Genomic DNA, 288358 nt, shown 5'->3' on the forward strand with positions numbered 1-288358 from the left:
CTGGTGAGATTTGAACTTGCATTAATTGCAGGCAGCTGGTGCTACTTAACAGCACTTTAGTCTGCTGCACCATCAAGGCTCATATGCTAACATATTAACAAATGTTTCAGTATATATAATTTGTTGGCTCGTTCCTAAGAGAATTTATTTCTGCTTTCTTCTTCATGAAATAAATATTTAATAACAAGATGAGAAGTGATAAGTCTGGGTCAATTCTTTTCCTCTGTTTATATCAAATGTTTAATACACTGCATATTATTGCATAATCTGTTATGAGCTATTTATTTCTAATTTAATCAGGCCAAAGGTATTTGTGCAGCAGTCCTGCTCTCTCAATAGAGGTATCTCAACTATAAGATGATATGATCCAAATTGATTGTATACTATAAAATTTGGGGCTGTTCAGCTTCTTTCAAATCTTGCAGTACCACGAACGTAACCTCATTCTTTAATTGGTCCAGATCAAATAATGTTATTTTTCTCTAACCAATCATTAATACCTTGTTTTCAATTGTGATTGAAATAGTTTTGAACAAAAACTCAAACTTTATTGGAATATTCATTTGTGTGAAATTCTTCCTAACCAAAACAATTGATTCCATTTTGAAATACCTGCTGCTGTATATTTTCCAATCTGTGAATAATTATTTTTAAAGCAGATCTTTATCTGCTTTAAGATCCCAAATTTTCATTATTTTAGCAGCAATATTAAATCCCATTATTTGGTGCAAATATTACTTCTCTTAAGTTACACATCAATTTTAAATTTTCTTCTTTTTGGTCTGACACTGAATAAAACTAATAGATAGATTCCATTATTCTACATATTCCATTATCCTGTGGCCTAGTGGCTGTAAGTACAAAATCATCTGCATATAATTCCCAGTTATGTTTTTGTTTATTTAATTCCTTTAATTTTGTCTTGCTGATGTATCTTCCTTGCCATGGCTCTAATGCCAATAAAAATAAGGAAGCTGAAAGGGGCCAACCTTCTCTTGTCCTCTTCACCATGGTATGCTAGTCCAACTTATCAAAACAGTCTCTGTATAAAGAAAGATCATAATCACTATTTTAATTTATACATCAATAGCATCCAAGGAATAACTGATGTAAGCTCTCCCACACCTTTTTGAAACAAACCCAATCTAATCAGGCTATATTATTTCACTTAAAAGGCCATTTATTTTCTTGCAAGAATTGCCATGTAAAAAAAATTGAAATGTATATTCAATAAGGAAATAGGTTTCTATGACTCTGGACAGATGGGGATGTTCCCTTCTTTGTAGATCAGAGAGATGAAAATTTCTTTCATGATGAAGGAACTTTTTAGTGTTACTGAATCTTATTCATTTCTTGTGTTAATGGTTTAATCAAATAGTCTTAATGACGCCATCAAGTCCTGGAGCTTTGTTTGGTTTCAGTATTTTTAATTGACATTTTAGTTTCATTTTCTGTTATGGGTTTATTAAGAACTTCCTTCTGTTGATTTTTAACTTGAAAGTAGTATAGTGTTCAAATACTCCTTAATCTTACCAGGAATCAATATCTATTTACTAGATAATTTTGAACAGCACTTAACAAATCGTTCCACTATCTTCTTTGCTGTGGGAACTTATCTGCAGATAGTCCTTGACTTACCACCTTAACTGAGCCCAAACTTTCTGTTGCTAAGCAAGGCAGTTATTAAATCTGTTGCTAAGCAAGGCAGTTGCCCCATTTTATGACCTTTTTTTTACTAGAGTTGTTAAGCAAATTGTTGCAATTGTTAAGTGAATCATTCAGTCATTAAGTGAAGATGGCTTCCGCTATTGACAGTGCTTTTCCAAAGCTGGCTGGGAAGATTGCAAATGGTGATCACATGACCTTGGGACAGTACAGCAGTCATAAATACATCCCAGTTGCCAAGCACCCACATTTTGATCACATGACCATGGGGATATTTCTACAGTAAGCATGAAAACTGGTCATTAGTCACATTTTTCAGTGTTGTTGTAACTTCAAGCAGTCATTAAACCAATGATTGTAAGATGAGGACTATCTGTTCCTTTCCAAATAGAAATAATAGTTCTTTTTGTCTAGTTTAGTACACAATTGATAAGCCCAAATTTAATTGACTTCTTTTTTTCAAAATATTTTGATTTGATAAACTTCTTATAGGCCTCATTTACTTCCTGTAAAGCAAGTTGATTACACATTGATTTAATACTTTGTTCAAAGTTCCAAACTGGGTTATCTGTGTGCCTTAATCCTGATTGGTTCAATTTATTCTCCTTCTGTTTTTTGCAGAGCCTTCTCTCTCTTTGATTCCAGAGAGAATCTTCTCATAAATGTTTTAATAGGGTACCATATTGTAGATAAAGAAACAGCAGAAGTGAAATTGATTTGGAAGACGTCTTTAATCCCTGTTGACAAATGATGTCTTCTTATAGTAGTAGTTCATTAAATCTCCACCTTTTTGGAGTAAGTATGATCTGCATATGTGAGAACTGGACCTCTCATGCATATGAGATTAATTAACATTTGAGTTAGAAGTCCCATTCATGATTGTTCTCAAGTCAGTTTTATGAATTGAAGAGTAGTAATTATTCTATTTCTACAGGATATTTGTCTCTCCATGAACTGAAAAATGATAGCTATTACGTGTAGTTTAAGACATTTTGAAAGTTTATCCAAGTTCATTTTACAAAAGCAGATTTATCCAGGTTTGGATAGAAAAAAAGGTTCATATCTGAGAATAAAAATTACTCTCTACGCGATTTCAAGAAGTGACTGAAGAAAAAAATGTATAGAACATTATTTGTTGTCTTTTGGACCATAAATTGAAGCAATTGTTATTTTTCCAAATGCAGCCTAAAAACATAATATTATAACTCTCTCTTATAAATTTGGGTTATTTTTCCAAATTCCATGGTAATTTTTTCACCGATTAATGCTCCTTCATTTTTCCCCTCTGCCCAAGGCTACACATTTTTTACTGAGATATTTACATTCCAACAGGTTTACATTTTATTTGTTAATCTGCATCTGGAATATTGCATTCAGTTTTGGTCACCACGATGTAAAAAAGAGGTTGAGACTCTAGAAAGAGTGCAGAGAAGAGCAACAAAGTTGATTAGGGGACTGGAGGCTAAAACATATGAAGAACGGTTGCAGGAACTGGATATGTCTAGTTTGATGAAGAGAAGGACTAGGGGAGACATGATAGCAGTCTTCCAATATCTCAGGGGTTGCCACAAAGAAGAAGGAGTCAAACTATTCTTCAAAGCACCTGAGGGTAGAACAAGAAGCAATGGGTGGAAACTAATCAAGGAGAGAAGCAATTTAGAACTAAGGAGAAATTTCCTGACAGTTAGAACAGTTAATTAGTGGAACAACTTGCCTGCAGAAGTTGTGAATGCCCCAACACTGGAAATTTTTAAGAAGATGTTGGATAACCATTTTTCTGAAGTTGTGTAGGGTTTCCTGCCTGGGCAGGGGGTTGGACTAGAAGACCTCCAAGGTCCCTTACAACTCTGTTATTCTATTCTATTCTATTCTATTCTATTCTATTCTATTCTATTCTATTCTATTCTATTCTATTCTATTCTATTCTATTCTATTCTCTCTTGAAGGCATAATGTCTGAATTTTCTTTTTCAACTTCCCAAAAAATGCTTTTAAATAGGCTAGTCAACCCATTAATTAATTGAAAATATTTTAGTTTGATCCATGATGTCAGGTCTCAAGTTAATTTATGAAGAAAAAGCACCTGCTTAATCTAACTTTTGCTCTTCCACCCATGAAATCCCATTACATTCCTTCAGTCTATTTTTTTTAACCTATCAAGATCAGGGTAAGAGCCATGCTAGCTAATTATAGCTAGCCTAAATCAACATATTTTCATTTGGAGCTAGACAGTTCAACCTCCTGTATTTCTCAGGCTCTGATCCCAAAGGAACTTGCAAGTTTCTAGATCCTTTTGTTTCCCAGAAAGCACAATCAAGTCCATTGTACATATTCAAGCTGCTTTATAGAATGTTCAAGCTGCTTTTGGAAAGCCTCTTATTGCTACGTGCCAATATGTAGTTTTGTTTGTGAATTCAAGAACTGCACCTGATTCTGAACAAAAGTTCAATATCTCTTCACCAAAATTGGAGGTTAAATGAGAAAAAGAAAAGTGGGGTTCTCACTTTCAGACCAACAATGAAAGCAATATTTATATTCCTTCCTTCCTTCCTTCCTTCCTTCCTTCCTTCCTTCCTTCCTTCCTTCCTTCCTTCCTCATCTTTTTCAGCTCAAGGTAGTCAGGGAATTAGATGGACTGAGAAAAAATGACTAATCTATCTATTGACTGATTTCCTTGATCCACTATCTTTACCACACCTAGATTTTTATGCATGACAACTATGTATTAGCACTGTTAAAAGATATATCAGGACTGTCAAAGACCTTTTACCTAGGCTGCAAAGCTATCTGTATTTATTGAGACTGAAAGCCGGATTTAATAGCAACGCGTATCTTTTCTCTATGGAGAAAGAAAGCAACAACTAAAGAAGAAAATGGAGCTTGAAAGAAAACAAGAGAGGGACAGGCAAAGAAATGGGTTGGATACAGTGGTGGGATTCAGCCAGTTCGTACCACTTCGAGAGAACCGGTTGTTAACTTTCTGAACAGTTTGGCAAATTGGTTGTTGGAAGAAATCATTAGGGCAGAGAACCAGTTGTTAAATTACTTGAATCCCACCACTGGTTGGATATATTCTGAAAATGGATGTAAGCGTCTTATAAAGCCAGGTAAGTAATGCATATGTATTCATATCCAAAAGGCAAGACAGCATATATCTATGATCCAGAGATGGGTTTCAGCAGGTGCTGACCAGTTCTGGAGTCCTGGTAGCAGAAATTTTGAGTAGTTCGGAGAACCAGTAGTAAAAATTCTGACTGGCCCCACCCCCGTCTATTCTCTGCTTCCCAAGTCCCAGCTGATCAGGAGGAAATGGGGATTTTGCAGTAACCTTCCCCTGGATTGGGGAGGAAATGGAGATTTTACAGTATCCTTCCCCTGCCATGCCCACCAAGCCATGCCACGCTCACCAAGCCACGCCCACAGAACCGGTAGTAGAAAAATTTGAAACCCACCACTGCTATGATCAGAGCAATTTACATCCCAGCTGTTTCTTCTCTCATTTTCCAGGTAACTTGCTCAGTTTCTAGTCATTATTCTGAATGGAAAGCTAGGAACATCATACCAAAGCAAAAATTCTACATTTTCTTAGCAACTTTCCTATTTTCCCCCTTTGTTAGCTTGGTTTCCTAATTTGTGAGGCTTATTAGTCATGCTTATAGTAACAGCATGCCTTTCATTTTAAGTTCCTCGTGACCAAATACCTTTAATGAATATGTGGGTTATGTCTTCCAAGTTAATGGACCTTTCAAATCAAAATGCTCACTCATGCAGGAATCCAGAATGAAGAGTGATAGAGAGTATTATATAAAAACCTCACTGAAAAGTGATGAAGGATATCAACATGTTTGCTTGTTGCATACTAACCTGCTTCCTTCTATGTCTGGGGGGCTTCAATCTGTTTAACACATCATAATAATCACTGCTAAATGCTTGGGGACAAATTCTGGGTACAATAAAAATGGGGCTACTCTTATTGTTCATGAATTTATCTTTCTCTAAGCCAGGATTTCTCAACCTTAGCAACTTTAAAATATGTGAACTTCAAATTCCCCAGCCAGCATGGATTTTTTCCTCCCTTCATCTTCCCATCCCATTCATTTTGAGGCAAATGGATGTCAGGTTTTGATCTTGCTTAAAGCTAATTTTTGTCACTTAAAATAATTCTGTAGACTTCTAAACTGAGAAACTATTCTGGACAGCAAAAATGCAAGGAGAAGGAGGAGGAGAAATAACATATGTTGTCAGGGTATAAAGAGTTAACAGCTGTAAGCTGGTGAGAAGTTGTAAACTGAGGCAGCCAGAAGCTGATGCAATGGAATGAGGAAGCTGATGCAATGGAATGAGGCAGCAAAGTTACTGCCTCTTTAAGAAGCTGATAAGTGATTCCATAATAATGGATAACATTCAGAAATATCCCAGCAATATACCTACAATCCTGGAGAATTTCATATTTAAATCGCTGTTATAGAAATTAACATAAGCTGTATTTAATATATTTCCAGCATTGTAACAGTGCTATCAGTATAAGAGGGGAAAAAAGAGGGAAAACCAAAATCCTGCTTTATAGAATGTGCTAGTTTAAATCTCCTTACAGAAAATACACACCAACTTCTTTTAAACGTTTGAAAGAAAGAAAAAAATCTTTCTGAAGATACTTTATACATTCAGTCCAGATAACACTGTTTGGAGTTCTGATTGACAAGACAATTAATGCCACGCATAGCTAGCATCTCAAAGTACTTTGATAGCTTTAAATATCCCTTTTATCTGAATGTGACCTTATTACATTTAATAGGGAGGCATAAATAATCCCAGTTAAATGAACTCTCGGAGGGAATTCATCTCTATTACCTGTGCTATCTATCAAGTGGATTACAGCTTTCAAACATTCGTAATGCTCCCAACTTCTAATGCTGCTAACTCCCAGCTGCTGAGAGAACTTCAAAATCTTCTAGGTATTCATTCAGGAATTTAAATAAAGTGTTTGTTCAAAGGCATATTAACATTCAACATGTAAATCTTCATTGGAAGTATGTCTGACATTGCTATTATATATTGTAATTACACTGTTCTCTCTTTGCAGGGTTTTCTGCAATCAGGTATTAGGGCTTTGTTAGCTAGAGATTCCCCAAATAAGTGTATGAAGGCGAGAATGTAAACAGGCAACTGCTATTTACAAAGTGGGGGGGAAATAAAAATATCTGAGTGTTAACAGAGAGTAAACATGAGAAGAAAGAATACAAGCTTTGAACCCACGAGGAGGGCATAGGTTTTGAACCCAAGTTTAGGAATCAGCCTTAATGGTCAGATATTGTACACTATTTGTAAAAATTACCACTTTTGAGTAGCCTGTGTTATGTTGAATTTCTAGAAAGTTTCAGCCAAGTTGTGCCTGTCTAAATCTTAGGTTGGATACAAACAAGCTAACTCAGTTAGCTACTTCATTGTTTACTAGTTTCAATTATTATAGCTCTATAAACAAAGCAAGCATACTGGATGAAATGCACTTCTATCCTAGAAACATGTCATTAGAGGTATCTATTTCCAGGATTTGCACTTTAAAAAGTGGGCTAGCAAATGACAGCATTATGCTCTCGAAGTCACTTAATATGAATTAAACATATTTAATGAAAACGTATACGGAACGATTGGAAATTTCATTAGTTGACCTCATAAAAATCATTTCAGTGAAAACGGAATCTTTTGAAACACCACTTTGGGATATGTCATTCTCATGCATCCAGGATTAAAATGCAAACAAGTTGCGCAGGTTAAGGATTTGCGTGTTTACTTTTAAAACTTCCTATAATGTTCCACATAGCTTTCCAAAGTCAAAACATTAGCCTTTATTTTTTATGATTTCTACCAACTGAATGATGGTTCACAAAAATCCTATCTTCTATTCTCAATCCTATCCTCCTATCTATCTAAATCTTATCCATCAAAGAGCATATAAGTAAGGTCCTAGAGATGAATATTTCTCAAGCTTGACAGTTTGAAGATATGTGGATTTCAACCCCCACAATTCCCCAGCCAGCAATTCTGGGAATTACAGTCCACACATCTTCAAGTTGCCAAGGCTGAGAAACACTGATCTGGATCCTGACATCCAAATGCCATTTTACTATGATTACATTTTTTTTAGTTTCCTGTAAAAAGTGTGGAATATAGACATGGATAATGGAATAGGCATACGCTGCCTTTTGAAGAGTATAGATTATGGTAGTGATGGCCAACCTAGATTGATGAGAAATCTGTGCCCAGGATGATTGTGTCTTCCATTTCTGCACCAAATAACTCGGTTGACTGGCTAAATGAGTTTGTTTAAAAGATAATTACTTACAATACCCATATCTAGTGACATACTATGAAATTAAAACTTGGACATTGACAAAGCAGAATAGAAAATATTCTGCAATGTTGGGAAAGATGAAAAAGGGCAACCCACAGCAAGATGGTCAAACAATTGGCAACTCCAAATCTCAACCAACAAATCCTCTTGTCTTACACATTGGCAAAAAAAAAAAAATCAGAACATCAAATACAATATGGGTAGATATGACCTTGTAGGCGACCCTCACTCTGTCAAGGACCTTGGAGTACTCATCTCAAATGATCTAAGTGCCAGAGCTCACTGCAACAACATTGCCAAAAAGGCATTAAGAGTTGTTAACATAATCTTGCGAAGCTTCTTCTCTGGCAATATTGTACTGCAAACCAGGGCATGCAAAACCTTTGCTAGACCAATTCTCAAATACAGCTCATCTGCCTGGAACCCACACTGTATGACAATCAGACATTAATACAATTGAGCGAGTCCAGAGATATTTCATGAGAAGAGTCCTCTACTCCTCTGCTCACAACAGAATACCTTATGCCACCAGGCTTGAAATTTTGGGCATAAACAACTTAGAACTACGCCGCCTTCGGTCTGACCTAAGCATAGTACACAAAATTATCTGCCACAATGTCCTACCTGTCAATGACTACTTCAGTTTCAACCACAATAATACACGAGCACAGAATAGATAGAAACTTAAGGTAAGCTGCTCAAACTTGATTGCAGAAAATACGACTTCAGCAACAGAGTGGTCAATGCCTGGAATGCACTACCTGGCTCTGTGGTTTCATCCCCAAACCCCCAAAACTTTAACTTTAGACTATCTACTGTTGACCTCACCCCATTCTCGGTGCCTTCCGCCGTGCCCTTAAAACTTTCTTTTTCCAGCAAGCCGGGCTGGCTTAACATTTTTTAAAAACATTTTTAACTGGTTTGTCATTTTAAATTGGGGCCAAATTAATATGTATCCTTTTAATTGTTTTTAATGTTTGTATTGTATGTTTTTAGCTGGCTGTACACCACCCTGAGTCCCTCGGGAGAAGGTGCGGTATATAAATTCGAAATGAAATAAAATAAATAAATAAAATAAATTCCTAAGAGGTCTGAAAGGGGCATGCATAAGAGTGCCTACTATCCCTGTCCTACTAGCCCCATTTATTTGTATCCTACTATCCCCATTTATTTGTATCCTTATACATGATTATGTATTCATAATCATGTTTATACTTATATCTGTTATCTTATACGTGTTTGACAAATAAATAAAATAAATAAAATAAAATAAAGATGGATGGATGGATGGACTCAATTGTCCTGGCAGCTACATCTTTAGAAGATCTGTAGGGTCATGTTGGGGACCAATCATACTGGAGTTGGTCAATCTATGTGACCACTAAGGAGTAGCAGTAATGTGATACCACATAATCAATCAACCGACTTCTATCTGGACATATTTACAACATGGCTGCTCCTTCTGCTAACAAATTCGTGACACTCAGCAACACACAATTCATTTCTATTTACAGACTGAGAACCACACTGCAAAAGGCAGAATAAACATACTGGTAGAATGTCACTGTTTCTGCTCATATTAGATATATCAGGAGTTTATAACAAATTTTAGGCTTGTTCACAAGATTAGAAAAATTGCATATAAAATAAAAGTTGTATAAAATAGAAAACAAGTCAACATTCTTGACTAAAAGCAAATATTCCATTAACCCAAAAATGCATGCATATTGTCAGTGAAGTATGACAATGCTTAACGCATTGTAAGCTGCCCTGAGTCCCGAGAGAAGGGCGGCATATAAATCAAATAATAAAAAAAAAAAGTAGTTCATAAAAGGTGGAGCCGAGAATGAAAAGCCCATCCATCTAGTATCTCCAAGGCCAAACTTGGAGGTTCAGCATGAAGATCAGACCTCCGCAACTTGTAGAGGCAAAAAGGCCTCATTGATAAAATTAAAAATTATTGTCAGCTGCAAAATAATACTTGGTGCACCAAATTGGCTGTTCGGCAGCTAGCAGAACAGCAGCACCACTAGAACTGGCAGCACTGAGGACACCTGGAGGCATTGGAAGCCCTTCACAGTCTGTCTTTAGGGCTGTTGGCAGCACTTCCTGGTGGCAGCGACATTTGGCAGTGACAAATTTACTCAGCTTTCAAAAACCACTATTGGGATGCACAAGGCTACTTAGCAGGCCATAGGTGACCCATGAGCTGTATGTTGTCTCCTAAATGGGAGTTTGTGAACCTTCTAAAACACATATTTCAGTGGTTTGCTACTAGCTAAAGCATAGTACAGGAAAAACATTTATACCAGCTTTGCTTACTGTCTAGATCAGGGATGTCAAACTCTGTTTCATTGAGGGCTGCATCAAGGTTGTGTTTGACCTTGGAGGGCTGGGGGTGGGCATGGCCAGCTCGACATCACTCGTGTCGGGGGCACCTGTGGTGGCCAAGTGCTAAGCCAGGACTTCTCTGAGACCCTCCCTCCCTCTCGTTATAATATCCTTCCTTCCTTCCTTCCTTCCTTCCTTCCTTCCTTCCTTCCTTCCTTCCTTCTGTCCCTCTTCCTTCTTTCTTCTTCTTTCCCCTCATTCCTTATTTCTCCTTCCTTGCTCTCTTCCCATCTTTCCTTCTTTGTCTTTCCCCTTTTCCTTTCTCCTTTCCTGTCCTTCTTGCATGCTCAAATGCAAAGGGGGAAACATTTCTCCTTTTGTTTTGTTTTTAGTTTATTTTGATAGCCCTCTGCCAGCGAAAAACAGAGCCCTTGTTTTTCGCTGTGACAACCTCCTGCAACCTTCTGCCAGTGAAAATGGGACGCGGAGGGCTGCAAGCTCCATTTTTGCTCACAGAGGGTTGCAGGAGGCTATTGTGGCCAAAAACGGGACACAGCCCCCTTGAGCTCCATTTTCATTGGCAAACGCACCATGGGCCAGTTCTTTGCTGTTTCCAGGCTGGCCTCACGGGCCAGATGTAAGCATCCCATCAGCCAGATCCAGCCTGCAGACCTTGAGTTTGACACCCCTGATCTAGATCTTTGGAGTCACAACTCTCCTTAATACTATTCAGAAAGGGCAAAGGTCAAGGAATTGAACTCCATATCTGGAAGAATCACACTGAAGAAATGTTGGCTAGATGACAGCACCTTTTACCACCTACTGAGCTTTGATCATGTCAACAACTATTCATTCCTTACCATTTGAATCTTAACTACTAGCAAATACAGTTATTAGAATGATCAGAGAGAAGATCATTCCACGACTCTCACCATCATTCAAGAGAATAATGGCAACAGCCATAGTGGGAAGAGAGGTGTCCGCCTGGGAATTTTGTTAGGATGACTGAGTCTGAAACATCTCTCTAGTTCCAAGAGCTAGGAGGCAGGAATAGTGCCAAGAGATCAAATCATGAAAACCAAGCCAAAAATAATAATAATAATAATAATAATAATAATAATAATAATAATAATAATAATAATAATAATAATAATAATGGTAAAGAACAGGATCAAATTCATGTTCAAAAAGGAGGTCTTTTTGTAAGCCTTCCAATGGGACTTCAACAGGTGGGATCACTTCAGAATGTGAAAAGTATGTACAGTTCCAAATGGTAGTTCTGATAGCTCAGAACTGTGATGGCGAACCTATGACATGCTGCCACAGGTGGCACGCAGAGCCATATCTGTGGGTACATGAGCGTTGCCCTAGCTCAGCTCCAGCGTGCATGCGTGCGCCAGCCAGCTGATTTTCAGGCCTTCTGGGCCCACCGGAAGTCAGGAAATGGGCCATTTCTGGCCTCTGGAGAGCCTCCGAGGGGGTGGGGAAGGCCGTTTTTGCCCTCCCCAGGCTCCAAGAAAGCGTCTGGAGCCTGAGGATGGCAAAAAAAATGGGCCTACCGGGCCCACTGGTAACCTTTTGCCATTGTGTGCCAAAAATAAGGGGAGCGTGGGGGGGGTCGCACGCGCATGTGCGGGCAGAGGGGTGCAGGGGGCATTGAATTATGGGTGTGCATGTGTGCAACCTCCCACGCGACCCCCGCTTTTGGCACGCGACAGCAAAAAGGTTAGCCATCACTGGCTCAGAACATAACAAAACTATAATTTGAGAAATTCTGGTTGTTATTCTAGCAAAATAGAAGCTGACTGCCTTTGTAACTTCTACTTTGTATGCTTGTCATCCTTGTTTACAGGGGGGAAAAGTTCCTTATCACAAATACTTACCTGTCACTGCCTACAGGCTCCCTCTTAAGAAATTTCTTGATCTGTGAGCCCAACAAGACTTTAGAAAAAGGAAATACATCTATTCTCAGTTCTTTACTTTGTTTTGAGCATATACATAAAATGAAGGCATCTTCATAGCTGCCATATGTTGAATGAGTCTTCACTTTATGTTTTATGGGGGGGAAACTGTCATGTTGGGATTGTTTTGATTAGAGGATGGTAGCAAAATTCATACAGATGCTGTAGGCATGCATATGTGCAAAACTGTAGATAGGGCCACAGTGTTAGTACTAACGTCTCCTTCTCTACACTTATCTTTGTGCTGGTGACCCTGCTGCTACTCATGCATAGATTCATGACTTTCTTATTTCCTTAAATAAAGTCCAAGCAGATAATTTTTTCCATCTAATCTTCTTTTGGGAAGGAGGCAACCCTGTAAAATCAAGAGTCCTTTTTTCATGGGGTGAGTAGTGTATCAAGCCTCACCTATCATGACAGTACTCACGCCCATTGAACCAACCAACCAAAACTGAAATATTCCTTGAAGTCCGATCAAAAGGCTCTGCTCGGATACTAGGTGGCTTAGATACTCAGGAGCTGGGCCTTCGGCTGATGCTGTGCAATGCCAGGTCCGTGGTCAATAAGGCCTCCCTCATTCACGATCTTATACAAGAGGGAGGAGCGGACCTGGCGGGTATTACGGAGACCTGGTTGGGCCCGGAGGGTGGCGTCCCTCTGGTTGAAATGTGCCCACCAGGCTTCAGAGCATTCCATCAGCAGAGGGGAGGGGGGGGTGGCGGTTATTATTAACGAGGATCTGGGTCCGAGGGAGACCACTGTGCCTCAGATAGCCGGATGTGAGTCCCTCCTTGTGAGGTGGGGCCGTGGGGTTCAGATGGGCTTGTTGCTTACGTACCTGGCTCCCTGCCGCGTGGCAACAGCCCTACCTGAGCTACTCGACGTGATAGCCACGGTGGCAGTAGATACACCCAGGCTTTTAGTCAGGGGGGATTTCAACTTGCCATCCGTTGGTGAAACGTCCGAGGTGGCTCGGGAGTTCATGGCTTCCATGACGGCCATGGACCTGACCCAGTTAGTTCATGGCCCTACTCACAGGGGAGGTCACACTCTGGATTTGATTTTTGTCTCTGGCCAGTGGTTGAGTGGCCTTGTTATAGGGGATATAGACATGGAACCCTTGTCATGGACTGACCACTCACTCCTTCGCCTAGATCTTCGAACCGCGATCCCTCGCCGCAGGGAGGCGGACCCAATTAGATGGATCCGCCCCAGGCGCCTGATGGATCCTGATAGGTTCCAGACGGAGCTTGGGCCATTTCCTGAGGATCTAGCACATGACTCGGCCGAGGACCTGGTAGCCGCCTGGGATCGGGCGGCTGGTGGGGCCTTGGACCGAGTTGTGCCTTTGCGGCCTCTGACCCGATGCCGATCCCGTGCGGCTCCTTGGTTTACTGAGGAGCTGAGGGAAATGAAGCGCCGGAAAAGACGCCTGGAGAGCAGTTGGAGGGCCAGTCTCGCTGAATCTGATCGAACACTGGTAAGGTCGCATATTAAGGCCTACCTAGTGGCGATAAAGACGGCAAAGTCTAACTACTTTTCCGCCTCTATTGCGTCATCAGGGAATCGTCCGGCCGCCCTGTTTAGGGTGACCCGCGCCCTGCTCCATCAGGGAGTGCGGGAGGATCCCTTAGAAGGCAGGGCGGAGGATTTCGGACAATACCTGTATGACAAAATCGCTCAGATCCGGGGGGATCTGGACTCTGACTGGGTAGATCAGGGCAGGGTGACAAGGAACAGTCTTGAGAATGTTATCTGGGAGGAGTTTGATGCTGTGACTCCCGATGATGTGGACAGGATTTTGGGGAGACTTAGTGCGGCCACATGTTTACTGGACCCGTGTCCCTCCTGGTTGGTACTGGCTTCCCGGGAGGTTACACGAGGCTGGCTCCAGGGCATCATTAATGCTTCGTTGAGTGAGGGTCACTTCCCCGCTGCCCTGAAAGAGGCGGTGGTGAGGCCTCTCCTCAAGAAGCCGTCCCTGGATCCAGCAATATTGGCCAACTATCATCCTGTTTCCAACCTTCGCTTCATTGCGAAGGTTGTTGAGAGTGTGGTCGCGCAACAGTTTCCGCAATTCCTGGAGGAAACATCCTATCTAGATCCGTTCCAGTCGGGTTTCAGGTCTGGGCACAGCACGGAAACGGCATTGGTCACGTTGGTCGATGATCTCTGGAGGGCTCGGGACAGGGGTTATTCCTCTGTTCTGGTCCTATTAGATCTCTCAGCAGCTTTTGATACCATCGACCATGGTATCATGCTGCACCGGCTGGAAGAGTTGGGGTGGGAGGCACTGTGTTGCGGTGGTTCTCCTCCTTTCTCTCCGACCGGTCGCAGTTTGTGTTGGCAGGGGGGCAGAGGTCGACCTCGAGGCCTCTCATCTGTGGAGTGCCGCAGGGATCGGTCCTCTCGCCCCTTCTGTTCAACATTTATGTGAAGCCGCTGGGCGAGATCATCCGTGGCTTTGGGGTGAGATACCACCAGTACGCTGATGACACCCAGCTGTACATCTCCACCCCAGGCCACCCCAACGATGCCCTTGAAGTGATGTCCCAGTGCCTGGAGGCTGTGCGGATCTGGATGGGGAGGAACAGGCTCAGGCTCAACCCTTCCAAGACTGAGTGGCTGTGGCTCCCGGCATCCCGATATAGTCAGTTGACTCCATCGCTGACTATTGGGGGCGAGTCTTTGGCCCCCACTGAAAGGGCTCGCAATCTGGGAGTCCTCCTGGATAGGCAGCTGTCTTTGGAGGAACATCTAACGGCTGTTACCAGGGGGACCTTTTATCAGGTTCACCTGATTCGCCAGTTGCGGCCCTTTCTTGATCGGGATTCCTTGTGCACAGTCACTCATGCCCTCGTCACCTCTCGCCTTGACTACTGCAACGCTCTCTACATGGGGCTCCCCTTGAAGAGCACCCGGAGGCTCCAGCTGGTCCAGAATGCAGCAGCGCGGGTAGTGATGGGAGCAACATGGCGCTCCCATGTAACACCGCTCCTGCGTGAGCTGCACTGGCTCCCGGTGGTCTTCCGGGTGCGCTTCAAGGTGTTGGTTATCACCTTTAAAGCGCTCCATGGCATAGGGCCTAGCTATCTCCGAGACCGCCTGCTGCTACCGATGACCTCCCATCGACCCGTGCGCTCCCACAGAGAGGGCCTCCTCAGGGTGCCATCAGCCAAACAATGTAGGCTGGTGGCCCCCAGGGGGAGGGCCTTCTCTGTGGGGGCTCCCACCCTCTGGAATCAGTTGCCCCCGGAGATAAGAAGAATCCATGACCTCAATGCCTTCCGTCGTTCCCTGAAAACCTATCTTTTTCAGCAAGCCGGGTTGGCTTAGAACAAATTTTTAAATTCTTTTAATTAGTTTGTGATTCTTAACTTCGGGCCAAAATTTATATATATTTTAAATGTTTTAATATTTGTATTCTATGTTTTTTATCTTGGCTGTACACCGCCCTGAGTCCTCAGGGAGAAGGGCGGTATATAAATTGGAAATTAAATTAAATTAAATTAAATTAAATTAAACATCTATTCAAGGTCTTTATCGAATCGTTTGCAAATCCAAATTACAATGGATTTCCATCATCCATTAAATCATCAAAACCAGAGAGAACAGTAACAGCTAATGAAAAGTGAAGTGACAACTTTGGAGTGACAACACTGATGGTGAATAAAGTAAACATAAAAATCCAATATTGCACCTGAAAGAATTTGCAAGATGCCATGTTCCTAATTTAAAATGTTTTTCTTGTTATTTATCTATAGAATACATATCTATTACTGCGTACAACATCTACAAATCTGCATTTGTTTAGCAATAAAACAAATAAAATAAAATAAAATAAAACAAATAAAATAAATTAATAATAAATAATAAATTAATAATAATAAACAAATAAATTTGTTTAGCAATAAAACAAATAAAATAAAATAATAAAATAAATTTTTGGGTTTTTTAGTTAATTGGCCTTAAATGTAATACTTTTAATAATTTTTTAAATTTAAATTGTGATATTTGTATTGTGTTTTTACCTGGCTGTATACCGCCCCGAGTCCTTTGAGAGAGGGGCGGTATAGAAATAAAATTATCTTTATCCTTATCCTTATCCTTACTCACATTGGAAGGACATGTAAGCCGCCCTGACTCTCCGGAGAAGGGCGGCATATAAATCGAACAAACAAACAAACAAACAAACAAACAAATAAATAAATAAATAAATAATAAATAAAAAGACCCCTTGGGTACAATATTTAATACTAGCATATCGGTGCTTAGTGATGATCCCAATTCTACAAAGCCGAGTAGATCTTCTATTGCTGAGGATCTCTTTCAGCCTTCTGTATTTGTATGTGATCCAAATAATGCATAGCACATGAACATGGAAATACCAATACCTGGGTATTTTTTTCTTCTTCTTTCTAGCATTTTTCCACAAGTGCAGGATTTATTCATCTGTTTTGGAAAGAACATGCTTTGTCTAGTGGTACGCCCCTTTTTGGAAAACCAAAACATTCTGAGTGACATCCCACATCAACATTCAGTAGACTTGTGCATACACCACAGCCCCAATGGCACCCTAGAATTACTCTCCCTATACATTGGCCCTGGATACCATTCTCTATAGCACTACAGAATTGATTCAGAGCTCTGAAATGACCCTGGTGCCTTTTTGTGCCACTTGTAAACTTGGAGCTTTTAATGTCCCTTGAATTTCATCTGTGACATGGCTATACATACTGTAAACCCATTAGACCGAAATATATTTCATGGACGCCAGCGGGACTAAATTGAATTAGACACAAGTGATTTGGTTTCCCACGCTTAAGTAGCTGCTTCCTGATTTTTAACCCAAGTCATCTTGGCCCTATTTAAGGGTTTTCCCTCCTGCTTTATCTCCAGAGCATCTCTTCCAAATATACCCAGCAGACAAAATCATTTCTCATCCTATACAAACAAGCAAAGAAGACACTGCATTTTCCAAAGGCTGATTTGTAGGTTCCTCGTCATATAAAAATTTCATTTGATCATTTGTCCCCCAAGAGGATGGACACAAAAACAGAAAATCTTTTGCAAAGATGGGAAGATGTCAGACAAGGGAAAAACAGAATCGACTTACACCTTTTGATGTGAAATTATTCTTCTGGAGTCTGTCAGCAGGAAAATAACTAGCCCATTTCTCTCTGGCACTGTTGCTCCTGTCTGTTCTATGGACATAAGAAAATAAAGGTATTGAGAGGCAGGCGAAATGCAGCGACAGAACTGAGGATCTGGAAATGCAGCTGACTTGCTTAGGCTCAGATAAAGCCCTTGGAAGGATAAAGATGCTGCAGGTATCAAGCAGGTAGAGAAATACCTTTCAGGAAGCAAAAGATGCTTCTCTGGGAGAGGCTTCTACCCCTTTCCTTGCGTAATAGCAAGAGGTGCTCTGTATCTCTACCTCTGGCATACTACCAGCCAGAATTTTAAAACGATGTCTGTGGGGTCCTAGTGCTAGTGGTTGCAGTTATTTCTTGTTGCAATCGCCTACTAAGTTGCTTCTGAAGACAGAGAAAGGTGTAAGGTGCTTACATCGGAAGCAAAAAAACCCCAGATTTGGTTCAAAACCACTCTTGAGTCAAATCTCCTCCCCTATGAAAAGCTTTTAGAAAGTACATAAAGGGGGAGATTGCATTAGAGTAAAAAAGAACAAATGTCTTAGAAAATCAATAGGACTGATATATTATAATCATAGGGATGGGGAGGAGGAAGAGAGACAGACAGACAGACAGACACAGACAAATAGAAAGAGAGAGAGAGAGAGAGAGAGAGAGAGAGAGAGAGAGGGATGGTTCAAGTCCTGCCTTATTATAGTATAATATATATCTATAAAAGATATTCTCTTTTTCTCTCCTATATCTGCCCTTCCTTTTCCCCCTCTTCTCATCTTTTTAATTTCATATTATTATAGTTCCACTGTTCATGTGTATTGTTTCGTTCCTTTACTATTGTTATTTTTACATTTTTTATGACTCTTTCCCTCCATTTTATTGTTTTAAGCTGCTCAGAGTAGACCCATGAGAAGATGGGCAGCAAATAAATTTAACAATTGAAATAAAATAATAAATAAAGGGATGAGATTGTATATACAGATATATAATCAATAATTATAAGTAAAAATGTAAGCAAGGATGTATATATATATATATATATATATATATATTTATTTTTCATATTTGTATACCGCCCTACTCCCGAAGGACTCAGGGCGGTGAACAGCCATAATAAATACAAATACATATAGAAGTTAAAAACTATTAAGAAACAGAATAAGTAATTTAGGCTCAAAGATTAAAAAACATCCAAATTTATCTAAAGAGGTTTAAAACCCAATTTAAAAGACAGTTTAAAAGCCAATTAAAAAGGGAGAGTTAGGCCAGACCAGCTTGTTGGAATAGAAATGTTTTCAGGGCTCGGCGGAAAATGCGTAAGTCTTGGATGTTTCGTAACTCCGGGGGAAGCCCGTTCCAGATGGTAGGTGCCCCCACAGAAAAGGCTCTCCCCCTGGGGGCCGTCAGTCGACATTGTTTGGCCGACGGCACCCTGAGGAGTCCCTCTCTATGGGAGCGAACTGGTCGGTGAGAGGCTATTGATGGCAGGAGGCGGTCTCGTATGTACCCTGGTCCTGAGCCATGGAGCGCTCTAAAGATAGTAACCAAAACCATATATACATGGGAGGTTTCAATGAGGGAAGACAGAATCTTTCCAAAGGTATCCATGGGGTACCAATGGGGAAAAAAATCAAGATGGTGGCTTCAGCAAGGGGTTTTCCATGCTTTCTATGGCATTGGTCATTGTCATGACCAACATTTTGACATTTCACCATCCTTTACAGACCCCACTGGATTTTACACCAGTATATTTATTTATTTTTAACCAGAAGGTTATCTAAAGGCATTGTCTTGTATATCAAAATAGTGCTGGAAAAATATGTGCACATGTTGGAAAATTAGCTCTCCCTCTCTCCCTCCCCCTCCTCCTCCTTCTCTCTCTCTCTCTCTCTCTCTCTCTCTTTTTCTCTCTCTCCCTCTCTCTCTCTCCTATTCTTCACATGCTCTACTTAAGAATATAAATGTTGGCATACAGATTAGAAAGAAAACAACAGAAATCTCTTGCTCATTACATTCAAATATATGCATGTCTCTGTCAGGCTTATAAACAAGTCTGCAGGATAAGCTTACAGTAATAGCTTATACTGCTAGTCAGAAGGGACTTAGATTCCTTGCTTTGCTGTCCTCCATTAACGATGGTAATCCTGACTGTTTATGGCCATTAAGCGAGAACCACACAGATCATTAAGCGAGGATGTTATGTGGTTGCCAGCTGTGACCCCCTGCCAGCTTCCCCACTGATTTTGCTTATCAGACAAGGGCAAAGAGGATCACAAATGGCTACCACATGACTGCTGAATACTGCAACGGTCAGAAATTCAGGCTGATTGCTAAATGCCTGGATTGTGATCTCATGACCATGTGTGATTGCCTTAACTCCAAGGATTGGTCATAGGTACTACTCATTTAGCGCCATCACAATTTTAAATGGACACCGAACGAGTGGTTGTTAACCGAAGACCAACTGCACAGAGGTTCTGTTTTTTGGAAAGAGATGGAAGTTAACTCCCTATTTTCAATCAGCTGGCATATTAACCTACTTTGAATACCATGCAACCATGTTTGGGCTCAGATGCTAAACAAGTGGGGCATGAAGTAGAGTTTACCAGAACTGGGGATTAGGATGGAAAATCCAGAACTATCCTAGAGAAAGACAGAGGCAAACCATTCTAAACTGCAAACAGCATCATGCCAAGAATGGAGCTCCACTGCAAAGAGTTTTTACCGTTTTTGTGTCTGAGGTACACAAAACTGAGGTAAATTAATTAAAGAAATCCAATTTAAATTTAATTAAATAGATTCTAATTAAATAAATAGCAGAAATATTGGTGGGGGTAACGTTTTCCCTCAGCTCACAGTAAGATATAGAAAGCACAAAATCCAGAAGCTGATAACATCTGAGAAATTGCTTTTTATATTTATAACTTTCACTACCATTATATCCACTACTTCTGTGCCTAAATTACCTGATCCATGACATCATTTTACTCAAAAACACATTTATTTTAAACAAAAAAAAATGCAGCCAAGTGCAGTCACATTTCACTTAAAGAGATATTTATCTTGATCTTACAACTGGCATATTGGTTGCATCATTGGCCTCTATCAAATTTCCTTCATACTGCAGAATAGAGAAGAGATCACCTGGTGTCCTACTTTCTATTATGTTTTCTATTATTTCAGTTTCTATTCTACAGCCAAGAGCCATGATGGCGCAGTGGTCAGAATGCAGTATTGCATTCTGGCGCAGTGGTCAGAATGCAGTATTGCAGTATTGCAGGCTAATTCTGCTGACTGCTGGCTGACTGCAGTTCAGCAATTCAATTCTGATCGGCTCAAGGTTAACTCAACATTACATCCTTCCAAGGTCAGTAAAATGAAGACCCAGATTGTTGTGGGCCAATATGCTGACCATGTAAACTGCTTAGGGAGTTGCTAATTACTCACAATATTATTTTAATTGGCTTTTGAAAATTCTGTGCCTTTTGGGATGGATGGATAAATGGATGGATGGATGGATGGGGACACTTTGATCTAATCTACATATTTATCTAATCTGAAACTTCTGGCTGTGACTGGGTGTGTGCTGGATACTAACTAAACATAACCATTTTCCAAAATAAAGTACTGCATTGCGTTGAGGTCCAGTTAGGTGATCTTGGCCTTTGGCAGGTTTTATTGAGGCATATTTTAAAATAAATCTGCTGAGCTATCTTTTATTTGTTCTAGAGCATTGTGTTATTGTTTTTTAAAAGAAAAAAGAAATACTGCTTTTGATGAACTTCAGAAGAATCTCATACAATCTTTAAAAAAAAAACATGATGTACAGATACAGAGAACATTATTCCTCTGCATCTGTACATCACATTTTCCCCCAAGATTATAAGAGACTGTTCCTGCCTAAATAATATTCTACAATTTAAACCCCTTTGTGGTAACAAGGTAGCAGCTCAGTTCTGGATCCAGAAAAATATTAAACTATTTTTCAGATTCATCTTTCCTCTCTTTTATATTAAGAGAAAGTAAAATGTCTTGAAAGAGGCAATGTTGAAAGGGAGAGAACTAAAAATAAATGAGTAAAAGTCAGCCATTTCTCACTTTTGACCCTGAGGAATAGGAAACATTTTCCTAGAACAGGTTTTCAAGTAAACTTTAAAAGGGTTGGATTATTCTTAGGAGCCACAAGCATCAAAGGGCTGTTGCAACCAGTTGTTCAAAACCCCATATCTGTCTATCTGTCTGTCTGTCTGTGTGTCTGTCTGTCTCTCTCTCATCTCTCATCTACTTACCTACCTATCTCTCCATCTCTCCATCTCTCTCATCTATCTATCTATCTATCTATCTATCTATCTATCTATCTATCTATCTATCTGCAGGGACACGGTAGCTCAGTGGTTAAGACATTAAGCTTGTCTATCGAAAGGTTGGCAGTTCAGCGGTTCGAATCCCTAGTGCCGCGTAACAGGGTGAGCTCCCATTACTTGTCCCAGCTTCTACCAACCTAGCAGTTTGAAAGCACGTAAAAAATGCAAGTAGAAAAATAGGGACCAGCTTTGGTGGGAAGGTAACAGCATTCTGTGCACCTTTGGCATTTAGTCATGCCAGCCACATGACCATGGAGACGTCTTCGGACAGCGCTGGCTCTTCAGCTTTGAAATAGAGATGAGCACTGCCCCCTAGAGTCGGGAACGACTAGCACATATGTGCGAGGGGAACCTTTACTCTGTCTGTCTGTCTGTCTGTCTGTCTGTCTGTCTGTCTGTCTGTCTATCTATCTATCTATCTATCTATCTATCTATCTATCTATCATCTATCTATCTATCTACAGTATCTATCATCTACTTACCTACATCTCTCTCTCTCTATATATATATATCATCTCTCTATATCATCTATCTATATCTAACTTTGTAATCAGCTATCTCCCTTATAGAGGGACTCTGGGCAGTATACAATTTAATCAATGTAATAAAACATTAAAAACTGAATAATTAAGATTTTTTTTAAAAAAATATAAAACATTATCAAATTACATTTTTGGTGTGTGTGGTGGGCATCACACACATGTGAAAGGAGGCAAGGCTTCCATTCTTGCTGTGCCCACCATTTCAAGGCTGTTGAAGCAGGAGGAGATTTCCCTCCCCTCAGCCTCAGCAAGCATACCTAAGGATGCTGACTGACAGGCATGGCCCAAACTGAGAGCAGAAAATTAAGAATTGTCCTCAAATTAATTTACAGTAACTAAACCTAACAAGCATCAAACAGTCACCTCTCCAGGGAAAGCCAGGTCTAAGCAGCCGTTGGACAATCAGTAAACAGGTTGCTCAGCCTTTCTCTTAGAACTAACGAAGACATTCAAAAGGTCAACTGTCCCAACCGTCTTAGAATGGAATGTATTCAAATATATAACAGAGTTCTTCAAACAGTTGCTGAAAAGAGAGGAAAAAATAACAGGCATCTTCAAAAAAAAATCCCTCCTCCTTTTATTTTTATTTTTTTTCTTGTTTTCAAGAAAATCTAGAAGCTACCATTTATTTATATATTTATGTTAGGCCACTGTGGATATCCATCAGGGATAGGGTGTTGCCAGCAGACATCACTTGTCGGTGTTCTGTTTTGCTATTCTTGTGGTTTGTGAATGTTGTTGCAGAGAGGTAATTGAAGGCAAATAAATGCATTAAATCAGGCAGAGATGACCCGGATGATTGAGAATCTCCATAGACAAAATCAGGCAGAGGTTCTATGCACCTCTTTTCTTTTCCTTTTCTTTCTTTACTAAAAAAAAAAAAGGGGGTCAAAATTGCATTACGATATTTTTGTGTTTTTGTTTTCTTTCAATTTCTTTAATGGTATTTTAATGCTCAATCAAGGAAACAAACCAATGGATGGTGGAATAGATCACCACGCAGGCAGTCAAGGCTAAAATGATGAGACTCAGTTTACCCTCCACACATTATGTGAAGATTTAGTGAGGAGGAGGAGGAGGAGGAGGAGGAGGAGGAGGAGGAGGAGGAGGTTGTGGCTCTAATGCTGGTGAGAAAAATGGAAGGAAAGTGAAGAACAGGACAACTAACAGCAAGGTGGATAGATTCAGTGGTGACGGGGCATTGTTAGAAGACTTGAAATATCAGGTTAAGGTCACATCAACACGGAGAAAGACTATTTATGTGGCTGCTAAGAGTTGACAATGACTTGATGGCACCCAATTAGTTCTAATAGTGCTCTACTCCCAAATCGTTCTGAGTCAAATAGCAATTTGCTCATGGACATTCAGCAGTAGAAGTCTAGCTGATCTTTGAGCGCTACAAAAGTTGTGGCTGGAGGCTGCATGCCCCATACAGGCCCTGCAGCTCCTCTCTTCTCCTCCAGTACTACATAGATGAATAGTCTCGACCAGTGTTTCTCAAGCTTGGCAACTTTAAGATGTATGGACTGGGGAATTCTGAGAAATGAAGTCCATACATTGTAAAGTTTCCAAGGATGAGAAACAGTGGCTCGTTCTGTTGTTCAAAATCTTCCATGACCAAGCTGGTATACCTTTAGTATGGTGTTTGAGAACTCAAACCTACTGTCCTTGAGAATTTAACATTTGTACTAGGGCCAGTTCAGGATTTGTCTTTATGGAAGCCACAGATCAGTCCAACTGTTACTGGATTGTAACATATGGCTGGTCACATCCTTGAGTTGGATTTTGCTGGAAGAGAGGAGGCTGAGGCCTGGGTATTGATGGAGTTAAATATTATTCAATTGTCATGGTCAGTCCTCAATTGAGTTTGATATGTTGGCATTGTAGTCTAGCTGAGGGAGACATTAAGATAGGCTCTTCTGTAAACCGATAGAAAACCTTATTAATTATAAAATGATTTGGGGAGTTTTCCATTCTTAGTTCTCATACAGGCATTGTGGGACATGGATCTCTCCCTGATTTACTGGGAAGATTTGGTTGATTAAAGAGGCCAGAAGGAAATTACAACACAGATAAGATAAGATTTATTTCCAAGTTGACTGGACATACTTTAAAGTCATGTCTACTGTGTGGTAGTGAAGGCCCAAAGAAGTCTTAACCTATGATCTCCACTACATTGTCAAGTATTAGAATTAGAATAACAGAGTTGGAAGGGAATTTGGAGGTCTTCTAGTCCAACGCTAGTCAGGAAACCCTATACTATTTCAGAAAAGTGGTTGTCCAATCTCTTCTTTCTTAAAAACTTCCAGTGTTGGAGCATTCACAACTTCTGGAGGCAAGTTGTTCCACTGATTAATTATTCTGTCAGGAAATTTCTTCATAGTTCTAGGTTGTTTCTCTCCTTAATTAGTTTCCATCCATTGTTTCTTGATCTGCCCTCAGCTGCTTTGGAGAATAGCTTGACTCCCTCTTCCTTTACAGCAAACCTTTTTAAAGGTATAAGTTTCCACTGTTCAGTCATCTCTAACTGAATAGCCATCTCTAATGGCCAACTCTAGAGGATGCTGCTTATCTCCATTTCTTAGCTGAGGGAACCAGCAAAGACACTTCTGCGGTCATGTGGCCAGTACATTCTCAAGTAGAAACACAGCATATCTTTTTAGGAAAGTCCATTAGCTACTCCAGAAAACCCAGAGAGTTGCCCTCAAATCTTTGCAGTGGCAAATTAGCAAGGCATCTGGTGGATGAGCCAAGGTGATGCAGTAGTTAGAATGCAGTACTGAAGGGTATTTCTGCTGCTTGCTGCCTGACTGCCTGCAATTTGGCAGTTCAGATCTCACCAGGCTCAAGGTTGACTCAGCCTTCCACCCTTCCAAGGTGGTTAAAATGAGGACCCAGATTGTTGGGGGCAATAGGCTGACTCTGTAAACCACTTAGAGAAGGCTGTAAAGCACTGTAAAGCGGTATATAAGTCTAAGTGCTAGTGCTATAAAATCAATTGTCTTCATGTTCACATGAATGCTGTTTTTGATTCAGATCGCACTCAGGTAATCTGTTGCACTATCTAGTTCAATTGGATAGGTTTATTTTGATGGAATCCTTTTCTGGTTATGGTACTTAAGAAGACAGTGCCTCTGCAACTGATTTTTTTCTTGGAGGAGGACTACAGCTAGTCCATGACTTACAACTCTAACTGAGCCTGGCAGTTATGGTTATAAATCATGACAATCATAAAGCAGATCACATCATATGACTAGACTTGTCGTTATGATATTTTTCAGGGGCAGAAATCAAGCAAACGCCATGTTAAGTGAACTCATTCTGGAAACTAGATATAAATGCTAATTTCTGGGAAAAAATGTCATAAATCATGACCATGGAACACTGCAAGTGGCTGTAAATTCAAGCTGGTTGCCAAGGGTCCAAAATGCTATCATGTGACTGCAGGGAAAGGCAGCTGTTGACACTTCAGAACCGGATTATAAATAGCTTTTGAGGGGGTCTGCCATAACTTTCAAAGGTTGCTAAGCAACCGGTCATAAGTCAAGGACTACCTATATTATCACAGAACATTAGGACTGATTCTACTGCATAAGTCCAGAATCACCATGAGGCTTCTTGCAGGCACATGCCAGCGGATTTTTTTCTAGAATGGTCTCTATGCTGAAGCCTACAGGAAATCTTTGCTCTCAGTATTACAATTTCTGGGGGTTTATATCAGTCTGCAAATTATTTGAAAGCATCTTCAGTCTTTCAGGTGCCCACACTGATCACTGCTTCTGTTATCTGTATTTGCCTGGTGCCCTCAGCGGCACCCAAGGAGCACAGCTCATATGAAATTGTCTCCCTTCAACAGTTCCTTGTACTCTGCCTTCACAGAATGTGACTAACATTCTATGTTCTATGAAAAGACTTGGGAATGCATTCCCACAACAAATGATTTTTTTTAAAAAAAATTAACCTCAGTTTGCACTTTTCTAACTTGATGTCCTGTGTGAATGCAGCTTAGTTGGCTCCTTTGTGGTGTCAAGAGTTGCTACCAAGCTAGTAACTGGATTGATTCAGCATTGAGTGAAGTTTGATGTGTTAATGCAGTTATGGGAAGCTTTGCAAAAACTATACCATGTATTCTTATGAAAGTTTAGATGGCCTCTCAGATGTCATTATAGCAGTTGCTTCTCTGTTGCCATGGCAATGTTCCCCCTACTCTTGTTGCCATGGTGCCATTTCTAAGCATCTCTTGATGTATGTGCAGTCTGTCTGCTTTTATTTTGTTCCTTCCATCCAGGTGTTTATGGAGTTATACTAGGATCTTCCTAGAGTTTCAAAAACAGAAGACACAATTTTTCCTCACTAAAATATTTCATATGTCAAAACTTTAATGACTTTAATGTTTTCAACAATCTTGCCTTCCTGTATTTTTTTAACGTCATATTATTTCCATAATTATCTCCTGGTTACTGTAGTTATGCAGATCAAAAGTCCATTTTTGTTTGCTTTATTATGGAAAAATGGAACATGACACAAATTCCAGCACTAAAGTAAATAATATAACTTTATGGCCTTGTCAGAGTCAGTTCTTGCTTTGCATAAAGACTAGAAATATTTTATGGCCTTTCTGAAAGATGTAGTAAATGAAGACGAAGTGATGTCAAGAAATAATGAATGTTTTTTATCCTATAGGCTTAGCAGTATTGCAGGTATTTTGGCTAAAGTTAATTTGTTCTGTACTTGGTACCCCTCAGATATAGATTTCACCTTCCAAAAATCTTAGCTATAATCTTGTTGAAATCCATGCATTTGGATATCTATTGAGATTCTCAGTCATCCAGGTCACGGTTGATCCAAGGGTGCTTTTTCAAAAGGCAACTGGATTTTCTTTGTTTTTCCTTTCGCTTCTCATCCAAGAAGCTTCATCAGAATTGAAGAAGCTTCTTGGATGAGAAGAAAAACATCTTCTTGGATGAGAAACAAAGCATCTTAGAAAGAAGGGATCTCAGACATGAATCACTATTACTACGTAGTTGCTTTCCTTCTCAGTGCAAAACCTTCAGGCCAATTTCCTTCGGTTTAGCTTTTTAAAGAGAGCTTCTTCAGAGTAAGATGATTGCACCTAACTGTTGAGCAGTTAGGGAAGTCATCATGCAGTCAATTAGATCAGCTAGCACTCCAGCTGCAGAGTGACCTTGGATGGGAACACAAGGTTCTCTTGAAAGAAGAGCCTGTGACAACAAGCCAAGCCAATCATGGTTATTTCACATGCTTCTTCCCTCTCTGCAAATGAAATTGAGCTGAGGATTTCACAAACACAATACTTTTTCATGAAACTGTACCCTCTTCTGGATCTTTACATAAGCACTTGTTTATTTACTTGGTCTCCTGTACCTTTGCATTTTGATGAGGACACAAAAAAGGACAATTTAATTCCAGTTATTAAAGCCCTATTTCAGTTTTTTTCCCCCTGTTTTAGCCCTGCAAAATAAATTTAAAAGCTTACAATATGCCAAATATAAGCTCTCTCTGAGATTTTGGTTGATAATCCATTTCACTTTAATGTAATTATTTCTGGGCAATGGTGAGCTATTACATACCCTAGAAAAAGATACGTTGGAAACCAGTTTGTCAATTTCTCAGGTGTTTTTTTTTAAATGCAATATGGGCTTAAACTTTGCTTGGAGGCTTCATTAATATTGTATGACTCTTGTTATTGATTGGAAGATTTATCAGTTCTAATCAGCCTGCAGAAAGTTATTTTTTAATCCTATGTTAGCCTGAAAGGAACTAGGAGGATATAAAGGCAGAAATATGTTCCATAGTTTTATTTTTAAGTTCTCCCAGAGATACCTAAAAAACATAATGGCATTGACATCATTTCAAATAATGCGAAAGTTTCCTTGTCAGAATTACATCAGAGGTATTGTTATTATGCACTCAATTTTTCCCATCCTATCTCTCCATATCCCTCCATTCATCCATCCCTCCATCCCTCCCTCCATCCATCCATCCATCCACTTCCTCACACGTAGTCCTTGACAGCTGTTGAAGTTCAACAGCTTGTTCAACCTATTGAAGTTACAATGAACCACCAATGGTTTATTGTAACTTCAATGAAGTTACAATCAAAATACTTATGATCCAATTTTTTGATCCAAAATTACGACAGCTGCAATCCTTCCCTGGTCACATGATCACATTTTGGAGGCTTGGTAACTGGCTCGTCTTTATGACTGTTTGCAGTGTCTCACAGCAATAAGGCCCATGATTACTTACCCTTTTGCCTGTTTCTATTGATTATTTCCAATTTCCAGCAAAGAATATCCAATAGGTATAATGGATTTGCTTGCCACTTTGCTTAACAACCACTTTAAAAATGTTGTAAAGTTGGATTTGATCACATATAATTCCAGGCTCAATTATGGTCGTACATTGAGAACTATGTATGTGTAAAGGTAAAGGTTCCCCTCGCACATATGTGCTAGTCATTCCCAACTCTAGGGGGCGGTGCTCATCTCCATTTCAAAGCTGAAGAGCCAGCGCTGTCTGAAGACATCTCCGTGGTCATGTGGCCGGCATGACTAAATGCCAAAGGCGCACGGAACGCTGTTACCTTCCCACCAAAGGTGGTCCCTATTTTTCTACTTGCATTTTTTACATGCTTTCTAACTGCTAGGTTGGCAGAAGCTGGGACAATTAAAGGGAGCTCACTCCGTTACGCGGCACTAGGGATTCAAACCGCTGAACTGCCAACCTTTCGATCGACAAGCTCAGCATCTTAGCCATTGAGCCACTGCATCCCAATGTATGTGTACAACACCTTATTATACTGCTTTCCTCAAACATCATTAACCTGTTTCTCAATAATTAATAAATAAATATAAGCAAGCAAGTCAGTTTGATCTAGTGGTTAAGGTATTAGGCTAGAAAGCCAGAGACTATATGTTCATCTCCTGCCTTAACCATGAAAGCCAGTTGGATGACTTTGAGCCAGTCATTCTTTCTCAGCCAACCTCATAAGGTGATTGTTGTGGGGAAAATAGGAGGAGGAAGGTGTGTTGCATATGAGCTAAATAAAAGTGGGATCTAAATAAACAATCAATCAATCAATCAATCAATCAATCAATCAATTAATCAGGTTGGGGTAAATATATAAAGAGGATCAATAAAACAGGATGAGGTAGCTCAAGACCCTCACTCAGAATAAACTGAATTTGGGGTGGGTAGGAGGGAGGGAAGGAAAAAGTCAAGATGGTAGCAACTAAGCCACAACCTTGTCCATGGATATATTAATAAAGGGGAATATTTGTAGCTCAGGGTTGACATGAGGGGGTCCTTGGTTCTCTCTGAGATTGCTTGTTTTCTTGCAGATGTTTCATTACCCAAACTACCGTATGTAGCATCTTCATGTTGCTGATGATGCTACCTAGTTTGGGTAATGAAACATCTGCAAGAAAACAAGCAAGCTCAGAGAGCACCAAGGACCCCTCACATCAGGGATGGGTTCTACTTACCTTTACTATTAGTTCGCAACAGGAGCGCTTCTGCACATGCGCAGATCACCAATGATGACATTGTGGTGGGTGGGTGGAGCCTCCAGCCAGTTTTACTACTGGCTCTGTTATGTATCTAATTTTGGAGGGAAAATTAAGCGGGAAAAAGCTCGATGATTATTGGCCAGCACCCTGGCCAAGAGACTATATAAGGAGAGCTGTTCTGAGGTACATTTGCTGGATTCTCACGGTGAAATAAAGAGCTGTTGTTCACATAGACCTGGCTCCTGTCTCCTCACTCGCCCAACTTAACAGGTTCTATAGAACCGGACCAAACCGGGGGCAACCCACCACTGCCTCACATGCATATATAGAGGATGAAGCCTTAGTCATGTGTCAGAAGTACCATCTCGACTTTTTTGAATTCCCCCTGTGGAGTAGGCTTCATCTAACCACTAAACAAACTTAGCAAAGCTGGATACATGATTTGGCTGTACAAGTTTTGTGAACACAGCCTGGACCTGTTCATGCGACACACATGCATGGCATATGTAAGTGACAGATTTACAAGTAGGCCTCAACTTGCAACAGTTCATTTAGTGACCGTTTGAAGTTACAACGGCACTGAAAAAAGTGACTTATGACCGTTTTTCACACTTACGCCCATTGCAGCATCCCCATGGCGTTGGAAATGAATTCAACCAACAAGCATGGGTCGATGAAAACAAAGAGATTTTATTAAAAGAAAATAATAAAAGCTATTTTGCAAAATAGGGTGGGTATATCCCAGATCTCAACAGAGGAGTTTAAGCCAGGAAGCCACACCTAAAGTTTCAAAAGCATTACTTTTTATAGTTCCCTATCCCGACGGCCCATTTCCCTCCTCCTTTGGACTTTTTGGACAGGCCCTCCGGGGTTTCAGCTAATCCAAGATGCCTCAAAGGAATACATTATCTCCCTCTTTGTTTTCTCAGATTACTTTCTCTTCAGCCCCGCCCCATACCTCTCCGTACCTGTCATTACACATCTACATAGCATCTCTCAGTTTTAAGGAATGTCTCCATGCATCCTCAGCAGGCCCCTCTCCTATGCCAAAGAACAGAATAATGCCCACATGTCCTTCTCCAAACATTTTTTTTTTTAATTTAAATTTCTATACCGCCCTATTCCCGAAGGACTCAGGGCGGTGAACAGCCACAGGATAAAACACATAAATACAAAAATTTAAAATAGAATAAAAACTAATTAAATAATTTGGCTGAATTTAAAATACCCCATAATTTAAAAACAAATTAAAATTTACATTTAAAAAGGGGAGAAGATTTAGGCCAGGCCAGCTTGATGAAATAAAAAAGTCTTAAGCGCGCGACGGAAGGTGCACAGATCCGGGATCCTTCGTATCTCCAGGGGGAGCTCGTTCCAGATCGTAGGTGCCCCCACAGAGAAGGCTCTCTCCCTAGGGGCTGCCAGTCGACATTGTTTGGCTGACGGCACCCGGAGGAGCCCCTCTCTATGGGAGCGTACTGGCCGGTACACCATATACATAGGAGAAAAGTTCCACAAAGCATATAATCTAACTACATTGTAAAATTCAGTCATATTTAGATCTTAATGCAGGAAGGATACAATTAATTTCATACATATGTTTTTACAGAGGTACATGTATTATAAATGCTTAACAAATAAATGCTTAAATGGAAAATACTTTTGTAGCAGCATAATATATATTGTACAATAGAATAACAAGTTTCAATTATTACTATTCCCTTCGTTACTATTTTATTTTTGAATTCCCTTATATCCTACAATGGTCACATGATCAAAACTCGGGAACTTGGCAGCTGACTCATATTTATGACCGTTGCAGTGTCCCTGGGGTCATGTGATCCCCTTTTGCGCCCTTCTGGCAAGCAAAGTCAATGGAGAAGCTAGATTCATTTAAAAACTCTGTTACTAATTTAACGATGGCAGTGTTTTGCTTAACAACTGTGGCTAAAAAAGTTTGTAAAATGAGGCAGACTCACTTAACAAGTGTGTCACTTAGCAACAGAGATTTGGGGCTCAATTGTGGTCGTAAGTCTGTGCCACCTTTATTTATTTTTTTAAATCCTCAAAAACGTTCCTGCTGGGCCAAAATGTCCCATGTCATTGATATGATTGTTAAGGATATTCTTGGCTAATAACCGATGTTGTGGGCTATTGAGCAGAGTACCCTTTGAGTTTACGCACGAAAGCAACTGAGAATGATTGTGGATAATAACAGTTCACATACAAACAAACTGGATTTTGATAATATTTTACTTTTAGGGAAAAAGCAAAATCATAGTCCAAAAACATTCCAAGTCATACACATATAAAGTGACCAACCAGTTGGGCAATAACAATTTCCTAACAATGATCACACCATAAACATACTGTACCACAACCTTGGGTGGGAAGAAATACTAAAAAAAAAAAAAAAAAGTGTTATCTTTGTGCTAAACCACAAATCAGAGTTCACAAACCAGAATTCACTCATCATGTTAAGCCAAAAGCAAACAAACCACAATAAGACTTGTAATTGGACAAATAATTTGCTTCCCAGAGTTCCTCTCTGCTACTCCTGTGTTTTTAATATTGCTACACTTTGACGATTATGTGCTAGTTATTTGCTTACATTTAGAAAAAAATTATCTGTATATGTCTGCTGCCAGGTATTAGCTTGTTTAAGCACACTCGAGTGGATTAAAATCAAATATTTTCATAAACCAACAAGCAAGCGAAAAAGTGTCTGTTTCATCTTTGTGTCCTTTGGTGGGAAAAGCTACATCATCTGTGCCTTTAGCAGTCTCTTCTCTGAATGTCAAGGACTCAATCCTTTTAAAGGACTACATAACGTTTTTAAGGTATTTATTAAAGTTTATTATGATATAAAAAAACAAATGGCAAAAAATCAGAAAAGAAAGAGAGAAGAGAAATGGGAAAGTGTACAAAGATAATAGAAACCAAAAAAGGGGTGGGGAAAGCAGTGATTTCTGACTTTTTCAGTGCAGAAGAGTACAAAAAAGTTACAACCACAACTTTTTGCTTTACATTTCTAATAGACACAAACTATTTCTATAGCCACAATATTAGTCTAATTATCCAAAGCTACAGGGATGTGGTGGCTCAGTGGCTAAGACGCTGAGCTTGTCGATCGAAAGGTCGGCAGTTCAGCGGTTTGAATCCCTAGTGCCGTGTAACAGGGTGAGCTCCCGTTACTTGTCCCAGTTTCTGCCAACCTAGCAGTTCGAAAGCACGTAAGAAATGCAAGTAGAAAAATAGGGACCACCTTTGGTGGGAAGGTAACAGCGTTCCGTGCGCCTTTGGCGTTTAGTCATGCCGGCCACATAACCACAGAGACGTCTTTGGACAGTGCTGGCTCTTCGGCTTTGAAACGGAGATGAGCACCACCCCCAAGAGTCGGGAGCGAATAGCACATATGTGCAAGGGGAACCTTTACCTTTACCAAAGCTAAAATTAATTTTTCATCTTTTCTGTTTTGCTCATAAAGTCCAGAAACAGTTTCCAAATGGATCAGTTCTTGTCTTTAATTAAAGCAATCGGCTTTGGAATGAGCCAACTTGCTATGGCCAACTTGCTGTGGCCAATTCGCTGCAGGACAATTCAGCAATTCAATTTAATTGTTTAAAATAATTTTTAAAAATGTTTTAATTTTTGTCATTCCCATTTTATTTTGTCCCTCCTTTTGCATCCTTTCTTTAATTATTTTATTCCGCCATTTCTTCAATATTAGTAAATGAGCCGAGGTGGCACAGTGGTTAGAGTGCTGTACTGCAGCTACTTCAGCTGACTGCTAGTTCAGCAGATCAGCGGATCAAATCTCACCGGCTCAAGGTTGACTCAGCCTTCCATCCTTCCGAGGTGGGTAAAATGAGAACCCAGATTGTTGGGGGCAATATGCTATTTAGTATACTGTCTTTGGTGTAAGCTGCCCAGAGTCCTCGGAGAGTGGGCGGCATAGAAATATTATTATTATTGTTATTATTATTATTATTATTATTATTATTATTATTATTATTATTATTATTAATAATAATAATAATAATAATAGTGTAATTCTTGTCCTGCAGCAACTTGGCCATGGCAAATTGTCCTAAACCCGTTCAGCTTTGCCATCTCCATTAACACCATCAGTTTCATCCATGCTTCCATTATGGGAATTGATGTGTTTCCATTTTTGCACATAGAAGATTCTTGCCTGATTAAATGATCTTTGTGTTTCCTTCCAACATTATAATTCAGTTATTCTATGTTATGCAATGTGTATGTTTTGACTTAGTATGTGTAAGAATCAAACTGCTGTGGTTGTGGTTGCTTGAATACGAAACAAAAGCTGACACTATTATATAGGATCTAGTACAAATACTATATTGAACCTACATACTGAAATTGTGTTGAACCCAGTGGTGGGTTGCCCCTGGTTTGGACCGGTTCGCAAGAACCGGTAGTAAAACCGGTGGGAGGCTCTGCCCACTGACCCTGACATCATCAGGACGTTTCTGCACATGCACAGAAGCGCAGGCGCGCGCAAGTGAAGCCTGCACGTGTGGGCAGCCCCATTGCGAACTGGTAGTAAAGGTAAGTAGAACCCACCCCTGGTTGAACCTGAAGTCAACAAGATTAAAATGCAGTATTTGGGCTTCTTTGGGATTTTTTTTTTTTGGAGACTTGGTTGATCCTACCATCCTTTGAATTATTGAGAACTCAAAAGTTTACATGGGGTTTTTTTTTGTGCTACAGTATTAGTCTCCATGATTTGGAGGCCTTATAAATCTAAACGATTATTATGGTCAGTCACATAGTCAGTCAGCTGTTTAGATTGGATTTGGCATTTTTACCTGCCTATATATTATTATTATTATCCCAACAACTGGTTTCAGATTTTTTTAATGGGACAACATAGCTTTTGATTTTATTATAAAGTTTCCTGAATGAATATTTTTAAAATGTTAACAGTTATCCCTGTTGAGCTACTTGAGAATAGAACAATATTTGTTTTGCTCTCTGAGTGGTGGGTGAATGTATCCAAAGGACTTAAGCGTACCATGCGAACCACAAGTTCTTTTAGAAAAAAATACAGCAAAACTTTAAGTTAAACAACATATATTTTTAAAAGCAGCTAAAGAGAGACATCTGCTGGAAAGTACTTTGTTCTCTACTTGCCAGAGATTAATCAATAGCACTGTCAGTATAGTTCCAACTGATAAACATTTTATCACACATGAATTGAGCAACTCAAAAGAAGCCAACTTTCTGTTGACTTTCAGAAGAAACAGCAATATCTGAATTCAGTGTCTAGGATTAACATTCTGATAGTGTGTACTTCCTTACATAAATCCAAAAACCACATATAGATACTTGTGTGTGCGTATGTTTGTGTTGGCATATATAACCATATATTCCAGACATATAGTTATGCTTTGCAATACTTTGGATCTGAGGACCAAAAGATGCTTTAAAATGCATAAGGGTAGCTTAGCCTTTGAAGGTTTAGAACAGGGTCAGCTCTTTCACCCCTCTGCTGGAACTCCCTGTCACTCAAAATATGTGTCACAACTGCCAATGTGTGACACCCACTGGCACGCAATTTATTGAGCTTTTCAACCCTTAGTAGGCCAACCATGGATATATCCAAGAAAAGAAAAGTTTCAGAAGAAAACAGAATGTTTAATTCAACTACGTATGCTAGTTTTGTAGCCACTCAAGAAATAGTCAGGCACGGGAAGGGTTTTGTGGCTCCCGGTGTTTTCTTTTCTGTGGGAAATGGGTCCAAATGGCTCTTTGAGGGTTTAAGGTTGCAGACCCCTGGTTTAGAAAGTGAATCTAGCCTAGCACTGGGAGAATGACCAATAGCAAATTACAGATAATATGTGCCTATTTTCTTCTAAAAAGAGAAATGTCCTAAGTCAAGCTTAACTGCGGGTAATTTTATGGATATACTTATGTAGTTTTCTCAGCAACAATAAGAAAGTGACTGGCTAATACCATATCCCAGAATATTTTACCGAGTCTAGCCTACTGCCCTAGAATTTCCTAGAAGTGTCAGATATACTAAGCAAGCTTGATCCTGCTTAGTTTTTTTTCCAAGACCATTGAGGTCCTAAAATGTGCTGGAACTTTATGAGATTGGCAACTGTCGATAACCTTGTTCTAATGCCTTCACTTATAGCCCAAACATAGAGTTTATGCAGGTGCAAATGGTCAAGGAATTGTGCAGCAGCTGTCCAGATGAAGTAGGAGACACTGACATAAACTTATAGAAATATATCTTTTATAGAAATATATTTAACATTTAAATTTTCAGCAGTCTTTGTCATCATCCAGAAAAGGAAGAACACAAGATAGTTGACAGGGAGACAGGAACATCATGAGGTAAACCTAAAACTGTATGTAGAACTCACAGAAGAAAAAGGCGTGAAGAAAGAGAAACTCCCCCTTTTTACTTACGGCAACCAATCGTAGCGTAGATTGCCTCACGCATGATTCAGCACTCTCTAAGTAATCCACCTTGTGTTCTGGTCTATTGTACACTTCATTGTTCCAGCTACTAAATTCAATATCCTGACTTGGTGGCTCAGTGACTAAGACATTGAGCTTGTTGATCAGAAAGGTCGGCAACTCGATGGTTCGAATCCCTAGTACAAGTCTCCTGTGTGAGCAGGGGGTTGGACTAGATGACCTCCAAGGTCCCTTCCAACACTATTACAAATGAAGATGAGATGCCCATATCAGTTGTTAAATTATTTTATTTGAAGTATATTATAAAATTCAACCACGAGATTAGAAAATGACAGGTTCCTTTGGCATTCTTAAAAAAAAGAATGGATAGAGATGTCCTTTTATTGCTGTTGATTTTTTTTAATTAATCAACTGATGTACCACCTCAGTTGCAAAGGCAACTCTAGGTAGTTTATATATTAGAATTAAAATCGAAAAGCTAGAATAAGAATAAGCTGCTATGGTAGATTAATTGCCTGATCCTCCTTCAACCGTGGGATCTTCTTAAATTCAGCTTGCTTTTTGAAGAACAGCTGGGCTAATATATGGTCTGCTGTTGCATGAAAATAGTCATCCATATCTAGAGTTTCCAACTGCCAAAACAAACAAACAAACAAATAACATATGGATTGGGGACATCAGAGTATGTGTCAATGTTTACGGTATATACCATCGAAGTAATATTATGTAAACATGTGAATAATAATATGCAATTGTAGGAAGCTCGCACCCACCCCTTTCCTAGAGGAATGAAATATTTTGGGAAATATTAAAAAGGCAGAATATTATGTTTCCCTGGATGAGAAATGGAGAAGCATGTTTTAAAGACGAAGCAGCTCACATCTTCCTGCCCCCACCTTTTGTCAATCGGCCAGAGGCAGAAACTCAATCTTTGTCAATGGACCATCATCTGCAACACAATAGGATCCATCTAGCAACAGAAACTAACACAATAGGACCCATCTAACAACAGAAACCCACCACATGGCACCTGGGAAGATTACATCAGCCAGCAAGGCTAGCTAAGATCCCCACCCCCTGGTAGTCTGACAACCAATCAGAATACTCTTTCAGGGCCCCAGGAAGTTCAAAGCCAGAGAGGGCATAAAACCCGGGGACTCACTGCGTCTCGGCCCCTTTTCTCTTCAGGAACTCAAACCATGTGATCCTGTCCACTATTAAACCATCTTTCCAAGCAGTCTCCATGTTTCCAGTGTCTTTTTCCCTACTTGGAGCTGAACCCAGAAGGATATTTCTTCTAACACAATATTATGAGAAGGTGTGCCTGCCCTTCCGAATAAGATCCTCCCCACAATCTGGATGGCCCCCAATCTCCTGCTTCTTATAAGATCTGTGAAGATCTGGCTCTTCAGCAGCTTCCTTTGGCAAGGGGCACACCAATAGGTAACCCTATCACAGATGCCCAAGGCTACTAAATGGCTCACCTCTTTTGTGTTAATTCAGGACAGCAGGAAGAAGCCTAGGATTTAATCCCTCAAGAAGATATAGAAATCTGTGGCATTTTACATTGCAGGGGGAAATCAGCTTTTATATGTGAGACTTCTATTTTTGTCTTCCCTAAAGATCTTAATCGAGCTGAACTCTTACTTACTTGCCAAATCAGCTTGAGAAGATGAGCTATGGTTTAAGTGTTTGGAGACTACTGATTTACTGATTTATCAAGGTGAGGCTTGATAGTTTTGAAACTGAATCTGAAATCTAGATCCAGACAAATAGCAATAGCACACAGAGTGATATCTCACCCCATAGTGCTTTACAGCACTCTTTGGGCAGTTTACAATATCAGCATATTGCCCCAAACAATCTGGTTCCTCATTTTACCAACCTCGGAAGGATGGATGGCTGAGTCAACCTTAAGCCCCATCAGGAACAAATTCTAGGCTATGGGCAGAGTTTGCCTGCAATACTATATTCTAACCACCAGGGCTCTTAATAAAAAAAAACAGAGAGTGGTTCAATCAAGCATTATTTAATCAATGCTGATCAACTACCGTATTTTTCGGAGTATAAGACGCACCTTTCCCCCCCAAAAAAAGAGGGTTAAAATCTGGGTGTGTCTTATACTCCGAATGTAGCCCCGCCCAGCTTCTCAAACGAAGGTTTCAGAGGCTGAAAAAAGCATTAGAAACGAAGCTTCAGAAAGGAAGCCCCCAAACAGAGCTTCAGAAAAAAAGCCCCCAATCAGAGCTTCAGAAAAGAAGCCCTCAAACAGAGCTTCAGGGGCTTTTTTTCTGAAGCTCTGTTTCAGAGGCTTTCAGAGGCAGAAAAAAAGTTTTTTCTGAAACAGAGTTTCAGAAGTTGCAGAGGCAGAAAAAAAAAGCAAAAAAAAAGCAAGGCACAGAGCTCACAACCAAGGAACCTGTTGTGAAAATTCACCTCTGGGAACAGCTGATTGGGGGTATTCCGGGAGGCTGATCCACCTGCCAATTAGCTTTTTTCTTATTTTCCTCCCCAAAAACTAAGATGCGTTTTATACTCTGGTGCGTTTTATACTCCGAAAAATACGGTAATAGGCAACTCTGTATAGGAGAAGCTGTTTTCTCAGACATTCTGGTCAGTAGTTATTGAGGTTTTTATGGAATAACAGCAAAACTCAAAACTTGCCATAGGAAGCCAGGGTAGGTTCAGCATTATGGATAAGGGCACAGAGCAAATTTAGTAATATATTACTAAATTACTTGTTTCATTTTAATTTCCCAAACATTTAATACTTGCATTTGGTTCCTAATTATATAGAGGCCTTATGAAATTTGTAGGTTTCTGCTGGCGTGTATAGCAGAATTTCTAGGAACTCAAACAGATGTCTCACCTGGTTGCTGGTGCTAAATGCCAAAATGAGAAGCAGGTCCTCATCACATGTGCTCTTGATGTAGTGTTGGGTTCCAACTGGGAAGAACACAACATCTCCAACTTCAATGGTAAAGTCAGTAGAAACAGTAGATGAAACAATAACACCTACCTGCAAAAAGATGCCCCGGAACAAATTAATACTTGTATTTCCAGAAACTTGGTTTCATTCTATTCTACAGGGAGTCCTTGACTTACAATCATTTCTTTAGCGAGAGTTCAAAGTTACAATAGCACTGAAAAAAGTGAAAAAAACTGATCCTCATACTTATGACCATCACAGCATATCCAGGGTCACGTGATTGAAATACCGATGCTTGGCAACTGTAATGTATTTACAATAGCAATAGCACTTAGACTTATATACCGCTTTACAGTGCTTTTTCAGTCCTAAGTGGTTTTAGAGTCAGCAATATTGCCCCAAACAATCTGGGTCCTCATTTTATCCACCTTGGAACAATGTAAAGCTGAGTCAACCTTGAGCCTGGAGGAATTTGAACTGCCAAATTGCAGGCAGCCTGCAGTCAGCAGAAGTAGCCTGCAGTACTGCATTCTAACTACTGCGCCACCATGGCTCAATGGTTGAAGCATCCTAGTATCATGGGTTCACTATTGCAACCTTCCCAGCCAGGTTCTGACAAGCAAATGAGGTCACCAGATTCGTTTAACTACCATGTGATTCACTTAACAACCACACTAATTTGCTTCAGAACTATGGAAAAAAGTTCATTATAATCAGGCATAAGTCGCTTAACAACCACCTTGCTTACCGATGGAAATTCAAATCCTAATTGTAATTGTAAGTCAAGGACTACCCTTATTACAAAATTAACATGTTAGGTGGCTTATATCTGCAGATTGATTCATAGTGAACCACTGGTGGCCTCCTGTTATGAGCAAATCGCCTGATTAATAGTAAGCTGTATGAATGCATCAGGAAAAGCTGCCGTATGATTGGGGAAGGATAATCTCATTCTTTGAAAGAAGTTGATGGATATGGTACCAGGGGTGAAATGCTCCCGGTTTGGACCGGATCTCCTGATCCGGTAGCAATGGTGGCGGGTGGTTCGGAGAACCAGCAGCAAAAATCCCCACGCCCCCCCCCATGTCCAGTTGAGCTGCACGATCCAACGAAAAAATGCTTTTAAAAGTAAAAAAAAAAAAAAGCCTCCGATGATCGCGCGGCTCAGCTGGGATAGTCAGAGGCTTTTCAAAGCATTTTTTTCTTGGCCAAAGAGGTGGTTAAAAAAAATGCTTTGAAAAGTCTCTGTCGATTCCAGCTGAGCCGCGCGATCATCAGAGGCTTTTCAAAGCATTAGAAAAAATGCTTTGAAAAGTTAAAAAAACAAAAGTTGACCACGCCCACCGTCACATTACCCCCCCCCCAAGCCATGTCCACAGAACTGGTAGTAACAAATTTTACATTTCACCCCCTGTATGGTACCATCTGTCATGGGCCAATAGATTGTTTTATTACCTCCTCAACTTTACCTCACCAGAAACTGAAAAACAGATAGTCCTCGACTTACGACCACAACTAGGCTCAACATTTCTGTTGCTAAGCAAGAGAAGTTGTTAAGTCAGTTTTCCCCCCATTTTACGACCTTTCTTGCCACAGATTAGTAGTGGGGTTCAAATCCCGCCGCTACAGATTCAGTTGTGGGTGTGTGCATGCTTGTGTGCGCATACGACACTTCTGCACATGTGCAGAAGCTTCTGCACATGCGCAGAGACAGCTGGGCAGGTGAGCGGAGCCTCCTGCCGCCGCTACTGGTTTGCCCAATCTGGGGCAAACTGGTAGCAACCTACTACTGCCACAGATATTAGGTAAATCACTGAAGTTATTAACGTACCCTGTTTCCCCCAAAATAAGACGTCCCCTGATAATAAGCCCAATCGGGCTTTTGAGTGCATGGCAATAAGGCCAAGCGCTTATTTTAGGGTTTTAAAAAAATGTAAGACAGGGTTTTATTTTCGGGGAAACACGGTAGTAAAACAGTTGTTAGTGAATCTGGCTTCCCCATTGACTCGGCTTGTCAGAAGTTTGCAAAAGATGTCCACATGACCCTGGGATCCTGCAGCCAACATAATTAGGAACTAGTTGCCAAGCTTAAGGTTTTGATCATGTGACCATGAGGATGCTGAAACGGTCATAAATGTGAAAAATGTTGTAAGTCACTTTTTTCAGTGCTGTTGTAACTTTGAGCGGTCACTAAATGAAAGGTTATAAGTTGAAGATTACTTACAAAGCTTATCCAGGACCTGTGAGACTCAGTACACATCTTCTTAGGGAAGATACTGCAGTTTACACCGTTCTACTCCAATGTGGCATTCTTCAACTACCATATAATTTCCAGAATTCTTAACTTTGGGAAATGTTGGCTTGCATCACAGTGGTTAAACTTAAGTTATTACCTTTCCGCAGCCACTGATGACGTAGCCCATTTCATTGGCATTGAAATGGAAATGGGGCTGACGTAAAGCATTGCTGAAGATCCGGAGTGTTGCTAAAGTAAGAGCATCTTCCTTCTGAAAAGAAGAAACACAGTTTGCACATACACAACAGTAGCAATGGGGAAATTGTGACGGCATCCTTCTTATCGTTATTTGCTTTTAAATTTTAATTGATTGTGGATCACTGTATTTACCGCAGATGTTTTAATGTATACCTTGGAGTCTGGAGTGAATTATTTATTTAGTCCAGTGGTGAAATCCAATTTTTTTTTACTACTGGTTCTGTGGGCGTGGCTTGGTGGGCGTGGTGTGGCTTAATGGGCATGGCTTGGTGGGCGGCAGGGGAAGGATATTGCAAAATCTCCATTCCCACCCCACTCTGGGGCCAGCCAGAGGTGGTATTTGCCAGTTCTCCGAACTACTCAAAATTTCCACTACTGGTTCTCCAGAACCTGTCGGAACCTGCTGAATTTCACTCCTGATTTAGTCCACAAATGGTGGAAGAGTGGAATAATTTCCAATATTGCAAATGGATACATATATAAACTCACATTTTATAGGAGTTTTTAATGACACCTCCTCCCGCCCCCAAAATAAAATTTTAAAAAGATAATGACTGCCCCAACTAGTTTCCAGAGTAAGATTGCAATTTTTACCAGGATGCTTACCGAATGGAGAAATTCACTGTAAATTTTTTCATTGGGTTTTAAGCCATTCCCGTCTTTTATATATCGAGCCCACTGGATGACTCCTCCTGGAAACTGGAATTTGAAAGATCCTGAATTGAAAATAAACATAGTAGAAAAATTGGTAGGCTCCTGAGTGATGATCAAGGACTTTATACTGTATTAGCTCCATTATTTTATGTAGTATTATTTTTGATTAATGGAGAGCGAATGTTTTACATGTTGTGTAGCGGGCATGCTGAACTTTTATTATATCAAGGTTGACTCAGCCTTCCATCCTTTCTAAGGTAGGTAAAATGAGGACCCAGATTATGGGGGCAATAAACTGACTTTGTATAAATATACAAAAGTATGAAGGCTATTATTTAACGCATTGTAAGCCGCCCTGAGTCTTCAGAGAAGGGCAGCATATAAATCAAATTAAAAAAAAAAAGCATGCTACAGTAATCCCAAAACCTTTTCTGCCTGCAGGAAGTCTTTGTTTTGATTGAGTGAGTGATTGATTATGTGACATCAATTAGGTGTTGATGATTACAGCAATGAAGATAGGATTCTCTGCAAGATGATTTATCATCAGCTCAATACTCCAAAGCGGTGCTACCAATGGAGTGTTAACTCTATTGAAGTCCATTGGTCAATAAATTATAAATTTATATTTTAAAAGTGTTTGATTAAATTGTTCAACTTAAAAGTAAGAAAGTTCACTTGATTTTGTTTCACATTTTTTTTTGGGCAGAGCAGAATTATAGTATTGGGAGCTATCATGTCTATAGTACCAGTATCAAGCTGGTACTTCTGTTCACAAAAGATTATTATTTTTTTGCAAACATCTAGGGCCTAAATAATGCAAAAATGTCAAATGTCATAACAAACAAGTTTCAACATGGACCTGATCTGGTGGGATGTTTGGTTGTCAACCTATTCTCCAATGCGCTTGAAGGCAGGACAAGAAGTAAAGGGTGGAAACTAATCAAGGAGAGAAGCAACCTAGAACTTAGGAGACATTTCCTGACAGTTAGAACAATGAATCAGCGGAACGACTTGCCTCCAGAAGCTGTGGGTGCTCCATCACGGGAAGTTTTTAAGAAAAGATTGAACAACCATTTGTCTGAAATGGTTATGGGGTTTCCTGCCTGAGCAGGGGGTTGGACTAGAAGACTCCCAAGGTCCTTTCCAACTCTTTTATTCGGTAGCAATATCAATGCATGCTTTATTGGAGCAAGCAGGAAAAGGTCTTCTTAGCCAATGCCAAAATACTATCTGTAGGATATTACACAACCGGGAGAGTTTCTGATGATGATTGCAACTGTTGTGTAGCTTATATGGGAGAAGGCATTCTCTCAGGCTGTTGATCCATGTAGTTAGAGACCCCTTTTCAGACCCAAGAAACCGAGAATAACAAGAGAAGTAACTTCAGAATAGTTTCTTTATTGTTGCTTGCCTATAGACAGAAATCTTGCCAGACTAAACACTTATTTGCATTGCTATTAGATACACCCTAAGAACTGCTTGGGAAGGGAGGGTGGTTCTTCACCCTTTTCCTGCATACCAAAGATTCCAAGTTTATTGTCTCTTTTCTCCCTGGGAAAGAACCTTCTGGACTACATTCCATCACACTCCTATATTATTTCCAGGGTAAACATTTCTGTATCTGATTTTGGAAATCCAATGTATGAAAACGTGATGATCTCACCACCCTTTGCTGCATTAAAAACCCAAAAGTCTTATAAGGCAAAAATGGTTCTCTTCTATATGTCCCCCTAGCTGGCTCTGTAGTACCTTTTAAGTCAAAGAAGTACCGCCATACAAGCATATCTGCTGACTGGTTGTAGTTGGTATTCTGAACAAGCTCCGCTAGGTTAGGTGGAAGATTGACGGCTTGGTCTTCTGCTTGTTTCTGGAATGACCGGATGAAATCCATACCACCTTCAGGCTAGAAAACACAAATAAATATTGTATTGAGTGGATCCAGGTAGGAATGGCAATGACTTCATCCAATAGAGTTACTTTTTGCTTACAAAGAGGTGAGTGGTAATGAGCCAAATGCAGAAGATTGTTAAGTGCCTAAGATCAAGACCACACATTTAATTAATTCAATTTATATGCTGCCCCTCTCCGAAGACTCAGGGTGGCTAATGACATTCCAGTTAAATGATTTATTACTACTCATGCCTGTGCACAGGAATCTACTCAAGTAATGGTTAGCATTATTTTGGCATTAGATAAGGCTCAACAGAATTCAGCAGGGGTTAGACGTAGTCCATTTGTGGCTACTTAAAGAGACTCTAGGCCCATGATGGTGAATCTATGGCACGCGTGCCAGAGGTGGCACGTAGCACCCTCTCTGTGGACACGCGAGCCATCAGCCCAGTTCAGCTCTGTCGCGCATGTTTGCGCACCTCCTGCCAGCCAGCTGATCTCTGCCGCCCATGCGCTGGAAGCAGGGTGCATGTGGGGGGGGGAGCCGCGCACACATACATAGGGGTGGGGCACGTGCTGGGGGTGTATGCACATGCACGGGGGTGGGGTGTGTGCGGGGGGACCACATGCACATGCATGGGGGTGGGGCGCATGCGCAGAAGCCATGGGCGCATTCCATTTTGGGGGTTCAGGCGGGTGCACGTGCATTCAGGCAGGTACACGCACTTCGGTCTGGAAAAGGTTAGCCATCACTGCTCTAGGGTGATTCCTCTTTTGACTCCACCTCCAGGTTCTGTCATTCCTTCTCTTACAAATATTAAATTACAAGATTTCAATGACTTCTCCTTTTGAAGGGAAGACATGGAGAAAAATGCTCAAGGTTAGCTTCAGCCAAAGTCTGCTTGCTTATTTTACATCTTACCCAGAAAGATATTTGAATTTGGCAATGGATAGGTATACAGGAAGCAGGCTATTCAGCACATATTCTGAATGGCAGTCAAAATAGTTGTGGATCTGTGAGGAAATAGGATTTGGAATTCCAGTTGTACAGACCTTTAGAGATCTTGCCTCAATGTCTTTTGGTGTCAAGAAAAATGTATCATCAAGATCCATAGTCTGAAGTTCCTCATGGGTTGTAAAAAACAACAAGAACAAACACTCTTCTACACCGACATTCTTGATCCAATGCAAGGTATTTCGTGGGAAGAAAATAATCTGTCCTGCCGTGACGTTGTATGTAGATATTGTATCTCCACCAGCATCAACTACCCCAATCCACGCAGTTCCCTGTGAAACACATCAGCAACAAAACAAAATATTACAATTGACTAGGAAATCATGTGGGGAGAGAATACCCCAGCAAATGAGAGTCTGAAATTGATTTGGCTTGAACAACATCTGCACCAAATTTCTCATTCATTGGCATTCTTCAATCTCAAAAGACTATGGAAAGACTATGCTCTGGAAAGAGGTCCTAAAACAGCATCTAGTGTGACTAAAAAGGCCAATTCGAGAGTGGCAATCCCTTCCACACTGAGGCCATATACATTCTGTCCCCTGTCCAGCCCCCAGATTTTGCTGGTTCCGGGACTGCCTCTTTGTCTCAGCCTGCCAAACAAGTGTCTCTTCAAATTGGAGAAGGCCATGCTGCATCTTTAGCCTCCAAGCTGAACGATCGGAGGTCAAGGTTTCCCAGTTGTTAATGTCCATTCCCAGGGCCTTTAGATCCCTCTTGCACATATCCTTATATCGCAGCTGTGGTCTCCCTCTGAGGCACTTTCCCTGCACTAATTCTCCATACAGGAGATCTTTCGGAATCCGACCATCAGCCATTCTCACGACATGCCCAAGGCAGTGTAGACGTCGCTGTTTCAATAGTGTATACATGCTAGAAATTCCAGCACGTTCCAAGACTGCGCTATTTGGAACTTTGTCCTGCCAGGTGTTGCCAAGAATACGTCAGAGACAGCGCATATGAAAAGTGTTCAACTTTCTCCCCTGCCGTGCGTAAAGAGTCCAAGACTCACTGCAGTACAAGAGTGTGCTCAGGACACCGGCTCTATAGACCTTGATCTTTGTATGTTACGTCAGCTTCTTATTAAGCCATACTCTCTTCATAAGTCTGGAAAATGTGGTGGCCGCTTTACCAATACATTTATTCAGCTCAGTATCTAAAGAGAGTGTGTCAGAGATAGTTGAGCTGAGGTACACAAAGTCATGGACAACCTCCAGTTCTTGTGCAGAGATTGTAATACAGGGAAGTGAATCCACGTCCTGACTCATGACTTGTGTTTTTTTCAGGCTGATTGTTAGTCCAAAGTCTTGCTAAAACTGTCCATTTCCTCCTCAGCGAAGAGGAAATCCCGTAAGCATTTCAGCTGGATTTTAGACTTTGCTCTCAATCTAGAGAGAGCAAATTTCTGATCTCAGACTGATCTAAGTAAACATATATTTATATTTCCGTAAAAAGATCATTGTGTATAAAGGGCAATAGGAACAACCTTGGGGATCAGGTGGAAGAGCTGCAACCAAGACCACGGTCAGATAAAGTCTGGAGCATAAATTTCAAGAAAACATCTCAGACTAAACTTTCCTTAATTCTCATGGGGGGGGGGAAGGGAGAGATGGAAGAGGCATATTCAGATTTGCAAGATTGAAGTCAGCTTTCATGGTAGACCAGACTAGGAAACCAGAGTAAGGAACATTGGTGCTACTTTTATTATAAGATTATAGTAACTATCTTGAAAGTCTGAATGTGCATGCTTTCTTCACACAGTGTCAGGTCCAATAACAAGAATAACACATGATGTTTCTTCCAAGGTGAGTTCTATATTGTTTCCCACCTTTAGGCAAAAATCTTACCAGGCTGAGGATTCTATCTGCACCTATAATATACTCTGTGAACAATTAAGGAGGAGCTGTCTTCAACTTCTCTCTCTCTCACACACATGATATTCAGGCTGAGTTGCCTCTTACTCCTCTGGAATACACCCCTTTACTCCTAAGAAACTACTTCCTCACTACATTCCATCACAAACAGTCTCTTACAAGTTCTCAAGTTCTTCTCTTGACTGTAAGTTGTCCCATTACTTATCCTTGGTTCCCATAACCTGGCAGATTATTTACCAAAGTGCTGTTGAATTCTTTTTAGGTACATCTTGGTAAAAGAGTTAAAAAAATCAGATTGATCTCCCAATAATTATTTCATAGGGATTTTGGAGAAAATGCAGCCTGCCTAGATAATCTCTGCTATTGGATTTTGCCCTATTTGTTTGGGATGGGGTGAGAGGATGGAAGGGATTAGATGCTCTATGTCAGGGATCCCCAACCTGTGGGTGCAGCCCACTACCAGGCTGCAGGCTAATCGCCACCAGTCCGCTGTGTGAGTGGCCAGCCAGTGTGCACGCTTCCACGCATGCGCACAGCCCCACTCGTGCGAACCTTGTCCCAGGCGCCTGTGACCCCACTTGCACAAGCGTTGCCATGAACGCCACTTGAATGCGCGTCCGCACACACGTCCGCACACATGCACTTGCCCCTCCCACAAAATCATCCCCTCTTTCCCCCCTCCCCCTGCTCCGGGCTGCCAACCCAGAAAGGCTAGGGACCCCTGCTTTACGTCTATGCACAGATGTTTCAATACTGGTAGTCCTCAACTTTCAACCATTCATTTAGTGACTGTTCGAAGTTACAACAGTACTGAAAAAAGTGACATGACCATTTTTCACACTTATGACCGTTACAACATCCCCATGGACCCATGATCAAAATTCAAATACTTTTGTCAACTGGCTCATATTTATGATAGTTGCAGTGTCCAGAAGTCACTGATCACCTTCTGACAAGCAATGTCTGGGGGGGGGGGCAGATTCATTTAACAACCGTGTTACTAACTTAACAACTACAGTGATTCACTTAACAGCTGGGGCCAGAAAGGTCGTAAAATGAGGTAAAGCTCACTTAACAAATGTCTTGCTTAGCAACACAAATTTTGAGCTCCACGATGATCATAAATTGAGGACTACCTGTAAACACTTTTTTTTTTAATTTGATTTATATGCCGCCCTTCTCTGGAGACTCAGGGCGGCTTACAATGTGCTAAGCAATAGCCTTCATCCTTTTGTATATTTATACAAAGTCAGCTTATTGCCCCCACAAACTGGGTCCTCAATTTACCTACCTTAGAAAGGATGGGAGGCTGAGTCAACCTTGAGCCTGGCGAGATTCGAACCTGCAATAATTGCAGGCAGCTGGTCTTAATAACAGGGTGCTTTAGACCACTGTACTACCAAGGCACTTTTCTTCCACTCGTCCACTATATTTTTTCTCTCCCTCTCCAGTTGTTTAAAAATAATTAGGTAAATTAAAACACTACTTTCAATATTACCTTTAAGAGGTAACCTTGTTCATTGGCATTGAAATGCCAGTGTGGAGCACGCAAACCTTCGCTTTTGATCAGAAGAGTCCCAAACATTATCTTGGAACGCTGAGCATTGATGCTTGTTCCAAACGCCATTTCTTCCATGTTCTGGTATTCATCGCCATTTCTGCGAAATCTTGACCACTGAATCGCACCTCCTGGAAATTGGTGCATCTGGGAAGTCGTAGATGCATGACAATATTAATGGTTTTGATACAGTTCATAAATAGCTTTAAAAAAATCCAATGAAGATTAGCTCCCTCTCGATATCAAAGGATATTTACTTGGTGGATTAATACCAATTAATCAGATAATGCCTGTTTAATTTCTCAACTATTTAAACACACATCTTAATCGTCGAATCTGAACAAACTGATCCACAGTGTGAATCTCTTTTGATCTTTGTGGTTTTAGGCAGCCTGGAGCAGCAATTGTTCAGACAGAATTTTGTCTACGTCTACAACCCAGAAAAAAGCAATGGAAGGGAAAAGGCTTGTGCCCACTTCCAGATAAAGTTCACTAAGGTTTGAAATTTGTGAAATAGTCAATGAACATTACACTAGAGTAGGGATCCTCAATCCCTGGATCTCAGACCGATACTGGTCTGTGGCCTATTAGAATCCGGGCGGCACAATTGGAAGTGAGCAGTAGGCGAGTAAAACTCTGCATGCATGGGATCTAGGTAAAATTGAGCAGATTCTGGAGAACCGATAGTGGAAATTTTAAGTAGCTCGGAGAACGTGCAAATACCACCTCTGGCTAGCCCCCGAGTGGGGTGGGAATGGGGATTTTGCAGTATCCTTCTCCTGGAGTGGGGTGGGAATGGAGATTTTGCAGTATCCTTCTCCTGCCACGCCCACCAAGCCACACCACACCACACCACGCCCACCAAGCCACGCCCACAGAACCGGCAGTAAAAAAAAATTGAATTCCACCACTGGATCTAGGTTGCGTGTTCTTCCTTCCCCCGCTGATCCATGGAAAAATTGTCTTCTACAAAACTGGTCGCTGGTGCCAAAAAAGTTTGAAAGCAATGTTGAAACGGTGTCTCCCAACTTTGCAAATTGAAGATGTGCGAACTTCAGCTCTCCAAATTCCCCAACCGACATGCTGGTTATGGAATTCCAGGAGCTGAAGTCCACGCATCCCAAACTGTGACGATCGAGAGATACAGTGCTAGAGAGTTCATCAATAAAACACAGATCCAGAATTGATCCTTCAACCAGGAAGGACTACCACAGCAGATGTGAAACTTGTGTACTGCACAAAGATGCATGACATAGAAGACGCCAAATTATGGGAACAGTAGTAGCCTAGTGCCACATTGCAGGTGCCAGGAGTGTGGGGGGGAGGAAGGGGGGGAGAAGCCCATCCACTTACTACATGTCTACACAAGTGCTGTAGGAAAAAAAAATGGAGAATGAAGGGCCAGGAAGCCACAGCTTCCCCCTGACATGACTTGATACTCTGATGGCAACATGTCTATGGAGATTCTCAATCATCCAGGACATGGTTGTCCCAAAGATGCTTTTCCACAAGGCAACTGGACTTCCTTGGTTGTTTTTTTCTTTGAAAATGTTTTGCTTCTCATTGAAGAAGCTTCTTCAGTTCATTCATTCAATTCTGGTGGTGTGGGGGGAACTGCACAAAGAGGCCTTACAGATCAGTGATGGCCCTGGCTTTAACCCACGAGTTTTTGCTGTTCAGTTTTTCTCACATTGACATCCTTCAGTCTCAAGAGACTATGGTATCGTGCTCTGGAAAGAGGTCCTAAAACAGCATCTAGTGTGACTAAAAAGGCCAATTCGAGAGTGGCCATCCCTTCCACACTGAGGGCAGATATATTCTGTCCTCTGCCCAGCCCCCAGATTTTGCTGGTTCCGGGACTGGTTCAGTTTTTCTAGGCCCTTGTTTAAAGAATCTACCTATTCTTTGAGTTTCACCAAAGAATAGCAGTTTAGCCAGATTTCACCAAAGAATAGCAGTTTAGCCAGATTTCACCAAAGAATAGCAGTTTAGCCAGGGATAAAAATCCTTAAAAACTAAGATTCCCAAATATTTGTCCTGTGCAAAACAAATATGGAAGGAATAGTTTAGTTATACCTTGGATTTCGTATGATGGTGGAGAAACTGGAACTTGAGGTCCACCTGGTTCTTGTAGGCAGATGTTATTGGAATTTTCTGGGGAGTTGATCCCTGATTTTCATGCTCTTGTCTTTTAAAGCCAGGGGTGCTAACATAAACCAGAGACAGAATCAACACCCCCACCACTGTGGTTATTGCACAGGCCAACAGACAAACCAGAAAGACATGGAGTAGAGACCAGTGGCTCTTTTTCACCTTTAGGGAAGAAAGGAGAGAGAGAAAAAAAGAAAGAATTACAAGGCAGCTCTGTAAAACTGGGTCACAGCAATATTGTTATATCCCTGCTATGTCTGCATAGCTGTACCACCATCCAGATCTTCTCAGAGCAAGTTGTCATGCAGCTTTTGGATAAAATATACCCAACTGTATCCAATCATCCACCGTCACTTATTTAACAGCGAACTCAGATGTTTGAAAGTGAAGTGAAGTGAATTGATGTTTGAAACATCACCACCTAAAATTAAGATCCATTTGGAGTAGCAGTTAAGGCACCAGGCTAAAAATTGCAAGATTGTAAGTTCTCGCCCTGCCTTAGACACAAAACCAGCTGGGTGACCTTGGCCCAATCGCTCTATCTCAGTCCTTGGAAGGAGGCAATTAAAAGAACCACTTTCGAAAAATCTTGCCAAGAAAACTGCAGAGACTTGTCCAGGCAGTTGCCAGGAATCAACAGGAACTCGAAGGTGCTCAAGAGACTTTGCTTCCCGTAACAGCGGCAGGTTTTCGTTCTCTGTTTTTATTGCAGGAAGTAAGAATTTTCTGAAGAATTCAGGGCAGGAGAAAAGGAAGGGTGTAAAATAGTTCACTGACCCTGAAGGCAGCATCTGGAAACCCAGAACTATAGACAGACCTGACAGGACCGTAACCATTTTCCACATACTTATATGTGGAACAGATTGTGAAGATGGCAGAACTTGCCAAGACGCCTAAATTGACTTGTTTGATTATCAAAAAAGCAAAAACTACTTTTGTAAAAAGACTGGAAAGCCTTTATGGACTTTCCAGACTTTTTCCTGAAAACGGATAAAAACAAACCAGTGATTTCTGGATTTACTGATTAAAAAGCTGTCTATGGGAAGAAGGGAACTATGCAATTCGTGAGAGCAGAAACCGTATTAATTAAGTTTATTACTGCTGCAAAGGAGATTAAAAGTCATGTCTTTAAATACTTCTTTTTTCTTTCTCTTTTCAAGACCTACACTGTGGTTCACTTTTTCTTCTCTCTTTCCTATTTTTCTCGTTATATCTTTTTCTTTCTTCTACCTTCTTTTTATTTTTCTGTAGCTTTTAAATTTGTAAAAAAAAAAAAATTCTTTAGTAAAAATTACATATATGAAAATGGACATAGCTTTGACATCGTCATCATGGCTGCTGTCTTGACTTTCCGGAACAAACTCTGTGGACATGCCTGCGGGCATCCTCTGTGGACAGGGAAAAGATATATATGCAGAGAAGAGTGACAAAATGGTAAGGGGGCCCCGGGGGGGGGGGGGTAATCTGTACAATTGAGGGAACTAGGTATGTTTAGTCTAGTTAAGGGGGGGAGGACACATGATAACTGTCTTCCAGTACTTGAGGGGCTGTCACAGAAAAGTGGGGTTCAACATGGCACCTGAGGGCAGGACAAAGAGTAATGGGTGGAAGCTTGTTAAAGAGAGATGCAAACTAGAAATAAGGAGAAATTTCCTGACAGTGAGAACAATTCATCAACGGAATAGCTACTCCCGGAGTTGTGGATGCTCCGTCACTGGAGGTTTTCAAAAATAGAGTGGACAACCATTCGATTGGGGTGATATAAAATCTCCTGCCTTGAGTAGGAGGTTGGACTGTAAGACCCGCAATTACAGCCCTATGTTTTATAAAATTGGCAGCTCCGGAAGACAGTGAAGCAACAGGCAGCTTGTTGCTGCAATGATCAAAGATAACACTGACTGATGGGCTTAGGAAACAAATCCATTGCTTTACTCAAGAAGGGAAAGTTCCTCTTTTCACCCTGTCTTTCAGCTTTGATGTTCAACTCCATAATTGAATTATCTTGTCCTGGTTCAATTTTCTAAGTAAAGTACAGAATTTTTTGAGTTAATACTAAAACAAACATTGATCAATTCTCTCCTGCTTTTTTCTTTTCTTCCACTGTGGAAGAAAAGTTAATAATTAGTTAATCAATATTATTTATTTATTTATTTATTTATTTATTTATTTATTTATTTATTTATTTATTTATTTATTTATCATTAAATTTATAGACCGCCCTTCTCCCGAAGGACTCAGGGTGGTGTACAGCCAAAGTAAAAAACATAAATACAAACATTAAAAGCAATTTAAAAAGATATATATAAATTTGGCCCCAAAGTTAAAAAACAATAACAAAACATATTAAAAACATTTAAAAAGCATTAAGCCAGCCCGGCTTGCTGAAAAAGGAAGGTCTTCAGGGCACAAATATTAACTTTGCAATATCCAAAGTTTTCTATTCCCTTCTTAGCCAGACCAGTTTTATTATCTGTCTGGCTTGAGACTGATGAGCTATTTTAATTATAGTTACTGAGACCAAGCCAGCTTCATAATTTATGATAAAATGCCTGAATGGCATACTAGGATAAAGGTTGAAAAATTACATAAATATATGTGAACAAATCTATTTATTTAGTGCCTTGCTTGCATACTTTAAATGCTCCTGCTACTCAGTGGGAAGAGCCAACTCATATGTGTGGCAAGATATGTTTCCCTGCCATCATCTTGTAGGTTTAGCTTGTCAGGTGAATGGTATGAAATCATGATTGTTTTCATCAAACATACTTTCCTTAATCATACCTTAATCCATATCCTGTATTCATAAAATCATGTTTATACTTATATCTATTATCTAATACATGCTTTACAAAATAAATAAAAAATAAATTTAAAAAATGTTCTTTGTCACTATCTAAGACCTAACAGTTATGAATTTATCAGTTTGGAATGCATAGCATTATTGCATACCCTGTGCAGGATAAACGTGTGTTCACACTATGGAAATTACTTCTCATCATAATCTTCCAAAAAACTGAAAAGAAGACCTGTCTGTTCCTAACTATTGCCCTCTTCGGTAGGGTGAGAAATGCTACTTTTTAGAGTTCGGTCCAGCAAACAGTTTCTCTGGATTAACTAGAAATGGGGGAGAACAGATAATGTCTAGTTGTGCATTCTCTAGATTTTATACTTCCCTACTCATGTTATAATGCAGATTTTTTTTTTCTATTAAGAAGAACTAATATAGCTTTCTAAATATTTTACAAACATTGTAAACTATTGCAACTTACATGATATTCTTGCTTAATCTTTTCTGGCTTGGAGAAGTTGCTTGGAGGTGCTTCTTCATCCAGCTCAAATCCCGAATTATCCATTTTGTATTAGCAAAGTACAATTTTGCAAGCATCTAAAGGTGGGAGGGAAAAAAAAATATCTTGGTCCTATCACCAATACTTCTGTAGATGAAGAAGGCAACAGGTTTTTATTTTATGATAAGTGTTTGGCAATGGAAATTTCAGTGTGAGCATGAATGCAAATGAGGATATCCCCTTTTTCCAGCAGAACAATTTATAGCAGGAAGGATTTCACAATGACTAATCTATTTCTAAATATAGCCATGAAGTCTGTGGTTCCTGAAACCTGGTTCCAGGATGCCTTAAGAGGGGCTAGTTTCAGGTGGGCTCTTGGAAAAATACCTATTAAAATTGTACTGCTGGTCTTTCCACAGACCCCAATGGGAATGATTCTCCTGCGTGCTTTGTTCTGTGCAGAATAATGCTTTTGCAAATCTCCCTCTTGGCATGTTGTTTATTGGGAGTTGAACACTGGGAAGAACCAGGTTTCTGGGACAACAATTTTGGGGGCTCATCCGGGATCTGACACTAGGCCTTGCCCTGTTCTCTTAACCAGCATCTTCTTCTGCTGCACGCAATGACCTTCAGTCTCGGCTCATCAGGTGGGTGGGAATTCTGGCAAGAGATGCAAAGGTGGAAAATCATGTAAGTGGAGATTTGTTTGTAGTTTTTGTGTTTCTTTCACTTTGTCTTGTCGGTTGCATGTGACTTGAGTTAGATCAACTTCAGGGGAGAGTCCCGAGGGTAATCCGGTAGAGCAGTTGGGAGTTGTAATAGCTTGCAGGCGCCTAGCTGAAGGTTGGTAAGTATCTGTGTGGCCATCATTTTTTTTTTATTTGATTTATATGCCGCCCTTCTCCGAAGACTCAGGGCAGCTTACAATGCGTTAAGCAATAGCCTTCATACTTTTGTATATTTATACAAAGTCAACTTATTGCCCCCACAATCTGGGTCCTCATTTCACCTACCTTAGAAAGGATGGAAGGCTGAGTCAACCTTGAGACTGGTGAGATTTGAACTTGCAGTAATTACAGGCAGCTGATGTTAATAACAGTGCTTTAGTCTGCTGCGCTACCAGAGCTCCTGGTAGCGCAGCAGCATTTGTTGGATGGTGCAGCAGTTTTTCAGTGAGAGTAATTAAGTGTGGAGCACACACCCTTGTTCATCTGGATGTATAATCCCAGATCTTCGTACTTTCCGTCAGGCACTTAAGACCTTCCTCTTTCACCAAGCTCGGCTGGCATAATTAATTTTTTCTTTCCTTTTCCTAATTGTGTAAATTTTATTCTGAAGATCTTAACTTAATTTAACTGATAAGCCAAATTGACTTAATTATTATTTATTGCTTCTATTCACGTTTTTATATATATGTTTGACTGTTCACTGCCCTGAGTCCTTCGGGAGAAGGGCGGTATAAAAAATTAAATAAATAAATAAATAAATAAATGTGAAAAAAGGGGTCAAGACCTAGTATATCCTGCCATAGGATTGGTTTAATTGGCAGAATAACAGAATTGAAAGGGAGCTTAGAGATTTTATAGCCTAATCCACTGCTCGGGCAGGAACCCCTATGCCATTTCAGGCAAATGATTGTCCAGTCTTTTCTTAAAAACTTTCAGTGTTGGAGCACCCACAACTTCTTGAGGCAAGCGGTTCCGCTGATTAATTGTTCTGCCAGGGAATTTCGCTTTAGTTCTAGGTTGGTTCTTTCCTTGATTAGTTTCCATCCATTGCTTCTTGCCTGCCTGACCATCAAAGAAAGCACACTACTCAAGGCAGGAAGGGAACTAGCCATAGAGACTTTAAAGTGTGAAGAGGTTTCTCACAGGGGAGCAAAACTATCCGTGCAGGACAGCTGTGTTTCTGGTTGGTGTGGTGTGACTGGGTGTGACTGATTTTGATTGTTTGGTGTATGGAAGGCAAGACTTTGTGGTACAGATTGATTCTTAGGCATGGAGATTGAGATTGTGAATATGGACTGTGATCTATGAGTAACATCTAGGTAACTGTGTAAAGTTCTAACAGGACTATCAGTGATAGCCAAGCTGAACAACCTTGATTTAAAAGAAACACAACGCAACTCCTTCATTCTAGTTACTTATTTTCAAAAACCTACCTATTTCTTCTATCCTTCCTTCTTTGCAAGCCAATACACCTTAAACAGCCAATTCTTGTAAATCCTTAAATGCATCAATCTGAAGAGATTATTGGGGGGGAGGGTGTTGTTTGGGGAAATAGTATAGACTGACAGCAATTAGACTATTTCTACCCTTATTTACTTTTATGTACTTACATTTCAAGTTTAGAAATCTCCCACCTTCTCTGTGTTTCCGCAGGGAGCTTTTGATTACAAAACACTAACCAACTTATTTATTTACTCATTTTATCAAATTTATATAACTGCCGATCTCACAACAAGAGACTTTGGCTGTCAGGTAGTCAATAAATACTAAAGAATATTATAATTCTTATTTTAACTATAAAAACTAAAAAAAAAAAAAAGCAGGAATATTAATCAAAGAGACATTTTTATTTTATTTATTTATTTATTTATTTAATTTGTATACCGCCCTTCTCCCAGAAGGGACTCAGGACGGTGAACAGCCAAAATTAAAAATACATACAATACAAAAGTTAAGATAATTAAAAAGAATTAAATCATTGGCTTCCCAATTTAAAACCCCCAAGTCTATAAAATTTAAAATCCCAATTAAGAATCATTTAGGCTAGGCCGGCTTGGTGGAATAAATAAGTCTTCAGGGCCTTATGGAAGGTACGGAGGTCCTTTGCCAATATTGTAACCCAATTAGCTCCCAGGCCTGATGGCATAACCAGGCCTTGAGAAACCTTCGAAAAGTCAATGTGTTGAAGCCAGTCCCACTCCAGGGGAAGGATATTTTATAGAGTGGGTGTCACAGCGGAGAAGGGCCACTGCCTAGGGCCCACCAAACGTAGCTCCTTTGCCCATGTTGGATTTGGTGAGTTGCATCGGAAGAGGCAGCCCCTCAAATATACTGCCATCATGCCACGTAGGGCTTTAAAGGTCAAAGCCAGCATCTTGTAGTTATGGGCAATGCCCAAGATTGATGTTTGTGACTTCCTGCTGGCTTCCCCATTGACTTTCCTTGTTGGAAGGTGGCAGTGAAGATCACAAATGGCGATCATCTGATCACATGATGCTGTGATATCATTGCAAGCTGATCTCCAAGTATCCGGATCACAATCATGTGACTCCTAGGGATACTGCAACAGCTAGAACTGATTCTATTCTACTCTACAATTACTACCAACCTGCCTTCCATTGAGGACCTGTATACTGCACGAGTCAAAAAGAGGGATGTGAAGGTATTTACAGAATCCTTGCATCCTGGACATAAATTGTTTCAACTCCTACCCTCAAAATGACGCTATAGAGCACTGCACACCAGAACAACTAGACACAAGAACAGTTTTTTCCCGAACGCCATCACTCTGCTAAACAAATAATTCCCTCAACACTGTCAAACTAGTTACTAAGTCTGCATTACTATTAATCTTCTCCTAGTTCCTATCACCCATCTCCTCCCACTTATGACTGTATGACTGTAACCTTGTTGCTGGTATCCTTAAGATTTATATTGGCTGTTTTCCTATGACTATCATTAAGTGTTGTACCTTATGATTCTAGATGAATGTATCTTTTCTTTTATGTACTCCGAGAGCGTATGCACCAGGACAAATTCCTTGTGTGTCCAGTCACATTTGACCAACAAAGAATTCTATTCTATTCTATTCTATTCTATTCTATTCTATTCTATTCTATTCTATTCTATTCTATTCTATTCTATTCTATTCTATTATTTCTATTTCTATTCTATTCTTTTCTACTCTACTCCATTCCACTCCACTCCGCTCCGCTCCACTCCATTCCTCTGTGAACCAATTGTAAGTACCACTCTTTCAACACTATTGTAAGTTCAAATTGTTGCTGAATGAGTAGTTCAGCAAGGACCATGTACTCATGTCTGCCATTTGGAGATGACACAGCTTTTGATTTTATTCTATGTATAGTCTCTCTGATATTTGGAAAGGGCAGTTCTAGTCCCTTGTTGTTATCCTTTCTCAAAGCAAGACATACCCAGTTCCTTTACTCTTTCTGTGAAAGACTTTTAGTTTCCTTCTAAGGTATCTGTCCCTTTTAGATTTACTGAATTTTAAAATAATTTTGCTACTGAATGTTATCAAATTAAGTTCCCAACTCCCAGCACTCTTTGTTGCATGACTCTGCACTTGTTCAGCTTTCTGAAGGCAGAGGCTAACCAACGCAGAATATAGAGGAACTATTATTTCCCACAATTTGGAAATGATCCTTCTGTTGATGCAGGCGCTTTCCTTTTCAGAAGTTATCCCACTACTGCTGACTCATATTCAGTTTGCAAAAGACTACTCTTAACAAGCCACATGTTCTCCATTCGGTATTGTGGCATTGTATTTTTCCCAAGAAAAACTTTGCATGTCTGAGTTAAATTTCATTCTGTCGTTTCCAATCCAGTTCTCTAATCTCTCAACACGATTTTTGCTTCTCCCTTCTAGATGTCCTCTTGGTCCTACAGCAGATGCTACCATAGCAGATGGAGAACATCACAAGGACCACCGTTGTCAGTGCCAGCTTTGTACCAATTGCCGCCTTTCCTGGATCACCTAGTGGAGCAAAAGCGATCCATTCCATATGAACTACCAGGAGACAAGAGATCTCAGATCTAGCTGGTGCAGAATGTGGCAGTTTGCTTGCTGATAGGTGGTAGCTAGTACAGAATTCACAGATATATGGGAGTGGCATCAGATGCTGGTTGGCTTCTGAGACCAGGTGGTTATCATCACCTCTAAAAACTCATTATACTCCCAATCTTCGCAATCTTCAGAACCACCTACTCCAAGTAGAATCTGCCCATCTAATATTCACTGGCTGAGAGGTGGCTGTGGTTGCCACCCCATAAAGGATGAGTCCGTAGGCTCACAGGCAGATCTTCTTGGACAGTCCTTTGCTCTGGACTACCTTTCCTCTTGAGGTTATGAGGATTTCCTCCAGGCTAGTATTTACAGTGGCCATAAAATTTTCATACAAGCTCTGGAGTAACTGGTGTCCTATATTGGGGACTGTTGAACTGTTAATGATTAGAAGCTTTATACCTTTTGATGTTATTTTTGTAGGTTTTGCAATATAGTTTTTTATTTTATGTGGGGAAGCTACCTGAGTCCTTGAAGATTTTAGGGGACTTCCCTACAAATGCAAGTAATAGATCAATAAATGAACATCATCCATCTTTCCCTTCTTTATCTATCCAACTGACGAGCATTCCCTCCACCTCTCATTCAAGTCCTGAAGGACAATTTTGGGTATACGGACTAGTTATAGTCATAAGGTTGCTACTGGTGGTATGAGTAAATTCCCATATACATCTATCTTCAGAGCAGACTTGATCTGTCTAATCACTAACCTTGGTATAATTAGGCAAACTGCCAAAGGCTTCTCTTGGCAAAAGTTCAAAAGCAGAAGACATCGACAAGAGATAAGTGCAGCAATACTATTGATGTTGTTTTCCGATAAAGAGCCCAAGAGCCGTTGCTGGTCTTTTAAGCCTTATCATCTCTTGGCCCTACTCCCAAGTCGTCCTCTTTGCTTTAGCTGCTCTTGCCTTCTGGCAGCTCGTCTCATACGTGCACTAGGAACAGGCTCCTCCTGTTCCTCTGCCTCTCTACTGTCAGCCTCTGGAGGCTCTGGAGTCCGCACATCACTCCCCGATGGCCCTGGCCCCATCTCTGCCTCTGACGCAGAGCCCTCAGCCCTCATTGTGGGAAGTCACAACACTTCCCCAGTGTTGTGACTCCGGCTCCCGAGCCTGTCCTCACAGAAAAAGATGACTCTGAAAGTGATGGGGAGGAACTGACAAGGCCTCCCTCTCCAGGACCCTCCTTTCTGGCAACGCCTCAGGTTCCAGCTGAAGGCCAGGAGCACCCACTAATAGGGAGTGATGATTTGATTTTGATTTTATTAAATTTGTATACCGCCCTACTCCCGAAGGACTCAGGGCGGTGAACAGGCACAGGATAAAATACAGAAATACAAAAGTTAAAAACAATTTAAAACCAAATTAAATAATTTAGCCCACGATTGATCCCAGGCAGCATCAGAGGGAGAGGCGTGCGCAGCAAAGGAAGAGGTGGGGAAGGGCCAGAGATTGCTGAGTCACTGAGCCATGCCCCACAGGGGATAAAAGTGGGTGGGGTTGCTCTGCAGGCTCTGTGACGGCCAAAAACTGCATATTGTGAGCTTCGGATGGGATATTTTTCGGAATTAAGGCTTGGACTTTGTGAATGACTTCTGACTACTCTTTGAACTCTTGGTTGCCCCAGCAACGGACTACAGATACGCTGACTCCTGTTTCTAGAGGCGATAAGAAACTTGGCAGGCATTCGGAAAGTAGCTGCCAGAACTTTTATCTGCCAAAGGGATTCAGGTTGGCTTGTAAAAATAAATTACTGATAGACGTCTTTTGCTCGTGTGTCTGCCTATGTGAGGTGGGGGGACAGAACACCCAGCCTCCAGGACCGGCCCATGTTCTTCCTCAGCCTCATCGCTGTCCGACTCCGCTGCCAGCTCCACAGGCTGCTGGTGAACCACATCTTTTTAGATAAAGGAAATATACATTGCCATTATACGTGTATTATAGCTTTGTGAGGAATAAGAGAAATGAAGGAACTAGTTTGAGAAATCGCTTTTAGCCCCTCACTTAGTCTTCTCCAGCTTCATGGCATAAGGAACTAACCTGGGTTATTCTCGGTCGTGTGTGCTATAACTTCTAGAAATTATGGCTCATGTATTGGCCAAGAACATCCGGAATATCCATGTCTAAAATTCTATTGCAGTAACAAATCAAGGCTTCTACTAAAATTAATATATTAAAAAATAGGCCCAGAGGGAATTACTTAAAAATTCTCACCAATTCCTAATTTAGAGGAAAGAGTGCGGGGAACAATTATCTTGTAATCTGGAACTCCAATCACTGTGGATCTTCTTCTATTAGTTTATTATTTATTTATTTATTAATTTAATTTGTATACCGCCCTTCTCCCAGAAGGGACTCAGGGCGGTGAACAGCCAAAATTAAAAAACATACAAATGCAAAAGTTAAGATAATTAAAAGAATTAAATCATTGGCTACCCAAATTTAAAACCCCAAATCCATAAAATTTAAAATCCCAATTAAAAAACCATTTAGGCTAGGCCGGCTTGATGAAATAAAAACGTCTTCAGGGCTTTACGGAAGGTCCGGAGGTCCGGGATCAGTCGTATTCCAGGAGGCAGCTCATTCCACAGGGCGGGTGCCCCCACAGAGAAGGCTCGCCCCCTGGGGGCCGCCAGCCGACATTGCCTGACCGACGGCACCCCGAGGAGGCCCTCTCTGTGAGAGCGTATTGGCCGGTGGGAGGTTATCGGTAGCAGCAGGCGGTCTCGCAAATACCCTGGCCCTAAGCCATGGAGCGCTTTAAAGATGAGAACCAACACCTTAAAGCGCACCCGGAAGACCACCGGGAGCCAATGCAGCTCGCGCAGGAGAGGTGTTACGTGGGAGCGCCACGTCGCTCCCATAATCACCTGCGCGGCCGCATTCTGCACCAGCTGGAGCCTCCGGGTGCTCCTCAGGGGGAGCCCCATGTAGAGAGCGTTACAGTAGTCCAGGCGTGACGTAACCAAGGCATGAGTGACTGTGCACAAGGAGTCCCGATCCAGAAAGGGGCGCAACTGGCGTATCAGGCGAACCTGATAAAAAGCCCCCCTGGCCACGGCCGTCATATGCTCTTCTAAAGACAGCCGTGTGTCCAGGAGGACGCCCAAGTTGCGAGCCCCCTCTGTGGGGGTCAGTGACTCGCCCCCAATAGCCAGAGATGGCACCAGCTGGCTATACCGGGACGCCGGCATCCACAGCCACTCGGTCTTGGAAGGGTTAAGCCGAAGCCTGTTCCTCCCCATCCTTTTAGTTATTCAACTAAAAGATAAATCATTCTGATTGCGTTTAAGATGCTTTAGATTACAGGTAGCCCCCAATTTACGGCCACAATGGGGTCCAATATTTCTGTTGTTAAGTGACACATTTGGTGAGTTTTGCTCCATTTTACGACTTTGCTTGCCTCAGTTGTTAAGTGAATCACTGCAGTTGATAAATTAGTAAGCCGGTTAAGTGAATCCAGCTTCCCCATTGATTTTGCTTGTCAGAAGGTCGGAAAAGGGGGTCACATGACCCTGGGACACAGCAATTGTCATAAATATGAACCAGATGCCAAGCATCTAAATTTTGATCACCTGATCATGGGGATGCTGCAAAGGTCATAACTGTGAAAAATGGACCTAAGTCATTTTTCCCCTGCCGTTGTAACTTTGAACAGTCACTAAATGAACTGGTGTTAAGTTGAGGGTTACCTGTGTTTGCATAGTTTGTTTAGGTTCATAAATCACACTTAATCAGAGTTTAAGCATAGTTTATTGAATAAATTACAGCAGATAGAAACACTTATCCAATCAACAATTTCATGCAGATTACAGCTGCACAAAGGACAGCAGTCTGAAGGCAGTTCAATCAAACCCCTGAACTAAATTGACTTTCTAAATTAGACATCTAAATTGAATCAATGCTTTCCAAGTTGATCCAGCTATTTGATGGTCTTCTGCACACGTATAAAAAGGGTTTCCTCCCAACTGAAGCAGTTTTCCAAATGAGATTGACGAAGTGATGGATGATCTCATTCAGAGAATAAGTTGGTTTGAAATTCTGAATCAGACTTTTAGATTGTCTAGAACCACATGCTCTGACAAATTTTGGAGCAAAAAACCAAATGTAGGTATGTGTCATCTATGTTTTTGTCTTCTCAGAAACAACTGTCTGAATTAATAATAGTGGTTCCCAAGAGAGATCCAATGTAGCAGAGTTCAGCAATAACCACTATGCAACGTAGCCTAACTTTGATGGTTTTGCAGAGAACTGTGATGTCATTCTATGCACATCCAAAATATTTGTTATGCTGAAATCCAATCTGTGGTTTATGGGAAGAGGAATAAAAATACGGAAATAGAGTCCATCTTTGGAGATTAAATTTTAAATTCCAACAGACCAATCGCAGTATTTGAAAATAAGTTATATTTATGCAGGTCTATTAGAGTGACACACAAGAACTCATTTCTGCAGTAATGTTACCTTCACACTTCATTTCTTCATCTGGATTATCCTTATCCCTTTATACAATTATTGTTTTTGATCATACCACATCTGATATAACAATAATCATTTGTATTCTGGCCTCTGTTATCAGGAATAGTAAAAAATTATAAAATTAGTTTTCGGAGCTTAAAACTTCCTTTTTTCTTTAGCAGGTGCCTGAGTTGCTCACTATTTCTACCCAGCTAGGATGGAAACAGATATTAAGGAAGAAAAAGTCTCAAAGTAGAGCAACCCTTTTCTATCATTTGCACATTTCTTTAGGGCCTGGCAAAGTTTCATAAAAGATAACATGCCTCTGGAGACTTTAGTTACATTTATATTTACATAAATACAAGATTTGGAAAAAAGCTGAGTTCATAGGTTCACAAGCGTCTTAATACGTACCCCTGCCTTTAACTGATGTTTTAAATTATATTTATTTTGTAGATTTATTTATGTTCAATGCGTCATGTCTTGAGCGATTCTGTTGATTCTTCTCTACCACTTGTATCGTTAACCAATCCTTTAAGTCGAGATAAATGATGCAAAGCTCTATGGAAAAAAAAAACACGACTGTTCTGCTTACAATGTAAGTATACAAAAATATAAAGCTAATTGACAGACTAATTCCACGATGATAGTATTCACACAATTTGCCAAGCTAGGAATTTATGATTTATTGAGCAATTTATAATATCCTGGTCCCCACAATTAGGGGCATATAATGCATTACACGATCTTGAAACAAAGCATTTTTACTTATTATATTATGTGTGAACCAGACTACCAAATTCCAAGGACTCAGCTCCTAACAAGTAAAGTCAATGCCGCTACATGTTCATCATAATGCAGATTATGTACCTCTAAAAGCATCATTAAATGTGGCTTTGGAGCATTTTTGTTCAGGCTGAAGGATGATTGCTCTTACTTAGACACATCATGGGATAAAAAAAAACCATAACTGCATTTTTCAAATCTCTCTCCACATGCATATTTTTAGAGTACGCTGCCGTAGATAGGATTCACTGGGAGAATCTTGCTGCCCTATGCGTTTTGCGCGAAAGGAACCGAAGATGATGATGAAATGACAGGAGAGTAGCATATCCATAGGTTGACCCAGAGATTATTTTTCATGAAGCATCAAAGAATTTGCTTCAAGGTGCACTTTAGTTCAGTAACATGCTTCCCATCATGGCCAGTTGGATAACTAAAGGGAAATTGTAAGTGCCTCAGTGGAGGGCTAAGAAATCCAAATTAAGATTTACAAATGGAATAAATTCAATTTCTTCTCCATCCAACCCAGGTTTAAAAATAACATAATAAACAATTATACATTGGTTTGTCATTTAATTTAGGAGAGCCCTAGTTTAAAAAAAAACTCGCCATTTTAATAGGGACCGTTACAAAGTACAAGCAGTCCTCAGCTTACAGACATTCATCTAGTGACTATTCAATGGCAGTGAAGACACAATGGCCCTGAAAAAGTGATTTACTATTGGTCCTTGTGGTTAAGACCGTTGCAGGATTCTCATGATCAAAACTGGGGAGCTCGGCAACTGGCATTATTTACAATGGTTGCAGCATCCTGGGTTCATGTGACCTATTTGTAACCTTGCCAGCCAGTTTCCGACAAGCAAAGTCAATGGGGAAAGCCAGATTTGCTTAACGACCCTGTGATTCATTTAACAACTTCAGGGATTCTCTTAACAACTGTGGTTAAAAAAAGGTTGTATAACCGGGTGCAGCTCAAGACTTGACAAGCTTCTGCTTAGCAACAGGAATTCTGGTCCCAATTGGGGTTGTAAATCGAGGATTACCTGTAACCTGTAACCTTTTTGGACATAAGACTCCATAACATCAGACCTCTTTCCACAGGGTGTTATAAAGAACACTGTATTGTCATGAGCCGAGGTGGTGCAGTGGTTAGAGTGCAGTACTGCAGCTACTTCAGCTGACTGCTAGTTCAGCAGATCAGCGGATCAAATCTCACCGGCTCAAGGCTGACTCAGACTTCCATCCTTCCGAGGTGGGTAAAATGAGGACCCAGATTGTTGGGGGCAATATGCTATTTAGTACACTGTCTTTGGTGTAAGCCGCCCAGAGTCCTCGGAGAGTGGGCGGCATAGAAATATGACTAATAAATAAATAAATGAGACTTGGCAATTTGGTGACATCTCTCCCATTTTTAACTGATCTTGCAAAACTTCTATCATTTTTAATTTTTTAAAAAATTAATTTACATTGCGGCTTGAGAATTTGTTGGCACCATCCTGCTGAGGGGGCCCATATGCCACAGTAGTCACAAATATTGCCTTGTGGGTCATTGAGCCGAGTCTAGGATGACACACAGCAGCCAGGTTGATGTGGATGGATATGCATGTGCTGGGCTGCCAGCAGTTCGGGGAGGCAAGGAGCTAGTGGAGTGTCAAGTTGTCCCCATGTCCAGTAAGCCAGTGCGATTTTTTCTGCACCGACCCAGCCACGCCAGCCATCCGTGTCCACTCAGCTACACCCAATTGGCCCCATCTATTTGGCTGCACTGAGTCAGAGGCACCGAGCCATCCACACCTACCCTGTTGTGGCCCGTCAGCGGCCTGTGCAGCTAGTAGCTGATTCCGACAGCGAGGAGGCTGGTGTGATGCTGCGCCAGCAGCCTGTGCAGCTGGCACTCGAGCTGGAGAAGATGTGGTGCCAGAGGCGGGGATTCAGCCAGGGCCTTCAGAACCTCCAGAAGCTCCCATAAGTGAAGAGGAAGAAGAGGAGGAGCCTCTTCTCGATGCACGGGCGCGCAGAGCTGCCAAAAGGCAGGAGTGGCTCCTCAGGAGATCTCCTCAAGAGTAAGGCTTGGGACTAATTGACAACTCCCTTAGCCTATTTAAGGAAGGACGACGACTGAGGCAATTTGCAGGGAACAACTTCGTTCACTCTCCTTCGCATCCTGATCTTAGTTCTCTTATCAGCTTCCTGCAAATTGTTTCTGGGCTTTCTGCCAACCATAGTAAGATTACGATTATTTATTCTTTGGATTCTTGTAGGCTGTTAAGAAAGTTAATTAACAGCCCTTATTTGAAAAAGACTGATTTAATTTAGTAAACTAAGGTTTGTACAGACTTTGTGTGAGCTGCGTTCTTTGGGGTCCGTAGCTGGGGCAGAACACACCCAGTCGTGTCCATCCATCCACATCCACCTATCCACATCAGCTTGGCAGCTGTTAAGACATTTCATTCAGGGTGTTCTCAATGAAAGTGCCAGCTTCCACAGGCAGCGTTCAAATGATTTATCTTGTACGTGAGAAGAGTTGAAGAGGAAAGAAGATGCACATGAGGTCACCTTAGGGTAGGCTACTGCCATGGATCCTAAACCTCCTAGGTTGTGACACAGGGGAAAGGGTGCTTCAAAGCATCAACTGCAACCAAGACACACTTCAGTGTAGCTAGATGGGAATCTCAGCCTCTGAATGTCAGCTCTTCTTACCTCTGAAGGGACCGGGCCACAGGGATCATATCACAATTGATCAACTTGAAATCTTCATCTCCATTTGAAACCTTAAAAATGAAAAAAGAAAAGAAAAAAGAAGAAGAAAGAAATGCTATTGTTCAATAGCGTAGTCTGGGATAGAAGTTATTTTATTATTATTATTATTATTTCTCCTTGAGGGAAAAGCCAAGGACAAGTTTAAAAGGGTGTTTCACTTTCCAAGGTATTGACAAATAAGAATAATATCATTGCATGACTTACTCAAGTTTAAATATTTGGAGCTCCGTATAATTCCGTGAAAAGGTATTCTACCTCCTTTCGTATTTCCGAAAGGTGTCTTTGGCACTGAATGTTATCAAAGATTCATTTAAATCCTGATGTACGAGTTAAGACACAAGGTAGTCTAAGCAAATAAGTAACAGTAAAGGATGGCGCTGCTTTCAATTATTTCCTAAACAAAACTTTCCAACCTGCAATATGCCTGTGTGGACACCTAATCTAAATTTACTCATCAGTTGCCCAACTTTTTAGCTGTTTATATTTCCTGTAATTGACAATCAACTTTTCACATCATTTTGCCTGGAAAACTGCTTCAGACTAGCAAACTCTGAGGGTTTTCAACCATGAACAGCTCGTTCCTGCCATAATGTTTCTCTGACTTGGGCATTGTGAAACACAATGTTTCTGCGTTTGGGAACACTGTCTGCCTGAGCCAACGTCAGTGATGAGCCAGATAGCTCAACAGTCTCCTTTGCCACTGTGAGATAGGCTGAAGTCAGGTTTCCTTCAATAATGGCCTGTGGTGCAGGACCTATGGAGGAAAACCCACCCCCAAAGGATGACTCTACTTCTCCCATGCTAGACCCTTGATTATGATGCTCTTTACAGGTAGTTCCTGACTTATGAGCTCAATGGAGCATGCCTGTTAATAATTGTAAATTGTGATGAGCATAAAGAGGGTCACCCAGATGACCTACCTAAATTTATGATCTGTTTTGCAGTGGTCGTTAGGTCAATCAACCGTTCGCTGTGGGCCAGGTTTGCTGAAAACTGGAAGTAAATGCAGGTTTGGGGCAAAAATGTTGTAATGCTGCAAATAGGTCCTGGTTACTGAGCATCTGAAATGCAGTCATGCGACTGAAAAATTGGGGACAGCTCTTGGGATTTCAGAACTGGGTTAAGTACAGGCAGTCTTCGATTTACAACAGTTCGTTTAGTGACCGTTCAAAGATACAACGGCACTGAAAAAAGTGACTGATGACCATTTTTCACACTTACAACCTTTGTAACCACGATCATGTGACCAAAATTCAGATGCTTGGCAACTAGCATGTATTGATGACGGTTGCTGTGTCCAGAGGTCATGTGTTCACATTTTGCGACCTTCTGACAAGCAAAGTCAACGGGGAATACATTCAGATTACTAACTAAACAACTGCAATGATTCCCTTAACAACTGTAGCAAGTAAGGTCATAAAATGGGGCAAAACTCATTTAACAACTGTCTTACTTAGCAACAGAAATTTTGGGGTCAATTATAGGTGTAAGTCAGGGGTGTCAAACTGGATCAGCATTGAACTTCTCCTCCGCCGGCCAGCCATGTACGTGTGTGTGTGTCGGCCGAAGAAGTTTCAGGAAAAAATGCTTTTAAAAGCCTCTGACGATCCCAGCCGAGCCTCTTGATCATCAGAGGCTTTTTTTTTTTTTACTTTTAAAAGCATTTTTTTGACCTAAGAGGTTGTAGAAAAAAATGCTTTTAAAAGTAAAAAAAAAACAGCCTCTGATGATCGCGCGGCTCAGCTGGGCGGCGGGGGGGCAGGTATTTTTGCTACTGGTTCTCCGAACCACCCACAGCCATCGCTACCGGATTGGGTGATCTGGTCTGAACCGGGAGCATTTCTTTTTCTTTTTTTTTTTTAATGAAATTTTATTGAATTAAAAATATATTACAATTCAAACTATACGGTTCGGCAACGTGTAGTCATATTGTATATTTACAAGTGCGGTGTCTAATCAATTATCTAATTAATTATACAGTTTGTACAAAAATTCTTATATATAAAATTGATTACTGTTTAGTTAAGGTACAATAATATATAGGATTAACTAATAGTTGTGCATTATTCCTCATGAGTATTAACTTTTGCATTTAATTTCCAACCACCTATACCAGATCCCAGATCGTATAAAATTCTGAATCCTCCTTTACGTTTAACACATACGTTAATCTGCACATTTCTGCGCAGTCAAGTATCTTATTGACTATCTGTTCCTCGGTTGGACCTCTTTTCTCTTTCCAATATCTGGCATAGGAGAGTCTAGCAGCTGTGACAATATGAATAATCAAATATTTCTTGTCCTTATCAAATGTTTATTTTAGCACTCCCAGGAGATAGATTTCCGGCAAGAAATTAATATCCTCCTTTAATATTTCTTGGATCCATTTTTGTATTTTTTTCCCAAAACTTCCTCGCTTCCGGACACGTCCACCACATGTGATAGAAGGTACCTTGGTGGTGGCCGCATTTCCAACACTTGGGGCTTGCATTTGGATAGATCTTAGCAATTCTAGATGGTGCTAAGTACCATCTATATGGCATCTTATACTGATTCTCCTTATAGCTTGTTGCTCTCGTCAGTTTAAGATTGCTATTCCATATTTCTTCCAATCATCTAGATTTATCTTTGATTCGATGTTTTTCCCCCAAGCGATCATTTGGTCTTTTAATATTTCTCCTTCTCTGTCGTATTCGAGCAGGTAGAAGTATAATTTGGCTAATAGTTTGTTCTCACTACCTAGCCATACCTTATCTAAACTATTTGTCCCCTTCTCTATTCCCTTCTCTTGTTTATCTTTACTATATCGGGATTTAATTTGTAAATAAGGCTACCAATCTATATGGATCCCTTGCTCTTTTAATATCTCATTGGATATAAGGTTACCACTGTTATCTAAAATATCTTGATAGGTGACCATTTTCTTGAACCGGGAGCATTTCATCCCTGGGATGGACATCTCCTGCAGCACCCTCCCGGCCAAAATGGGGCACGGGGGGGGGGAGCTCACGTGACACCCCGTTTTGGCTGCCAGAGGTACTGCGGGCTGGTCTTTTGCTATTTCCAGGCAGGCCCCACAGGCCAGATTTAAGCATCCAGTGGGCCAAATGCGGCCCGCGGACCTTGAGTTTGACACCCCTGGTGTAAGTCAAGGACTACCTGTATTGGGGAATGTAGGGCTTGGTTTCCTTCTAGCATAACGCATATATAATTGGCATAACATCCACAGACCCCTATAAGTGATACTTCTCTAACTTTTTTCTGTATAATAGGCCTTTGGGGTTTTTAGTGTTGTCGTTAAATGGTTCGTAAATGTCTGTGAGCCAGGCACGACCTGCCTCCTTAATTATAGGGAGAACTTTACAGAGAGGTGAGAAAAAAGTTGAAGTTCGTTTTGATTATAGGGCAGGGTCGACTCAAATCATATCTAATTGTTCAATGAAATGGCCATAATTATGTCATTAACTAAATTGATCAAACAGGTATGTTATTTTTCTTTGTTTTGATTATTCAATGCATCCCCTGCATTTCTGTTTATTCTTGTTACAATACTAAAACAAAAGTCAATGAATATGTTTTAGAATGAGCATTCAATTGAGCATTCATAACATTAACGATTAAAAAACTTTGGAACAGAGATGTGTTTAACCATAGTCCTAAACAGTGAAAGAATCAGAACTCCGAAGGCTAAGAAAATAGGATGAGTTAATCCCCTTGTAGCATCTTTTCTCATCTCCTGAGATTCTTCCCCCTATATTTGTCAAACCTACCATATTATTTCTCCATTTTCATTATCTGGTTCCTTCCGAACTGTGAGGAGGAATCTATGTGAAGACAAGCCAGTTTGCCAAGATTTGCCTTAACTCCAATGGAATATTATTCATACATGCTGCCACATAAGACATCTCTTTGTTTTATGGAGGGTGTTGTTATTGCATGCCCCTCTTTTTATACCCAAGGATCCAGCTTTCTGTCCATCCAGCTTTCTGTGTTTGAAATGGGAGGTCACCATTGTTAGTGCTACCTGGCCTAATCATGGTCCTTAAGGCTGAAATCAGCTTGAGCCAGGTTGCCTATTTGGGAATGGGAAATAGAAGATGGCTGGTCGCTCACCTCCTACATGGTCATGCCACCTACATGCCCCCTGCCCAGACTCCTGCTGTTTTCCCTGCCACTTGTCAATGAGCATACCTTTCCTCATTGGCTCTTCCATAAGGAGGAATAGGAAGGTGAAAATGGATAAGGAATCTCCTAGCACAGCATCACTTGTGGCTCTGGACCTCATGTTCTCCAGTGCAATCTATCTTCCAGCTGGTTTCAGATGTTTCCAACACCCAAAAAAGGTCCTCCCATGGATCCTTATTTTGATCTCTTGGATCCTATATATTTTTCTACCTACATTTTGCCTACCATGTCTTGTATAGGCATACTTCCTTGCTCTTTATTTGATCTTGTTTCATCTTCCGCCTTCTTTCTTTCTGTCTCTCTTTTATGTGTGTGGGATGGGTGGGAATGCAATATCATGCTGTTATTGTCTCAAAATGGACCTTAAAGGAGATGCTTTTATCTTCTAAAAGGCAGAGCTGTAGGACTACGTCAAGTGATAGAATGAAAAACAAAACAAAACACCAAACTATAATGTAACTGTAATTGCACTCTAATTCCAATAATTTATCAGTAGGACACACAAGAAATTGAAAACGCTCACTGGCAAAGTTATGCAAAAAATTCAGAGAAGCTAAAAGAAGGTGATTTTTTTTCTCCACAGAACTAGAATGTAAAGGTAGAAGCACATGTGGGTGTGTTTCCTGCATGGGTCCTTGGACCCATCCATCCATCCATCCACTGGGAGAAAATGACAAAGCCTCACCACTCACGAATAAATCTAGGAACTCAGACCTGCCGTCAGGAGCAAATAGCGCAGAGCCAGATGCAGATAAGCATACAATAACTAAACACCTCGGAGAATCTCATTTTATACAGAGCAACTTACTTTTGGGGACTCTTCATTTGGTCTGTCAGATTTGTTTTTGTGAAAGCTGTGCTGAACTGCTTGAAGGTTAAACAGCATGAGTTTCAAAGCTTCTACAGGACCGTGATGATTTCCACCTGAAAACGTACTCTCCTGGAATCAAAGAAAGAAAGACTCTGCCTATCAAAGAAAACTGAAAAAGTTATCTTTCCCAAATGGACTGTGATGAAAAAGTGAATGTTTCCTTTATGTTTACTTCCTATTACCTATAAAGAACATTTTGAAGTCTCTGTAGGAAATCTCTTCTTTAGCCTTTGCTCTGTCCTAAGATAGAAATATTATATTCATATATTTAAAACCTAGAAGTTAAGAAGTCTAACAAAAACATTCCCTTAGCTCTGGGCATTTGGACAATATTGGCACTTGAAACAAAAGTATGGTACCATGATTCCCTCCAAATATGGTTTTTTCTGGAATTAAAGGTAGATCAAAGTAGTTGAGGGAAACAACACCAATTATTACAAGTTATATGCCAATGGTAAACAATTGGAACAAACAGATTAATTTGTGTATATTCACAAAATGTTTAATAAAGATGAAAAAAAAGAGACATTTTAAGATGTGCAAATGCTGATAGAAAGACAGTATGCTGTCTGTTGTGAAAATTTAATGTTTGTTGCAATGAATGGAAACATGTCTTGGTGTAAGAGCTTATTTCTCCTATTGTTATATGGAAGCAAGAGTTGGTTATGCCAGGGAAAACATAAAAGCAAGCCATCTATAATGGGAATGAGATATTTAAGAATTGTGTGGCTATCAGGATGGTCAGAAAAGAATGCATGATGAATGAATATGAACTGAATGCCAGAGTGAATGACCAATATGAAATACATATTTTGTATTTATTTGGTTATACAAAAAATTAAAGAAATACAAAAATGTACGAAGGAAGAAAGGATAATTGTGATTGGATAAGTTGATGACAGTTCCAAGAGAGATGAAATGATTGAAGAACAAAAGACAGAACAAAAAGGTTTATGGACACAGTAAAAGTGAGGAAAGAAAGAAAATTATGGAGAAGTCGAATCTAAATTTAAATTTCCTTTAATGTTTTGCCTTTAATTTATTTTGTTTACTATTTACTTTGTTTCTGCACTTTGCATAACACTTCTTAGCTTGAAAGAAAATGGTGTGATAGATATATATGTATATCTAATTCTCATGCCAGCATTCCTGGCTTTATTGTTGCCTCAATGAAATTGAGAGCATTCACCCACATACCTAACTGGTATGGACAATTGTGCAAAATTTTTGGAAAGACCTGCTTTAACTAATACAGGCTTAATGTTGCTGTTCATCCCTTCATGTTTTATTTACCTGCTGACCATTCTGCAAACAGTCTTCTAAAAAGTTATTGACCATGCTGGCCTTGGGGTTTGGTGGAGAATTCTCCTCCACACAGGATACAGGTACCGGAGATTTTCTGTAGATAGAAATGTAGAAATTAGGAACCTGAAGTAAGGAACACTTTTTAAAGTTTCTGAATTATGTTTATACACTGTAATTGAAAAAAAAAAAATCATTACAATCCAAGAATAACCCAATGCATAAATATATTCATAAATTCCAATTCTGTTTTTCCCTTCAATTTTTAGCTGCTTTTTTCCTTTTTTCCTTTGTGGGTTTGCTATTGGCTTTGAGAGCTCTAACTAACTGCTCCTTTCAAACTCATCAGATAGACCCTCATTAAAACCCTTGCCTGCAAGTCAGCCTTTTTGGTAGCTTTAATCTCAACTAAGACCCTTGGTCAACTAGGGGCTTTCTCGGTATGAAGGGACCCATGCAAATTCCATCAAGACAAGGTGATGCTACACCTGTATCCTTTTTTTGTGACCAAGATCAGTGCCAGATTCCATTGAGCCCAAGAGACTGAGCTTCCCAATTTCTTCCTGACCTACCCATCCGATGAAATGAACATGGTGTCAGGGTTCCAGGTAATAGACCCATTGCAAGCAAAACTCCAAGGCAGGTAGATTCCTCAAAGAATAGCTTTATTAGAAAAATACTGGCACAGATCTGGTGAAAACTGACTCTAAAGGGTCTCTCGGTTTTCACCTAATTAAAAGTCCCGTTTCCGCCCCCCCCCCCCCGATCCCAAACAATCAGTCACATGGCCCAATCAAGGCAGCATCCACTAGTCTGGTGACATCACTCCTCCTTCCTCTAGCCAGGTGTGAGAATGTCCTTGGTTCCCAAGAGAAAGTATTTTATTTTGACTACACAGCCCCCGCTATTTCTAATCACCCCTCCCTATCCCTTGGCTCTAGTGTGGCAGCATTAAAGCTCCAAGATGGCTTCAGCCAGGCCAGCTTCCGGTTGACATCTGGCACCAGCTAAATGCCTCCAGTTTATTAATACCAGATATACCACATTTAGAGCTAGAGGGCTGAAGGGTTATTTGTCCCCAATAGAGCAAGAAAACTGGGAAGATACCCATCATCAGCTAGTGGGTCAGGGAATGCATTGCTTTCATATACACAACCAGCAAGATACATCTATCTTACGGCATCACAACTTCCACCCTCAGGGGAGTGGCTACATTAACAGTCCTACTTCCAAATAGTAAGAGGCATTTGAAAAGTGGGGACTTGAGGCAAATCTTCTAAGTTCATTAGAAAATAGGCGGATTTGACTTCCTGCTATACAATATTCCTTTCTTGTCAGTTCCATCCTTTAACACCAAGAATGGTATTAGACTTACTACGAAGTACCATTCTGGTCATTGGTGATGGACCAGATGGTCCCACCCTATCGGAAGGACTCAGAGTCAGAGATGGTTCCAGTAATTAAAGATTTAATCATTAACTACTTCACTTTGCTATTGTAATTTCTTTTTGGTGCTTCTTGCTGGACAAGGTTTTTATTCTTGATACAGTGAATTATTGAATAAAGAAGCTGAAGTACACTTAGCTAAAGTTGATGCATGCATTGGGGTTTTTTGTGGGACAGTAAGAAATCTTTAAGCCTTGCCTCCTAGCTTGAAAGAGTTAACTTTTTCTTGTTTGGTCCACTATCAGTACCCAGAAGTACTACTCTTTCTTTCTTTTTCTTTCTTTCTCTCTCTCTCTCTCTCTTTCCTCTTTCCTTCCTCCCTTCCTCCCTTGAAACTTGAGCTATTATTCACCAAGCAACAAATGCACAAGGCCAGAAGGATTAGAAAACAATAAAACTGCACAGGCAGATTCTCAGCTGCCATTTTTCCAACTCCCCAGTCCTTGTAAAGAGCCTGCCCCCAAGCTATACTATCCTCTATGAAAAATTATATTCTGAAAATGCAACTCAATTCTTAGCAGAATTTCCTAAGAGAGGGAACAAAATAAGCAAATGTCAAAAGGAGCAAAGGATTACTGACATGGATTTTGCCCCCCCAGTTTTGTTGCCAGGCGAATGGCTGCAGGACACTTGTCACCTTCTTGACTAAACAGGAGTGCCTATTCGTTGTGTGGGTTTTAGAGAGAAAGAGAAAGGTTTTGGAGTGGATTTCAAGGAAATGAGGATCTCACAGAAAGGGTCTCCAGAACCATACAAAAAGATTTTGTATTAAGTACAAGCAAGTAAGTTGCTGAGGTGGGCTGGTGAATAGAGCATGCATTCATTATGTTGTGGGGAAAATAAGAGAAGGAAAATGTGTTCCCATCTTATTTGAAAAAAATAATAAAGATGGGATAGAAAGAAAGAAAGGAAGGAAGGAAGAAAAGAGAGAGAGAGAGAGCGAGAAAGAGAGAGAGAGAGCGAGAAAGAAAGAAAGAAAGAAAGAAAGAAAGAAAGAAAGAAAGAAAGAAAGAAAGAAAGAAAGAAAGAAAGAATCTGGTCATGGTTGGCCGATTACAGGTATTTCTCGGCTTACGACTATTGTTTAGTGTCTGTTTGCAGTTACGATGGGGCTGAAAAAAGTGAGTTATAACCGGTCCTCACACTTACAACCATTGCAGAACGCCCACAGCCATATAATCACAATTTGGGCACTTGAAAACTGGCATGTATTTACAATGGTTGCAGCACCCCAGAATTACATGATCACTGCTTGTGATCTTCCCAGCCCACTTCCAATAAGCAAAGTCAATGGGGGACTCGAGCCGGTTTTGTTTAATCACAATTATGCGACTGGCATAATGACTGCGGCCAAAAGGTCATAAAATCAGGCACAGTCACATGATGACCCACTTAACAACTGCACCATTTAGTGATGGAAGTTTAAGGGCTATCTGTATGCTCAGAACCTGCCAAGAAAATATCTTAGTTTACTAAGTACCTTCCAGGATCCTAACTGTGCTTCTCCTTATTTTTTTGTTTCTTCAAGAAATCTTTATTTATATGAGAAATGTTGGTGCTTTCAGTTGCTCTCTTATAGCCCAGGTTGCTTCAAAACATTTACTGGGCTTACCTGAACTGCACTAAAAGGAACTGCACAGCCATACAATACATAGAGAAAGTGCCACTTGCATTGCTCCTTCAACTGGTAGTTATGCCTCTCATAATGTTGGAAAAATTCACACTAGAATCAGAGAACAGGCAACAGTGACATCAAACCCCACACTTTACTATTTTCATGGGAGGCCACAAGGGAAGTAGGAAAAACTTCCTGCGATAAGGCAGTATCAAACAACTTTTGCAATGTTAAAAGAAACAAATATATGGGCATGTCAATGATGCCATCAAGAGTTGAACTTGACTCAAGAGAATTTACACCTATCCAATCACAAAGAATTTGGGAAATACCATATTTTTCAGAGTATAAGACGCACCTTTCCTCCCCCCCCCCCAAAAAAAAGAGGGTGGAAATGTTGGTGCATCTTATACACTGAATACAGCCATTTTTGGCCTCCCGAAGCCCTGCCCCGCTCAATCTATTTTTGCGAAAAAGAGGCCCGTTTTTCACCCAATTTTTGCAAAAACAGGGACGTTTTTGCCCTCCCCCAGCCCCCAGGAGCACTCTGTAGGCCTCCCAAACCCTCTGCGTGCCTCGGTTTTCGTAAAAGGGCAAAAAACAGTCCATTTTTCACCCGTTTTTGTGAAAAACGGGACCCACAGAGGGTTTGGGAGGGCTGCAGAGTGCTCCTGGAGGCCAGGGTGGGCAACAACTTTTTTTTTCTTACTTACCTCTTTGAAATTTTGGTGCGTCTTATACACCAGTACGTCTTATAGTCCGAAAAACACAGTAGATGAAAAAGCACTATTTTCATTACATCCACATTCTAGTATCTGATCTGATACCTTTGTATCTCCGAACTGAGTGGTGTAATAAATTATGTGTGTGTGTGTATATGTGTATATTTGAGCCCAAAATTTCTGCTGCTAAGCAAGACAGGACAGTTTTCCCCATTTTGTGACCTTTCTTGCCACAATTGTTTAGTGAATCAGTGGAGTTGTTAAAGTTAGTAATGTAGTTATTAAGTGAAACTGGCTTTCCCATTGACTCTGCTTCTCGGAAGGTTGCAGAATGGAATTACGACCCTGGGATACTGCAACCGTCATAAATATGAGCCAGTTGCCAAGTGTCTGAATTTTGATTATGTGACCATGGAGATGCTGCAAAACTCCTCGGTATGGAAACTGGTCATGTCACTTGTTTCAGTGCCATTGTAACTTTGAATAGTCACTATACAAATGGTTGTAAGTCAAGGACTATCTGTATTCAATGTCAATGGCTAACAAAGCTTGTGGGGAAGTAACTCTGTGTTTCCCAACTTTTTTGTTGTCTTGTGACCGTGAATATTGACAGCTATTTCCCTGTGCATTAAATGAGAATAGAACATACATTCCTAAAGTAAATAAATCACATTTTCAAGGAAGATACAGCAGCCTTCCTCAAACACAGCCCTGCCCACACGTTTCACACAGTTCCTGGCCATTACTCAAGTCACCCTTGACCTTCCAAAAGCATTGTATGCATTGTATGCTGTAAGAGAGAATCCCGTGGAGAATGTAGTAAGCACAAAAGGAATAATCAGTTTATGAGCACATAAGCAGGCTTGGCTCTTGACATAGAGAAAAGGGCCAAAAATCTTCAAGGAAAATTATTTGTCCCTTGGGGGATAATGAGCCAGTGTGGGTAACAGAGTTCTGTGGATGCCACTTGCCATTTGGTAGCTTCTCAAGCTACTAAGGAGAAGTGAATCTGGAACTCTGTGTTCCTTTCTTTTCTTTTCTTTTCTTTTTTTTTTTATTGAAACAGTTTTTCAAATACAAATTTCCCCCCCCCTCCTCCCTAACCCCCCCTCGCCCTCCCCTCCCCCTGTGGCTTCTTCAAGGTACAACCCAAATTCATAACAGATTATATAATACTTTACCATCCCCTTGCTCCATCACCCATATGCTGACCCTTTCTTTCTAATATTATTATATCCCCCTTATACTATACATTTCGAAATAACATTCTACTATAACATTATATAATAACTCCTAATTTAGCATAGTAATAGTATTATATCCCCCAATTTAACAATTTCTACTCATGATCTACTCTTTTACTCCTCCCCCATACATATATCTCTTAAATCAAATCTTTTTTGTATATTAGTATGACATTTCAAAGCAACCTTGTGTTCCTTTCTTAATACAATGATCTGGAGTCAGCTGAGGAAGCTAAGTGATTGAGGAGTCAGGAGAGAGAGAGCATTCAGTTAAACTACAGATGCACTTGTGAAAGAGATGACTTTCAAAGGGGAGTGGACAAACTCATGAAGAATCTGGCTTCACCATTATGACAACAGGGTCTAGCAGGGGCCTTCTTAGGTTTCTTGTACAAATACCATCATTTTATGACATTCAGGTAGATTGGAGAAGCTGGTATTCCTCAGGCTATTGCTGGAGTCCCACTCTGTGTATCCATAAAAAATCTTAATGGGGTTCTCGTATACTCACAAACCAATTGGAACATTATCCCACAATCTTTCTGCTTCTAGCACATCCACGGTACAAGGACTGCCGTCATTTTTCAGGAGACTAGTTGATTCCTCAGCAGAAGGTTCCAGCGCCCTCCTTGCTTTCTGAATCAGTTTCTCTGTGTCGTCTAAAATAATTATGTCACAATTAAAGTCACATATGATACGTAAGGTACATATTGCATATTCTTTCAAATAAATACGAGTGCCTAAAGCAGGGTTAGGAGCCCTCGGGAACAGTAGTTAGAATGCGGTATCGCAAGCAAACTCTGCCCACAGCCTGGAGTTTGATCACGGTTGACTCAGCCTTCCATCCTTCTGAAATCAGTAAAATGAGGACCCAGATTGTTGGGGGCAATATGCTGACAGAGTGGTGTAAAGCACTGTGGGGCAATATATAAGTCTAAGTGCTATTGCTATTCACAGCCTTGGCAATTTTAAGATCAGTGGATTTCAACTTCCAGAAATCCCTAACCAGGTCCAACCCATGAAGAATTCTGGGAATTGAAATAAAGAATTGCACTTTATTCATTAAATCACTGCTAAATAAAGCATGGTTTTTCACGGTATCTAAACTGAATCACTAATTGTGCCACATTCCCAAAAGTTGACAAAATATTATGGCTTACCTATAAGAGGATCCTTGTGCTCTCTTAAGCCCCGCAGTAGAAAACAGGCACTTAGAGAATCTTTGGGGCGATTTGATTGAGTATCACACTCGTGCTTTAGGCTCACCACATCATTATGTTTTTTAATATTTTGAAACGCCATCAACTCCCGATTATCTTGCAAAGACAGGTGTGAGGTCTGTGTAGAATTTTCACTTGAATCCAATAAGAGATTATGATTCTTCAGCCAGATGGGATACTTGGATTCAGGAATACTGCTTATGTCTGAAATGCTCAACTCGGTTTTATGGCTTGTCAGCCATCTTGGATAATTCTTATGAAGTACGGTCTCTCGGCTGGCAAGCTGGTCATTCCCAGGCAGCACAGAATGATGTTTTTGAAATTTATATCGTGTACCTTTTTTTCTGCTACCTTCATGGTATGAGGAGGGAAGCAAGGAATGTTTCCAAGAATTTTCTTTTTCTTTATCGTGGAAGGACGAAGTCCAGTGATGAGAACAAGAAGCAGATGTCGTCCAGGACCTCCTGTTCACATTGCTTCTCTGAGCTGATGACTTAGAAATCCTGAAAGATGGGGAACCATCTGCAGGAAATGCTAAAAGATCATCTGTAGTCAGACTAGCTATATCTGGCTCATAAACAATTCTTCTTTCCAGACGTGTATGCTGCTTGGCATTTTCTAAAACAAGAAGAGACATAATTTGACTTAATCTATAAGTCCCAAGAAAGGAAATATTTCAAAAGTTACTCGTAATCATTCTTGTCAGCCAGCCAACAGAATATTCTATACCATCTTTTCCTTCTAATGTTGAGGCTCACTTCTAGATTAAAAGACATTTTTTCATTAAGTAATGAGCTATTTTTTCAGACCATGGGTGCTATCAAATGATGGTCTGGGCACCACGTTTTTTAAAGTCTGAGATTTTTGAAGATTTTCATTATCTCAATCTAAAATTTCATATGACAATGCTGAAATCTTGGGAGATTTGCTGATATTGCAATGTTTGGGACAGCTGTTAAAACTGGTTTCCGGACCTACAGGATCATTTTAGGATAAAATGGTGATTCATCAGCCACTGGCTGTTGCTAACTAAAGTTCTAGGTTTTCTTGATAGACATATGTTTTTTGTCAAATACTTTTACCTGTCCTACCTGAATACAAAGACACTATTTTGACTGTTTCATCACATAAATAACATAAATATGCAAAGACAAATTAGTGTCCAGCATTTCAAGTTATATTGCGGGCTGGATAACTTTGAGGTAATGATTCATTCTTAGCCCAACCACCCTCATTAGGGTTGTTTCTTGAGGAAAAAAGAAGCTAAGGCATAATGTTCATCACTTTCATTTCTACAAAATACAGACAATATATGAATGTAATAATAATAATGGCTAACAATAATAATATGAATGGATTACTGTATCAACTACATGGGTTAGCTTTTATTTACTTCCATAAAACATATCACCAACTCATATTAAAAAACACAAATGCACTACAAGATAGGGAATCCAAATAACATTAGATACTTCTAGAAAATCAAGGCAAAGAGGAGGAAGAGGAGGAGGAGGAGGAGAGAAAGAAGGTGAAGTCATCAACTACATGGGCTTAGCTTTCATTTATATTCTCCATGAAATGTATCACCAACCCATATTTAAAAAAAACCACAAATATACATAACACAGGGAATACAAATAACATCAAACTTGTATAAGGAACACAGGAAATTGTGTGTTGGTTATAGAGAGATGGGTACCATACAAATTTAATAAATAAATACATTTAAGAAATAAATGAATAAATAAGAAATATATATTAGCTTGACATTTGGATGTTACTGTATTTTTCGGAGTATAAGATGCTCCGGACTATAAGACGCACCTATCGTTTTTGGTGAGGAAAACAAGAAAAGGAAATCTGCCTCTGCCGCCCAGCAATTTTGTCTCATTGCAGCAAACAGCAAATAGCCTGCTTTACTTTCATTTTCATTTTCAGCATAGCTTGATTAACACAAGAAAAAAAAAATCTGCTCCAGCAATTTACCTCCTTGCAGCAAGCAGCAGAGGCCCGCGCAAAACAGCTGAGAACAAAACAGCTGAGAGTCAGGACGCCGATCCAATCGGCTTGTGCTAATTAGGCTGTGCTGAAGCTGAAACGAGCTGTTTTTTCTTGCTGTTTGCTTGCAAGGAGGTAAGCTGCTGGGAGGTAGAGGCCAAAGGGGGCTGGGGGGGACAGTGGGGGGGCAGGGCTACATTCAGTGTATAAGACGCACCTAAATTTTCACCCCCTTTTAGGGGGGAAAAGGTGCGTCTTATACTCCGAAAAATACAGTATTTTCAGGGTGACCTCTAATATAGATTTCTCCCCACACACATTACTGGAAAGGAAACATACACACATACCACTCTTGGCCACGAAATCGTCCTTTGAGAACTTGAAGTTTTCAGGAGCCCTCGGAAGAATTTCAATTTTTCCAGTTCTGACGCCTGGCGATGAAAGACTGAGATTGAAATCTTTAATATAGGCCTCTAGAGCTTGAGAGGCAGAACTATACAATTTGTCCTTGTATTGGACTGAACTGTGACTCAAGGAGTCATGACCACTCTTAAAGTTACCACTTGCTAGAAGAGATGACACAGTTGTTTCTGGAGAACAGATATTGCTTTTTTTAACCAAGCAGGACATTACTTTTCATTCAGGGGCCTTTTGCAACTTCTCCTGAAGCTTTCAAGAGCTGTCAATAAGCAAAAAAATAAAAATAAAAATACAGCTTTTGAGTGTCACCCTGAGACACAATAATACATTTTCAAATCTGCCTTGATTTTCACATTTAACACCCCCCACCCCAAAGAGGTATTCTGTTTAAATTATTTCATTTATAAGTTATATTGACTGTAGTAGTTTTATAATGCTGTAGGTATACTATACAGATAATGACTGAAAACCAAAATAATATTTTTGCTAAATTGGACTGCAAAAAGTGTTTTCTGGTTTCTAAGTTTGCTAGTTTAGCATTTTGTGTTTATCCAGGCATTATGGCTTGCAAAATGTAATGTATGGCTTACTGTATTGTGTGAAACCAGTCAATTGTGATTTACATCATAAAGGAGTTATAATTAGCACCTCAACCCAGTAATCTCTTCTTATTATAGTTCATCAGAGTCAGCCAGATATTTAGACTAGCTTTATCCACCTGACTCCGGGAAGGACTTGATAGGCAGATGTTTTCGTTTGAAGGTTTAAAGGTATTATTGCAGGATGCAAGTTGTTCCAAATAAAGCTGCCTTTTGCAATTCCAAAGTATTTGGGGCACCAGTTGAAAATCATCTGCATTCACAAAATCCCGATCTGTCACTTGCAAAAGGCAGCTTTACTTGGAAAAACTTAAAGGCATCTATTATTATTGGTACCATCTTTTTTTAAAAAATAGAATAGAATAGAATAGAATAGAATAGAATAGAATAGAATAGAATAGAATAGAATAGAATAGAATAGAATAGAATTCTTTGTTGGCCAAGTGTGATTATACACACAAGGAATTTGTCTTGGTGCATATGCTCAGTGTACATAAAAGAAAAGATACATTCCTCAAGAATCATAAGGTCATAGGGTACAAATAAGCAATCAGGAAACAATATCAATATAAATCATAAGGATACAAGCAACAAAATTACAATCATACAGTCATAAGTGGAAGGAGATGGGTGGTGGGAAAGATGAGAAGATTAATAGTAGTGCAGACTTAGTAACTAGTTTGACAGTGTTGAGGGAATTATTTGTTTAGCAGAGTGATGGCGTTTGGGAAAAATGTTCTTGTGTCTAGTTGTTCTGGTGTGCAGTGCTCTATAGCATCGTTTTGAGGGTAGGCGTTGAAACAGTTTATGTTCAGGATGTGAGGGGTCTGTAAATATTTTCACAGCCCTCTTTTTTTTTATTTATTAATTTATTTATTAATTTTATTTCTATACCGCCCTTCTCCCGAAGGACTCAGGCCGGTGTGCAGCCTAATTAAAAACACAAAGACAGACAGTATTTAAAATTGATTAAAATTATTAAATAGTAGGCCTAATTTATAAAACCCCGAATTTAAAAACCCAATTTAAAACCAATTAAAATCATTATATTGATAGCCCAGCCTGGCGGAACAACATGGTTTTGAGGGCACAGCGAAATACACGGAGATCAGAGATTTTGCGAATTTCCGGGGGCAGTTCATTCCACAGGGCAGGGGCTCCCACAGAGAAGGCCTCCCCCTGGGTGTCGCCAGCCGACATAGTTTGGCCGATGGCACCCTGAGGAGACCCTCTCTGTGGGAGCGGACTGGCCGGTGGGAGGCTACTGGTGGCAGAAGACGGTCTCGAAGGTACCCAGGTCCAATGCCATGGAGCGCTTTAAAGGTGGTAACCAACACCTTGAATCACACCCGGAAGACCACTGAGAGCCAGTGCAGCTCGCGCAGGAGGGGTGTTACGTGGGCACAACGTGCAGTATACAGGTCCTCAATAGAAGGCAGGTTGGTAGCAATTTTTAGCCATAAATTATTCAATAACTTAAATTATTATTTCAATTAACTGCATTAATAATAATTTAAATTATTTTATTATTTAAAATAATTTCAATCAATAATTAAAAAGATTGTGGCATAGTCAGACAAATGTTTAGAGTGGATTTAATATTTTTATCCACCAATCAAGTCCTTCCCAGGGACCCTGGATAGGCAGATGCTGTTGTTTAATGGTGTTAAAGATACCAATGGTGTTCAAATGGTGCTCCAGTTGTTTTGGGATTGCATCCAAGGCACTTATAAAAATAAAAATATTATGGTCCTTTGTATAGCCAGCCAGATGTTCAGACTGAAGTTGGCATTTTTGTCCACCTATCAAGTCCTTCCCAGATGTTGATGTTTGCTGGTGTTAGAGGTATAGATGCAGGATGTAAGCTGTTGCAAGCAAAACTGCTTTTTGCAATTGAAAGTGATAAGACAAAGTCACAACCGTCTAATATTATGCATGTCTCAACATCCATCCAATTCAACTGCTGAATCAAATCCTGAATAAGAACCCTTGAGATAACAGATTTTAGGTTATTTTCTGGTAAATGGAAGTAAATTGATGGTTTAGGCATGAAGCTTGTCTTAGGGGCATGGCAGAAACATATTAACTACCAACTGTTCGTAGTTAATATTATGTTTCTGCCATGCCCCTAAGACAAACTTCATGCCTAAACCATCAATTTACTTCCATTTACCAGAAAATAACCTAAAATCATAAAGCTTATGGGGAGGGGGGGGGGTTTGCCTGGGCTACTAGATCCAGAAGCCACATGAAGTTACATCTCAGAACATATACAGGCAGTCCTCAACTTATGACCACAATTGAACCATACAAATTGTATGTTGCTAAGCGAGAAATTTGTCAAACGAGTTTTATGCCCGTTTTACGACTTTTCTTGCCACCATTGTTAAGTGAATCACTCCGGTTGTTAAATTATTAACCCGGTTGCTAAGCGAATCTGGTTTCCCCCTTTGACTTTGCTTGTCAGGAGTTTGCAAAAAAAAAAAAAGGAGGGGGGATCATGTGATGCCGGGACACTGCGACGGTCATAAATGTGAGTCAGTTGCCAAGCATCCGAATGTAAATTGCATGATCCTGGGCAGGGGTCTCCAACAGCTTTGCTGGCTGAGGAACTTCTGGGAGTTGAAGTCCACAAGTCTTAAAGTTGCCAAGGTTGGAGACCCCTTGATATTAGGGATGTATTATAATAATATAATAATTCCCTCAACACTGTCAAACTATTTACTAAGTCTGCACTACTATTAATCTTCTCATCATTCCCACCACCCATCTCCTTCCACTTATGACTGTATGACTGTAACTTTGTTGCTTGGATCCTTACGATTTATATTGATATTGTTTCTTATTGATTGATTGCTTATTTATACCCTATGACTATCATTAAGTGTTGTACCTTATGGTTCTTTTTTTTTTTTTGCATTTTTAAAAAATGCATATATTTCCCCTTTTGTAGAATAGAATAGAGCTGGAAGGGACCTTGGAGGTCTTCTAGCCCAGCCCCCTGCTCAAGCAGGAGAATCTATATACTGTTTCAGATAAGTGACTGTCCAGTCTCTTCTTAAAAACATCCAGTGATGGAGCGCTCACGATTTCTGGTGGCAAGCTGTTCCTCTGGTTAATTGTCCTCCCTGTTAGGAAGTTTCTCCTTAATTCCAGGCTGCTTCTCTCTTTGGTTAGTTTCCATCCGTTTTTTTTTTATTTTTAAACAAACAAAACAAAAAAATCCATCTTCCATTAACAATTACAAACAGTGTGTCGATCGGTTACAAATCCTTTGTGCTTCGTCCCCATATTCATATTTTACTAATTACCTACTTTTTTATTATTATTATTTTTATTTGATTTATATGCCGCCCTTCTCTGGAGACTCAGGGCGGCTTACAATGTGCTCAGCAATAGCCTTCATCCTTTTGTATATTTATACAAAGTCAGCTTATTGCCCCCACAAACTGGGTCCTCATTTCACCTACCTTAGAAAGGATGGAAGGCTGGGTCAACTAATTTCTCTTATTAGCAATCTAATATATATCTTTGTATCATTATCCTCGTTTGTCATTTATCTAACAATGGCATTATCATTCCAAAAGAAATTATTTTCACATATTATATTATAGCATTCATTTTATAGTTCATATTTTCATTTCATGATTCTTGATGAACGTATCCTTTCTTTTATGTTCGCCGAGAGCCTATGCACCAAAGAAGAGATTCCTTGTGTGTCCAACCACGCTTGGCCAATAAAAAAATTCTATTCTATTCTAATAAATAATACAACATAATAATATAATAATAATATGACAATCAGTAGAACTAATCAGTACGACTAATGTTCCCTTTTATTCGTATCCATTCCACATATTCAAATTATGTTTATGTTTATGCTATCTAATACGTGCTTGACAAAATAAAATAAATAAATAAAATAAATAAATAAGATAAATAAATAAATAAATAAATAAGATAAAAAATGAATAAAATAAAAAAATAAAAATAAAAAAAAATAAAAAAAAATAAAAAAAAACCAGAATAGAATGAATGAGCTGGAAGGGACCTTGGAGGTCATCTAGTCCACCCCCACCCCCACCCCCCGCTCAAGCAGGTCGACAATCTCACAGTTTTTAGAACTGGGGGGGGGAATTTTCGCAGTTTCAGAGGCCAGCCTAATTCTCTCCTCCGGGCCGTGTGAAAGAAATCCAACCGCTCTCCCTCACGATCTCACCTGCATCTCCTCTTCGCTCTCCCGCCCGCCGGTTTGAAAACGCCTCAGCCCCTCCATGCCAATGGCGTCGGCTGGCACTCCAAGGCGCATGCTCCGTCCCTCCCGCGCGTCCATTGGCTCAAAGCGAAGCTCCAAGCACGGGATCCCGGAACCACAACTCCCAGCAGGCATCGGGGCCGAAGGCATCACAATGCCGGCCAGCCACACCGCCCTCTACTGCTGGGATTTCGCAGTTACAGCTGGCAGCCGGGGAGGCGGAGGCGGCGAGAGATGCCCGGAGGTGAGGACGGGTACCATTAGGCACCATGGTGGTTATTATATCTTTTAATGGGATTTTTAATGCCTTCGGTTCGGTCCCTTTTGTCCAAGCCAAGAGGGGGATCCCGGCACATCTGGAAGGCAGCAGCAGCAGCAGCGTCAGGAAACTCGCACAAGACAATTGGCACTTCTTTCAAAGAAATAAAATTGCCAACACGGTTTGATGGCAGTTTGTCCTGGAAAAACCATTGGATGGCAGTCCCAAAGGTGCTTTTTTCAAAGAGGCAACCGCACTTTCTGGTTTTTCTTTGAAGACGTTTCGCTTCTCATCCAAGAAGCTTCTTCTGCACTGACAGGACCAGCTGTCTGCAAGGAATATATAAATCCTTCCATTCCCCCACCGTCCAGTCAAAAACGTCTTCTTTGTTGTGACAGAAATGGCTAGTTTCTATTATTATGAAAAAAGTTGATCTTAATGCCTTATTCAACTGCACCAAAGGAGTCAGAAGTCAATGCCTTTTGTTTTTCTTTTCCCTTTCTTTCCCCCACTATTCACTTCCCCTTTTCCCCTCCCTAATTTCCCTAATATTTGCTTTTGTATTCTCTTTCTATGTTATATTATAAACTAATAAAAGTATATATTTTTTAAAAAAAGAGAAGCGAAACATCTTCAAAGGAGGAGCCTGAGTGGCGTAGGAGGCTAATGCCTCCTACTAAGGCAGCATTTAACATCCAGCTGCCTGCAATTACTGTGAGTTCAATTCTCACCAGGCTCAAGGTCGACTCAGCCTTCCATCCTTTCTAAGGTGGGTAAAATGAGGACCCGGTTTGTGGGGGCAATAAGCTGACTTTGTATAAAATATACAAAAGTATGAAGGCTATTGCTTAACGCATTGTAAGCCGCCCTGAGTCTCCGGAGAAGGGTGGCATATAAAAATTAATTAAAAAAATAAATAAAATAAATAAATTCAAAGAAAAACTGGAAAGTCCCAGTTGCCTCTTGAAAAAGCACCTTTGGGACAACCATGACCTGGATGACTGACATTTGATGGCAGTTTGTCAGGGAAAAAAACTTTCCCTGTTCTCGGATATCCTTAGAGTCTGAGGTCTTCCTAGTGGTCTCCCATCCATTCTGATCCTACTCAAGTATTTCTATGCACTGCTTTAAAAAAAAAATATCAAAGGGGGGTTTAAGAAAATCCCCAGACAGTGGACCAGATGATCAAAGAGAAGTCCGTAGCAAACCACTTCATGCTTCAGTCAAGGAAACAATATAATGTAAGACTCGGGAGGGAACTAACTTTTTAAAGGGATTATTACAGCTTGATTCACAAAGGTATTTACGGATTATAAAGCCAACAGAGATTTGAAGTAGCCTGTATTACAAGCATTTCCTGAAAGTAGGACACAATCGGGTGGAAATGGTGAAAGAATATTAGGAAGTGGTTTTTGGGTGAATTCACAATAGTGTTCAAACTGGCACACTTCAGCTATGTTGAGATTACAACTCCGGGAATTGAAGTCCACAAGTCTTAAAGTTGCCAAGGTTGGAGACCTCTGCTCTAGAGGGCATCAAGTTGAAGAAGCCTGCCCCGGTTTAGTGTGTGGGTGTGGGTGCTATTGCGTGTGTGTGCACGCGCGCTATTGCACCCTTGCTTAAAAACTTTGAATAGAAGTCCTTTGAAGGAAAAACTGGCGAGAAAATCTCCTATTTTTCTGTGCTGCTGCTGGGATATCCCATGCCATTGATACACGCATTGCTTTCATAACTTCCCAGTTAGATGGATTATAAGAAAACAGCTGAAGAGGTCTCCGCAAAAGTTCTTTTCTATCTCCAAGATACAGAAGGATGGAAAGTGGTAAAATCTACGGTAAGAAAATGATCTCTGTTTGTCTTATTCGAACTAATTGTCCCTTGCAAATAATAATAAAAAAAAGTTAGAGCACCGAGATACCCTCTTAGGCAGGATGTCCCACAGGTCCTTTTTTCAAAAGGCAACTGGGCTTTGTTTTTCCTTGAAGACGTTTCGCTTCTCCTCCAAGAAGCTTCTTCGGTTCTCCAAGAAGTTTTTTCGGTTTCTTCAGTTCTCCAGAACTGAAGAAGCTTCTGGGACGAGAAGCGAAATGTCTTCAAGGAAAAACAAAGTCCAGTAGCTTTTTGAAAAAGCATCTTTGGGACAACCATGACGTGGATTCGCCCGGTTCAGGCGAATTGGTAGCAGCGATGGTGGGAGGCTCCGCCCACCCGCCTGGACGTCATCAAATTTGCTCGCGTACGCGAGGGAACCGGTAGCAAAGGTAAGTGAAACTCACCCCTGCCCTGGATGACTGAATGACTGAGAATCTCCATAGACACTCCTAGGCAGGAGATGGTTACTTATATATAAAAAAAATACAGAAAGCATTGTTCAATGAATTATTTGGGCCAAACGGGCAATTAAAACGAGAGGCACCCGGAGTTTTTGAAATGCCACTGATTCCTTTCATTCAGCATATGTATTTATTTAGGAATAAGTTTCCTTGCAGAGTACATAGTCTTGCTAATAGGAATGAAACAATATTTTATGCAGTTAAAATTATATGGATATTGCAGAAAGACAGAATGGTTAATTCCTGTTCGCTTTCCTTCTCTATTTGAGAAACATATGGATGTCTTGGCCAAACCTTCAACAGAATTTCCAGGACTCCTGTAAGTATCACTTTTGCTTTCAGGGCATTTGGTTACCTACCAGAACTGTGAAAAGCAGCATTCACAAACAGCATGCTTTGAAAGGGGCTTTTCTATTCTGAGAACAGCTAAAGAAGGCTGTCTTCACAAATAGACATAGTGGAATAGGATACTACGGGACACGGTGGCTCAGTGGCTAAGACGCTGAATTTGTCGATCTAAAGGTTGGCAGTTCAGTGGTTCGAATCCCTAGTGCCGCGTAACGGGGTGAGCTCCAGAAGTGGGTTTCAGCAGGTTCTGACAGCGGAAATTTTGAGTAGTTCGGAGAACCAGTAAATACCACCTCTGCCCCAATCTATTCTCTGCCTCCCGAGTCCCAGCTGATCAGGAGGAAATAGGGATTTTACAGTATCCTTCCCCTGCCATGCCCACCAAGCCATGCCACGCCCACCAAGCCACACCCACAGAACCAGTAGTAAAAATTTTTGAAACCCACCACTGGTGAGCTCCCGTTACTTGTCCCAGTTTCTGCCAACCTAGCAGTTGGAAAGCACGTAAAAAATGCAAGTAGAAAAATAGGGACCACCTTTGGTGGAAAGGTAACAGCGTTCCATGCGCCTTTGGCATTTAGTCATGCCGGCCACATGACCACGGAGATGTCTTCAGACAGCACTGGCTCTTCGGTTGAAACGGAGATAAGCACCGCCCCCTAGAGTCTGGAACGACTAGCACATATGTGCGAAGGGAACCTCTACCTTTTAATAGGATACTGCTTGTATGAATCAAAAGGAGGGGCTGTGGTTTGACATCTTCGTCAGCTGAGGAGTCAACTATCTCATGAAACTAAGTACAGGTAGTCCTTGATTTACGACCACAATTGAGCCCCAAATTTCTGTTGCTAAGCAAGACAGTTCTTAATGATCTATGGAGATTCTCAGTCATCCAGGTCATGGTTATCCCAAAGATGCTTTTTCAGGTGCCTCCTGAAAAACTGAGGAGAATCTCCATAGACTTTTAGCTATGCACTTTCAGATGAATACCCTTCGAATGGTGCGGGCGAGATTGAACGGATTTCCAGAAAAACTGCAGACTATAGGAACCATCTTCAGTTTGAGATGCAGACAACACAGACTCATCCCCAATAACCTTACACATGTCTCCCAACAGTGAAGGGACACTGTTGTGGCCCGTCAGCGGCCTGTGCAGATTGTAGCTGATTCCGACAGCGAGGAGGCTGGTGTGGTGCTGCGCCAGCAGCCTGTGCAGCTGGCGCTCGAGTCGGACAGTGAGGAGGCTGGAGAAGATGTGGTGCCAGAGGCAGGGATTCAGCCAGGGCCTTCAAAACCTCCAGACGCTCCTTTAAGTGAAGAGGACGAAGAGGAGGAACCTCTTCTCAATGCAGGGGCATGCAGAGCTGCCAAAAGGCAGGAGTGGTTCATTAGGAGGAGGTCTCCTCGAGAGTAAGGCTTGGGGCTAATTGGCCACTCCCTTAGCCTATTTAAGGAGGAATGCCGATTGAAGCAAGCTGTAGAGAACAACTATTGCTTCTGGGCTTTCTGCCAACTATAGTAAGACTGTGATTACCTTATTTTAGGATTCTTTTAGGCTGTTAAGAAAGTTTATTAACAGCCTTTGTTTGAAAAAGACAGTTATTTGAGTAAAATAAGCTTTGTATAGATTTTGTGTGTGCTGCATTCTTTGGGGCAGAACAGACACAGGGCAGTAGCCATCCTGCAGCCAAGAAGTCTCCACACCCATTTGCACGACTCAGGTGACCCTGAGGACACAGACGAATCTCCAAGTGGCCTCATTGACTCTCTAAAAGGATGCAAATGACCAGCTGTCTGCAAGGAGTATAAATCCTTCCATTCCCCACCATCCAGTCAGAACTGAAGAAGCTTCTTAGATGAGAAGCGAAACATCTTCAAAGAAAAAAAAAATAAGAGAGTCCAGTTGCCTCCTGAAAAAGCACATTTGGGACAGTTATTAATATTGCAAGACCCAATCTGGGTCGGTCACTCGGGACCAGAGGTTTAATCTTCCGAGCTTTCAGACTCGTGCTGGAGCCCATCCTCAGGGAATTTCTCTCTCACCAGAAGGTGAGCTTTGGATATTCTATGCGTCATATTTATGTGATGCCTTCCTATTGGTTGATTTGTGTGTTGATGGCCGGCGATTGTACGAATTGAGTTTTGCCACTTTTTATTATGTTTCTTTGTACAGTTGTTAAGTGAATCGCTACCATTGTTAGTATCGTGGTTATTAAGTGAATCTGGCTTCCCCGTTGACTTCGCTAGTCAGCAAGTTGCAAAAAAGGGAATCCCATGACCCCAGGACACTGAGACCATCATAAATGAGATCCAGTTGCCAAGTGTCTGAATTTCGACCATGTGACTGGTGCAATGGTTATAAGTGCGAAAGACTCATAAGCAGTGGTGAAATGTAAATTTTGTTACTACTGGTTCTGTGGGCGTGGCTTGGTGGGAGGGGGTTAATGTGACTGGGTGGGCGTGGCCAACTTTTTTTTTTTTTTAACTTTTAAAAGCATTTTTTTCTACAACCTCTTCGGTCAAAGAGATCGTAGAAAAAATGCTTTTAAAAACCTCTGATGATCCCAACTGAGCTGCGCGATCATCAGAGGCTTTTTTTTTTACTTTTAAAAGCATTTTTTCGGCCGAAGATGTTGTAGAAAAAATGCTTTTAAAAGTTTTTTTAAAAAAGCCTCTGATGATCGTGCGGCTCAGCTGGGCATGGACAGGGGGGGGGGGGGACAGGAATTTTTGCTACGAGTTCTCTGAACCACCCACCGCCATCGTTACCGGATCGGGCAATCTGGTCCGAACCGGGAGCATTTCACCCCTGGTACTACTCCCAAAAAAACGTGGTGTTATTAGCTAGTTTTAGAAAATACACTTTTTCCAAAAGATTTCCACAATTTTGGCCGCTACTGTAGTGCATAATATGAATGGAAATTGATCTGTTTTCTTTCCCTTTGGTGGGTGCAGCGTCCTGGGGTCACGTGATCCCCTTTTGTGGACTCTTGACAAGCAAAAAGCCAATAGGGCAGCCAGATTCGCTTAACAAGTCTAGTGATTCACTTAACAGCTGTGGCAAGTAAGGTCGTAAAAACTCACTTTAGAACTGTCTTGCTTAACAACAGAAATTTGGGACTCAATTGTGGTCATAAATCGAGGACTACCTGTAAGGGCTAATATTTTGGAGCTGATCTATTTAGCTTCCTTCTTTTTGATCCAGGAAAGAAAAGATTGGTTGTGGGAAGAAGAAGAAAAAATAAATAAACAACAAAGCTGCTTTCCATCATTTATCCTGTTTAGACTTAGAAAAGAGTTCTTCTTTCATTCCAATCAGTGGTGGGTTCCTCCCGGTTCCACCCGGTTCTGCCGAGCCGGTAGCGGTGACGATATGACGTCACCGAACCGGTTCTGCCCCCCCGCCCCCCGTTATTCTTACCTTTTATTTGGCCCCACCTCCAGTCTATTGCTGCCTCCTGAGTCCCAGCTGATGGGCTATAAGGAAAAAAACTGTTTAAACTCTTGCCGCGAGGCTTCAAAGGGCCGCCCTACAGCTGATCAGTGGTAAAAGGCAGTTTGGTGGTAGACCGGTGCCTCCAAAAACAAATGATAGACCGGTGCCTGCAAAAATAAATGGGTAGACCAGTGTCTGCAAAAATACATGAGTAGACCAGTGCCTGCAAAAATAAATGGGTAGACCGGTACAGCTCTGCAAGCAGTTAAAAGCCTGGTAGACCAGTACCTCTGCTAAATCCTAAAGAATTGTCACATGACAATCAAGCCACGCCCACAAAATAAGCCACGCCCACAGAACCGGTAGTAAAAAAATTTAGAACCCACCCCTGATTCCACCCTCAAAAACTTCTTTTCCCTCATTTTTTTCTTCTTCTTGGTAACAAGTACAGAACCCAGGTCCTTGAGAAGGACTTGATAGTTGGACAAAAAAAATGCCAAATGCAGTATAAAACAGGAGTCCCTAACCCCCGGGGGCTGTGGGCCTGATTGGAACCCCCTTACCAGTCCACAAAGCCAAAAAGGTTTGAAATTGCTGGTTTAAAGCATCTGTCTGACTGTGCCAGCAACCACAAAATAATACATTTATTTATTGAGTGCATATGCCTCTCAACCAGAGGTGGGCGGCACATGAATTAACAACCGATTCGCCCCAGCACTGAAAATTTCAGCATATGCAGCCTTCTGCGCATTCACTTTGCTTGCGCACGGACTTGCACGCGGCTTAAAAAAACACAGCTAAATAGGACAGCATAGTGCCTGGGTGGATGGGCAGGCCCACCGACAGGTCACTGGCAGCAGCCCACCACTGCTCTCAGCTCTTTAGCAATTCTCACTCTTTAACAAAAGGGGCCAGTGGTGGTTCCTCCCGGTTCGGCCGAACCGGTAGTGGTGATGATATGATGTCACCAAACCGGTTCCCCCCCTCCCACCCCACCCACCTACCCACCCACATTATTCTTACCTTTTATTTGGCCCCACCCCCAATCTATTGCTGCCTCCTGAGTCCCAGCTGATGACTAGAGGGAAAAAAAACTGTTTAAACTCTTGCCGCGGGGCTTCAAAGGGCCCTCCTACAGCTGATCAGTGTTAAAAGCAAACAAATGAGTCGGGTCGTAAGTGCGAGGACTGGTCGTAAGTGCGAGGACCTTCCAGAAATGACTCTGACCAGCTAGCCACGCCCACCTAGTCACATGACCTCCAAGCCACACCCACAAAATGATCCACGCCCACAGAACCGGTAGTAAAAAAATTTAGAACCCACCCCTGAAAGGGGCATATAAAATCCCCCCAAAACATTTTCTTCCCCCATGGCGAATTTATCCCTAGAGAATGTAGAAAGGCTTTTCCTCAGAGATGAATTGGCAATCATCCTCGGTTCAATTAACCCCCAAAATGTTTTGTTTCCAGATACCGGACTGAAGTGTCGCTGGAGATACCCCCTCACAAATTATTCCCTTTTGTTTACCAGCCTGAATATCGCAGCAAGTGGGACAAATCGTTGCAGTCGTATCAAATTGTAGAAATAATTGACCAGGTGATTCAGTGAGATAAGGAAGAGCAGCTGCAATTTAGCAGTTAGCAAATTATGTCTTTTTTTTTTTTTTCATCGGATAGCGGTTTCTAGGGGAACTGAAACACACGACAACAATTAGCTGACTTTGGGGTGTTATTTGAAGATATAAATTAGAGGTGGGGAACTATTGCTTCTATGACTTGTAGACTTCAATTCCCAGGATTCCTGAGCCAGCATGGCTCAGGAATTCTGGGAGTTGAAGTCCACAAGTCCTAAAATGGCTGGAGTTCCCCATCTGATATAGATAGCGAACCTTCTGGTACTCAATGGTTGGCCTCTATTAGTCTTTCGAGGTAGGGCGGAGAAGATTGTACAATGACCAGCTGTCTGCAAGAAATATAAATCCTTCCATTCCCCACCATCCAGTCAGAGCTGAAGAAGCTTCTTGGATGAGAAGCGAAACACCTTCAAAGAAAAAGCAAAAAAGTCCAGTTTTCTCTTGAAAAAAGCGCTTTTGGGACAACCATGACCAGGAAGACTGAGAATCTCCATAGATATGAAAAGAGACAATTTGCCTAGATTCGCACAATATGCAGAGTCTATTTAAATCTAATATCTATGTAGACATACCACTATGATCCTGAAAAGCCGGCTCCTTCTCCATTTTGGGAGTATAATGCAGTGTTTTCCAACCCTGACAACTTTTTAGATGTGTCGACTTCAACTTCCAGAATTTCCCAGCCAGCATTCTAGCTGGGGAATTCTGGGAGTTGAAATTCACACATTTTAAATTTCCCAATGTTTAAAACTATTGGTATAAGGAGTGACAGAAAACGGAATAATAGAGTTGGAAAGGACTTAGGACGTCTTCTAGTCCAACCACCTATTCAAGCAGGAGACTCTATACCAGGGCTGTCAAACTCCTGGCCTGTGGGCCGGATGCATCATGTGCTGCCCACGCCCAGTTTAACAAAGGGGGGGGGAAACTCCCGATATGTCATGTGACACCGCCATGATGATGTGAGTTTGACATAGGGGTGAAATCCAGCAGGTTCTGACAGGTTCTGAAGAACCGGTAGTGGAAATTTTCAGTAGTTCGGAGAACTGGAAAATGCCACCTCTGGCTGGCCCAGAATGGGGTTGGAATGGAGATTTTTCAATATCCTTCCCCCAAGAGTGGGGAGGGAATGGGGATTTTTCAATATCCTTCCCTCAGAGTGGGCAGGGAATGGGGATTTTGTAATATCCTTCCCCCAGGAGTGGGGAGGAAATGGGGATTTTGCAATATCCTTTCCCCAGAAGTGGGGAGGGAATGGGGATTTTGCAGTATCCTTCCCCTGCCACACCCACAAAACCATACCACGCCCACAAAGCCACGCCCACAGAACCGGTAGTAAAAAAAAATTGAATTTCACTACTGGTTTGACACCCCTGTTCTATACCATTCAAGAAAAATGGTTATCTAATCTCTTCTTAAAAGTTTCCAGTAATGAAGCACCTACAACTTCTGAAGGCAAATTGTTCCACTAGTTAATTGTTCTCATAATTTGTTACTTTATGTTTTAGTGTTTAATGAACATACCCATGTCAATATGGATTAATACAATAATCAACTTAGACATATGTGAACATAACCAATGAGCTTGATCTTAAGATAGAATTCTTTCTAAAAAATGCAAGAAAGGTTCTTACAACCAATCATGGAAATCTTTATCGTATTTTTCGGAGTATAAGACACACCAGAGTATAAGAGATATCTTAGTTTTTGGGGAGGAAAATAAGAAAAAAGCTGATTGAGGGGTGGATCAGCCTCCTGGAATACCCCCAATCAGAGGTGAATTTTAGCAACAGATTCATTGGTTGTGAGCTCTGTGCCTTGCTTTATTTTCTGCCTCTGAAACTTCTGAAACTCCGCTTCAGAAAAAACTTTTTTTTCTGCCTCTGAAAGCCTCTGAAATAGAGCCTCAGAAAAAAGGCTTTTTTTCTGAAGCACTGTTTGGAGGCTTTTATTTTGAAGGACTATCTGTACTCTGTTCAATCTCCTTTCTTCGGTATTGGTATATAGATTAACCTCTTCCGATCTGTTGGTTATTGTGTTGTTCTCCAGATTTGTTAGCATAGTTTCTTTAGAACCTTTACTGATTCTTCTTTTGTTGCTTGCCTTATTATTTTAGATAAAAGCCTTTCAGAGGCTTTTTTTCTGAAGCTCTGTTTGGAGGCTTTTTTTCTGAAGCTTCTTTCAGAGGCTTCTTTCAGCCTGTGAAATCTCCGTTTGAGAGGCTGGGCGTGGCTACATTCGGAGTATAGACGCACCCAGATTTTCACCCTCTTTTTTGGGGGAAAAAGGTGCGTCTTATACTCTGAAAAATATGGTATATATAAAAACATAGTTTTGGGGCCCAGTTATTCTACTTTAGGGTTATTTAATGTTTGGAATAATTAAGCAACATTTTTCTTCTGCATAACAAATTTGTTGAACGGGTGATTAGTGGCAAACAGAAATGTAAAGTTCTCTATAAATTAATAGCAGGTCATATTCTTTATAGGTACATGAAGAATATTTGTTCTGTGTCAATTATATGTAGTGCCTTAATTTACTCAATGAAGAATTGCAGTGAAGAGTCACTCACAGATAGTTCATACATGAAACATGACTTTACAAACCTAGTTTTTAAGTAAGGTCCACTAATTGGCAATAAAATATCTCAGGCTAAAAAAATTGCAATTTGATTTACACTTTTTTTTCCTAAGCTGACAGCCTACCTGTTTTAATTCACTAGGCAGCATTTTCATTTGTGGACTTTTTTAAATTAAATCATAGGACACCTTTATTTATCGCAGTATTACTCACAGTTACGGCTTTGGAATGGTTTCGCAGAGAGATTTTGTCTATATGCTGCACGTAAAAACCTATGATGGAAATTTAATGACAACAAACTGTAAGTAATTGTTTACTGGGAGAAGATAAAAATGATGTTTAAGGGATAAATGTGTGTGTGCAGGCACAAATATTCAAGAAAGAAAGATCTCTGCAATTAGTTAAACAACTGTAGGAGAAGAACAGGCAGAACTGGAGGGCAGAGTTAAGTGAGTCATCGCCTAGAATTGTTACGTTCCCATAAATGATTGAAGTCAATTCTCTCTTGAATTCTGTTGACCATTATCTACCCCTAATTTAGCATTGAACAGTAGTTCACTAGATTCTTAAGTATAAGCTTGAGCTATAAAACTCTTTGACTGCAACTTAAATAGTTTGGTCCTGATCAGTGGTGGAATCCTCCCCACTTTGCCACTGGTTTGCTGCCTGCGCAGTGCCACGTGATTTAGATTCGCTAGATAGCAGGATTTCCTGCTTTCTAGCGAATTTAAATTGCGCGGCACAGCTGAACTTTGGAAATACCGGTTCAGATGAACCAGTAGCTTTTTTTTTTTACTACCAGTTTGCCTAAACCAGTAGCTTTTATCACTACCGGTTCGTGTGAACCGGTAGCATTTCACCCCTGGTCCTGATTGTTTGCACCTGACAAACTACTAATTCCTTTGTCCTTTGTCCCAGTAAAACAATATCCCTTCAAACTCTATGCCTTGCCAGTGGAATGCAGTTGATAATGATTTGAGTGGCAAGTCCCCCAATTTTGCTGCTTTTTTATTACTTTGGTGAGATTGATGGTGCTTTCAGTCAGGGGTCACCAACCTTTCGGACCTCAGGGACCACTTGCTTCATAATTTTAAAACCCGCAGACCACTAATATGATCTGCCTAATGACTGGCTGGGTGGGCATGGCTAGGTGGTCGTGTGACTGGGTGGGTGCGGCCAACTTGATGTCACTCACATCGAGGAGCATCTCACCGGCCTCTACTCGCCCCACCTCTCCCAGCCACTCCTCACCTACCTGCCTGGGCTCCTTAGGGCCCCAACAGGAAGCAGTTGTTGGAGCTAAGCAGCCACCATGAGAAAGAGTTGGCAAAACAGCTGGCTCAGTTCAAATTGGATCTGACTGAGAAGGAGGCTCAGCAGAAGCATCTCACTGAGGACTATGTGCATAGGCTTTCCAAGCAGAGGGAAGACCTGCGGGAGTGCAAGGCCGGGTACTGGTGCCTGAAGCCTCAGCGGGCTGAGATGGGCAGCCAGTTCCAGGCCATAATGCAGTCCCACTGGAACAAGGCCCTCCGGCTCTTCGCCACCAGTGGCGCTTCTCTCCAGCCTTTGCCCAAAGCCTTGCACCAGGAGGCTGAAGCAGACCCCCAATTGAAATTTCTGCCTCCCTCCGACCCACACAAAAAGACCCTGAAGGGGTGACGCTCTGCAGCAACATAAATGTTCATTGCATGTATCCAGCCCACCGGTCATAGTTTGAGGATCCCTGATTTAGTGCAATATAAAAAATGCAAATAATTTTTCTGCAGACCACCAAAATTTTCTCGTGGACCACCAGTTGGTGACCACTGCTTTAAGTGATAAGCTGGGTATCCTACGTCTTATGGAACAGCTCCATTTTCCCAGTCTTTCAAGAGTCTAAAGCAGTGTTTTTCAACCTTGGCAACTTTTAGATATATGGAGTTCAATTCCCAGAATTCTGGAAGTTAAAGTTCACACATCTTGAAGTTATATTAAGGTTGGGAAACACTATTCTGAATGGTGAAATTGTTTTAATAATCTTCCATTTATTCAGAAAATATTTTCTGAGGACTCCTGGCGTGTAAGATTCCATCTATCACAGACCAGGGCTGTCCAAACTTGGCAACTTTAAGACTTGTAGACGTCTACTTCCAGAATTCCCCTGCCAGCCAAGTCTTAAAGTTGCCAAGGTTGGACACCCCTGATTTAGACCATGTCATCACCAGGGGTGAAATGCTCCCGATTTGGACCGGATCGCCCGATCTGGTAGCGATGGCGGCGGGTGGTTCGGAGAACTGGTAGCAAAAATCCCTGCCCCCCCCATGCCCAGCTGAGCCCCGCGATCATCAGAGGCTTTTTTTTTTTTTTACTTTTAAAAGCGTTTTTTCTTCGGCTGAAAAAAATGCTTTTAAAAGTAAAAAAAAAAAGCCTCTGATGATTGCGCGGCTCAGCTGGGATCGTCAGAGCCTTTTAAAAGCATTTTTTCTACAACTTCTTTGGCTAATACCAGCTGAGTTGCCTGATCGTCAGAGGCTTTTTTTTCTTTTAAAAGCAAAAAAAAAATTGCTTTTAAAAGAAAACAAAAGCCTCTGATGATCAGGCAACTCAGCTGGCATCGTCAGAGCCTTTTAAAAGCATTTTTTTTACAACCTCTTTGGCCAAAGAGGTTGTAGAAAAAATGCTTTTAAAAGTAAAAGTAAAAAAAAGAAAATTGGCCACGCCCACCCAGTCACATTTCCCCTCCACCAAGCCACACCCACAGAACCGGTAGTAACAAATTTTATATTTCACCACTAGTCATCACCCTAATCTTTTACGTTAGAGTTTATCAGAGGGACTGTCAGGCGGCGTCTATAATAACTCATTGCGGCCAACTCGCCCTGGGGCAAGAGTTACACTAATACTGAAGAAATAGTCGAATAGAATCATTAAAGAAAGGATGCCAAAGGAAGGACAAAAGGTGAATGACAAAAATTAAAATTATTTTTCATTATTTTGAATGATTGAGTTGAATTGTTCCACAGTGAGTTGTCCTGTGGCAAGTTGGCTGTGGCAAATTATCCCATTCCAGTCAGGTGTATTGTGCTGGCTAACAATACTCCTTTTCTTAACAAGCTTGCTTAGAAAGACCTACACTTCTTGATGTAGCCTGGCTAGGTGGTTCAGTGGCTAAGATGCTGAGCTTGTCGATCAGAAAGGGCGCCAGTTTGGCGGTTCGAATCCCTAGTACAGGTCTCCTGCGTGAGCAGGGAGTTGGATTAGATGACCTCCAAGGTCCCTTCCAACTGTGTTTCTATTATTGATGGTATCAGGCTGCCAAAAAAAAGCTGCCCAAACTCCATGTTTGGATACATAAACCCCTTTTCCTTCTACTTCAATGATCAGCATGCTCTGCAGTTTAATAAAATCTGATTTCATATTTGGACAGCTTTCAGATTCAGACAGCTTGGCTGTTTAAAAAGATTTCAACGTTTGCTTTGTTCTTTCTTATAGCCATCAGTGTGGTTCATCCCGATTTACTTCCAACTCCAGCTTATATTCGGGGCACCACTTTCTCTTCTGGCTATGTCTGTCTCCCACTACCAGAGTAAGGATTTTGAGCTGCTGAATTGCAAAAAGTTTTATTCCTGGGGAAACATTTAACCTGAAAGCCGGAAGCCTGACTGTACTCATTTTCCAGAAGTGTCAGATGATGGCTTGATGTTATTACCTGAATGTGTGCATGTAACTTTTTCTACACTCATCTTTAAAAAATTTGTTGGAGAAAGCAGAGAGTTGCAAACCCAAAGTCTGAGTGCTGCAAGCCAAGATTAAACTATGATCAGATGGGTTAGGTCATGGGTGTCAAACTGGATTTCTTCGAGGGCTGGATCAGCATTGTAGTTCTCCGCAGGCCGGTGGGGGGGGGGCAGCACCGGGGGGTGGATGGGACTGATGCCTCCTGCAGCACCCTACCGGCCAAAATGGAGCACAGGGGATCCGCGCGCGGGCCCCCTGAGCCTCCTTTTCACCCTCCATGGCCTCCTGCAGCACTCTCCTGGCTGGTTTCGGCCTGTTTTTCGACATGTTTTCAGCCGGCAGAGTGCTGCAGGCAGCCATGGAGGGTGGAAATGAGGCATGAGGTGGGTGGGTGCACACAGCCCATTTTAGCCACCAGAGGCACCATGGGCCGGTCCTTTGATATTTCTAGGCCAGCACCCCAGGCTGGATTTAAGCACCGCCCTGATGCCTTGAGTTTGACACCTCTGGGTTAGGAGGAGAAATTTGGAGGGAGGGAACCAGCAGACTCTATCGATCGCCTTTTTGGAGAAGAGGAGGAGGGAAAGGTCAAAGGGATTCCTGCACTTAGCAGAGGTTAAAACCAGGGGTTAAATCCGGTTACCGGTTCTCTGAACTATTCAAAATACTCAAAATTTCCGCTACCGGTTCTCCAGAACTGGTCAAAACTTGCTGAAACCCACCTCTGGAGCTGAAGTCCATAAGTCAGTGACCTTGGAAAACAGGTGGAGGAGCTATAGACTAGATAATCATCATGCAAAAGTTATTTTAGTCCAGAGGCAGGGGTGAAATCCAGCAGGTTCTGGAGAACCAGTAGTGGAAATTTTGAGTTCAGAGAACTGGTAATGGAAATTTTGAGTAGTTTGGAGAACCAGCAAATACCACTTCTGGCTGGCCCCAGAGTGGGGTGGGAATGGAGATTTTGCAATATCCTTCCCCCAGGAGTGGAGAGGGAATGGGGATTTTGCAGTATCCTTCCCCTGCCATGCCCACCAAGCCATGCCCACAGGGCCTGTAGTAAAAAAAAAATGTGGATTTCACCACTGGTTAAAACCCATTGATCCACCCTCGGTTCAGAGATGGTGGGGAAGGAGGTTCCTCAGAACTCTTACTGATATAAATCCCCATTCTTCTTCTCTTTCAGGAACCCAGAACACACCAGACTTACCATAATCCTCCAGGTGGATTTGGGAGGCTTCCTAACGCCTTCGGTGATCAATTCTGTTATGCCCATGACCCTGTTAAACTTTGTGACCGATTGCAAGAGTGGATTAAAGATGTTAAGGGAAACAATAATATAAAAACCCTGTCAGAGGGTGCTAGGAAATTTGTCTTCAATATACAACAGGCCCACGTTTGGTCTAATGTCAGGAAGAGATAGGCAAGGTTTTTTGGGGTTGAGAACTTCACTCAACATTGGGGGTGGGGGTGGGGGTGGGGAGGGATGCAAAGTAGAATTTTTTTCCCCCTTTCCCAGCCCCTTCCTTCCATGTTTGGAGGAAAGGATATTGTCAGTTTCTAAAAATCTGTATTGAGATTTTCAGTCATCCGGTCATGGTTGTCCCAAGGGTGCTTTTTCAGGAGATGAGAAGTGAAACATCTTCAAAGAAGAAAAAAGAAAGTCCAGTTGCCTCCTGAAAAAGCACCTTTGAGATTGTTAGTTTGTGGCATTTCCAATCTCAAGATGGCGGAGAGCAGGGGTGAAATGCTCCCAGTTTGGACCGAATTGCCCGATCCGGTAGCGATGGCGGCGGGTGGTTTGGAGAACTGGTAGCAAAAATCCCTGCACCCCCCCTACCATGCCCAGCTGAGCCACACGATCATCAGAGGCTTTTTTTTTTTTTACTTTTAAAAGCATTTTTTTCTGCAACCTCTTGACCGAAGAGGTGGTAAAAAAAATGCTTTGAAAAGTCTCTGACGATCCCAGCTGAGTTACCTGATCAGCAGAGAGGCATTTCTCTGACGATCCCAGCTGAGTTCCCTGATTGACAGAGAGGTATTTTTAAAAAAGCCTCTCTGACGATCCCAGCTGAGTTCCCTGATTGACAGAGAGGTATTTTTAAAAAAGCCTCTCTGACGATCCCAGCTGAGTTGCCTGATCGGCAGAGGCTTTTCAAAGCATTAGAAAAAATGCTTTCAAAAGTTTAAAAAAAAAAAGTTGGTCACGCCCACCCAGTCACATTACCCCCCCCCCCAAGCCATGCCCACAGAACCGGTAGTAACAAATTTTACATTTCACCACTGGCGCACATATATGTTCATGCATGCATGTTCCGGTTTGGGCACTCGGTGCCAAAAAGTTTCGCCATCATTGACCGCATTCACATAAGACACCGTGGCTTTTCAGGTAGCCAAAAATCTCAGATAGGAGTAGATGCGACTAAAATTTTTCCTTGCCTCAAGGTTACTTAAAGAGCATAAAATGGAAGATGAGGATCTGATAAGCTTTACACTACACTAGAACAGAAAGGAAAGAGATTTGCTGCGTGTTTCTACTCTTTCAGGTGCCCAGGACAAAAAGTCAAAATCAAATACCTTCCTTGAATTCAAATTCCCACTTAGGTGAGAAACATGGATACCTTTTCCATGTCTAAGGCTATGTTTTAACCTGGGGAAGTGATCAAGAGCTTAGCATTGGCAGTTGGAAACGTCTCTTCTTCCCCCTTTTCTTATTTATCACTAGATTCTCTCTAATTTGCTCATGTCCACCATTCATATTTCATATTTCTAGCTACTCTGCTCTTTCCTGGCTGCTGGTCTTGAAATGCAGCTGAAAGCAGATTTACTGATCAACCAAACCACGGAGAATAATATCTAGGTTTTCTGAAGACTGATCTAAGTGCCACTTCTATGGTTTCCCCCCAAATACTTAACAATTGACTTCTTCTCAGCCTCCCATTTGCTTTCTAAAATGTTTCTTGAAGTGGCACAACCATTTTGGGAGGGGGAACTAAGACCAAAAAAAAAAGGGGGGGGCTCTCTAATCTGGAGGATTACATGTATTCTCAGGTCTAGGGCCTCATTCTGCTTGTGGTGCAGTGGTTAGACTGCCGTACTGCCATGGTGGTGCAGTGGTTAGAGTGCAGTACTGCAGGCTACTTCTGCTGCCTGCCAGCTGCCTGCAATTTGGCAGTTCAAATCTCACCAGGCTCAAGGTTGACTCAGCCTTCCATCCTTCCGAGGTGGGTAAAACAAGGACCCAGACTGTTGGGGGCAATAGGCTGCCTCTGTAAACTGCTTAGAGAGGGCTGTAAAAGCACTGTGAAGTGATATATAAGTCTATGTGCTGTTGCTATTGCTACTGTTCTTCCAATGGCAAGAATATGTAACCCTCTAGCAGTGTTTCTCAACCTGAACAAGGTTGTTTAAGGTGTCTGGACGTCAACTCCCAGGATTCTCAATCCAGTACGGCCGCCGCTAAGAATGCTAGCAATTAGAAGTCTACACGAATCAAAGTAGACCAGGATGGTGCCTTAGCCTCTAGCATCTACGACTAAGGAAACGGAGAAAAATTACTGTGACTGCTTTGTATTTCGACATCCTTTCCCTTGCCTCTACATATTCTTCAAATTTTTAAGGGACGTTTATTTTAGGTGGTAAACCATTTTCATGCTCAGGAACCTAAGTGTCAAAATTGTATGGGAGGTCTGTTTCATTTGCAAATATGTGCACTTATGAACTTTGCTTTCCCACTCTGATACATTTACAATTGTCAAATTTCCCAGCCAAATTGATTTTAAGGTATCCTGGATAGCTATTCTTGGGAAATATAATATCTGGAGAGGAAATTATACGGATGCATTAAAAAGAAATTTCCTTCATTTTCTTAAACAGTATTACCTTAGCCATCTTTGGCTGAAGGAAGGCTCTGTTGTGATCTGCCAGCGTCCTGCGAAGCTGGCAGCAGAGTCGGACAGTGAGGAGGTTGGGGAGGAACATGGGCCAGTCCTGGAGTCTGGGGAAGGCTCGGGCGAGGGCTCTGCGTAAGAGGCAAAGATGGGGCCAGGGCTATCTGGGAGTTATGTGATGCCTCCGGAGCCTCCAGAGTCGGACATCAGCAAGGCAGAGGAACAGGGGGAGTCTGTTCCCAGTGCGTGCATGCGCAGAGCTGCCAGAAGGCAAGAACAGTTAAGACAAAAGGGCGACTTGGGAGTAGGGCTTGGAGATGATTGGCCCCTCCCATAAGACATAAAGGAGGAGCAAAGGCACGTGAGCCTTTGTAGGAAGCAACTTTGTTCGTTCTGGTCAATTTAAATTCTGAAGCTCCGTTTTGACTCTGTGCTCCGTGTGGTCTTGCAAAGCTAATTGCCAATTAGGTCTTTGGCAGGTGTGTCAAGGGAGATAAAGGTGAGTGCTTATCAGCCTTATCCCAAAGGACTGTGGCAGACTTCTGTCGGACTCTTTACAAAATATTTGTGACTCATTACGGGCTGTGAATGAACAGAATTCACAGCTGTTGAAGTAAAAAGAGGGTTTTTGGGACTAATCATGTGCTTTTTACTGACTCAGGAACCCTAGATTAGAATAGGCTCTATCTCCAAATACATAATTCATCTGCAAGCGTAGTCTCTTCCACCGGATTATAGTCATCTTGGTTTGAAATAGCGTAGTAAACTATTTGACCCTGGAGATGACGCCTGTCCTTTCTTGGTTCCTTTAAGCGTCACAATTTTGCTGACGTGCATTTTGGAAACATACTTTTGACTCTTCCATTCGGTCAACAGTTCTTTCTGCATCTCTGCAGGCAGTTCAGAAAATGTTTTGGGGTCTACAGAAGGAGGAAGGGCCACTTTTGATCCTTGGCTCGAATGATTTTGGGAAGAGCCTTCTCCGTGGGGGTTTTGCCTTTTTAGTGGGGGTTCTTCATTTGTGGGTGCGATGCCAGAAGATGCTAGAGTTCTAGTACTTTGACCAAGGTCTCCAGAATGTAAGGAAATGGAGCTTATTTTGGCTTTCGGATGGCACGGTGGTTTTGCCCCTAGTTCAGACACTCCAGTTTCTGTGGAATTCCTAACCTTCTTTTGGCTAGAGATTATTTCCTCCTTAATGTCACTTGGAAGCTGGTTGAACACATCGTAATCTATTCCAGCAGGAAGTAATGAACTTGGGCATTGAAGATCACTTGCTGTAGGCAGACAAGGAGTGTGGAGCTGAGATTGGACACATCTTGTGTTTCTCCCTCCTGATAAAACATCACTGTCTTCCCCTTGATATTCCATCCTCGAGTTTTCGGAGTTTCTGTCTTCTGTTGTCTATATAGCAAAAGAGAACTCTTTTAAACTACATACAAGAGAGAATCGTTCTACAATCAGATCATCATCTCCTTTTGACAACCCCATAATCCCTTGCAGGGTGGAGTCTGGGCAACTGAATGGAGCTGAGACGGGTGAAATGCTCCCGGTTCGGACCGGATCGCCCGATCCGGTAGCGATGGCGGCGGGTGGTTCAGAGAACCGGTAGCAAAAATCCCTGCGTCCCGTCCCCCCATGCTCATCTGAGTCGCACGATCATCCGAGGCTTTTTTTTTTTTTACTTTTAAAAGCATTTTTTCTACCTCTTCCGACAAAAAAATGCTTTTAAAAGTAAAAAAAAAAAAGCCTCGGATGATTGCATAGCTCAGCTGGGATCCTCAGAGGCTTTTCAAAGCATTTTTTTCTGTAATCTCTTGGCCGAAGAGGTGGTTTAAAAAATGCTTTGAAAAGTCTCTGATGATCCCAGCTGAGTTACCTGATAAGCAGAGAGGCATTTTTTTTAAAAACCTCTCTGACGATCCCAGCTGAGTTGCCTAATCGGCAGAGAGGCTTTTCAAAGCATTTTTTAAAAAAAGCCTCTCTGAGGATCCCAACTGAGTTGCCTGATCGCCAGAGGCTTTTCAAAGCATTAGAAAAATTGCTTTGAAAAGTTAAAAAAAAAAAAAAGTTGGCCACGCCCACCCAGTCACATACCCCCCCAAGCCACGCCCACAGAACCGGTAGTAACACATTTTACATTTCACCCTTGAGCTGAGTGTTTACTGGCCGGATGCCCTTCCTGTCACCAATGCAGAGTTATATTCAGCAGACATGTCCAGAGAGAGAAGTATCTGCCTCTACCTAGGAACAAACTCACAGCCTTCTGATTGTGCGGCAAGAGCTCCACCTCTAGGCCACCGAACCACTCGTTGTTCTACAATGATATATGCATAATAAATTGTGGATCCCTCTCATAGTATCTGTATGTTTGAATATATGTATTCAGAGCCTTGATAGTACAGTGGTCTAAGCACCCTGTTATTAACACAGCTGCCTGCAATTACTGCTGGTTCGAATCTCTCCAAGGCTCAAGGTTGACTCAGCCTTCCATCCTTTCTAAGGTAGGTAAATTGAGGACCCAGTTGTGGGGGCAATAAGCTGACTTTGTATAAACATACAAAAGTATGAAGGCTATTGCTTAACGCATTGTAAGCCACCCTGAGTCTCCGGAGAAGGGCGGCATATAAATCAAATTTAAAAAAAAAATACTCTTGTATTTTTTTAATGCATATTAACCCAAAAGTGAGAAGGAACAGACATGAACATCTGTAAAAATGTCATGGACTAGAAGCAAACTAAACCATCCACCTCAGTTAATTCTGGGTGGAGACAGACAACCAAGCCTGAAAATAAATTTAGTTTATCCAATTATTACATAATGAGCCCTCATGGTAGCCTTCACTGTCATGGGATCCCCTTTGGCCACCTTCTAACGAAGGTCAATGGGGAAGCCAGATTCACTTAATGACCACGTTGCTAACTTAGGAACAGCAGTGATTCACTTAATAACTATGGCAAGTAAGGTCACAGAATGGGGCAAATTTCAAGAAGAGCCAGGTGTTCAAGGCCCTCTGCCATACCAGGAGGATAGAGGCCATTTTGGTTTCAGGGGAATCTCATTCCACAGAGGGAAGCTCTGTAATATCTACAGTAACCTTTGTGTCAGTGTTCCAAGTAATGCACCCATTGAAAGCAGAACTCCGAGGCAGGTAGATTCCTCAAAGAACAATTTATTGGGTACATCATATTGGCACAACTGGTGAAAACCGACTCTGAAAGTTCCTGCAGTTTCCACCTAATTAAAGAATGAAAGCTCCTCCTTCCCTCCAGGTCACCAGTCACACTGTCCAAGAGAGGTGCTGGCAGGTTGCTTGGTTATTCCACTCCTCCTCTTCTCAGCCACCTGTTGGAATGACCTTGGTTCCCACAAGAAAACTTTTTATTTTGATGTCAAAGCCGAGCTATCTAACTTTCCCCTTCCCTTTCTCCCCCTCTGCCTTGTGGCATGAAGGCGCAAAGATGGCATCAGCCAGGTTCGCTTCAGGGATGACACTTTGATTTACGAACACAGTTCGGATCAGAATTTCTATTACTACGCAAGGTGGTTGTTAAATGAATCACGTCTGATTTTATTACCTCTTTGGCCATGTCTATTAAGCAAAAGACCGCAGTGGTTCAGAGAATTCACACAGCTGTTAAGTGAATCTGGTTTCCTCACTGATTTGGCTTGTCAGAAGCCGACTGAGAAGGTTGCATATGGTGACCCTGGGGCATTGCAACCGCTGTAAATAACACGCTGGTTGCCGAGTGCCCGATACTTGATCATGTGACCGTGAGGATGCTGCAACAGTCACAAGTTTGAGGACCTGTTGTAAGTCACTATTTTCAGTGTTGTTGTAAACAAATGGTTGCAAGTCAAGGAGTCTAGGTATATTAAGAAGTGTCGAACTTACGTGAACAACTTTGCCGGAGCTTAAAGAAGGTGACGACTGACTTAAATAAAATTGAATAGACTCCTTGGAAGAAGCTGGTGGGTCCTTAAGATTGGAAAAGCAGATGTTCAGTAAGGTCAGGTGAAATGGAACCTCAACATTGATCATCTTTCGAAACAGTTTCATAAGAATGGAAACGAGGTGAGCCTTAACACTGGTGTCTCCTGGAAATAAATTAGGGAGGGGGAAAAAAAATCATGTAAGCAAACTCTTACTCAAGAAGAAAAAAAAAATCCAACTCTGGATAACAAAGAAATGGAGAAATGCAGAAATTGGTGGGGTTTTTAGGCATTGATGAAATTCCAAGAAAAGAATACCGTATTTTTCGGACTATAAGATGCATTGGTGTATACAGCGTACCACGATTTCAAAGAGGTAAATAAGGAAAAAAAAAAGGTATTGCCCTCCCCAGCCCCCAGAAACACTCTGCAGGCCTCCCAAACCCTCTGTGTGTCCCGTTTTTTGCAGAGGGTTTGGGAGGCCTGCAGAGTGCTCCTGGGGGCTGGGGAGGGCAAAAACGGTGTGCGCAGAGGATTTGGGAGGCCTGCAAAGTGCTCCTGGGGCCTGGGGTGGGCAAAAATGGTATGCACAGAGGGTTGGGAGGCCTGCAGAGTGCTCCTGGGGGCTGGGGAGGGCAAAAATGTAATGCATGGGGGGTTTGGGAGGCCAAAAACAGGCCCATTTTTCATAAAAATGGGGGCATTTTTGCCCTCGCAAGCCTCCAGGAGCATACTGCAGGCCTCCCAAAGCCTCTGTATGCCCTGCAGGACGCGCAGGGTGGGGCTTCGGGAGGCCAAAAATGGCTGTATTCAGTGTATAAGATGCACCAACATTTCCACCCTCTTTTAGGGGGGGAAAAAGTTTGTCTTATATTCCGAAAAGTACGGTATTTGTAGCTCAGGGTTGAAATGAGTGCCCTCTGAACTTGGTTGTTTTCTTGCTAGTGCACTGATGATGTTACCTAGTTTGGGTAATGTGATGTCTGTAAGCTCAGAGACCAACCATGCTCAAGAGACCCCCAAGGACTCCTCAATGGCGACATTAAAAGGCAAGAAATAGCTGGGACATCAACACTGTGAAACCAGCAAAGAACTCCAACCTGTAAGAATCGCCCTGGGAAGATGGTGACTAACAATGAATGCCTTTGAGTAGTGATTATTTCCAAGCTCCAAATGACTGGGAACTTGCTGGCACCTGACAAACTGAATTCTTGTTCTCCAAGCTTAAGGAGCTTAAGAATTGACATCCCTTAGCAAGCAAGCAGGCTGATCTAGTTTCCGTGAAGGAAAGTGTTCAGGTCGGCTGGAATTGAAAAGATGGGGAAGAAGACGTTGAAGGATGTCCATGGACAAAGAGACAGTGAACTTGAGAAGAAAGAAGCTGATCGACAGAGGCAAGGACAACAAGGAGGATTTGGGACAAGGCTTCATAAAATAAGGGAATGGACTTCCCAAAGTAGTATCTCACTCTTCCTTGGAGCACCAGCTGAAGATCTGGGGTGATGCATGAATGAGTAACCTGGAGATCTGCTTCAAATGGAGACTTGTTCAATGGGAAATCTACAACCCACTAGATATGATGGAGCTACAATTCCCAGAATTCCAAGACAATCGGGAGTTGCAATCCTAAGAAATTTGAAGGGGGCCAGTTAGAAAAGTTGATATACTTAGTCTAGGGCTGCATGTTATATGAATGAGCGAGAGTGTGTGTGTGGGGGGGGGAAGCAATGTATTCATGAACTCTCTTGGACATCGTCAAAGGAGGAAATTAAGGCCCATGAGACACAATTACCTGAACCGATCCTCTTGACCAAGTGAGAAGGAACTGGACATTGACGGCTCTCTCGATTAAACCATTTATTGGTAGCAGAATACTGACGGATGGTTAATCTGATGGTATGGGGCTTTCTGCCATCTTTGTACAACCTGTTGAAAACATGGAGCCATCAACAACCAACTGTGTCCACTGTTTCTACATTTCAGCCTGGCCTGGCTCAAGAAACGGAGAAGTATTCCCTCCCCATCTAAAAAGGTAATCTATGTCAAGCATTAATGCAAATTGGCAATTCACCAAGCATAACCTCCTAAATGAGCAATCTGTAGAAAGGGAGCAGTAGGAAAGATCATTAGATGGTGGAGCGGTGAATGAGCCACGGTGACGCAGTGGTTAGAATGCAGTATTACAGGCTAACTCTGTTCACATTGCCAGGAGTTTGATTCCTTCGATCCTGACCAGCTTAAGGTTGACTCAGCCTTCCATCCTTTCCAAGTTTGGTAAAATGAGAACCCAGATTGGCGGGGGACAGTGGTGGAATGCTGCCAGTTTAACAACTGGTTTGTTGCGCGTACGCCTAAGGCGTTTGCACACAGCGCTGAAAATGGAGCATTTAGAAGCTCAGCTGCTTACCTTCCAAGTCAGCAACGGTAAGTAGAACAGCGGGGGGGGGGATTCAGCTGTGCTGCGTGATTGAGATGAGCTACAAAGCAGGAAATAAAGGACAGGATAGAGCGGGGGCGGGTGGGCGGGGCCAACTGATTGTCGGTGCTGCCGGTTCGCCCAAACTGGTCTGAACCAGCTGAATACCACCTCTGGTGGGGGAAATATGCTAACTCTGTAAACCGCTTAGAGAGTGCTGTAAAGCACTGTGAAGTGGTATATAAGTCTAAGTGCTATTACTATTGCTTAATTCTGGCTTCCTTGAACTGGTAAATGCCGGGTATAATTCCCTGCCATCGTGGTCTGTGCCGTAGCTCAAGAAATATGGAGACAACTCCCACCCCAAGAACAGAAGGTTACATTGTTTTGAGGATTTTCAGGTGATCCTTTCTCATGTTCCTGCCAGGCCAACTGAGGTCAAGGATTACTACCCCACCAGAAGGAACCACTGGTGAGAAAAGTGTGTAAATCTGAAGTGTTTAATATGCAAATAACTAAAAAAGGGGCTGAATATTTACTTGTGATCTGATTGTGTCACTGTTCCACCCGTTTTATATATTCACACATTACACAATGCAGCCCCCCCGTTTCAAAATCTTGCTCAAGCCCCAAATATTGTGGAACTATTTAAGTTAAAATTACCTCTCCAGAAGATTAATGAGCAATTCTTCAATTTTCTTCTTAACGTCTGCTTCAGAAGAACACTTTTTAAAGGAGTCTTCATCACTGAGAGACTGCAGTATAGTGTTTAAAAATAAAACAATGAATATAATAATTTAGATCAGTAAATGCACAAACCACATAAAGAACAGGCATTCATGTATTTGTAAATTCGGAGTGACATCGAGCTGGCCACGCCTACCCTGGCCATGTCCACCCTGCCCTCCCCCCCCCCCCCCCGAGGTCAAGCACAACCCTGATGTGGCCCTCAATGAAATCGAGTCTAGTCTAATTATTTTACTCTACTCTACATTACATACAACCCTGGTCTTTGCTGAATGAGAAATCAAGAAGCTGTAGTCTTCACATCTGGAAACCCCCAGTTTGCCTAGAATTCTCAGACCTAAAGGATAGGGCCATTCTTATCTTTAGATACTGCTTTCAGTTCTACCTGAGGAGCTCCTGATGGAACGACCGGAGAATGGTCTTCCCCACAACTGAGCTTCTGGATGAGATGCGCAGTTGGAATTCCCAGTTCTTTTCCCAGAATCTCAGTGGAACAGTCTTGGAGGTCTTGCACAGTGCAGAGCCCAAGATTCAGGAGGCGCTTTGCTGTTTGAAAGCCAATCCCTGCACAAGAAAGAGAGTTTACTACAGCAGCTTATCAGACAAATCACCCTCACAGGGGCTCAAATGAAGTTCATATCGAACCGCAAGGCTCCTGCTCTCTTCTTTCACCTATATGCATCAGTGGTGGGTTGCCCCTGGTTCGCACTGGTTCTATAGAACCGGTAGTAAAACCGGCGGGAGGCCCCGCCCACTGACCCTGATGTCATGAAAACGCTTCTGCGCATGTGCAGAAGAGCGCAGCCCCATTGTGAACCGGTAGTAAAGGTAAGTAGAACCCACCCATGATATGCATGTATCAAAGCCAAAGTAAGTTTGTTTGTTTCCCCATTTTACTTGGTATTGTCTTTTTTTTAATTATAATATCTTTATTAGGTTTTAATAGCAATCGCACTCGTACTTATATACCGCTTCATAGTGCTTTACGGCCCATCTCTAAGCAGTTTACAAAATATTGCCCCCAACAATCTGGATTCTCATTTTACCAATCTCGGAAGGATGGAAGGCTGAGTCAACCTTGAGCCTGGTGAGAATCCAACTGCTGGCAGTCGGCAGAATTAGCCTGCAATACTGCCTTCTAACCACTGCGCTACCATGGCTCAATGGCTTTCATGCCTGAAGTGGGACTTAAGACATCATACATTAAAATACAAACGAACAAGAAGGGGAAAGGGAGCGACAAAACAAGTTAACAAAATACATCAAACAAGTATAATAAAAATGACCTCCAACTTTCTTTTAGCACAGAGAAATTAACAATACAATCACCTCTCTCTAAATTGAAAGAAAGCATACCAATCCATAAAATATCTTAAAATGCACATATTAAAGCCCAGTATTCATTAAATGTTCTTATTTTAATTTCATCTAGAACAGGGGTGTCAAACTCAATTTCACTGAAGGCCGCATCAGTGTTGTGTTTGACCTCGGAGGGGGGGAGGGGGCGTGGCCAGCTCGACGTCACTCGTGTCGGGGTTGCCTGTAGTGGCCCGAGCTCTCTGCCAGTGATAATGAGCTGCTGAGCTCCATTTTCGGATGCAACTGTCGGAGGGTAAATCAGCCCTGTACTCCCCCTGGGGTAATTGCACTTAATTAGAGGAGGATGGATCTTGTTTTCCATGCTGTATACTTTAAAGAAAGAAAACCCAAAATATATTCTAATAAGGATTTTATTAAAAAAATAGAAAAACTACCTAACTACTTTTTACCGGCAGCTGATCTCACAGACGAACAAAAAAAGTATAGATCAGGAAGTTAGGAAAGAAAGAATGTAGACATGCGCAGTAGCTCAAAATTTCACAAAACTGGTCTTATCTCTGTTGCTATAGATACGTGATAAAAGTTCTCTGGCAGGCTACCGTAACGCTCAGAATGGACGCTCGGCTGACAAACACATAACGCAGTGACAGCAACAGTCTCCTGCAACCCTCTGCCAGCGAAAACAGAGCTCCGTTTTCTCTGGCAGAGGCATGTAATCAGAGGCTGATCCTTCACTATTTCCAGGGCGGCCCTGTGGGCCAGATCTAAATACCCCGTCGGCCGGATCTGGCCCCTGGGCCTTGAGTTTGACATCCCTGATCTAGAATATAGTAATATATCAAATGTAAATAAGCCTATATTGAAAAAGCTACAATATTTCTCAAGTCAAGTCCAATCTTATCTTCAAAACTCAAGGTCAGCTCACCTGGTATTTTCCTGATGTGATCGAGGCTGGCCATCAGATTCTGCCGGTTCTCAGGCAGAAGAACGGTCTGCTGATTTGGTTTAAAGGTCCCAGAGACCAGCTTGGAGAGGACTTTATTGGTGGCCACTCCTGCGCAGCCTGTAAGCCCTAGCCTGCTGCACATGGCATCTCTCATCTCCCCTGCAATCTGAGATCCCACAGCCAGTCTTACATGCATCGGGTCATGGAAATCAACAGCTGGGTAGGAAAGAGGGGAGAAAAATCTTAAGAGATCGCCGGGCAGATTTATCCTTACTAATCGTTTTGACCCAATAACGATAAACCATTTACTCGCAAGTAAAACAACCCCCTTTTTATAACAGGGCAGTGACAATCTTTTATTCACATGGATAAACAAAAAAAAAATCAAACATAATTTGTCCCAACAAACTTGGGTTTAGCCAATTGTTTGCTGTATACTAGAAACAAACGGTTGTCTGTGACAACCGGCCTCTCCCAATCCCCTCCTATTTATTTCCCAGCCAGGGAGGGTTAGCTAGCGTCTACGTTTGTCTTTCCCTGAGAGCCGGCTTATTGTTTTCCTTTGCTCTCCTCTCCTTTCCTCCCTACGCATACGCACATCTGGATTGGGCCCCATCTGTTCCTCCCCCTCACTCACCTCAGGCCCTCAGAGCCTTCCAAAAGCTCCGAAGCTGGCCTAGTCCCTCCCTCAATCTCCTCGTCTGGCTCTGCTGCTACCGTAGCTCTGCTGGGCCACATCACCAATAAAGGAGAATTTTTGTAGTTCAGGGTTGAAATGAGGGGTCCTTGGTGCTCTCTGAGCTTGCTTGTTTTCTTGCAGACACCTCCCCCTCCACACACAAACAGACAAATCACCAGAATGAAAACGGACAGCAAGCAGCACTCCTTACTAGCACTGATGAGTTAGGTAATGAAATATCTGCAAGAAAACAAGCAAACTCAAGAGAGCACCAAGGACCCCTCAGATTCATCCTTCTTATGGAGCCCTCCAAGACACTGCATGTTAAAAGAAAAACCTTTCACTCTGCCAGGATACCAACTGTGGGAAATGGACAATACAAGTGACATGCTTCAAAGCACTGATCATTGTCTATTGAAACACAATATGAATTAGAAATGGGGCCATCGATTCCCAGAAGTCTGATTTCCATATCCCCGGTCTTTGCTGAGTGGGAAATCAAGAAGCTGTAGCTTTCACAGTAAGCCCCAGTTAGAATGGAATGGAATGGAATGGAATGGAATGGAATGGAGTGGAGTGGAGTGGAGTGGAGTGGAGTGGAGTGGAGTGGAGTGGAGTGGAGTGGAATGGAATGGAATGGAATGGAATGGAATGGAATGGAATAGAATAGAATAGAATAGAATAGAATAGAATAGAATAGAATAGAATAGAATAGAATAGAACAGAACAGAACAGAACAGAACAGAACAGAACAGAACAGAATTCCTTATTGGCCAAGTGTGATTGGACACACAAGGAATTTGTCTTGGTGCATATGCTCTCGGAGTACATAAAAGAAAAGATACATTCGTCAAGAATCATAAGGTACAACACTTAATGATAGTCATAGGGAAACAGTCAATATAAATCTTAAGGATACCAGCAACAAGGTTACAGTCATACAGTCATAAGTGGGAGGAGATGGGTGATAGGAACTAGGAGAAGATTAATAGTAAGGCAGACTTAGTAATTAGTTTGACAGTGTTGAGGGAATTATTTGTTTAGCAGAGTGAGGGCGTTCAGGAAAAAACTGTCCTTGTGTCTACTTGTTCTGGTGTGCAGTGCTCTATAGCGTCGTTTTGAGGGTAGGAGTTGAAACAGTTTATGTCCAGAGTGTGAGGGGTCTGTAGATATTTTCACAGCCCTCTTTTTGACTTGTGCAGTATACAGGCCCTCAATGGAAGGCAGGTCGGTTTTTCTGCAGTTCTTTTTTTTTTTTTTTGAATAATTTTTATTAAACATTTTTTCAAAAAACAAAAAAGACTCTTTAAACAATAGTTTCTTTCCAATAGTTTCGCAACGGTTAAACATTTCTTACTTATCCATTTTTTCTCCCTTATTTCAATGTATCCTTTATACACACAAGTCTAATATTGATTCATTTACATCTATACATATAAATAACAGTGTACACAATTTCATGTCTACAAAGTGCATTTTTTTTCTGTTTCCTCTGTTTTTTCTGCAGTTCTAATTATCCTCTGAAGTCTGCGTCTGTCTTGTTGGGTTGCAAGGACCCATCATAACTCAATTTTTCAGGGCCACTGTAACTTTGAATGGTTGCTAAATGAGTGATTGTAAGTCAAGCACTATCTGTATACAGAGTCCTTGACTTACGACCACGATTGAGCGCAACATTTCTGTTGTTAAGCGAGACATTTGTTAAGTGAGTCTTGCCCCATTTTACGACCTTTCTTGCGTTAGTTGTTAAGTGAATCACTGCAGTTGATAAGTCAATAACCCAGTTGGTAAGTGAATTCCTCATTGACTTTGCGTGTCCGAAGGTCGCAAAAGGGGATCACATGACTTTTGGGACACAGCAACGGTCACAAATATGAACCAGCTGCCAAGCATCTGAATTTTGATCATCTGATCATGGGGATGCTACAAACGTCTCAACCAGTGATGGTATTCAACCGGTTCTATCCGGTTTGGGTGAACTGGTAGCAGCGGTGGCGGGAGGCTCCGCCCACCCGTCCGGATGTAATCACGTCCCGTTTTTGACTCTCTGCGCATGCGCGGAAGGTCCTGAGTATTTGTGGAGGTGGCGCATACTAGCGAAGTGAGCACACACACGTTCACATTTGCGAACCAGTAGCGAAGGTAAGTGAATGCCACCCCTGGTCGTAACTGTGAAAACTGATCAGAAGTCGCTTTTTTTCAGTGCCGTTGTAACTTTGAACGGTCACTAAATGAACTGTTTTAAGTCGAGGACTACCTGTATTTATATGTCAAGCTTGAATGTCATTCTATGTTGCAAATGTCCTTTGTGCTATCAACATAGCGTTATTATGGGATCTCCTGGTGCAAGTATGATATTGTGGTTAAAAAAAAAAAAATACTTACTCTGATTATTATATACATGACCAGAAACAGAGATTTTAGGAAGTGTTGTTTTTTTCCACTCTATCAGTCTTTTTTCGACCAATTCAGTGATATCCACAAAATTCTCATCAAATCCGAGCCTTTCTACCAGTGGAGTAAATGTTTTTAACAATTCTGTAAATGTTAAAAGAAGAATATACATAATTGTTAATATGCAGTACTGGCTTAAAAGAGTTAATCTTTTAAATATAGAAAATGTCCATATTATTCTTCCAATTACCCTGTTTCCCCAAAAATAAGACATCCCCTGATAATAAGCCCAATTGTGCTTTTGAGCGCCTGCGCTAAAATAAGCCCCCCCAAAAAAATAAATTCTCCCTGAAAATAATTAAACGCATGCGCAGCCAATCCCGGCCATTTCCTCTGGTTAGAGTTAGGGAGACAGAGCTGGAAATCAGGTAAAACAGCCAGAGGAGCCCCGTCTTGCTCCATGCGCCCCAAAATAAGACCTCCCCAAAAATAAAGCCAAGTGCTTATTTCAGGGTTCAAAAAAATATAAGTCAGGGTCAACATTTCTTTCTTTTTTTTTTTTTTTTTAAAATAGTTTTTATTGAATATAAATATTAAAAAAGACATACGTAACATATACACAACGAACATTTATACAACATATACACAAAAAGAATATAATTTCTTCTTAAGCATTTTTTCAGAGTGACGTTCTACAATTCTACTTATAATATATTCCTTCACCTTTCTGTAATCTAATAATATTTTTATTACATATATATGTATCAATCGGTAATATATCCCCTATATTTTTTGTATATTTCTAATTTTTAACCAATTATACCAACTATTCCATATTTTATAATAGTCTGATTCTTCTTTTTCTTGTAGTTCTTTGGTTAACCTATCCATTTCAGCGCATTCTAAAATTTTCCCTATTACTTCTGTTTCACTTGGTATTTTTTCTTGTTTCCAATTTCTTGCGTAGATTATTCTTGCAGCAGTTAATATGTGAATTGTAAGATATTTAATATCCTTAGGGTATGATTTGTTAAATATTCCTAATAAAAATGTTTCTGGTTCTTTTTCAATCTGTGTTTTTGTTATTTGTTCCAACCATTTTTTGATGTTAGACCAAAATTTTTTTGCTGCCGGGCATGTCCACCATAAATGATAGAAAGTCCCTTGTGCCTTTTTGCACTTCCAACAAATTGGGCTATTTTTAGGTTGTATTTTTGCCAATCTGGTTGGAGACATATGCCACCGATAAAACATTTTCAGTTGGTTTTCCTTGTACGCCGTTGCTTTCATTAACTTTAGGTTTTCCTGCCAAAACTTTTCCCATTTTTCCAAAGGTATTGTGTGTTTGATATTTTGAGCCCACTTAATCATCGTTTCTTTGACTGTCTCTTCTTCCAATTTATAGCGTAGGAGAAATTTATAAATTCTACTAATTAATTTATTTTCTGAATCTAATATAATTTTATCTATTTCTTGTTTTTGATTGTAAATTTCATATGTTTTTATATGCTCTCTATATTTAGATTGTATTTGAGTGTAAGTCCACCAGTCTATTCCTCTGTGTAAATCTGTCTCCAATTGTTGTTTTGTCTTTAGTTTGCCTTGATAGTCAATTATATCTTTATATCTAATTATTTTTGTCTTATCTGTTAAATTTGGGTGTCTAATTGATTCCGCCGGTGCTAGCCAATTTGGTATCTTCATATAATGTTGTTTTTTAATTTTAAGCCAAATTTGTAATAGTGAGTTCCTTATTGTATGTGTTTTAAAATATGAATGTGTTTTGTATTTCTCATCCCACATAAAGGAGTGCCAGCCAGTTTGAAGTTCGTGTCCCTCAATTGTTAAAGTTCTAGAGTCCTTTAATTCTATCCAATCTTTGACCCACGATAGTACTGCTGCTTGGTAGTATATCTCCCAGTCAGGGAGTGCAGCTCCTCCTCTATCTTTTGTATCCTGAAGCAGTTTAAATTTTATTCGTGGCCTTTTCCCTTGCCAAATAAATTTAGATGTTATTTTATTCAGCTTTTCAAAAAACGGTTTATCTATTTTAATTGGGGTGACCTGAAACAAATATAGAAATTTAGGTAATATAATCATTTTGATAGCCGAAATTCTTCCTAGGAATGAAATGTGTAAATTTTCCCATTTTTCTAAATCTTTCTTTGTTTGTTCTAGTAATTTATCATAATTATTTTCTTTAATTGCTGATGTTCTTGTGGATAAGCAGATTCCTAGATATTTTATTTTTTTTGTTGTTTGAATTTGTATATTATCTATCAAATCTTTTGTTTGGATTTCCGTAAGGTTTTTAACAATTAGCTTCGATTTATTTTTATTAATTTTTAGTCCAGCCACTTCTCCAAATTCTTCTATTTTTTGAAACAAATTAGGTATAGATTCCATAGGATTTTCTGTCAAAAACACTAAGTCATCAGCAAAGGCTTGAACTTTGTATTCTTCTCTATTAATCCTTAAACCTTCAATTCCTTGATCTTCTCTAATTTTTTTCAACAGGGTTTCCAATGATAGAATATATAGTAAGGGGGAAAGTGGACAGCCTTGTCTAACTCCTTTTGTTATATTAAATTTGTCTGTTATATCATCATTCATAATTATCCTTGCTGATTGCTTGGTATAGATTTCTGCTATAATTTTCCCAAATTTTTCCCCAATTTGCATATTTTGTAGTTGTTCAATCATAAATTTCCAATTTTGGTTATCGAAGGCCTTTTGGGCGTCAAGAAAAACCAACACTGCCTGCTTCTCCGGGTGTGATTCATAGTATTCTAAAGCATTAAGTATTATTCTCATGTTGTTCTTTATTTGGCGTCCCGGCAGAAATCCATTTTGGTCTGGGTGTATATATGTATTTAATACTAATTTAATTCTTTCTGCCAAGATTGCTGCAAATATTTTGTAATCGGCATTCAATAATGAAATAGGTCTATAGTTTTGTATTAACTGGAGATCTGTGTCTTCTTTTGGAATAATTGTTATTATGGCTTCTGTCCATGAATTTGGTATCTTGGCTTTCTCCATAGCTTCATTATATAATCGCAACATATTCTCTCCCAATACTTCTTGCATTGTTTTATATATTTCTACCGGTAGCCCGTCAGGACCCGGTGTTTTATTGTTTTTTTGCTTTTTCAGTACTTCATCTAGTTCTAATTTGGTTATTGGCCTATTGAGAGTAATTCTTTGTTCTTCTGTGATTTTTGGCATTCCTGATTTCTCTATGTACTGTTTTATTTTATCTTCCTCTATTTTCCCCTGATTATATAGATTCGCATAAAATTTCTTAATAATATCTTTTTTGGCCTCTTTACTATGTTGAATTTCTCCTTTATCATCTTTCAATTGGTATATCATTCTTTTTTTCTGTTCTTTTTTCAGTTTATAGGCTAGCCATCTGCCCGTTTTATTTGCGTGCTCAAAATAGTTTTGTTTCGCCATTTTTATTTTTTGGGCTAGTTCTATTTGGTTTATCAAATTCAATTTATGCTTAATCATTTCCCATTCTTCTTTTATTATTTTGTTCTGGGGCTTTTCCTGGAGTTTTTGTTCTATTTGTTTTAGGTCTTTCTCTAATTTATCTAATTGTTTTTTCTTCTCTTTATTCTTTTTCCTCGTATATGCTATTACTAGGCCCCTTATATATGCTTTTAAAGTATCCCATGTGTTTTGTAAAGAGGTTTCCTCTATTTTATTTATCTGAAAGAATATTTTTACTTCCTTTTCTAACATCAAATTAAATTCTTTTTCTTTACATAATCTTTGGTTCATTGTCCATCTCTTACGTCTTCTTTCCCCTTTCCAGTTTATGAATAGTGGATTGTGGTCTGCCCATTGGTTTGTGCCTATCTCAATTTTTTCTACTTCTGTTTTGATACTTGGGGTCATCCATGCCATGTCCAATCTTGACCAGGAGTTATGCGGATGGGAGTAAAAGGTGTATTGGGCCTCTTCTTCATGTGTTTCCCTCCATACGTCTGCCAAGTTTAGTTCTTCAGCCATAGTAAAGAATTCTTTTGGAAGTATTTCTTTTTTCTTTTGTTTTTTTTTCCCAGTTTTATAGTCTTTCTTTGCATTTACTATTGCATTATAATCCCCTATTACACAAATATCATCATATTCTAATTCTGCTAATTTTATATGTAGGTCTTTAAAAAAAACCTGTAGTTTTTGGTTAGGTGCATAAATCCCTACAATTAACATTTTCCTTTTTCCTATTTCTAATTCAACCATCACCACTCTACCTTGCTCATCGGTATAAACTAGTTTAGATTGTATTTTTTCTTTTACGTAAATCACTACTCCTTTTTTCTTTTTTGGGGCCAGAGATAAATATAATTTTCCTAATTTGGGGTTTTCTAGGATTTTTTGATAATCTTTTTGAATGTGTACTTCTTGCAGACATATTACATCTGCTTCTAATTTTCGTAATTTTGTGAAAATTTGATTCCTTTTCTTTGGGGCATTTAAGCCATTAATGTTTACCGAAAAGAGTTTGATCTGTTCATCCATTGCCTATTATATCTGTTTTTTGGTGTTTCTTGTTTCCATCCGTTCTCTAGGTTTTGCACCTTCTCTCTGTTCTCTCTCTTTTTCTTGCCTCTGTCTTATTTCTTTTTCTTCCTTTGTTTCTGTTGGTTCTTCTTCTTGACTTTTACTATCTGTTTCCTCCTTACTTTCCTGTTCTACTTCTAGTCTAAAATGTGTGTTATGAAATTCTCTTGCCTTTTCTAGAGTATCTATTTTATATCTTTTGTCTTCCCACGTAATTAAGATCCCCTCTATTGGCAACCATCTATACATTATCTTGTATTTGATCAGTAGTTGTGTTAAAAACTGATATTGTTGTCGTAGATTTCTTACTCTTCGGGGTATCTGTTTTAAAATTATAATTTCTTTTCCATTATAGATCACCGTTTCTTCTCTAGATTTCTTATAGGCTTCATCTCGGATTGATTTTTTTAAAAATTTAACATGGACTTCTCTCGCCAATCTGTGTCTTCTTATATAATTTGTTTGTACACGATAAGTTTCTTCCAATTGTCCTTTTATTTCTTCTGGCTCTTTTTGTGTCATTCCTGCAATAATCTCCACCATCTTTCCTTCTAAGTCCTCATTTTTTTCTTCTGGGACATTTTGAAAACGCAAGAAGTATGAGGCCTTTTCCATTTCGAGCATGGCCAAGGAATCTGACATTTCTTTGTTTAGTTGTAGGGTTTTTTGTTCCATTGCTTCTACTTTTAATTCCACATGATCTATTTTTGTTTCCGTTTTCCTAATTCTCTGTTCATTTTCTGCTATAGAATTTTGAATGCCCCCAATTTTATCTTTCATGGTCTTAATATCTTCCTTAACTTCTCCTAATTCATTTCTGATCTCTGCATGGAACGTTCTCATTTCTTCCTGATTTTCAGCTATTTTTTCTTGTGTTTGAAGCAGTGTTTCCTGGATCTTTTGAAACATATCTTGTATTACATTAGGTGCCATTTCCAGTTTTTCTTTTTCTTTTTCTTTCCCCATCATGCTATCTATTGTTTTTTGTTGTGAGGGGGAAGGGGTCATTACTAACGTACTAGTTGTAGGTTTTTTCCCTGTCTTTGTTATGGTGGATGTTGTAGACATTTTTAATATTCATGTAAAGCTTTCCAACCTTAACATCAATTATTAAGTTATTCCTTAATATCTCTTTTCCCCTCCAAATACTACTTATACACCACACAACTTATATATAGTTATATTATATTATATTGCCAGTTATCCCAATTAAGCAATTAATTCTTGTTCACAGTATAAATCTATTTACTTATCAATCAGGATTTTAATTTAGTTTTCTTAATTTTCTAATTAGCAATCTTTTCAGTTACCCCCTTTTTCAATCAGTCTATCTCAGAGATATATAAAAATCAGTCTTTCGCTTTAACAATAATTCCTTGTCTAACTACAATTCCACAATACAATTTATAGCTATAAAAATATTGTCAACTTATATATTTCTTTCAAATATTAAACTTTTTAACTAATTAAACATTTCAAAATTAATAATTCACTTAATTTTTATTTTCTTTAGTCCTTATTGTCTTCTTGCTTTACCTCTCTCAGTCTGTTCTTTCACAATCATGAAAAACGCAATCTGTGTCGTCTCAGTCTTTTTTTTAATTTCTTCTCCCAGTCATCGGATCTCTGCATTCAATTTTCAAATCTTTTTTTTTTTAAACTTGAGTTCTTATTATCCAAAGTTATTTGTAAATCCAGAGTTCGAAATCCCGACAGATCTTCTGTATCCGTGAAATTCACCACTTAGTCCGGTATTTCAGTCTCTGTATTCGGTTTCCAATGTTTGGGGTTTGAATCAGTTATAATTCCCAAGATCAAACAGCTTGTCTCTATATCCACAAAGTCCACAGGCTGCTCCCTTTGATCAGCTGTAAAGGTCCGCAGTCAGACCGCTTCGAGCGCTATTTCTCCTTTTCTTATATTTGCTTAGTCATTCTATGGGATTCTCTCTTCCGCGCTATAATTATTCCCCCTTTTTTCCTTCTCCTCTTGTATCGCCGCTGTTGTAACTCACTTGTCTTTCTCTGATTCGCTCGCGCGTCCCATTTGCCGTCTCTGTTGTAGGTGATCTATCTGACAGTCACTTGGATTTGCTTCCACTTTTTGCTTCGATCTAGGCGGGCGCCATCCCTCCTGTCCGCCGATAAGGCCGACTTCTTCTCCACCAATTTAAGAGGTTGATCGCTCGACCTCCCTGATGACAGCGCAACACCAGGGGGCTTCGCGAATTCCTCTTTCGTTTCCCGATCCCTCCAAGTTCGGGAATGCCCCTAAAGAGCAATTAATGAGGAAATTTGGGTTTCAGAGACGGAGCCTCCGTTTCCTCACCCATTCGTGATGACGTCACCGCCGGAAGTCAAAACATTTCTTATATATTCCTCATTTCTAAGACCCATTACATAAAATCCATGACAAATGACAAAGATTTGGAATGATGTCTATTTGGAAATAATTGTTTAGAATTTAGGGCGACATAGTAGAATGATAAATGTTTAGAATAAGATTTTTTTTCTTTTCTTTTTTTAAGATATAAATGGATAAAATTTGGAACAAAATTGGTTGAGGGAATGCGAGTAATTGTATTTACTCTATACCGGATCAAATCCTTGCTCTAAAGAGATGTATTTTATGTTTTATGTTTAAAAACTTTTCAAAAAAATAATAATAAGACGGTCTTATTTTCAGGGAAACACTGTATATATATATATATAAAAATGATGCAATAAATAAATAAAATACATAAAAACCACCACAATATATACAAAACCCACCATAAAGGTTATTAAGGGCCACAACTGACCGAGTTCACACAACACAGGCTACTGGTTACAAACTGAAGTAGATGAGTTCACACAAATGCCCAACTCTCATCCAAGGAAACTGTATTCTAGTTTAGCATTGTACAAAGTATTATATGATACCATGCAGGTCTTTTAATATATTGATCCATACACACATATAGGAGACACTATTAACTCAATGTACAGTATTACATACAGACCAGTGGTAAAATCCACATTTTTTACTACCGTTTCTGTGGGCGTGGCTTGGTGGGCGGGGGGGTTGCTTGGTGGGCATGGCTTGGTGGGCGTGGCAGGGGATGGATACTGCAAAATCTCCATTCCCACCCCACTCTGGTGGCCAGCCAGAGGTGGTATTTGCCGGTTCTCCAAACTACTCAAAATTTCTGCTACCGGTTCTCTGAACTGCTCAAAATTTCCACTACCGGTTCTCCAGAACTTGTCAGAACCTGCTGGATTTCACCTCTGGTAGAGACTACAGGATCATCTTAGTATGGTTTAATACCACACTCTTCTAGACATTAAAAGGTGGGCCTTGCAAAACTTTGGAGGGGTTGTAGCATTAGTGCTACAATAATAAGCTTGTGGGAAGCCAGTCTTGAATGGAATTTTGCAAACTAACCCTTCCCATCTACTTTTTTAAAAAAAATGGAAATGTTTTATATTGGTTTGTTTGAATTCAGGGCTTGTCCAATATTCAGGAGCCAAAAGATGTTTAGATGCTTGCTAGAGCAGGGGTCTCCAACCTTGGCAACTTTAAGCCTGGCGGACTTCAACTCCCAGGATTCTGGGAGTTGAAGTCCGCCAGGCTTAAAGTTGTTAAGGTTGGAGATCCCTGAGCTAGAGGCATCTATTGGAAACACTGCATGAGATGCTGACCTTTTAAGAACTGGAACCCTCCTAGCATCCCATTGAGGCAAATCAATGCACAAGGTCTTCCTTGCGCAGATCTACAGAAAAAGATGCAGAGATGCAGAGATGATTGCTCAGATCTGATGTTCAGCAATTTTTCATTTAAATGTGATTGCATTAGGTTTAACAGTAGTTAATGAGTGTTAACATGGTTCACCCATAAAGATACAATCCGATGAATCCCTAGTGCCTGGGAGGTCAAACTCTATAGATCTAATCATATGAGATATCGACCAACTTCATAGGGACATCCTGGAGCATAACTTAAGAGATGCTTTCTGAAGACTACAGTCTTGTTCTGGGACAATTTCAGGAGATCTGAACGAAAGTCTTGCCCCCATTCAGAAGAGGTCATAGCTCAGGGGTGTCAAACACAAGGCCTGCGGGCCACATCCACCCCGTGATGTGGTTGAATCTGGCCTGTGGGACTGTCCTGGAAAATGTAAGGGGCTGGTCTGCATCGCTTCAGCCCGGTCTACCCAATGCGAAGAGGAAACATTGGGCCAGCGTGGCTTCGGCCTGGTTTACCCAATGCGAAGAGGAAACATTGGGCCAGTGTGGCTTCGGCCTGGTTTACCCAATGCGAAGAGGAAACATTGGGCCAGCGTGGCTTTGGCCCGGTCTACCCAATGCGAAGAGGAAACATCAGGCCAGTGTGGTTTTCGCCCGGTTTACCCAATGCGAAGAGGAAACATTGGGCCAGCGTGGCTTCGGCCTGGTTTACCCAATGCGAAGAGGAAACATTGGGCCAGCGTCGCTTCGGCCCAGTCTACCCAATGCGAAGAGGAAAAATGTCAGCAGTTTGTGGAGTGGTGTCAAGCTGGCCATGCCCATCCAGTTGGCCATGCCCATCTAGTCGGCCATGCCCAGTGAGTGATGTCAAGGTGGCTGTGCCCACTCAGTTGGTCACACCCACTGTCGGCCATGCCTGCCCTGTCCCCCAAGATCAACCGCAGCCCTGATGCGGCCCTCAATGAAATTTGAGTTTGACCCCCCTGTCATAGCTCATAACTTTATTAATGTATAATATGCATAGAACATCTCTACCTAAAAAGACACTATGTATATTTTCAAATCAGTGACTGTGTCAGCACTTCAAACTACATTCGTTCCAGTGCTGACATAAGGAGGAGAAGAGGGGGCAGCTGGCAAGAGGACGCTTGACTTTTCACCTACTTATTTTCCCTGAAGATAATATCCCCTGGGAGATGGGTTGGGAGGGGGGACATTCCTGGGAGCTGAAGTAGTAGATATGGGGAGAGTGATTTGGAAGGTGGCCAATGAGACGCAGAGAATTGGGGAAAGGAAAGGGAAGGTTTGGGTCAGGAAGTCAGTGTTGGCTTCGACATAATTGGGGACAGATTGTCGTGCTTAATAAATGAAAGATTTCATCAAAGACTATTTGTTTGGAAATGCAATTTTAATTGAGACGACATCGAAACTTGACAGACAGGCTTCTAGGTTAGCCTGAGGTGTGAATCTAGCTCTTGTGAGTCAAAAAACTTAGTTTATGGCATAACACAATGACTTGGTTTACAAAATATTGATTACGTGCCATCAGGTTGTTGTCAGCTCTTAGTAGCCACATACCTGTAGATAGATCTATCCTTAATCACATACACACCAAAAAACATGGCCCACAAACTAGAGAGACACATTTTAATCCAGCATGGTTTTATAAAATTTGAATGGTTAGTTTATATTTCAGTATACAGGTAGTCCTTGACTTACAACAATTTGTTTAGTGACCATTCAAAATTACAATGGCACTGAAAAAAAGTGACTTGTGACTGTTTTTCACACTTATGACCATTGCAGCATCCCCATGGTCACATGATCAAAATTCAGACACTTGGCAACTGACTCGGATTTATGACAGTTGAGGTGTCCTGGTGTCATGTGATCGCCTTTTGCAACTTTCTGACAAGCAAAATCAATGGGGAAGCCAGATTCACTTAACAACTGTGGCAAGAGAGGCCATACAATGGGGCAAAATGCACTTAACAAATGTCTCTTAGCAACAGAAACTTTGACGTCATAAGTAGAAGACTACCTGTGTGGTGCAAATCCAAAAAACTGAGTTGATCAAATTATGGATAAGTTAAACATAACCAGTTGTGTAACTTGGTTGAGAGTGTCTACTAGCCTTTTTAATTTTAGTCAATTTCCTGTCTGATGGTGAATACAGAACTTTTCACCTACAGAGATTTGCTTTAGAAATCTCTTCCTTCAGCTTTATTTTATTTTAAAGATGCATTTCAGCAAACATTTGATAAGCCCAATGAGATCCATTTTCTCTCTGACTGTACAAGTTTACCATGTTTTACAATTCTGTAATGTTTAACCTCTTGTTGAGTCATCCTCAATTTCATTTTTTTACTTTGGGAAGGTGGAGAGACGATTTTCATCTTTGTCTCATGCTCTCCCTCCCTCTATACATATAGATACACAATGAACGTTCAAAATTGTTGAGATGCTTGAGAGAGATTTTGGCCCCAAATAAAGGCCACTGTGAGATGGCCCAATGCCTCTTTCCTCAGTTTACATCTCTGGGGCCTTTTCCTGACAAAAATCACTTTAGTTAGAATCCCAAAATGGAAGCTGATTTCTGATTTAAGCAAATTTCATTTGGGGCTTCCATCCTGGGTATAAAACGGGTGTTAAACTCCATTTCATTGAGGGCCGTATCAGGGCTCTGGTTGACGTCGGGGGGGTGGGGGAGGTGGTCAACTGGGTGGGCGTGGCCAGCTTGATGCCACTCACTGGGCATGGCCGACTGGGTGGGCATGGCCAGCTTGATGCCACTCCCCAAACTGCTGGCATGTTTCCTCTTTGCATTGGGTAGATTGGGCTGAACCAACGCAGTCCGGCCCCTTACATTTTCCAGGATGGCTCTGTGGGCCGGATCCGACCACATCACGGGGTGGATCCGGCCCACGGGCCTTGTGTTTGACACCCCTGGTTTAAAAGGAACAAGCACTGTTGAAATCAATACAAACAAGGTAGGAAATATGCCTACAAAGTTAGCTACTTCGCTCTGAACAGATGTTGACCCCTTGTTGAGAAACCGAGTTGAACCTAAGGAACAATACTTCAGAACACACTTCTATGACATCATTCCTACACAGTAAATTCCTTCAGGAAAATCCTCAACTACGGTCTCCTGGCTTGATTACACAAAGAGTAACAATAGATTAGATTAGATTAGACTAGACTAGACTAGAATTGTTTATTGGCCAAGTGTGATTGGACACACAGGAATGTGTCTTTGGTGCATACGCTCTCAGTGTACATAAAAGATACATTCATCAAGAATCATAAGGTACAACACTTAATGATAGTCATAGGGTACAAATAAGCAATCAAATCATACTAGGAAACAATATTAATTATCGACTATTACCTACTGAGCTCTGGACGGCTCCTGATCTCTGCTCCTTCCGTCGGGACTTGAAGACTTGGCTTTTCAAACAAATAGGCTGAGACTGATTCCGGGCTTTATTATTTAGTACTAATTAATTATTTGGATTAAATTATGATTTTATTGTACTTGTTTCTTAACTTGTGTTCGCTGCCCTGAGTCCTTCGGGAGAATGGCGGCATATAAATACATGTAATAAATCAATAAATAAATAAATAAATAAACTGATAAAGTGGGAGCGGAAAGGGGAATTCCTTCAGTCTTTCCATACCCACTTCTTTCTTGATAAACCTCTCATGAATGGCGACATCCAACTTGCTAGAAATTTGACACAAATGTTTGAAGGCACAAGATTTGGTTACCGTGGACTGGATTCACATGTGTTTGCCAAACCATGATATGAATAAACTAAACTTGGCTGGATTGGCACGATTTGTTAAGTGATAATTCACGTTTACATCCTTAATGGCTAGATTCAAATACGTTAAACCACAGCATGGGGTTTTTTTTTTGGTTTGGATTTAATATGGGATGTCTACCGTCCTAGCCATTGTGGCTTATAAATCATGCTTTATGAGTTAGCATTAGGTAGGATTAAAATAAGGAAGGATGTAGGAAGACAGGTAGTCCTTGGTTTACAACCATTAGTGATAGTTTGAGGTTACAGTGGCACTAAAAAAACCTGACTTATGACCAATCCTCACACTTATGACCATTGCAGCATCCCCGAGGTCATGTGATTGCAAAGTTGTGTGTTTGGCAACTGGTGTGTATTTACAATAGTTGCAGTATCCTGGAGTCCAGTGATTGTCATATGTGCCTTTCCCAGCTGGCTTCTGACAAGCAAAGTTAGTAGGCAAAGGCGGATTTGATTAATTTAACAATTTTTATTAGTTTATGTTAAAACATACAAAAAATACAAAAGCAAATAGTAGGAAAAATAGGGAGGAGAAAAGTTTTTTATTTATTTATTTATTTTTATATGCCGCCCTTCTCCGGAGACTCAGGGCGGCTTACAATGTGTTAAGCAATAGCCTTCATACTTTTGTATATTTTATACAAAGTCAGCTTATTGCCCCCACAAACCGGGTCCTCATTTTATCCACCTTAGAAAGGATGGAAGGCTGAGTTGACCTTGAGCCTGGTGAGAATTGAACTCGCAGTAATTACAGGCAGCTGAATGTTAAATGCTGCCTTAGTAGGAGACATTAGCCTCCTACGCCACTCAGGCTCCTGAGTGTGGAAAAGAAGGGGGGAAAGAAAGAAAGAAAAGGCATTGACTTCCGACTCCCTTTGGTGCAGTAGAATAAGGCATTAACATCAAACCTCAACTTTTTACTTTAGTTTTTACTTTTATACAATAGTTTAAAGTAGCCATTTCTATAACAACAAATCTATCTAATTGGTAAAACCCAAAATCAAAGTTTCCTTTTTTTCCCATCCACCTCAATCACAAAGTCTAGTTTCCAAGTAGGATTCGCTTTAATAACCATGCCACTAAAGTTTATAAAATCACGCATGGTTGGGTGATGACTCACTTAAGAACCACATCACTTAGCGACTGAGTTTCTGGTCCCAATTGTGGTTGTAAATCAAGGACTACTTATAGTCTCTAGGCAGAGAGGGCATATTGCAACCAAATGAACCAAGACAAATTCCTTGTGTGTCCAATCACACTTGGCCAATAAAGAATTCTATTCTATTCTAAACCCAAGGAAACATTTTTCCAGTGTTAAAGGGATCAAATCAAAGCAGTACCTGTGACCCTGTAAGAGAATTCCCTGTATTTAGTCAGATCCTCTCCATTAACTAGCACCAGATCCGGACATTTTTCTTTCGCTTCTTTCACCCCCATGAGTTTTTTCACACCAAGATTCCTGGCTTCATAATTGCAGGTGACCACCAGGTATTTCTGCTGCACACCTGGGAACAAACACAGCAGTTAAGAATAATAGGTGGCTTCGTGCCAAATACCTTTCAACAGTTTTTACAATGGAGCTCTTATTTCCAAAGCTTTGCAATGCAACTTTGTGTAAATTTACTCTCGGCTACAATTCTATCTTTTCAATGGAGCGGATTTCTGGATACATGCAGGGCTGCCTAGCCAACTTCATCTCTCTCATATTAGATCCTGTCACATATACCATTGAGAGTCCAATTTTCCAATATTCCAATTCCAGTTCCAATATCTCAGAGGCTGCCACAAAGAAAAGGGAGTCAAGCTATTCTCCAAAGCACCTGACGGCAAGACAAGAAGCAATGGGAGGAAACTAATCAAGGAGAGAAACAACTTAGAACTAAGGAGAAATTTCCTGACAGTGAGAACAATTAATCAGTGGAACAATTTGTCTCCAGAAGTTGTGAATGCTCCAACACTGGAAGTTTTTAAGAAGATGTTGGATAACCATTTGTCTGAAGTGGTGTAGGGTTTCCTGCCTAGGCAGGGGGTTGGACTAGAAGACCTCCAAGGTCCCTTCCAACTCTGTTATTCTGTTTTCTGTTTCCCATTTCTGTGTCAAAGGATGAACGAATACATAAACAAAGACTTTGCCCTGGCCAAATGCTGATTAGTACAGTTAAGAAGTTCTAGGACAGGGGTGTCAAACTCGATTTCATTGAGGGCCGCATCAGGGTTGTTTGACCTTGGGGGTGGGCGTGGCCAGGGTGGGCATGGCCAGCTCAACATCCCTCATGTTGGGGGCACCTGTGGTGGCCTGGCAAGGCTGGGGGGCGGGATCCTCGTGCAGCCCTCTGCCAGCAAAAATGTAACCCGGAAGGGAGCTCCTTTTTCACTGGCAAAGACACTGTGGGCTGGTCCTTCCCTATTTCCAGGGTTAGGGTTAGGGTTAAGGTTAGGGCCAGATCTAAGCACCTGCAGGCTGGAACTGGCCTGCACACCTTGAGTTTGACACCCGTGTTCTAGGAGATCACTGTTTATGCAGCGAGAATAACTGCAGGTATTTAGGGTATAAAAAATTTCTAAACAACTATTGTACCTTGCAGGCAGCGCGTACATTTAGCCTTCTAACTAAGCACTTCTAAATAAAAGAAACCTCATGTTACACTACTTAGCTTGTGTAAACGGACTGCTGCTAATAGGTCTATTGGAGTGTATCTATTTGCCTTTGAGTCAGTCTTCATTCCCAACAAGCTCGTTAAATTTTCTTGCAACGTTTTCACAAGTGGTTTGTCATAATCTTACTAGAGCTGAGGTGTGATTTCCTGAGCTAAAGTAGAGTTGCCCTCCTACTCTAATGCCTTAACTGCTATACCAACCTTTTAAAAAATTCCCTTTTTATGACCCTGAAATTGATTTGGGGTAGAGTCCAGGGGACTGGATGGAGCTGAGTATTTACTGGCCGGATGCCCTTCCTGATGTCTACATGGGAGTTCGCAGCAGATATTTTCTCTTTGCACCCTGGGAGGGAAACATCTGCCACTATCTAGGATTGAGCTCTCAACCTTCCGAGTGGGAGGTGGGTGTTTTCACCATTAGGCCACCATGCCACTCAACCTGGCTCTCAAATCGTGGGGATAGAAAACATTTGTATCATTTCAAGCCTGAAACAGACTATTTTCCCTGTTCAGAAGCAGTCCCACACTGAAGTGGGCAATCCGGCTCTGATAGCTGTCCATAATATGACTGAAATTGAAAACACACAGAGTTTCATTTTGATTGAATTTCAGAACTGAACCCCTTTTCTGAATCAGACTGAAAATGGCCTCCCCCCCTCTTCGAATTGGTTTGAAGCATCTGGTTGGGTTGATTTTCGCCCTCCCCGGCCCCCAGAAGCACTTTGCAGGCCAAAAACAGGCCCGTTTTGGCCTCCTGAACCCTTCAGGCGTCCCGGTTTTGTCCTCCTCGGCCCCCAGAAGCACTTTGCAGGCCAAAAATGGGTCTGTTTTTGGCCTCCCAAATAGTCCGTTTTTGCAGAGTGCTTCTGGGGGCCGGAGAGAGCAAAAACAGGACGTGTAGAGGATTTGGGAGGCCAAAAATGGCCCCATATTTGGACTATTAGACGCACAGACATTTCTACCCACTGTTTTTTTGGGGGGGGGGAGTGCGTCTTATAGGCCAAAAAATACGGTATATATTGCTTGTTTCCTTAGAAGGAGTTCAGGCATAGAGACCCTTTAACATATCCTATGGGATAGCAGTCCCCACCAAAATTCTCAAATTACCTAAAGGTTTGCTTCTTAATTCAGGATCGCAGATCATTTCTACCTGGGCATAAAAACAGTCCAAGTCCAGATGCACAATGATTCGTTTCCAAGCATTTCCTTTTGGCACAGCTTGGCCACGATAACCTGCAAACAAATTTGACATTTAGAAAAAAAAAATCTGTTTCATATTACTTCTGTGGTCTCCAGCCTCCTTAATGCATCACTCAGCATAGCCACCATCACTTCTGTTTTGGGCCTTTCAAACCAGGATGCTGAATTTTGGACTGCTTTAATCACCTGTCGTTTTCTAACAGTAATGCATTATTGGTTAAATAAAATCCAAACATTGCTTTAACGTCTATTGATAAAGAGTTTTCCATTTAAAACATCACTCCACAGTTCATACAGCATTTTCTTTCTATCTGCATCAACCATCCTAAGGGTCTTCCTATCTCATATGCAAGCTTGCAAATAGAGTTGGCTGGTCCGTGGCCCAGTTGTAAAATATTGTTCAATGCGAACTGATCCCAGCAACTGGGTTTCTGGACCAAACCAGTCTGGTTCAACAAGCTCTGTGAATAAAAACAGATGCAAAGACTTTTTGCATCTGGAGGGAAATATTACTCCTTTCCATGGAGGTGCAGGCTGCAGCCTGTAGAATAATTTCAATCTCTGAATTTCCATAGCACAAGGAATTACAACGAAGGCAACCACATTTTGGCCAAGGTTACTGTGCAAACATAGCCACAGCCACTAGTGTCTGCTTCGAAGTGTTGAATGGACACCGAAAACTGATTAAATGTCAATCACACATTAGTAAAAACAACACTTAGGATCTCTCCTGCTCTTTCCCAGAAGGAGAGGGCAAAATTCCAGGAAGTAAAGGTTCCAGGAAGTAAATTCCAGTAAAGTTAGTCTCCCTATCCAGGCCAAAACTAAACCCTTTTTTGCAAAGCATCCTGGTTTGTTTCCCATTTGGGCAAGCAGGGAACTCTTATCAATGTCCTTTTCCTAACTCTGACTTTGAAGATGCCTCCTGAAACCCCCCCCTTTTTTTTACAAAAGGAAAATCTTCCATCAGCTCCAATGCACTACTGATATCAACTACAAAATTGGGAGGCACAAAGACAAGATTATCTTCATATATTTATTCTGACTTTCCACTTCACACTGAACCCATAAACTACTTGGGCTGGATTCACATAACAATACTAGGTGAAAAGCTGGCTAGATTAGGGGCCCAGTACGTCATGTGAATGTGGCCTTTAAGAATGAGCACTATATATAATATACTGTATATATAGTGATATATATGTACTTATTCTGATCGTACCCCTAACCCCAAAAGTTGGCTTGAAACTCAACATTAAGAAAACTAAGATCGTGGCATCTGGCCCTCTCAATTCCTGGAAAATAGATGGGGGAAGAAATGGAGATAGTGACAGATTTTATTTTCCTGGGTTCCAAGATCACCGCAGTCAAGAAATTAAAAGACGCTTGTTCCTGGGAAGGAAAGCTATGGCAAATCTAGACAGCATACTAAAAAGCAGACAAACAAAAGTGTGTATAGTCAAGGCTATGATTTTCCCAGTTGCAATGTCTGGCTGTGAAAGTTGGACCATAAGAAAGGCTGAGTGCCAAAGAATTGAGGCCTTTGAACTATGGTGCTGGAGAAGACTCCTGCGAGTCCCTTGGACTGCAAGGCGATCAAACAAGTCAGTCCTAGAGGAGGTCAACCCTGACTGCTCTTTAGAAGGTTAGGTCCTGAAAATGAAACTCAAATCCTTTGGCCACCTAATGAGAAGGAAGGACTCACTGGAGAAGAGCCTAATGCTGGGAAAGATTGAGGGCAGAAGAAGAAAAGGATGACAGAGAATGAGGTGGCTGGATGGAGTCACTGAAGCAGTCGGTGTGAGCTTAAATGTTCTCCAGGGGATGGTAGAGGACAGGAAGACCTGGAGGAAAGTTGTCCATGAGGTTGCGATGGGTCGGACAAAACTGACTAGGTGGCTCAGTGGCTAAGACACTGAGCTTGTCAATCAGAAAGATCAGCAGTCCGGTGGTTCGAATCCTTAGTACAGGTCTCCTACGTGAGCAGGGGGTTGGACTAGATGACCTCTAAGGTCCCTTCCAACTCTGTTACTGTTACTAACTTCGCAACTAACAACAACCCCCACCCCCATTTTAGCTCCCGTGCTTTCTCGCGGAGTATACGCCCTGCCCCACTCCCAGTCCGCAGGACCGAGGTTGCCTAGATCCCTCGGAAGGGCGGTGGATGGAAGATTTCCTAGGACTTTACACGAGACTCCTTCTACGGCCCCAGGAGGATCTCTCTGGAGTCCGCTGCTGGGTCCCGGCAAGAGCCACTCGGCCTCAGTCTCCTCCCCTTCGCCTTCCGAGTCCTCCATTTCGCGCGGCGTTTGCGCAGCGGCGGCTCAGGGCAGGGCAAGGCAAGGCAAGGCCAGCCAAAGCGCTCCGCCTCCCGTCCGGAGCCCCGTCCGGAGCCCCAACTCAGGATGCCCAGCCTGGAAGGAGGAGTTTTAAGAGCAAGCCGTCCAATCATCTTTCTGTTCTCTCTCTCCGCGCGCGCACCAATGAGAATGCGGGGGCCGGTCACGTCTTGCTCGGCCGGCCAGCCAGCCTTGTTTTAGACCCAGAGGTCTTCAAACTTGGCCGCTTTAAAGACTTGTGGACTTCAACTCCCAGAATTCTCCAGCCAGCATCGTTTGAAGACCTCTGGTCAACTATGCTGGCTGGAGGATTCTGGGAGTTGAAGTCCACAAGTCTTTAAAGCGGCCAAGTTTGAAGACCTCTGCTTTTAGACCCTTAGACTTTTTTCTTTTAAGCCGGCGAGTCGCTTTTCTCGGCGCGTTCACCTTCAACCAAGGAAACTAGCCAGGATCGGTTTAGCACAGTGGTTGTGCGAACTCAGCCTTTTAAGGATTAGTTGCGGGTTCAGAGACTGTCCCAGAAACAGAGTCATGTGCTTCCCTGCAAAAGGCTTGAAGCGCAAAACGAAAGTCTTTAGACCAGAAGTCTTCAAACTTGGCAACTTTAAGACTTGTGGACTTCAACTCCCAGAATCCTCCAGCCAGCATAGTTGACCAGAGGTCTTCAAACGATGCTGGCTGGAGGATTCTGGGAGTTGGCAACTTGGCAACTTTAAGACTTGTGGACTTCAACTCCTAGAATTCTCCAGCCAGCATCGTTTGAAGACCTCTGGTCAACTATGCTGGCTGGAGGATTCTGGGAGTTGAAGTCCACAAGTCTTAAAGTTGCCAAGTTTGAAGACCTCTGCTTTAGACGCTTCGGTTGAGTTAAATTCGGTTTTCTAAGGAAGTGAAAGGGATTAAAGCCATCTCTTTAACAAGAGATAATATCCACGTCTGAAAAGGCCACCCGAGAGAGGCAGGGTCCCTAAATGGCTCGTTGGTGCGCTATTTAGAATATACCGTGGGTGAATAAAAGCCATTAATTCCACTCACCCACCCCAAAAAGAGGGAGAATCCCACTTGCTTTCTAATATTAGGAAATATCCGTTTCGCAACGAAAATTGAAAGTTGAACAGTAGTCCGAGACTTTAGTAACACTTTCTTTTCGGAAATAGAAACAAGAAGAACAAAATTGTACCCTTTGGAGTAGAAAAAGCCAACACAGATTTATTTTTTTAAAAAAACAAACAAACGAACGTGAGTGGGAATTTCAGGATTTGGGTTCGCCCCGCACCTCAACGCAAAACGTAACCTATGTGATGTCTATATATCCAGCCAATGTAGTTTATTCGTGTTAAATCATGGGGTGAGCCTATTGTAGGGACCTCGCCAAGTTCACTGAAGGATGTTTTTGAGTTTGGAGGACACGATGAACCAGAAGTTAACTTTATGCTTTGGGTCCGAACAGCACGTTAGGGCTAAAGTAATTGTAATCCGTGTGACGGTGTGTTCACACAACCAGTTTAATAAACCATGTTCTTAAATTAACTAATCCATTTTTCTCAGTTGTCTGTGGAAATTCCCAATCATCCCAGATCATGGTTGTCCCAAAGGTTTTTTTTTTCCCCCAAAAGGCAACTGGAATTTCTTGATTTTTTTTTCCCCTTTGAAAACGTATCAAAGCTTCTAAGGAGGAGAAGCGAAACGTTTTCAAAGAAAAAAAAAATCTCACAAGAAGTCGAGTTGCCTTTTGGAAAAAGAACCTTTGGGACATTTTCTGGGTTGTACAATATTCCGGAATTCGACGTGATCAAGGAACTGGATTCGTAGGACAACTTAATAAAGCTCTTCCCTGACTAAACAGGTGAAATCCAACAGGTGGGTCTTAAACCCCCCCCCCCGACGTTAAGCTACTGTATAATATAGCAGCCTGTGCAGCCAACTTCTCCGGGGTGGCGTTTTGATTTTTCACTGGAGCCAAATACACATCAGAGGCGGCCAAGTTAGGGAAAAGTTTGCCGAGCAAGCGCTTTTTTTTTTTTGAAAAGTCCACGTTAACTTCACCGATCGCTTCTCTTTCTTTTAAGTGGCCTTCGACCTCTTAACCTCCTTTAAAAGCTCAGTTTGAGCCACTTAGAAGCATTCAGTGCCATTCAAGTGCCAGGAGACGGACTTCTGTAATTTCTACAGGCCTTTTTATCTAGTTTTTTTGAAAAATCCGCGAAGAGAGTGGATGTGGGGCGGAGAGAGGGGGGGATCCGTCATCATTTCCACGAACCTATGAATGCCCAATAGTTTTTCTCGCTTCCCGCGCCTATGCCACCAGCAAAAGAGCTCGCGATGCCCTCAAATGACCCCCCCTCATCTCTCGCTGCGGCGGCTGCTGAAGGAACCGAGAGCAATTTTCATGCCCAGAGACTTTCCCCATAGGAAGCTGGTAACGCTTCTAGGTTCTCCCCGCGCCTTTAAGGTCCTGCGTGGCAGCTCCGGGCTAAAATTCGGTGGATTGGGCCCACCCACGCGGTGTTTCGTTTCTACTGTATAAATCTGGACTCCTGAATATTACTGCTCTTCAGGACTTCCCGTTGCACCCATTAGATCCAGTTTTGCACGTTAGGTGGGGCGGGGGCGGGGGATGATCTGGGGCGAGTACTCTGCACGTGGTCAGAGATCACCTTGCCAATCGCAACTCCGTTCTTTCTCCCCGATTCTTAGCCTCAGAGGTTGTACCCCGGGGGAAGTGGCGGGGGGGGGGAATCCCCACTCTCAGCAGCTCTGCTGGAAAGTTTCCTCTTAAGTTTAGATACGGGAAATCTATCGGTTTTTTATTGGCCGTGAAAGAAAGAGCTACTCCGCACGGGGCTCAAAAATCCGGATTAAAAAGTTACGACTCCACATCGTTTTGTTGTCATTTCCAAAAAAAAAAAAAAAAGACATCGATTGCTAAGCGTCCCGGGGACTCTTAAGGAGAAAAGAACTCTGCACATGGTCCCGGGCACGCTTCCTGCCTTTCTTTTCCGATGACAGATCTTAAATGCTCAATCCCCGACATACACACACACACACACACACACACACGAAAGGGAATTCCAGGATTTCCGCCCAGCCATTTCGAAGGCGCGTAAAGGCAGCGTCTCCCCCCGCTTCTCTCCACCCAAGGCGCGCAAACCGTCCTTTGAAACCCTCCCCAAGGAAGGCGTCGGCTTGGAGGCAAGCGGGCAGCATCGCCCGGCGCCTCTCCGAGGGACTGAAGCGGGGCGGGATCGAGGGAAAGGGGCGGTCTTAGGAAGCCGGGAATGCCTGCCTGCCTGCCTGGCCGAGGCCGAGGCTGGGACCGTGGCTGGGGCGGGCGTGGGCGCGGCGGCTCGCTGGCTGGCTGGCTGGCTGGCGCGCCGTCATCCTTCCCACTCTCCTCCCTCCCTTGGCTGTGCCGCGCGGGCTCTATGACCCCGAGGTTCCGAGCGCCGATGACACGGATTCCGAGGCTCAGTTACGGAAGCAGCAGCAGCAGCAGCAGCAGCCGCCGCTGTCGCCGCCGCCGCCGCCTCCTTCTTTTGCTCCGCCGCCGCCGCCACCTGGCCGAAGCGAAGCCCTGCGCGCGCAGCCCCGACTCTTCCTCCCGGCACTGGCCGAGAGGGCTCGACGGCGGCAGAAGCAGCAGCAGCAGCGGACGCCGAGAAGGAGGCGGCCCCGGCTGGGCACTGGAACCGCCGCCGCCTCCGCCGCCGCTGCCCGGCTAGAAGGAGCGCGCCCCGCCGCCGACCTCTTCTCCCCTCCGCCCCTGCCGAAGGGGCCGGTGAGCTGGCCGGCAGCAGGCCTCGCTTGGGGAGCGCCCCACTTTCTCCGGCTTCGACTCCTCCGGCGTCTCCGGCCGAGGGGCACCGCCGAGGCTCCCAGATGGAAAAACGGGGCAAGAGAGTGGACTGTCCGGCGTTGCCTCCCGGGTGGAAGAAGGAGGAGGTCATCCGCAAATCGGGGCTGAGCGCCGGCAAGAGCGATGTCTACTACTTCAGGTGAGCCGGCTTGGGGTGTATGTGTGTGTGTGGGGGGGAGAGAAGCTTGGGATGTGTCTCGGGGGAGCGGTGGGGGGGGGGATGGCGAAGAAGGGACCCGGAGGTCGGCTTGGGAAAAGCCGGAGCCCGCCTCCCCCCCTCCCCTTCCCCCCCCCGGGGGACCTGGCCTCCCCGCCCGCGTAGGAAAGCTCGAGCTGCCAGGGTTGAGTCAGGGCGTAACCCCGGAGGAGGTTTCGTAACGCTCCGGTTCTCGCTTTTTGCCAGGCGAGAAGCGGCCGCCGTGCCTCTGAGCATGTCAAGAGAGGGAGTGGTGGTGGTGGGGGGGGGGAGGCCGTTCCCGGAGTGGTCCAACTTTTTGAGGCGGTGCTTTATTTTATTTTATTTTATTTTATTTTATTTTATTTTATTTTATTTTATTTTATTTTTTTGAACGCGGGAAGAAGCGGTTTCGTCCCCCCACGCGTCTGAGGGGGAAAAAAAAAACACTTTTTCAGACACGTGGGAATCGGTGAGGAGAGTAGGAAGTTTAGCGGTCGTAAACTTTTCGGGAAAGCTGGACGGTTTTTTTTTTTTTTTTTTTTTTTTGACATTCCTCATTTTCGAACTTCAAACTTTTTCGCGCTGCGGAGAGCGGTGAAGTAGATCGGTCCCTCCTTTCCCAACCCCTTTGGATTGATTTCACCTTTCCTCCGCATCCTCCGCTCCCCTCGGGTACCACTCCTTTCCCTTCATCCCACCCACCCACCCCTCCAATCCACTCTTCCTTGAAGTTTCATCTTCTTGCCTTGGGGGGGCAAATAAACTCCTTTCTCTGCCTCCGGGCAATGGCCATCTGACAGATTTAGCCGGGCTCTGCATTAGATCAGGCCACAGGTGGCCTCTACAGTTTCTAAACTTCTGACTCTTGATAGCCCAACTTTCCTCTTCAAACTCCGAGTGGCAGGATAGCCTCCCCCCTTCCCCCCCCCCCAAAATCCTACAGAGGCGGGATGAAACTTCTGGGCTGCTGTTCTGCTTGCCAAGTATAGGAACCTGGATTTTAAAAGCTGGTACGAGGGAATGGGGGGGGGCAAGGATTAAGCCTCCATCCTCAGCCTGGTGCTCTTCGGATGCATTAGGTTGGATTTTCCAAGCCGCTTGGCTGCTTGGGCGAACTGCACGTTTTGAACATTTTTAATCCAGCGAGAGAAACTTTTGGCAGCTCAGGAAGAAGGTGCTTTCAATTTCATTTCTTTCAGCTTGGTTCCTGATGTCTGAGGCCATGTGTTTGTACCATATCCCCTGAGTTAATAGCTCAGCCTGGCTAACTGCGGGAGTGGGGGGGGGGCGAGGTTGGGAAGGGGAGTTTCTCTGTTTATTTGGATGGATCCATTGATAGCTCCGAGAAGCCCACTGTGAAAAACAGCAACTTTTTTCCCTGTGAAAAACTGAGCTGTTTGCGCCTGATAAGGTGAACTTGGCAATGTTTGTGGAGTGAAGTCCAGGACATGTGGCTCTCCTAGGTGGGGCTAGGAGAGAGAGGCCACGGGGAGACTCCTGTCTTGCTCGTGTCCTCCTGTCCGTTCACTCGGCCTCTTTCCCCTGGCAATGTGCAGGGTGCTGGCTCTGTGTGTGTTGGGGGGGTGGGGGATAGTGGGAGTTTTTTACTGGAACATAAGCCTTGACGACTGCTTGGTGACCCGTATGAAAACTCTGCCCTCACCCACCCAAGCCTAAGCAAGACAGTTAAAGCCTAACAGCTTGCCATGCTTCGTTGGTTTCACTGTTGGTTGCTGGCTTAGCAAGCTGTGCAAACTCAGCCTGTTCGGTTAGTTTACAATTCAGTGGATTACTTCAGTAAAATGAGGGAAGTGTCCTCCTGGAACCCAGATTTATACTAAAAGGAGGTAGTAACATGTGGTTTCTTTCCTCCATCAGCCTGGTGTGCCACTCTTGAGGTTTGAACTGACACTCCCCAATTTTGGGATGGTACATTCCAAAAAAGAAAAAAAGGAAAGAAAAAAAAAAAACCCTCCACTGCAGGTTTGGCTAACCAAAGCAACTTGGCATTCTTGTTTCTGCTTGAAGGGAATCCTATAATAATATTCCCATGATTCCACTCTTCGCTCTCGTGGGCTGGAATCCAAGGGTGGGTGTTCCTCCATTTTTATTATTTGCTGGAAAGCACAGCAGAAGTACACCTTGACATATGATTTTTTTTTCAACTTTGATTTTCAACTTGGTATTTTCCCTTTCACTTTGCAACGGGAAAACAGCTCCATCCTCACCTGTTACTGTGGCTGAGACTTAGTGGCATTGCTGTGCGTTGTGTCTTTACTAATAGCTTACGAACTGTGAGTTAACACTTCAATGAGGTGGTTACAAATCCTTTATCAAACTTGGCAACTTGAAGAGGTGTGGACTTCAACACCCAGAATTCCCCAGCCAGCTTTGCCCCCAGCCTTTACCATTGAGAAGCGAATTCTTGAAAGTCTGAAATAATTTTCTAAAAGAGTCTAGCAGCATTTTTTCTGATGAACAGGTTTTATTAAAGGGTCTAAGCTTTTGTGAACTTCAGCCTTTTACTAAAATGTGTTAGGTTCTATCAGACGTTTCCTGATTTTTTCTACCACAGATTGACATAAATTTCCCTCAATATTCCATAATATTTAAATCAATAAAATAAATAAAAAGAAACTGGGTGCTCAGTTGGATACAAAGAAGCACTTTTTTGGGGGGTGGGTTGGTGGAATACTTAATTAAATCTTATTTTACTCCTGTCTCTCAAAACCCAACATCTCCTTCCCTTCCCTTCCCTTCCCTTCCCTTCCCTTCCCTTCCCTTCCCTCCCCTCCCCTCCCCTCCCCTCCCCTCCCCTCCCCTCTCCTCTCCTTTCCTTTCCTTTCCTTATGGGACATTTCTTGCAAACAATATTTACTTGAAGGAATAGCTGGAAAAGAAATAGCTAAATAGCTTTCCTTCTCTACTTGCAACTTACTGCTCCTTGTTTTTTCTCTTTCTATGCAGCTGTGTTTATTTGGGTGTGTGAGTGTGTATTTAAAATGCAACACAGAAAGAAAGTCCCTTATCTGGAGAGTGAATTTAGTGGCAGAGATGTGATATAAGTTAATTCAAGTTGTTGGGCTTTCCTGTGATCATTTGAGATACATCGTTTAGTGTGTTTCTTAATATACCAAGCTTTCATTGGATTTTGCACCTGTGTCTTTTGTAAACAGAGAAAAACAAAGAAACTGTGAACTCTGTTGAGGATACACTTACAAAACTGTAACTGGGGGGGGCGTTTGGGGGGTGGAAGGCAGGAAGGCAGGTGTGACAGCCACAGACCTCTTTATCTGTCCTGTTGCATGCGCACTGCACACTGAGGTTGTAGCACCTGCCTTTCCTGTGGCTGGCAGGCCGCGCACCCTGCAGCTTCTGCACCTGGGGAGCCAAACCTGTACAGATGTTACCTTGTTCCAGCAAAATATTCCCTCCTTCTCTTTTGCGAAACCAGCACCCTTGGCATATTAACTGGAGGTGGGCATCTTTGTAGTACCGAAGGAAAGATGGATTTGTAACGTCCGTTTGTCATTTCGAGTTTCCCCAGCATGGCACTGAATTTAACTTTCCGTTTTAAAGTTGGGGGAAACGGAAACTTAAAAGTAGTTCGGAACGGTTTAAAAGCAGGCGTGTCCAACCCGCATCCCACAGGCTGCAAGCAGCCCTGGACAGCCAGTAATGTGCCACCCCCAAGAAAATAAATGTTTAACATTATTATGTGGTTTGTATACATGAACTATATTATATATTTTACATGTGGCCCGAAAAAATTTCTCTTCACTCAGTGCAGCCCAGGCAAGCTAAAAAGGTTGGAGAGCCATGGTTTAAAAGGAAAGATGCATGCTATGCACAGATTTTCTGGCCTATTTACATGTGTGTGACTTAGAGCACGGATGTCAAACTCAAGGCTTGTGGGACAGATCCGGCCCATGGGGTGCTTATATCTGGCCCATTGAGGCCGCCCTGGAAACATTGAAGGATTGGCCTGTGATGCTTCTGCCAGCAAAAATGGAGGTTGGGAGGGCCTCTGTAGCTCTGTTTTCGCTGGCAGAGAGCTCGGGTCACCACAGGTGCCCAACACGAGTGACACCTTGGCCATGCCCCCCCCCCGAGGTCATGCCCCCCACAACCCTGATGCGGCCCTCAATGAAAACGAGTTTGACACCCCTGACTTAGAGCATCATTCATGCACCTCACTTTGAATGTTCAGAAACTATTGCACGCTGCAGCCATTTCTCTTCCTCTCCCATTAATAATCCACCTTACATCAGTTAACATTTATGATCAATTTTATTTATCCATCTGCTTATTACTAAATTGGATTGGATTTGTGGCATTTACCTGCCATTCTAGTAATGAAATCCTTCCAGGCCTTAATTAATTCTTAAGATAATTCTTATCTTAATCAGAAACATTTTAAGGAACAACCTAGACAAAAACACCCCAAAAGCAAATGAAATAGGGTGAGGATTTAACTCATTGCATCTCTAGAATGAAAGTCATCTTTTTAAAAAAACTGGGAAAGTCAGACAAGAGACTTAAAAGTTTTGGGTCAAGGGACAGATTCAGACTCAAAGGTCTACAGTTGAAGCACCAGGACGAAAAAGGCTCAAAGAATTTCTTAGCTTATTAGAGATAAGGCGGTTTTACAAATGGCCACATCTTAGCCATTTGCAACTGTAAAAAGTAAAATTAAGGTAAAGGTAAAGGTTCTCCTCGCACATATGTGCTAGTCGTTCCCGACTCTAGGAGGTGGTGCTCATCTCCGTTTCAAAGCTGAAGAGCCAGCGCTGTCCAAAAACGTCTCCGTGGTCATGTGGCTGGCATGACTAAACACCAAAGGTGCACTGAACACTGTTACCTTCCCACCAAAGGTGGTCCCTATTTTTCTACTTCCATTTTTTACGTGCTTTCGAACTGCTAGGTTGGCAGAAGCTGGGACAAGTAACAGGAGCTCACCCCATTACGCGGCCCTAGGGATTCGAACCGCTGAACTACCGATCTTTCGATCGACAAGCTCAGTGTCTTAGCCACTGAGCCACCGTGTCCCTAAAATTAAAGTAAAAGTAAAGTGAAAATAAAGTAAAATTAGCCCTTTATTATTAATGTAGTACATGGTCTACTAATATGGTTTGACCCTGTTTAACATTGTTTTATTACTAGTTTATTCACTAATCCATGATTATGTCAACTATGGTTAAGCAGGGGTGTTTAAATCCAGTCTTTGAGAATTAGGGTTCAAAGCAAGAGCAATTTTCTATTTTGGTTTTCATGCAGAATTCCATGCTATTTTGGACAGAGCTGCTTTCTATACTACTGTGTGAAACACAAATATTATAGAGCTTCCACGAAGGGTCCGTGTTTTAAAAACATCCATTTTTTAAACCTCTGTTTCAAGTTTACAGCAGAAATCCTGTGGGGTTATTTATTTATTTATTTATTTATTTATTTATTTATTTATTTATTTATTTATTTATTTATTTATTTTTGCGATTTATATGCTGCCTTTCTCCTGAGGGACTCAAGGCGGCTTACAAAATGACAATTTCCAAGACAAATCACAACAAGATAAAATTAAAATCAACACCCCAATTAAAACAGTTTAAAATTATAACAGTGTACACCCAACGGATCAGTTGAGTTGACGGAAGAGTCACGTCGTCAGCTCGCGACGGAAGGAAAGGAGGTCGGGGGCTGTCCTGAGCTCGGTGGGCAATCCAGAGGGCCGGGGCTCCCACAGAGAACGCTCTCCTCCTGGGGGCCGTCAGCCGACATTGTTTGGCCGACGGCACCCTGAGGAGGCCCACTCTGTGAGAGCGCACGGGACGAAGGGAGAGCGGCAGGAGATGGTCCTGCAAGTACCCCGGGCCTAAGCTATTTTAAACCCAGTGGGCATATTTATTTAGACTTTTGAGAACATGTGGGTTTTAGAGTGTATTTTGTTTCTTCCAATCTTCACAGCAGTTATAAATACATTCCTATTTTATACTCTCTCTAAGATTATGTGATGGTTTTCCTCTTTCCTCATATTCATCAAACTTGTCGATCAAAGTTCACTTCCCCCCCACCCCTGTTTTCACTAAAAAGTCGACCAAGGGTTGCAATTATCATCTTTTTCTTAATCAAACAAGACTATTTTGCCACTACCAAGCCCGCAGATGAGATCTTCTCCATGTGGTCACTTTGGAAAAAAAAAATGGCCTCATTACTTTGCAACCCTCGAGATATTTCTACAGAAGTATAAAACATTATTTTAGTTAGGCAAGTTTAGGTCTCTCTTATTAATTATGAATCACAAAGGATTAAAGTTCAAATTTTCCTTCTGCCCCAAACTCTCTAGGTAGCCTGTAGGTTGCGAGGCCTTCTCTCTGAGTCAGTTTATTTCCTCCCCCCCACCCTCACCACTTTCCCGGCCGTCTTCCAACAATGTGGGAGGATTCTGAACCTAGATTGGATCGGTGCCAGGATTCCACGACTAGCAAGAATTAAAGGCAAAGAGTTCCTTGAGTTGAGCTGGACTCCTGGAGATTGCATGAACTCAGTGATGGAGTTTTCTTGGCAACGGAACAAGTGCTGTGTGTCACTGTTTCCTTCTGGGATGGTTTTCAACATTCCTGTTGAATTTCCAGCCCTGGAATTCTCTGGTGACTTCCTGGGAAAGCTACTGACCAGATCCAAGTCTGCTTAGTTTCTGAGCACAGACAAAAATCTGTCAGGTGCTGCTCATTGTTGAGAGACAGCAGGAATGGATTAAGGACTAAGATTGTTATTGTAACTGCTGAAAATAAATAAATTGCTGAGCACATTGTAAGCCGCCCTGAGTCTCCGGAGAAGGGCAGCATATAAATCAAATTTAAAAAAAAAAAAAAATGGGACCGGGAACTTTCTAATACAGGTAATCCTCGACTTACGACCACGATTGAGCTCAAAATTTCTGTTGCTAAGCAAGACGTTAGTTAAGTGAGTTTTGCCTCATTTTACGACCTGTCTCGCCACAATTGTTAAGCGGATCACTGCAATTGTTAAGTTAATAACATGGTTGTTAAGTGAATCTGACTTTCCCATTGACTTAGAAGGTCACAAATGATGATCATAGGACCCCGGGACATTGCAAACTGTCATAAATATGAGTCAGTCACCAAGCATCTGAATTTTGTTCACGTCACCAGAGGGATGCTGGAATGGTCATAAGTGTGAAAAACGGTCGTAAGTCACTTTTTTAGTGCGGTTGTAACTTCGAATGGTCACTAAACGAACTGTTGTAAGTTGATGACAACCTGTAGATGTTGCTATTCAAGAAGGGTATAAAGAAATCAGACTATTCTCAGGAGGGGGCAGCAAAAATGGGGAGGAATCCTTGGAGGTTGGAGAAATTGGGGTTAAGTCTAGAGAAGTTCAGGCTAGGTGTGAAATAGCCTTGCTCCCCAAATATAAAGGAGGAGAAATGTGTACTTGTCTGTTTCCAAAGACAAGACAAATTTCACTAGAAGAAATGGTTTACAGGCAGAAGTGGTATTCAGCCGGTTCAGACCGGTTCGAGCGAATCGGTAGTGGCGACCTGTAGGTGGGCCCACCCATCTGCCCGGGCACAATCCCGTCCTATATTGCTGTGTTTTTGACACCGCACACATGTGTGGATGGTGCACGAGAGCAAATTTGTTGTTGTTTGATGTCCCATGCATGTGTGGACGGCGCGTGTGAGCGAATTGCCATGTTTGGTGATACTGCACACATGCGTGGATGTGCGCGCTCACATTTCCATTGCTGGGCAAACTGGTTGCTACGGTATGTGAAGTTACAGGTAGTCCTCAACTTACAATCACAATTGAGCCCAGAATTTACGTTGCTATGTGAGAAATTTGTTAAGTGTGTTTGACCCCATTTTGCGACTTTTCTTGCTACGTTTGTTACGTGAATCACCACAGTTGTTAAATTAGTAACCCGGTTGTTAAGCGAACCTGGCTTCCCCATTGACTTTGACTTTCTGACTTTGCTTGTCAGAAGTTTGTAAAAGATGATCACATGACCCCGGGACTCTGCAACCGTCGTAAATAGAAACCAGTTGTCAAGCATCTGAATGCAAATCACGTGACCATGGAGATCAGTGGTGGAATTCAAATTTTTTTACTACCGGTTCTGTGGGCGTGGCTTGGTGGGCTTGGTGTGGCTTGGTGGGCGTGGCAGGGGAAGGATACTGCAAAATCCCTATTTCCTCCCCACTCCTAGGAGAAGGATATTGCAAAATCTCCATTCCCTCCCCATTCCTGGGGGAAGGATACTGCAAAATCCCCATTCCCTCCCCTCCAGGAGGAAGGATACTGCAAAATCTCCATTCCCATCCCACTCCAGGGGAAGGATACTGCAAAATCCCCATTCCCTCCCCACTCCTAGAGGAAGGATATTGCAAAATCTCCATTCCCACCCCACTCCAGGGGAAGGATACTGCAAAATCCCCATTCCCACCCCACTCTGGGGCCAGCCAGAGATGGTATTTACGGGTTTTCCAAACTTCTCAAAATTTCTGCTACCGATTCTCCAGAATCTGTCATAACCTGCTGAATAGCACCTTTGATGGAGATGCTTTAATGGTCATAAGTGACCATAAGAAAAATAGTCATAAGTCACTTTTTTCAGTGCCGTTGTAACTTCGAACGGTCACAAAATGAAATGTTATAAGTCAAGGATCGCCTGTAATTGGTTCCCAGGTTAAATTGTTCTCAGGTTAAGAAAGTCCAGTTGCCTTTTGAAAAAGCACCTTTGGGACAACCATGACCTGGATGATTGCGAATCTCCAATAAACGTTTTCCCAGGTGAAATTGCTCCTACTGGAAGTTTTCAGTAGCGGGGCAACCATTTCTTGGGGAACCTGCTCCTTGGCATTGCTTTCCTATAAGCTGAAGGTTAAACTATTACAGGTAGTCCTCAGTGTATGACCATAATTGGGTTCCAAACTTCCATTGCTAAGCAAGGTGATTTTACAACCCTTTTTTTGCCATAGTTGTTAAGCGAAGCACTGTAGGTGAGTCACATTAAATAAATCCGGCCTCCCCCATTGATTTTGTTGGAAGCCAACTGGAGAGGTTCCAAATGGTAATCACATGACCCTGGAATACTACAACTAGGCCTGAATTTTGATCATGTGACCATGGGAATGCTGCAACGGTCATAAGTAGAAGGACTGGTCGTAAGTTACTCTCTCCAGTTCTGGTTCTGTTGTCAAGGTAGTTCATGAGAGATGGTTTCTAACTAAAAAATACATGTGTTTTCCTTCTGTTGTCCCATTGGTAGAAAGTATAGAAAAGTTGCCATATAGAAAATGCTCATTGTAGGCCAGGGGTTTCCAACTTTGGCAACTTTAAGTCTTAAGGACTTCAACTCCCAGAATTCTCCAGGCCCCATGACTGCCTGGGGAATTCTGGGAGTTGAAGTCAACAACTCTTCAGGTTTCCAAGATTGGACACCCCTGTTCTAGGCATGTAACACATCTCATACGTATCCCATTCAGCATCCAGCACTCAGTATGAGATCATAATCCCTCCATTCAGTTATCATCAGCCAGAAAATAGAACTTACAGTAGAAAGAAGAAAAGTGAAACACGTAGAAAAAATGAGATATACAAAAATTATCACCATGTCAGTTAATAGTTGGGTAACCTTTAGCATGAATTACAACCTTACAACATCTTCCCATGGAGTGAACCAAGTCTTTTAGTTCTGCAGCTGTTATCATGTGAAACCAAGATTGAATGATTGCTTCTATTAACTGGGTTTTATTGCTGGGTCGCTTCTGACTAACAAGTTTCTTTAGTCGGCTCCATAGATTTTCAATAGGGTTAAGGTCTTGGCTATTCCCAGGCCATTCCAGCAGTGGAATATCTTGAAACTCAAAAAAAAAAAAAAAAAAAAGTGGTGTTATTAGCCATCAAACCTCAAAAATACACTTTTCCCAAAAGATTTCCACAATTTTGAACACTACTGTAAAATAGAAAATACAAAGTAAATAGAAAAGCAGTGGGGTAGGGGGTAAAGGAAAGAGAACTGTAGAAAAATAAGGGGAAAAAAAGCATTGACTTTCAACTTTTTCTCTTACAGTAAAATAAGGCATTAACATCAAATCACAACTTTTTGCTTTTCCATAATAATATGAACCAGCCATTTCTATAAAGATCTATCAGTTTAATTGGTAAAACCCAAAGTCAGAGTTTCATTCTTTTCCACATCAGGCACGAAGTTCAGAAGCCTGTCTCCATGTGGAAACAAAAGTACCTACGTTCTTTTCTTTAATCAAAGTGGTAAAAACGAAAAAGTCGGAGCTAGGGAATATTCTTGTGTAGGCCTGTATAACGTCAGCCTGGTCTTTCCCTCCAGGTTTCCATTTTTTTAAATATATATTTCCACCAATGCGAAGGCATAATTTACAGTTTCTCATAGGGTTAGGGTTGAGATGTTCTTTAGCTTTATTTTTCACCCTTTTTGCTCAGTGGGCCATATTTTTTTCTTCACTCCCAAAATTGAAGAATGAAAATCTTGTGGATGGGCATGGAGAAGGCAATGGTATTCTTGCTTTTGAGCTACAGCTAATCTTTAACTTACAACTATTCTTTGGTGACCATTTGAAGTTACAACGGAGCTGAAAAAGTGGCAGGTTTCACACATAACGACCGTCGCAGCGTCCCCATGGTCATGCGATTGAAATTCAGGCGCTTAGCAACTGGAATGTATTTAGGGCAGTTGCCCTGTCCTGGGATCATCTAATCCCATGAAGGCGAACCTATGGTATGTGTGCCACAGGTGGCATGCAGAGCCTTATCGGTGGGTATGCGAGCTCAGCTCCGGCGTGCATGCACATGCCAGCTGGCTGATTTTCGGGGTTTTTGGGCCCACCGGAAGTCAGGAAAAAGGCTGTTTCTGGCCTCCAGAGTGCCTCCAAGGGAATGGGAAAGGCCATTTTTGCCCTCTCCAGCTTCCTAGAAAGGCTCTGGAGCCTGGGGAGAGTGGAAAAGGGCCTTTTGCATGCCAAAAGTGGGAGAACGCGGGGGGTGGGGTCGCACACGCATGTGCGGGGGACGGGCGCATAGAATTATGGGTCAAGCAACCCCCCCCGCACTCCCCCCACTTTTGACACGCGATGGCAAAAAGGTTAGCCATCACTGATCTAATCACTTTTTGTAAACTTCCCAGCTGGCTTCCCACAAGCAAAATCAATGGGGGGGGGGGGGAGAGCCAGATTTATTTAACGACCACACAATTCACTTAACAACTGCAGTGATTTACTTAACTGTAGCAAAATAAGCCGTAAACTGTGGCACGGCTTATTCAACGACTGCCTTGCTTAGTAGTGGAGGCTCAGTTGTGGTCGTAAGTCGAGGACTTCCTATACAAGTTGACTAAAGGCTTTGTGGGGGAGGGGGCACCTTGTTTATCACTGAGCAAGCTTCTCTTCTTACCCTCCTTGTTTTCCATTTCTCAGTTACGTCCCAAGAGTATGCAGAAAAATCCCCACTGACCCTTTTTCCTGAATAGCGAAGTTGTTTTTCCACCCCAGCGACTTTTAAGGTGCAACAGACCTCAGCTCCCAGAATTCCCCAGCCAGTCTGGGGAATTCTGGGAGTTGAAAAATAAAACGTCTTAAAAGTTGCTGAGGTCGAGAAACACCGGAGACATGGGAAGGGGGGGACTGCCGAAAAGCAGGAAGATCGAAGGGAAAAAAATAAAGCTTTGGAAAGGAGGAAGCCGAACTGCGAAGCCGATTCAGTTTTGCGAATTGGATGACATTGCCAGTTTTTTTTTTTTTAAAGTCCCAAGTAACACAATTGACATTTTGCAGGAGTAGGTAGGTAGGTGGGTGGGTGATACTGCTTGCATTTGAAGAAAGCTAGCGGTGTGTATCGCACTGACAACTTTGATTAGGGACCAGGCTCGTCTCCTACAATGGGGACGGTTTGACAGACCTAATGGACAGTTCAAACTCAATTATATCATTGATGTTTTTTTTTTAAATCCCTGCCCCTCCCAGCTGCAAACAGATCTCTCTTTACGGAACCATCCAGAGACCCTCCTGATTTTCACCGCAATTCCAACTTTGCCCTAGTTTGTGACTGTAGAATTACAAACACTCGGGAATTGTAGTCTCGGTTCAGCATCTGTACTTTACTTCTCTGACTGTTTTGCACCCCCGTTTAAAAGCAGCTGCGCCAGCCAAGGCTTCTCTCGCTATTGTTTAGCACCAACGGTTGGCAGTGTGCGTGCGTGCACGCACGCACACACACACAGGCAGACACGCACGCTTTGCTCTCCTAGGAAAAGAAATGTTTGCGTCCCATTTTTGCTCTGTCAACCATCAAGTGGTTTAAAAAACGATGCCAGAGCATCCTGGCTTCCAGTCAAGAGATTGCTGGCAGGCAGCTGGGCGTCTCTCCGGGAAGAGATAGAAGGCTGTGCCCTCGGTCGCCCAAACCCTTCCCTCCCTCCCTCCCTCATTATCTCCACCTTCCAAGGTTACTTTCGCCTTTGTCTTGCGTCATGTCCCCCTGGTGTCCCCAGATGTGTGCAAATGAGTCAGCCTGTCATTGGCCAGCTTCGGGTATCATCTCACCACCATGGCCTTGTGTGATGCAGTCCCTTCGGAAAGTTGGCCTTCTGCAAAAGCCAACTCTTGGCTGGGAGGGTGTGGGGGGGGCGGAAGGAAGAGAGTATTTAACAGATTAATAGATTAACAGAGTTGGAAGGGACCTTGTAGGTCATCTAGTCCAACCCCACCCAAGCAGGAGACCCTACACTATTTCTGACAAATGGCAGTCCAATCTCTTCTAGAAAGTCTCAAGTGATGAAGCTCCCACAACTTCCGAAGGCAACTTCTGTTCCATTGGTTGATTTATTCTCACTGTCAGAAAATTTTCCTTATTTCCAGGTTGAATCTCTCCTTGGTCAGTTTCCATCCATGATTCCTTGTCTGGCCTTCAGGTGCTTTAGAAAATAGCTTGACCCCCTCCTCTCTGTGACAGCCCCTCAAATATTGGAAGACTGCTATCATGTCTCCCCTGGTCCTTCTCTTCACTAGACTAGCCATGCCCAGTTACTGCAATCGTTTCATCGTATGTTTTAGCCTCCAGTTTCCTAATCATCCTAGTTGTTCTTCTCGGCACTTTTTCTAGAGTCTCAACATCTTTTTTACAGTACGGTGACCAAAACTGGATGCAGTTCTCTACATGTGATCTTACTAGGGCTTTATAGAGTGGTATTAGTACCTCCCTTGATCTTGACTATATTTATCAAATACTTTATCAACTGAACTCCAAGTTATACTGGTATGTTCACAGCATTTTGCTGGACCATAATTTAATCACTTTGTCAAAGAAGGCAATAAGGTTTGTTTGGCATGATCTGTTTTTGACAAACCCATGTTGACTTCTAGTAATAGTAAATCCATGTTGGCTTCTAGTAATGGGTTTGTTTCAAGGCATTGAGAGAAGAAGCAGAAGTTCCTCCACTTCACATTGGCTGGGTTCTCTGGAGTTCTCTCTCACTTCTGAATTAAGCTCTGGGACCACGTTTTCCTTACTGGGTGTATTTCAGCTTTCAGTTGTGATTGACTTGGGAGAGACAGGCTGAGGTGGCTTTGCCCCTTTATAGGAGTACTAATTTGGAGATTGGGTGTATGCATGTGCATCGTCTTATTCACACTCCAAAAACACCTCCCGGCCAGCAATCAACACCTGTATGACCCAGTGGTGAAATCCAAATTTTTTTACTACCGGTTCTGTGGGCGTGGCTTGGTGGGCGTGGCAGGGGAAGGATTCTGCAAAATCCCCATTCCTGGGAGAAGGATATTGCAAAATCTCTATTCCCAGCCCACTCCTGGGGGAAGGATATTGCAAACTCTCAATTCCCACTCCACTCTGGGGCCAGCCAGAACTGCTCAAAATTTCTGCTATTGGTTCTCCAGAACCTGTCAGAACCTGCTGGATTTCACCCCTGGTATGAGCAGAGATCAACACCAAGATTAACAATAGACCAACAATCGAGAAGTCAACAACTCCCTAATCATGGAACTAACAACAACCAAGCTAACGGTATATAACAGGCCAATCAAGGAACCAAGATCCTTCCCACCAATACCGAAAGGGCAAGCCACTGGAATATAAACCGCAAACCCCACTCCCTTCTACAACTGATGATGTTACCTTGTTGGGTAATGAAGCATCTGCAAGAAAACAACCAAGCTCAGAGAGTACCAAGGATTCCACACTTTCCTTCTTTCTTTACCTGTCATTTAATTCCTTATTCTTGAATTCTCCCGCCCTTCCAAAAAAAAGTTTCACAAGTTCTGGAAAACTTTAGATGCAACAGGGTGCTGAAAAATCCCAGCACAGCTCCTCAACATTACAAACTAAAGATACCCACAAACTGAGCACCGTTAGACATATTTGTATATTGACTATATACAAAACAAATATGGGACTAAAAAGTTGCAGATAGCTTATGAATGAAATATTTAAATGATTTTTCTTTTTACTTTGATATTTTAGTACCTATAGCGGAGTTAAAGAGTAAGGGGAAGTTAAGAGTTTAGAGTTCGTTTGCTTATGTTAGATTATGTTTGTTAAATGCAATACCCTGTATTTTGCTCTGGGAAGTCAGGGGGTGGGGGGAGGGAAGGGGAAGGGGGGGAATTTGTTTGTAAAACATTTTAAAACTTTTCAATAAAAAAAAAACATTACAAACTAAAGATACCCACAAACTGAGCATCGTTAGATATTTTTTTTTTTCCTTTCTTCATCAGATCCGGTGTCACTTCCTGGCATCATTAAAACAATTCAGACCTTTCCTGCATAAGAAAGCATTAAAAACTGCTTATCTGGGCCTCTAAATTTGTGGTACCACCCAGTTGTATTGTGGCTGATTCATGGTAAAGATGATGCTTGAAAACGGAGGCAGGTGGGAGCACCCAGCTAACTTTGGCTGATCATGGAAAACTAAGTAGGGCTTGTACACGGATAGGAGACCACTAGGAATTTCCCCAGCAATAGACTTAGAAGAATCCCAGAAGAAGACAAGGGCAAATCGTATCAGGATTGTGTGCCCCCCCCTTTTTTGTCTTTTAATGATCCCATAATCCCTTGCAGGGTGGAGTCTGGGCAACTGAATGGAGTTGAGTGTTTACTGATTGTATGTCCTTCCTGTCACCAATTTGGAGTTATATTCAGCAGATATATTCTCAGCATGCCCAGAGAGAGAAATATCTGCCACTACCTAGGTTTGAACTCACAGCCTCCTGATTGTGAGGCGAGAGCTCTATCTCTAGGCCACTGCACCACTCTGTGCCCTTTCCCCATATACTCATGTTCTCATCATAAATTGAGCTGAGCTTGTGGGTGGCTTTAGTTTGTAATGTTTATACAAGAGCCAGTTCGGTCTACTGGTTAAGGCCCCAGGTTACAAACTGTTAGACCCTGAGTTCAAATCCCACCTTAGCCATGTAAGCCAACTGTGACCTTGTGCCAGTCATTCTCTCTCAGCCCAATCCACCTCACAGGGTTGTTATTGTTATGTTTAAAAACTGGGTTAAAGTATGGTGGGAAGGGGAAAGGAGACTTGTAAGTTATTTTATTTCTATTTCTAATCCTGCTGATAATGGCTTGCTTCACCCAGCTTACTAATTTATAATTATGGATGAACAAAGTGCATCGGTTTCAAGAACTTTTGGCTTCAGCGCCAGGCCGTGCAAATCCTACTGACAATATGGTTTGTTTGATTTTGGAGTAGTGTTTTGTACAAACCCGCCATTCTACCAGGTAAACCATGATTTAAGTTTCAGAATCTGGGTTCTAAGGAACACTAAACACTAAAGTAAGGTGAAATACAGAGGTGAAATCGAGCAGTTCTGACAGGTTCTGGAGAACCGGTAGCGGAAATTTTGAGCAGTTCGGAGAACCAGCAAATAACACCTCTGGTTGGCCCCAGAGTGGGGAGGGAATGGGGATTTTGCAGTATCCTTCCCCTGGAGTGAGGAGGGAATGGAGATTTTGCAGTATCCTTCCCCTGCCACGCCCACCAAGCCGCACGACACCCACCAAGCCACACTCACAGAACCAGTAGTAAAAAAATTTAGATTTCACCACTGGTTGAATAGTTTGTGGTTCAGCTGGTTGTGGGGGCCTGGCTATTATCTTAACTAGCTGGGTGAACCAGACTTTTATCTTTAAACTATAATCTCAGCAATTGTTTTTCATGACTCTGGATTTAGTGTGTTCTGTGAACTCCGTTCCCTGTGGTTTATTCGGTAAAATAGAGTTAAGCATGAAACATAAACACAGACATAATTTATACTTATAAGAACATTGCGTAACCGGTTGTGATTCTTTTCATTTTAGAATGAGGTTGAAGTATATTGATTTCTAAGGGGCTAAAGAAAAAAAAAAGGGGGGGTGCGGTGGCTCAGTGGCTAAGATGCTGAGCTTGTCGATCGAAAGGTTGGCAGTTCAGCTGTTTGAATCCCTAGTGCCTCGTAACGGGGTGAGCTCCTGTTACTTGTGCCGGTTTCTGCCAACCTAGCAGTTTGAAAGCATGTAAAAAATGCAAGTAGAAAAATAGGGACTGCCTTTGGTGGGAAGGTAACAGCGTTCTGTGCGCCTTTGGCATTTAGTGATGCTGGCCACATGACCACGGAGACGTCTTCGGACACCGGTGGCTCTTTGGCTTTGAAACGGAGATGAGCACTGCCCCCTAGAGTCGGGAACGACTAGCACATATGTGTGAGGGGAACCTTTACCTTTACAACAATTGTAGGTGCTCAAAATCCAGGCCATAAAAACGCAGAAAAGGACAAGTTTAAGCTTGATGGCCATATTTTAAACACTGGGGGGGGGGTGTTGCATGTTCAGAAGCCTTGAGGATAAGCAGAGGAAATGAAAAGGGTTCATAAATCTTTCAGTTAGAAGAGAAACCTTATGTAAGAACAGTTTACAATAAGGGTAGACTCTCTCCACGGTGCACTATTTTTGCTTACACTTTAAACTTTTTGGAGGGGGGATTCCAATTCTTAATTTTAATTTACTTAATAATTTAATTTTACCATTAAAAATAGGTAATCTTCTCTTCTATGAATATACTTGGTTCGTGTTGTATTGTTCTGCCCCAACTCTGGATTCCCGAGGATATTGACACACACCAACAGTCCTTATCAAATTTATTAAGTAGCAAGAATAAACCAAAGTCCGGCAAAGGTTGGCAACCAGCCCAGAAAACAAGATACGATAAGACTTTTCCAAAAATGCTCTGATGATAATTACAATCCCAGATAACATTCTCAAGACCTGCCTCCATCACCCCTCCCGAATCTACCCAGTCAGAGTCCAAGTCTTCCCGAATTTGAGCGATTTTGTCATACAGATACTGCACAAAGTCCTCGGCTCTACCCTCCAAGGGGTCCTCCCACGCTCCCAGGTGGAGCAGGGAGCGGGTCACCCTAAACAGGGCGGCCAGGCGGTTATCTGATGACGCAATAAGAGTGGAAAAGAGTGGAAAAATAATTAAATTTTGCCGCTTTTATCGCCACTCTACATGGGGTAATGCTCTCTACATGGGGATCCCCTTGAGGAGCACCCGGAAGCTCCAACTGGTCCAGAATGCGGCCGCGTGAGTGGTTATGGGAGCGACTAGGCGCTCCCATGTAACACCTCTTCTGCGTGAGCTGCACTGGCTCCCAGTGGTCTTCCGGGTGCGCTTCAAGGTATTGGTTACCACCTTTAGAGCGCTCTATGGCTTAGGACCTGGGTACTTACGAGACTGCCTTCTGCCACTGATAGCCTCTCACTGGCCAGTACGCTCCCACAGAGAGGGGCTCCTCAGGGTGCCGTTGGTCAAACATTGTCGTCTGGCGGGCCCCAGGGGGAGAGCCTTCTCTGTGGGGGCACCTGCCCTTTGGAACGAGCTCCCCCCGGAGATACGGAGGATCCCGGATTTACACACTTTCCGCCGTGCCCTCAAGACTTTTTTATTCCAACAGGCTGGGCTGGCCTAACTCTTTTTAATTGCTTAATATTAATTTTAATTTGCTTTTAAAAAAGGGGTGTTTTAATTAGTATGGGCCAAATTCATTTAATATGTTTTAAATTGTTTTTTAAATTTTATATTGCATGTATTTTATCTTTGGCTGTTCACTGCCCTGAGTCCTCCGAGAGAAGGGCGGTATATAAATCCAAATAAACAAACAATAAACAAATTGTTTCCAGCAAGAAACTTACTAACGGTGTGTGACTTAAATAGGCTAAGGGAGTGGCCAATTATCCTCAAGCCTTACTCTCGAGGAGACCTCCTCCTCCTGAGTAGCCACTCCTGCCTTTTGGCAGCCCTGCGTGCTCGAGCATTGAGGAGAGGCTCCTCCACTTCGCTCTCTCCACTTGAAGGAGCCTCTGGAGGTTCTGAAGGCCCTGGCTGAGTCTCTGCCTCTGGCACCACATCCTCTTCAGCCTCCTCGCTGTCAGACGTGAGCGCCGGCTGCGCAGGCTGCTGGCACGACCCCACACCAGCCTCCTCCTCATAGGGATCAGCCACGATCCACGCAGGCCGCTGGTGGGCCACAACATGTATACGGAGCTGTAAGGCAGTGTAACACAGAAGGAACAAAATCTCAGCTATAAAAATGTTGGTTGATTGTACCAATTCAAATAATTCACCTTATCAGTGACGGAGTTTTGAATGGTTAAAACATGAGGTTGGAATACTGCTAAGTACTGCTATTTGCCTATGGAGATTCTCAATCATCCAGGTTGCGTTTTCCAAAAGGCAACTCGACTTTCTTGTTTTTGTTTTTTTTTCTCCCTTCGAAAATATTTTGTTTCTCACCCAAGAAGCAAACTGAAGAACTGAAGGTTCTTGGATGAGAAGTGAAATGTTTTCAAAGGGTAAAAAAAACAACAACCCATTTTTGGCTTTTTAAATGTTAAGGCTATAAATATAAGCCATAAAGTGTGAAAAAATATGATCTGTTTAGGTCTGGCTTGTATGGACCAGCCATTGTATGTTGTAACTAATGATTTATGACTTACAAATGTGTTACCCAGTTGGAATTTGCTAATCAAAACTAAGTTAAAGAAATTGTGTTAAATCAGGTCAATGTTTTGGGGATTACAAGAGAGGTAGTTTGGTCTAGTGCAGAGATGGCTAACCTTTTTGCCATCGCATGTCAAAAGTGCGGGGAATGCGGGGGGGTCGTGTGCGCACGTGCCCATACCGATAATTCTATGCGCTTTGCCTCCACGCATGTACGTGTGACTCCCCCACGCTCCCCATGCTTTTGGCACACGATGGCCCGGTGGCCTGGTAGGCCCATTTTTCGCTCTCCCCAGGTTCCAGAGCCTTTCTAGGAGCGTGGGGAGGGCAAAAACAGCCTTCCCCACCCCTCCTGGAGGCCCTCCGGAGATTGGGAACTGCCCGTTTGCCGACTTCCAGTGGGACTGGAAGGCCCGTTTTTCGCTCTCCCTAGGCTCCAGAGTCTTTCTAGGAATCTGAGGAGGGCGAAAATGGCCTTCCCCACCCCTCCAGAGGCCTTCCGGAGGCCGGAAACAGCCCATTTGCCGACTTCCGGTGGGACCCAGAAGGCCCCAAAATCAGCTGGCCGGCATGCGCATATGCACCGGAGCTGAGCTTGCGTGCCCACTGATATGGGTAGCACGCGTACCATAGGTTCGCCATCACAGGTCTAGTGGTTGAGGCTGGTTGAGGTTTCCAGGCTAGAAACCAGGAGACCGTGAATTCTAGTCCTGCCTTAAGTGTGAAAGCCAGCTGAGTGACTTTGGCCCAATCACCAGGTGACTGTGGGTTCTAGTTTTGCCTCAGGCATGAATGTTGGCTGATTGATTTGGGTCAATTACCAGGAGACTGTGAGTTCTAGTTCTTCCTTAGGCATGAAAGCTGGCTGGGTGACTTTGGGCAAGTCGCTCCCTCTCAGTACAGGTGGTCAATCAATTTCTGTTACAAACAATGAGTGTGAAATTGTTTGGGTTTTTCAGACTCATTTGATCTGAAAAAGCAGTACCTGAACTTGTGGTTTGTAGTTTATGTTTTTACTTGGCTGTTGACCGCCCTGAGTCCTCAGGGAGAAGGGCGGTATACAAATTTAAAAATAAAATAAAATAAAATAAAATAAAATAAATAAATAAATAAATAAATAAATAAATAAATAAATAAATAAATAAATAAATAAATAAAATAAATAAAACACTAAGAAGAAGGGGGAAAAAGATTTTAGGATTGCAGTATTTCATGTCTTAAAATGTTACTGCTAAAGATGTTGGTTGAAGAAAAAAATCCCCTGGGTAGATAGAACATTTGAACTGAAGGAACCTTAAAAAAAATAAACCCAGTTCTTAATATGCGTTTTAAGCTGTAGCAAGGATGACTTCTGATATTGGAATTCCTCATGGGAAAAAAACAAAACAAAACTTTAGGGTATATTCAATTCAGAGCCTGGAGCAATGACGTGTGCTGCCAAAAAACTTGAAATAAAGTGCCAGCTAGGCAGTTTGAGGCTTGTTTGATGTGTTCTCCTACAGATGTGCTTCTTGATCTTGCAAAATCTCTCTATATATCTTGTAATGCTGAGTCTTAGCCAACCCACTGAGAGACAGGGGGGAAAAAACCAGCATAGAACTATTTTAACCAGGACATCTCCACCTAAGGAGGGCATTCATCAAGGTTCTTATAGGACAGAACATTATAGGGCCGTGATGGCGAACCTATGGCACGCGTACCCATGTTGCCTGGCACATGTGGCATTGCCCGTTCCTCTTCCGGGTTTCTGGTGCGCATGCGCACACGACAATTACCTGGCCTTTTTGCATGCGGCAGTGCCGGAAACCAAAACAGCTGATCTTGTTTTCTGGCGTGAGCATGCACGCCAGCCAGCTGATTGGTGCATGCGTGCCTATAACCAGAAGACTTGCTTGCGTGCTGGAAACCCTTATCCGGCGTACGCATGCCCCGTGGGCAGCTCCTCTTCCTGGTTGCGGTCCTGACAAGCGCATGCACAAAGTCGTCCCTTTTTGGCACTCGGTGCAGCAAAGGTTCGCCATTATAGGGAATCCTTGATTTACGAGTGTTTGGTGGCCATTTGAAGTGCCAATGGCACTGAAAAAATTGACATATGTCTGGTCCTCACATTTATGACCGTTGGAGCATCCCTATGGCCACGTGATCAAAATTTGAATGCTTGACAGCTGCATACACAGTTACAACATCTTGAGGGGGTCATATGATTGCTATTTGTGACCCTTCCCTGCTGACCCTCCCTCCATGGGAGAACTGGATATAAAGCTTTCTCCTGTCCAGTCGTGTCCCGACTCTACGGGGCAGTGGTCATCTCCATTTCTTAGCCAAGGGAGCAGGGGTGAAATGCTACCGGTTCGGTCCGGTTCACCCAAACCGGTAGTAAAAAAGGCTACTGGTTCACCGAACCAGTAGTAAAAAATGTAAAAAAAAAGTTGCGACGATCAGATGAGTGATGCGCTATCGTCAAAACTTTTTTTTTTTACTATTTTAGCAATTATTTTACTACCTTAAAAATGTTTTAAAAAGTAAAAAAAAAAGTTCTGAAGATCGTGCGTCGTTCAGCTGATCGTCAGAACTTTTTTTTTTTACTTTTTAGGCAGTAAAAAATGCTTTAAAAAAGTAAAAAACGAGGCTCCGACGATCACAGCTGTGCCATGCGATCGTCAGAAACTTTTTAAAAAAAACTTTTTTAACGCATTTTTTTACAACCTATTCGGTGAATAGGTTGTAAAACAATGCTTTTAAAAGTAAAAAAAAGGCTCTGAAGATTGCACGCCACAGCTGATCTGCACCCCCGTACGCTGTTCTATTTACCCCATGCCTCCTTTTGGTGTGTACCATGCGCGTGTGCGTGCATCTCACATTTGGTGCATCGTGTGCACTGCGCATGGACACATGCAGCGCACATTTGGCATGCAGCGTGCATGTGCAGCCAGCGAATTGGTAGTAAACCGGATCAGATTTCACCACTGCAAGAGAGCCAATGTTGTTCGAAGATACTTCCATGGTCATGTGGCCAGGATGACTATACGTCGAGGCTCACAGAGACTTATTACCTTCCCACCAAAGTGGTACCTATTTATATACTCGCATTTGCATGCTTTTGAACTGCTAGGTTCGCAGGAGCTGTAGCAAGGAACGGGAGCTCACCCCGTCGTGCAGCCTTCGGGTCTTGAACCCGGACTGTCTTTCTTTTTTTACTTTTGTTTTATTTTCTAACTCCTCTTATAGGGGCCAGTCGTTTTTACTTACAAAGAATGTCAGTTATTACTTAATGAATGTCAACTTCAATTGCGGTTTTTCTTGTTCAGTCATTTGTAATATTGCCGGGATAATATTTGTTGAATGCTTGGAAGTATTCTAAAGATTTCAGGCGCATTTTATCAAATTGCAATCTTCATCCTACAACAGTGTTTCTTAACCTTAGCAGGTTTAAGATATGTGGACTTACAACTCTCAGAATTTCCCAGCTAGGGAACTCTGGGAGTTGAAGTCCACACGTCTTAAAGCTGTCAAGATTGAGAAACAAGGCTGCCCTACAATGTAAGTGAGGCTAAGAAGCCACCTAGTGGCCGAATTCATATATTGCATTCAGCCGTGGTTTGTTGAATCAACCAAAACTGATTCTGAATGACATTCTAAACTAATCTCAGAGAACTCACATTGTGTATCTCTCTGTTGATAACCTAGTTCTGTGATGGCAAACCTATGGCATGCGTGTCACAAGTGGCACACAGAGTCATATCAGTGGGCACGTGCGTTGCCGTAGCCCAGCTCTGGCACGCATGTGCATGCTGGATAGCTGATTTTCAGGCCGCCTGGGCCCACTGGAAGTTGGGAAATGGGCCATTTCCAGCCTCCGGAGGGCCTCCGGGGAGGGGGGGAAGCCATTTTCACCTTCCTCAGGCTCCTAGAATGCCTCTGGAGCCTGGGGAGAGTGAAAACTAGGCCTTCCAGGCCCACCGTGCCATCGTGTACCAAAAGTGGGAGGGGTAAGGTGACCAGACGTCCCGCTTTTGGCGGGACAGTCCCGCTTTTGAGCAATTTGTCCCGCGTCCCGCGGCGTTTCAAAAAAGTCCCGATTTTTCTTGAGCCCCAGCTGATGGCTAGAAGAAAAAAAAACTGTTTAAACTCTTGCCCGGGGCTTCAAAGGGCCGCCCTACAGGCAATCAGTGTAAAGCAGTTTTTTTTCCCCTAGCTAAGCTTCAGAAACGAAACCGAAACCAGGGTCTTTGGTGCAGCGTGACAAAATGAGGCAGAGAGAGATTTATTTTTATTTTTATTTTTCCTCCCCAAAAAAGGTAGGTGAAAAACTGCAAACAATGGGAAATTTAGGAGGAGAGTTCAAGATTTTAAAACACAAAGGAAAAAAAGCTGTATTTAACTAGGGAATTGTAATAATTGAGATACTATTAATTGTATATTGTGTTGAAAGCAGAAATGGTTAAGTTGTGGTTCGGAGGAATATATGGGAGAAATTATTTGGTTTATTATTATTGGTAAATATAATTAATTGATTTGTAAGAAATTGGATTGCATGGAAATAATTGGAATATTCATGTTCATATTGATTAATATACAAAAAAGATAGTTTTATAACTAATTGATTTATATTAAAATGTTGAATTTGTATTAAACAACTGTATTACATAATTACATAATTAAACAATGTGAGGATGGATATAAAAATAGATGACAATGGGAAGGGTTATAATATAGAATAGAAGGGAAAAATTGAATTTGATTAAGATTAGAGATGAGGATGAAGGGTAATATTGGTTTTTTTAAAAAATAGATGAGGAATAAATATGGCAAAAAGGAAATATAGAAATTGTAAATTTAATTGAAATGACTAAACGCTGTTTAAATTTGTGAACCAGCCAAATATTCTGTTCAAAGAAAATACATTGTATGTTTGTATGTGTGTTTCTAATTATTGCTATTTATTCATATTTGTTCTCTTTTATTCTTTAAAGTTTAACAATTCATTCTTTATCTTAATATCTTTATATTTGCTTGGGGTTGGCTTTCTTCCCTTTCATCTTTTTTATTGTACAGCAATCTTTCTCCTCAAACCTACCACCTCTCTCTTTTCTTTCCTTCTTACTTTCTCTTCCCCCTACCCTCTTTTTCTCCTCCCTACTTCCTCTTTCTTTCTCCTTCTCCTCCTCTCTTCCTCCCTCTCTTACCCTCACTCCTACTCTAATTTCCATTCCTTCATCCCTCTCTATTGCTGTAATCCTTTAATGCATATGGACTACTTAGAGGGCTGAAAAAGTTATTTTTGACTGGTCCTCACACTTTTGACCAGTCCTCGAACTTATGACTGTCCTCACATTTTACATTTTTGCCCTATCTTGTCATCATGGTGAAGAGAAGCAGTTGTGAAATGAGTGACATGGTTGTTAAGAATGCTGCATGGGCATAAATGTGATGATGGTCATAAGTGTGAGGACCAGTCAAAAGTGCGAGGACCTGTCAGAAATGACTTTTTTCAGCCCTCTGGTTAGTCCTTTTGTGCATATGGACTACTCAGAGGGCTGAAAAAGTTATTTTTGACTGGTCCTCACACTTTTGACCAGTCCTCGAACTTACGACTGTCCTCACATTTTACATTTTTGCCCTATCTTGTCACCATGGTGAAGAGAAGCAGTTGTGAAATGAGTGACATGGTTGTTAAGAATGCTGCACGGGCATAAATGTGAGGATGGTCATAAGTGTGAGGACCAGTCAAAAGTGTGAGGACCTGTCAGAAATGACTTTTCAGCCCTCTGAGTAGTCCCTATACACATAGCCATGGCCACCCGGTCACATGACCAGGTAGCCACGCCCACTCAGTCACATGGCCTCCAAGCCACGCCCACACAATAAGCCACGCCCATAATGGTGTCCTTCTTACCAATGTTAAAATCTGTTCACCTTACTCTATAGACATAGCCATGGCCACCCGGTCACATGACCAGCTAGCCACGCCCACCCAGTCACATGACCAGCTAGCCACGCCCACAAAATAAGCCACGCCCACAATGTCCCTCTTTACCAATGTTAAAATCTGGTCACCTTAGGGAGGGGGGCACATTAAATTATGGGTGTGGCCACGCATGTGCGCAACCCCCCACCCCACTTTTGGCACATGATGGCAAAAAGGTTAGCCATCACTGACCTAGTTTATTAGAGTTATACCTTTTATTTTCTTTAGGAACACAAATTGACTTATATAATACTCTCTCCTCCAGCCACAGCCCTGAGGTTTGGATGTGAAGGAAGGCTGACCCAAAGCCACGTATGGAGAACCTATGACTGGGAGACTGAGTTTCCTTACTCCTACTCCTACTCCAACATCTAAACCACTACCCCACACTGTCTTCCATCTCTTCCTTCCTTGACCCCCATCTCCTCTCAGAAAGTGAGATGAAAAAGAAGATGGACTAGAAATCGGTTGGGATGCAGAACTTCAGAGGGTCATTTAGCCTTCATAAAGTTTCAGTCAAAGCATCTTTACGGAGAGAAGTAGCTCCATCGTCTAAGGAAAGGGGGATTGTATTGCTTTGCTCAAACACTGTAAACCACCTAGAGATTCTGGATCAGGGGTGGGTTTCAAATTTTTTTACTACTGGTTCTGTGGGTGTGGCTTGGTGGGTGTGGCATGGCTTGGTGGGCGTGGCAGGGGAAGGATACTGTAAAATCTCCATTCTGTCCTCAATCCAAGGGAAGGTTACTGCAAAATCCCCATTTCCTCCTGATCAGCTGGGACTTGGGAGGCAGAGAATAGATGGGGGTGGGGCCAGTCAGAATTTTTACTACCGGTTCTCCGAACTACTCAAAATTTCTGCTACCGGTTCTCCAGAACTGGTCAGAACCTGCTGAAACCCACCTCTGCTCTGGATAGTGAGAAGGGTGGCATATAGGTTAAATGAAACCAGGTTTTCTGCACATGCAAAAATTGGTTGTCTAGAACAGAGGTGGCAAGTTGAGACAAAGCCTTCAGGTAGAAGTTGCCTTGTTGAAACCGATGGAATGTTATATTGCAAATCTTTGTAGAATATTTGTGTGTGCTTCCCATTTTCCATGGAATGTGAGCATCCACTTGGAAGTCTTGCATCCAATTCTGTCACCATGATACAAAAAAAGAGAAAAAGATGTTGAAACCCTAGAAAGAGTGCAGAGAAGAGTGGCAAAGAGGATTAGGTGGCTGGAGGCTAAAACAGATGAAGAACGGTTGAGGGAACTAAGTAAGTCTAGTCTAGCTAAGAGAAGGAGTAGGGGTGACATGATAGCTGTCTTCCAATATTTGAGGGGTTGCCACAAAGAAGAGGGGGTCAACCAGGGGTGAAATCCAGCAGGTTCTGACAGGTTCTGGAGAACCGGTAGCGGAAATTTTGAGTAGTTCAGAGAACTGGCAAATACCACCTCTGGCTGGCCCCAAAGTGGGAAGGGAATGGAGATTTTGCAATCTCCTTCCCCTAGGAGTGGGGAGGGAATGGGGATTTTGCAGTATCCTTCCCCTGCCATGCCCACCAAGCCACACCACGCCTACCAAGCCATGCCCACAGAACCGGTTGTAAAAAAAAATGGATTTCACCACTGGGGTCAACCTATTCTCCAAAGCACCTGAGGGCAAGACAAGAAGCAACAAATGGGAGCTTAGCAAAGAGAGATCCAATCTAGATTTTAGGAGACCTTTCCTGACAGTGGCAACAATCAGCCAGTCAAATTGGTGAACATGATGGTTATTATTATTACACTGTTGCTTTGCCTGTACACTGAGAGCTTCTGCACAGGAGGTAAATTCCTTGTGTGTCTAAACATACTTGGCCAAAAAAGAATTCTATTCTATTCTATTCTATTCTATTCTATTCTATTCTATTCTATTCTATTCTATTCTATTCTATTCTATTCTATTCTATTCTATTCTATTCTATTCCATTCCATTCCATTCCATTCCATTCCATTCCATTCCATTCCATCCCATCCCATCCCATCCCATCCCATCCCATCCCATCCCATCCCATCCATCTGCCTTGCCCTTTTTCTTCTGGAGGGGTGCGTGCATTTTGTGCTCAGGGATCTTCCTGAGCCCTTTTTAAAGGTAGCATTACACAGCACTGTTTATTATAGCAGCTCAGGAAATAAGAGACAGAAACGGAGAATATTCCTTTACCTTGGAGGTCTCCCTCTAAGGAAAGATTTAATAGGAGAAGATGCTCAATTGTCATCCTATGCTTTATGGAAGTTGGATGGGTTTCACAATATCTACATTTTAAACACTGGAGTAAACTTGACAAGTTGTGCATGCTTGGATTGTGAAGACACAAATGGTAGTTTGTCAATGCATCTTAGAAACAACAGAACGTTTCTTGAAGTCAGGGGATAAAATGATAATTTGCAAAGTATCTCTTCCTAATGTGAGATTAGATGAATCTTGACAATTTTAAGACATGTGGACTTCAACCCCCCCACCCCAGAATTCCCCACCCAGTGTATTCCCTTAGGAGATATCTGTTGAAGACTACTACATGCTAGGTTTGATCAGAGCCAAAAAGGCTATGAAAACAACAGGAAATTAATTGGCATGTGCAAACTAAAAGGAAATGCAGTTAGGCTTTTAATCCATTCCAATGCCCTGTTGCAACGAATGGATCAAACTTGGTTGATTCCCCCCCCCCTCCAAAAAAGTGAACCTTGCACCTATGAGAAAATGCAGGGGAGGAGGATCTATTTATTCGATTCTGGCCGATCCTATAAAAGCTAAACAGGATTCATCATCTTCATTTAATGACCGCATAATCCCTTGCGGGATGGAGTTTGGGCAACGGAATGGAGCTAGCGGAGTGTTTTAATAGCCGGATGCCCTTCCTGTCGCCAATGCGGAGTTTTGTTCAGCAGATATATCCTCAGTGTGCCCAGAGAGAGAAATATCTGCCTCTACCTAGGATCAAACTCACAGCCTCCTGATTGTGAGGCGAGAACTCCACCTCTAGGCCACCGCACCACACAAAAGCTAAATGGGGTTGTACCTGGTTAATGCTTAGGTGGCAGACTAAGGGATTCTAAGGGATTTGTAAACAAGAACAGGAAGTGGAAGAAAATGGCAGAAGGGGAGGATGGAAAGAGGTTTGGAAGGTTGCCAGAAAACCTCCAAGGCTGTGCTGATGAAGTCATCAAAAGTCAACCATGACTCAAAGAAAAGTCTCCCATTTGGCCTCTGTGTTTTAAGAAGAAGAAAAAAAAAACCAACTTCACAGGAAACCTGTTTTAACACAATCCTGTTTTAGTCAGAGGTCTAGAAAAGAAAGTCAGGTTAGTTTTAGATTTGAATAAACGCGTGTTCGAAACTTGCTGGTGCAGTTTAGTTTCGAAATGTCTGTTCTGAAATCTACAGTAGCCACTTTTATTCTGACTGTATTTTGTAATTTTATATAGCTTTACAAAGCTCCAGAGCCAAAGCCAGAGAGAACAAACCATCAAGGAGAATATTTGTAGCTCAGGGTTGAAATGAAATGGTCCTTGGTGCCCTCTGAGCTTGGCTGTTTTCTTTCAGATGTTTCGTGACCCTAACTAGGCAACCAAGCAAGCTCAGAGAGTACCAAGGATCCCTCAAAACAAGCTATTAACCGGCTCTTCGGACAATGTTTTCTAACATCCAATCCTTGAATTGTGTTTTTTTTTAAAAAGAGCCTTTTGTAAACTGTTAAGATGCCTACACTTGCTTTAGAAACTGTTTCAGAGATGTAGATTTTTTTAAAAAAAATGAAAATGTCCTTCCAAAAGTTTTCTTAGGCTGTTCATGTTTTGATACTACGAAGTACCGTATTTTTCGGAGTATAAGACACACCTTTTTTCCCCCTAAAAGAGGCTGAAAATTTGGGTGCGTCTTATACTCCAAATGTAGTTTTTTCAAAGCTTTTTATCAGCCCCAACAACCCGCTAACGAGGTGCTTTAACGAGGTGCTAGCGATCTCCATGCTTTGCTCCAACTCTCAGCTGTTCTTTAGAAGCTTTTTTTCAGCCCTAACTAGGCGCTAGCCGAGTGAAGCGATCTCCCCCCCCCCCCCCCCCCCCGTGCTTTGCCTGCTTTTCTCATTGCTGCTTCCTCTCAGCTGTGCCTTAGAAGCTGTTTTTTATCCCCAAGCAGAAGATAAAAAAACAGCAAACTAAGGTGCTGAAGCTGACCAGACTAAGGATGCTAGCCAGATGAATACCTAATGGACAGATCCCCCCCCAATTTTCCTCCCCAAAAATTAAGCTGCGTCTTATACTCCGGTGCACCTTTTACTCCAAAAAATACAGTATTTATTTATTTAACAAGTGTATATGGCTGCCCAGAGTTCCTTTTAGTAGAGTTAGATTGTCGTGTCAATTGGTTTAATAATAGATAAGGGGTTTGGATTTGTTGCAGAGATTTTGAGGAGGAGTGCCAGGTTGAATCGTTCTTGCCCCAATTCATTTTTTGAGGTAACAGTAACAGAGTTGGAAGGGACCTTGGAGGTTATCTAGTCCAACCCCCTGCTCACACAGGAGACCTGTACTAGGGATTCGAACCGCCGAACTGCCGACCTTTCTGATCGACAAGCTCAGGGTCTTAGCCACTGAGCCACCTAGCCAGGCTATTGGTTCCTCCTTGAAGTCCTACTTTTAAGTTCACCATAACTGAGCGAAAAGAAACTGAGTAATATAGAAACATAAATAAAGGAGCTCTTGTAGATTTATGAATATAGAAAGATACATACAGTACATCTAGAATCCATTGGCTAAAATCCTTAGCTGAGTAAAATTAAAGTTGAGCCTGAATTTCTCCTGTTCTAACTCAACAATCTGTTCACTGTAAGAAAAGGGCCACTACATATCAGAATAACAAACTTGTGCAATTGTGCAGTGGAAGAGCAAGAATATTCAAAAGGTTGGATGGACCCAGACAGCATGGCTGGCTCAGGAATTCTGGGAGTTGAAGTCCACAAGCCATAAAGGGGCCACAGTTGCTCATCCTTGGTCTTATCTCCAAGCTATCTATGTCAACACCTGAATAGTATCTTGAATGTTGCTTTTAACTCTTTGGGACTATTACCTCTCCCCCATTTATTTAGTGGTCTGAAAAGGAGTCCTTGCCTTGAATAATAAAGCATTTTTTTTTCTTTTCTTCTATAAATCTTGCAGTCCAAGTGGGAAGAAGTTCAGAAGCAAACCCCAGTTGGCCAGATACTTGGGGAACACGGTTGACCTCAGCAGTTTCGACTTCAGGACAGGGAAGATGATGCCAAGTAAATTGCAGAAGAACAAACAGAAATTACGGAACGATTCACTCAATCAAAACAAGGTTTGCTTGCAAGCACGCAATACATTCGTTGCAAAACCTTTGAAATCAAAAAGGAAAGGCAACATCTGTTTACCATTTTTAATAAGCCCCTTGATAACTTTGCATTTACCTTGATCAAGGATAGGAGCGGGTGCAGATTTTAAAGCAGTATTTGAGGGTGATAAAGTAAGGAGGTTTAAGACTGGAATGCCAAATGGGAAATAATTTGAAAACGGGTACGTGTTCGTTAAGCATCAAGCTAGAAACTGGGAGACCATGAGGGTTAGTCACTTTCTTTCACCCCTAAGAAAGAGGCCAGTGGCAAACTATTTCTGAAAAACTTGCTAAGAAAACTGCAGGGATTTTGTCCAGGCAGTTTCTGAGAATTTGGACATGATTGAATGGAAGAAAAAAAGGTGCTTATAATTGAAAAAAAGAAGGACCAAGGGTGACATGATAGCAGTCTTCCAATATCTCAGAGGCTGCCCCAAAGAAGAGGGAGTCAAGCTATTCTCCAAAGCACCTGAAGGCAGAACAAGAAGCAATGGATGGAAACTAACCAAGGAGAGATCCAATTTAGAACTAAGTCAGAATTTCCTGGCAGAACAATTAACCAGTGGAACGACTTGCCTCCAGAAGTTGTGGGTACTCCATCACTGGAGGATATTAAGAAGAGATTGGACAACAATTTATCTGAAATGGTGTAGGCTTTCTTGCCTGAGCAGGGGGTTGGACTAGAAGACCTCCGAGGTCCCTTCCAATTCTGTTATTCTGAAAATACAAGTGAAAGTCTTGGCTTTGTTTTCTTATTACACATGTCCATTTTTTGAAGGGAGTTTGATTCTCCTGTATGGTTTATATTTTCTCCCAGGACATGAGAGTCTTCAAAAACCTTTTGTGTAAAACTGACCATTTCTGCAGTACGTTTATTAGGTTTACAGAGTAGGAGAATGATGTGGAGATTGGAGTTTGATGCTAACAGAGCAAAACTTTCTCTAGAAGAAAACAAAGCAAAAATTTTCTTTAGGAGAAAGATAGTACTGTGGGGGTCAGAGGGAAGATCAAAGAAGTTTACAGGGTGGTCAGGGGTGAAATTCACTTACCTTCTCTACCAGTTCGCAAATGCCTGCGTGCTCGCTTTGCTCGTGCGCGGCAGTGTCCACGTATGCGCAAAGCCTTCTGCGCATGTGCAGAGGCTTAAAATTTTCACAAAAAAGTGACGTCATGAAGTCTGCGCGGGTGGGCGGAGCCTCCCACAGCCGCCACTACCAGTTCGCCAGAGCCGGATAGAACCGGCTGAATTTCACGCCTGATAGTGGCTGCATAAGTGATGCCACATCCCATTTTATGTGGATCATGACAGACAAAGGGGACAGGTCTTTGAACACATGTTTTCAGCCATCATCCTGTCTCTATGAGAGCCTTGCTGTATGCAGAATACATCTGGTGTAAGTTGAAAAGATATTCAGTAACTGAGGTGTAATTTTGGTGTAATTCTCATTTTTCCCTCCTTACAATTTAGAGAAAATTAGTTAAGGAAGCTTGCATGTCATATCACACAATGGGATTTTCATTTTTGGTGGACCTAGTATGCCACTGTTTGTCAAAGCTTTCCAAAACACCAATTTTGGGACATGTGATGAAGATCACTTACAGTATGATAGTTACTTCAAAAAAAAAAAATACTGAAATGAAAAGTACCATGTTCTAAATGATAATTTTGTTTTATATTACATAAATACAAAATATTTTAATGTTTCAATTAATATTTTCATTACTGTTTCATAATATATGACTCTCACGTGGCATATTTCTTCAATATCTGGAGGGGGATTTTTTAAAATTAACGGTACCTTTTAAAACATTTACTGCCCATTGTATTGAGTATTGCAAATCTATTTCCACAAAAAGAAAAGGCAACCTTTTCATTTTGCAATTCTTATTTTCTGGAATTGCATCTAACATCTTGTAGTGCGGCTCTACCAGCATCTCCTTTTCATTTGCTGAGGCAGTATTTGTTGAGTGAAAATGAACAAAGGCAAAATTCACAACAGTTTTTGGAACACCTGCAAACTGGGTAAACTAAATCTAATGCTACTATACTGTGTAGGACAGGGGTGTAAAACTCACAGCCCACAGCCCAGATGCGTCATGCGCTGGCCACCGCCACCCCCAGTTTAGTGAAGGGCAAAAAAGTCACGACACATCACGCGACGACAACGTGAAGCCATGAGTTTCACACCCTGGTGTAGGAGATGATGAGGCTGAGCCTGAGGGCAGGGTGAAATGAATCATCAGTTTGGCATTTTAGTGAATTCCAGTTTAGTGAAGGACTGGATTTAGGTCCTGTAAGAGACCTAAATCCAGCCCTCTTTGAAGTCGATTGACTCTTATCTGGCACCAATTTACCTTGACCATTTGTGTATAGGTAGCATGAAATAAACTTGTAACACTTTTGAACTCTATCCTGGTTTCCGATACTGCCCAGAGTCACCTTGTAGGGGAGATGGGTGGCATAAAAATTAATTAAATAAATAATAAAATATCAAATTTTATAAAATAATAAATAATTTTAAAAAATTCTTGCACCTGTATGGCATATCTCAAATTGAAATTTCAGTTGCTGAGAAGTAGCGGCATAGAGCTATTATTTTCACCACTCTGCTGCGTGAGGTCCTTGGTACTCTCTTTGTCAGGGTTCCAAGAACCCTGTTTCCCCGAAAATAAGACATCCCCTGATAAGAAGCCCAATCAGGCTTTTGAGCGCATGTGCTAAAATAAGCCTCCCCCCCCAAAAAATAAGCCCTCCCTGAAAATATTTAAACACAGAGCTGGAAATCAGTTAAGACGGCAAGAGGAGCCCCATCTTGCTCCATGTGCCCCAAAATAATAAGACTATTGGGGGTGAATCTTTGCCCCCCACAGAGAGGGCTCGCAATCTGGGTGTCCTCCTGGATGCACGGCTATCTTTAGAAGAGCATATGACGGCCGTGGCCAGGGGGGCCTTTTATCAGATTCGCCTGATTCGCCAGTTGCAGCCCTTTCTGGACCGGGACGCCTTGCGCTTGTCACCTCCCAGCTGGACTATTGTAATGCTCTCTACATGGGGCTCCCCTTGAAGAGCACTCGGAGACGCCAACTGGTCCAGAATGCGGTTGCGCGGGTGGTTATGGACGCAACTCGTTGTGCCCACGTGACACCCCTCCTGTGCGAGCTGCACTGGCTCCCAGTGGTCTTCCGGGTGCGATTCAAGGTGTTAGTCACCACCTTTAAAGCGCTCCATGGCATAGGACCCAGGTACCTTCGAGACCGACCAATAGCCTCCCACTGGCCAGTTCGCTCCCACAGAGAGGGTCTCCTCAGGGTGCCATTGGCCAAGTTACGTTGGCTGGCGACACCCAGGGGGAGAGCCTTCTCTGTGGGAGCCCCAGCCCTGTGGAATGAACTGCCCCCGGAAATACGTAAGATCTCCGACCTCCGGGTATTTCGCTGTGCACTGAAGACCCTGTTGTTCCGCCAGGCCGGGCTATCAACATAATAATTTTAAATTGTGGTATTTTAAATTTCTGGGATTTTAAATTGAGCCGAATTTATTTAATAATTTTAAATTTTTAATTGATGTTTGTCTTGTTTTTTAAATAGGCTGTACACCACCCTGAGTCCTTCGGGAGAAGGGCGGTATAGAAATAAAATTATACTTATACTTATACTTACCTCCCTGAAAATAAGGCCAAGTGCTTATTTCGGAGTTCAAAAAAATATAAGACGGTCTTATTTTGGGGGAAACACGGAACTACCCCCAACACCTCCCAGCTCCAGCCTTCCAGGTGCAGGGCAAGTTGACCTTGACTTCTTGAGAAAGGAATGTTATTATGACTACCGGTATATATCACCCATGCTCCATACAATCCCCCCTCCCAGTTTCCCACAGTAATAAACGTGGCAGGTCCGAAGGCCTAATACAAAAGATGCCTTCCAGATCTGACACTCTTCTTGGTTAGAATTGCACCGTTGATATTACCTATTTGGGCAGTGAAACATCTGCAGGAAAATAACGAAGCTCAGAGAGCAGCAAGGACCCCACAATTCAACCCTGAGCTACAAATATTCTCTTCCATTGATGGCACTCTCTAGTGTTTCTCTTCAGATGTTGCTCTGGTCCAGTTTTTCTAATTTAACTTACAGATATCACTTGATCAGAGGTCAATGAATTCAGCCGTGGGACAAGCCGCATCATTCTTTTGTCTTCTCCATCTTTGATTGATCTCCTTTTACACTGGTTTTATAAACACATTTCTCCACTTTTTAGACAATCCTTAAAAATAACTTCTCAAAACAGGAAGGGTGGATTATTTTCTTTCTCGAAAACATTCAAGGAAGCTTTGGATCAACAGTATCTCTGGTATCAGAATGATGCAATTTTTCGTTGCACGGAAAATTTCCACGCTGTGGAGATTTCTAGAAGTCTGACAAATACTAAAATAACCTTCTTCTTTTTTTGCCATTTTGAAATAATTTGGCTTGAGGATCAAGAATTTTTTTTAAAAAACTTTCTTGGCATCATAAGCAGAGCTTCCAGGCTTTGAGGAATTATGTATTATACAAATATAAACCAGTCCATAACATTCAAACTTTTGTTGAACTAATGAATGAGACATTTCATGTTCAGCTCAAAAAATATTAGGATCTTATCGTTTTGATCAAGTATTGACTTTTCATACCGACCTGGCTGGTATATCAACCTAATAAGGTAATATATAATTATTTTCTCTCTCCTTCCTCTCTAATACAGGGTAAACCAGATTTAAACACAACGTTGCCAATCAGACAAACAGCTTCTATTTTTAAACAGCCTGTTACCAAAGTTACGAACCATCCTAACAACAAAGTGAAGTCTGATCCACAACGAGTGATTGAGCAGCCCAGACAGGTAATAGTGATAGATTTCCTTTTCTTGATATGTTCTAGAACAGGAGTGTCAAACACGAGTTCATTGAGGGCCGCATCAGGGTTGTGTTTGACATTGGGGGGGGAGAGGGGGCGCGTAGTAGTGGGGGCGTGGCCAACTTGACGTCACTCATGTTGGGGCTGCCGTGTGGTAGCCTGAGCGCTTTGCCAGTGGAAACGGGCTCCCGAGCTCTGTTTTTGGCTGCGACGGCCTCCTGCAACCCTCTACCAGTGAAAACAGAGATCGGGAGGGCCCTCCCAAGCTCCATTTTCGCTGGTAGAGGCTGTTGTTTCCAGTGCAGTCCCGTGGGCCAGATCTACAATAGTAACCAAAATTGTAGAAACTTTTTCGGAAAAGTGTATTTTTGAGGCTTAATGGCTAATAACACAACTTTTTTTTGTTTTTGGAGTTTCAAGATAATCCTATTCCACTGCTGGAATGGCCTGGGAATAGCCCAGACCTTAACCCGATTGAAAATCTATGGAGCTGACTAAAGAAACGTGTTAGTCAGAAGCGACCCAGCAATAAAACCCAGTTCATAGAAGCAATCATAATCATTCCATCTTGGTTTCACGTTATAACAGCTGCAGAACTAAAAGACTTGGTTCACTCTATGGGAAGACATTGTAAGGCCATAATTCATGCTAAAGGTTACCTAACTAAGTATTAACTGACATGATAATTTTTGCATATCTCGTTTTTTCTATGGTGATAATTTTTGTATATCTCATTTTTTCTGTGTTTCACTTTTCTTCTTTGTACTGTAACTGCTATTCTAATAGCAAATCCTTCATAAAAGTTATTGCATTACATTCTTGATTAAATTATCTTTCCATTGATATATAATTTTATGGTACTACTCCAGTAAAAAGTGGTGTTATTAGCTAGTTTTAGAAAATACATTTTCCCAAAGGATGTCCACAATTTTGGTCACTACTGTAAGCACCCCATGGACTGGATCCAGGCCCCCGGGCCTTGAGTTTGCCACCCTTTTTCTGGAAGAATAATGTTGAAAATGTATCTACTTGAGTTTGTTTTATCCAAGGTGGCCCTGTATCAATGGGAGACTGCACCTTCCTGAATTCTCTCCTTGCATTGTGTCTAAATCAAAAGTATCTCTAAGATCAGATCAAATACAGGTAGTCCTCGACTTATGACCACAATTGAGCCCAAAATTTCTGTTGCTAAGTGAGAAATTTATTAAGTTAGTTTTGCCCCATTTAATGACTCTTCTTGCCACATTTCTTAAGCGAATCACTACAGTTGCTAAATTAGTCACCCGGTTGTTAAGTGAATCTGCCTTCCCCATTGACTGCTTGTCAGAAGATCACAAAAGGTGATCACATGATCCCTGGACACTGCAACCATCATATATGTGAATCAGTTGTCAAGCATCTGAATCAGTGGTGAAAATTTGTTACTACCAGTTCTATGGGCGTGGCGTGGTGGGGGAGTAATGTGACTGGGTGGGCGTGGCCAACTTTTTTTTTTTGACTTTTAAAGCATTTTTTCTACAACCTTAAGAGGTTGCAGAAAAAAATGCTTTTAGAAGCCTCTGACGATCCCAGCTGAGCCACGCCATCATCAGAGGCTTTTTTAAAAACTTTTAAAAGCAATTTTTCAGCCGAAGATGTTGTAGAATGCTTTTAAAAGTTAAAAAAACAGCCTCTGATGATCACATGGCTCAGCTGGGCATGGGGGTGGGCAGGGATTTTTGCTACCAGTTCTCCGAACCACCCGCCGCCATCGCTACCAGATTGGGCGATCCGGTCCGAACTGGAAGCATTTCATCCCTGATCTGAATGTAAATCACGTGACCCTGCAACAGTCGTAAGTGTGAAAAATGGTCATAAATCACTTTTTTTCAGCACTGTTGTAACTTTGAACAGTCATTTAATGAACCATTCTAAATCAAGGACTATCTGTAACTTTTTTCAGGATAATAACATTCCATATTTTAAAATGTACCCTGTTTCCCCCCCAAAATAAGACATCCCCTGATAATAAGCCCAATCGGGCTTTTGAGCGCATGGCAATAAGGCCAAGTGCTTATTTCAGGGTTCAAAAAAATATAAGACAGGGTTTTATTTTCGGGAAAACATGGTATTAAGATTGGGTGAAACAACCAATAACTTTTCTTAGGTGATTTTTTCTGTAGTATCCGAAATGTTGGGTTGAGTTCTTTGGATGACTAGGCCATTCTAAAATAATTTTTCTTCATTTTCATGCAGAGGTTCTTAGAATCGTCCCCCGTTAGAAACTCAAATATTCTTTCCCAAGAAGGTGTTTTGTATGCTATCTGGAAAGAGTGAAAGAGGTAGACTTGCTGTAGGTTCCCAGATTGAAAATTAGTTCTCCTTAGGATTCAGCTCATCTTTTATATTCTTGTCAAGAATGAACTGTGGTTTTAATAAGGAATGAAGCTTGACCCTTCAATTATTCGCCTTACTACAACAAAATAGTGTATGTATCCTTATAGAATTGAATTATGGCATGCTTTAGAACTCCTCCTCCTCCTCCTCCTCCTCCTCCTCCTCCTCCTCCTCCTCCTCCTCCTCCTCCTCCTCCTCCTCCTCCTCCTCCTCCTCCTCCTCCTCTTCTTCTTCTTCTTCTTCTTCTTCTTCTTCTTCTTCTTCTTCTTCTTCTTCTTCTTCTTCCTCCTCCTCCTCCTCCTCCTCCTCCTCCTCCTCCTCCTCCTCCTCCTCCTCCTCCTCCTCCTCCGTTATTTTGCTGAAAAATTCATTTGGTTTCTCCCAACCCATTTCAATTTAATATGATGAAGAGTCATTTTGACCTGCAAGCGGGATCCAGTTGGTTGATAGAGCCCTCTGAGATTCACGTTGGTGTAGTTATGAGGCCAACCAGATCTGGGATTGAGTTGAAAACCAACCAGAAGAGAAGAAGCATTCAAGCTGTGCTTCTTAACCTTGAACCCCCACAAATGTTGGATGTCAGAGTACCTGTTGGTTTTTCCATTTGAAAGAATTTCATATGATAGTCTGGAAAACAGCTCTTAGAGTCAGTGTAGCCCACTAGACAATGTTGATATGGCTTATTGACGCCCTTAAATGCAAGGTATATCGTAACAGATACATTAAGATGTGTTGAAGGCACCCACAAAAGAATGTCACTTGGCATAAACTTCCATATTATTTCATCCCACCCTTTTACCAACTCTGGAAAGAGTTTAAATCGGTTTAGCAGCCAAGTGAAATTAAACAATGGTACAGACTCGCTGGAATTCATTCTGTTGTCGAGCCTGATCTCCTGCTCGACAACACATATGGGAGGAAGAGGAGAGGAGGCCGTGGGAATGTGACCCGAAGATACCTGAAAGCATGGGGATACTCTTCATAGGGGCTGGTGATGGTGGCACAGGGTGTTTAGGCGATCGGACATGTTGGGGGATAGGATCAGCAGTGAATGGAAGGATTACAGACGAGCAGAGGAGATGGCAGCATTTGATGACGTCACGGGCCAGCACAGGGATAATTGATGGCCCGTTTGAATGCCTCACTCAGCTGGATATAGCTCAGCCGTTCATTATGTGTATGGGACAGGTGGAGCCTGTGCGGACATATAAAAAACGCTGAGAAGCAGTTGCTCTCAGCGCCAACTTTAAACTGATGTAACTTAGCGTTGCCGTGGAGCTACCTTGCAGCTGCAATAAACCATTTGCCATCTCCAGTTTCATAGTGGTTTGTTTGGGGCTGTCAAGGTTTGTTTAGGAACGCTGAGAGAAAGTTGGCGCTGCTCCCTTTTGTTTTACTCTGCTATCAGCTGATATTTGAGGCAGCATGGCAGAGGGAACAGACCCAGGGGTCCAGGTAGTAAATATCCACCTTTCTCCTTCATGTCCAAGTATTGCTCCGCACCAGGATTCAGGATAGATTTTTTATGTGTTCTAGAATTATAAAGGCATTATTACTATAGCTATAGCTGCCGATGCATTTGGGGAAAGTGCCCCAGCTTTTCAGACCAGTCTATGAAGAGAACATTGAACTGGGAGCCACGAATTGGACAAAAATGCTCCAAAAGAAGCATCGTTCAGGTTAAACAGCTCTCTCTTGGATTATAAGAATATTCTGAGCAGCGAAAGGGCCTGGTTCAAATATCCATTCTTCTCCCGATGTTCTTCCACAGTAGAGCTAAGCCTGAACCTAAGACTTGAGGGCTGGATATTCAATATTATACAAATTGCACCTTTATTAAAGCTAGGCAGCTTGGCTCAGCATGATAATGCCTTCCGAGAGGCTTTACTGAGTACTTAAAAGACGCGGGCCATATGCCGCCAATCTCCGTGTGCATAACTTTTGCATACGGTAATGCAAACTTAGAAATATTTATTGGGACGTACAATTGGACAAAAGGGTAAGGCAACTTGTTTCCCCTCCAGATTTTTACCCAAATGATTTCAGTTAATTGACATCCCGCACACACTCAGATGCCGTTTGGTTCCTCTTCATGGGTTCCCATCTGGGATTGGCAGGTGGGAATTAGGACAAGAGCTTCTGATTTCCTGATGGATGTGCCCAGGGCTTCAAAAACTGCAGGGGCCTCTTCATTTTCTTTGCATCTGGTCACACAAGACCCTGCTCCAACTATCTTTTAATTCCATTTTAATTAACTAATCTCAGACCATTTCTTGAAAGCCGCCATCAAATTCAATTGATTCTCCCAAATGAACGTATCACTTGGATTAACGCATCTTCCAGTTTTAGCACCCAACAGCACAGGGCTAACAGAAATCTGAGCATTCTTTTATGGTTACAGAGGTTTTGATAAAAATTGATTTATGGCTATCATAAGCAGGAAGGAGGTGATATAATTTACCCTGGATTTTTTTTTTTTTTTTTTTTTTTGCATTTGCAAGCCATTTAGGATGCAATTTAGTAAACTCTTTATTGGGATTAAAGGAAATGAGATTTATGAAGAGAGATGCTTAAGATTTTAAAAAAATAAAATAACAGCAGTCTTTCTAACCATGCTATTAGTCTATTGGTCAGGGACAATAACCCAGAAACTGCAGCTGTCTTTTGTCTGCAGTAACCAGCAGTATATTTAAACCAGGGGTCCCCAAATGTGGCCGCTTTAAGACTTGTGGACTTCAACTCCCAGAATTCTCCAGCCAGCATAGCTGGAGACCTCTAATTTAAACAATTAATAGGCTTATTTGCTAGTTTGGATGTAAATTATCAAGTGAAATTGAATTAATTAAGCCTACCTGAACTTGAAAAGTTACACAGAATTGAACCTGGTTACTATCTGAATCAGTAAGAAGTACGAATAGACCTCAGTTAGTGACTTCCTTGTTTAGCAACCATCCACAGTTATGACAGTGATGAAAAAGTAACATTATGACCAATGTTCACCTTTTTGACTTTCACAGGTCTGTAAAGCAAAGGAACGTTAAGTAAGATGTTGCCATTTCACCTAGCTGTCCCAAAGGTGCGTTTTCAAGAGGCAGCTGGACTTTCTGGTTTTTCTTTGACGACATTTCACTTCTCATCCACGAAGTGATTCAAGGTGTTGGTTACCACCTTTAAAGTGCTCCATGGCATTGGACCTGGATACCTTCGAGACCGTCTTCTGCCACCAGTAGCTTCCCACCGGCCAGTTCGTTCCCACAGAGAGGGTCTCCTCAGGGTGCCATCGGCCAAATTATGTCGGCTGGCGACACCCAGGGGGAGGGCCTTCTCTGTGGGAGCCCCTGCCCTTTGGAATGAACTGCCCCCAGAAATTCGTAAAATCTCTGATCTCCGTGTGTTTCGCTGTGCCCTCAAAACCATGTTGTTTCGCAAGGCTGGGCTATCAATGTAAAGATTTTAATTGGTTTTAAATGGGATTTTAAATTTGGGGTTTTATAAATTGGGCCTATTATTTAATAATTTTAATTATTTTTAAATTTTGTCTGTCTTTGTGTTTTTAATTAGGCTGTACACCGCCCTGAGTCCTTCGGGAGAAGGGTGGTATAGAAATAAAACAAACAAACAAACAAACAAATAAATAAGCTTCTTCAGCTTCTTCAGAAAGCTGAAAAAGCTTCTTGGATGAGAAGCGAAACTTCTTCAAACCAGAAAGTCCAGTTGCCTCTTGAAAAAGCACCTTTGGGACAACCGTGACCTGGCTGACCTAGAACCTCCGTAGATATTTCACTTAGCTGTTGCTTCGCTTAATGACCTAGTTACCAGTCCCAGTTGTCAACATGAAACGAGTACTATTTATACCCCAGTCAAAAAATTACGAAATCTTTCAGGGAAAAAAAGGCCGTCTACCTCCATACTGTGGCATAGAGTTTCAACGCAGGCGTAAACCTTGAGTCCGACTCCAGTGAGATTTTATCTTTGCCTAATGCTTAACAACGAATTCAATGCCTCCCCTCTTCTACACCCACAGAATTACAATTTGTGGCAGCTTCTGGAGATGTTTTAAAGTCCACCTTTAAAGTATTGAGGACCAAGGTCTTCCAAATCAACAGATGCTCCTATTTCAGACACTTTGGAGAACATGGACATTATTTTTCCAGCCAACGTTAGCTAGGAGGTTATTTGATTTTCAGCCGATTCCTGGTAATTTAGAATTATATCCCTCAGCAATCCGTTACCAGGATAAAAAGATATCCCTGAATTCGCACATGCTGGGCATTTGAAAACTCTTTTATTTCCTTTTCTGCTCCACTCCTTTCTGAGGATAACCAGCAGGAGACGAAGGCAAAACATCTTTAGAACTAGTCTGTTTATCCTCTTGAGATCTGAAAGCACTTCAGCCCACTTGGGGAAAGCCTGTGTTTAAAACCACAGAAAGAAAATGATTGCTTTTAAATACAGCTTGACTAGAACAGCATAAACACGAATCGAGAGGAGGCAGCCGAATGTCGGCTCAACGCAATCTGCTCGTTTTTTAACTATATAGCATTTTTTCCTCAGAGAAGCAATGGGCAGCGTTATCAAGCAGGTCTTAATTTTACAGGATGTCCTTTTGATAATTGCTTGCTAGCAAAGGAGACCAAAAGAAAAATTCTGATGTCGTTGCAGCCAATATTGAGGTAACCAGGGCAGAGATGGTGAAAATGGGGTGCTGCTGGGGAAAGAAACTTTTTTTTTTTTTTTTGTGAGGATAGCTTTCAAGGAGAGGGGTGGGTGATGCTGCAAATAGAAAAGAGGTTGGCCCACCTCAACAGGGAAAAGATGAGGTGTGATAATCAGGGGTGGGCGGCTGGGGGTTCGCAGGGGTTCGGGAGAACCTCTAACTAAGATTCTGTGCATTTCAGAGACCCCCCAAATCCCACTCCTGGTTGGCCCCACTCACCCTGCCCCTCCCCTCCCAGAAGTCCCCATGCGGCCTGTTTTAGATAGAGGTAAGTGCAGGGCGCACCCGGAGGCTTGGGGAGGGTGAAAAATGGACCTACTGGAAGTTCGGGAAGAAATACGGGCCCGTTTCTGGCCTCCTGAGGGCCTCCGGAGCCTGGGGAGGCCGTTTTCGCCCTCCCTGAGGCTCGAGGAAAGCCTCCAGAACCCAGGGAGGGCAAAAACGCCCCCCCCCCCGTGATGCAGGAGTCTGACTAGGCCACGCCCACCATGGCCACACCCACCCAGCAACCAGGCAGAGAACCCCTTGCTAAAAAATTTGAAGCTCACCCGTGGTGATAATAGAATGATGCCCCCTTTGAAATGTGCCAGAGGTCTCTCTTCCCATTGTAAGATTTCATCTCCAGAATTTCTTACCTAGCAGGGCTGTTGTTTAAAATTTTAAGAGTTGAACTCCCCACATCTGGAGAGTACCAGGTTTGGGAAAAATTGCTTTACAAAAAAAACCCCCAGGGGTGAAGTAAGCTGGAGAACATTATCTGTATTTACTCAGGAACCCATAACATAGAAACTGAATTAACCCACTGCTGGGTTCCTGCATAAATTTACCAGGTTTATTGGATTTGTGCAACATGGAAACCTAAACTAAGGTTAGCATTAACATCGGCATCTTTTGCAAATCAATCTTTTGAGCTTTTTAGTCAATCCTGTTAAATATGTGGGGTAAATATAGTCACTACCTAACCTTTCCCTTCTACACTTAGCCTTTTAAATGTGGTGAAAATAAAATAAACCTTTGCTATTGGATTTTTTTTTTTGCACTTACAGTCTTGTGAAAAAGCCTTTTGGCTACCTCTTTGTAAGATAAATAATATGTCAGCTCTCAGTTCATCTGAGTTTGTATTTACCTATTTTTAAGAATGGCAAAGTACTGGATGATTTTTGCTATGTCCTTTACATAGATTTACTATTTATATGATACGTAAAACAAAAAAAAAAACAAAGTGGGTGTACTTTCTTTTTTTATGACTGCCTGTGTAGAAAGCTCTCTCCCTCCCCCCCCTCTCTCTAAATGGTGTCTGTCTATCTAGCTATCTTCTCTCTCTCTCCCCTGCCCTTCCTCTCCCTCTCTCTCTCTTCTTAAATGGTGTCTGTCTGTCTGTCTGTCAATCAATCAATCAATCATTGATCTACTTATCATCTATCTATCATCTATCTATCATCTATCTATCATCTAGCTAGCTAGCTATCATCTCTCCCTCCCTCCCACCCTCTCTCTCCTTAAATGGTGTCTGTCTATCTAGCCATCTAGCTATCATCTCTCTCTCTCTCCCGCCCTTCCTCTCCCTCTCTCTCTTCTTAAATGGTCTCTCTGTCTATCTATCTATCTATCTATCTATCTATCTATCTATCTATCTATCTATCCATCTATCTATCTTCTATCTCCCTCCCTCCCTCCCTCTCTCTCTTCACATGCCACATCTGCATTGTGTAGACATTTCCTGATCCATTTCCACTCCAGGGAGAGAAAAACGCAATTAGGACAGTGACCAAGGAATATTTCAAGTGTGTTTGTACGTTGGGCTTCATCAACTTACGTTGAGGTCCATCCAGGTTCAAGGACAAAAGAGGCAGAAGGGGAGGCTGGCGGTCCCAGATTTAACGAAATAACGAGCCCCCTTGACCTGCCCCGATGCCTTCATCACTTTCCCTTAAGCTTAAGTGGATGAGAAGGAAGAACAGCAGCTTTTACTGCCTGACCCAGCGGTTATTTCTTTTCAAACCTGGATTTAGTAAAGTTTCTTGGGTGAGCAAACGCTGTAAGGAAAGAATTGCTAGAAGCAATAGCAATAGCACTTGGACTTATATACCACTTCATAGTGCTTTACAGCCCTCTCTAAGTGGTTTACAGCAGTGGTCCCCAACCCCCGGTCCGCGGACCGGTGCCGGGCCGTGGAGTACCTGGCACTGGGCCGCGCAGCGGCCGGGGGACATGAACGCTGCAGCGCAAAGGCTCCTGGGCCGCGCGCAAAAGCTCCTGGGCCATGCGCAAAAGCTCCTGGGCCGTGCGCAAAGGCTCCAGGAAAGAGAGCCCCGCGCAGGTACGCACGTGTGGCCCAAAGCCCCCACCCCTGCGCGCGCTCAGCGGGCCACGGTAAAATTATCAAAGGCTGATTGGTCCGTGGCGATAAAAAGGTTGGGGACCACTGGTTTACAGAGTCAACGTATTGCAGTGGTGGGATTCAAAATTTACTTTACCAGTTCTGTGGACATGGCTTGGTGGGTGTGGCATGGCATGGCATGGTGGGCGTGGCATGGTTTGGTGGACGTGGCAGGGGAAGGGTACTGTAAAATTTCCATTGCCACCCCACTCCGGGGGAAGGGTACTGTAAAATCTCCATTTCTTCCTGATCAGCTGAGACTCAGGAGGCAGAGAATAGATGGGGGCGGGACCAGTCAGAGGTGATATTTATCAGTTCTCCGAACTACTCAAAATGTCCGCTATTGGTTCTCCAGAAGTAGTCAGAACCTGCTGAATACCACCTCTGGTGTATTGCTTCCAATAATCTGGGTGTTCTGTCCCAGCTCCGGATTCCCAAGGATTGTCACAAACACCAACGGTCCTTATGAAAGTTATAACGTACCAAGAATAAACAAAGTCCGGCAAAGATTGGCAACCAGCCCAGAAAACAAGTTACGATAAGACACTCACTCTCCAAAATGCTCTGTAATAATTACACGTTGTTTCCAGCAAGAAATTACTAACTGCGTGCGACTTAAATAGGCTAAGAGAGTGGCCAATTATCCTCAAACCTTACTCTCGAGGAGACCTCCTCCTCCTGAGTAGCCACTCCTGCCTTTTGGCAGCCCTGCGTGCTCGAGCATTGAGGAGAGGCTCCTCCACTTCACTCTCTCCACTTGAAGGAGCCTCTGGAGGTTCTGAAGGCCCAGGCTGAGTCCTCTTCACATCCTCTTCAGCCTCCTCGCTGTCAGACGTGAGCGCCGGCTGCGCAGGCTGCTGGCACGACCCCACACCAGCCTCCTCCTCATAGGGATCAGCCACGATCCGTGCAGGCCGTAGGCGGGCCACAACACTGGGTCCCCATTTTACCCACTTTGGAAGGATGGAAGGCTTAGTTGAGCTTGAGCTGGTCAGGACCAAACTCCTGGCAGTGAGCAGTGAATTAGTCTGCAATACTGCATACTAACCACCAGGCCAACATGGCTCTAGAAGCCAATCAGTAGAGAGGCTAATCTGAGAACTGGAAAGGATAGTGTTTCTTTAAGAAGAGATTGGACAACCATTTGCCATAATGGTATAGGGTCTCCTGCTTGAGCAGGGGGTTGGACTAGAAGACCTCCAAGGTCCCTTTCAACTCTGTTATTCCGTATTCTGATTGTCATTTGCAAATCTTCCCAACTGGCTTTCAACAGGCGAAGTAAATGGAGGAAGCCTGATTTGCTTAATGGCCATATGACTCCCTTAACAACTGCAGTGATTCACTTAACAAATGTGGCAAAAAGATAGTATAATCGGGCATGATTCACTTAACAACCACCTTGCTTAACCTCAGGAATTCTGGTCCCAATGGTGTTTGTAAGTCGAGGACTATCTGTATGAGTGTGGTGGAATGAAGACGGAGAAGAACGTATAGGTAGGGAATGCTACAGATTAGGTTTGGCTTTGCTGAACTCTTCCCAACACCTCTAGAACTTTATATGCTTCGCCTTTTAATTCGCCTCTGGGATGAAAAACACGTTTAGCTGGTTTTCCATTCAGTCCTGATTCTGGGCATGTGCTCCAAAGTTTCCCTCCTTGCAGCGTTACTGATTTTTCCAGCTCCCATAATTTCTGCGAGAAATGGTTTTAAATGCTTTGTCTGCTGAAAATGTAGGAGTCCTTTTTCACAGCATATCTCCAGTAAAGACCAAACAGAAAAGTGTGTGCAACATATTTTTTTTCTCAACTTATTGTCCTCCAGATGTGTAGGACATTAAATATTTCATTGATTAATTGATTGATTCATTATTATTTTTTTAGAAAAAATTTAGAAGAAAATTTTAGAATGTGCAGAAATGAATAGATTAACATTGAGAATAAAAGATAAAGAGGAGTCGATTTTTTCAGGACCTGGGATAATTTTTACGATTGGTTAGAAAGGAAATATGAATAAGGGTATAGAGATAAAATAGATAGGGAAAAGATGGGAGAAAATAATCAGAAAAATAGAAACCCAGATGATGCGTAGTAAAAGGAGAAACGGGAGGGGAGGTAAAAGGGAAAAAGTGAGATCATTATAAAAATGTACACAAATGATGAAATAGAAATAAATATTAATCAAATAAGAAATTGAAAATAGAGATAAATAGAAAATTGGGGCTGCTCGAATACCATTCTAGATTGAACTGAAAAGGGAAACAAGAGAGAGGGGAAGGAGTAGAGAGAGAGGAAGGGAGAAGAGAGGAGAGGAGAGGGAGAGAAAGAAGAGAGGGAAAAGGAGAGGAAGAAAAGGGAGGAAAAAGAGTAGAAGAGAAGACTAGAAGGGGGGGGAAAGAGAAGGGGAAGTAGGAAAGAGAAGGAGAGGAAGAACGAAGGAAGTAGGAGAAAGAGGAAGGAAGAGAAGGGGGAGGAGAATGAAAGTTTAGTAGATTTGGAAAGAGCCAGGTTGGGCAAGAGGACCAAGGAAGACTTGTGGCAGGCAAGATGAAATCACCGAAATAGGAAACCCATCCTACTAGCTCCCAATGCTAGGATCCAAATGAAAGTATTTTTTTTTGTAATGCTTGCCTAGCTTCTCATAAGGGTGGAAGGTTCCTACCACCCTCAATTATTTTATTATTTCTGAATGACTACTGGAAGGACATATTCCTACTGGAAGGTGGCGCAGTGGTTAGAGTGCAGTACTGCAGCTACTTCAGCTGACTGCTAGTTCAGCAGATCAGTGGATCAAATCTCACCGGCTGAAGGTTGACTCAGCCTTCCATCCTTCCGAGATGGGTAAAATGAGGACCCAGATTGTTAGGGGGCAATATGCTATTTAGCATACTTCAGTATACTGTCTTTGGTGTAAGCCGCCCAGAGTCCTCGGAGAGTGGGCGGCATAGAAATATGACTAATAAAATAAATAAATAAATAAATATTCTTCATCTTTCAGCCAGAATCTCCCATACTATCCTTTAGATCCCAACCCGCGTGAACAAACAATTCAACCTGTTATAAGGTCATTTCAGGCATTCCCACTTAAGCAACTGATCTTGCTACAGAACTAACTTGTGCAATCAAGTAACTCATTTGTTTTTCCTCTTCCAGCTGGTACCATTTTTATTTATTTTATTTTATTTTTTGAAATAGCAAACAATTGATCTTTAAGACAAAGGAAAATGGGCAACAAAATAATTAAGTTGTGCTAAATGTGTAAATAGTGAATGAAGCTTTGTGACCCAAGCAGTTTCTATCATGATTGACTTAAAATTGATGTTAATTGGACAATGAAGTATTAATGATTTGCACAGGGAACATTGCAGCCAAGCAATTACATTAACATACAAATCTCATCCGTCACATTATCAATCCAGGCGTGCCCTTCGGGGATCACATAACATTTGACATAATTGTATCCTAAATTGATTTAAAACTAACAAATGAGAGCATTTTATAAAGTCCTTCCAGTAATCATGCAAATGGCAAATGAAAATACTAGTAACGCTTGTGTTCCTGCTTCAGCTAAATGCAATGGGATTAGAAACGTATTGTCCTTTTCCTAATGAGCAATTAATGTAGGCTGAATAATTACTAGGGCTGTATGTAGTTCAAAACAATTTGGAAGAAGGTCTCGTGGGAATAGAGAGCTTCAGCTATTCCTTAAAGTTTGCTTATTGTTTTTCTGGCTTTTAAGCAAACTTAGAATAAATGTGTAGCTCTTTCAAGCACTGTGCAATCCATTCCTTAATGCAGCCAAAACAGTTATTCTCCCCCCCCCCAGGCTTATGTACGGGTAGTCCTTGACTTAAAACGGTTCGCTTAGTGACTGTTCGAAATTGCAATGGCACTGAAAAAAAGTGACTTGCGGCCATTTTTCACACTTATGACTTTTGCAGCATCCCCACTGCAACTTCATTTACATTTGGATGCTTGGCAATGGATTCACATTTATGACGGTTGAAGTGGTCCCGGGGTCACGTAATCCCCTTTTTACGACCTTCTGACAAGCAAAGTCAAGGGGGGAAGCCAGATCCGCTTACCAACCGTGTGTCCAATTTAACAACTGCCGTGATTCGCTTAACAAATGTGGCAGGAAAAGTCGTAAAATGAGGCAAAACTCACTTAACACACTTCTCACTCAGCAACGTACATTTTGGGCTCAGTTGTGGTTGTGAGTTGAGAACTACCTGTAGTTCACTGAAAAAGGAAGCTACTTTAACGAACAATACAGTAGTCCTTGACTTATAACCACAGCTGGGATCAGAATTTCCATTGATAAGCAAGGCAGTTGTTAAGTGAGTTCTACCAGATTTTTTTCAACCTTTTTTTTTCTTTTTTTTTGGCATCATTGTTAAACCAATCACTTCAATTGTTAAGTGAATCCTGTAGTTGTTAAACAAATCCTGCTTCCCCCATTGACCTTGCTTGTTGGAAGCTGGTGGGGAAATGATGATCACATGAGCCCAAGGCACTGCAACCACTGAAAATACATGCCAGTTGCCAAGCACCTGAAATTTTGATCATGTAACTGTGGGCATACTCAGAGATGTGGACGTGAGGATGGGTTGTCACCTTTTTTCAATGCCGTAACTTCAAATTGTCGCTAAACAAATGTTGTAAGCAGTGGTGGGATTCAAATAATTTAACAACCAGTTCTCTGCCCTAATAACCAGCTGGGTGGGCGTGGCCATGGTGGGCATGGCCAGGGAGTGTGACAGGCAGCACTCGGCCTCCTGCACCCCCCTCGAAGAAAAAACAGGCCAAGGGGGGGAACGCGCCACACCCACCACCATTTTGGGCCTAGTAGGCCTCCTGCAGCCTCCTGAGAGTGAAAATGGGCTGCGGGGGGGGGCACCCGTGCCCCGTTTTGGGCCTAGTAGGCCTCCCTGCACTTACCTGGGAGCCAAAATGGGGCGCGTGGGGACTCCTGGAAGGGGTGGGAGGAGATGGGAGGGGCTAGCCAGCAATTTATCTACCGGTTTGCCCGAATCTGCCCGAGCCAGCTGAATCCCATCGCTGGTTGTAAGTTGAGGATTGCCTCAGAGAGGTGCTGAATTTGTATACAGTTCAAATATTTTCATTTGAGACTAGAATGAGGCAGAGGGTGTCAAATTTAGCCAAAAAAGCTAATACTCAGAATCAGAATAGAGCTGGAAGGGACCTTGGAGGTCTTCTAGTCCAGCCCCCTGCTCAAGCAGGAGAGCCTATATCATTTCAGATAGGTGGCTATCCACTCTCTTCTTAAAAGCCTCCAGTGATGAAGCACCCACAACTTTTGTGTTGGATAACCATTTGTCTGAAGTGGTGTAGGGTTAGAGTTAGGGTTTCCTGCCTAAGCAGGGGGCTGGACTATAAGACCTTCAAGGTCCCTTCCAACTCAATTCAATTCAATTCAATTCAATTCTATTCTATTCTATTCTATTCTATTCTATTCTATTCTATTCTATTCTATTCTATTCTATTCTATTCTAGTCCTAGTCTAGTCTAGTCTAGTCTAGTCTAGTCTAGTCTAGTCCTATTCCTATTCCTATTCCTATTCCTATTCCTATTCCTATTCCTATTCCATCCCCATCCCCATCCCCATCCCCATCCACTCTTTAAAGAAAGTCCACAGTGCTTTAGGACAAGGATGTCCATCACTAGCAAAGGAATTCTGGGAGTTGAAGTCCACAAGCCTTAAAGTTGCTGAGGTTAGACACCCCTGCTTTAGGCCCTTAAACCCAGATTCTCATCCAAGCGTCATCTCTCACCGGACTTCAATCCCCACCGGGCTTATCAAGCATCGCTTTGACAACCCTGTTGCAGAGTTTTAAACCCCCAGGGTCCCGCTCTGTAGGGCATGAATTGCATCTTTTGTGTTATTAGCCTAATGATTTGCATTGACTGGAGGTGACAGCTAAATGTCAAATTTGCAGCAGGAAGGAAGGGCTGTACCATTCAGTGTGTGTGTGTGTGTGTGTGTGTGTGTGTGTGTTTTGGGTGGGTTAACCCTTTATTCCCCATGCTCGGTTCTAAGATCCCTCCTTCCTAGTTCAGTGAAATCCCAATCCACTAGTTTCTAGGCTTTTTTTTCTTCAGGCAGCCAGCAAGCACCCTGTTGCCCATTGGGAGACTAAGCCAGGGTGTTTGCTGGCTGCCTGAAGAAAAAAAGCCTAGAAACTAGTGGATTGGGATTTCACTGAACTAGGGCTGCATAAAAATCTTGGTTTACGTAGGAAGAACCTGGCTAAAGAGAAATACACATAAAGGCCTACGAAAATATATATATATATATATATATATATATATATATATATATATATATATATATATATATATATATATATATATATTTGCATGACTATATATATAGTCATGCAAATAGCAGTTTCGGTAAAGACCTTTGAGGGTCTTTTTGCTGCCTCCCGCACTGGTTGCGATTCCATTCTTAGCCAGGCCCGTCTGGGCTGCTAATGCTTCCGGTTTTTCAAACCACATGTAAAAACGCAAATGTGCATTTACATTTTACATCTGGCTTTGCACTGTGCAGGCAGGCTGCTTTAAAAGGGTTGCCTGCTAGCTTGAGTGTGAAAAGGCAGCGGAAAGTAAACCACGGAAGGATGATTAATTATGACAGATAGAGAGAGAGGGGGGGAAAAAAAGGAAGTCTGTGAAAAAGGGTTGTTTAAATAATAAATTGCCGGGCTGAGCATTCTTTGTCTCAAGTGGCTAAAACACTGAGTTCGTTGATCAGCAGTTCGGTGGTTTGAATCCCTAGGACAGGTCTCCTGCTTGAGCAGGTGGGGGTTGGACTAGATGACCTCCAAGGTCCCTTCCAACTCTGTTTACTGTTAAACTTAAACTTTCTGGAAAAAACCAGAAACTTTTTGTATGGTTGGGTAGTATTGGTAGAGGTCTCCCTTCAGCGTGTGCACAAGACAGCAATTTATATTTTTATATACAAGTAGTCCTCAACTGCAAGAATTCATTCAATGATACTGAAAAACCTGACTGATTACCAGTCCTCACATTTAATGACCATCACAGCATCCCTATGGCCGTGTGATCAGAATTTGGGTGCTTGGTAACTTGCATGTACTTATGATGGTGGCAGTGTCCCGGGCTCATTTGATCACCATTTTGGGATCTTTCCAGATGGTTTCTGAGAAGCAAAATCAATGGGGAAGCCAGATTATTATTATTATTATTATTATTATTATTATTATTATTATTATTATTATTATTATTACTATTACTATTATTACTATTACTATTACTATTATTAATTGAATTTGTATACCGCCCTACTCCCGAAGGACTCAGGGCGGTGATCAGCCGAATAAAATACATATAATATAAATGTTAAAAAACCATTAAAATACAATTAAATAATTGGCCCGGAAAACGAGATTTAAAACACCCCAAATTCATAAGACAAGTTTCAAATTTAAAAATTTAAAAATGTTTTAAAAACAATTTAAAAGAGAGGTTAGGCCAGGCCGGCCTGCTGAAATAGAAATGTTTTGATGGCACGGCGGAAAGCGTGTATGTTGCAATATTTTCAGGATCAGACTCAATAAAGATAATAGAAGTTATAGGTTTAAATATAATTCTCTTTAATCATAATAGGCATTCTATATTCGCTGAATATTCAAGATAGAAGCAAGGAAAATGGGGAGGATGGCTCCTTTTATATACAAGGGGCGGAGCCAGGAATGGGAGTGGTAAAATATGAATACATTAAAGCTCAAGTAATAAGTTAACCCCTGATGTTCCATATATACATTATTTACACATTAGAGAATAAGGCATTTACATCTGACAAATCCCCCTCTAAATGCCGGTTCGTTATACAACACCAGTTACATTCAGATTCAGGACAATATAATACATATAATTTAGAAGTTAAATATTTGTGTTGTTTAGAAGGTAAGGGTTTTGTTAATATGTCAGCTAATTGTTCAGAAGTATCACAATGTATTGCTTTGATGAATCCGTCTTGAGATAGTTGTCTCACGTGCTTAAATTTTATATCAATATGCCTGGACCTTTGTCCAATTGCATCGGATCTAGAAATTTCAATGGCCGCTTTATTATCTTCATGCATAATAAATGGTAAAGTAGGTTTCTTCCAAACATCTGTGATCAAATCATTGAACCATACAAGGTTATTTGCAGCTTTAGACAAGCAAACATATTCTGCTTCTGTGGTAGAGGTGGCTACCAGTTCTTGTTTACCAGTATACCAGTAAACTGGACAATCGTTCAATAGAAAAACATAACCAGAGGTACTCTTTCTGCATGATGTATCACCAGCCCAATCTGCATCAGCATAACAAGTAATTTTTGGTTCTTTGTCATTATTGGGTTCCAATATTAAACAAAAATCTAATGTACTTTTCAGATATCTTAAAATTCTTTTGACAGCTTCCCAATGATACAAGGTTGGTTTGCTAACATATCTTGACAATAAATTGAGAGGTAATGCAATATCTGGCCTAGTCCAATTAGATATATAAAGGAGTGAACCTATAACTGATCTGTAAAATGTGTTGTCTTTAAACTCAGGGGAAGATTCATCATTGTTTCTAAGAAAATCAGTTTGCATAGGTGTGTCACATGTTTTGGCATTATTTAAGTTACATTTGTTTAGGAGTTCAATGATTTTATCTTTTTGGGTAAGTTTGAATCCCCTTTTTGTTTTGTTAATTTGTACACCAAGGTATTTATTCACTCTACCTAGTGATTTCAATGAGAAGTGTTCGTTTAACTTATTTACAAAGATTTCCCTGCTCTCTTTGTGCTTTCCAATATATAAAATATCATCCACATAAATTAATACAAATTCAATATGATCATTACTCTTTTTTACAAAGAAACAGTTATCAGCAGTGGTGGCGTTGAAATCCATGGTCTTTAGTACTTTTACCAAACAATCGTACCATCTTTTGCCAGATTGCTTCAATCCGTACAGACTCTTATTTAGTAACCAAATTTCGTTCTTATTAGTGTATTGACTGTGTGGTGCTCTTACATATATTTCCTTATCTAATTTTGCATGTAAGTATGCAGTCTGTATGTCATATTGAAACACGTCTAGATTGAGTGCAGATGCTACTACAAGAGCTGTTTTGACACTCTCTGTTCTCACTGTGGGTGAATATGTGTCAGTATAGTCTTCTGGATATTTTTGTGCATAACCTTGTGCAACTAGTCTGGCCTTGTATAAGGTATTACCTCCTTCTAAATTCTTAATTTTATAAATCCACCTGGTACCTATAATTGTTTTATCCTTAGGTGCGATCGCAGGTGTGAATACATTTAATCCTTGTAAACTTTTCATTTCTTTTTCCATAGCTAGTTCCCATTTTTCTCTTTCTTCACGGGGAAGTTTCAATACTTCCTCATATGTATTAGGTGTTATTTGTTCTCCATCCATATGCATAATATAATCTTTGTATTTATTTGGTATTTGGTTTCTATTATTTCTAATATTTCTTTCAGGTTTGCTATGGTTGTCATGCAAATATCTGGCTTCCTTTTTTGTTAATGTGTCTGTCTTTATTTTATGCTGACTATTTGTCCAAGTTTTGGTTTTGTTCTTACTTTTGTTAATATTTTGATTTTCTGTTGTTCCTTCCTCGCAAGATATATTATCTTTGCTTTTATTAGGAAAAATTTCATTAAGGTGCAACTTAGACCAATTGGCCTGCTCATGAAACACAGCTGTTCTGGATACTATAAATTTGTTATTATTATCGATGAATCTGTACCCTTTGGTTCCAGTTTCGTATCCCATGAATCTTAATCTCCTGGATACGTTTTCTCCCTTTCTCCTCAATTGTTTAGGTATGTGCACGTCTGCAGTAACTCCAAATATGTGCATGTGTGCTAATTTAGGTTTTCTATTGTACATCACCTCATATGGTGTCTTATTCACAATACTGGACCATGTTCTATTTTGAGTGTAATTTGAATAATGTAAGGCTTCTGACCAAAATTGTTTGCCTAAACCAGCATCCTCTAATGTGCATCTAATCATGGTTTGTAGTGTGGAGTTCTTTCTCTCTGCAATCCCATTTTGAAAGGCAGAAAATGGATTGGACGTGAAATGTAGCATCCCTCTATCCTTTAACCATTGGGAGAATTCTTTAGACATGAATTCACATCCCCTATCTGTCATAATTTGTTTTATTCTGATATTATGTTGTGTTTCTATGCGTTTGTAGAATTCCTTAAATTTCTGAAAGGTTTCATCCTTGTGCTTTAATGTGTAAACAAAACCATAGCGACTGTAATCATCCACTATTGTTAGGAAGTAACGTTTTCTATAGGTAATTGATGGAGTTAATGGACCAACTAAGTCCATATGTACCAAATCAAAAATATTGTTAGTTGATCTGTTAGATTTTTTTGGTCTAGGACTGGTTTTTAGTTTGGTGGATTTACATACTGAGCATTCTAAATAATTTTCACAATTTTTTATTTTTACACCTTCTGCGTGTTCAGTCATTTTTTGTACTACAGGAAAGCTTGCATGTCCTAACTTCCTATGTAAGATATGAGCACACTCATCATGAATTGGTTTACCTATTTTTGGTTTCTTCTCATTGTGTGTATTTTTGTTATCATGAGTTATTTTACATTCATCATTGTCACTGTTACTGACATTTTCATCATCTGCTTCAATACAATCTTCCATATTTGAATCAATGTTATGTAACCATCTTTCTTTGGTTATCAGATAGGGTAGACCCCCTTTTATCATCACAGTGCCTACATTTGTTTTGTTCTTTTCTATAGTTGCTTTCCCCTTTGAGAAAACTATATTGATGTCAGATTCTCTGCTTAGTTTTATAGCACTTAGTATGTTGTGAGGTATTTCTGGGATTAATAATACCCCCTCTATTTTCCCTAAACCAGGCAAGGTCACATTTCCTCTGCCTAATACTTGAACCTTTTCTTGATTAGCTACCTTTATCACAAACTTATCTTCTGTAAATGAAGATAATATACTTTTGTTATTAGTGGTGTGATTTGTTGCACCAGAATCAATAAGCCAATTATTGTTCTCATCTTGTTGTGTTTTGGTGCTGTCTTGTTTATTTAGCCCATTTAGTGACCCAGATTTTCTCTCTTTTGAATTTTCTCTACCCCCTCTACTTTCTCTGTAGTTTGGTGGACTTCTATATTTGTGTCTATCTGTGGAAGATTGTCTGTAATTGTATTTGCTCCTATATTCTGGCCTATGTCTCTCCCTTGGGACTTTGGGACAGTCTCTTCTACTGTGTTCCCTGGATCCACAATTGTGGCATCTAAAGGCTTCATTATATTTATCTTGAAAGACTACTTTCCTAAAAGATTTGTGTTCTGTTTGGTTACTGGAACGATTTTTTCTTGAATTGTCTTCTGCTATCAATTTGTTAGATAGACTTTCTATTGATAAATATCCCAAATTAATGGTATCTAAGTGTGACATAAAGCTATCCCATGATGGATCAAGTGAATTGATAATAACACTTTTCATAGTTTGATCTGAAATCACTTCCCCCCTCAATTGCAGCTCAGCTCTTATTTTGTTTAGATTTATCAAATGTTCACTTATAGAAACCCCTGGTTTCACTCTAGAAGAAAAGAAATCCTTAGACATTCTTGTGGTTGTGGCTACGCTATCGCTGTGAAATAGATTAAACATGCATTGAATTATTTCTGATACAGTTAGGTTTGGTTTGATGCTATGATACATTGCAGGAGACACGCTAGAAATTATTATGAAAAATGCTCTATGATGTAAACAGTCTATTTTTAAAGTCCAAGGTCTTCTTGGAGGACTAGTTATAAAGAATAGTAAATTTTCTTTCATAAAAATAACCTGAAGCTGTTGGTACCACTCTTGTAAATTAATGCCATCAACTCTAAGTTTTGGGAAGTCACTGGGTAAGTTCCCCACATTATTTTGTCCATTACTTACAACCTGAGGCAGTCCGTGGTCTCTCAAGTGCAGGAAATTACAGAACGGCATTGGGATGCTTGTAACGAGTCTGCGCGGTTCTCTGGCCAGTTCAAGTCTTTCGGGGCCGTCTACGTAGTTTTGCACATGCGCGTTGCTCATTTCTTCTTTGGCGCCGTTGTGGAAGGTTCTCTCCATTTCAGCTCTCTCGATCCGCTCCTCTTCAGATGAGTCGGTCTCTGGCTCGGTTTTTGGGGCTTTGGTGATGGCGGCGGTTCTTCTCTTTCTCTTGTGTGTGCTGGCACTCGATTCTGTCTGCGGTGTAGGACGGAATCGGCATGGCTCTCTGGGCTCGGGTGTCGTCGTTTTCGAAGTCAGGATGGGAGCGTGCAGGTCTTGAGTTGTCGGTTTGATTGCTTGCTTCTTCGTTGATGTCTTAGAAATTTTCAATCTTGGCCCAAAAGCAGCAAAAAGTGTTTTCATTGCTGACTCTACTTGAGACTTTGTTAAATCGTCTTCACTTTCTGATTTTGGTTCATCTGAAGAGTTTGAGACTTCTTTTTCACTTTCTTCGTCTGATAGCGTTTTTCGCGCCAGAAATTTTGAACTGAGCGTTTTGATTGGCTCTGCTTCACTCTCTTTTGAAGTTCGTTGAAACCAAGATGGCTGCCGTTCAAAATTTCGCGCGGGGTCACATCTTTTCTTTTTTACAACTATTTTCTCAGTAGTCATTTCACTCACAGTTTTTTGATCTTTGGGTTTTTCTTTAATGATGTTTTTCTCTCTCGCTGCTCCGCTGTTCCTCAGCATCTCCTGGAGGTCCGCGATGAGGCTTTCATCATTCTTTTGGCTTTTTAGTATTTTTAATATTTCTGACCTGAGTTCGTTATTTTCTATCTCGATTTCTTCCTGGTCGTTATTTTCACTCATCAGTTCTTCTTCTTCAGTGGTGTATTCTTCGGATTCTCTCGAAATCGCATTAGTGGATTCGTTGATCATCTCTTGATCAGTTTCTATTTCTTTGCTGTAGGCCCTGGTGTTGGGCCTATCTTTCTTGGACATTTTTAATTACTTATTGAGTCAATTAACCATCCTCTGCTACCAGCTTGTTGCAATATTTTCAGGATCAGACTCAATAAAGATAATAGAAGTTATAGGTTTAAATATAATTCTCTTTAATCATAATAGGCATTCTATATTCGCTGAATATTCAAGATAGAAGCAAGGAAAATGGGGAGGATGGCTCCTTTTATATACAAGGGGCGGAGCCAGGAATGGGAGTGGTAAAATATGAATACATTAAAGCTCAAGTAATAAGTTAACCCCTGATGTTCCATATATACATTATTTACACATTAGAGAATAAGGCATTTACATCTGACAGTGTAGGTCCGGGATCCTCCGTATCCGGGGGGAGCTTGTTCCAGATGACGGGTGCCCCCACAGAGAAGGCTCTCCCCCTGGGGGCTGCCAGTCGACACTGTTTGGCCGACGACACCCTGAGGAGCCCCTCTCTATGGGAGTGTACTGGTTGGTGAGAGGCTACTGGTGGCAGAAGGCGGTCTCGTAAATACCCCGATCCTAAGCCATGGAGCTTCACTTAATGACTGTAGAATTCACTCAACGACTGCAGTGATTTGTTTAACAACTGTGGCAAAAAAAAAAAAAACCCGGTCATAAAATTTGGATGTTACTTGCTTAACAATTGCTTTGCTTAGCATTTGAAATTCTGCTTTCAATTTGGTTAAGGGTTACCTGTGTGTATCAAAATACACAAAAGTAGCTGTTGTTCTAATGGCTGCAGAAGAGCCATAAGATGAATATCTATTTCAGGGGTGTCAAACCAGGGGTGAAATGTTCCCGGTTCGGACCAGATTGTCCGATCCGGTAGTGATCGTGGCGGGTGGTTCGGAGAACCGGTAGCGATCGCGGCGCGAGGCTCCGCCCACCTGCCCGGTTGTCATTACTTCCTGGTTTTAACCAGGAAGTAATGTGTTTTGTATCCTCTGTGCATGCACAGAAGGTTTTGCTTTTTTGCTTTTAAAAGTAAAAAAGAAAAGGCTCTGACGATCACAGCTGTGCCTCATGATCGTCAGAGTCTTTTTTTTTTACTTTTTAAAAGCATTTTTTAACAACCTATTCCGTGATGGTGAACCTATGGCACGGGTGCCACAAGTGGCACATGGAGCCATATCTGTGGGCATGCGAGCATTGCCGTAGCTCAGCTCGCTTCACTTCGCTTATCAATCACATCACTTGACAGATTTTCTGGTCCCTATTGTCAGTGGTGAAATCTAAAATTTGTCACTACCAGTTCTGTGGGCGTGGCTTGGCGATGGGGTAATGTGACGGTGGGCGTGGCCAATTTTTTTTTAACTTTTAAAACCATTTTTTTCTACAACCTCTTCGGCAAAGAGGTTGTAAAAATATGCTTTCAAAAGGCTCTGACGATCCCAGATGAGTTGCCTGATCGGCAGAGGCTTTTTAAAAAGCCTCTGCCGATCAGGCAACTCAGCTTGGATTGTCAGAGGCATTTAAAAGAAAAAAAGGGGTTTTTTTTCTTTTAAAAGCCTTTGAGGATCCCATCTGAGCATGCGATCGTCAGAGGCTTTTTTTTTTTTACTTTTAAAAGCATTTTTTGGCCGAAGAGGTTGTAGAAAAAATGCTTTTAAAAGTTAAAAAAAAAAAAGCCTCTGATGATTGTGCGGCTGAGCTGGGCATGGGGGGGGGGGCGCGGGCAGGGATTTTTGCTACCGGTTCTCCGAACCACCCGCCTCCATCGCTACCAGATTCTGTGATCCGGTCCGAACGGGGAGCATTTCACCCCTGCCTATTGTGGTTGTAAGCAAAGGGCTACCTGTATGATTGGGTGCATGTATAGTAACGTATAATTACGGTGTCCATTAATCATGGTTGTTGGGGTTTTTTTTAATCTTTTTTAGCTTTTCTGGGAGAAGAGGCTTCAAGGCTTAAGTGCATCAGATGTCAGTGAGCAAATCATAAAATCCATGGAGCTTCCTAAAGGCCTTCAAGGTAATGTTGAGGTTTTAATGGATCCCTTTGAGCGGATGGGTTTAGTGGTGATCCATGAATGGAAGTGCAGGAAATCAGTTTGCACATCCCGGCTGGGGAATTTGGGGAATTGAAGTCCACACATCTTAAAAGTTGCCAAGTTGGAAAAACACTGTTCTAACAGACTGCAGGGAGTCCTCAATTGACGACGTTTCATTTAGTGACCGTTCGCCATTACAACGGCACTGAAAAAAGTGACTTATGACCGCTTTTCACACTTACGACCATCGCAGCATCCCCGTGGTCACATGATCAAAATCCAGACACTTGGCAACTGGTTCATATTTACGACGGTTGCAGTGAGCGTCCTGGGGTCAGGTGATCCTCCTTTTGCGACCTTCTGGCAAAGCAAAATCGGTGAGAGAAACCAGATACACTTCTCCACTATGTTACTCATTTAACAACTGCGGTGATTTCATTTAACAACGGTGACAAAGAAAGGTTGTAAAATGGGGGCAAAACTCAACGAACCACTGTCTCGCTCAGCGACAGGAATGTTGGGCTTCACTGTGCTTGTAAGTCAAGGACTTACAACCTGCGTTATATCAATGACAGGTAGAATTTGCTTGTTCACCAACTGAGCTTATGCTAAGCTTTGTCTCTGGGGGCAGAGAACTTATCTGGCGTTTTTGATAGCAAATCAAATATGCTGAGATTTAACGAGACGATTTTGCATTCGCTCTCTAGGAGTGGGCCCCGGGAACAGCGATGACACCCTCTTGTCGGCTGTGGCCAGCGCATTGCACACGAGTTCCGCGCCCATCACAGGACAACTCTCGACCGCCGTGGAAAAAAACCCAGCTGTGTGGTTAAACACATCGCAGCCTCTCTGCAAAGCCTTCATTGTCACGGATGAAGACATTAGGTGAGTCCTTCACAGACCGCGTTCCTGCAACACCCCGGCCTCTGTGGGAGACCTGCAGAGTCAACCTGGGCGACTTTAAGACTTCTGGACTTTCAACTCCCAGAATTGCCCAGCCAGCCATAATTCAAGTTTCATCCCAGTTAGCCCAGTTGCTTTAGTTCTTTCCAATCTGTGTCCCTCCAGATGTCTTCGTCAAAAATCTTGGGAGTTGCATCACAGTACGTCTGGAGGGTGCCTAGGTAGTGTCAGAGAAAAGTGCACTCTGTTTTCTGTGGGTATCCTTTTTTTTTTTTAAAAAAAAGAAGAAACCTTCCTTCCTCCCTCCCTCTTTCTCTTTCTTCCTTCCCTCCTCTCTCCTGCCACCTTCCTTCCTTCCTCCCTCCCTCCTTCCCTCCCGCTCGCTCCCCCTCCTTCCTCCCTCCCTCTCTTTCTTCTTTCCCTCCTCCGTCCTCCCTCCCTCCTCCCTTCCTCCCTCCCTCTTTCCATCCCACTCTCTCGCTTGCTCACTCCTGTCTCCTGCTACCTGCCTCTATTCCCCTTCCTTTCCTCCCTCCCTCTCTTTCTCTCCCTCCCCCTCTCTCCCTCCTGCCACCTCCCTCCCTCCCTCCCGCCACCTCTCTCTCTCTCCCGCTCCCTCCCTCTCTCCTGCTCCCTCCCTCCGTTTCTGTCTCTCCCCCCTCCTGCCACCTCCCCCTCCTTCCCTCCCTCCCTCCCTCCCTCTTTCTCTTTCTTCTTTCCCTCTTCCCTCCTGTCACCTTCCTTCCTTCCTTCCTCCCTCCCTCCTTCCATCCTGTTCACTCGCTCACTCCTCTCTCCTGCTCCCTCCCTCTCTCTCCCCCTTCCCTCCCTCTCTTTCTCTCCCTCCTGCCACCTCCCTCCCTCCCGCCTCCTCTCTCTCTCCCTCCTTCCCTTCCCTTCCTTCCTCCCTCTTTCTCTTTCTTCCTTCCCCCTCCCTCCTGCCACCAGTTTCCTTCCTTCCTTCCTTCCTTCCTTCCTTCCTTCCTTCCTTCCTTCCTTCCTTCCTTCCTTCCTTCCCAGCTTTTGCTGATACAACGTTCACTTGGTGATGGCTCATAAACAAGGAAGTAAATCAACAGAGCATGCCGTAGGAGTTATGAGAGGGCATATTCCCAATCTTGCACCACCAAGTCCAACTTGATTATGCTTGCATTTTTCTTTTTAAATGCTCCATTTACCTCTAGCTTTTTAAGACTCAGATCATCTTTTATTACTGCTATCCGTGATTGATTTCCTGCTGATCTCGTGGTAATTGCTGCAAGAAATGTGCTCGTGATTTGGTTAGCTTCTATATAGCTCCGTTTTCTCTATTTTCAAAATACCGATAGCCGGGCTTCGGAGATTTATTAATCTCGGTGTTGAGATTATTCTTAAGTGCATGTTTAAATATTAGCCTTTGAGGTTTTCAAATTGTGAAATGCTGGGCTTTGGGTAAACAATCACCGTGTTTATTAGGCAAAAGCTGAGCAATAAAACACCCACTCCCCCAAATGTTGGATATTTTGAAAACGTTGCACAGCAAAGAAAGAAAAGGGTAGGAATTTTCACTCAGACTTTTTAACAAAAAAGAATTGCAATCTGATATGGAAAGAGATAGTTTCTGGTAAAAAACAAAATGATTTTGGAAGTGAACAGGCAGCCTCATTCACCCTCATTTCATTTCATTTCATTTCATTTTATTAAATTTGTATACCGCCCTACTCCCGAAGGACTCAGGGCGGTGAACAGCCATAGAATAAAACATATAAATACAAAATTTAAAATAGAGATAAAACAAATTAAATAAATTTGGCTGAACCATATTTAAAACCCCAATAATTTAAAACCAAATTTAAAATTCCCATTTAAAAGAGGAGAAGTTTAGGTCAGGCCGGCTTGCTGGAATAGAAACGTCTTAAGCGTGCGACGGAAGGTACGCAGATCCGGAATCCTCCGTATCTCGGGGGGGAGCTCGTTCCAGATAGTAGGTGCCCCCACAGAGAAGGCTCTCCCCCTGGGGGCCGCCAGTCGACATTGTTTGGCCGACGGCACCCGGAGGAGCCCCTCTCTATGGGAGCGTACTGGCCGGTGGGAGGCTATTGGTGGTAGCAGGCGGTCCCGTAGATAACCAGGTCCTAAGCCATGGAGCGCTCTAAAGGTGATAACCAGAACCTTGAAGCGCACTCGGAAGACTACCGGGAGCCAGTGCAGCTCGCGCAGGAGAGGCGTTACATGGGAGCGCCACATCGCTCCCATCACCACCCGCGCGGCCGCACTCTGCGCCAGTTGGAGCCTCCGAGTGCTCCTCAAGGGGAGCCCCAATCAGAAGGGCGGTTTGCAAACCTTCAGGAGTTTTATGGAAACACAACCTAGCCAGACACATGAATATCTAACCCTCAGAGAGAACAAATGATGTGCCAGGGACTTGAATTTTCTTGCAGTGCTACAGATATATATATATTTCTTGCATCGTTGTATTTCTGATGTTAGAGTTGGGGATTATCAACATTTGAAGGGGATCAAACACGTGATAACTGTTTTCCAGTACTTGAGGGGCTGCTACAAGGAAGAGCGGATTGGCTTATTTTCCAAAGCACCTGGGGGACAGGACAAAAAGTAATGGCTTGTTAAAGACAGATCCAACCTAGAAGTAAGGAGAGATTTTCTGACCATGAGAACAATTAATCAGTGGAATAGCTTGCCTCCTGATGGTGTAGGTACTCCATCACTGGAGATTTTTAGAAAGAAATTGGACAACCATTGTCTGAAATGGTATTGGGTCTCCTGCTTGAGCAGAGGACTTGACTAGAAGACCTGTGGCCTAGAGGTGGAGCTCTTGCCTCACAATCAGGAGGTTGTGAGTTCGGTCCTAGGTAGACGTAGATGTAGGGTCTCCTCCTTGGCCAGGGGGTTGGACTAGATGACCTGCAAGGTGGTCCCTTCCAACTCTGTTACACAATCTGTTAAACCTCCAAGGTCCCTTCTGCCCTATGATTCTAGGAGATTTGAAGTAAAAAACAGTGGGTAGAAACTTGTGAAAGACAAATCCAACCTAGAAGTAAGGAGAAATTTTCTGACAGTAAGAACAATTAATGGTGTAGCCTGCAGGGGTTGGGATTCAGCCGGTTCGGACCAGTTCATGTAGCTGCGACAATCAGCTGAGAGTGAACAGGTTCGCTCCGATGATCAGCTGGGCCCACCTACCCGCCCCTGCGTTATACCGACCTATATTTCCTTTGTTTGAAGCCCAGCTGATAGGCACGGCAGAGTGGATTGCCGCACCTCAGCTGTTTTACTCACCGGGGCTGCAGTAGAAGGTAAGTTTTAGAGCTGTTTTCAAATGCACTGCGCGCGCGGGGAGTGCGTGTTTGGCAAACTGGTTGTTACATCGGTTGAATCCCACCACTGGGTAGCCTGTCTCCCGGAATTGTGGGTGCTCCAAAGTTTTCAAGAAGAGGTTTTCAAGAAGAGATTAGACAACCATTTGATTGGGATATCTCCAGCCTTGAGCATGGGGTTAGACTAGAAGACCTCCAGGGTCCTTTCCAGCCCTATGAGCAGGGGTGAAATCTAAAATTTGTTACTACCGGTTCTGTGGGCGTGGCATGGTGGTGGTGGGGTAATGTGACTGGGTGGGTATGGCCAACTTTTTTTTTTTAATTTTGAAAAGCATTTTTTCTACAACCTCTTCGGCCAAAAAAAATGCTTTTAAAAGCCTCTGATGATCGGGCAAGTCAGCTGGGATCGTCAGAGGCTTTTAAAGGCATTTTTTTTCTTACAACCTCTTCGGCTGAAGAGGTTGCAGAAAAAATGGTTTTAAATGCCTCTGACGATCAGGCAACTCAACTGGGATTGTCAGAGGCTTTTGGAAGCATTTTTTTTCTACAACCTCTTCGGCGGAAGGAGTTGTAGAAAAAATGCTTTTAAAAGCCTCTGACAATCCCAGCTGAGCCGCGCGATCATCAGAGGCTTTTTTTTTTTTTTTTAACTTTTAAAAACATTTTTTCGGCCGAAGAGGTTGTAGAAAAAATGCTTTTAAAAGTAAAAAAAAAACAGCCTCTGATGATCGCGCCGCTCAGCTGGGCATGGGGGTGGGTGGGGTGCAGAGATTTTTGCTACCGGTTCTCCGAACCATCTGCCGCCATCGCTACCGGATCGGGCGATCCGGTCCGAACAGGGAGCATTTGACTCCTGCCTATGATTCTATCTTCTATGAAGAGACACAGTGTCAAAAGAATGGACCAACTCGGGACAATCAACACTTCTGTTAGTTTGTTAGTAGGTTTTCTGGTTTCACCATGTTTTAGTTTTTAAAGCGTTCCTCCTCTGCTTTTCAGCCAAGACTGTTGCTCTGTGGTAGTTGATAATTCAAATCCACACCAAGGTGTGATACCATTAAGTGTTAGCCTGCTGAGACATTCTAGATTTGACATTCTAGGTAGAGACATTCTACCTCATCTTTGTACTTGTGATATCAAATTGTAGGAGAGAAACTAACACTTCTACAGAGAGCACCAGATTATGTTTCCGTGTTGGAGGTGATAGTTTCAGTTTTTCAGTCCACTGTGGAATAACCATAGTGATAGTATAATAATGATAATAAGCCTTTCAGACCTTAAAATACACTGTTGGTGTTTTCAGATACACCAAATTTGTTACTCTGATACCGTGTTAGTTTCACTGATAAAATGATCAGAAGCTCTGCATTGTACCACAACTGCAATATGAAGAGCCTTGGTAGTACAGGGGTTTAAGGCACCCTATTATTAAGCTTATTAAGACCAGCTGCCTGCAATTACTGCAGGGTTCGAATCTCGCCAAGGCTCAAGGTTGACTCAGCCTTCCATCCTTTCTAAGGTAGGTGAAATGAGGACCCAGTTTGTGGGGGCAATAAGCTGACTTTGTATAAATATACAAAAGGATGAAGGCTATTGCTGAGCACATTGTAAGCTGCCCTGAGTCTTCAGAGAAGGGCGGCATATAAATCAAAATTAAAAAAAAAAAGTTACACTGGAAGTGACACTGGAATTGATTAGTAGTCCTGGATCGCTATTCTTCCAAAGCTGCTAACCACTGGCTGATTTACTTTTGTAAATTAAAGTTGGGTAGGTCAGATCAGTGTTTTTCAAACTTGGCAACTTTCAGAGGTGTGGACTTTAAAGTCCCAGAATTCCACAGCCGGCATTGGAACTTCACTTGGTTAAATGAATCTCAGTAAGATAGCTACAAAAACTTGTTAAATATTGATCAGTGTTTTTGGAAACATTTGAACTGAAGAAAAGGAGGCAGCTACGTGATCTCCAATATCCCACCACCTGTAATGACCCGGGGCACGGCACAGAGATAACACAGGCAACTGGCAGTTCAAACTGCCCCTTTATTGTTCCAAATTTTTCCAAACGCTCCAAAATTTTGACAAGTCCCAGAGCAAAGTGATGACACACACACACACCTCAAGCAGCCTCTGGCTGCAAATAGTCCAGCCCAATGCTGTGAACACCACAGCTGCAAAACAAGAAATCCAGAAAGAATGCAAGGAATCCAGGAAAGTTCAAACATTGGCACTCAACGCTCCATGAATTCAGTGTTTGTTCCCGACAAATGCCCCTCCCCATAGCGTCTCCTTAAGTCTCAGTCCCCAGGTGTGCCTTGTGAAGAGGGGCGGACAGTTCAACTCCTGAATAGTTGGATCAGTCTGTGCTGTTCTCACCTTCTCTCCACTCTCTGTGCTTGAGGATCAAGAGGGGGTGATTCTTGCTCATCGCCTGAGCTGTGTCTCTCATTTTCATTGCTTAGCTTCTCCTGGTCATCCTGCCCCCCCTTCCTTCCTGCATATAAACCATCCCAATCCCGAAAGGCTCTGGCCTGACTGGGCCTGCTCCTCCCCATTTTCCTCTCAAGCCAACGAAGCCGCCCCCTCGATCTCCGTCTGCTCCAGTTCCGGCTCGTCTTCCTCCACTGATTCAAGCGGAGGACATGACACCACCCCTCTGCTCCTTTTTCACTTTCCCCACTTACTTTGGACTAAGCATTTTTGAGCTTCACCATATCCTGAGCAATGTAATATAAGTGTAATAGTTAAACAGTATGGGCTTCTTTTCCCCCATTATTATTTTTGCCTCCAGCAGGAGACTATCGACTTATAAAATAAAGTTTCTAAAGGATCTTTTATATTTTTTTTTAAAAAAATCATTTCACATATCCTGTATTTGCCAGCAGAGGGCACTCTAAAACCACAGTAGAAATACTGTTTCATCCACCTTTTTCCCCTATTAAGATTTGCCTGCTTTAGAAAGCCCAAATCTCTTTCTCATTTCTAGCCCGCCATACCATATTCATTTTTTTTTTAAAAAAATATCGGCACGAATGGCTGATCCATTTGCATAGAGGGGATCTTTTTTTTTTTCTCCACACAGTTCTGCTTCTGCAAATTAAGACTGGAAATCAAGCTGAACACTTTAAGGGACAAATCATTTGCTTCAGGCACAGAACTCTTATTTAACTTGTAACGATGCTTTTTCACATGACAGTGATTTGTTGAATGGAAGATGGTTGCTGTCTGGGTTTTTTTTAAAGATGTATCCCTGATTCTTATAAAATCTGTAAGAGAGAAGAGTAGCTCGGCGTCCGTTGTGGGGATTCCTCCTTTTTTGATGCTTCCTCAAAAGATTTGCAACTCTGTTCTTATACTTAGAGGAAACAAAGATGTTTGTTTTGGATTGACGATCCTTTCTTCTCCATCTCATGCATTGCAGTTCCTGTCTTAAGTACTATTTTTAATTCTGGATGTCACATTTTAAAAATAATTCAGGCAAACTGAAATGGGTGTAAAGAAAGGTTTACAAGGAATAACAAAATAACAGAGTTGGATGGGACATTGGATATAGCTCAACCCCCTGCTCAAGTAGGAAAAAGTCTACCATTCCAGACAAGTGGCTGTCCAGTCTCTTCTTAAAAGCCTCCAGTGATGAAGCACCCACAACTTCTGAAGGCAAGCCTTTCCACTGTTTGCTTGCTCTCTGTTCTGCCCCAGCTACGAATCCCAAAGAACGCAGCACACACAAAGTCTGTACAAACCTTAGATTACTAAATTAAATCAGTCTTTTTCAAACAAAGGCTGTTAATTAACTTTCTTAACAGCCTACAAGAATCCAAATAATAAATAATCGTAATCTTACTATGGTTGGCAGAAAGCCCAGAAGCAATTTGCAGGAAGCTGATAAGAGAACTAAGATCAAGATGAAGGAGAGTGAACGAAGTTGTTTCCTGTAAATTGCCTCAGTTGTCATCCTTCCTTAAATAGGCTAAGGGAGTGGCCAATTAGCCCCTAGCCTTACTCTCGAGGAGATCTCCTCCTAAGGAGCCACTCCTGTCTTTTGGCAGCTCTGTGCGCCCCTGCATGGAGAAGAGGCTCCTCCTCTTCTTCCTCTTCACTTAAAGGAGCTTCTGGAGGTTCTGAAGGCTCTGGCTGAATCACCGCCTCTGGAACCACATCTTCTCCAGCCTCTTCATTGTCTGACTCGAGTGCCAGCTGCACAGGCTGCTGGTGCAGCACCACACCAGCCTCCTCGCTGTTGGAATCAGCTACTAGTTGCACAGGCCGCTAATGGGCCACAACACTTTCACTGCCAGGAAATTTCTCCTTAGTGCTAGGTTTCTTCTCTCCTTGATTAGTTTCCATCCATTGTCTCTTGTTCTGCCTTCAGGTGCTTTGGAGAATGGGTTGACCCCCTCTTCTTTATGGTAGCCTCTCAGATATTGGGACACTGCTATCACGTCATTCCTAGTCCTTCTTTTCACTAGACTAGACAAATCCAGTTCCTGCAATCTTCATATGTTTTAGCCTCCAGCTCCCTAATCATCCCTGTTGCTCTTTTCTGCACTCTTTCCAAAGTCTCTACATCTTTCTTATAATGCGGTGACCAAAACTGGATGCAGTATTCTAAGTGTGATCTTACTAAGGCTTTATAAAGCAATATTAATACTTCACCTTCTGTCCCTCCGTTAATGCAACCTAGGATTTTCAGCATACGGAAACCATGTAGAGTAAATAGAGATTGAACAAATTGGGAATGCTTAACTTTGAGAAGAGACAGCTGAAAGGATATCAGAGAGAGAGAGAGCAATCAAGATCCTGAAAAGCCAGATACAAAATAATGGTTTTGAGTTACAGGGAGGAGAATTCTGGTTGTCTGTCAGAACAAATATTTTAATAGCAAAAGCGAGCTGACATTAAAACCTAGAAAAAATGATGGGCTCTCCTTTTCTGGTATGATCTGGCAAAAGCTGCATTTGTTAGAGATGTTTTAATTTATATTCTTGCACAAAGCAAGGGATTTAATGGCCTAAATAGGGGCATTGTACTTCTAAAAAACACATTTTGCAACAGCTCTCAAAACCTGAAGCCAGAACTGATGGACTCTTTTTGGGGGAAAAAAAAAACATTTATTATTTGAAAAACATTTATTATTTGAGACTCCAGAAAAGTGGAGAAGAGCAACAAAGATGATTAGGGGACTGAAGGCTAAAATATATGAAGAATGGTTGCAGGAACTGGGTATGTCTAGTTTATTTTTTAAAAAAAGGACTGGGGAGACAAGATAGCAGTCTTCCAATATCTCAGGGGCTGCCATAAAGAAGAGGGAGTCAAGCTATTCTCCAAAGCACCTGAGGACAGGACAAGAAGCAATGGGTGGAAACTAATCAAGGAGAGAAGCAATCTAGAACTAAGGAGAAATGTCCTGACAGTTAGAACAATTAATCAGTGGAACAACTTGCCTCCAGAAGTTGTGATTCCTCCAACATTGGAAGTTTTTAAGAAGATGTTGGATAACCATTTGTCTGAAGTGGTGTAGGGTTTCCTGCCTAAGCAGGGGGTTGGACTAGAAGACCTCCAAGGTCCCTTCCAACTTTGTTATTGTATTCTAAATGTCTCTTGGACATGGGAAAAAATGCCTTTCATCTAGAAAGAAACAACAGCAGAAGACCATCTAGGAGAAGGAAAAGAAGGCGAATGAGAAAGGTGGGAGAGAGAAGAGAGGAGAAGAAGCAGAAAAGGAGAAGAGGAAGAAAAAGGAGAAAGAATAACAACAATATAGAAGGGAAGGGATCTTGGAGGTCCGAGTTATTCCCTCAGAAAAGCAAACCAGCTGAGAAGTAATGGAGATAAATCCAGTAAGGGAAAGAATTGTCTCAACATCTTCAATAAAGCTGACATTGCAGACATCTTCCGATTTAAATTGTTTAATTAGTATCCTAGTATGATATATGTTGATTGCTTATTTAGTATCCATGACTATCACTAAGTGTTGTATTTAATGTTTTATGATGAACGTATTTTTACAATGACTGTGATATCACTATTGTTGTATGTACACTGAGAACTTATGCACCGGAGACAAATTCCTTGTGTGTCTTGTCACTCTTGGCCAATAAAGAATTCTAAATATTCTAAATAGCAATAGCACTTAGACTTCTATACTGCTTCACAGTGCTCTACAGCCCTCTCTAAGCGGTTTACAGAGTCCTCATATTGCCCCCAACAATTTGGGTCCTCAGTTTACCCACCTTGGAAGGATGGAAGGATGAGTCAACCTTGAGCCTGGTGGGGTTCGAACTGCCAAATTGCAGGCAGCCGGCAGTCAGCAGAAGTAGCCTGCAGTACTGCACTCTAACCACTGTGCCACCAATATTCCATGATGTGACTTTGGAACTGGCGGTGGCTCTCACAGGATAGCACGATGGGTGGTTCTAATTCCCCTGAAGCTCGCCCTCCTTTATCCCACCCCATAGCTCCCTCCCCCCCATTTCTTACATTAAACCGGCATGTAGCAAAGCCTAGATGGTGGGGCAACATGGCAGTCCTGACAATTATATTATGCACCGAATAGCTTTTTATCCAGATCCTCAGCTTTATACTTTATAGAAATATCTTTTCTTTGCTTGGATGTTGCTTAAAAATAAATCTCATTCATCAGTTTTGACATCCTCTGCCCCCCAAACACTACTAAAATATGGCTCTGTGTAATATGCCATATGGAAAGATAAAAATAAAAGTTCTGTAAACAGCAATGTATAGCAGTTCTATGTATTAATCTCTTTTTTTGTTGTTTATTTGTTTTACCAAGTACATTTACAGTCTTGGCATGCAAATAACCCAAGTTGTTGTTTTTGTAATAAACCAAGAAAAATAAATCTTAGTAATATCTTATCCGTGATAATAAAAAAAAAGTGTTAGTGTTTTAAAGGCATTCATTTCTTTTAAGTTGTAATGCAATGGGAGGTGGGAAGAATTAAATTATCTAACATTTTAGATGTGTGGATCCATCTAAATCCATTCCATGCCTTCCCTTTTTTTTTTTTTGGTAGATTTCCACTCTAAAGTTTGATCTCCTAAACTTTAAGTTAAAAATAAAACCAAGAGTTTTTTTTTTGTTGTTGTTTTTTTGCCTTTTTAAAGAGTAGTATAGGTTGCCCTTGGTTAATTAGGATTGGAAACCCTATCATTAAGCAACATGGTTATAAGTTGAAAAACCATGTAACGATGGGCTTAATGATCACAGTTCTGACAGTCCTGGTTGCCATCATTAAGCGAGAATCTCACATATTCCAAAAGTGAATTGGCTTCCTTTCCCTTCCTTTCCCTTCCCCTCCCCTCTTAAATTTTGTTTGTATTTGTGTTCATAGTGCTAGAACAACATGCCCCAAATCTACCCCCATAGCCTTGTGGTGGACTTCTTTTATTTCTCTATATTTCCCTATTTGAACAGTACAAGAACTGATATTCCTTCCTCTTCTGCTTCTTTTCGTCTCAATATGGAATAATTATTACATCCTTCCAGAATCTCACGTGGGTTTCTGCCTTGGTTTAGGTCCCACGCTTCCTAAATTCAGATAGGCAGCCAGAGGTAGGTCTTATTGATTCAAGGGCTCTCTATTAAGTAAATTATTTCTCTTGGAGAATCTGATCTTTGATGGGTTCTGAAAAGGTATTCAAGGCTTTGCTTTATAAAATGATTCATAGATATTGGGTTTTTAAATTTTATTTTATTTATCCAATTTTGATGCCACCTGACTCCTTGACAGTTCTGGGCAGTTTACAGATAAAAAGAAAAACAATGCATATAAAAAGAAATCGCAGCCAACCAGAAGAATAATAAAACAAGCATAATTAAAGGAGGCTCTACATCTGTACTATCTCAAGGCCTGGGAGAACAACCAGAGTTTTAGAAATTCATAGAATCATAGGAGTGGAAGGGACATTGGAGATCTTCTACCCAAGGCAGGAGACCTTATTATTATTATTATTATTCGAATTTCTATACCGCCCTTCTCCTTTCGGACTCAGGGCGGTGAACAGCCAAAATAAAAACATTTATACATAAATACGATTAAAAATAGATTTAAAATAATTAAATTTGGCCCATAGTTTAAAATTTATCAATTTAAAATCCATATCAAAATTTAAAACCAACCATAAAATCATAAAATCAAGAGAGATCGGCTAACTGAAAGAGATGAGTTTTTAGGGCCCGACGAAAGGTCCGGAGGTCGGAGATCACTCGTATCTCTGGGGGTAGATTGTTCCAAAGGGTAGGTGCCACCACAGAGAAGGCTCTCCTCCTGGGGGTCGCCAGCCGGCATTGTCTAGCCGACGGCACCCGGAGGAGGCCCTCTCTGTGGGAGCGAACTGGCCGGTGGGAGGCTATTGGTGGCAGAAGGTGGTCCTGTAAGTACCCTGGCCCTAAGCCATGGAGCGCTTTAAAGGTGATCACCAACACCTTGAAGCGCACCCGGAAGTCCACCGGAAGCCAATGCAGCTCGCGCAGGAGAAGAGTCACATGGGAGCACCCAGTCGCTCCCATAATCCCCCGCGCGGCCGCATTCTGCACCAGTTGGAGCCTCCGGGTGTACCCCAAGGGGAGCCCCATGTAGAGAGCGTTACAATAGTCCAGACGAGAAGTGACGAGTGCTTGAGTGACTGTGCGTAGGGAGTCCCGATCCAGAAAGGGGCGCAACTGGCGTATCAGGCGAACCTGATAAAAAGCCCCCCTGGCCTTATATCATGCCAGTCAAATGGTTGTCCAATCTTGAAAGCCTCCAGCGATGGAGCACTTACAAATCAAGTCCTAGGATTCTACTCAAAGGAAATAAAGATTAAGATTGTTAAAATACTAAATATAAGGTGAGGTTATTTGGTCAAAGTTAAAAATATATAGTTGTTTCTGGTAACTCTTAATGGATTTTTTTGACCATGAACAAATGAGGTTGTAAAGAGTTGTTCATAGTTAATAGGGGAAGGAGCATTCCTTTGTTGTATTTTTAAAGAAACCGATGTTACTGGGTTAAAAATAAAGGAAAGGAATATAAACAAGTTTGTTTGATTAAGGTTGAAATATATAGATTATTGTTTCTTAGATTCTTCTTGACTAGAGTTAAATGACGAGGTATTAAAAATCTGTTTAAATATGAGATGAGACATTGGATGAAGAGTATTTTTTTTCATTGATCAATAGAATATTTATTTAATAGCAAAAAACCAACCAACCAACCATGAACAATAATAGAAAGTTACAAGTGACAAAGTAGCCTGAAATGAACCAACAATATTTATGAAAGATCATTGTTCTTCAAAAACTTTTCACAAGACCCAAAAACTAAAAGATAAAACCCTGTTTTAAAACTGGAATCAACTCTGAATGATCTGAATTTGAAAATGAGCAAACATGAATTTCTTACAAAATGTAAATGGAACAAGAACCTAATATCACAAATACAAGTAAAATTCAAACGAGTAAAATGCTCGTCGAACGTTGAAGAGTATTTTTGTGTAGTATTAGAGAAGATAATAAGCTACTGCAATTGTTTGTATTTGTCATGATGAAGGGGGAAGTTGTTTATATATCGTTTTTCTTTAATGTATATTTCTTTTAGTATTTTTTCACTTTCCCTCATTCTACTCTTCTATATTTTTCTTAGTTTCTATTAGTTGTTTTTTTTTTTATCTTTGCAATGGTACACTTTAATAAAACTAGTATTAAAAAACCTGTAGCACAGCTTCAAAGTGGCTTTCTTTAGCTGTGCTAAGTTTTCCCAAGGTTGTAGAGGCTATGGAGACGGTGAAGATTCGAATGGGTGCATTGGGAATGCTCAGGACTTAAAGATGCGAGTTGATTTCAGACGAGCATTTCGATTTCTAGAAAAATAATTGCAGGATGACATCGATAGATTTTTCCGGGGGAAGAGGGGAAAAATGGTCTTTGAAAAGATGAGGCTGGTGCATCTACAGAACTCATGTTTTTGCTCTCCCCCCCCCCCCGCCCCATCTATCTGGTTTGATAGGGAGAGTAGATTTTAATTTCAAATAAACATGGGAGTAGTTTTCCCATTGGCGCTTCAACCAGAGGCATTGTGTTTGATGTTGATCTCTGGTACCTGAACGTTTCTGCGGATGTAAAACATTTGCTTGATGTGTGATTTACCCAGTAAGAAGGATGTGTGTCTTAGCACGTAGCACTTCCACAGCAGCATAATTGAGGCTGGCTGGCTGGCTGGCTGTCCGTTTTTGCATTCCATATTCGGCTTGAACCAAAAAAACCTTCCCTTACGGATTCTTGCATTATTCAACAGGAAGCAAGAGGAGCGAGTGCAACAGGTACGGAAAAAACTGGAGGAGGCACTGATGGCAGACATCTTGTCCCGGGCTACGGATGCAGCAGAAGTAGATGAGGTCGAAATGGACAATGGAGAAGAGGCATAAGAATTAAATAATCAGGTACAGTCTCTCTCTCTCTCTCTCTCTCTCTCTCTCTCCTTCTTTCCCTGTCTCTCTCTCTCACACATCTCTTTAATACCCTTCTCGCTTCCTTCCTTCCTCCCTCCCTCCTTCTCTCACACACATCTTTTTAATACACCCTTCTCCCTCCCTCCCTCCCTCTCTCACACACATCTCTTTAATATACCCTTCTCCCTCCCTCCCTCCTTCACATCTCTTTAATACACCCTTCTCCTTCCCTTCCTTCCTTCCTCTCTCCCTCCCTCCCTCTCACACACACACATACATCTCTTTAATACATCCTTCTCCTTTCCTTTCTTCTTCCCTCCCTCCCTTCATAATTTGCATGTTTCCATCTCTTCTATGGCCACCCACCTCTCTCCCTCCTAACTCCCTATTTCCATACTCTGCATCTCTCCATCTCTCCTATGGCCACCCACCTCACAAGTGTGACTCCGGGTAGCATACCACAAATCTTTCCCTTATATTTTGAATTCCATGTAGTGGGGAAGGGCAAGGAATGAAACCATATTTCTGAGGCGCTGCAAAATTCCGAGGTAGAAAACTCCCTCCTCAGAATGCTTAGCAGCAATGCGTTTGAAACCGAACCCTAAACAGAAACAGAGCTCGGTTCATCTCATCCCCTATTTAAAAAGTTATTTTTTTAAAACTGCATTCTGTATAACAGTGTAAAAATGAGACCAATCCCCAGGAATCTTTACTGCAGCGTCCCGAGAAGATGGAGAAAAATACCATTATGATGTATGATGGACTCAAGACAGATTCCTTTGACTAAGCTCTTATTTAGTCCGAAGCCTCCAGTGTTTACAGACACTGTTGTCCATCACAATGGCTACCAGTTCTGAAGAATTCCCTTTGAGCTCTTCCCCAGTGCAGCCTATCTGCTCATCCGCTTATTTATCTGCAGGCAGTGCCTCATTTCTTGCACCAGACAAGAGGCAGATGGGACTCCCCCACTTCCAATTTTTTCCCCTCCCTCCTTCCAATTTCTGTAAGAAATAACAGGAACTTAAGCCAGTGACAGCTCAATCTTTCTGCACGTGCCCATTGAGTTCCGTTGGACTAATTTTCAGCTGAACAAGAAGAGAAGAATGATGAGAAGTGGATTTCTGTAGAAAATTGAAGCTCTTGGCAAGTTCAGTTAAACTATCACAGCCATTTTGAGACTTCGGAATACAGGGAAGCTTACGTTAGACTTTCCGGGGGTTTGCTGTGTTGAAGCTTTTGACTTGAAAGAACAATTATGCATGATTTTAAACATCATCATTCATTCTCTTTCCCCTCCATTTTTTTTTTTTACAGGTACTTTAAAAAAAAGAAAAAGAGACTCCCAGATAAAAATTTCTGGAAATTGGAAGTGCTTTTATGATTTCCGTTGGTCTTTTGTGATAGAAGAAGACCTCTGCACATTTATATAGCTTTCTAATAGCATTAAAAACCAATGCCCTTTTTCGGCTCTTATTATTATTATTATTATTTTATTATCCTATTTTTGATGTACATATCTTGTTAAGAAAAGAAAGAAAAAAAGGGGGGGAGAAAAAGAAAGAAAAGATCCTACTCTTTATTTTGTGTCTTACGACTTCAAAAGTCTCGTTTTTATTTTTTATTTTATTTGTTTGGCGATGTCAAGCAGTTCCTGAAGGCTGAAGCTGAGCTTTTTCGATGCCAAGTTGGCGATCCTGTAGCGACGACCTGGCAAGCACTAAATAATGAGCATTTCTTCTTCTTTTTTATGTGTGCGTTTTTTTGCAAGAATAGATCAGGAAAACAGATTGTTTCCCAGTTTAAAAAAAGAAAAGAAAAGAGATTGTGTCATGATTTCTTGTACATATATTATATAAAAGATTTTTTTTTATACTGGAACTGAATGGGAAAAAATCTGTAAATTGACCCATCATCATTCTCTAAAGAGAAATAAATACTTTTATTCAGAGCAATTACAATTTTTAGAGTAATGTACTATAATTTAAGGCAAGGCTCCTATCTCTATTACTGAGCATTAGGCAGAGATAATATTGTTCAGTGAAAATAGCGAATGCCGAATGTCAAGCTGCTAAAGCCTTTTGTTAAGTTTATTGGGAAATTTATTTGCACTCTTGACCAAATTACGGAAGCACTTCAACGAGTGTGCAATTTTCCCACATCGGATTTGGAGCCTCCGTCCTCCTTTTTGTAAAATGGGAAAATCATGACCTACCTCACAGGGTTGTTGTGAGGATGAGCTTAATAAAAAAAAAGGAAAGTATTTTTTCAATGAAATGGTTTTCCCAAATGACTTGAAATGGATACACGAAAGATGAGTGATGATTATTATTTGTATGATAGTAAGATGACTTGTAGGATAGTCTTGCAGTTCACTGGTGTCATCAAGGAGGAAAAACGATATATTTAATTTTCAGTTAAAAGGTGATAGTAGATTAGATAGATGACAGATTGATAGGTATTCTTTAATACAGCCGTTGACCAGATCACAAGCAATAAGAATAGGACATTGTCTATATCACAAGATAATCTCTAGATCCTGTCAGACAAAGAATTTCAACTGGCAGGGTCCAGGGAAGAATTAAATAGAATAGAATAACAGAGTTGGAAGGGACCTTGGAGGTCTTCTAGTCCAACCCCCTGCTCAGGCAGGAAACCCTTTACCACTTCAGACAAATGGTTATCCAACATCTTCTTAAAAACTTCCAGTGTCGGAGCATTCACAACTTCTGGAGGCAAGGTGTTCCACTGATTAATTGTTCTCACTGTCAGGAAATTTCTCCCTAGTTCTAAGTTGCTTCTCTCCTTGATTAGTTTCCACTCATTGCTTCTTGTCCTGCCTTCAGGTGCTTTGGAGAATAGCTTGACTCCTTCTTTGTGGCAGCCCCTGAGATATCTGCCCCTTCTCTATGCCGTCCAATTTAGGCACATTGTCGAGGCTGGATGGAGGTGCGGAAGTCTGGACGCATGTGTGGAAGGCGCTTGTGTGCACGAAATGAGCGTGTGCACCAGGGATTGGTTCTACTTACCTTTACTACTGGCTCGCTTCGCTCACGTGCATGCCTTGCTTCTGTGCATGTTCCTTGCTTCTGCGCATGCACAGATCACTGATGATGACATCCGGGGCGGTGGGCGGGGCCTCTCGCCAGTTTTACTACCAGTTCTTGTGAACCGGTCCAAACCGGGGGCAACCCACTACTGGTGCGCGCGCACAGCGAACTGGTAGTAAGAATATTCAAAACCCACCAATGAATATTGGGGATTGGAGACTAAGCCATATGATGAATGATTAAGGGAAATAGGTATGTCTAGTCCAGTGATGGCTAACCTTTTTGCCATCGTGTGCCAAGAGAGGGGGGGGTGGGGGAGGGTCGCGCACGCACGTGCCCATGCGCATGCAAGCGCAACCCCACCCACCCCCACTCCTGGCACATGATGGCCTCGTAGGCCTGTTTTTCTTTCTTACCTGGTTCCAGATCTTCTCTATGCATCTGGGAAGGGCGAAAACAGCCTTTCCCACTCCCTTGGAGGCCCTACGGAGGCTGAAAGGGCCCATTTCCAAACTCTTGGTGGGAGAAGGAAATGACATTTTTTAATGTCCCCAGCCTTCAGAACCTCTCTAGGAGACTCTAGGAGCCTCTCTAGGAGCCTCTGGAGGCTGGGGACAGGAAAAAAATGTCACTTCCTGTCCCACCGGGAGTCGGGAAATGGGCCCTTTCAGTCTCCATAGGGCCTCCAAGGAAGTGGGAAAGGCTGTTTTCGCCCTTCACAGATGCATAGAGAGGATCTGGAGCCAGGTAAGAAAGAAAAACGGGCCTTCCCCACCCCCACCCCAGGCCCTGCAGAGGCAGGAAGCAGCCTGTTTCCCTACTTCTGGTGGGCCCAGAAGGCCCGAAAATCAGCTGGCCGGCGTGCCCCAGAGCTGAGCTGGCGTGCCCACTAATATGGCTCTGCGTGCCACCTGTGGCACGTGTGCCATAGGTTCGCCATCACGGGTCTAGTCTAACGAAGAGATGGACTTGGGGTGATAGGATAGCAACTTTCCAGTATTGGAGGGCTGTCACAGACAAGAGGAAGCTGATCTAGTCTCCAAAGCATCTGAGGGTAGGACAATAAGTAACAGGTTGAAGATCATTAAAGAGAGATCCAACCTAGAACTAAAGAGAAATTTCCTGACAGAGCAATTAATGTATGGAATGATTCACCTCCAGAAGTTCTGGTTGCTCCAACACTGGATGTTCCTAAGAAGAGACTGGACAGCCAGAATGGTATAGGATTTCCTGCTTGAGCAGAGGGTTGGAGTAGAAGACCTCCAAAGTCCCTTCTAATCCTATTATTCTATCTTTTATGTCTCTTTTGATTAGAATTTCTCACCATCTTACAAGCTTATTGTAGATACCACCATTGTTTAGTGATTGGGGAAAGCTATTTCATAACTAGACAAATAGTTGACTATATTGACTGAAAATTCTGAGAACTAATGGAGATGTCAGATTGGAGAAGGCTAATCGAGTTGCTGAAGTGAGGATATTTGAGAAATCCAACCTTTCACAAACACAAAGAGGACCTGAACTCAGCCTAACTCCCTAGCCTTTTCTGAAGGCTCAAAGCACAATTATTAAGTTTCCCATTTCTTGGTTTTAAAGGAAATTTTTAATCTGCAGTCGAGGATGTATATTTGAGAATTAAAAAATTGAAAATTGCGTATTTGGAGAAAAATGAGCAAATATCTATTTAAATACAGATTTGAAGATACATTTTTTAAGGAATTGCCTATTGCCTATTGCTAGGGAAGTGAAAGGGACACAGTAGCTCAGTGGCTAAGACGCTGAGCTAGAAAGTTCGGCAGTTCAGCGGTTCAAATCCCTAGTAACGGGGTGAGCTCCCGCTACTTGTCCCAGCTTCTGCCAACCTAGCAGTTCGAAAGCACATAAAAAATGCAAGTAGAAAAATAGGGACCATTTTGGTGGGAAGGTAACAGCGTTCCATGCACCTTTGGTGTTTAGTCATGCAGGCCACATGACCACGGAGATGTCTTCGGACAGCGCTGGCTCAGATATTAATTATGCAAACTGGGAGATGAGGGAGTGATCATCCCAAAGGTGCTTTTTCAAAAGGCAACTAAACTTTGTTTTTGCTTGAAGACATTTTGCTTCTCATCCAAGAAGCTTCTTCAGTTCTGAATGAAGTTGCCTTTCGAAAAAGCACCTTTGGGACAACCACGACCTGGATGATTGCGAATTTCCATAGACAGAGAGAGAGAGAAGTAACCATTGTTTTGAAAAGTTTCATATCATTTGATTTCTGAAGATAGGAAAGACATGGACCAAGCTACTTCTGAAGTGGGGACTTCCAGAAGGAATTATATCTTGCATATTTCCTGGAAAATAATCAGGTTGCCTATCTGTATACTACTAAAATTCTTGTTTAAGGGACGCGGTGGCTCAGTGGCTATGACACTAAGCTTGTTGATCGAAAAGTCGGCAGTTCAGCAGTTCAAATCCCTAGTGCCACATAATGGGGTGAGCTCCCGTTACTTCCAGTTTCTGCCAACCTAGCAGTTCGAAAGCACATAAAAAATACAAGTAGAAAAATAGGGACCAACTTTGGTGGGAAGGTAACAGCGTTCCGTGCACCTTTGGCGTTTAGTCATGCCAGCCACATGACCACAGAGATGTCTTCGGACAACGCTGGCTCTTCGGCTTTGAAATGGAGATGAGCACCCCCCCCTAGAGTCGGGAACGACTAGCACATATGTGCGATGGGAACCTTTACCTTTACCTTAGGGAAGTGAGACAGAATGGCTTTCAGCTGAATGTGTGTAAAAATGACTGAGCTCTTTTCTATTCCTGCTTTGAGGGTAGGGATGCTTGAACTCCCTGCTGTGCCGCTTGTCTTCCGTTGCTAGTTTGTACCATTTTCCCTTAGCAAATAATGCCTGCTTGGGGACTCTCTACCAATTATCAGGCTTGTTGGTAGCTAAATTGTGTGGAAAAGCTGATTTGGGAGCAGTGTCCAGCAAAATCCATTCATCTAGTAGACTTGGAACCCAATGAGCCTTTCAGTTACGGAAAAGCTACACTTGGGGCATGGTTGTTTTTCATAAATTTGGCCTCTAAGACACTCCTGTAAATGAATTTTAGTGGCTTAATGTGCATTGAACAACTTTTTTTTTTTAAATTTACTCAACTTCTACCTTGCCTGTCCAAACTGAAGACTTAATTGAGTCCTGCCTATGACCTTTCCTACCTGTGCCTCTTATAAATAAATAAATAAATAACCTTTTTTGTCATTGTATGTGTATACACAGTATACACATACAACGAAATTTACTTGACACCCAAAGACCAGGTCCCACACACATAATCCCCAAACACATCCCCACCCACCACAATTCCCCAACCCTAAACCACCCAAACACCCACACAACAGACCAAGTAATACTGTCCAACAGCTCACTGATGGTGGCCCTTTAGTTCATTGTTGAGTGCAATTATAGCTCTGGGATAAAAACTATTCAGAAAACGTGTGGTCCGAGTTTTAATTGTTCTGTATCTTCTGCCAGAAGGCAGCAGTCCAAAAAGATTGTAAGCAGGATGGGAAGAGTCTCTGAGAATGTTATGCAACTTCCTCAAACAGTGAGATTCGAAGATGTTGTCCAGGGCTGGTAGCTGGAGTCCGATGATATTCTGGGCAATTTTAATGATTCTCTGTAGAGCTTTTTTGTCCGCTGCAGAGCTGCTCCCATACCATGCAAGAATGCCGTATGCCAGGACGCTCTCAATGGTGCTGCGATAATAGGACAGAAGTAGATGCTGAGATAGATTTATCTTCCTGAGCATTCTCAGGAAGTACAGCCTCTTCTGGGCCTTCTTCACAAGCATGTTAGCATTCATAGTCCATGAGAGGTCCTCCGAGATATAAATGCCCAGAAATTTAAAACTACCAACCCTCTCCACCTCCTCGCCATTTATGTACATCTATGGTAGATGTACATCTCTCTTCCTCCTGAAGTCAATTATAAGTTCTTTAGTTTTTGTGGTGTTATTGGGCTAAGTGGGTCTTAAGAAGCCTTATTTCACCTGTAGCTGTACCAACGTTATAAAGTCATATTGCCCTCCTCTTATCATTAGATTTATGACCTAGCTTTATTTTTGTACGATACATGAATGTAATGCTCCCACCTTGGTGAGGCCACACATGGAAGGGAATGGGACAACTTGTCACAGCCAACTTGCTGTGGCCAACTCAACCATGGCCAACTCAACTCTCCGCAGCCAACTTGCCACAGCCAATTCGCCGTGGGACAATTTAACAATTCTATTTAATTATTTTAAATAAAAATTATTTTAATTTTTGCCACTCACATTTCATTCTGTCCCTCCTTTTTCATTCTTTCTTCGATGATTCTATAGTAATAGCCCTTAGACTTATATACCGCTTCATAGTGCTTTACAGCCCACTCTGAGCGGTTTACAGAGTCAGCACATTGCCCCCAACAATGTTGGGTCCTCATTTTACCCACCTCGGAAGGATGGAAGGCTGAGCCAACCTTTGAGCCTGGTGAGATTCGAACGTCCAAATTGCAGGCAGCCGGCAGTCAGCAGAAGTAGCCTGCAGTACTGCATTCTAAGCACTGCACCACCACGGCTATTCCACCATTTCTTTGATATTAGTGTAACTCTTGTCCTGCAGCAAGTTGTCCTATGGCGAGATGGCTGTGGTGAGTTGTCCTGCAGTGAGTCGGCCGTGGTGAATTGGCTGAGGTAAATTGTCATAGACCCCACATGGAATACTGCATACAGTTCTGGTCACCACAATACAAAAAACTCTAGAAAGTGCACAGAAGAGCAACCAAGACAAAAAGGAAGGCTACATTGTATGATGAATGTTTGAGGGAGTTAGGTATGTCTAGCTTAACAAAAAGGTCTAGGGATGATATGATAGCTGTCTTCCAGTACCTGAAGGACTGTCACAGAGAAGACTTCTGAGATCCTTTCCAGCCATATGATTCCAGCCATATTCTGTGTAAGGACAAATGCAATGTGAATATGCTTAGGCCAGGGGTCAGCAACCCATGGCTCTGGAGCCGCATGTGGCTCTTTCATCCCTCTGCTGCGGCTCCTTGTTGCCAATCAGCTCCACAATTGATAAGAGTTTTAAGTTAGGACAAGTAGAGGAAAAAGGATGCCATGCTAGAAGGAGACTCTATGGTGGTGGTGGTGGGGGAACCAGACTTCCGGTCAGCATAGGAAAAAGGACACCATGCTAGGAGGAGACTCTATGGTGGGGGAACCGGACTTCCAGTTGGTTCCAGAATTGAATGGGGGGCTTTCAGTTAGGACCTTTGTGGCTCTTTGAATGTTTAAGGTTGCCGACCCCTGGCTTAGACATATGAAGGGCAGAGGTGGTATTCAGCCAGTTTGGACAGGTTTGGGCAAACCGCTAGTGGCGACCTGCAAGTGGGCCTGCCCCTGCCCCGGGCGCAATTCTGTCCTATATTACTGTGTTTTTGATGCCACACGCATGCGCTGATGGAGCACGCATGCTCACATTTCCGGTGCTGGGTGAACCGGTGGTAAAATTATGTGAAACCAGGGGTGAAATGCTGCCGGTTCGGACCGGATCGCCTGATCTGGTAGCGATGGTGGCGGGTGGTTCGGAGAACCGGTAGCAAAAATCCCTGAGTTTCCCCGCCCCCCCCATGCCCAGCTGAGCCGTGTGATCATCAGAGGCTTTCTTTTTTACTTTTAAAAGCATTTTTTCTACAACCTCTTTGGCCGAAAAACTGCTTTTAAAAGTTAAAAAAAAAGCCTCTGAGGATCGAGCGGCTCAGCTGGGATCGTCAGAGGCTTTTAAAAGCATTTTTTTCTGCAACCTCTTTTTTTTTTAAAGTTCGCCACACCCATCCAGTCACATTACCACCACCCCCACCAAGCCACACCCACAGAACCGGTAGTAACAAATTTTACATTTCACCACTGTGTGAAACCCACCTCTGATGGAGGAGTATGGTATGCTTTGAACACACAAGGGGGATGTCTCTACACATTGTTAGTGAACTGGCCTTGATAGGTTTGTTCTGTCCGACCAGTTCTATGACTGTGTATGTTGATGCTAGGAGAATTTATTTACACTAAGATTTGTCCAATAATATATGTATGGATATCTTGAAATCCAACAAGTCTTTTCAATGCCACAGAAAATTCCAGCATCAAGAAACAAATCTGTTTGGGCAGTTTCTTTGTAAAAGTGCTATAAGATATATTTGTTTTAATAAAAGCCGTAAGAGGCAAGAAGCCTCTCGGTGAGATGGGGCAAGGCAATGGCAAATGTTAAAATCCTCCACATGGAGTTGTTACCACATGAAAATTAAATCAGTGTGACAAATTCTGCATTCTGGATGGCAGTTGTCTTTACTGTGCCTTAATTGCCTTAGCAATACAATAGTGTTTAAAAAACAACAACAAATTATAGCCCAAATTTATTAAGTGTGAATGACAACTCTTATTCCATTTAAAAAGAAAACACCTTTGAGTTATCTCCTATTCTTGAAGAAAAGGAGTCTTACATTTTCCCAGGAATGGAATCAAAATTATGCAGCGGAATCAAAGAAGGGAAAAATTCAGAATATTTTCTTAGAAAATACACTGAATATCTGCTGGAGATGGAATTCAGGTGGTTTTTTTTTTTTTTTTTTTTACCAAAATCTTGATAGTTGAGTTCCCATGAAGTGGTGGGATTCAAATAATTTAACAACCAGTTCTCTGCCCTTATGACCGGCTGGGTGGGTGTAGCCATGGTGGGTGTGGCCAGGGGGTGTGACAGGAAGCACTCGACCTCCTGCACCCCTCTGGGAGCAAAAATGGGCTGTGGGGGGGGGGACACATCACCCCCGTGCCCCGTTTTGGGCCTAGGAGGCCTCTCTGAAGCCTCCTGGGAGCAACAACAGACCATGGGGGGGTGTTCACCACACCCCCACACCTCGTTTGGACCTGGGGGGGCACACCGCCTCCCTGCACCCCCTTTTAGGTGTAGGAGGACTCCCTGAAGCCTCTTGGGACCAAAAAGTGGCCGCATGGGGGCGCCACTCCCCCGGCACCACATTTTAGGCTTAGGAGGCCTCCCTGCACTTATCTGGGAGCCAAAATGGGGTGCGTGGAGACTCCTGGAAGGGTCGGGTCAGGAAGGGGTGGGGTGGGGTCAGCCAACTGTTCGCCCGAACTGGCCCAAACCGGCTGCATCCCACCACTGGTCCCATGGCTTGTTTATGGCTTGGCAAGTTTTATAAACTTGCCATGTACTGAGAATTATATATGCTATCATGCTGAAGCAATATATGGAAACTACTCAAGGAGCAACCCAAAACTAAGGAGAAATTTCCTGAGATTAATCAGTGGAATGACTTGCCTCCAAAAGTTGTGAATTCTTCAATACTGGAGATTTTAAAAAAGAGACTGGACAACCATTTGTCTGAAGTGGTGTAGGGTTTCCTGCTTGAACAGTATGTTGGACTAGGTCCCTTCGAACTCTGTTATTCTGTTATTATCACCTGCTGATTAAACAATTTTTCCAAGTTGATTCAACCTGAACCAACTCTAAAGCATGAGTAACAAATTCTTTAAGAATATCTGATGTAGCAGGATGCAATGGATCTGCTTCCATGGTTAAATCTAGGCTTACTTTAAAGTCAACTTTATGTTACTTAAATCACTCCAATGATTACATGAGAAAGGATGGGGGTGAACACATTTTGTAGATTGGATGCTGTAATACTTTTAAGTCTGAAATCCTCTAGAGGTCACTGTTACTTAATTGATAGAGAATGTTTGAAATTCAAGGGTATTCAACATTTCCATTAGGAATTATTTCTCCTTTTTTTTCCTAATAAAAAATGTAGCCATATTTCCTCAAAATTCCTGGTTATAAAATCATTTTACAACTTCTCTTTAGGAGAATATCATCTATCAATAGTTTTTAAAAACATTCCTTTAAAATAATGTCGTAGATAATATGGCTAGCATTTCTTGCCTCTTTCTACTCAATGAGAGCAGACCATGAATAGAATAGAATAGAATAGAATAGAATAGAATAGAATAGAATAGAATAGAATAGAATAGAATAGAATAGAATAGAATAGAATAGAATAGAATTTTTTTATTGGCCAAGAGTGATTGGACACACAAGGAATTTGTCTTGGTACATAGGCTCTCAGTGTACATCAAAGAAAAGATACGTTCATCAAGAATCATAAGGTACAACACTTAATGATAGTCATAGGGTACAAATGAGCAATCAGGAAACAATCAATATCAATATAAATCGTAAGGATACAAGCAACAAAGTTACAGTCATACAGTCATAAGTGGAAGGAGATGGGTGGTGGGAACAATGAGAAGATTAATAGTAGTGCAGACTTAGTAACTAGTTTGACAGTGTTGAGGAATTATTTGTTTTAGCAGAGTGATGGTGTTCGGGGAAAAACTGTCCTTGTATCTAGTTGTTCTGTGGTGCAGTGCTCTATAGTGTCGTTTTGAGGGTAGGAGTTTAAACAGTTTATGTCCAGGATGCGAGGATTCTGTAAATATCTTCACAGCCCTCTTTTTGACTCGTGCAGTATATAGGTCCTCAATGGAAGGCAGGTTGGTAGCCATTGTTTTTTCTGCAGTTCTAACTATCTTCTGAAGTCTGTGTCTGTCTTGTTGGGTTGCAGAGCCAAACCAGACAGTTACAGAGATGTAGAACTGTATCAGCAGCTCCTTGGGCAGTTTGAGCTTTCTGAGTTGGCACAGAAAGAACATTCTTTGTTCTGTTTTTTTGATGATGTTTTTGATGTTAGCTGTCCATTTTAGATCTTGCGATATGGTAGAATCTAGAAATTTGACGGTCTCTACTGCTGAAACTGTGTTGTCTAGTATTGTAAGAGGTTTGTATATAGAGTACTGTAAGAGGTAAGAACAGCAATGGATACTTTTAACAACGTTTTCACACAGACCTTGTTTTGATACCAATTTCAAACATTTGGAATCAAAATTTGCTCTAATCTCCGATAAAGCAATTTTAGACACGGGCATCTAAAAATGATGCTTGTATTTTTTTTAACCCTCAAAAGACAACTGCAAAGGTGTTATTCTGACCCATTCCAATTTTATTGGAATCCAAGATTCTCTATTTTCTAGAAAAGATACACGACTGCTAAAGTGAATGGACATCAGGCAGTTTTACTCTTCGAATGCAATTATTTGAGAAATAGGATAGGAATTTTTAATAGCATTTTCAGAGCTGCTTCAAACTATTGATAACTGCCGATTCACCACATTTGCAATGTCCATTGTCCCATTTCATTTTCTCCTTATATGATTCCAGCCAATCAATGGTATTTCCTGAGCATAGCCAACCAGGCATTGTGCACTAAATACGATTACATGACAATGCTAGCTAGCCAATTAAGCACAGCTAACTGCTTGTATTGCATAAGTGAACTAATCTCAGTGGGTGAAATTTAACCCCAGCCAAACCAAGCAAGTCCAACCAGACACAGGGTTCAGTTAACTTTGCCCGTAAAGTGCAGTGGTGGATTGCCCCCGGTTCGGACCGGTTCTATAGAACCGGTAGTAAAACCGGAGGGAGGCTCCACCCACCGACCCCAACGTCATCAGAACGCTTCTGCGCATGCGCGGCCCCCATTGCGAGCCAGTAGTAAAGGTAAGTAGAACCTACCCCTAGTATAGTGGTATGTGGGAATGACCTTGGGAGGCAGGAGGAAGAGCCACAGACTAGACAACAGTCAGGTAAGAGGCAGGTGAGTCCACAGAAAAAATGGGCGCCTGGCAAATAAAGGTTATTTGAGGGATCATCTCAACCAGGGGTCGGTTCTACTTACCTTTAATACCGGTTCGCAATGGGAGCGTGTGCGCACATTTGCTTTGCTTGTGCACATGCACTTTTGTGCATGTGCAGATCGTTTCTTATGACGTCTGGGTCTATTTTGACCTTGACTTTCCACATTCTCTCTACATCCTCCTTCAGGCTCCAGTAGTTCTCCAGCTTCTCGTACTTCTTCCTGATGTTGCTGTCACTTGGCACTATTACATCTATCACTACAGCTGCCTTCGTCTCCTTGTTTATAACATCTCCCCATTCCTCAAACATACATACCGTAAATGAATGAATGAACGAATGAATGAATGAATGAATGAATGAATGAATGAATGATGTTTAGGCATTGACCCAGTAATGGTATTCAGCTGGTTCAGACCAGTTCTGGTGAACCAGTAGTGACAACCTGTGGGCGGGGCGGGCCCACCCAAGTGGGCCTGCCCATCCACCCTGGCGCTATGCCGTCCTATTTAGCCACATTTTCTAAGCCACGCACATGCGTGCAAGGCATTGACCCGGTGATGGTATTCAGCCGGTTCGGACTGGTTCGGGCGAACCGGTAGTGGCAACCTGCCAGTGAGCCTGCCTAGATGGGCCTGCCCCCCCAGCGCTATGTAGCCCTATTTAGCCACGTTTTCTAAGCTGCGGACATGCGTGCAAGCCACACACGTGACCAAAGCGCATGTGTGGAAGGCGCACACGTACATTTTTGGTGCACGGCGAACTGGTGGTAAAATTATGTGAAACCCACCTCTGCATTGACCGCAGTTTAACCAACCATATCTTACTGAATAGATTGGGCTCCAGAAGAAAAATTGGGAGCTAGAGGAAGTAGGGCATTGGAAAAGTGACTAGATTTAGCGAGGCATACAGTATTTCCCCCCTGAAATATGTATAACTAAATAGTTCCCTATCTAAGTGAAAGTCTTTATTTTAATTGCAGTACCTTTTGAACTTGGAATCGTTCTGTGAAATCCATACACCGTAAATAACCGTCTCTTTCATGTGCAGGTAAACTGAGCATGATTATGAGCACTTTCAAATTTGGGGGAAAAAAAAAACCACATTTCCCCCCAAGATCAGGGCTAAAGATGTTTGACCTCCTTAATGTAGCTTATTAAAAATACAAACCACGAGAGAGCAAAGACAGCAGTGATAAATGTATCTGAGTAATTATCTTAACTTTTTCATTATTATGGCTAAATGGAAATTAAAATAGAACATATAATTATGATTCAAGTCCATGAACCAATAGCATAAAATTCTGATTACTTATATTCTAAAGATCTAATAAAAAATGACACATGATTGATGAACCTCGATTGCTCTGCCTTTGCTTTGTATTATATGTCGATATCACTTCAGAAATGATTGTATATCTGATTTAACGGTTTGCAAAATCATGGAACAATCTCTCAAATATTTCTCAAGATAACTTTTGAAGGCAAGCCCTTCCACTGATTAATTGTTCTCACCAGCAGGAACTTCTCCTTAATTCTAGGTTGGAACTCTCTTTGATAAGCTTCCAATTGTTATTTCTTGCCCTCAGGTGCTTTGGAGAGTAGGTTGACGTTGGGCCATCTTAACAGCATTATGGGACCTGGGCAAAGCCGTATACTGGGGCCCCTACAACAACTATTCACAGGAATAAAAATGTAAATGCTCGATAAAATTAAACATATATTTGCATGTTAGTATTAATTTTAAAAATGCAGTAAAATGTAATGAATATGTTGCTGTATTTATATGATACAAGGTGCATTGAAGGGTTAACATACACAGATTGGTATGGGGCCCCTATGCTCGTGGGGCCCACGGCAATGGTGGGGTTCAAAATTTTTTACTACCAGTTCTGTGGGTGTGGCTTGATGGGTGTGGCATGGCTTGGTGGGCGTGGCAGGGGAAGGATACTGTAAAATCTCCATTCCCACCCCACTCCAGGGGAAGGATACTGTAAAATCTCCATTCCCACCCCACTCCAGGGGAAGGTTACTGCAAAATCCTCATTTCCTCCCAATCAGCTGGGAATTGTGAGGCAGAGAATAGATGGGGGTGGGGCCAGTCAGAATTTTTACTACCGGTTCTCCAAACTACTCAAAATTTCCACTACCGGTTCTCCAGAACTGGTCAGAACCTTCTGGAACCCACCTCTGGCCCATGGGGAAGTGCCCATGCATTAAGGCAGCCCTGGGTTGGTCCCCTCTGCTCTGTGACAGCCCCTCAAATATTGGAAGGCTGCTATCATGTCATCTCTGGTCCTTCTTTTTGTTAGACTAGACTAGAGTTCCTGCAACCATTCATCAAGCACATTAGCTTCCAACCCACTAATCATCTTTGTTGCTCTTCTCTGTGCTCTTTCTAGAGTGTCAACATCTTTATTATATCATGGTGACAAAAACTGGATGCAATATTCTAGGTGTGGTCTTACCAGTGTAATACTGTATAAAGTGGTATTAACACTTCACATGATCTTGATACTATCCCTCTGTTGATGCACCCTACATCTGCATTGGCTTTTTTGGGCAGCTGAGTGCTGCCTCATATTTAAGTGATTGTCCACTAGGATTCCTAGATCCCTCCCAGAGTTTCTGCTGTTGAGCCAGGTACCACCTATTCTATACCTGCGCAGTTGTTTTTTTCTTGCCTAAGTGTAAAACCTTACTTTTCTCACTATTGACTTGCATTTTGTTGGAAAGGGCCCAATGTTCAAGTCTGTCAAGATCCTTCTGGATCTTGAACCTATCTTCTGAAGTGTTGGTTTGTTGAATAAATCACAGTTTGTTATGTCCACATGTGATTAGCCAAAGCCAAATAAACCCTCTGGTGAATTAGCCTAATGTATGAACTGAATAGCAATTTCCAACCATTTTTGTTAAGGACTCAAACACATGGTGTTTTACAATGGGTGTGTCAGGTTTCAATGTCGTCTCAAATAAAATAAATTGCATTTCCAAACAAATAGTCTTTGAAGAAATCTTTCATTTTATTAAGCACGACAACCTGTCCCCGATTGTGGCGTAGCCAACAATGACTTCCTGACCCCAAACCTTACCTTTTCATTCCCCAATTCTCTGCGTCTCATTGGCCCTCTTCCAAATCACTCTCCCCATATCTACTACTTCAGCTCCCAGGAATGTCCCCCCTCCCATCTCATCTCCTAGGGGATATTATCTTCAGGGAAAATAAGTAGGTGAGAAGTCAAGCGTCCTCTTGCCAGCTGCCGCCTCTTCTCCTTCTTATGTCAGCACTAGAGTAAATGCAGGTTGAAGTTCTGACAGGGTGAACATAGCTCAATCAGATACTCTTCTCATTTATGTCTGCTCTTCACCGAATAATTATAATAATAATTAATTAAATACTTAAATAATTATTCTTCCAATCCATACAGATCCTTGGATTGCTGCATGCCCAAGACCTCAATCTTTCTTCTGGTGTTGCTGGCTTTTAATTAGTTAATTAAATTAATTAATTAAAATTAATTAAATTAATTTTAATTAGGAACACTGAGTAAATAAAGAAAATATGGACACTTGGATAACTAATTTAAGATGGGCTCACTTTTCAGCTTATTCTACCTCTTAAAGAACAAAAGATTGTTCTACCTCTGTTCTTGAAACGAAGGAAAGGAAAACATTTCACGAGTTATGTCATATTTTTCCTCAGAACGCATCAGGGATATGTGTTTGTGTGTGTGTGTGTGTGCCTTTCCACATTTTTTATCAACAGAAAATATGAAATGGCTTTTCTTTAATATCAGGATAATGAAGCAATTGGCTCCCTATATTTTTATATGAGGTATCAGGGGAGAAATATATTTACAAATTGCTTTGCCAGTCAGCCCTCTTACAAGTGTTGAAGTCTAATATCTCGTATTTTATGGATTGCTTTCGGTAACTGCAGCCTCCCCTTCAGAATGAGACCTAAAAGAAAAATATTGATCTCGGATAGAAAGTGGGCACATTTGCACTTGAATTGTACTTCAGTGATAGATCTGAATATAAGGAGGACTATTTGCATCCAAAAAGTAGGTAGTTAACTTTTATTTTTAAGGATGGTCTTTCTTATATGGCTTTCTAAGGTCAGTGCATTTCAAAAACTGGCCTGAATAAAAGAATTCACAGCTGAAGTGTTAGGATAACTTTGTGAAAACAGTTGGTGGTTTGGTCCAGTGGTGAAATCCATTTTTTTTACTACTGGTTCTGTGGGCGTGGCTTGGTGGGCATGGTGTGGCTTGGTGGGCGTGGCTTGGTGGCCATGACAGGGGGAGGATACTGCAAAATCTCCATTCCCACCCCACTCCAGGGGAAGGATACTGTAAAATCCCCATTCCCTCCCCACTCTTGGGGGAAGGATATTGCAAAATCTCCATTCCCACCACACTCTGGGGCCAGGCAGAGGTGGTATTTGCCGGTTCTCCGAACTACTCAAAATTTCCGCTTCCGGTTCTCCGAATTGCTCAAAATTTCCACTACCGGTTCTCCAGAATCTGTCAGAACCTGCTGGATTTCACCCCTGGTTTGGTCTGAAACCAAACCTTAATTTAAATTACAAATAGCCATTTTTCTGCATTGAAATTTGAATATATTTTCCTGTTTATAAGCTCTAATTTGAAACAAGAAGATGTGTCTGTAGGGGCTTAATGGTCAATCAGTGTGCTGTCATGTTAACTTTTCGTTTTCATAACAGTTTCACAAAGGAATCATGTTTTATTTTGTAAAGGAAGGAAAAACAAAATCAATATATAATATACACAATATGTGTGTGTGCGTGTGTGCATGCACATGGATTTGTATATTCACACACACTCACATACACACTCACATAAAAACATAGACACCCACACACTTACATATATAGAAGAGACTCAGTCTGGATTCAGTAGTGGTTAAGGAAGGACTGTCAAACTCGCAGGCCACGGGCCAGATACATTACGTGCTGGATGCACCCACACCCAGTTTAGCGAAGGGGAAAAAAGTCATGATACATCATGTGACAGCACCATGATGACGCGTATTTGACACCTCTGGGTTAAGGCATCAGGCTAGAAACCAGGAGATTGTGGACTCTAGTCCCATCTTAGACATGAAAGCCAGATGGGTGAATTTAGACCAATTACCAGGAGACTCTGAATTCTAGTCCTGTTAGCCACAAAGCCAGCTTCCCAAGAAAACTGCAGGAACTTGTCCAGGCAGTCTTTAAGAATTGGACACAACTGAATGGGGGAAAAATATATATATAAACCTACACACTCATGCACTCTGTGTGAGCATGTTGTGCAGGCATATTTTCGGCTAGGACGGTCTGAACAATGAGGAAGCTGTGCATGCAATCACATCAACAAGTGGATAAAAATTTAAAGCAGCTGCACTGACCCTTCCAAAGGGTGCAGCTATTTTAAAGTTTTGAGGAAGGTTGCTCCATTCACATCATTGCATTTGATAAATGACTCCTTCTCATATGAATTAACTTGAATTGAATATTTGATTTGGTCAAGTGTGTTTAGACCCCGCAAGGAATTTGTCTCCAGTACAGAAGCTCTCAGTGTACATGCATAGCAACGGAATAATGATAATCTTGATCATCATAATAATACCAATAAGAGGCGGGAGTAAGAAAGATATTAAGGATAAATAATAATACTACAGTCACATTACATGGCTACATAGATATATTAGACAGCACTGCAGTGGTGGGATTCAACCAGTGTAACAACCGGTTTGCTTTGCGCGCACAGTACATTTGTAAACAGCACCTTCTACTGCAGCTCCGGTGAATGAAACAGATGAGGCGTGGCAATCCGTGCTGCTGTGCCGATCAGCTGGGCTTCAAAAAAAGGAAATAAAGGTAGGTATAGCTCAGGGGCGAGCGGGCGGGCCCAGCTGATCATAGGAGCAAACCGGTTTGCTCTCAGCTGATACACCCGAACCGGTCTGAACCGGCTGAATCCCACCCCTGCAACACTGTGAGAATAAGGCGTTCAGCAAAGTGATGGCCAGTGGGGGAAAACAATCCCTGGGTCTAGTTGTTTTGTCCTGCAATGCCCTGTAGCGCCATCCTGAAAGGAAGAGTTGAAACAGTTTATGGCTAGGATGTGAAGGATCATATGTTTTACACAACCCGGTGAAATAGGTTTCTGCTAAGATCCCAGATGGCCTATGCTAAGCATGTGCTGACAATAACAATAGTACACAACCACAGCAGTGCAAGGCAGTGGTGGGTTTCAAATGGTGTTACCACCGGTTCGCTCGCACGCATGCCAAACCTGAGCTCCGTGCAAGTGCATTCCATTTCAGAACAGCTGAGGCGCAGCAATCCTCTCTGCCAGGCCTATCAGCTGGCCTAAAAATGAGCTAATATAGGCAGGTATAGCGCAGGGGCAGGCGAGAGGGCCCAGCGGATAGTCAGAGCGAACCGGTTCGCTCTCACCTCACCATTGCCGCTACCAGGTCTCCTGAACCAGGGAGAACCAGTAGCAACCCACCACTGGTGCAAGGCACTTTTAGGCAACCATTATGTCAAAGATATCTCAGGCCATAGAATGAGGGAGACTATGGGAAGTGTCTCAGAAGCAAGCATCCCTGGTTTTCAGGAGGGCACGTATAAAGGAGGGGAGGAATACTTGCCAAATTCTGTGCGCTCCCACAGAGAGGGCCTCCTCGGGGTGCCATCAGCCAAACAATGTAGGTTGGTGACCCCCAGGGGGAGGACCTTCTCTGTGGGGGCACCTACCGTCTGGAATCAGCTGCACCCAGAGATAAGGAGAATCCAAGACCTCGGTGCCTTCCACTGTGCCCTTAAAACCTCCTTTTTCCAGCAAGCTGGGCTGGCCTAACACTTTTTTTTAATGTTTTTAATTGTTTGTTATTGTTTTTAATCATGGGGCCAAATTTATATATATCTTTTTAATTGTATTTTAATGTTTGTAGTTTATGTTTTTATTTGGCTGTTCACCACCCTGAGTCCTCAGGGAGAAAGGAGGTATACAAATTTAAAAATAAATAAATAAATAAATAAATAAATAAATAAATAAATAAATAAATAAACAAATAAACAAATAAATAAATAAATTAACCTTACGATAAAGATGAAGAAGTCTTCATTGTTGTGCTCTTGTCTTGAGTATCTCAGAGGATCTACAAAGGTTTTTTGGCATCAGATTCAGTGGTGGTATTCAGCCGGTTCTATCCAATTCAGGCGAACTGGTAGCGGCGGCTGTGGGAGGCTCCGTCCACCTGCCCAGATGACATCACGTCCTGTTTTTGATGCTCTGAGCATGTTCATATTTGCGAACCGCTAGCAAAGTTAAGTGAATACCACCCCTGATCAGATTCCTTGGAAATTAAGTTGGGCATCACCACAGATGCTGATGGTTACCCCATTTACTTATTACTATAGAGATGCAATGTGGTTTTATCTAAACAAACATAGAAATAAATCACTGTTCCCAAATTGAGTAGGCACCATTTTATATTCAAGTTGTCTAAATCAATAGTGATTTTTTCTGCTGCTATCTCATCGAATTTCATACCAAGAGATTGATAAACACATGAAAATGTAAAATCCAAACTCTTATATAATTGTTAATCCTGTCAGAATAATGTCAGAAATGAAAATGATATTATAGCCTATTGAAAATATACCTCTTGAAACTAGGTAGCCAGTACAAGATCAAGCTTTAAATGAATTGAATTCAGCCCATTTTTACTAACCAGACCATGACACACCCACTTCTTTTACTGTATAATTTTAATTCATAACCATTATCTGTAGAATCATTCCAATAAAGTCATCTTCTACAGAAGACTTATTTTATCACTTAGGTATAAAGAATGAAAGAAGCTTATACCTTTACAAGACAATGCATTTTAAGCATGAAAGAAGTTCTCCAGAAAGTTTTTAGCAATGCATACAAAGTTGAAGCACGTATGGAGAAATGTTTCCCTTTGGGTGAATTTTGGTTTAAGAAGAAAATGGCATTTGCTAAGGGCATGATCCTGCACATGTTTGTTAGGAAATAAGTATGAGAAATACAGTATATCCTTCGCCCCTAATCCACACTCAGATAAACTGAGTGTCAACTCTGAAGCGAACCTGGCTGAAGCCATCTTGTCCTGCCTCACAGTTGCCACGAAGCCTGAGAAAGAAGGTGGAAAGAAAGAGAACAGGATGACCAGAAACAAGATGGATGGATTCAGTTACAGTGGCAATGAATGTCCCAATGAATCTCCATTGGGAGATTTGAAAGGACAGGTTAGGAACTGATCATGGAAAAGATCTATCTAGCAATAGCACTTAGACTTATATACCTCTATGTAGTACTTTAACGCCCTCTTTAAGCAGCCTGCTTGAGGTTGGGCCACACAGATTCTATAGTAAGTCTAAACATGAATTAAGACTTTGTTGTCCTATGCCCGTGATGGCGAACCTATGGCACGCATGCCCAGAGTCAGGGGTGAAATGCTCCCGGTTCGGACCGGATCGCCCGATCCAGTAGCGATGGAGGCAGGTGGTTCGGAAAACTGGTAGCAAAAATCCCTGCCCCCCCCACACCCAGCTGAGCCGCGCAATTTTAAAAAAGCCTCTGCCAATCAGGCAACTCAGCTTGGATCGTCAGAGGCATTTAAAAGAAAAGCCTCTGATGATCAGGCAACTCAGCTTGGATCGTCAGAGGCATAAATGCCTCTGACAATCCAAGCTGAGTTGCCTGATCATCAAGCTTAGTTTGACGATCCAAGCTGACAATCCAAGACGATGTCTGACGATCCAAGCTGAGTTGCCTGATCGGCAGAGGCATTTAAAAGAAAAAAAGCCTCTTACGATCAGGCAACTCAGCTAGGATCGTCAGAGCCTCTTGAAAGCATTCACTGAAGAGGTTGTAGAAAAAATGGTTTTAAAAGTTAAAAATAAAAATTGGCCACGCCCACCCAGTCACATTAACACCCCCCTACCTCAAGGCATTTATGCTTGACATTTTCGGCATTCGGTGCCGAAAAGGTTCGCCATCACTGTCCTATGCTTTCACCTGAAAGAAAAGTGGAGCTTAAGAAGTGGAAACTATACATTTCAGTGTAGGATGAATCAGTGGCTGGGATCTTTAATATTAGTTTGAGTCATGCCCATACATTTTATTTTCCTTAATTTTTGAAAGCGCGCATAGTTCCTAGACATGGCGCTGAGAGACATATTTTTGAATCAGACTGTACAGTTCATGTTTGCTCATTTTTTTTCATGGCTATGCTGCCTTTCTTTAAGGAGCTCAAAGTGGCACTCCTAAGAATCAACCCTCCACCATTTTATCAATACAATACAAGAAAGGTAGAGGCCTGGTTTTACGAGGCCTATAGTTGGAAATTACAGTCGAAAACAGAGCTGCTTCTCCTATGTCAGTCCAGTATTTTAACCACTTAGCCACGTTGGCTGTAAACACCAGTCATTACTCTTTTGAAAAATATATGTCCATTCTGATTATTGTTCCAGAATCTTTTAGAAATATTGGAATATTTTAACATTAAAACAAGAGTTAGGGCTAGTATAATAAGAATATACCTGTAAAAGCAATCCAGGGCAACTCCAATTACATATTTGGAATCAACTTCCTGTGGGTCTTCGGCTGGCCCCGGACCTTCGTACCTTCCGCCGTGAGCTTAAGACCTGGCTGTTTAAACGCCCTAGCCAGGACTGATGGGGTCTACTGTTTTAAATTGGTTTTTAGTCTGTTTTAGAATGTTTTAATTTGTATTTATTGGGATTGTTTCGTTTGATGTGAGCCGCCCTGAGTCCTTTGGAGAGAGGGCGGCATATAAATCCAATAAATAATAATAATAATAATAATAATAACTCTGCATGGCCAATACTTGAAAAGTATTGAAGGCAAAGCTGACCAGAAACTAACTTGGAACTGGTTAAGACCAGGAGTACTGAAAAAAGAAACAGAAAGCTTTATTTTGGCAGCTCAAGAACAAGCCCTAGCCACAAACTGCATGAAGGCAAAAATTCAACATGTTACCGCCAACAGCAAATGCCGCCTCTGCAATGAGAAAGATGAGACAGTTGACCACCTGATCAGTGGGTGCAGCAAAATTTCACAAACTGACTACCTACAACGCCATGACCATGTTGCTAAGATCATTCACTGGAAATTGTGCCAGAAGTTTGGATTTGAGTACAGCAAAAACCACTGGGAACATCAGGTTGAGAAAGTTTTAGAGAATGAGAAACTCAAGATCTTGTGGGACTTTAGGATTCAGACTGACAGGCACTTGGTCCACAACACACCTGACATAATAATAGTTGAAAAGAAAAAAGTATGGTTCATTGACATTGCAATACCTGGTGATGCACGGATTGAAGATAAGCAGCAAGAAAAAATCACAAAGTACCGGGACTTGCAAATTGAAGTTGAGCGACTGTGGAAAAAGAAATTGTGTGTTGTCCCAATTGTAATTGGAGCCCTTGGAGCAATACCCAAAGGGCTACCCCGCTATTTAGAAATTCTAAATTTGCCGGACTTGAACATTTTGACTCTACAAAAAACCACCTTACTTGGAACAGCTTACATCCTCCGACAATACCTTAACAGTTCCTAGGTCCTTGGTTAGGACTCGAGCTGCTGAGCTATTAACCAGCCTCAAAGGCTGTGAATCTCACTAAAGATTAAATAATAATAATAATAATAATAATAATAATAATAATAATAATAATAAATATTGATAAAGAGAAAGCTCTGAAATTCTGGAAGAATTTGTGGGAAAACAACAAGAAGCACAACAGAAATGCAAAATGGATCAAACAGGTTGAAGACTCTATTAAAGTGCATAAAATGGAAGATGTGAAAATAACAAAAGCAATGGTGCAAAGACAGTCAAGAAAAGTGAAGAACTGGAGTGCACCTGGACCGGATGAGCTGCATGGCTTCTGGTTAAAGGCACTTACAAGTCTGCACAAAAGATTGGCAACCCAGATGAACCAGATCCTAAAAACACCTGAAAATGATGGATGGATGACAACTGGAAGGACATTTTTGATCCAAAAAGATAAAGAAAAAGGAAAGGACCCTGGAAACTATAGGCCAATCACCTGCTTGCCAACAACATACAAGCTTCTTACTGGTATCATTGCAAACCAAATCTATGGATACCTGGAAAGAAATAACTTGCTTCCTGTAGAACAGAAAGGATGCTGCAAAAACTCAAGAGGAACAAAAGATCAATTGCTGATCGACAAGCTAATCCTAAAGAACTCAAAGAAAAGACGAACCAACCTGTTCATGGCTTGGATAGACCAGTGGTCCCCAACCCCCGGTCCGCGGACCGGTGCCGGGCCGTGGAGTACCTGGCACCGGGCCGCGCAGCGGCCGGGGGACATGAACGCTGCAGCGCAAAGGCTCCTGGGCCGTGCGCAATGGGCCGTGCGCAAAAGCTCCTGGGCCGTGCCCCCACCCCTGTGCGCGCTCAGCGGGCCGCGGCGATAAAAAGGTTGGGGACCACTGGGATAGACTATAAGAAAGCATTTGATTCAGTTCCCCATAGCTGGATCAAGAAATGCCTGGAAATATTAGGCATCAGCAGCAACATACAAAAATTCATGGAATCTTCAATGAACCTCTGGAAAACAAAACTTATAGCTAATGAAGAAGAACTGGGTGAAGTTGAAATTAAACGAGGCATTTTCCAGGGCGATTCCCTTTCACCCCTACTTTTTATACTCTCAATGCTACCACTGACAATCATTTTGAAGAAGATGAACTGTGGATACAAACTTGCAAAGAAAGGACTGAAAATCTCGCACTTGATGTACATGGATGATTTGAAGCTGTTTGGTAAAACAAAAGCTGAACTGAATTTATTAATTGAAAACACAAAAGAATTCAGCCAAGACATTGGTATGCAGTTTGGAATTGACAAATGTGCAACAATAGCAACCAAAGCAGGCAAGATCATAAAAAAGGATGGAATAGAACTAGAAAATGAAGAAATGATAAAGGCAGTAAAATCAGAAGAAGGCTACAAGTACTTGGGGATTTTAGAAGCCTCTGACTTAATGCATAATAAAGTCAAGGAATTAACTTCAGCCAAGTACATTCGGCGAATTCGTAAGATATTAATGTCCAAATTGAGTGGAGGAAACATCATAAAAGCCATAAATACCTGGGCTATACCTGTGATTAGATACTCTGCAGGAATAATTGACTGGACCCAGATGGAGTTAGACAATTTGGACAGAAAAACAAGGAAGCTTATGACAATGAATCATGCCTTGCACCCTAAAAGTGATGTTGACCAATTATATTTACCAAGAGCAGAGGGTGGTCGAGGACTCCTACAAATAAAGCAGACTGTGGAAGAAGAAAAATGCAGCTTGAATGATTACATCTAGAAAAGTGAAGAACCAATGATTAAGGAAGTAAATAAAGAAGGCCTTTTAAAGACAACTAAAACAAAAGCAGAATATAAGAAAGAAGTAATTGAGCAGCGAGCTGAAAATTGGAAACACAAAGCTCTGCATGGCCAATACTTGAAAAGTATTGAAGGCAAAGCTGACCAGAAACTAACTTGGAACTGGTTAAGATCAGGAGTACTGAAAAAAGAAACAGAAAGCTTTATTTTGGCAGCTCAAGAACAAGCCCTAGCCACAAACTGTATGAAGGCAAAAATTCAACATGTTACCACCAACAGCAAATGCCGCCTCTGCAATGAGAAAGATGAGACAGTCGACCACCTGATCAGTGGGTGCAGCAAAATTTCACAAACTGACTACCTACAACGCCATGACCGTGTTGCTAAAATCATTCACTGGAAATTGTGCCAGAAGTTTGGATTTGAGTACAGCAAAAACCACTGGGAACATCAGGTTGAGAAAGTTTTAGAGAATGAGAAACTCAAGATCTTGTGGGACTTTAGGATTCAGACTGACAGGCACTTGGTCCACAACACACCTGACATAACAATAGTTGAAAAGAAAAAAGTATGGTTCATTGACATTGCAATACCTGGTGATGCACGAATTGAAGATAAGCAGCAAGAAAAAATCACAAAGTACCGGGACTTACAAATTGAAGTTGAGCGACTGTGGAAAAAGAAATCGTGTGTTGTCCCGATTGTAATTGGAGCCCTCGGAGCAATACCCAAAGGGCTACCCCGCTATTTAGAAATTCTAAATTTGCCGGACTTGAACATTTTGACTCTACAAAAAACCACCTTACTCGGAACAGCTTACATCCTCCGACGATACCTTAACAGTTCCTAGGTCCTTGGTTAGGACTCGAGCTGCTGAGCTATTAACCAGCCTCAAAGGCTGTGAATCTCACTAAAGATTAACCAATAAATAATAATAATAATAATAATAATATTTATAAAAGTCCCAATGATGCTTTTTTCAGGAGGCAACTGGACTTATTGTTTCTTTTGAAGACGTTTCTCTTCTCATCCAAGAAGGTTCTTCAGCTCTGACAGGATAGTGGGGAATGGAAGAAGCTTCTTGAATGAGAAGAGAAACGTCTTCAAAAGAAAAAAACAAGAAAGTCCAGTTGCCTCCTGAAAAAGCAGCCTTGGGACAACCATGACCTGGATGACTGAGGGTCTCTACCGACTTTTAGCTATACAATTTGGGATGAAAATCCTTGGAATGGTGTGGGAGTAGGAATGGATTTCCAGAGGAAACATTGGAGACTACAGGAACCAGGAGTACAACTCAGGTGACCCTGAGGACACAGATAAACCTCCAAGTGGCCTCAATGACCCTCTAAAAGGATGCAAATGACCAGCTGTCTGCAAGGAATATAAATCCTTCCATTCCCCACTATCCAGTCAGAGCTGAAGAAGCTTCTTGGATGAGAAGCGAAACGTTTTCAAAAGAAAAAACAAGAAAGTCCAGTTGCCTCTTGAAAAAGCACCTGGATGACTGAGAATCTCTACAGATATTTCTAAAAGGTTAACTGTGAAGAGAGGATCTACCAAGTATTCATTGAGGAAACTATTCAATGAATGTTAACTCTCAATAAATGCATTATTGTCATCTAGACTTCATGGTTTCTGAACAGATGTCTAGTTCAGTGTATCAATACTAGTTAAATAGAAATTTGCCAGCATCAACTGTAAACTCTAAATTGGACATGGAAGGCAGATATTACAGTGATTGCCAGCTCTTCATAGAAGAAGCTTCAGTAAATGAACATTGGTTTACATGTAATCTCTAAGATTCTCTTTTTCTGTTACACTTTTAAATACAGATAGTCCTCGACTTACAACCTCAACCCAGCCCAAAATTTCTGTTGCCATTTTATTACTTTTCTTGCTACGAATCTCTGCAATTGTTAAGTTAATTACATGGTTGTTAAGCAGGGGTGGGTTCTACTCAGGGGTGAAATCTAAAATTTTTCCCTACCGGTTCTATGGGCGTGGCTTGGTGGGGGGGGTTCCTGTGACTGAGTGGGCATGGCCAACTCAATGTCACTCACAGCCACGCCCACTCAGTCACAAGACCCCCTCCCACCAAGCCACGCCCACAGAACCCAGTAGGAAAACTTTTAAAATTTCTATTCTGCTACCCACTCGCCACCCGCTCTCTCTTCATTTTGGTCAGGGGCCAGGGGCCAGGGATGTGCCATTCCCTGGGGCCCTGGAGCTGCTGCCTGCTTGCTGCCTGCCTCAACCAGGTTGGGGAATGCACCATTCCCCGATACCAGCCTTGCCCCGGAGCCGCTGCCCGCTCTCTCATCGCCAAGCGGCGTGTCCTTACCGTTCTCCTGCAGCTGGCTGTCAGGGAAGGCAAGCGCCCGAAAGTTACCGGAGTTGCTCACTCTCCTTCTTGAATGAGCCGCCACCATCGCCGCCCTGGTCCACGTGCTGGCTGCGCAAGCGCACACCCAACCTGCCACTGATGAGTGAATTAAATAAACGGTGTGCACTTGCGCAGCCGGTGCATGGACCAGAGCGGCGATGGTGGCGGCTCATTCAAGAAGGAGAGTGAGCAACTCCGGTAACTTTCGGGCGCTTGCCTTCCCTGACAGCCAGCCGTGGGAGAAAGGTGAGCAGTAGGATACACCGCGTGGTGAAGGGCGAGCAGGCAGCGGCTCCGCGACAAGGTCAGAGTCGGGGAATGGTGCATTCCCTGACTCCATGGAATGGGGCAGGTGGGTGGGTGGGCAGAGCCTTCAGCTGCCATTGCTACCGGTTCTCCGAACTACCGGCCATCATTGCTACTGGATCGGCTGATCCTGTCCGATCCAGTAGCATTTCACCCCTGGTTCTACTTACCTTTACTACCGGCTCGCAATGGGGAGAAACGCAGAAGCGTTCTGATGACATCAGGGTTGGTGGGCGGAACCTCCCGCCGGTATTACTACTGGTTCTATAGGACCGGTGCAAATCGGGGGCAACCCACCACTGTTGTTAAGTGAATCTGGCTTCTCCGTTGCTTATCAGAAGTTTACAAAAGGGGATCACATGACACCCAGGACACAGCAGCTGTCATAAATATGAATCAGTTGCCAAGCGTCCGAATTTTGATCATACGACCTTGAGGATGCTGCAAGGGTCACAAGTGTGAAAAACAGTCATAAGTCACCTTTTCTTAGTACCATTGTAACGTCAAACAGTGACTAAATGAACTGTTGTAAGTCATGTCTACTTGTATCCACATTAAATTATCCATAAATTAAGCCAGTTGTGATCTCACCATGGGACTCTACCGTTGATTTGTATGGATTCATCTCACTGAGCCTCTGAAATTCTGCTATCCTGAAGAATTTTGGGGATGGAGTTTTGAGCTCTTGCAGGCTTAGTATGAATTTAAAAGGCTTAACGTTGTAAAAATCAGAAATCCTTCTTTATTAGCATTTTCTGCCTTTATACATGGCTGACTTTGCATACAGTTTCCTGCATACTGTCGACCAGGAAGGTAATAATCCTTTTTCTAGAGAAAAATACTGAAGTCTGCAAGCAAGAAAGAAGAACAAAAATCGCACTCTACCTGAATTCCTTCATAAAGTCACATTATGCAAATGAATCTAGAGTTATGGTAATTGCATGCCTATTTGTCTAACACGGCTGCTTTGAACAATCTTTCGTTCTTTATAAACTGGCAAAGTGAATATGTTTATCATGGGGTTTGGCAAAACACTGCATTTAGATAGAGAAGAAAACTGTTGAAGTGAAAATGATGTGCAGGAGAGATTTCACACAGAATAAATCAGGCGAGTCAATACAGACAAATCTGCATGTCCTTCTTTTGCATCCTCCTTTCCACAAATTTATTAGATTAGTAGACAAAATCTCGAGCTCTTGGGTCATTGCTTCAGGAATATTTCTTTAGTAAAACAAAGACACAGAATGACTGCGGGGGTGCAAAAAAGCAGAGGGAGAAGAAATGACTTTTGACTTCCTGCTGACTTCCCCATTGACTTTTCTTCCATGAAGTTGGAAGAGAGAGAGCGTTCGAAACGATAACCATCTGATTTCAGCTGACTGCAGCAGGGCAGTGGCATTGAAGAGACCAAAGAGACCACAATTTTGCCAAATTTCAATCCCGTTGGATTGAACTATGACTCCTGGATTTTGGATGCCTTCAATAAATTAGCTCGTCCAAATTACATTGATTCAAAAATTGTTGCCCTGTGATGCACCGTTTTGCCCAACTGAAGGTTACAAACAATCAACCAGACACAAGAAGTTTAAGGTGAGGTAAAGGTTCCCGTCGCACATATGTGCTAGTCGTTCCTGACTCTAGGGGGCAGTGCTCATCTTCATTTCAAAGCCGAAGAGCCAGCACTGTCTGAAGACGTCTCTGTGGTCATGTGGCCAGCATGACTAAATGCCAAAGGCACACGGAACGCTGTTACCTTCCCACCAAAGGTGGTCCCTATTTTTCTACTTGCATTTTTTACGTGCTTTCAAACTGCTAGGTTGGCAGAAGCTGGGACAAATAACAGGAGCTCACCCCATTATGCGGCACTAAGGATTCGAACCGCTGAACTGCCGACCTTTCGATCGACAAGCTCAATGCCATAGCCACTGAGCCACCACGTCCCTTAAACAACTATACAAATATGCAACCTATTTTCCAGGAAATATGCAAGATATATTTCCGTCTCCGCTTCAGAAGTAGCTTGGTCCATGTCTTTCCTATCTTCAGAAATCAAATGATACGAAACTTTTCAAAACAATGGTTAATTCTCACTCTCTCTGTCTATGGAAATTCGCAATCATCGGTTGTCCCAAAGGTGCTTTTTCAAGAGGCAACTGGGCTTTCTTTGTTTTTGCTTGAAGATGTTTTGCTTCTCATCCAAGAAGCTTCTTCTCATTCAGAACTGAAGAAGCTTCTTGGATGAGAAGCAAAAGGTCTTCAAGCAAAAGCAAAGTTTAGTTGCCTTTTGATCACTCCCTCATCTCCCAGTTTGCATAATTAATATCGGATTTAGTTTGCTTGTTCAGTGTTGCGTTTGTGTACCATGTCTGGAAGTCACCAGGTTGCAGATGCCTACTCAAAAGTCTCAGGAAACTGCATTCACTTCTGCATCACCAACATCCAGGAACAACCAATCAATTAATAATCAGAGGACACAGACAGCAGAACATGTTCTGTGCTGATTTATAGAAACAGATCCACATAAATAGCATAATTTCAACAGAAAGTCAAAAGATGAACCCATAGCCGGGAAAATGAAGGTGACTTTATTTTGTCTGATAGTGAATTGCTAATTTATTGATCAATTCTTCTTCATGGGACTATCCAGCCTTGGATTCAATTGAACAAAATAAACACCCCCAGAGAACGTTCCCCAACCCACATCTTAACTCTTTCACTGCCACACTTGATTTTAGTTTTCAATACATTTTTGTGCAGGTGGTCCTTAACTTATAACCGGTGGTGGGATTCAGCCAGTTCGGGCCAGTTCAGACAAACAGAGAGTTAAATTGCTGGCTGGCCCTGCCCCTTCCTACACCGCCCCTTCCAGGAGTCCCCCCACGCCCCATTTTGGCTCCCATTTTGGCTCGCAGGGAGGCCTCCTAGGCCCAAAACGGGGTGCAGCGTGATGGTGCATCCCCCCCGCGCCCCATTTTCACTCCCAGGAGGCTTCAGGGAAGCCTCCTACAACCACTCATTTAGTGACCATTTAAAGTTCCAAAGGCACTGAAAAAAGTGACTTATGACTATTTTTCACACTTAAGACCATTGCAGCATCCGCCTGATCACATGATCAAAATTCGGATGTTTGGCAAGTGGCTCATATTTATGATCCTTGCAGCATCCTGGGTCATGTCACCCCCTTCTGTGACCTTCTGACAAGTCAATGGGGAAGCCAGATTCACTTAACGTCCTTGTCACTAACGGCAGTGATTCACTTAACAACTGTGGCAAGAAAGGTTGTAAAATGGGCAAAACTCTCTTAACAACTGTCTCACATAGCAGCAGAAATTTTGGGCTCAGCCACGGTCGTATGTTGAGGGCTACCTGTATTTGAAACTTTATTAAAATGCCTTAAAAAGAGTTCATCTTTTTCCTTTTCTACCTATTTCTATTTTTTTTTCTATCGTCCCAGTTAAAAATAAACAAGTTGCTCACTGCTCTTTAGTGGTACTTAAAAAAAAAAAGTGTATAGTTAATAGAGTTGTAGGGTCTTGCTTGAGAGATGGCCTGATAGAAAATGGAATTTCTGTCTACAGGCTAAAAAGTTTGAAAACCCCTGCTCTAGGAGACCAAGCTATTATCTCTTTTTCAGACATTTTGCAAAAGTTGGAATTGGCAGATTGGCAAGACAAGGTTGCCTGAACTTGGAACATAAACCCTGCTCTGGTGTAGTGTTGGAAGAAATTTAATTTAATGTTCAATTCTAGGGCAGTCATACATACTACAGCCCAGCCACTTAGCATGCTACGTGAGTCCCAGGGGATTTAAGCTCTCAAATAGACTATCCTGAGTGTAGCATTGCAGGCTAATTCTCCAGTTATTTATGTAAAGTTTTCAATATTTTATAATTAGTTTGCTACCTATCCAGGCAAATCTATTATTCTAAGTGGGGGTATTTATAATTCATCCGGCACCACAAGTTGCAAGCTTCCAGATCATAAATCACAGTGCCTTTTAATGCACCAAACTTAGTAAGTTAAAAGTATTTGGCTGATTTGAGGCATGTGGAGATTTAATGGAAAGTCTCTTGCTCTTCTTCTTCCGGTGGCTGTGATCCTGATTTGCCTCCCAATTAAGTCCTTGTCTCCTTTAGATTATAAATTTAATCTCTAAAAGGTAAAAAGTCAGAAATGTGTTGCAGCTGCCAAAAAAGCCAATGCAGTCCTAGGTTGCATCAACAAAAGGATAGCATCAAGATGAGAGGTTATAGTATTCCTTTAAGAGGTGGTTTCACATAATTTTACCACTGGTTCACTGCGCACCTAAAATATGAGCATGCACATGCCTTCCACGCATGTGTGTGGCCTTCCACGCATGTGTGTGGCCTTCCACGCATGTGCTTTGCTTGTGCACGCAGCTTGCACACATGTGCACGGCTTAGAAAACATGGCTAAATAGGACGACATAGCGCCAGGGCAGGTTGGCGGGCTCACCCGTAGATTGCCACTACCGGTTCGCTAGAACTGATCCGAACCAGCTGAATACCACCTCTGATTCCTTTATACCGCTTAGTGAAATCCACCCTTAGAATAGTTGTCCAGTTCTGGTAATCATGGTACAAAAAAGATATTGAGACCCTAGAAAGTATGTAGAGAAGAACAATGAAGATGATAGGTGGACTGGTGGCTAAATTGTATGATGAACGCTTGAAGGAACTAGATATGTCTAACTTACCAAATAGGAAAACTAGGGGTGACATGATAGCTGTCTTCCATATTTAAAAGGCTGTCATGGAGAAGAGAGGGTTGACTTACCCTCCAAGGCACCTGAGGGCAAGGCAAGAAGTAATGGGTGGAAACGGTGGTGGGCTGCTGCCAGTTTGGACCAGTTCGGGCGAACCGGTAGTTCTGACGATCAACTGGCCCCACCCACCCATCCCATCCCTATCCTGTCCTATATTTCCTTCTTTCTGGCTCAGCTGATTCACGTGGCACAGCTGATTTCCACGCCTCCACTGTTCTACTTACCGGAGTTGCCTTAGATAGTAAGCAGCTGAGCTTCAAATTGCTGTATTTTGAACTTTGCGCACAAACGCATGGGTGCACAGCACGCACTCACAGAACTAGTTGTTAAACCGGTTGCAGCCCACCACTGGGTGGAAGCTTATTAAAGAGAGATCCAACCTAGAAGGAGAAATTATCTGGCAATTGCAGCAGGGGTGAGTTCTACTCACCTTTACTACCGGTTTGCAACGGGGCCACTCTTCTGTGCATGCGCAGAAGCGTTCTGATGACGTCGGGGTCAGTGGGAAGAGCCTCCTGCCATTTTTACTACCGGTTCTATAGAACCGGTCCGAACCGGGGGCAACCCACCACTGAATTGCAGCAATTAATCCATGAAATAGCTTGACTCCTGGTGTTGTGAGTGCTCCATCACTGGAGGGTTTTTTTTTCCCCCCTAAAAAAATCCGGACAACCATTTAGCTGGGATGCTATAAGTAAGGTGACCAGATTTTAACATTGGTAAAGAGGGACACCATTGTGGGTGTGGCTTATTTTGTGGGTGTGGCTTGGAGTCATGTGACTGGGTGGGCGTGGCTAGCTGGTCATGTGACCGGGTGGCCATGGCTATGTGTATAGGGACTACTCAGAGGGCTGAAAAAAGTCATTTCTGACAGGTCCTTGCACTTTTGACTGGTCCTCACACTTATGACCATCCTCACATTTATGCCCGTGCAGCATTCTTAACAACCATGTCACTCATTTCACAACTGCTTCTCTTCACCATGATGACAAGATAGGGCAAAAATGTAAAATGTGAGGACAGTCGTAAGTTCGAGGACTGGTCAAAAATGTGAGGACCAGTCAAAAATAACTTTTTCAGCCCTCTGAGTAGTCCATATGCATAAAAGGATACAGCAATAGAGAGGGATGAAGGAAGGGAAGGGAAATTAGAGTAGGAGTGAGGGTAAAAGAGGGAGGAAGAGAGGAGGAGAAGGAGAAAGGAAGAGGAAGTAGGGAGGAGAAGAAGGTGGGGGGAAGAGAAAGTAAGAAGGAAAGAAAAGAGAGAGGTGGTAGGTTTGAGGAGAAAGATTGCTGTACAATAAAAAAGATGAAAGGGAAGAAAGCCAACCCCAAACAAATATAAAGATATTAAGATAAAGAATGAATTGTTAAACTTTAAAGAATAAAAGAGAACAAATATGAATGAATAGCAATAATTAGAAACACACATACAAACATACAATGTATTTTCTTTGAACAGAGTATTTGGCTGGTTCACAAATTTAAACAGTGTTTAGTCATTTCAATTAAATTTACAATTTCTATATTTCCTTTTTGCCATATTTATTCCTCATTTATTTTTTTAAAAAAACAATATTACCCTTCATCCTCATCTCTAATCTTAATCAAATTCAATTTTCCCTTCTATTCTATATTATATCCCTTCCCATTGTCATCTATTTTTATATCCATCCTCACATTGGTTAATTATGTAATACAGTTGTTTAATACAAATTCAACATTTTAATATAAATCAATTAGTTATATAACTATCTTTTTTGTATATTAATCAATATGAACATGAATATTCCAATTATTTCCATGCAATCCAATTTCTTACAAATCAATTAATTATATTTACCAATAATAATAATAAACCAAATAATTTCCCCCATATATTCCTCCAAACCACAACTTAACCATTTCTGCTTTCAACACAATATACAATTAATAGTATCTCAATTATTACAATTCCCTAGTTAAATAGAGCTTTTTTTCTTTTGTGTTTTAAAATCTTGAACTCTCCTCTTTTGCCCTAAATTTCCCATTGTTTGCAGTTTTGCACCTACCTTTTTTGGTGAGGAAAAAGAAAAAGAAAAAGAAATCTCTCTCTGCCTCATTTTGTCACGTTGCAGCAAAGACCCTGCTTTACTTTCGCTTTCGCTTTTCAGCATAGCTAGGGGAAAAAAAATCTGCTCCAGGAACTCTTTGCAGCTAGCAACAGAACAGAGCCCTGCACAAAACAGCTGAGAGCAAATCAGCTGAGAGTGGGGAAGCCGAGCTAATCATCTTGTGCTAATTAACCTATGCGGAAGCTGTAAGGGGCTGTTTTTTCTATTTTTGCAGGCATTGGTCTACTCATTTGTTTTCTTTTAATACTGATCACCTGTAGGGCGGCCCTTTGAAGCCCCGCGGCAAGAGTTTAAACAGTTTTTTTCCCTCTAGCCATCAGCTGGGACTCAGGAGGCAGCCGGAACTCAGGAGACAGAATGAAAAATCGGGACTTTTTTAAAACGCCGCGGGACACGGGACAAATAGCTAAAAATCGGGACTGTCCCACCAAAAGCGGGACGTCTGGTCACCTTAGCTATAAGGCTTCTGCCTTGAGAAGGAGGTTGGCTAGAAGATCTCTAAAGTCCATTTGAGAGCTAGGATTCTGAGAAATCCAGGGTCTCAATTCCCCCCCCCAGAAATATTATCATTCTTCCCACTTGTTCTTTTTTTATAAAATACTTTTTCAGAGTACAGCTGAAACACCTATGATGGGACATTAAGGGCAACAGCTGATATAAGGAACATTCCTAAGCAGTCAAATCTCCTTGCGAATTACTTTTTGTCCTTTTTATTTCCAACCTAACAGAATGTTGGAACCAGCTTTAGTCCCATACGAGACCATCAGAAGTTCTCCTCTACTGCCCTCAAATACTAGGTTTGTTCAGGAATCTCTAGCAAAGCCATCTGAAAAACCAGTCCAGTTCAGCAGTTATTGGACTTCAGCCGATTTTGTTCTAAACTAAACAGAAGGTGGTACCCTGCTAAATAAATGGTACCCCATCTTAGGCCCAGTTCAGTGGTGAAATTCATTTTTTTTTACTACTGGTTCTGTGGGTGTGGCTTGGTGGCAGTGGTGGGATTCAAGTAATTTAACAACCAGTTCTCTGCCCTAATGATTTCTTCCAACAACCAGCTCATCAAACTGCTCAGAAAGTTAACAACCAGTTCTCCTGAAGTGCTGCGAACTGGCTGAATCCTACCACTGCTTGGTGGGCGTGGTGTGGCTTGGTGGGCGTGGCTTGGTGGGCATGGCAGGGGAAGGATACTGCAAAATCCCCATTCCCTCCCCACTCCTGGGGGAAGGATATTGTAAAGTCTCCATTCCCACCCCACTCTGGGGCCAACCAGAGTTGGTATTTGCTGTTCTCCGAACTACTCAGAAGTTCTGCTACCAGTTCTCCAGAACCTTTCAGAACCTGCTGAATAGCATCCCTGTCCCAGTTCTGTCTGGGCCCAGTACTTTTCAGTATCTTCATAAATGACTTAGATGAGGGAATAGAAGGGGAACTCATCAAATTTGCAGATGACACTAAGCTAGCAGGAACAGCCAACACCTCAGAAGATAAACTAACGATCCAAAAGGATCTTGACAGACTTGAACAATGGGGGCCCTATCCAACAAAAAGGAAATTTATGTAGAGAAAAGCAAGATTTTACTCTTAGGCAGGATAAGAAAACCAAAGGTACAAGTACAGATTAGGTGAAACCTGACTCAAAAACAGTAACCGTGAAAAAGTTCTTGAAGTCCTAATCGATGATCACTTAAGTATGCTCACTTAAATATTGCTTGCCTTCAGAAGTTCACAGTGGTGAAATCTAAAATTTGTTACTACCGGTTCTGTGGGCGTGGCTTGGTGGTTGTGGGGGTAATGTGACTAGGTGGGTGTGGCCAATTTTTTTTAACTTTTAAAACCATTTTTTCTACAACCTCTTCGGCGAAGAGGTTGTAAAAAAAATGCTTTCAAAAGTCTCCGATGAACCCAGCTGAGTTGCCTGATCGGAAGAGGCTTTTCTAAAAAGCCTCTGCAGATCAGGTAACTCAGCTTGGATCGTCAGAGGCATTTAAAAGAAAAAAAGGGTTTTTTTTCCTTTAAAGGCCTTTGATGATCCCAGCTGAGCCGCGCAATCATCAGAGGCTTTTTTTTTTAACTTTTAAAAGCATTTTTTCAGCCGAAGAGGTTGTAGAAAAAATGCTTTTAAAAGTAAAAAAAAAAGTCTCTGATGATTGTGCAGCTCAGCTGAGCAGGGGGGAGGGGCGGGCGGGCAGGGATTTTTGCTACCGGTTCTCCGAACCACCCGCCTCCATCGCTACCAGATCTGGCAATCTGGTCCGAACTGGGAGCATTTTACCCCTGGTGCTTCATCACCGGAGGTTTTTAAGAAAAGACTGGACAACCACCTATCTGAAATGGGATTGAGCACAGGTGTCAAACTCAATCGCGTCATGTGATGTCACGTGACATATTGTGACTTTTTTGCCGTTGCGGGGCCAAGGTGGGTGTGGCCTGCATGTGACTCATCTGGCCCGAGGGCCACCAGTTTGACACCCTGGTATAGGGTCTCCTGCTTGAGTAGGGGGTTGGAGTAGAAGACCTCCAATGTCCCTTCCAGCTCTATTCTGATTGATTGATTGAAATATGAGCCAGCAGCGTGTGTGAGAAAGGCTGTACCCTAGACCAGGAATTGGAAAAAAAAAAAACCCTCCCAGAAGAACATGGAACATTATTTCCATAATGTTGCCCAGGATAAAACGTAGATATGTTCTCACAGTCACAGTCAGCTCCCAAAACAAATATTATTTTTATTTATTTTATTTTATTATTCATATTTCTATGCCACCCACTTTTGGCTTACACCAAAGACAGTATACTAAATAGCATATTGCCCCCTAACAATCTGGGTCCTCATTTTACCCACCTCGGAAGGATGGAAGGCTGAGTCAACCTTGAGCCGGTGAGATTTGATCCGCTGATCTGCTGAACTAGCAGTCAGCTGAAGTAGCTGCAGTACTGCACCCTAACCACTGCGCCACCTCGGCTCAAGTACTCCAGAATTATTTTCATTTTGATGACAAAACATTGAAAACCTACGGAAGCCTTTAACTAAATGATAAGCATACAGTTATATTCTGATTATAAGAGCATATGTACAAGCAAAATTGGCATTCTGGCAACAGCTTGCAGGTTTACTCAGGAGCAAATGAAGCATCCTCTGTTTCACCTACTTCCTGATAATAACTCTACCTCTCTTCTGCCCATTTCCCATGTAAATCTGCTGTTTCCCATTAACTCTTCTGCCAAACATTGATCTCTGGCAGGAAAATTATCCAATCAGGAGACATCCAGATTCATTAAGAAACATTGCCGTTCTTTTGTCAAGTTCCCGCCAGTCATTTACAGAGATCAGGACAGTCAGCTTTGCAATATTGCTCCAAACAAATCCAAATTCAATGGTGAAGAAAGCCAGCTTCTACAACTGATATTATGTACATTTGCAAATTACATCTTGTTTAGCACCGTTGCTTTAATTTTCCAAAAAAAAAAAAAAAAGAGCCATTTTAAATAAAAATGAATTGTTCTCATGTTCTCTTTATCATAATTTAGATTTATGGCATTGATTGGTCTTGAAAATTAGCCTTGTGTCATTGTTGTTGCAATGGACTAATATGGTGCTTCACCCATCTCGATCCAAAAGGAATGATGTTGGTTTGAGATGGTCTGTTGAAGAGTTTAACAATCAAGTGCCAATCTGAGATTTCCCAGAGTGTCTTTCTTGGACAACCAGTTATCATAATTGCTCAGACAAGATAAGCTATAACAGTTGGTAACTCTGGGTTGTCTATTCTTAGTTCTAAAATAAAGAACATAGCTTGCAGATATTCCATTTTTTGAATTGAGGCCTTTGAACTATGGTGCTGGAGAAGACTCCTGCGAGTCCCTTGGACTGCAAGGCAATCAAACCGGTCAGTCCTAGAGGAGATCAACCCTGACTGCTCTTTAGAAGGCCAGATCCTGAAGATGAAACTCAAATACTTTGGCCACCTAATGAGAAGGAAGGACTCACTAGAGAAGAGCCTAATGCCGGGAAAGATTGAGGGCAAAAGAAGAAGGAGATGACAGAGAACGAGGTGGCTGGATGGAGTCACTAAAGCAGTAGGCATGAGCTTAAATGGACTCCGGGGGATGGCAGAGGACAGGAAGGCCTGGAGGAACGTTGTCCACGGGGTTGTGATGGGTCTTACACAACTTCACGACTAACAACAACATCCTTCCCCTCCCCACCTAAAGCTTGTTGAGGTCAGAGACAAAGTTCCATGTCTACCTTCTGAATTCTTCGAAGAGACTAAAGCAATCAGGGAATAATGTATGCATCCTTCTTACATCTGTAAAAGGAGATGTAAGATTGCAGAGGAAGATCTTCAAAGTTACCAAAATTATCAGAAATCATAAAAAGAAAAGAGGGGAGGGAATAAAGCAATCATAAGAATCACGAAGCCGGCAATTGAGAAACAGGCTTGCTGTAAGAAAAACTAAATTAATTCAGAAGCAGCATTGATTCCAAAATGTCAACGTGAATCATGAAAAGAGGGTAATTTTATCAAAGAGAGGAGAGCATAAAGGGAGTTAGATCATTTGTTGCCCTGTGATGTATTTCTTCTTAATTGCACTAAGTGGAACAGCTTGATGGAAAGATGACGTGAGTCATTCCAGAATGCAGAATTCAAAAGAGGAGATCATTTGTTTTAATCTTGTTATCCTCTGGGGTCCTGGAAATTACTTACAGGTAGGTATAGAGCAAAGTAGATTGAATTTATTATATCGAGGGATTATTGCTGTACAGTGAATAGCTTTGGAACATTACAAAAAAAGACCACAGGGGAAAGCTTACTGAATTTGGTCTGGAGGTGATCAAAGACAGAAAATCTTTCATTTAGTTACAGGGCAATGGATCATCCATTCACAATTTCCTTTTCATGGAATTACAGAATGGAAGAGGCCTAATCCAATGCTGCCGGTGTATGAACATGATACTACAGCATCCCTGACAAATAGCCATCCTTTGTCTGTTTCAGGGCTGTCAAACATGATTTCATTGAGAGCCACATCAGGGTTGTGTTTGACCTGGGGGGGAGGGGGGGCTGGGTGTGTCTGGCCAGGATGGGCGTGGTCAGCTTGATGTCACTCGAGTTGGGTGTGTGTGTGGTGGCTCACAAGCTCCATTTTTGGCCACGATGGCCTCCTGCTGTCCTCTGCCAGCAAAAATGGAACTGGGGGCGGGTGTGTGCAGCCCCCCGAACACAGTTTTCACTGGGAGAGGGTGGCAGGAGGCTGTCGCAGCCAAAAACAGAGCTGGGAGAGCTGTGTGCAGCCTTCCTAAGCTCTGTTTTCACTGGCTGAGGCACTGTGGGCTGGTCCTTTGCTTTTTCTAGGGCAGCCCCTGGAAATCTAAGATCTAAGCACCTTTCAGGCCAGATCCAGCCTGCAGGCCTTGAGTTTGATGCCCTGGTCTGTTTGAATTCATCAAGAAAAAAAAAAAAAAACTTCTGCTGAGGATATCTGTTCCATTGTTAGGCAGCTCTCATTATTAAAAGACATTTCCTGATGCTGAAGTGACTACTACTTCTTCATAATATTTTGAATTTTTGAACAATTCTAGCATGCATTCTGCAGAATAGCCTTTCAGGTATTTGAAGATGCTCTCATGTCTTGTTGTGACTCTGACCCCCGAGCGCATCTTATCGGAGGGAGAAGACTCCGAAAGTGAAGGAGAGGAGTTGGCAAGGCCTCCCTCTCCAGGACCCTCCTCTCTGGCAATGCCTCAGGTGGCTTCCGCAGGAGAAGAGATAGGTCAGGAGCCAGGCATTTCTGAGCAGCCGCAGTTAGACAGCGACGGAGATCAGTCTTGGCTGGATCCCCGACAGCATCGGAAAGTCAAGCGCGCGCAGCAGAGAAGGAGGCGTGCCAGAGATTAAGCTGAGTCACTGGACCACACCCCACAGGGGATAAAAGGGGGTGTGGTGGCCATTCAGGCTTTGTGATGGACAAAACTGAAAAGCTAGCAAGTCATTCTGCGTTTCTGGAATTTTGTTATATGCTCTGCTTGGACTGATTTTTTGGAGTGGACTTGACTATTCTTTGGCTTTTGTGGACTTTGATGTTTTCGGTCGGAGGAGATAAACCTCCCTTTGTAAGTAAAGACTGTTGGCAAGCAGCCACTGGGTTGCTGCCAATTCTGTTATCAAAGGAAATTCTTGTCTGTTGGTTTATTTTAACTCTTGGTCGACTGCTGATGTGCGTGTGTGAGATGGGGATAGAACATGTCTCCCCATAGTCTTCTCTCCTCTGAGTTACTTGTAAAGCAAATCAAGTGGGATAAAAATCTAAATCTAAAAATCTAATAAGTAAATAAGTTAAAGATACCCCAATTTTTCCAACCATTTTCATATGTTTTCCCTCCTAGGCACCTTATCTTCTCGATAAACTGGGCACACTCCAGCTTCTCAATCTCCTTCTGAAGATGTGGTACCAAGAGCAAGGCACAATATTTTATGTGCAGTCATCTAAATGCAGAACAGAGAAGTTGTTTTCTGTCTTAATGTGCAACTTGATCAGTTGTACTACAACTTCCATCATCCTTGCGTCAACCCTGAAGCTGGCTTGGCTGGAGCCAGTGGTGGGTTGCCCCCGGTCCACACCGGTTCTATAGAACCTGTAGTAAAACTGGCCAGCTATCCCGACTTCATCAAAACGCTTCTGCGCATGCGCACGACCTGCTGCGAACCAGTAGTAAAGGTAAGTAAAACCCACTCCTGGCCGGAGCCATTTTGAAACTTCAGTGTTGCCACACTGGATCTGAGGGATAGGGAGGGGGGAATAGAAATAGCTGGGGTTTTGTAGCCAAAACCAAAATACTTTCTCCTGGGAACCAAGGACATTTCCACAGGTGATTGGAGAGAGGAGTGTTGTTATATAGCAGATGTGATTCTGGGCAGTGCACAATCAAACTTATAAATAAAACATTCTTTAAAAAGCATTAAAAACACGTTGTAATCTTGGGTTAGCAGTGGCCTTACAGAGAGCATTTGTAGGCCACGTTTTCTTGTATCCATTTAGGGAATGGAAGTAGGCTGCTGCAGACACGCTGCCAGGGGTCCTCCATCAAACTGAGGAGCTAAGTTAGTGATGCTGCTGAGTTCTTCTCCCTTTAATGAGTTACTCTAATTTCTGGGTTTTTTGCATGACAAGCTCCTAATCAGCTGAATCATTACCGAGCAGGAAATTAGTATAAATGAATAATGTAATCACTCTACTTAATGCCGCGACTTGGGAAATGCATTTGCAGCACCTTATAATGGGAAGGTTAGACAACCTGAACTGCATTGTGTCACTTATTCATACTGTCGCCGAACCTCAAGGAGTCCATACAGTCACATCTCTCAAGTGGGAAATTTAACTCAGATGCTTTAACGCACACTTGAGTTGATTCAAGACTATGTTTTAATCCAACTTTTCTCCAGCCTGGGGGATCTCAAGATGTGATGGTGTGAAAGCTCAGGGCAGGGGGAGGCTGGGGAAGAGATGGAGAGGAGAGCAGATTCAAGAGATTGAAGACAAGAATGTTGGCAGCTCAACTCATAAATGGCAATTTAGCCCAGACATCACAAGGAACTTGAGAAGAAGCACTTCTAATAATTCAAGGAGGCTCCATGTTAATGAAAGCACTATCAATGAAGAAAAGACATTCCTCTTATGGTTTCAAAAATTCTGTATTTGTCGCAATCTAGCACCATGTACGTATGGCTGTGAAAGTTGGACCATAAGAAAGGCTGAGTGCCAAAGAATTGAGGCCTTTGAATTATGGTGCTAGAGAAGACTCCAGCGAGTCCCTTGGAGTGCGAGGTGAACAAACAAGTCAGTCCTAGAGGAGATCAACCCTGACTGTTCTTTAGAAGGTTAGGTCCTGAAGATGAAACTCAAATACTTTGGCCACCTAATAAGAAGGAAGGACTCCCTGGAGAGGAGCCTAATGCTGGGAAAGATTGAGGGCAAAAGAAGAATGGGACGACAGAGAATGAGGTGGCTGGATGGAGTCACTGAAACAGTAGGCATGAGCTTAAATGGACTTCAGAGGATGGTAGAGGACAGGAAAGCTTGGAGGAATGTTGTCCATGGGATTGCGATGGGTCGGACACGACTTCGCAACTAACAACAACAACAAGCACCATAGTTTTTGCTTTCTTGATCTTGCCCAACTGCAGAGAAGCTGGGCAGTGGGAGCTGCAAATTCCAGAATTTTTATTCACTGTACAGCTCCAACGTATCTGAGTTGTTAACTACCTGGATGTTGTGACATAGAGTTATAGAGTTGGAAGGATTTAAGCAAATAATTGATCCAATCTCCTTCTTGGTGCAAATTAAAAAAAAAAAATCCTCAGCAGACTTGCATCTAGTTTCTCCTTGAACCTTTTCAGCATGTAGAGTTGAAGGTAATTGCTTCCCTTGTTGAATTGTTCTTAGAGTTAAGCTTTTTCTTCCTTTAACCCCACTTCTGGAATTTGTAACACAGCGGGACACAGCACCTAGACAACATTGTCTAACCTAGAAAATCTAAGCAGAATCAGAGTTGGTAAGAATATTGGTTGGGAAACTACCGCAAATTCTCAGAGCTGTGGGCCAGTCCTGAGAGCTGTGGAATTGTCTTTTGTGTGTGTTGGGTTTGTGTATGAGTATCTTCAAGTCAAGTTTTGATTCCTGGCAACTGCTTAGACCAGGGGTGTCAAACTCAAGGCCCAGGGGCCGGATCCGGCCTGCAGGGTGCTTAGATCTGGCCCACAGGGCTGCCCTGCCCTCCCGAGCTCTGTTTTCGCTGGCAGAGGGTTGCAGGAAGCCGTCGCACCCAAAAACGGGACTCGGGAGCCCGTTTTCTCTGGCAAAGCGCTAGGACCACCACAGGTGCCCCCAATGTAAGTGATGTCAAACTGGCCATGTCCCCCCTGGCCACGCCCCCCTTGCCCCCCCAAGGTCAAACAGAACCCCGATGAGGCCCTCAATGAAATCGAGTTTGACAATCCTGGTTTAGACAAAGCCTTGCAGTTTTCTTGGTTTCAAATTTTCAAGGTTTTTGGGAAGTAGTTTGCCACTGCTTCTTATCTAGGGCTGAAAGAGAGTGACTGGCCCAAGTTACCCAGCCATCTTTGTCATTAAGGTGAGGCTAGTACTTACAGTCTTTCAGTTTCTAACCTAGTGCCTTAACCACTAGGCAAAACTGGTTCTCCTGGGCTTGTTCAGGAAGTAAAAAACTAGAACTCCCTAGAACCGTGATGGTGAACCTATGGCATGCATGCCGGAAGTGGCATGCAGAGCCATCTCTCCAGGCACACCAGCCATTTCCCATTGCTCTTCCGGGTTCTGGTGTGCATGGTCTTCATGCACGCGGGAGAGCTAGAAACTGGAAGAGTAGCTCCCTAGCACACATGTGTGCACTGGGAAGCTGAGCTTCCGGTTTCCGGTACACGCATGCACCCTGGCCAGCTGGTTTTTGTGCATGTGGGAGAGCTAGCTCCCTGGCACACATGTGTGCACCGGGAAGCTGAGCTTCTGGTTTCTGGCACACGCATGTACGCTAGCCAGCTGGTCTTTGTGCAAGTGGGAGAGACAGAAACTGGAAGAGTAGCTTCCTGGCGCGCATGTGTGCACCGGGAAGCTGAGCTTCCGATTTCCAGCCAGCTGATCTTCACGAGGTCATGTGCACCAGAAACCGGAAGACCAGGTGACTGGCACGCATGTGCACACCAGAAACTTGAAACTGCTCTTCCGGTTTCCAGTGCTACCCTGCAAGCACGCTCCCGTTTCGGCACTCGGTGCCGAAAAGGTTTACCAACACTGCCCTAGAAGGAGATAAGGATAAACCACTTCTTCCCTTACTTTGTCTCCTTCAGATATTTAAGCAGTACTTTGAGATGTCTGGTCAAATAAGTCAAGAGATTATCTGCAGTGAAGAACCAAAGCACTCCCTTTCTTAATGAGCGTTGATTCTATTATTTTCCTAAAGCGAAATGTACAGGTAGTCCTTGACTTACGACTATAATTGAACCCAAAATTTCTGTTGCTAAGTGAGACATTTGTTCAATCGCCCCATTTTACAACTTTACTTTCCAGAGTTGTTAAGTGAATAACTGCAGTTGTTAAATCAGTAACACAGTTGTTAAGTGAATCTGGATTCCCTGTTGCCTTTGCTTGCCACAAAGTAACAAAAGGTGATCACAGGACCCCCGGGACACTGCAACCGTCGTAAATATGAGTCAGCTGAATTTTGACCACGTGACCATGGGGATGCGGCAACAGTTGCAAGTGTGAAAACTGGTCATAAGTCACATTTTTTAGTGCCATGGTAACTTCAAATGGTCATTAAATGAGCTGTTGTAAATCGAGGACTACCTGTATTAATTCCCTGATGTCTCTGCACATTTTTCAGGACTTTGATTATCACTGTTGCCTTTCATTAAGTCTATTTTAATTTGTCAAACATCTCTTAAGGTAAGGTATGGAGCCCTCATCCTTGGACTGATGGCCACACAATCACTTGTGCTTTGCATTCTGTGGATGCTGCCAAGCATGTCAATCAACCATCATGCCTCCCTTTTCAAGAACTACATCTCCTCCTCCTCCTCCTCCTCCTCCTCCTCCTCCTCCTCCTCCTCCTCCTCCTCCTCCTCCTCCTCCTCCTCCTCCTCCTCTTTCTTCTTCTTTTCCTCCTCCTCCTCCTCCTCCTCCTCCTCCTCCTCTTCTCCTTCTCCTTCTCCTTCTCCTTCTCCTTCTCCTTCTCCTTCTCCTTCTCCTTCTCCTTCTCCTTCTCCTTCTTCCTCTTCCCCTTCCCCTTCCCCTTCTCCTTCTTCTTTAAATGTTTGTTTGTTTCTATTATGCATTTGTTTATAAGTCTCTAGTTACAGGAGAAATAATGGACTCCCGTAGCTTTATTCTCTCATTCCTCTCTCTATCTTTTCCTTTTCAATAAGTTTTCCATAACTGAAAATGTTGAGGTCATGCTGTTTTAAATTCCAAAGGGAAGGCATATTGCTTTAGCTCAGAATGATGTTCCTTTGTGCTTCAGGTGACTGATGAGGTTTGGGTCAAAGAGAGCATTAATTTCCATTCCGGATAGACTCCCTGCCTACGTGTTAATTTTTTAATCTGACTGCGGTTGCCAGAACAGCTCTGGTTTTGTTTAGAAGACGAATGTTCTTAAGCTGCTCTCGTGTCTGCTTACCTTGATATTCAAAGAAAGGCACAGAATAATTCCGGCTTAATCAGGGCCACACGTAGCCACCAAATTTTAATCTTTCAGGCAGCCATTCAGGTCTGTAACAAAAGATGCTTTCAGCATTTCAGACTCTCCCCACCTTGCCACCCGCAGAAGCGTTTGAGAGGCAAAAAATATTATTTATTCCCCTTAAAAAGACTTCTCAGATTTATCTGACTAATTAATATGTATATAATAAGTAATTCGCCCAAGAATAGATACATAAAAATTGATAGAAGCCAGACAGTGTTATTTTAATTTTTTTTCCAAAGTAATTCTCGGTTATTCATGGCAAAGGTATTTGTGTAACAAAAAAAAGACAAGATCGTGGCAGCAAGTCCACAATCACAACTCCTTCACAAATTATAATAACATCACATCACAACACAATACAACACAACGCAACACAACGCAACATAACACATAATGTAATGTTATGTAACGTAATATAGTGTAACCTAATCTAACTATTATATGCACACACACAATGTGTGATTTACCATATTTTTCGGACTATAAGACACACCAGAATATAAGACACACCAAGATTTCGAAGAGGAAAACAAGAAAAAAATAGTTTTTGGCCTCCATGCATCTGGTTTTTGGCCTCCCCAGCCCCCAGGAGCACTCTGCAGGCCTCCAAAACCCTCTGTTTTTGCGAAAAATGGGCCCATTTTCGGCCTCCCAATCCCCCCCCCCACGCATTGCATTTTTGCCCTCCCCAGCCCCCAGGAGTGCTCTGCAGGGCCTCCAAAACCTTCTGCGCATCCTGTTTTTGCAAAACATGGGCCTCTTTTTGGTGAAAACAGGACGCGTGGGGTGGGGTTTTGGGAGGCCAAAAATGGCTGTATTTGCTGTATAAGATGCACCAACATTTCCACCCTCTTTTAGGGGGGGGAAGTGCATCTTATACTCTAAAACGTACGGTATATAAAAAGACGTGAGGCTTCACATTCAAACTTCCATTTTTGAACCTTCCCTAAGGATGCTTCAGAAGAATCTTGAGATCTCAAGAGTTGTCTCCACATTAGTGCCTATTAGATTTGTTGCCATTACAGTTCCATGGTGCATAGCTGTTTGGTAACATTGGATGGAAATGTTGGGATTTCTGTTGTGGTCCGCCAGCAGCCTGCGGAGCTGGCAGCAGAGTCAGACAGTGAGGAGGCTGTGGAGGTACATGGGCCAGTCCTGGAGTCTGGGGAAGGCTCGGACGAGGGCTCTGCATCGGAGGCAGAGAAAGGGCCATCTGGGAGGTACGTGCTGCCTCTGGAGCCTCCAGAGTCGGACCTCAGTGAGGCAGAGGAACAGAGGGAGCCTGTTCCCAGTGCGTGCATGTGCAGAGCTGCCAGAAGGCAAGAACAGTTAAAACAAAAGGGACGACTCAGGAGTAGAGATTGGAGATGATTGGCCCCTCCTATAAGACTTAAAAGAGGAGCAAAGGCATGTGGGCCTTTGCAGGAAGCAGCGTTGTTAATTCTGTGCAGTTTAAAGTCTGAAGCTCTGTTTGATTCTGTACTCCGTGTGGCTTTGCCAATTAGGTCTTTGGCAGCGTGTCAAGGGAGATAAAGGTGAGTGATTATCAGCCTTATTCCGAAGAACTCTTTACAACTATTTGGGACTCATCTGTGAATGAACAGAATTTACAGTGGTTAAAATAAAACAGGTTTTTGGGACTACTCGTGTGTTTTACTGACTCAGGAAGCCTAGATCAGAACAATTTCAGTACAGCTAAACTTATCTAGAAGGTACCAAATCAGCAACAAAGCTTTAACATAGGTTGATTGATTGATTGATCAGGTGCCATAAAATTGCTGTCAACTCTTAGTGACCACAAAGAGTGATAAATTTCCTCCCTGATGATCTACCCCTAACATGGTCCTTCAGGTTACCCAGTAGTGCACCCATCACCAATGTAGCTGAGTCCATCCACTTCAATGCAAATCACTCACTCTTCTTTCATTTCACCTTTCCCAGCATTAGAGTCTTCTCTAGAGAGTTTGCATAATGTGACTAAAGTAAGATAAATTGGCCTTGGTAAATTAGACTTAGAAGTAGAATAACTTTATTGTTACTTTGAATGAATGGTGAAATCCTCCACGGATTGCCACCGGTTCGCTGCACGCATGCATGCGCAGTGCATGCCAAAAGCATGCTGAGTGCCAAAAGTGTGCTTCATGTGGAAAAAGGAGACTTGGAAAGGTAAGTAGAACAGCGAGGGGGGGGAAGCAGGTCTGCCGTGCGATTGAGCTTCACTAGAAAGCAGGATTTCTAGCAGGAAAGCTAGAAAGTGGCACAGCTGATTGTTGGATCACCAGAACTGGTAGCTTTTTTTTTACTACTGGTTTGCCTGAACTGGTAGGTTTTTTTTTTACTACTGGTTGCCCGAACTGGTAGTTTTTATCACTACCGGTTCGCCTGAACCCGTGCAAACTGGTAGCATTTCACCCCTGCTTTGAACGTACAGTAATTGGCATACATTAAAATGAAATTTCATTGCATGCAGCTCTCAAAGGGTCACCACCTCCAATATACACTACATAAACATGACAAAATAAGTTCAAAATTATGCATATATGACACAGAGAAACAACACAGTCTAGTTCGGAAGTTTACATGTACGTGGTGAGAGAAACGAATCTTGCGAGTTTACCTGACAGATGGCATAGGGAACAAAGCTGTTACAGAATCTGGTTGTCTTTCTAGATATACTTCAAAACCTCTTCCCAGAGGGGAGCAACAGAAACAGACCGTGAAGTGGGTGTGTGGGGTCTCTAACAATGCTTTGAGCTCGAAGCACATAGCGCTTATAAGCAGCATTTTAATGTGCAGTTGTGTTCTTTGAAAACGTAGTCTTTTGCAGTATAATTATCTTGTACCTTGGATTTTTTTTGGTTATTTTTAAAAGAATAAGCAAATAAGTAAAGCATTAATATATGTTTTCATTTATGCTAAGAATAAAAAATAAATTCTTAGAGATATCTTACTGAAATGACCTTTAAAAAAAAAAAGAAAAAATACAGTCTCAGAAATATTTTCTTTCTTAAAAATCAATTATTATTCATTATTTTTAATTTTTTTTTTGCTTTTTATGCCTTCTGAATAAGTCTTGGCTGGAGGCAAGTGCCTGGATTAACCCCTGCAGTTTTCTTGGAATATTTTTTTCAGAAATGATTAGTTACAGGTAGTCCTTGATTTACAACAGTTCATTTAGTGACCATTCAGAATGACAATGGCACTGAAAAAAGTGACTTATGACCGTTTTTCACACAATCGTTGCAGCATCCCCATAGTCAGGTGATCAAAGTCTGGATCCTTGGCAACTGACTTATGATGGTTGCAGTGTCCTGAGATCATGTGATCAACTTTTGCAACCTTCTGACAAGCAAAGTCCATGGAGAAGTAGATTCACTTAACTACTAGGTTGCTAACTTAACAACTGCAGTGATTCACTGAACATCTGTGTGAATGGTAACAATGCAAAGAGGGTAGGGTTGCCAGGTTCCAAAAAATAGCGGACAAGCGGGGGGGGGGGTGTTTAAGTAGTAAAAAAATAAAAAATTTTTTTACAATTAAATTATATATTTTCTTACAAACATTTTAACACGCCATTTTAGGTCAGTCGACACAAGCTACAATACATTTTAAAAATGTGAACTGTACATAATTTTATAATATATTTTTATTTTATCTCATCATTAATTTTTTGGGAGAATCGAGTTCAATGGATATTCGATCTTTGTCTCATTCTAACTTATGAAAAAAAAAAGACAAAACACGATTCTCCTATCCTTATTCTCTTAGACTGTACAGCTTTAGATTACGTACCATTTCATCATAAAGCTTTTGAATAAAAAAAATGTCCACTATTTTGTGAAAAAAAATAGTGAACATAATGTGAAAAAAGTGGACTGTCCGCTCAAATAGTGGACACCTGGCAACCTAGAGGGTGGCCATTTTGTGACTGTTTATTGATTGTTATGGTACTGTACAGCCTGACTTTTCCTAGGCACATTCCTAGGCATTACTAAAACAATAGATAAAATGCAGGAGACCCAGACGAAGAAAAAAAAAACATTCATGAGTTAAATCAGGTGATGAATATTCATTAAACAGACACAGATCTAACTGCCTGCCTGATTATCCATTCAGCATGTGTGTGTATGTATATGATTAAATATCACAGTCTCACTAAAAGACATCTGTGTTTGGCATTTCCTTATAACTAGTGCCTAATGTTAAAGCAACATTATTTGTTTCTTGGAGCAAAAGCATCTTCTGAATTCATGTATTCACATAATTTATGAGATTAACCTCTCCGTACACCTGTAGTTTATGCAACTATCATGCTAAAGAAAGGCATCTTAACTAAAGCAAGAATAAAAGCATAAATTTGACAAGGGATTTCTTTTGCAGTGATTTTCATTGCATAGTACCATTTCTGGTCCAAGCAGCATTAACACTCTACCTCTTATAAGATATTGTAGGGGGATAGAAATGTGAAATAAAAAAACAAACAAGAGATTTCAGGCATCTCTGCTAAGACAAACACACCTATAGACACCTGGATAATCCATTTTATGTATTTAATTAATATATTTATATTTAGTATTTACTTATATCTGGCCTTTATTATTTTTATAAATAACTCAAGGCAGCAAATATTGCTAATATTCTTTCGCCCTCCTATTTGTTCTGTCCCCGTCTCTCACACGCACACAAACAGATAGTCAGGGGTTAAATAAAACTGGCAGACAACAAATTCTTTCGATAAGAGGCTTGGCAGCAACCCAGTAGCTGCTTGCCAAGAACTTTAGTCATAGAGGGAGGAGTTGTTCCTCTGACAGATAAACCCAAACAAGATACACACAGTTCAAGAATTGTCAAGTCCAGTCCATATTAAATCCAAGGCAGATAACATTGTTTCAAAGATACAATGTGACTCGCTAATAGTTTGTTTTGTCCGTCACAGAGTCTGAATGGCCACCTCACCCCCTTTTATCCCCTGTGGGGTGTGGTCCAGTGACTCAGCCTAATCTCTGGCACCCTCCTTTTCTGCTGTGCATGCCTGTCTCTCCGACGCTGGCGTGGATCCAGCCAAGACTTATCTCCGTCACTGTCCGACTGTGAGGAGATACCTGGCTCCTGGCCAATCTCTTCTCCTACGGGAGACACCTGAGGCATTGCCAGAGAGGAGGGTCCTGGAGAGGGAGGCCTGGCCAACTCCTCTCCTTCATCTTCGGAGCCTTCTCCCTCCGATAACACAGGCTCAGGTAACAGAGCCACAACACTATTTTTCCCCACTGTAAGATGGGATGTGCTGAGAGAGAGCGAGCAAGAGACTGGCCCAAAGTCATGCAGCTGACTTCCATGCAGAGGTGATATTTAGCTGGTTTGAACTGGTTCACCCGAACCGGTAGCGGAATTCGTGAGTGCCCCCCACCTGCCCTGGTTCTATGCCATCTTATTTAGGCACGCTTTTGATGCCAGGCACATGCGTGGACAGGCGCACTCACATTTGCAAACTGGTAGAGAAAGTAAGTGAATACCACTCCTGCTTCCATGCCTAAAATGGGACTAGAATTCAGGTTCTAGCCTGCTGCCTGAACTAGTAGATCAAAGTTTATTTTTTAATTTATTTATATATCAAATTTATAGGGCTGTGCATCTCACTAAAAGTGACTCTAGAAGGCATACAACAAGGATATAAAATGAGAAACCTATCAAAAAACGATCATGATTAAAAAATCATCATAAGAGATTAGTGGATAGCATCTTATGAGAAAGAAACTTCACACCGCACATTTTTCTGCAGCTCAGAAAATGTAGATTGTCAATCTACCATCCCCTTTAATCCGTGGTGGGATTCAAATAATTTAACAATTGGTTGTCTGCCCTAATGACCGTCTGGTTGGGCGTGGCCATGGTGGGCGTGGCCAGGGAGTGTGACAGGCAGCACTCAACCTCCTGCACCACTCTGGGAGCAAAAATGGGCTGCCGGAGGGGGGACGCACCCCGCTTTCCACGTTTTGGGCCTAGGAGGCCTCCCTGCAGCCTCCTGTGAGCGAAAAAGGGCCGTGTGTGTGTATGTGTGTGTGGGTGCCACCCCCCATGCCCCCTTTTGGACCTAGGAGGCCTCCCTGAAGCCTCCTGGGAGCCAAAATGGGGCTCATGGGGATTTTTGGAAGGAGCGGGGCAGGGTGGGTCCAGCCAGCAATTTAACTACCAGTTCGCCCAAACTGGACCGAACCTGCTGAATCCCACCATGACCTTTAATGTGACATTATGAGACTAGTAGAGCCTATCATCTTGATTCCTAAGAGCAATGATATCCTACCTTTGTATAAAGGCTCCCCCCCCCCCAGAAATGTTAGTGGTAAAGTTTTTATTTTCTTTATTTTCCCTAATACTCCTGGCATGGAATTTGTCTTTTGCACAACTGCTGCACACTGAGCCATTCTGTTCCCATGGCAAGTCGTCTTCATCCGGATAAAGCTTCCTGTTTGGGCTGGCCATGGCGACCTTCTCTTCTCCCCAGCCATAGTTGTGGCTTTTGATCTGCTCATCCTGTTGCCAAGCGAGTCTTGCGCACCGAAAGCGATACACTTCCTTTGTTCTGTGTTACAGGCCTAGGCTGAAAGCCCTTTGAACCACATGGCCTGTTCTGCACAAAGGGAGGATTAGCGAGCTCTTCCAGCAACTGTTCCTTACCACATGGATGGATGCTTCCAAGAAGCAGATAATCACAGGCCTTTTCTTTGAAGAATGAAATGCAGTCTAAAATGTTTGTGTCTTTATGGTCCAGTAATTGAACCTACCGCGTGTTTAGTATGATAGTGTGCCATGTAATTGTTTCTCTGCTTTTCATATTTAAATTCTGCTAGCTTCTCCTTCCAATGGCAGAGGATGAAGATGCTTAAAAGAATTATAGCTATTAATCTTTTCTTTTGAGGGTTCAATATGGTGTACATAGCACTCCCCTTTCATTGTTTCCCCCAACAACAACTAAAGTGGGAGCTTGGTTGAATTAATTGATTCCAAATGAGCAGCTGACAGAAGACTTGATCTTGGGTCTTCCTGATTCAAATCCAACTCCAACAATGCTAGTACACAACTTTCATTATAGGAACATCAGTGTAGTCTAAGTGGCATCGGGCCTAGCTATCTTTGAGACCGCCTGCTGCTACTGACGACCTCCCATCGTCCCGTGCGCTCCCACAGAGAGGGCCTCCTCAGGGTGCCATCAGCCAATCAATGTAGGCTGGTGACCCCCAGGGGGAGGGCCTTCTCTGTGGGGGCACCTACCCTCTGGAATCAGTTGCCCCCAGAGATAAGGAGAATCCAAGACCTCAGTGCCTTCCGCCGTGCCCTTAAAACCCACTTTTTCCAGCAAGCCGGGCTGGCTTAAGAAGAAATTTTAAATGTTTTAATTGGTTTGTATTTTTAATTTTGGGCCAAATTTATATATATTTTAATTGTTTTTTAATATTTGTATTTTATGTTTTTTAATTCTGGCTGTACACCACCCTGAGTCCTCAGGGAGAAGGGCAGTATATAAATTTAAAATAAATAAATAAATAAATAAATAAATAAATAAATAAATAAATAAGTGGATCAGATAGACAGGTTTCCTGAATAACCAGGTAGATGTGTCTAAAAAATTATGAAGATCATCAGCAGTTAACTGAATGCAAAAATGGACCAGCCTTGTGAGGTAGTTCAGACAAGAAACACACTCAAAGGGATTAGCTCTAATGTTATTGTAAAGTTAGATCAGCGGTGAAATGGACTTACCTTCACTACCTCACAATGGTGGGCATGCATGCTCACTATTTCACTATGGAAATGTGAGCATGCATGCCTCTTCTGTGTGTGCGCAGAGCCTTCTGCGCACACACAGAAGGTCAAAAATGGGACGTAATGACATCCCGGTGGATGGGCGGAGTCTCCCGCTGCCAGCCCTACCGGCATGAGCCGAATAGATCTGGCCGTATTTCACCGCTGAGTTAGATTAATAGAATTTTTAGGTCTGAAAGTATGTCTCCTCCTCCTCAGTCCAAGAATAGCAATAGTACTTAGACTTATATGCCGCTTTATAGCCCTCTCTAAGTGGTTTACAGAGTCAGCATATTGCCCCCAACAATTTGGGTCCTCATTTTACCCATCTTGGAAGGATGGAAGGCTGAGACTGGTGAGATTTGAAGTGCCAAAATTACAGGCAGCCGGCAGGCAGCAGAAGTAGCCTGCAGTACTGCACTCTAACCACTGCGCCACCGTGGCTCATAAGAAACTATGGAGGGTTCAAGAAACGAAGGGGAGTTCCTTCTGAAACTTTTGCCATGCCACCTTTCCTTCTATAGACTCAGCTGTCACTTGTCTGAACATTGGCTAGTCTGCGACTCTTCCTCCTGTCTCCCAAATTCATTCTCACATACTGGTACAACAATGATGTTCTACACAAAATTGCTTCTAGTTGCTCAGATTTATTTAATCAGCAAGTTCTGGAAGGAAAAACAAGAACAACTCAGGAATATTTCAGAGAACACCAGGATTATAATAGTTTTGAATAGTTTTCTTACTAAACAATAATGCTCTTATCAATTTGTCTAAACCCTGTTTAAAGTCAAATAACTAAAATGTCAGTAGTGCAGTAGATGATCTTAACTCTGGCTTTCTATGCCAGGTGCAGTTCATCGTAATTGCTTTCCTTCTAAACCACTGGTGTCAAACTCGATTGCGTCACGTGATGTATCATGATTTATTTATTTTTTTGCCTTTGTGGAGCTGGGGTGGGCATGGCCTGTGTGTGAGGCATCCGGCCTGTGGGCCACCAGTTTGACAGGCCTGTTCTAAGCAGACATGGAAACTCCAAACGTAGAAGCAAAGTGGGATTATCTGGGTAAATTGTTCCATGCTTTAAGCCAAATTGAGCTGTCTCAATTTACTTTTGGTATGAATCTAGATTTGCATAAGTCTCTATTATGCAGGAAAAACAATTGCTACCTATAACTGCAGAAAAAAAAACAATTGCTACCAACCTGCCTTCCATTGAGGACCTGTATACTGCACGAGTCAAAAAGAGGGCTGTGAAAATATCTACAGACCAGGGTTGAAATGCTCTCTGTTCGGACTGGATCGCCTGATCTGGTAGCGATGGTGGTGGCTGGTTCGGAGAATTGGTAGCAAAAATCCCTGCCACCCCCCCCACCCAGCTGAGCCGTGCGATCATCAGAGCCTTTTTTTTTTGTTCCAGCTTTCATTATTTTTATTTATTTATTTATTTATTTATTTTTAAAAAAATATTGAACATTTTTTTAAATATAAACAAACAAACAAACAACAATGAAACATACAAACACATAAACAAAAATCCATCTTTACATCTTTTTAACATGTCGCATCGGTAGTCTATATTCACATGTATACATTTTCTCTTTCTTATTTTAACATATCCCTTATACATCTATTCCTAATATATCATCTATATGTGTACTGTGCATGCATAGCCAGCGAACTGGTAGTAAACTGGTTCAGATTTCACCACTGCTACAGACCTCTCACATCCTGGGTATAAACTGTTTCAACTCCTACCCTCAAAAAGATGCTATAGGGCACTGCACACCAGAACAACAAGACACAAGGACATTTTTCCTGAATGCCATCACTCTGCTAAACAACTAATTCCCACAACACTGTCAAATTAACTACTAAGACTGTATTACTATTCTTCTTCTCGTCCTTATTATTATCTCTTCCCACTTGTGGCTCCAACTCAATCCCTCCAAGACTGAGTGGCTGTGGATGCCGGCGTCCCGATATAGTCAGCTGGTGCCATCGCTGACTATTGGGGGCGAGACATTGGCCCCCACGGAGAGGGCGCGTAACTTGGGTGTCCTCCTGGACGCACGGCTGTCTTTAGAAGAGCATATGACGGCTGTGGCCAGGGGGGCTTTCTATCAGGTTCGCCTGATACGCCAGTTGCACCCCTTTCTGGATCGGGACTCCCTATGCACAGTCACTCATGCCCTCATTCCTTCCCGCCTCGACTACTGCAACGCTCTCTACATGGGGCTCCCCTTGAGGAGCACTCGGAGGCTCCAACTGGTGCAGAATGCGGCCGCGCGGGTACTTATGGGGGTGACATGGCGCTCCCACGTGACACCTCTCCTGCGCGAGCTGCATTGGCTTCCGGTGGTCTTCCGAGTGCACTTCAAGGTGCTGGTTCTCATCTTCAAAGCGCTCCATGGCTTAGGACCCGGTTATTTACGAGACCACCTTCTGCCTCCGATAACCTCCCACCGGCCAACACGCTCCCACAGAGAGGGTCTCCTCAGGGTGCCGTCTGTCAGGCAATGTCGGCTGGCGACCCCCTGGGGAAGAGCCTTCTCTGTGGGGGCACCCGCCCTCTGGAATGAGCTACCCCCAGGGATACGACTAATCCCGGACCTCCGTACCTTCTGCCGGGCCCTGAAGACTTTTTTATTTCGGCAAGCCGGACTGGGTTAAAAATTTTAATTGGGTATATTTTATGGGTAAGAGGTTTTAGATTGGAGAAGCAAAGATAATTTAATTTTGTTTTTAATTGCATTTTAATATTTGTATTGTGTGTTTTAATTTTGGCTGTTCACCGCCCCGAGTCCTTCGGGAGAGGGGGCGGTATAAAAATTTAATAAATAATAATAATAATAATAATAATAATAATATATCCATGTTGCTTGTATCTTTACAACTTATATTCTTTTTATTGTTTCCTAGTATGATTTGATTGCTTATTAGTATTCTATGACTATCACTAAGTGTTGTATCTTATAATTCTTGATGAAAAAAAATATTTTTTCTTTATGTACACTGGGAGCATATGCACCAGACAAATTTCTTGTGTGTCCCATCACCCTTATTATTTATTTATTTATTACATGTATTTATATGCCGCCATTCTCCCGAAGGACTCAGGGCGGCGAACACAAGTTAAGAAACAAGTACAATAAAATCATAATATAATCCAAATAATTAATTAGTAGTAAATAATAACGCCCGGAATCAGTCTCAGCCTATTTGTTTGAAAAGCCAAGTCTTCAAGTCCCGATGGAAGGAACGGAGATCAGGAGCAGTCCGGAGCTCGGTAGGTAATTCATTCCAGAGGGTGGGAGCACCCACAGAGAACGCCCTACCCCTGGGCACAGCAAGGTGGCATTGGCTCGCCATCAGAACCCTGAGGAGAGCGGCCCTATGTGAGCGAACAGGACGGTGAGAGGCAGGCAGGAGAAGGTCATGCAAATATCCCGGACCTAAGTCATGTAGGGCCTTATAGGTGAGAACTAGCACTTGGCCAATAAAGAATTCTATTCTATTCTATTCTATTCTATTCTATTCTATTCTATTCTATTCTATTCTATTCTATTCTATTCTATTCTATTCTATTCTATTCTATTCTATTCTAATCTCTGGAGGGGAAGGCAGAGTGTCTTCTAGAATTTGTCCTTTGTCCAACATGCATCTATTTCCACACAGAAGTGCAGAAGATGTGGTGGTTCTTTGGATTCTCTCCAGGGAAAAATGGAACATGTCAGAAAGTGGGACTTACCTAGTGTCACATGATTTGATTAAAAATGTGCTCCATGATGTCATCCAATCTGCCAAGTCAGGTAGAAATCTTAGCTTCTCAATAAATCCATATCCCCAACTTGCTTTCAAAAATCGCCTCATTGGACATGATTTATGCTGCTTTCTTCTGCTATTCTAATCCGCTTCTTGTTTTCTATAGCTGACACAGTAGATTGGTGTTTACTAATTTTCCCAGAGAGAAAATATGTGAACTTTCTGATTTTTCTATACTTATGTGTGAATTGAATTTCAACCATCAATGCACCGAGAATAAGAAAATTCATCATCTTTTCTTACTAACACCCTTTTTATTTCCACAATCCACCTCAATTTATCAGCCTAAAATTTAACTCATGCTACTGACTTGCTCATTCCTGGAACTCTACTACTTGTCGTGATCTACAATGAATCCCATTTAAAGTTTCTTCCTAGAATGCCAGTATTTATTTATTTATTTATTTATTTATTTATTTATTTATTTATTTATTTATTTATTTATTTATTTATTGGTTCAATTTATATGCCGCCCTTTTCTGGAGACTCAGGGTGGCTTACAATGCGTTAAACAATAGCCTTCATACTTTTGTATATACTTGCTTAGTAGGGCTTTCGGCCCCCCTAAGTGGTGTTCTTTTTTTAAATACAAAGTCAGCTTATTGCCCCCACAAACTGGGTCCTCATTTTACCTACCTCGAAAGGATGGAAGGCTGAGTCAACCTTGAGCCTGGTAAGATTTGAACTTGCAGTAATTGCAGGTAGCTGGTGTTACTTAACAGTGCTTTACTCTGCTGCGCCACCAAGGTTCATTTATTTATAAATGAGTATAGTATTTTCAAAAATACTATGAATTTTAGAAAAACAATAGGTCTGTGAGAAAAGTCTTGAAGGGTACTCATTTCTCGCCAAAACAATGTTCTCTAAACAATGTGGAATTTTTAATGTTTTTTGTTGCACAGAAAATAATATAGTCCTTGGAGTTCGGAGATTATTTAGCTGACACCAAATAAGGCACTCGTTTAAGTTAAGGAAACCAAAATAACAATTATTCCCTGTAGACACTTAGTGGAGGATGAGGAAGAAGATGAGTTTTTAAGAAGATATTGGATAACCATTTGTCTGAAGTGGTGCAAGGTTTCCTGCCTAAGCAGGGGGTTGGACTAGATGACCTCCAAGGTCCCTTCCAGCTCTGTTATTCTGTTCTGTTCTGTTCTGTTCTGTTCTGTTCTGTTCTGTTTATGAGGATGAGATTGAGGAGGAGGAGGATGAAGGAGGAGGAGGAGGAACAGGAGGAGGAGGAGGAGGAGGAGGAGGAGGAGGAGGAGGAGAAGAAGAAGAAGAAGAAGAAGAAGAAGAAGAAGAAGAAGAAGAAGAAGAAGAAGAAGAAGAAGAAGAAGAAGAAGAAGAAGAAGAAGAAATAATACTTTATCTATGGTCACTGCAGTTAACCCTCTGAGAGTTTTGTTAAGCTTCTTACATAATGATTATTCCCACTTCGTTTTCTCTTTCTCTGTATATTTATTCAGACTCCTGAATGTCCTTTCTTCCTGATTTGAAAAGTCTAGACCAGTGTTGGTGAGCTTTTTCGGCACTGAGTGCCAGAAACCGGAAGAGCAGCTGCCCGGTGCGCATGGACGTGCCAGGAAGATGATCTTCCGGTTTCCGGAACGCGCATGTGTACCGGCCACCTGGTCTTCCAGTTTCTGGCGCTCCCACACTCATGAAGACCAGTTGGCCGTTGCACCAGAACCCGGAAGACCAATGGCTTGTATGCCTGGAGAGATGGCTCTTATGTGTTGTGGTCCGCCAGCAGCCTGCGGAGCTGGCAGCGGAGTTGGACAGCGATGAAGCTGAGGAAGAACATGGGCCAGTCCTGGAGGCTGGGGAAGGCCCGGATGAGGGCTCTGCGTTGGAGGCAGAGATGGAGCCAGGGCCATCAGGGAGTGATGTGTGGACTCCGGAGCCTCCAGAGGCTGACAGTAGAGAGGCAGAGGAACAGGAGGAGCCTGTTTCTAGTATGAGAAGAGCTGCCAGAACGCAAGAGCAGCTCAAGCAAAGAGGACAACTTGGGAGTAGGGCCAAGAGATGATTGGCCCCTCCCATAAGGCTTAAAAGACCAGCAATGGCTCATGGGCTCTTTGATGGAAAACAACATTGATAAACTTGGTTCTTATCTTGTTCGGTGTCGTCTGCTTCTGAACTTTTGCCAAGAGAAGCCTTTGGCAGTTTGCCTAATTATACCAAGGTTGGTGATTAGACTGAAGAATTTGTGTTATGAAGAGTTTGTTTTGCTTTAGTTTGGACTACGCTGAGAATGAGTTAATTCTCAGCTGTTCTAATAAAGTCTGTTTGTTTTCAAACCGTGTGTAATACTACCTACTTGGGCCGGGATCACAACAGTATGCCACTTCCGGCACGTGTGCCATAGGTTCACCATCACAGGTCTAGAGCAGGGAATTTTTCTCCTATGGTCTTCTCTTGGGATTTCAAGGCATTGGGTGAAGCTGTGAAGTCTCCAAGAACTGGGGAAATAATGACACATGGAGCAGTAGACCTTTTCTCCCACATCACACGTCACTTAAATGTGTATGGTTACCATATTTGTGAGAAGCCCATCCGTAGCACCCTCTCTTTTTCTTGCTTTCAAATGTCATGAAAGGCATGAAAGATCATGTCCACATGAGAAGGTCCAATTAAATTGAGCCTGGATAGCTCAACAGACAGAGCACTGTAATTTAACACCAGCTGTCTGCAATTAAAGTAAGATCGAATCTCACCGGGCTCAAGGTTGACTCAGCCTTCCATCCTTTCTAAGGTAGGTAAATTGAGGACCCAGTTTGTGGGGGCAATAAGCTGACTTTGTATAAAATATACAAAAGTATGAAGGCTATTGCTTAACGCACTGTAAGCTGCCCTGAGTCTCCGGAGAAGGGCGGCATATAAATCAAATTAAAAAAAAAAATGATTTACTGTTACTCGTGTCTGTGCAAAAGTATATTTTCAACTGACCATTAGTACCAGCTAGGAGTTAGATAAGGAATGGAATATGAAAGATACTTCATATTCTCCCCACTTTTTTTGGATATTTTTTTTTAAGAATGTAAAAAGTTATTGAAGGGGAACCATCCAAGCAGGTCTCTGCACTACTGTCTCAGGACCATACTAGATTCTCAGGTCTGATCTGACTGATATCAAATCTCCAGGATTTCAGGTCAAAGAATGTCCATATTAGCAATAGCATTTAGAGTGTTTTACAGCCTTCTCTAAGCAGTTTACAGAGTCAGCACATTGCCTCCAACAATCTGGGTCTTCATTTTACCCACCTGGGAAGGATGGAAGGGTGAGTCAACCTTGAGCCTGGTGAGATTTGAACTGCCAAATTGCAGGCAGCCAGCAGTCAGCAGAAATAGCCTGCAGTACTGCACTCTAACCACTGCACCAGCACGGCTCATACTAGTCCTGCAAATGAAAAACAAAAAACTTTTCAGCTACTTTAATTCTCTCCTCCACCCCCAGTAGTTTCCAGTTGTGAGTTATGGAAATTCTCCAATATCATCCCAGGCAGGATAGCAACAGAATTTTCTAGGGTGGAGTTTGCAAACTTTTCTGGGTATACTAGCTTTTCTGACACTTGTGTCCCCAGGATTTGATTTATTAGTAGAAAAGAGGGTTGCTATTTTCTGCTGCATTTTGATAGTGCAATCCCAGTCTGCTAGAGGCCAAGACCTCTTATAGGTAATGAAGATTAGGCCTCAGTTCTTTTGCATGTAAAATCAGCTGAGTCCCTTTGAGAGATGGCATTTTAATTATCTATTCTAGAAGAGCCACATGGAGCCAGATAGGCTAGTATTACAATTGTGCCTCTGTGAAGAAACAGAAGTTTAAAACAAGTCCTTCACTATTGTGGTTGGGAGCAGGTTTTCAGCAAATTAAATCACACTGCAAAATGGCAGCCACATTATTGCTTTCGTGGCTTCTCTACAAAGAATAAACGAAAGGCATAAGCGATGCCAAAATGCAGTAATGAGATGCTTTAAGCTATAAGCTTATCCTTAGGCAATTAAACCACAGTACATATAAATTGATTAAATAAAAAAAGATGACAAATCGTTTGGGGAAAATAAAAATAGCTCTTCTGTGCAATTCTGACTATGCTTACACAAAGAACATTGGCGCATAATCTGGTTAATTTTTTGGAGGATCAAAGGTTGAATTCAGAAGCTTGCAATCTCACATCCAGGCTGCTATAATTAACCTCATACTTATGCTTTCCTCTCATTCTTTGAGCTCTAATTTTTCGTTCTCCTGTTTGCCCTCACCTGCTGTTGAACCCCTGTCATTGATTGACAGGAGTTTTGGGAGCCACTTAAAAGTTTTGCTTTTAATTTATTCAACTCTGCACAACTCAGCTCCTGTGCTCCTTCAGTGCTGTCTCATCTGACGTTAAGGTAAAGGTTCCCCCGCATATGCGTGCTAGTCGTTTCTGGCTCCAGGGGCAGTGCTCATCTCCGTTTCTTAGCCGAAGAGCCAGCGCTGTCTGAAGACGACTCCGTGGTCATCATGTGCCCCGCATGACTAAGCGCCAAAGGCGCACGGAACGCTGTTACCTTCCCACCAAAGGTGGTCCCTATTTTTCTACTTACATATTTTATGTGCTTTCGGACTGCTAGGTTGGCAGAAGCTGGGACAAGTAATGGGAGCTCACTCCATTACGCGGCACTAGGATTCGAACCGCTGAACTGCTGACCTTCTGATCGACAAGCTCAGCATCTTAGCCACTGAGCCACTGCGTCCCTGATGTTACCACAATATAAAACTGATGTTGAGGCCCTAGAAAGTGTGCAAAGAAGAGCAAGAAAGATGATAAGAGGCTAAACTGTAGGTGAACAGTTGAGGGAGCTAGGCAGTGGTGGGTTTCAAATTTTTTTACTACCGGTTCTGTGGGTGTGGCTTGGTGGGCATGGCTTGGTGGGCATGGCAGGGGAAGGATACTGTATAATCTCCATTTCCTCCCGATCAGCTGGGACCTGGGGGGCAGAGAATAGATGGAGGCGGGGCCAGTCAGAATTTTTACTACTGGTTCTCCGAACTATTCAAAATTTCCGCTACCAGTTCTCCAGAACTGGTCAGAACCTGCTGAAACCCACCTCTGGAGCTAGGTATGCCTAGCCTATTGAAGTGAAGAATTCAATAACTGTTTTCTAGTACTTGAGGAGTGGTTACAGAGAAGAGGGGATGGACTTATTCTCCAAAGCCCTACAGGGCAGGATAAGAAACAAGGGGTGAAAACTTGTTAAAGAGAGATCCACCCTAGAAATAAGGAGAAATTTCCTGACAGTGACAACAATTAATAAAATAGCTTGGTTCCTGGGTGCTCCATCACTGGACATTTTCAAAAATAGACTGGATAAACATTTGACTGGATGGTATGAGCAGGGGGTTGGACTAAAAGTCCTCCAAGGGCCCTTCCAACTGGGTGACTTTGGGCCAATAACCAAAAGACTGTGAGTTCTAGTCCCGCCTTAGACATGAAAGCCAGCTGAGTGACCTTGGGGCTGTCACTCTCTCTAGCCCAATCTACCTCACAGGGTTGTTGTTGTGGAGGAGGAAGGAATTTAATATATGTTTTCCACCTTTACTTATAAAGTAGTAAAGGTGAGATTTAAAAAAATCTAATAAAAATAAAATAAATTTAAAGAATTGATTTCGGAAACAGTGGGGATCCATTGATGATACAAGAAACTTTGGTTGCCTTGTGAAATTTGATCTCGTTGATTATTTGGACAGTTTGGGGATATGTGTACATGTTCGTGTGTGAATGTATGTCCCAAAAATCAACATGGCAATGTGATTTTGGGTTTCACAGATTGACTGATAGACTTTTCTGGAAATGATTCGTTCATGCTATTATGGTAAAACAAAAAGTTGTGATTTGTTGCCTTATTCTACTGCAACAGATAGAGTCGGAAGTCAATGTTTCTGTTTCTTTTTCTTACCCTACCCTTCCTCACTTTTCTTTCCCCTTTTCCCTTCCCCGTCCTCTTATTTGCTTTTGTATTTTGCATTTTATAATACTTTACAACCTAATAAAAATGTGTTTGACACTAAAGACAATGTATTAACCAATTAAGGGCTATGAAAACAAAGAAGGGAAGCAAAATAAAACAAAATACTCCCTCACTCACTCACTCCCCAAAAAATTATGCTAAGAAGCATTTGCAGCTAGGGAATAGAGATATTCTCTGAAAAACAACAACAACAGGAAGAACATACATGTTTAATAAGGTGAACACAATATACAACTGTAATGATTGATCCAAGCTCAGGAGGAATATCAAAGTGAGTAAATAGTGAGAATGATTTTAGGCCTGGAGATGCAATCTTCATTAGATGAATTCTTCCTTCAGTTCTAAAGATGATTTTGATGTTCTCTTTATCGCTGGACTTTTTTTTCCCCCATGACAGCTGGTACACAGAGTAGCCATATTCACCTTTGCAGAGTGTCAGTCAGGCTAAAGGCATAGCAACTAGTAAATGGAAGTAGAAGGTTGTTGCAACAATGAAATGCCCAGGGTGATTGCATCTGTGAAATTTTGTTTTATTGCCTAAGTGTACATTTAAATACACAACAATGTTTAAAACTGGAGTCAGAGTAGCTTTCTATACTGGTTGATGGGAGATTTTTCACAACCTCTTATCTGTGGGCTAATTTATATTATCTTGAAAGGCATCCTGCAGATCTTTTAGTCCTCTTGCTCAGAGCAGGAACTTTCAGATTGTCCCAGTCAAGTAATTATCCACCTTTATTTCAGGACATAGGCTGTTTCACTGCTTAATACCTATCACAGCCAGGAAATTCCTCCTAATTTCAACTTTAGATCTCCTTCTATAAAGCTCTGACCAACTGGTTCTTTGTACAAGTCTTTGGCAATACAGAGAATCAACCCACGCCCCAGCTCTTCATTGTTTCCTTAGCTTTCTCTTCTTTACGCTAAACATACCCAGTTTTTAAAAACCTTTCATAGTTTTTATAGCTTTCAAAATGATGACTCATTTTGGTTGTTTTTCTCTGCAATCTTTGCAGAGATACAAGCATCTCTCTTATATTGCCGCAACCAAAACTGGAAACAGTATCCCAGTTGTGGTAACTACAGTGTGGAGCAAAATCATCACTCCTTTGATTTTGACATTATTCCTCTGTTTATGCAGCCCTCCCTCCTTCCCTTCCAGTGGTGGGTTGCTCCCGGTTCGATCTGGTTCTATAGAACCAGTAGTAAAACTGGCGGGAGGCTCCGCCCACCCACCGCGACATCATCATGGGTGATCTGCGCATGCGTGCGCGTTCCCGTTGCAAACCGGTAGTAAAGGTAAGTGGAACCCACTCCTGCTTCCTTTCTATTTGTGCAGTTTCTGTCGTTCCATGGAACTTATGAGTGATCAATGTTCCTGTTATGACCCCGACTCCCGAGCCTGTCCTGATAGAGGAAGAGGACTCAGAAGGTGATGGGGAGGAACTGACAAGGCCTCCCTCTCCAGGACCCTCCTTTCTGGCAATGCCTCAGGTTCCATCCGAAGGCCAGGAGGAACAGCCTGGGATGTGCTGGGAGGAAGGCATATCGGAGCACCAATAGATATGGAGTGAGGATGATGAATCCTGGCTTGATCCCAGGCAGCGTCAGAGGGAGAAGCATGCGCAGCAACGGAAGAGGCGTGGGAGGGCCAGAGATTGAGTTGAGTCATGGAGCCACACCCCACCAGGAATAAAAGTGGGTGGGATTGCTCTTCAGGCTTTGTGACAGACAAAGTTAAACCCTGAAAGTCACATCGTGATCTCTGAAATTCAGCTTGGATATATTTTGGACTGAACATTGACTAAACTCTTGTCTCGTAGATAATTTGTTGCTCCTGGAACAGACTGAAGATAAGTCCTCTTCTGCTTTATGGAAGTGAAAACGGTCTTGGCAGGCATTCGGCAGTTTGCCAAGAATTCTAATCTATTTACCTAATAAAATATTGGCAGGCGTGCTTGGTATTACGTTTGTCTGTGTGAAGAAGGGGGACTGAACAGTTCCAGTTGATGGAAACCTTTACCACATCCAACCTTCTGGATTCATGTCAGTCTTTTTTCAGATTTCTAGAAATGGCACCTATCTATGCTTAAAATGTATCTTCTCCTTCACTCCAGTTATGTTTCCAACAACTGGGAAAAGTAGATGCCTGGATAAAAAGGAGGCAAAATCTCCTTCAAGTAAGTTCTTGAAAACTTCATAGACATGTCCTTCTGCTTTTCATGATAATAAGCAACAATTACCATTTATCCAGGATTTATTTATGTATTGGCTTCCCAGTCTAGCTTATAGATCTGGGATGTCCCAAGTATTCCTAGATATGCCTTTCCTTGGTTCTTTTTACTTACCAGAGCTATGGCTCATGTCCTCTTAGAAAAGTAAAAGCTCTAATGTGACAAATGCACATGTACAGGGTCAACTATTGACGTATGATTTATTAATAAGTAAACAGTTAATACATTTAACTTAATTGCAAACACTTTGTTCTGATAAACCACCAATTTCATTTGCAGTAGCAGTGACAGCCTCTCAGTTTGAAGCAGGAGTCATTGCTCCGTTTAATATGCTGGAGAGCTAGTCCCTAGAATTTTAAAATGTTCTAGTAAAGCCGGAGATTTTTTGACAAAAAGGGAAAATAAGCTTGAAAGGGTTATTTTTACCTCCACAGTTGTTGACTCAGCTGCCCTTTTGTTCTTTGACAAAACAATGAAGGAAAGCAGATGTTTTGATTCCATTAAATTCACAACAATTTAGGAACATTTACCCATTTTGTAAAAAAAACCAACACCCCTCAATTAAGCTTGCTTTAGCTTTTATGCAATAATATTAAATAAAAGAAAACTATATTTTTGTGCAATTTGGTGATGTAATTAGTAACTTCAGGAACATTAAGCAAATGTTGCCATTGTCTTGTAGACAAAGATGTGTTCGAATTACCATGCTCTCTTCAAGATGCAACAGAATCTAAAATGTATAATCAATATTAAGCGTAAGAAGCAAGCATAAGTGTCCTGGTTTTGCATAGACAAAACTAAATTCAGTGCCATTGTCAGTCTCCAAAAACCAAGAAAGACATACTGTGATTCTTTCAAGTAGATTTCTTTAATGCTTTTCTCCTACAGACAACATCTTGTTAAATTAAAGCAAACTACCACCCACATAAGCATATGCTCTGAGAATTACTAGGGAGGAGCCATCTTTACTCTCTTCCTCTCACAATTCTCTCTTTTCCTTTTCCTTTTCCTTTCTCTTTCTCTTTCCTTTTCTCTTTCAAGTTGTCTCTTGTTCCTCTGGAATGTAATCCTTCCCTCCTGGTAATCCAGACTACATTTCAACAGAATCCTCTATTAATAGTTGCAAGAACTGGACATGGCTAGTCTAGTGAAGAGTAGGACAAGGGGTAACATGATAGCAGTATTCCAATATTTGAGGGGCTGCCACAAAGAGGAGAGGGTCAACCTAGTCTCTAAAGCACCCAAAGGCCAGACAAGGAATAATGGATGGAAACGGATCAAGGAGAGATTCAACCTAGTAATAAGGAGAATTTTTTTTGACAATGAGAACAATCAACCAATGCAATAGCTTACCTTCATAAGTTGTGGAGCTTCATCACTGGAAGCTTTCAAGAAGAGACTGGACAGCCATTTAGAAATAGTACAGGGTCTTCTGCTTGGGTGGGGGGTTGGACTAGATGACCTACAAGGTCCCTTCCAACTCTGTTATTCTATTCTAACCATATGTCAGGTGTCTGTGGAGATTCTCAATCATCCAAGTCATGGTTGCTTCAAAGGTGCTTTTCCAAAAGGTGACTGGACACTCTTGATTCTGAAGAAGCTATTTGGATGAGAAGCTAAATGTTTTCAAGAGGAAAAAAAAAAAACCCAAGAAAGTCCATTTTTCTTTTGGAAAAGTACCTTTAGGACATGTCAGGTGGGAAGAATCAGGATCAAACTTTAGTTTTGGTTAAACTGATTTATTGCTCATGCCTAGACACAAGAATCTAGTTAATTAACTGTCAGCACTAAATTTGACATGAGATAAGAGTTAACAGAATTCAAGACAGGTTGAATTTGGACCACTTTTAGGAAAGTAATGACTTTAGGTTGATTTCTTTCCTGACTCCACCCCAGGCTCTGCCTCTCTTTGTTCTATATCATATCAGGTAATGATGCTATCCATCTAGGAAAAGACAACTTTGATAGCCCTTTTCCAGAAATACCAAAATAACAAATTGTGGATGGGAAAAGTCCCCTGTTCATGCCGGATGAGATACATGAAAGACAACCTGGAGCTGTGGTGAGAAAATGCAGTAACATTTATTTTATTTACTGAAGTTTCTCCTGTATGCTGTTAAAGTCCAATAGGTTTTAAAGAGCTTAAAGGATGTAAAATTAAAATTAAAAATAAATCAAGCACTTAAAACACTTCACTGATCCTATGAGGATAGTTCTTTACATACTCAAATGTCTTCCTTAAAGAGATAGATCTTTGTAGCCTTTTGGAAGCAGATGGATGTAAGGACAGAAGCATTGCCCTGCTGGATTGGACTCCTGGCCCATTTAGTTCTGGGGTCTCCAAACTTGGCAATCTTAAGACTTATGGCCTTCAACTCCCAGAATTCTTCAGCCAGACATGCTGGCTGGGGAATTCTGGGTGTTGAAGTCCACAAGTCTTAAACTTGGTAAGTTTGAAGACCCCTGATCTAGTCTAGCATTCTGTTCTCATGCTGGCCAACTGTATGTACAGTATAAGGAGGCCCACTAGTCCCCCAGTACATGGGCTTCAGAGATAATGCCACTCCCATCAAGGCTGATTCTATCATTCCCCCTGACTTTCATGAATTGATCCAACCCTTTTTTGTAGCAAGCTAAGCTGGTAGCCAGCAGCACATATTATGATGGTGAACTCCAAAATTGAATTACATATTGCATTAAAAAAAATTGTTTTCATTGTCTGTCCTGATTCTTTCAGGATTCACTGGGTTCAACCTTCTAGAGGTGAATTGATATTTGGGGGTGTTCTTCCAAAGAAGGCAACACTACTGAGAAGCCACACCCTTGGGGTCTCTGAGGGAATGGCATTCCCTCAAAGAAGACTGTCAGATGTAAATGCCTTATTCTCTAATGTGTAAATAATGTATATATGGAACATCAGGGGTTAACTTATTACTTGAGCTTTAATGTATTCATATTTTACCACTCCCATTCCTGGCTCCGCCCCTTGTATATAAAAGGAGCCATCCTCCCCATTTTCCTTGCTTCTATCTTGAATATTCAGCGAATATAGAATGCCTATTATGATTAAAGAGAATCATATTTAAACCTATAACTTCTATTATCTTTATTGAGTCTGATCCTGAAAATATTGCAACAAGCTGGTAGCAGAGGATGGTTAATTGACTCAATAAGTAATTAAAAATGTCCAAGAAAGATAGGCCCAACACCAGGGCCTACAGCAAAGAAATAGAAACTGATCAAGAGATGATCAACGAATCCACTAATGCGATTTCGAGAGAATCCGAAGAATACACCACTGAAGAAGAAGAACTGATGAGTGAAAATAACGACCAGGAAGAAATCGAGATAGAAAATAACGAACTCAGATCAGAAATATTAAAAATACTAAAAAGCCAAAAGAATGATGAAAGCCTCATCGCGGACCTCCAGGAGATGCTGAGGAACAGCGGAGCAGCGAGAGAGAAAAACATCATTAAAGAAAAACCCAAAGATCAAAAAACTGTGAGTGAAATGACTACTGAGAAAATAGTTGTAAAAAAGAAAAGATGTGACCCCGCGCGAAATTTTGAACGGCAGCCATCTTGGTTTCAACGAACTTCAAAAGAGAGTGAAGCAGAGCCAATCAAAACGCTCAGTTCAAAATTTCTGGCGCGAAAAACGCTATCAGACGAAGAAAGTGAAAAAGAAGTCTCAAACTCTTCAGATGAACCAAAATCAGAAAGTGAAGACGATTTAACAAAGTCTCAAGTAGAGTCAGCAATGAAAACGCTTTTTGCTGCTTTTGGGCCAAGATTGAAAATCTCCAAGACATCGACGAAGAAGCAAGAAATCAAACCGACAACTCAAGACCTGCACGCTCCCATCCTGACTTCGAAAACGACGACACCCGAGCCCAGAGAGCCATGCCGATTCCGCCCTACACCGCAGACAGAATCGAGTGCCAGCACACACAAGAGAAAGAGAAGAACCGCCGCCATCACCAAAGCCCCAAAAACCGAGCCAGAGACCGACTCATCTGAAGAGGAGCGGATCGAGAGAGCTGAAATGGAGAGAACCTTCCACAACGGCGCCAAAGAAGAAATGAGCAACGCGCATGTGCAAAACTACGTAGACGGCCCCGAAAGACTTGAACTGGCCAGAGAACCGCGCAGACTCGTTACAAGCATCCCAATGCCGTTCTGTAATTTCCTGCACTTGAAAGACCACGGACTGCCTCAGGTTGTAAGTAATGGACAAAATAATGTGGGGAACTTACCCAGTGACTTCCCAAAACTTAGAGTTGATGGCATTAATTTACAAGAGTGGTACCAACAGCTTCAGGTTATTTTTATGAAAGAAAATTTACTATTCTTTATAACTAGTCCTCCAAGAAGACCTTGGACTTTAAAAATAGACTGTTTACATCATAGAGCATTTTTCATAATAATTTCTAGCGTGTCTCCTGCAATGTATCATAGCATCAAACCAAACCTAACTGTATCAGAAATAATTCAATGCATGTTTAATCTATTTCACAGCGATAGCGTAGCCACAACCACAAGAATGTCTAAGGATTTCTTTTCTTCTAGAGTGAAACCAGGGGTTTCTATAAGTGAACATTTGATAAATCTAAACAAAATAAGAGCTGAGCTGCAATTGAGGGGGGAAGTGATTTCAGATCAAACTATGAAAAGTGTTATTATCAATTCACTTGATCCATCATGGGATAGCTTTATGTCACACTTAGATACCATTAATTTGGGATATTTATCAATAGAAAGTCTATCTAACAAATTGATAGCAGAAGACAATTCAAGAAAAAATCGTTCCAGTAACCAAACAGAACACAAATCTTTTAGGAAAGTAGTCTTTCAAGATAAATATAATGAAGCCTTTAGATGCCACAATTGTGGATCCAGGGAACACAGTAGAAGAGACTGTCCCAAAGTCCCAAGGGAGAGACATAGGCCAGAATATAGGAGCAAATACAATTACAGACAACCTTCCACAGATAGACACAAATATAGAAGTCCACCAAACTACAGAGAAAGTAGAGGGGGTAGAGAAAATTCAAAAGAGAGAAAATCTGGGTCACTAAATGGGCTAAATAAACAAGACAGCACCAAAACACAACAAGATGAGAACAATAATTGGCTTATTGATTCTGGTGCAACAAATCACACCACTAATAACAAAAGTATATTATCTTCATTTACAGAAGATAAGTTTGTGATAAAGGTAGCTAATCAAGAAAAGGTTCAAGTATTAGGCAGAGGAAATGTGACCTTGCCTGGTTTAGGGAAAATAGAGGGGGTATTATTAATCCCAGAAATACCTCACAACATACTAAGTGCTATAAAACTAAGCAGAGAATCTGACATCAATATAGTTTTCTCAAAGGGGAAAGCAACTATAGAAAAGAACAAAACAAATGTAGGCACTGTGATGATAAAAGGGGGTCTACCCTATCTGATAACCAAAGAAAGATGGTTACATAACATTGATTCAAATATGGAAGATTGTATTGAAGCAGATGATGAAAATGTCAGTAACAGTGACAATGATGAATGTAAAATAACTCATGATAACAAAAATACACACAATGAGAAGAAACCAAAAATAGGTAAACCAATTCATGATGAGTGTGCTCATATCTTACATAGGAAGTTAGGACATGCTAGCTTTCCTGTAGTACAAAAAATGACTGAACACGCAGAAGGTGTAAAAATAAAAAATTGTGAAAATTATTTAGAATGCTCAGTATGTAAATCCACCAAACTAAAAACCAGTCCTAGACCAAAAAAATCTAACAGATCAACTAACAATATTTTTGATTTGGTACATATGGACTTAGTTGGTCCATTAACTCCATCAATTACCTATAGAAAACGTTACTTCCTAACAATAGTGGATGATTACAGTCGCTATGGTTTTGTTTACACATTAAAGCACAAGGATGAAACCTTTCAGAAATTTAAGGAATTCTACAAACGCGTAGAAACACAACATAATATCAGAATAAAACAAATTATGACAGATAGGGGATGTGAATTCATGTCTAAAGAATTCTCCCAATGGTTAAAGGATAGAGGGATGCTACATTTCACGTCCAATCCATTTTCTGCCTTTCAAAATGGGATTGCAGAGAGAAAGAACTCCACACTACAAACCATGATTAGATGCACATTAGAGGATGCTGGTTTAGGCAAACAATTTTGGTCAGAAGCCTTACATTATTCAAATTACACTCAAAATAGAACATGGTCCAGTATTGTGAATAAGACACCATATGAGGTGATGTACAATAGAAAACCTAAATTAGCACACATGCACATATTTGGAGTTACTGCAGACGTGCACATACCTAAACAATTGAGGAGAAAGGGAGAAAACGTATCCAGGAGATTAAGATTCATGGGATACGAAACTGGAACCAAAGGGTACAGATTCATCGATAATAATAACAAATTTATAGTATCCAGAACAGCTGTGTTTCATGAGCAGGCCAATTGGTCTAAGTTGCACCTTAATGAAATTTTTCCTAATAAAAGCAAAGATAATATATCTTGCGAGGAAGGAACAACAGAAAATCAAAATATTAACAAAAGTAAGAACAAAACCAAAACTTGGACAAATAGTCAGCATAAAATAAAGACAGACACATTAACAAAAAAGGAAGCCAGATATTTGCATGACAACCATAGCAAACCTGAAAGAAATATTAGAAATAATAGAAACCAAATACCAAATAAATACAAAGATTATATTATGCATATGGATGGAGAACAAATAACACCTAATACATATGAGGAAGTATTGAAACTTCCCCGTGAAGAAAGAGAAAAATGGGAACTAGCTATGGAAAAAGAAATGAAAAGTTTACAAGGATTAAATGTATTCACACCTGCGATCGCACCTAAGGATAAAACAATTATAGGTACCAGGTGGATTTATAAAATTAAGAATTTAGAAGGAGGTAATACCTTATACAAGGCCAGACTAGTTGCACAAGGTTATGCACAAAAATATCCAGAAGACTATACTGACACATATTCACCCACTGTGAGAACAGAGAGTGTCAAAACAGCTCTTGTAGTAGCATCTGCACTCAATCTAGACGTGTTTCAATATGACATACAGACTGCATACTTACATGCAAAATTAGATAAGGAAATATATGTAAGAGCACCACACAGTCAATACACTAATAAGAACGAAATTTGGTTACTAAATAAGAGTCTGTACGGATTGAAGCAATCTGGCAAAAGATGGTACGATTGTTTGGTAAAGGTACTAAAGACCATGGATTTCAACGCCACCACTGCTGATAACTGTTTCTTTGTAAAAAAGAGTAATGATCATATTGAATTTGTATTAATTTATGTGGATGATATTTTATATATTGGAAAGCATAAAGAGAGCAGGGAAATCTTTGTAAATAAGTTAAACGAACACTTCTCATTGAAATCACTAGGTAGAGTGAATAAATACCTTGGTGTACAAATTAACAAAACAAAAAGGGGATTCAAACTTACTCAAAAAGATAAAATCATTGAACTCCTAAACAAATGTAACTTAAATAATGCCAAAACATGTGACACACCTATGCAAACTGATTTTCTTAGAAACAATGGTGAATCTTCCCCTGAGTTTAAAGACAACACATTTTACAGATCAGTTATAGGTTCACTCCTTTATATATCTAATTGGACTAGGCCAGATATTGCATTACCTCTCAATTTATTGTCAAGATATGTTAGCAAACCAACCTTGTATCATTGGGAAGCTGTCAAAAGAATTTTAAGATATCTGAAAAGTACATTAGATTTTTGTTTAATATTGGAACCCAATAATGACAAAGAACCAAAAATTACTTGTTATGCTGATGCAGATTGGGCTGGTGATACATCATGCAGAAAGAGTACCTCTGGTTATGTTTTTCTATTGAACGATTGTCCAGTTTACTGGTATACTGGTAAACAAGAACTGGTAGCCACCTCTACCACAGAAGCAGAATATGTTTGCTTGTCTAAAGCTGCAAATAACCTTGTATGGTTTAATGATTTGATCACAG

General features: G+C 41.9%; 5 protein-coding genes across 7 annotated transcripts; 2 read left to right on the forward strand and 3 right to left on the reverse strand.

Moving 5' to 3' along the window:
• Nucleotides 1-36846: 36846 nt before the first annotated feature.
• Nucleotides 36847-54267, reverse strand: DYNAP (dynactin associated protein). The gene is made up of 9 exons (XM_070935982.1): nt 54184-54267; nt 50840-51076; nt 48704-48910; nt 45370-45603; nt 44176-44329; nt 42379-42488; nt 41672-41785; nt 39219-39368; nt 36847-36981 (listed from the first exon to the last, which is right to left on the reverse strand). The coding sequence occupies exons 1-9, from the start codon at nt 54265-54267 to the stop codon at nt 36847-36849; spliced, it is 1425 nt and encodes a 474-aa protein (XP_070792083.1).
• A 9315-nt stretch (nt 54268-63582) lies between these two features.
• On the reverse strand, nt 63583-86883 carry CUNH18orf54 (chromosome unknown C18orf54 homolog). Its single transcript, XM_070935984.1, has 8 exons — nt 86855-86883; nt 81964-82295; nt 79559-80236; nt 78910-79057; nt 73363-73468; nt 72007-72138; nt 66954-67024; nt 63583-64031 (listed from the first exon to the last, which is right to left on the reverse strand). Exons 2-8 carry the CDS (start codon nt 82244-82246, stop codon nt 63947-63949), a joined length of 1503 nt encoding a protein of 500 aa, XP_070792085.1. The 5' UTR covers nt 82247-82295; nt 86855-86883; the 3' UTR covers nt 63583-63946.
• Nucleotides 86884-88893: 2010 nt separating this feature from the next.
• Nucleotides 88894-102539, forward strand: STARD6 (StAR related lipid transfer domain containing 6). The gene is made up of 6 exons (XM_070934566.1): nt 88894-88983; nt 89752-89801; nt 94736-94862; nt 97663-97780; nt 100954-101047; nt 102383-102539. The coding sequence occupies exons 1-6, from the start codon at nt 88894-88896 to the stop codon at nt 102537-102539; spliced, it is 636 nt and encodes a 211-aa protein (XP_070790667.1).
• A 3186-nt stretch (nt 102540-105725) lies between these two features.
• POLI (DNA polymerase iota) lies at nt 105726-135830 on the reverse strand. 2 transcript variants are annotated; one of them, XM_070935985.1, is made up of 10 exons: nt 135692-135830; nt 133411-133536; nt 130987-131151; nt 117514-117666; nt 114429-114665; nt 112569-112747; nt 112100-112191; nt 110813-110946; nt 108983-109185; nt 105726-106490 (listed from the first exon to the last, which is right to left on the reverse strand). In XM_070935985.1, the coding sequence occupies exons 1-10, from the start codon at nt 135798-135800 to the stop codon at nt 105825-105827; spliced, it is 2064 nt and encodes a 687-aa protein (XP_070792086.1). In that variant the 5' UTR covers nt 135801-135830; the 3' UTR covers nt 105726-105824. The 2 variants fall into 2 exon arrangements, with proteins under 2 accessions (XP_070792086.1, XP_070792087.1); XM_070935986.1 differs by lacking the exon at nt 117514-117666.
• A 3407-nt stretch (nt 135831-139237) lies between these two features.
• Nucleotides 139238-216597, forward strand: MBD2 (methyl-CpG binding domain protein 2). Of its 2 annotated transcripts, XM_070938931.1 has the most exons (7): nt 139239-139837; nt 170081-170240; nt 175012-175149; nt 199549-199639; nt 200366-200543; nt 214170-214314; nt 215638-216597. In XM_070938931.1, exons 1-6 carry the CDS (start codon nt 139722-139724, stop codon nt 214297-214299), a joined length of 813 nt encoding a protein of 270 aa, XP_070795032.1. In that variant the 5' UTR covers nt 139239-139721; the 3' UTR covers nt 214300-214314; nt 215638-216597. The 2 variants fall into 2 exon arrangements, with proteins under 2 accessions (XP_070795033.1, XP_070795032.1); XM_070938932.1 differs by lacking the exon at nt 215638-216597 and having other exon boundaries at nt 139238-139837; nt 214170-214318.
• Nucleotides 216598-288358: the final 71761 nt, after the last annotated feature.

The sequence above is a fragment of the Pituophis catenifer genome, unplaced genomic scaffold (genome assembly GCF_029215685.1).
Source record: "Pituophis catenifer annectens isolate HBS135680 unplaced genomic scaffold, rPitCat1.0.hap2 SCAF_2, whole genome shotgun sequence".
In the NCBI taxonomy this organism is placed as follows: Eukaryota; Metazoa; Chordata; class Lepidosauria; order Squamata; family Colubridae; genus Pituophis; species Pituophis catenifer.

What these genes read in the sequence shown, in the direction of transcription:
- POLI (XM_070935985.1), bottom strand. Translation starts at nt 135,800, where the DNA reads ATGGAGGACTCGGAAGGCGAAGGGGAGGAGACTGAGGCCGAGTGGCTC. An exon ending in TTCCATCAGGAGCTCCTCAG is followed by an intron (nt 112,192 to 112,568) that starts GTAGAACTGAAA and finishes ACTATACTGCAG; the next exon opens with TCTCTCAGTGATGAAGACTC. An exon ending in GCTCCGGCAAAGTTGTTCAC is followed by an intron (nt 106,491 to 108,982) that starts GTAAGTTCGACA and finishes TTTGCTATATAG; the next exon opens with ACAACAGAAGACAGAAACTC.
- MBD2 (XM_070938932.1), top strand. Translation starts at nt 139,722, where the DNA reads ATGGAAAAACGGGGCAAGAGAGTGGACTGTCCGGCGTTGCCTCCCGGG. An exon ending in ATTCACTCAATCAAAACAAG is followed by an intron (nt 170,241 to 175,011) that starts GTTTGCTTGCAA and finishes TCTCTAATACAG; the next exon opens with GGTAAACCAGATTTAAACAC. An exon ending in GCTTCCTAAAGGCCTTCAAG is followed by an intron (nt 199,640 to 200,365) that starts GTAATGTTGAGG and finishes TTCGCTCTCTAG; the next exon opens with GAGTGGGCCCCGGGAACAGC.
- DYNAP (XM_070935982.1), bottom strand. Translation starts at nt 54,267, where the DNA reads ATGGATAATTCGGGATTTGAGCTGGATGAAGAAGCACCTCCAAGCAAC. An exon ending in TTGAGGCAAGATCTCTAAAG is followed by an intron (nt 44,330 to 45,369) that starts GTCTGTACAACT and finishes TGTGTTTTCTAG; the next exon opens with CCTGAAGGTGGTATGGATTT. An exon ending in GTACTTCTTTGACTTAAAAG is followed by an intron (nt 42,489 to 44,175) that starts GTACTACAGAGC and finishes TTTTCAATTCAG; the next exon opens with GATCTTTCAAATTCCAGTTT.
- CUNH18orf54 (XM_070935984.1), bottom strand. Translation starts at nt 82,246, where the DNA reads ATGTCCTGCTTGGTTAAAAAAAGCAATATCTGTTCTCCAGAAACAACT. An exon ending in GATAATGTTCCAATTGGTTT is followed by an intron (nt 73,469 to 78,909) that starts GTGAGTATACGA and finishes TTCTATCTACAG; the next exon opens with AAAATCTCCGGTACCTGTAT. An exon ending in CAAATGAAGAGTCCCCAAAA is followed by an intron (nt 67,025 to 72,006) that starts GTAAGTTGCTCT and finishes TTCATTTTTAAG; the next exon opens with GTTTCAAATGGAGATGAAGA.
- STARD6 (XM_070934566.1), top strand. Translation starts at nt 88,894, where the DNA reads ATGGATTATAAGAAAACAGCTGAAGAGGTCTCCGCAAAAGTTCTTTTC. An exon ending in ACAGAATTTCCAGGACTCCT is followed by an intron (nt 89,802 to 94,735) that starts GTAAGTATCACT and finishes TTTTGTTTCCAG; the next exon opens with ATACCGGACTGAAGTGTCGC. An exon ending in AAATTTAATGACAACAAACT is followed by an intron (nt 97,781 to 100,953) that starts GTAAGTAATTGT and finishes TCTTTCTTATAG; the next exon opens with CCATCAGTGTGGTTCATCCC.